Source organism: Alligator mississippiensis, chromosome 1 (genome assembly GCF_030867095.1).
Source record: "Alligator mississippiensis isolate rAllMis1 chromosome 1, rAllMis1, whole genome shotgun sequence".
NCBI lineage: Eukaryota > Metazoa > Chordata > Crocodylia > Alligatoridae > Alligator > Alligator mississippiensis.
In genome coordinates, this window is record NC_081824.1 from 367,400,729 (window position 1) to 367,642,534 (window position 241,806).

The following is a 241,806-nucleotide window of genomic DNA, read 5'->3' on the forward strand; positions in this document are numbered from 1 at the left end:
CCTTCCTTTTAAAGGTGCCTCGGTGACCCCGAGCTCCCCAGCATTGTCAGCAGCTTTCAACTTCGGGGGCTGGTAGAAACCTCCAAACATTACGACCTCGGGAAATCTCAGCTCCGGCCCCGCCCCCTCGGCCCTACAGCAGCAGCCACCTGGGACTCGCGGCTCCGGGGCCTAACCAGCACCCCCTGGCGGGGAGAAACTGTTAGGGCTGTTCGGGGCGGGGCGAACGTTCGTCGCCTAACGGTCCCCGCTTTTTGCCCAGCCCCGCCGCCATTCCTGCAGCGGCCGCCTCGGATTGGCTCGCTCCAGGGCCAGTAGCCGGCGGTGTTGCAGGGGCGGACCAATACGAGCAGCAGCCACTGGGCGTGGGGGCGGGGCTTTCCCCGCCAGGCTCCTGCGTGGCAAGCGCGGGAGTGGGCTGTCTCGGTGGCCCGTCCCGTAACAGCGCCTGCTTCCTTCTCTTGCTCCCGTTCCCCATGGCGGCCAGATCGGCGCTCCTCGTCCCGCTGCTGCTGCTGCTGCTCCTGCTCCCGCTCCCACCGTGGCCGGGTGGCGCCGCGGCCTCCCGCAAGGCCGTGACGGCCCGTCTGGCGGCCAAGTGGGCGGCCGCGCCGCTGCTGCTGGAGGCGAGGTGCGTGCCCCCCTCACCCAGCTGGGGAAGATGCCTCCGTCCCCGCCCCCACCCTGGGCCTCTGGTCCTTCCAGCTGCCGCGGGCTTCAGGCTGCGAACACACGGAATGTACTCCGGTTTAAAGGGGGAGGGGAGGAGAGGGGAGGTCATTCCACGGGGCCCACGCCTAAGCTGCCCAGACCTGGGCGCATGTACAGGGGCTTCAGCAGCCAAGTGTGGTGCTGACTGCGGAAGCCTGGCAGGAGTTGCTGAGTCTCTCCTGCTCTCCACAGGCCTCTGCCTGGATCGAGGGCCTGTTTTTTGGGGTGTCTGCTGCAGGTTTGGGGGCTCCTCTGCATAGGGGAATCCCAGCAATGAGCATCTCTAATAATAACAATAACAATAGTTGTTATCATCTTATTCAAGGCTATGTCATATTTCCAAATTCAGTTGGGCAAAGACCAGGAATCAGGTTCCAAAATTCAACTTGAGCTCAAGTCTGTGTGCCTCTTTTGCCAGACACGTATCCTCTGGGGCTTTGGATACTCCCCAAATCCAGGCAGGCATCCTACGTGTAGGCTCCAGGCCTGGAGGCCTTGGGGTTTGGATGCCCTCGCCTCACTTCATCTTCAGCAAAAGGCTGAGAAGCACTTTTTAAAAAAAAAAAGGCTTTTATCAGAAAGCTGAGATCCTGGTGCTCTGGGAGTTTGCCATGTTGAATCAGCTGTAGTCAAGTCAGTTGGGCCAAGTGCTCCTTTGAGAGGAAGAGAGCATGATGCTGAAGGCAGGTGGAGCTGCACCTTCTAGACAAACTCATTCAGAACTGCATAAGCTTTCGTGTGCAAGATTTTGCTGTGCTGGAAGCTACTGCAGTCAGGCCCTTGGATAAATGAAGTCACTGAGGGTGTTTATAGACATGCTTGGGGATGTGGGAGGTGGTGCTTTAATTAGTGAGTCATGCTAATTAAAAGTGCCCAAGCATCATGTGTATTGGTATCTCTGCAGTGAAAAAAATGGCGTGTGGGCAATTTGAATGAAAACTCGTTTGAGGAGCTTTAGTTCAAAGCGCCCTGCCATGATTTTTCAGCACAAAGATGCTGATACATGTGACAATGGAGGCTGCTGGAGCATGTTAATTTCTGTGCTCCAGAAGGCTTGATTAATTGAGTCTTCTCCAATACACTGGATTTACAGCACATTGGAGCAGTCTCCCTGCATGTGTGTAAGTACTCTGAATTTTTAAAAATTGTAGGAACCTCATGAAAAATAAGGGCACTCTGTTCAGGAAGGCAGCATCATATCAAGGTATTTTTACTCCAAGCAGGACATAAAGAACTTTGAATATTGTATACCACGATGCAGTCTTTGAATAAGGTTTTCTATTTTCCATGTGGTGAAAGTGCATAGGGGTAGGGTTCCTCTAGGGGACTGTGAAAGGATTTAGCAAGAATCCTTTCACAGTATTAAGGCCTTTCAGGAACCAGCAAAAAACTTGCTTTAGACCAGGGGTGGGCAAAATGCGGCTCTCAGGCTGGATACAGCACACCAAGCCATTCTGTCCAGCCCATGAGGCCTCTAAAGCATTTAGAAAATTAATATTTATCTGCCCCTGGATGCCTGTCATGCAGCCCTTGATGGCTTGCCAAAACTCTGCAAGTGGCCCTCCACCCGAAACAATTGCCCACCCCCGCTTTAGACTCCAGCCAGTTAGAGATACGTGGAGGGAGGAGTCGAGTGAGAACCAGGACACTGCATCCAACCCAAAAGTTTGTGTCCATGTCATAAGGCTGTGACCCTTAGGACTGCCAGTGCCCAGTGCCGTGTGGGTCTATCAAAGCGTCTCTAACCCTATCATAGTGTCTGACAAAGTGAGCTGTTGCTTATGCAAGTTTATGCATCTCTGAATGAGTTAAATTGCAACACTACCCTGGCTCTTGGCTTTAGAGGAGGGTACAGAAACCTCCCAGTAGACAGATGTGGAATAGCCCAACCTTAAAGTTGATCCTTTCCTGTCTGCAAATAATGAATGATCAGTTTGAGGCTTGAAAAGTTCAGTGAGGTCCTCTCTTTGCAGTGCGACTGCCATAATACTTCCACTGACATAACAGTTCATATGCCTTTGTCCCTTTTTATATGGTACTGTATCTTTATATATGGTATTTACCTTGGAATTGTCTAAATATTTTTCAATCTAGCAGTTGAAATATTTCATGTTTTCCCTGCTTAAATGCATTATAGCTTAAACCGAAGAGCAGTGACCAGCTGATTTACACTTTGCTACTTCAGTGGTCAATAACACATCCCCTCCTCCTCCCATCACCACCAGGGAAACTTGTGTCAAATGTAATAGTTGGTATGGGAGATAGATGTATAGTTATAATTGTAAAAACAAAATCACAAAAATAAACCCATCACAAACACACCTATAAACTTTGGATGAATCATGTTAATTTGAAATCCTCTCGTTTTACAATTTTCAAGGAAGTAAATAAAAGTAGGATTCAGCATTGCATATAGCTTTAGTCTCCCCGCCAAACTATGGTTTTGTGATCCCATTTTCAAACTTTTTACCTCTTCTGTCACTGTGAAATACTCATACAAATGGGAAAGTAATAGAAACCACTCGGACAAACAGCAGTAAATGTATGTGTGAACTTTGGATACCATAGAGTTGAAATTACCTACATTTTTAGTCTTTAAAAATAGAGGTCTTTTTAAAAATAGAAGTTTGGTTTAAAAGAATGTAAGCTAAGTGGAGAGACTGCATTTAAAGCAAAACCAAGCGGTTGCCTTTAACTGTTTTTAACTATTAGAAACAAATGACCTGTCTTAAAAGCTCAGATGTCAGAGTCTGCATTAGATTTCCAGCTAGGTCATTGTCATGGATGTGTATTTTGTGACTAATAGAAAATTCTCAACTTATGAAATTTGTATTTTCATGTATGAATTGTAGTTACTAGGCAAATAAAATTGTATGTGTATTTAATTACATATGCATATTTTGTATGTTGCTATACATGTGGAAAAAATAAAGCAGACTATCACTTGTATCTATTTTTGTACGAGGTAGTAATTTGTTCATCCCTTGGTGAATATATCTGACTGCTGAGTTTCTATCAGATTGATAGCATTTTGGTTTTATCTTTTCATTAACTGGGAGAAACAATTAAGTCCACATTCCTCATTTTATAATAGAAGGGTACTGGACTGTTACTTGCCACTTTTTAAATAGCCATAGTGTTTTTAAATCTGTGCTATTAAACAGATTCAACATATGGACAAATTCATTTCATTTATTTTTAAACAGTGAATTTATTGCAGAAGAAAGTAATGAGAAGTTTTGGCAATTTTTGGAAACTGTACGAGAATTAACAATTTATAAGCAAGGAGGTAAGTAAATGAAAAAGCATGCTAGCTCTAATATACAAAACATACTAAATATAATTATCATCTAATTATTAATATTGTAGTTCCCATGAAATAAAGACTGACAGTTCATTATTTTGTAGAAGTTCCCCTGTTACAAAGGCAATACCTTATTTGAGTACATGCTTTCCCTTTATCTGACTATTTACAGCTACTCTTAGCCTAAAATGTGGCTGTCCAGCTAACATCCTGCAGGCTTCAGGCAGCCTATGAGTGATCCGCTTGCTGCCTGCAGGAGCCACTGCATTGGCACAGCTCTGGAACCCAAATGATGAGTGCTGCCACTGCTCACCCTGCTGCTGATTTTGGTGTCTTTGAGTGTGGTTGACAACTAAATCAACTGGGGAAAGAAAGGGATGTGAGCGGTGGCAGTTTTGTCCTCTGGCTCTCTAGCCATGCCAGTGCAGTAACTCTAGCAGCCACGTTGATGAACTTGTTCCCTGCAGTCTGGATCCAACCCACAGGGCCAAATTAATTGGACGTTCCTTCCTTAACGTAGAGCTGTCTAAACCTACAACACTATAATAGATAATGCTTAGCCTGATGGACCAATACAGGGGTTGTCAACCTGAAGATGACCTTGAAGTTGCCCTGTCCTTAAACAGGCTTGCATCATTACATAAAGCAGTATAATTATGATTTATGTAAATATAGTAATGTTAGCTATGATTGGAAAAAATAAAGAGAAAATGGTTAAAAGTACAGGAAAAAAGATTGATCTACAACTCTAAGATGTTTAAGTTAAATCCATTTAAAAGACAACAGAATTCATACCTTGTGAAACACAAAAAGGGCTGCATAGTCCCAGGAGCGAGGCAAGGACCAGGTTGTGATTCAAAGTCCACCTTGCCTCAATTTACTAGTGAATACGTTCTGACATTTTGCTAGCTTCAGTTTCTGCTGATGCATGGGGGAACAGTAGAGCCTTGGTCCTACCCTCTACATTGGGAAGTACAGAGCCGCTTTATTAGTAGTTTCTTTATGGAGAATGGAAAAGGTCCTATGTATACCCTTTTACTCTCTTGTGCAGTTGTGCAGCAAGATCCTTGATGGAATCCTTATGTCTCAATAGTGGTCTTGCTGTAGAGCTCCTTGTATGAACATCAAAGTGTGTTTTATTAAATATAAATGAAAGAAAAACTGAAAAGCACTGTTTTTCCAGCTAAATTATTTTTCTTTAATTAAAATAAAACTATATTTTATCTTAACTTAGACCTGGTAGAATGATTCGTATCACACAAACAACTGTATTTTTAAATGGTGTAATAGAGTTGGAAAGTAAAAAAAAATATATAAGCCAGTAAGTATATACATAATAGTACAGTACAGTTGAATTAGTGTTATTGAAGGAACCAACACTTTTAAGAGAAAATGAGATCTCGTGTGAGGGGAGAACACGTTCTGGAGGAAAAAGTTGATCTGTTATTTCATTATGAGCAGAGATCCTGGTTTTCTCTGATAAAAAAAAAAAAATCCCCAATTTTTAGATTTAAAAAAAGTAATCCAAAATCCACATTTTTCCATGATTAAAATGAAATACCAGTTGTGTATATCTATATATTAGTGGTGTTTCATTTTAATCACAGAAAAATGTGGATATTGGGTTACTTTTTTAAATCTGAAAATTGGAGAGTCTTTTTATCAGAGAAAACCAGGATCTTTGGTTATAAAGAAAATCAAATCAACAACGCTTGTAATATGTATGAGATCTTTAACTCAATGTGTTGAAAGGGAAGCATTGTGGGTAATTAACTAGTAAAGAAGTTAAAGAACTAATTTAAGTATGATGTGAATTATTATGTAAAGTATAATATAAAGAAGTTAATAATATAAGATGACTTCATATAAAAACAGGTAAGGAAGTGATAGGTAGGAAAGTTTAAAAAAAAAAAAAAATAGCCCTGCCTGTTTACACTGCATGGCTGGTAGAGTTTCATTTTGACCCATTGGCAGTTGTGTGTGAAGATTTGTGGAGAATTAGGGGTGGTGGCAAAAGAATGGAAAAATAAATCCTGGAGGTTCTTGCATTTAACATGAAAAGACTTTCCAATAGTCATCTAAGTTTTACTTTAAAACCAGGTAAGAGGATGGAACAATTATTCAGAGAATAATTAAAAAGCAATATACACTACTATCAATGACTAAGATGGGTAAACATTAAAATTATGCCTGATCAATTTGATATTTTTAGTGTGATGAAATTACAAAATTAGAGGATTAAGGGTAATTTAGTAAGTACAATATTTGTTGGATTTTGTGAAGTATTGATTGATAAATTGTCACACAGTCTTATTCAGTAAGTATTCAAATTAGCATGGTAGAAGAAGTAGAGCTGAAAGCCATCTAGTCCAACCCCTTGTTTAAGGCAGAATCACCCCTACCTAATCATTCTGTGCAGGTGTTTGTCTAACCTCCCCTTAAAAATTTCCAAGGATGGAGATTTGATAACCTCCCTAGATAGTCTGTTCCAGTGCTTAACCACTCATGGATAGAGAAAATTTCCTCCCTACATTTCTCTTACTGCCATTTAAGGCTGTTCCTCTTTGTCTTTCCCCCTGTTCCAGCAGAGAATAGCATGTTACTGTCTTCTTTATAGTAGGGTATAAATTGACCAATAAGGTCTTTAGATTTTGTTGTCATAGCAACAGTGAAGGGAGGGGGTGTTACCGGTGGCTGTGTGCAGCCGCAACTGCCACCATGGTCATGGGCCCTGGCCCTGGCCCCAGCCTGAAGCGGCAGGGGGGAGGTGGGGAGTGGCCCCAGCCCAAAACGGTGGGGGGAAAGCGGGGAGCGGCTCTGGCCTCAGCCTGAAGCAGCAGGGGGGAGGCGTGGAGTGGTCCTGGCCCAAGGTTAGGGGGGCAGACGTAGGCCTCTGTCCCTGCCTGCCCCCTCTCCCCCTGTCATTTTTGATGGGCAGTTTGCTAGTGCTACCATAACAAGTGTTGAATTCAGCAACTGCCCTATGTTGAACAAATGCCTCATTTATTTGAGCAAATCCAGCAGGTGAACGTTGGATAATCGCTGACTGTGAACCTGTTTCGAGACATATGATGCATCTTGTAGATTCTGAGTTGTACCTCCTGCACTTCACTGGACTTAGTGATCCTATCAGCTTCATTGTAACATTTGCTTAAGGGCAATAAGGGCGAGTCTCTTGTTGATGATCATCAGAGGTTTTCATGTTGAGGGAATCTGAAACAGAACAGAGTTGATGTAGCAATTTTGCAAACCTTTTGGATATCTAATAATGACTAAAACTGTAAATGCATGTCAGCCATCTTGGAATCCAAGTAGGTTACCACGAAGTAATGTTACAATTGATCGCAGTTCATACAGTGTTGGATTTGTCATTGAAATTAATTTTCTAACTCTACTCAGGGCTGAAATATTGACCAAAATGTGAATTCGTGGCAGCCATCTTGGATCCCAGTATGGTGGCTACATGCCCTACTTGCCAGATTAGCAACATGGCTTTCTGACACAGGTAGACCACCTTTGCCTGAAAAACACTATTGCTGCTTCTGGCAATGAGTTGTCTACAGGGTGACACCTTTACCCTTCTTTTTTACTCTACTGTTACAACCACCCTTCACATATTTGATGATGGTTATCAGAGCTCTCTGTCTTCTCTTCTGCAGACTAAATAATCCCTGTTTTTTTAATCTTTTCTTGTAAATCAGATTTCCTAGATCTCTATAACACTTTTGCTGATCTTTGCTAGGCTCTTTCTAATTTGTCAGTGTCTTTCTTGAATGCTGAATAGAGCAGAAGAATCACTTTGACTTGCAAGCAATGCTGCTTTAAATACAACCCAGAAAAAAGTTTGCTTTTTTGTTGTTGTTGCAATGAGCGCTGTTGGCTCATATTCACATTGCAGTGTTCGGCAACCCCCAGATCCTTTTCTGTAGTATTTCAGCCCACCCAGTAATGCCCCAATTCATATTTGTGCTTGCAATTGTTTGGTTCCAAGTGCAATACTTTGCTTTTGTCCTTATTGAATTTCAATTGATTAATTTCAGGTTTTTTTGGTTTATTGAGCATGGTTTGCACATGAACAGAAAACTGTTTAAAGGTCAACATACAGTGACAAAATGTACTATGTTTTATTCACATACCCTATATCCTCCAGTAAGGCATGCACCTTGTTTTGGGAAGGCAGAATGAAGAAGGAAAAAAAAAGATTCTTCCAGAGTCCTGACTGAAAGCTGAGCCCATAGAGCAGCTTACTTGCCTTCAGCCAGCTCACTGGTTGCTTCAGGCAAAAGCTCAGGCTTTAACTCAAATCACAGCCACTGTTGAATTCAGCAGTTGCTGTTAGCAGTGGCTATGGGAGGGTTAAATTTAGACATACAGCCCTTTTCCCACTATCATAATTAGTGATTCTTTTTCCAAAAAATGATTTGGTTAATCCACTCAGTCTCAAAAAACGATATATAGCAATGTAACAACTAAAGAGTTCTGTTTTTTCTGCAAAACATATTTGTGTCATAATAGGTCAGCCTATGAATAACACTGACCAAAATTATTTAGTGCAGAATTATGGGATTAAAATATGATTGAAATTGAATATGTACTTATGTGCTTTACTGGGTTGCAGTCCTATTCACTTTTAAGCAATATATTTATGTCAAACTTCAATCTTCATTACAAAATATTCTATACTTTATTTCTCTACAAGCAACATGCAGAGAAAAAAATCAAGCATTCTAATTATATTTTATTCCTATGCAATTTTTAGTCTGTTAGAAAATCATACATTATAAAAGTCATACAAATATTGTAAAATGTATTGATTTGTGCGACTGTTCCTTTTAAGGCATACACTTTGAATTTATGGATGTAACTATCACTATAATTCAGTTAAGGAGGCAAGTTAAGGATAAGTAGACAGTAGAAGACTGTTAGTGATAGTGAAAGTTCATTTATTATGCAACAGTGAGAACTGTTCTGCAGTTTTTAAGGACATTTTAGATTTTCTAGTGTTCAAAGATTTTTATAAATGTGTTATAGGTATTTTAAACATATCTTGTATGGATTATCTGTAGTAAGCTTTAATATACGTATTTGTATCCACAACCTGTGTATTTGGAAAAAAACCCTATTCATGTAATGCTTTCTTAAATTGTTCAGGTGAATGTTATCCTGGAATAGTAGTAATATGTGAACTTCCACAGAAATTTACTGCCATATTTACTCAAATATAAGATGAACTCCCCTCATTCAAAAAAGTATGGTATTTTTGTAGGCGCTAAGTTGGATGTTGAAAATCATAGTAGCATCAAAGGTAATCAGAAACTAAGTTTTAGCCTTACAGAAATACTTGCATTTCCCCCATATTATCTTTGACGATTGCTTCTTGGTACTACTGACATCAGATCTAGGTTATCTGAGTGCTGCTAGTGCTTTGCTGGTATGTGCTATACAAAACATAAAGACAGGCAACAGGGAACATAATTAAACAATACAGTTCAAATACATTCTATATCAGGGGTGGCCAAAATGTGGCCCACGGGCCGGATGTGGCCTGCCAGGCCATTCTATCTGGCCTGTGGGACCCCTAAAAAATGTAGAAAATTATTATCTGCCCCGGCTGCCTGTCATGCGGCCCTCGATGGCTTGCCAAAACTCGGTAAGCAGCCCTCCACCTGAAATAATTGTCCGCCCCTGTTCCATGTGGGATAACTAAGAGGGCAGTTTCCTGGCAAAGGAGATTGTGATTGGACTTGGTGGCCTGGCAGGTCCCTTCTATTCTTGTGTTTTTATGGTACTGGGAGGGTTTATTTGGATTTGTCTCCCATTTTTTGACAAGGACCACACAAACTCTTTTATTTGACCAACTATATTGTTAAAAGATGTCCAGCAAGGTTTCAGAAACAAAATTATCTTCATCAAGTCTGGGAAAGAAGCAGATGACCCCTTACTAATATACACAACTTTAAATATGCTACACTACTATGCAGGAGAATGTCAGAAAAACAGAAGCCACCTCCTTCACCTAACCCACTCCAATTATTATCAAACAAATCTTTCTTCTTGTAAATTCCCTGAGCTATCACAGCTATTGTGATCCTATAACTTACCAAAAATGTAGTATTGTAAATTAGAACAAATAGCCTTTGCAGAGATTTCATTTTATGGAATGTTTTGTGGCACAAAATAGAGGCATAGTAAATAAGATTTGAACAAGAGATGAGAGATTGTGAACATGAAAGTAAGAAGAAAGCAAACAAATGCTAAATGAGTTTAGTTATGTGGGAAGAGGATAGGCAATAAGAGGGCAAGCAGAAAATTAAAAAAACCCTTCAATATAACAAGCAATCTGCCTACACAAGTTTCAGAAAGTGTCAGTATATATTCAAAAGAAGTCAGAGAAAAGAAACCTTAAAGAGCTGAAGGCATTGATTTGAAGAAAGATTTAAAAAGCACATCTTGGGGAAATAAGTAGGGAAAGAAGTATAATTTCGTAGATGAGCAAGATATCAAATAATGTTCTACCAGAATCTGGGTTTTGTACAATGTGGGAGAGGAAATGTTTAACAAAATTCATGAGATATAAATAAAAGTAACAGGATTAAATTCAGGGTGAATATCCCAAACACTAAGAATAAGAGTCTTTAAAGGCTGTTTTTCCTTTAGCTCTAGACTCATTAAAACCTATGCAATGCTGTCAAGAAGAAACCTGGATTTCCAATAGATAACAGAAGGGAGGGAGTTTTATGAGGAGTAGCCCAGTACTTATTTTTCACTTGACTGACTCGAGATTTATTAACCAGGGAATCCTGCAAACCTTTCTCTACTCTTTTTCCTGAGGACATTTGGATAGACGTGTACTGGTGAATGAGGGTTGAAGATTGTTCAAACCGTTGAAACCGGAGACAAAGAAATCAGCATTCAGAGTTTTTTCCCAGTTAATTTTCTTGCCTAAGTCATGTTGGTTGTCTCAGTTGTTTGGGGGAAGATCATTCATCATCTTGTTGCTTCTTACATAACTTTTTCTCCAAGGTTAGAAAGCTAAATAATTGGTATCACCTCTAGGCTATGTCACTGTAGGAAGCTTTTGCAGCTAAATCTTGTAGCTCTGAATCTCCGCTCCAACTCCAGGATGGTGGGAACCTCATCAAAGTCTATAACTGGAAACGTACACAAATTGGCATTCAGGATGAATGCAGTAGATTAGATCTGATTAAGCATAAATGTGGTGGGGGGGTTTGCTGAAGGAGATGGTTTTCACATGAGTCAAGTTTCTGTTCTCCGGACGTGTCTACATGAGACACTAATGTCGTAGTACGTTAATTCTATTGTGCATTAGTGCGTTAGCATGGTTTTTGCCAGCCTTGCTAATGCGCAGTAGAATAAATCTACTGTGCATTAGCATCACATAAAAACTGTTTATTTGTGCTAATGAGCAGTAGTAGCAATTATGGTGCATACTGGTAACAAAAGTAGTAATTACAGGTACTAACCTTAATGTGCTGTAATTACGGTGCTTTAATGAACATGTAGATGTATCCCCTATCAGTCCTAGCTTGTTTCCAATACAGCCTTTGCTCAACCACCTAATTGGCTTAATTCCTTATATAAGGGACTGCCTTCATACATGACCTTTGCTACACAAAGTATTGACCTTCCGTTCTGTAAGCATCGCTGGGTCTGTTCACATATCCTTGTCTTGCCGTTTACTCCCTGTCCTAAATCCTTTGTCACTGATACTTGGTGCTTTTCTCATGACCTTGGCTTGTTTACCAGCTTTCTGACTTAATGTGGACTACCTCTGGCAAGACCAGATGGCAATTATATTAAACTTCCTTTTGATAACCTTAAAAGAAATCACTCAGTGTTTTATATTCTTAGCTCATATTTTAGGCTAAGATTTCAATCTCTGGACTGGCATGTTCAAAGAAAACAGGTACGTTTTACCAGATGCATCATGTAAGACATCTTGTCCTTTCACTTCTAAATTTACTGATAGGGATAGCCTTTGCTCAAGTGTTAAAGAAGGTGATGTGCATTCTAACCCTTTGGATAGAAAAAGGTAAGAAGCCTACCTACTACTTACCACCTACTGTTTAGGTAGAAAGAAGTTCACTATCTTAAAGTAATTAACTCTCAATACTATCCAAACTAGCCATAGGTGATATTGTGCTGATTGGCTAATTTGTGCTACGATGGTGGCTGATCCAAGCCCTGAATGCTGCTGAAGTTCCATTCATTGCTAAGCATTCCCTGAGAGCAGCCTTTGATGCTTTTGAGGTGCTGTTTAAACTCATAGCATTTGGTATTACTTTGAGGCTCTATTCCAGATTCTGTTTATCTGGACTTCGATTGGTAACAAAAGTAGCCATCAGATTGTGAATGGCTGTTTAACTGCAAGGTCTCTTGGGCTCCTCAGGAAAATGATACCAACCTGCAGGGTAATAAATCCAACCTGTTGGATACCAACCAATTTATTTTTCCTGGAATAATTGGTGCAGGATACCAACCTGTCAGAAACAAGTGTACTTGGCCTCTGAAACAGACATGTTTTGAAAATTTCAATAATTCCGTTTAAGGAATGGAACCAATGCCGACAATAGTCTCATGATCATCATTAGAAATCTTACAATACATGACTTGAAGAGGGATTTCCTGTATCATTTTCCTCTGCAACAAAAACTTAGTGTCAGATTTGATAGAGGGCACGTGAACCCAGACAATATATTTGCCTCTCCTTTATAGACTCTAAGTTCTTATTTTCTGATATAACCTGCTGCGAATGCAAGCCACAGACTTCTCCCAAACACTAAATTAAAGCGTATCTAACTTAATCATAATCACTTAGATGATTAGTGAGCCTACCTCATCTCCTCATAAACTATTCAGGTGTTTAATTGCCCTACAGGCTAGGAAATTGCCTTTTATGGAATGTGGAGTTTGTCTATTTTCAAATTCCAGACACTCAGCCCTGTTATGTCTTTGTCCATGAAATTGTAAAGCTAGCCATAGCAGTTAGCCTTTTATATATAAGTACTTACAGACAGTTATCTCTTAGCATACTCTTTGACACATTGAATAGGTCAGGGGCTGGCAATGTTTTTGGGCCAAGTGCCAAAAAACCCTGCAACCTGGAAGATGTTGGCATGCTGGGGTGGATGGCAGGGAAGGTGCTAGGAGCCCAATCCTTATTGTGGCAGCGCAGTCTTGGGCCCTTCCCTGCTGTGCTACCTGAGGTTCACGTGCAGCTACTGCCAGCAATGAACTGGGCTGGGGCTCTGGACCTCGGTGCTGCTGCTTGCAGCCTCATGGTTGCTTGCTACAAGCAGCCCTATGGAAGCAGAGAGAAAGATGCTGGCTCCCTGCCATGCTTGTGATTTAGAAGGGGCAGGAGGGGATTTGCAGTGCCTATGGTGGCACCTCAGAACATCATGGGCAGCTAGAGGTACCTTCTCAGGGTTCCCAGGTCAGTGGGGCGATGTCATTGTGGTGGTGGTGCCTCCCTCAGTGCCCACTCATGGGGTGCAGGGACCCCCCTGGGTGCCCACTGCTTCCAGAGCTTCCGGAGGCAGCACTCCAAGGTAAGGGGGCCAGCCCCTGCCTGGCACCCATGATGGACCGGGTGGTGGCAGGTGGATGCTGCATGCCTCCCTCCCCCTGGCCACATCCCACTTTCTGGGCAGCTTCGCAGGAGTGAGGGAGAGGGGACAACTATTTACTAGCATGGTGGGGGAGCCAGACTGGGGCTTCAGTGCAGCTGTTTGCAGCATGCCCACCATCTGCGCTGCCCCAGGCCCCTCCCCTGATGGCTGCCTGGGGTCATACATGCAGCTGCCATTGCCCTGGAGCCTAGCTGGAGCTGTGGAGCCCCGTGCAGCTTTTGCAGCCTCCCAGCTGCCTGCTACAGCTGGCATGGGCTCTAGGCAGCTGCTGCTTGCCATAGAGCCTGGGCTGCTTGCAGGAGGGCTTGCAGCCTCCTGGTAGCCTGCTGCAAGCAGCTTGAGCTCTGTGGCCAGTGTCAGCTGCCCAGAGCCCGGACCAGCTGTGGCATGCTGAGGAAAATGCTCTGGCACACATGCTGAGGGTTGCTGACCCTTGGAATAGATGGAATTCCTTAAGCCTCACATTTGTAAATCTTATTTTACAGTCCTGGGATCATTTTTGTGCCCTACCTTTGAACTCTTCAAAAGACTATTTCCCAGTGTCTGCTTGATATTCTCCCATTTTATAAGGATCATATAAGCCCTTTTAAGCATGGTTTTGTACTGAAAGCTTTTGTTGAAGTAGTTATCTTTGCTACAACAATCCCCAGTTCATTTTCTGAGTCATTGCTTTATAAGACACAAAGATACACTAGACTCTTGCCACTAGGCACATGTCAATGCCCTGGAAATATGTTGTTGTAAGGCAGAAGCTGGCAACATTTTACAAAGGGCAGGTCAAAGGAATGTGTCTCAGCCCTAAGGCAGGCCACTTGTGACACAACCATTTCCCTTGCTGTTTCCCTGCTTCTACGTGATACTAAATGTTGCCCTGGACCACTGTTTTATAAACCTAGTGGGAACTCTTTCACCCCCCTACTTCAGCCACTGCTGCTATTCACCCATGTTGGTGCACTCTGGTAAAAATGCAGCAGCTGAAGTAGAGCACAGAAATCTCCATACGGAGGCCTCCATTCTGGCACCTTTTTCTCCATATGCCACTGATTTCCTGCTGCTGCAGAACACCACTGCAGTGCTGCTAACTCCTCCTTTCTTCCTTCCTTCCACCTCCACCAATTATCTTTGCAGGTTGGATCACATCTCTTTACAAGCTGAATCTGGCCTGGAGTCCATAGATTGCCTTCTCGGGCTGTGTGAAGCTTCAGTAGCTGATTCAATTTGGAAGAGATTCGGCCCAATTTGGAGACCAAATCCCTGAATCCGAATTGAATTTGGAGACCAAGTAAAGCTCTGAATTGATTCAAAGCATCCAATTGATTCAGAAAAGCTTTGGAAAAAGATTGGGCTGATTTGGAGATTTGGCCATAGACTAAATAGGCAGCTGACAGCTGCTTCCAGCTGGTAAGTCTGTTGGGGTTGGGGGAGGGAGGGATTGGGGCTGGGACAAGCTGCCCAGTCGGGCTGGGGGAGCACGTTACTTGGGGAGGGGGGACATGGGATGTAAACACGACAGTGTGCGGAGCAGGGGCTCTGCCCTGCTGCTGCTTGCCCAGCCAGGGTGGGATGTGGGCATGGCTTGCTCCAAGAGGAGGGGGGCAAGTGGCAGTAGGGCAGAGCCCCCATTCCCAGTGCTGCCTCATCCCCACATCCCGTGCTCCTAACACCAGTTGGCAAGCAGCAGCAGGTCAGAGCCCCCACTCCCAGCACTGATGCAGGCACAGCAGTCCTGGGAACGGGGGCTATGCTCTGCTGCCATCTGGAGTGAGCTACACCTGCATTGCATTCCCCACCCCCCACACCGTCTGGGCAAGTGGCAGCAGGGCAGAGCCCCCACAGCTCCCCCCACCAGGGCAGAGGCAAGGCATAGCTGGAGGAGCCATGGAAGAAGCCCCCATGGCTGCCCTGCCCGGCCCCATCCTCCGTTTGGCCCAATGTCCCGGCACTTTAAAAATAAAAAAAGCCCAACACTCACCAGCTGCAGCAGCAGTGATTAGGGTCTATAGGTGCTCGTGGCAGAGCCCCTCCACACAGTGGGGGGCAGTGGGGATTGCCCCCCCCAGCCTGGTACCCACACAGCAGTTGCCCCATGGCATGGGTGCAGTGCAGCTTGGCAGGGCACTGCATGCTGGTTGGGAGCTGGGTTGGCTCCACGTGTCAGCTGGAGCTCCCAGTTTGATTCCCCGGCTCTCTGATTGTTCCCCCAGCTCTCTGCACGGGGCTTCAGCAGGATGCTGTTGCTGGCTAGGGAAATAGCCCAGAGCCGCCACCATCCTCAGCTGGCAGTGGCAGCCTGCTGTCATCTCGTGTCATTCGGGGGCCTGCGCCTCCGGGAAGAACTGGGGGAAGCTATCAGAGAGCTAGGGGAAAGATCAGGGAGCTGGGGAATCAAACTGGGAATTAGGGAACATTCAGGGACCTTAACATTTCCCCAGCCCCCGGTTCGATTCCCCACCTCCTGGTTCGATTCGCCTGGAAACTGGGATGACTTCATGTGTCAGCTGGAGCCTGACAGCGCTCAACCTTAGTGGCCCCAGCTCCCAGACAGTGCACAGCGCCTTGCCGAGCCATGCTGCACCCATGCCACAGGGCAGCTGCTGTGTGGGTGTCAGGTGCGGGGGGGTGATCTCTGCTGCCCCCCACTGCCCTGTGCTGCACAGGTGGGCTCTACCACAAGCACGCAGAGGCCCTAATCTCCACTGCTGCAGCTGGTGAACGGGGGGCTTTTTTTTTTTTTTAAGTGCCGGGGCTGGGCGGGGGATGGGGCCGGGCAGGGCAGCCATGGGGGCTTCTCCCGTGGCTCTTCCCGGCCTATCCGAATCACCAAATCTCCGAATCAGTGCCAAATCTTTCAAAACTGATTCGGCTGAATCGATTCAGGACTGTGATCCCAATCTCTAAATTGAATTACTGTCCTCCAACTCGGCTGAATCCAAATCCGAATCAAATACTTCCGTATTCAAACAGTCCTATTCCTACCCACATTCTAGGGGAAGTTTGCTATTGTAGGAAGTGTCATCTGAATACATGGTATTGAGAATGTTTCAAGAGAAAATGTTGCCAGTGGGAGGTACTTGATTTTATCAGGTGGTGCTGCAAAGCACTTTCAGCTATATAACCTGTGCCCTTTGTTCCTAGATGTGTTACCTTGCATTTAGCTATACAATGTATTAAAACACATTAGATTTTGATCTTTCAAGAATTACATGTGCTTCACATGATTTACTATGCTACCAATCTTTGTATCATCTGCATGACAATATATAAATCTCGGCTCATGGTACAGGTGATATCTTTTTTTAGACAAACAAGATTTTTGCAAAAAAAAATTCTTTAAGTGCAAGCTTTTGGACATAAACACCCTTCATTGGGCATTGGAGAAAAAATTGTAAAAGTTCTCCTGGATAGAAATGAAAGTTCATATTTCACAGGATTTCATAGAGGAGTCAATAGATGGAAAATTCCTCTGGGCAGGCAGGTTTTAGCTGTTAAAGAGTCTCTCACCTCTCTTGTGAGGTTCTGTGATGATCAACCTCAATACCTGATAATAAAGAAAGATTTTATAACATTATCCGGCTTGTTAGTAAAAATATCAAGTAGCATTTGGACCAAAACCCAGTGTCTTTGGGTCCTTGAACAGTAAAGGCTTTACTCTTTGTTGTTTCACCATTAAAAGCTACACTGTGAGATCTGTCATTGAGCCAGCTTTTATTCCATCTAAAATTTGTTCTTTTAATTTTATACAATACAAGGTTTTTAATTAAAATGTCACGTTCTACCATCAAACACTTTCAAGAAATCTAAGTGTACTTTATCAAAGCCCTTGTCATTATCAACCAAGCTTTGACCAAAAAAAAAGAGTGGGGAGGTTGTTTGTCAAGAGCTATTTTCTGTTAAATCATTTTTACTGGTATTAATTATATTTTTAGCTTCTCATACTTTTTTGAGAGATTCCTGAATTAACAACTTCGTTACTTTGGTATCATTTATTGGTCAGTAGTTGCTAGAGTCATCTTTTACACATTTTAAAATCAGGGCTGTCCAACTTCCTAGCAGCTGGGGCCACACACTGTATTGGCCTTGCACTTCAGGGATGGTTACATGTTCCCCAGGCTGAAAGAACAAAATTTAAGGAACAATTCGTCATGTTTCATTTGTAACCATTTTTGCTGCTGCTTAGATTCCCACAATACCATCTTTGTAGACTATCCAGCAGGGTTACTTTATTCAATACATCACTGTGCCTCTCCATCTGTTTTCAGTGATCCTGCTCATGAGAAATTGCAAAAATCTGAAGCTCATTTAGTCGGTTGATTTAGCAGAAGAAAGATGGAGGTCTAGACCTTCAGAAGCTCTAGTCTTTCATTAGAAAGGTCAGATTCTATGGGTGTGTCCAGATGAGCATGCACATGCATTTCCCTGGGGTCAAATAGCAGCATATAGTTGTGCCGCTGCTACTTGTCCCCAGGGAATGCCCCCGCATGTGTGCTATGGGGGGTAGCAAATTGCCCTGGGTGGGGTAGGGGAGGCCAGGGCCAGCACCTGGATTGGCCTCAGCAGCCTTTCCTGGTGGCCTCCCGGGGCTACAGCAGTGGCAATCTGAGCATGTAGAACCTGGCCAGCACCCAGGGAGTGGCTGTGCCCGTCTAGGCTCTGGTTTCGGGCAGTGTGCGCTGCAGCCACCTACACCACCCTGCTTTTTTAGGCCCCATTTTTTTTTGATACCGGGAGTTCCTGGTATCTAAATTTGCCTCCACACTGCAAATATGCAGCATGGAGAACCTATTCATGTGCACCACATGAGTTTTGTAGTGCCTGAAAAGCCTTTGAGGCGCTGCAAAGTGCACACGCGCACTCATCTGGATGCACCCTATGAGCATGTCTAGAGGAGCCTGCACATGCCTCTTGCAACATCTCAAACTTCTTTGAGATGCTGCAAGAGGCATGTTCAGGAATGAGAAAATGTTCCCTGCACTGCAAATTTGCAGCGTGGGGACAAAATTAGACCCCTGGATAGCCAGGGGTCAAAAAAACCCACAGTGAAAAAAAGCAGGGCAGGGCACAGTTCAGGATTGTGCCGTGAGGCAACCAGAGGCTGGGTCCTCCACAGAGACACTCTGGTAGCAGCCAGAGTGTCTCCTTGGTTGGCTCTTGCCCTGGTGCTGAAGCATGCTGCCTCCCCATGCAGGACAGGCAGTGTGCCAGCTGCAGGGAGCTGGACCCAGGCTTTATTGCAGGTAAGTAAGGGGTGGGGGGGACTGGAAGGGGGGGGGACCATGGGGAGGACCCCCGCCTGCTCCCCCTGCCCCGCCTGGTCCGGCCCCATCCCCTGCCTGCCCCCTGATCCCTCCCCATCCCTGCCCCACCTGGCCCCATCCCCCCCAAGTCCCCTGAGCCTCTCCGATCCCTGCCCTGCCTGGCCCCATCCCCTGCCTGCCCCCCAAACCTCCCCATCCCTGCCCTGCCCTGGCTCAAATTTGCACTGCTCCTATGCAAGCACATGCACTTGCAACAGCTCAAATAGAAGTGGTGCAAATTTGAGCCAGGGCTTTTTGCCTCAGCGCATGTGCCCGGACATGCACTTTGGTGTGGGTCAAATTGTGCCACCTGGGGCAAAATAACCCTGCCTAGCTCCTCCCAGATCTGCAGCCAGCCTGGGTTTATCTTCTGAATGTTTGCACACCTACCAGTGCTAATATTGTGTGTACCCTGCATCACCTGTGAAAGGAACTCAAGGCACCCTAGTGTGCTATGGCACCCTGATTGAAAATCACTGTTCTACAGCATTGTGTAAGAAGGAATTATGTTCCAGATAGGGACAGTATGAAATGTATTCAGTTATGTGACTGGCTTAACTTTACATTGTCCTGAAAGGAGTTGCTGTCACTGTCTTAGTTCCATTGGCCACAGTCACCTCCAGTGGGGTGACTGAGACTGTGCCTGTGGGCTGCAGAGTTCTATGCAAGAATTCACACAGATTTGGGGAGAAAAACCTGTATATTAAAACTCAGGAACTGGGCTCTTGGGTAATTTCTTCCTTAAACACATGGAAGAGTGGCTCAAGTAGTTACTGACAACATATATGAATAAGTGGAAGGAATCACATTACTGCCAGCTGTACAAAGAGGCTGTGGCTCATTGGTAGTGGTGCAGAGTACTCCAAATTTATACAATAATTCTCCACCTTGCATAAAAGGACAATATACTGGCAAATTAGTTGATCAGAGATTTAAACGTTCACCACAATGGGCCCTTTGACAATTGAGTAAAGAACAATATCTCCCTGGGGAGATAACCTAAAGAGTTCTATTTATATTTAAAAACAATTTAAAAAGGCAAGGCTGGATAGTATGCAAGAATTCAGCCTTTTGAATTCCTGAAGAGAGGAGGACAAGAGTCAGGATAATTTTCCAATTAGCAATGATACTAAAAGATTGCCCCATGCAAACTACGTTGGTACATCCCAAAGGTTAATGTGCAGTGGTTATCCCTAAGAACTCTGGTTACTGGTAAGTAGCCATCATTTGCATAAAAAGGTGTAGGATAGATGCAGGATGAATTGACCTAAATTAATAAATTGTACTCCATACTTCAGTTATGGCCACCTAGGAAAACATTATTTTCTCTTCTTTCCTGACAAATTTTCAATCCTTGAAAATATTAATCCATTGATTTTATTTTTGACATTTATGTCCCCTTGATGTTGACCTCTTAGATTTGCTGAATATAGGAAGCCACTAGTAGAGAATATTCTAATTATTTTTGTTGTTCAGTTGACTATCACTATAGACATAATACTTGCATATTGCTTAATGCCAGAAGAGGTGCCATGAAACTTGTGACCAGATGCTAAAATCTCACTTTTTTTTGTAACAGACTCAGACCATTCTTATTACAACTTAATCTTGAAGAAAGCAGGACAATTTTTATCAAACTTGCAGATCAATCTATTGAAGTTTGCCCTTTCTATAAGGGCATACTCTCCAACTGTTCATATGTTTCAACAGGTTTGTAAAATTATCTGATATATTTGACGTGTTTGTGAAATCTGTTCTACAGTGTAAATCATGTTAATTATTATTTTTTTCCATACATAACAGAGATACTGCTTAGAATCAAATATGAGGCATGTTATGATCAGGGATCCTGGTTTTCTCTGATTTAAAAAAATCCACGATTTTTGGTTAAAAAAGTAACCCCAAATTCACATTTTTCCATGATTTAAAATGAAACACCACTAATGTATAGACATATATATAGCAGTGTTTCATTTTAATCACAGAAAAATGTGGATTTGGGCTCACTTTTTTTAACCAAAAAATGTTTTTAAATCAGAGAAAATCAGAATCCCTGATTATGAAATATATAACATGGTATCTTATAGAAGAGTCGTATTAATCCTGAGGAACAAATAGTCATGTTTAATGGGATATTTAGCTTTATTCTTAAGAAAAAAATTATTGCAACTGCAGTTACATAAGAGCTCAGTCTTATTTTCTGTGCTGCTGGGAATTGCATATCTTACTACCCTCCCCCCCACCCCCCCTCATAATTTGAGCATTTCTTAATTAGGGAATTCTTTCCCTACAGTTGACTTGCTGGACTCATTACTGTAGTGGATCTCTTGTCACTTACACTGCTCAATATTACTCTCTGCTTCCTTCCACTGCTGAAAGGAGAAAGATATAAATTACCGTAATGTATATGTGATTTTCTACCTAGACTGAAACAGTACTTCTTCCTGTTGTCCCATAGCAATGCAACCTTAAGGGGAAGGAAAATAGTTCAGATTCCTGTGTTCGTCAGTCATAATTCAGTTTAGCTGGAAGCAAACTCATTCTGTGCTGGGGAGAGTCAGTTCAGGAATCAGTCTTTTCACGTATATCTTTGAATAGAGAGAGGCAGTTAGCCATGTCAGTCTGAAACAGAAGATAGGGCAGGGTGGCACCTTAGAGACTTATTGGTTCAGAAAAGCATAAGCTTTCATGTATGACAGTCCTGCAGGTATCAGTGGCCTACTTTGTCAACTATGAATGGACATAACTTTCTGAAACAGTTAGTTTCTGAGGTGCCATCCTACCCTGCCCTCTGACTATCTTGCACCTCTTTGTGAAAGCAAAGTAACTGATTTATAGGAGAGAATGAGAGACATGACACAGAAGGTAGTTTTAAAAATGCATCCTGGGATTTGGAGAACAAAGCTCCAAAAAACTTCCAGTATGGGGGAAGAGAAAGAGAGAAAAATGAAAAATATATGGGAAATGCTTTATTTTCTGGGGGTTATTGTATTTATTGTTTTGCATTTTTTGGCTTCCTGTCTTACTATTCCTACTCATAATATAGTAGACAACACTGACTCAAAGATAAATCCCCTATTCAAAATATACTCCATGATTTCAAATCATGTGCAGGAGATCTGCCAGCCAGTGTTTTCAAAAATATTAAAAAAACTAAATTAAGTATGTATGTTCTCAGGATATAACTAAATACAATGGACTATGGAGACAATATAATGCACTTATATCATTTTAAACTTTTTCATTACTTTCTTCACATGTCCCCAATTTTGAATGTGCTTAATTAGAAACACAACTTAGTAGTAGTTGATGAGATATTTTAATCAAAAGGATGTGTTTAATTTTAAGTTGAAGTGCAATTAACACAGCCTGGTTGAATGTAATTGTTGAAATATTAGATTGCAGTTGATGAACCTCCACCAGAAGGTTGCAGTGCATTTGTGGTTATCCATGAGAAGCACACCTGTAAGACTAATGAAATTAAAAAACTTCTGAAGAAAGCTACTAAGAGGTAAATGTAATGAACCATCTTAAAAAAGAGGTTATTAAAGAGCAAAATGTAATATTGTAGTATAAATACTTCAAGTATTTTTCAAGTGCACATTTACCTGATAGTTCTTACAAGTATGTAATTTTTTCTATCATATTGAAGACATTATATGTTGAACATTTCATTATGCTGTTTTGAAAAGTGCATTATTTCTTGTTTTGAATGCTGTAAATGATTAAGTTTATGAGAATTCACTAGCTAGGAATGAAAATTACCATCTTAAAATAAAATCATAGAGCTTGTATCATCTAACCAGGTGCAAAAAGGAATAGTTTGCATTTCCCTGAGTTTCTGAGGGTATATAAACAGATATTCTTTTGAAGTGCTTCAAATCCCTCTGCAAATATGAATCACTTCAAATTTGGAGTGCTTCAGCATTGCGTAGACATTCAGGCCTGTCCCATCTGAAGTGCTTTAAAATAGCCCTGGGTTCATACTGTTGTGGACCTCTGCAACTAAAGGGCTGGGGGGCAGAGACCCTAGCATGCATTTCAGATCCAAGTCTCTAGGGGCTCTCAAAAACTGCTGAGTGCAGAGTCCATTGGATATCTGCGCCCTCCTCAGCTTGTGCTGGTTGCTTACCAGAGTTCTTAATTCTAGTTTTCCTTAGTTAAAGAGATACAAAAAAATCATAACATCACTAGTCTGATTTAGCTAAAGTAAACATACCACTTTTGATAAGTGGTTATAATAAGGGCACAAAATAAATGGTTGAAATAAGGGCACTGCAGGCCAAATTGCTTTCATTTTGGAAGGGTTTGTCATTTACAGGAGTGTTTTACTTTGGGATGTTGGGAATTGATGTCTGCTATTGCCCTGCCCTGTGTCCCCCGGCCATGCAGTGCCAGAAGATGTTTCCTCTTTGTTCTGCTTAGGGCAAGGAGTCAGGGACTAGCTGGACACATTTTGTGTCCTCTTCTGTCATTTTTGTTAGCTGGCATTCAACAACATGGCAGCTCAAGGTACCATGACTGAGGTCCTGGAAAGCACCTCCTTGAAATATGTTACAGCCTCTTTACCACCAACACTAACATGCCTGAGGATGACACTATGTAGGACACCATTCAGATCAGCCTTCTCTGGGACCACCTGGAAACTGTGACCCAGCACTACTGGACAAGGGATATGACAGTGACTGATCAGACCGCATAGTTCAGGGACACTGGGTGACAAGCAGTGGAGGCGGAAATTTAAAATGACCTGTGCTCTGTTCATGGAGATCCATATTGAGCCTGACCCCATTGTTTGAACAGCAAGCCACCAGCAGGAGGGTGCTTCTCACTGTGGAAAAGTGCATGGCCATTGCCATCAAAGTTGGCAGCCCCTGACATTCTCCAGTCTGTGGCCAGCCACTTCAACAGAGTGTGCTGCACCATTCAGAGAGTTCACCATGATTCCTCCAACCAACATAAGGTTGTTGCCAGATTTGAAGTCTAGCCTTTTGACTGTGGGTTCCCTGGGGAATACTGCTAATAATCCTATCCTGAAGTGGAGGGGGTTGGGGTTGATGGAAGCTGCTGCTAATAAAACTGGTCTGGAGACTGTGCCACCAAGAGACAGAGTGGATAACTTTCCCCAAAGTATAACATGGAGTAGGGCTGGGCAGGATAAGCCTGACACTGCTGAGGCCCTGTTGCAGGCTGAGGCTTACCCCCAGCCATGGTGTCTGTTAGACCCCGACTCCATGCGGCGCCCAACAACTAGGGAGACAACAGCCAAATTGCTCATGGATCCTGGTACTTATTAGCCAGAGCAAGCAGAGAGCATACACCAGCACACAATGCTTGCAACAGCTTTATTCAGAATGGAGACAGCTTCAAAAGTCCCTCACAGACACACAGTCCATGAACCAGGGGACCTGCACTGAACAATAGTTCTTTTCACATTTTATACACCTTGATTCATACATATTAACATTCTCCTGCCTTCATCCCTCCTTCTGTTCCACCTATTTCTCCTCCCATCACAAGCTCCACCTCAGTTTATGGTTTACTTCATTAGCATAGACTTGCTTATGTATTTCCTGCAGTTACATGTCTCTCTGCTAAGAGCGCATGCGTAAGGCCATGAATCCGGGTACTCTTGGTCAATCACTGATTCGTTCTGGTTCTTTGCTGACTTCAGCACCATCTCCAAGGCTTTGCTTCTGCTTTATCTCCTGACGATAGTTGGTGGGCTGCATCTTGTTCTTCTTACACAAGGAATCATATATCCTACACACTATTCCATTGTTAAAGAAACTACTTGCCTAAGCATTTGCAAGGTTATTTTAATACATCATTTTGCTTTGTGGTCAGCAGCTTTTTGCTGAGACACGAGTTAAAGTCTGGCAATACACCACAATACCCGTCATCCCTCACAATAGGGAATACCAGGAGATAGTAGCTGGCATTTAGGACTTGAGCCTGGGGTTTCATCCAGTATAGGGATGCCACCGCAGGCATTTGGAGCACGTCAGAATATTTGAGTCTGTCCATACCCCGTCAATAGAGGGCAGGTTTAATTGACTATACTTTCTGTAGGAGCTCATTAACCAATACACTTGAGACAGTATTTGGCCTGTTTGTACCTTGTTCCAGTTTGATCTGCTAAACCCCTATAACCCTACAAAAGTGTGGGAGTTGCAGCTGCTTTCCACTGCCACAACCGCACCCCCCCTCCCACCCTCCAACTGTGCTTACTATCCTGTTTTTATTTCTGCAGTGGTTAATATCGTCTTAACTTCATGAAGCAAATGTAGATACCCTTAACTTTTTTGGAAAGGTAAATGGAGCTTAAAGATTCTCTTTTAAATACATATACCCTGCATTTTTTAGGTACAGGATACAAACCAGAAGAAATCAATAGTTCCTCTTTACATTTGCCTTTTTTGATTCTTTTGTCTACAAAAACTGGCTCCGTTTTGTTCACAAAGTTATTGATACTGCTATAATCTCTTGTTAGAATGATAACCCAGTAAATATTTCAGGATTTGTTTTGTTTGTTTGGTATCCATTCTTTCCCTCAAATTTTTCACACTGGAGGCCATATCTAGCATTTTGATACTTACCGTGTATTTTCTGCCTAGAAAACTTCCTTTTAATTTTTCTTCTATTAAAAGTTTGTGTCAGAATATTGAAGTAATAGTAGCACACGGTAAAAAACAAGATTGATGTAATTTAAGGTAATCAGGGAACTTGTCCTGATGGGGAATCTTTACTTGGTGCTGACAAATTTAATTAAAGCTTCTTGTGAGTCTTTGGTAGAGTGCTTTTTTTACTGTCTTTCACTAAAATCAGCAATTTAATCACAATTTCACATACAGAGAGAGCTGAATGAGTTTTGGCTTTAGCAATGGATCCTTTTTTCACTAGATTATGGAAGGAAAAGTTATTTTGTGCCCTTATTTCAACCATTTACCAAAAGTGGTATGTTTGTTTTAGCTAAATCAGACTAGTAATGTTACAATTTTTTTTGTATCTCCTTAACTAAGTAAAACTAGAATTAAGAACTTGGGTGTAAAAGGAGATTTAAGTCAGTATTTGCCTAGGAGAAAGTTATTTCTAGGAAGTTGTTTCATGTTTTGTGACTTTTGGGTATTTGAGTAAAGGGACTGCCTATTTTCATGTATCATTCTAACAGATTATGTGAGATACTTTGTTTTATGTGTATTGATGAAGATGACAATGCCAGGCCCCTAAGTAATGTCATAGTGAAGACATCTCTGACGTTCATATAGAAATCTGTTTGGATTTCTTCATCTCCCCTGACCAGCATTTAGCTATGTTGTATGATTTGGATGAAGTTACTGCTTCTTGTTAGACACTCTCAAGAGAGAACATGCTAAAGTCCACTTTAAAGAAGAAATTACTCATTAATAACCAGGGATCCTGGTTTTCTCTGATTTAAAAAAAAAACAACCCAATTTTCAGATTAAAAAAAGTAACCCCAAATCCACATTTTTCAGTGATTAAAACAAAATATCACGTATATATATAAGTGGTGTTTCATTTTATGGAAAAATGTGGATTGGGGTTAATCTTTTAAACTGAAAATGTTTTGTAAATTAGAGAAAACCAGGATCCCTGTTAATAATTAGCATTTTGAGAGTGTTGCCTATGCCCACTGTACCGGCGCATCTTTCTCAGAGTTTTTTTTTCATCAGATGTTGACTTTTATCTACAAGAACTGAGGCAGAGTGGTAATGCATATCTTTTGATGGTGTTGGCTCCAAGTGTAAGATGATGCATGTGCAATAGAAGCAGGGTTGCGTTAATATATATAAAGCCCTGTGCTATTATAGAGACATAACCCCCCAAACCATGAATATATACAGGTAACCCTTTCAGGCTTCAGTTACTAGAGGGTAACCCTTCCATTTATCTGTTGTTCAGTGATTAGTACATGTTCTGTCCAGTGGCTGTAAGGCTCATTATTGAATGAAAAGCCTGCTTCTTGCACACTAATTAAACAAATGAAATTTCAGACCTTTTTAAGCTTTAGTTTAGCTGCCACTTGATAAAGTGTTATAAAATCATCCCCTAATTGATGCTGATTTTCATCATTATTAAGCTTTCATTTGAAAACTGGTTTTGAATCCTTCTTTATGTAGTCATATTTTTTTTTATGTTTCTAACATAGCTTGTATATTTTACATCTAATTTTATAAAGGTTTGATAAACAGAAAGTAAACAAAACTCTTTGTTTTTATTTATGTATTCTGTATAATTTGAACTATGGATATATACTTAAGAAATACTTGATTTTAATCATAGACCAAGGCCATATCTGTTTAAAGGAGATCATAAATTCCCTACACTCAAGGAGAATGTTCCTGTGGTTATTCTTTATGCTGAAATGGGTACAGAAGATTTTGTTAAATTTCACAAGGTTTTGTCTGAAAAGGCCCAGAAGGAGGAAATTATTTATGTTCTCCGACATTATGTTCAGGTACGCAACTCAGCTTGCCACCAATTCAGTATATAGTTTCCATGTTACATTTATTTTGTCCTCCTTATTTCTAGTGTATCTTTTCTCCTTTAAGTTTTCAGTGTGCTTAAATCATATACGTCATATGCTAATTGTGAAACTTTATATTAGTTACCTAACATAGACTTTGAAACTGAAAAAGAGATAGTAAGTAACACTCTAGATACTGACCTCATCACTGTCCTTTCTAATTTTCTGCTCCTGCAATCTACTCTTCCCCTTTTGCTCCTGCACAACCCCCATTGTTCCCCCCTCTTTGCTTTCCAGCATGATTCTTCCTTTTCTTTTAAGAGCTCCTACAATCTACAGTGTGCCGGACAAATTTTGCTAACTGTTGCCAGGTGAACCTTCAGCCTTAAAAATGTTACTAGACAATGTACCAAGTATTTCACATGGTAAACTGATACAGGTTCCTTAATATAAATATGTTTGCCATTTTGTCAAACTTGTGTTGCTTAGGAACCTCTAAAAGTTGCTGGATCTAGTGACAAAATTGCAAAGTTGCCAACACTGCTTCTCCTCCTCTTCCTTGCTTTCTGAGTGCTAGTAGGAGGAATATTGATGAAAAACAGTTTCCATTATCTCATCCTGTGTGCCTGACACTGCAATCATCTCTGGCTGCCAGGAGCAACAATTACAGAAAAAAACAGGTTCATCTCCTGCATCTGTGGACTGGACCATGCTCAGTGCAGACAGGAAATTCTTTGGAAAATGTAGCTGTTAAACTCTAGTAAGTCTCTAACATGTTAAAGCTGAGCCCTTTCTGGAGTCTCATAACTTGGTCAAATTTGAGCATAATTTCACAGATATTTAAAAACACATACACTTGACACCAAATTACAAGTTCTTGCTCCAAAACATGAAGACACCAGAACTTCTAAGCAGAACACTTGCAGCATTGGCATGGAGAAACACAATTATCAGATGAAAACAAAGTTTGCCATAGGAAGTGTTGGGGCAGCTTTAACCTTATGTAGCTGTATTAACTATGCCAGTGATGAGGTCTCTTGATATATTTAGTGCAGAGTCTATAAGCTTTGTCCAACCTATATGAGAGCAGCAGGAAAAAGGGGAGACTATTTTCCTCAATCCAGTGGAAGGAACAACCATAATTTTGCCAAAATGTTTTGCCTGAATCTATGCTCTCATTTTTTATTCTTTTTTATTTAAAAATAAACTATATTGTGAGTATTGAAAATACAAACTTCAAATTAAGTATTTTGTTAAATGTTAAAATGTTTCATAACATTTAACCTGATTGATTAGATAATGTAATCTTCTTAAAGCATGCTGTTTTAAAGGTGTATCTTTTCACTTGTCAAAATAATATCTTCAAGCAGAAATCAGGCTCCAGGAAAACATATTTGTCTGGATATGGTGTGGAACTTGCAATAAAGAGTACAGAATACAAAGCAGTGGATGACACTCAGGTTAAAGGTATATGTATATAAAATTATATATATATTATTTTTATGGTTTGTTACTTGTTAACCATTAATACAAAATATTTAGCATCTTCAATTCTGAGGGCTGTAATGTTTTCAATGGTATATTTAATTGATTTTTACAGGATATGTTAAAAGTAGCTCAGATACAGGCCTAATCTTTTGTACATATGGAAGTCATTTCACCTTCTGTCTTAGAAAAGAATTACTGAAGAACAGAAAAAGGGTACCTACATTAATTTTCTGAGATTGAAGTGTGACACAATACCAAAATTAGTAGCACTTGCTCTCTTGAGGAAATTTCCCTTAAGTGCTGCACATAAGCCCAGATCCATGAGTGGGAATTTATGATGTCTGTCTTTAGAAAACAACAATTACAGGTAAGTTATTTGAAGAGAGATCACTACAGCCAAATACCATTCTGTCACCATTGTTTCTCTACAGAGGCTTTGAAATTTTTAGTATTAATATTAGGATTATTTTCTGTTCAAGGTTGCAGTAAATTTTTCCTAGTAAATTAGTATTGCAGCAAATTCTCCCTTGTTTGGCTCTTTTTAATGACAGCTAAGTAGAATGCATCAAATTGGTTGTGAAAAGGGATTCATAGAATCATAGTGTCCCAGCCGCCTGCATAGGGTTCGGGATTGAGAGTATGGTTGAGAGTAGAAAGGTAAGAAAGGTATATTAACTTAACAAAAACACGACTACACGTAGTATACTAAGATAGATAATGACAGACAATAATAATTCGCGTGGACAACTTATCGGCAGTCCCCTCTGATGCCTGATGTATGACACGTTTCTCTTCTGCAAAGCTCAGCGAAGTCAGGTGTCCCTGATCAGCGCTGCCCGAGAGGTACCGGGAAGCACCCTGGTGTTCAGTCCTTGGGCTCCTTGAGATCCACGGGCCCACTAATTCAGGTCAACAGCTAATTAGTCCCTTTCACAGAGCTGAATCTTCCTTCTGAATGATTTCCGGATGTGCCAGCAAATTTAGAACTTCTGAACAGTGCTGATAACTTACAGCCATTCAGATTTTTTTTTATTTCAACTGTCCTTAGACTGACCAATAGCAGTACAAGCCTTGCATTCTTTTGATAAGGTTAATTTTAACTATGCCATAGGGCCTTACTACTTCAAGGCTCTGCCAAATTTACTAGGTCTTACTTTATACAAGGCCTTACTACATCTTAAATTTTAATTAAGCTCTTAGCAACAACATATAGCTTAATATCTAAACAAATGACAGAAAAACACTTGGTCTAATCTTCACAGAGCCTTCAGCAAGCACCTTTATCACACAGACATAATTTTCAGCTGTCACACATAGAAGAAGGACCAGAAGGGACCTGTAAGATCATCAAGTCCAGTCCCTTGCCATGGGCAGGAGGTAATGGGCTCAAACGAGCTCAACAAAGTGCTTGTCCAGCCTCCTCTTGAGCACCACCAGGGATGACGACTGCACCACCTCTGCTGAAAGTGTGTTCCAGATTTTGGTTACTTGTACGGAAAATAAATTTTTCTGTTGTCTCGCCTAAACTTTTCCCTGGCTAGGTTTTGCCCATTGGTCTTTGACCTCCCAGGCGATGATTTTCTGAAAAGTTGCTCTCCCAGACCCTGGTGTTCTCCCTTGATATATTTCTAGGCAGCTATCAAGTTACCCCTCAGCCTTCTTTTACTCATACTAAACAAACCCAGGTCTTGAAGTCGCTCTTCATAAGGCCTATCCCCCAGGTCCTTGATCATTTAGGTTCATACAGAATACATTAAACCTATACTTGCTGGCCACTGATCACTTGTTTGTGGGGAAAGTTGAAGGTGTGTTTATCTTGATCCCTAAACTGTTTGGATTTTGACTGTTGGAGAGATTTGCTTTTTATCAGAACATTTAAGATTATTTGAAGTACTCAGACTGTCAGAACCCTTCCATTTGTAAACAGCAGAGGTGATAGAGTTCATTCCTGCTACAAGGAGCCATTGTTGCTGAATTCTCTTCCTTTCTTTGTTTGTCAGAGCCCAAATTTGATGACATTTAGGACATACTGAAAAAGACCTTTATTTAGTCTTTTCTAGAGGAAGAGGTGCTTGCCCCAGGATTGGTATTGAGATCTTATTCTTTAGAGTAGCAAAATTTAAGAAAGACCCTTCTAAAATGTTTGCTTGGCTTGCTTGTGGGTAGGTGTTTTGCAATGTTATTGAGGAAAAGATTAAATGAAAATAAACTTTCTTTTAGGGCTGAGAAAACGTGACATGGGTAATTAACCCTTTGTTGACTATTGACAATGCTGGGTTATTAGCAGTCCTGAATTGGATGCATTTTGTCAATTTGCAAACTGCTTTGAGAGAGAAGGTGCTCTTGGTATGAATGTAATGAGCCTTAATGAGGTGCAAACAGCAGAGCAAAGGCTGAGAGCATGCTCATAATAATGTAATGTGCCTTAATGAAATGCAAAAAACTGAAATTAGGTTGTTCCTGCTTAAATTAGTTGGCATGCTTAAATTGACTTAAATAGGCTTTAATATTAATATCGGTGAGGTCTGGCAAATGACTTCAGTACATTCTTGCTTACAAAACCTTTATTATCTAAATGGCAACTTTGTTTTACTAGTAACTGTTGGTAAAGTATAATACACTGTTCTCCTTTTAAGCTTTATTTAATACAGTTCTGAAATTGATAACCTGTTCTCAACTTTTATTTTTAATATATACACTATTAAGCATTGGTATGATTTTACATTATATATTATGTTATCATATATGATTCTTAAGAAGAAGCTGTGGCTTTACTTATCCAAGCAATTTCAATGAGAATGAAATGCAAGAGGCAAGGATTTTTGTGGGTTATGTCTTCTAATAGACCAACTGTATAGTTAAGAGGGACACAGACAAGTTTTTAGGTAACACTGTACCTGAGGAGTCCTGAGGAAGGGTAGAGTGATACCTGAAAATTTGTTTATGTCCCTCACAACTATACAGTTGGTCCAACAAAAGACATTGCCATCAAAAGTCCTTGCTTCTTGAATTGTCCCTGGACCCTCATGGTTACAAAATAACTCCAGGGCTACCAGTTTTTTTAATGTATTTTTTGCAGGTGCTAATGAAGTTAGGACAGTGGTTCTCAACCTTTTCAGACTCATAGCACCCCTTGTTAGACTCAAGCCCCCTCCCCCTCCCCATTAAGATCATGGTTTAATGAAATGCCTTGGAAAAGGCTAGCTTTTAGTTTTAACTCATTTACTGACTACAGAAAATAATAGAGCAATTTTGTTGCAGAAAATTCAGAAAAACCACAACAAGTCAGAATTATTTTGACACTATGGATTCCTATTTGAAATCTCTGGGTTTATCTTGTGAATCATGTGTAAGTGTTTATACACCTAACAGTGCTATTGTTGCCCAGGCACCCAACGCTACTCTTAAAAAGATGTTTCGTGGCACCCCAGGTTGCCATGACATCCTGGTTCAGGATCTCTGGTTTTGGATAATCAAGGAGTTACTGCATTGCTAATTCTGTTTAAATGACTGATTGCCTTACCCACAGGTGTGTTTAGTGTCTGTAGCAGGGGTGGACAAAATATGGCCTGTGGGCTAGATCTGATTCACCAACAGATTTGATTTGGCCTGCAGGTAGACGACTGCCCACTTATTGGATCTGGCTAACGGGCAGCTGGTGGCTGCAGCCACTGTGTGGTGCCAGGCAGGCGGGACTGCTTCCACCCAACAGCATCAAGCATCAACTGTGGACCCAGGCGTGGCTTCCTCCCTAGCAGGTGGGCAGCAGCATCAGCTGTGGATGCTTTGGGCAGCTTCAGGAGCCTTGAGGCAGAACTTACTAGTGGCATCCACAGCTGACTCGCTACCCTGCTGCTGTGGTGGAATATCCCATCCGGAGCCCCAACCCAGAACCTGCTAGCAGTATTAGCCATGGACCCAGGCATGAGCTTCTGCCACACCGGGCAGGCGGTGGTGTCTCTGTCTCTGTCTCCCCACCCTTCCAGACCCTGGCGAGAGCTGTAGTTCTCTAAGAGCTCTGATGCTCAGCTGTTGACCCAGGCAGGAGCTTCTGTCGCGCTGGGCATTAGCTATGACACTGCCAGCAGGTTCTGACACTGCCTCCCACCCGGTGCAGCAGAAGCTCCTGCCTGGGTCCACAGCTGAGCTTTGAGGCTCCTGGCAAACTACAGCTTCAGCCAGGTTCTGGATGGAATGAGAGGGAGAGAAAGAGGGGGAGAGAGACACTGAAAAGAGAGAAAGGAGAGAGGGAGAGAAAGAAGAACAGAAAAGAGAAAAGAGAAGACAGAAAAGGGAGTGAGCAGAGAAGAGAAAAGAGAAGTGAGACCGAGAAGGAAAAGAGTAAAGAGAGAGAGAAGAGAAGAGTGAAAAGAAGAGAGAGACAGATAGAGAAGAGAAAACAGAGAAGATAGAGACAGAAAGAGAAAAAAGAGGAGAGAGAAACAGAGGAGAGAAGAAAGAGAGAGAAGTATGTGGGCCTCGACAGGTCCCCAAAACTTATTAAATGGCCCTCCAGCCAAGACAATTGCCTCGTTAGCTTGTTAGAGGTAATGGCTGAGAATCCTAGAATCGTAAAAGCTCTTACATAGACTTCTGCTAGAAGTATGACTATAAGAGGCCTAGAAAAATTATTACTCATTATTTGCAGTGACTGCATTCAACACATTTACTTATACAGATTCAACTGAAACTATATAAAGGGAACGACCCATATACAATAGTATTGTTAAAATTGAGGCTTTTAATTAGAGTTTTCTGAAAGAGTGCTGAATATTGTTTTATCATGATTTAACTCTTGCTATTCAGCTGTGTATAGCTGAATCTATTGCTGATATGCTGTCAAGACTGGAAAGTTTATAGTGTGGAGCAGGCCTAAGAATAATGGAGATAGCATTATCAATTCTTTGGAAGTAATAAAGTAAATTAGGAGAAATTTAAGATAGGAAGGAGAAGTCACATATTTTTAAAGCATAGAACCCAACAACTCAAACTAATGAAAACCCATTTTGTGAAGTGAGGCTATAAATTATATTATTTTTAACTTTTATTTTTTTAAACATTGAAAATGTAAGTACTTTAAAATTACATTTTTTAAAAATTAAGAGTGAAACTGAAAGCTCACAAAGTTTTGTAAAGGAAGCCATTTTGCTACCAAAACGAGAAACAACAGAAATGAATTTAACAGGAATCACATTAGGAATGTTTACACTTTGCTTTCGATGCCAGGATTTTATTTAATAGTTTTTTTAGTTATTTATTTTACTTTGTGTTGTATGTGTGCACTTTGTGTTCAGCAACAAATGACACAACAGGAGAGGAAGGTGATGAGGAAAATGAAGTACAAGGATTTATCTTTGGTAAGCTAAGGTGAGTTGACCTAAGTTTTAATTGATTTCTGCAGTTGTTTTGAATAGAAGTTTAAAAGACATCTGATCTAAAAATCTGTTTTAGCAATTAGGTAGCCTAAAATTGGTTAAAATTCTAATTTAAGTCTTGTATGTGCGTTTTACTCTAACTTTAAAAAGTGCCAAGATCAATTATTTCCTCTGGTGGTAACATTCCCGTACTCTTGGCTTATGTAGAAGAAAAAATAAAAATGCAGTTGGATCAACTTGTGGTGCTCTGATGTGGTGCCAGAGGACTGGAAAAGGGCCAATGTGATTCCCATTTTCAAAAAAGGGAAGAAGGAGGACCCAGAGAACTATAGGCCAGTTAGTCTTACCTCAATCCTGGGTAAGCTTTTTGAGAGAATTATCCTGGCGCATGTCCATGAGGGGCCAGCAGGGAAGATTATGCTTAGAGGCAATCAACATGGGTTCATTAGAGGCAGGTCCTGTCAGACCAACCTGGTGGCTTTCTATGACCAGGTTACAAAATCCTTGAACGCAGGGGTAGCAGTGGATGTAGTCTTTCTGGACTTTAAGAAGGCCTTTGACACTGTCTCTCACCCCATTCTCATTAAAAAACTAGGGGACTGTGGTGTCAACACCTACACAGTCAAATGGGTCACTAACTGGCTGGAGGGCCACACCCAGAGAGTGGTGGTGGACGGGTCATTTTCAACCTGGAGGGATGTGGGCAGTTGAGTTCCGCAGGGCTCAGTCCTTGGGCCTGCACTGTTCAACATCTTCATCAGTGACTTGGATGAGGGGGTAAAAAGCACCCTGTTCAAATTTGCAGACACTAAGTTGTGGGGGGAAGTGGGCACGTTAGAAAGGAGGAATAGGCTGCAGTCAGACCTAGACAGGTTACAGGGGTGGGCGGATGAGAACAGGATGGGTTTCAGCACTGACAAGTGCAAGGTACTGCACCTGGGGGGGAAGAACCAGCAGCATACCTACAGGCTGGGGAACTCCCTTCTTGTCAGTGCAGAGGCAGAAAAGGATCTTGGAGTCATTATTGATGCCAAAATGAACATGGGCTGACACTGTGGGGACGCGGTCAGGAAGGCCAACCATACCTTGTCATGCATCCAGAGATGCATCTCAAGCAGATCCAAGGAGGTGATCCTCCCCCTCTATGCGACACTGGTCAGGCCATAGTTGGAGTACTGCGTCCAGTTCTGGGTGCTGCACTTCAGGAATGATGTGGACAACATGGAGAGGCTCCAGAGGAGGGTCCACTCGCATGATCAGAGGTCAGCCGGGCAGGCCTACAAGGAGAGGCTAAGGGACCTGAACCTGTTCAGCCTCCACAAGAGGAGGCTGAGGGGGGATCTAGTGGCCATTTACAAACTAGTCAGAGGGGACCAGCAGGCATTGGGGGAGTCCCTGTTCCCCCAAGCACTACCAGGAGTGACAAAATAATGGTCACAAGGTGGCAGAGGGTAGATTCAGACTAGACATCAGGAGGTACTACTTCACAGTCAGGGCGGCTAGGATCTGAAACCAACTTCTAAGAGAAGTGGTGCTGGCTCCTACCCTGGGGGTCTTTAAGAGGAGGCTAGATGAACACCTTGCTGGGGTTGTTTGACCCCAGTACTCTTTCCTACCATGGCAGGGGGTCGGACTTGATGATCTGCTCAGGTCCCTTCCGGCCCTACTTACTATGAAACTATGAAACTTTCACAAGAAATACTCTTGGAATTATGATCAAATCTTATTCCTGAAGTTGGGCAAAAATTAGAGTAGCAAATAGAACTAAAAAATATACAGTTGTTACTGTAATAAAACATTAGGGATACTGGTCTTTCATTTTCAATTTATTCGCATCAAAATGAGAACTTTCAAAATACAAGTAGTTGAACCCATATCTCAAATTACAAATTGTCGATCCCTGAAGTGATTAACAGACTTATGGAGCCATGCAGAGGAACATGGGCTGCACCCAGCTCTTTTTTGATCAGCTCATTTGCTATCTGCAGCTGGTAGAGATGCTACTGTGGGATAAATCAATAGTGCTTCCAGTTATGTGAGATGAATCACCAATTTTGGCCTCGTCTTCTGCTCATCATGTGACTTATTTTGTTCCTCTGGTGGCGCATTTATTTTTCGGAAAGTGTGAACTTGTTTATAGTAATTCTTGTTGAGATGTCAGTTACAATACAACTTAAAGCTGCTAATATCATCTGTACCTTTGGAATTCTGAGCCTCCATCTTTTACTGTCTTGCCTAATGTAATCAAATTTTCACAGCAGTGCCCAGGGATCTTTAGTTCTGTTTATATTGGTTTTCAAGAAGTTACTGTGGCCCTATATGTGGTGGCGCTCCAGTGTGGGTCTGCCTTGTCAAGGATCTGCCCTTCTACATAGCATTGCTTAACTTCTCATTTGGTCCAGAGATGTCATCTTTACTCAGTTTTGTCTGTACCCATCATCCTGCAGAGGTTTTATGCTTACTTGTGTAGTCACAGGGTCAGAGATCAAGAGGCCTCTAGCTGTAGGGTCTTGCCAGAGAATCTTAAGGGGCTGGAATGGAGGGATGAATCCTGCATTTGAATCCTGGTCTTGTGATCTTAGAAGAAGATGACTACAATCTGCAAGGAGGAGCTATTTTCTTCTGTCCGCAGCAAAAATAGCGCAAACGTCTTCTAATACATGGAAGCATTTCTGCATTGCAAGTCATTATGACAAAAAGACCTGTTTTTTATAATCACTACCAAATGAAATATGAATTTTCACAGGTGGCCAGGATGACTAAAATCAGGGTATATTTGCACCTTACAGACTAACAAAATCAGAGGTGCATAGTATGAACTTTCATACTTCAGGCTTACTTCATGCTGCTTATGAAAGCTTCTGTTATGAATATCTGATTTAGTTAGTCCATAACAGGGGTTTTTAACCTTTTTTAAGGTGTGTACCCCTTCTGGGTACACTTCTGGCAGAATGGGGGGGGGGTGGTGGCAGCTGGATGTGGAGTGGGGAGGAGGGAGAGCTTGCATATGGTGGTGGTGTGGGGTAGTGGATGGTGGCAGTGGCCACCGTGTGTGACCTGCCCACCTAGTATCCAGCCAGCCAGGCAGCACCTGTCTGGCCCACAGGGGAAGGCTGCTTCTTTTGCCCCCCCCCCCCCCGCTCTGCTCCTGGGAGGCAGTGGTGTGAGATGGTGGGTGGTGGCACTTCATCCCCACCCACCTACGTGTACCCCCTAGTCTCTTTCCAAGTACCCCTGGTGGTATGCGAACCCCCAGTTTACATCCCCTGGTCTATAAGGTTCAAATCTACCCTGCCTTCTGCATGATTTCTGACTAACATGGCTTACTACCTCTCTCTGCTTAGGATGCCCAAGACATCCTTGCATGTATGAAATGTCCTGCAGACTCTAGACAATCCTCCATGATTCAAATGGAAGTTAAAAATATATATGAGTAGATGCGACTGACAATGGTTGCATTTGCACGTTGATCCAAATCCCTTCTGCTTCTGTGACATCACCATCTGGAACTTGAACACTGAAATTCAGCTCATCAGTCACAAGGGAAAAACAGGAACCTCAACCAAAAATATTGAAAAGACTGTCAACAGTGACTTTGCTTTGATACCATTGGAGTCTTTGATTCACAGTTCAGGATGGTGAACGATCTGAATTATTTTGCCTTTTGTGCCCTCAGTGAGTGAAAGTGCAGTGGGCTCCAGGGCTCCTCAATGCGTAGTGCTAATTGAAAGATTGCAGTCCCTTATGCATAGACTGAGTACATATGGTTCTGTAATTGGAATAATGAAAAGCATACGTCCTAGTACACCACTCTTAAAGGTTATGGGGTTGGTTCTTAAGGGTGTCACACAAAGTCATCTACTCCTCCACACCACAGTGGACCACATGACCCTATGTAGCACCCTTAGTGGCCAGCCATCTGCTGTGCCATGGTGATAACAAGCTGGCAGGTTCAGCTTGTGCTGGGTGACCTAGATTGCTCTCACTGCATTTTTTGAGAATCTTCCCTTGAATGTTTCACGGGGGTGTAAGGAAGATAATTAATCTTCCCTCAAGAAAGGTAGGAGAGGTGAATCTGGGTGGCAGGTTACCACTGGTGCCACAGAGCCAGGAAACAGCCCATAAATTGAGCTGTTAAGAAACCACAGTTGGAGATGCAGCAGAATGTGGATTTTCTTTTTCTTTTTTTTTTTATAATCTGTTTTTTTTTTAACAGTGGACTCTTCATTTGCTATTTCAAAAGCCTAGCAGTTCTGAACATTTCTAGTACTAAACTAAAAATGTCTGAGGTTAAATTTAAAGTATTTAAAAGGCGTCATGTTTCTTCCAGAACGTAAATTAGCTGAGTATAGTCTGCTCACGCTTCTAGAAGAAATCAAATTTGAGTTAACACCTGCCTATAATAATTGTGAAAATCTAACCACTCACTTTCTTGTTCCCTGCATCTTTTAAAAAAATTAAGAACGTTTGATGTTTAGCTACCTAAACCAGGATTATCCAGATTTTAGCTCTACATGTCATGAATTTAGAATTCCAGACTGTAATTCAGATCTAGCCCTTTAAATACTGGCTTGTCTTTGTTTAATCCTGTTGGCAGTTTCCACTTAACTAAAAATATCTGTTTAACATGCATTGACATAGATGTTTAGATTGAAGACAATGTTATAAGTCCTGGACAAAATGTTCTCTGATGGAAAGGATATTTTAGTGCATTTAATCCTTTGGATCCTTTCCTGGAATTTATTAGGGGCACCCTATATCTTCTGTTGACCAGCGCATACCTTCCTCAAGACTGATTCCAATCCTATATGGATCTAAATTTCAGATCAAAGATAGTACAATTATCAGTAAAACCATCAGAATTTGCCCATACCTCATAGGATCCAGGAGGATCCAGGATTTTGTAAAGAGGAGTGAGGGAGCAGTGACTTGATGCTGCAGGGGTGGCTGCATCCTGCCTCCCAGTTTCTCCTGGTTCCAGTGGGATGGGCACACCACATGGTGGGAACAGCAGTTGGAGACTTTTTTTAAATCCCCAAATCAGGTAAAAATGCCTCACTCTTGGTACCCCCTCCTTTTCCCTCAGTGCTCATTGGTACGTCCCACTCCCCTTCTGTCCCCACTCCCCCACATACTGTTCTGTCCCGGGGCAGGGAAGGGGAAGCTCCAGAGCTGTTCCTGCCCTACTCCAGCTGCGGCTATGGGGAGTGGCTGCACAGGGAGTTGGGCTCAACCTGGGACAGCAGCAGGCAGGTTCACCAAAACATTTTCCTGCTTATCTTTGTTTTGCAAAACATTCACACTGCTCATATGGGTTTTACAGACCTTATAAAAGCAACTGCCATTTCATGCAAGCATAAAGTAAAGCCACTTTTCTTGCTGTAGACACCCAATAATTAGGGAAGCCTCTAGCCTAAAACACCTTTAAGAGTTTATGCATAACTAATGAACAAACAATTATTTTAGAACGTGTTTTAGTTTACATGAACCTTCACAGCTTGTTATCCAATGAAGAAGAAGCACAGCTTTAACAGCTGCAACAGCACAAATGCCTCCAGTCTACCTCAACTAACTTTTTTCCACAAAAAGGGACAGTTAATACCATCTTTGATATCTATGTGATTGTAAGATGTAAGGGGAGTTGGGCATAGAGACTTTTTACTCAAAAGGAAAAGGAATGGGGGGGGGGGTTACTGGTAAAATGAAATCCTTCATAAATTACATTTCAAATGCTTTAGCTGTGGGGGGGGGGGGGGGTTTCTGGAAGGACCATGGCAAGAGCTGAGGTCTTTGTACATGGCATTTTCAACCTTATTTAACTATTTACTGTTTTGATGCCAAACTCATGAGAGCTGTTTGTAGTAATTTATTCCATCAACATTAATAATAAACCTGATCCAAATACTTGCTAAGCAACTGTAGACTTCCTTGAAATTGTCAATATAAGTTGCTTATATTTACTAATTATCAGAGTGGAGCTTTTAAATTGCCATGCACACATCCTAATCTCTTTTAGAGAACTGGATTAAAACTCTTACATTCTTGTTTGGTACCTTGTTTGTTGCATAGAAACATAATTTATCTGTACATGGTTTTGTAAGTGATTAATTTGTTTTCTTTGATATTTTGGTCCAGACAGATGTATCCTAATCTTAAGGATAATTTGAAGGAGTTCAGAAAGCACCTGATTGAAAGTACTAATAACATGGAACTTCTGAAAGTCTGGGAACTACAAGGTATATATTTGATGCATTTTTCCTTTGTTGTTGAATTAACACAAGTATTAGTTTATTTTTTGCCATATTGGTATATAATTATAGTAACAAAACTACTTTTTAAATCAGCTTTCAGAGAATGATTAGTACTTTTTCAAATAGCAAAATGCTTGTATATTATTCTGATATGGCTTGTAATTAGTAAGCTAAAAGTAGATTGCAATCATTTTTATGTCAGAAAACTATAGCCAGCTTTATTGTTTTTAAGTAATAGAAGAAATTGACCAGTCTTTTCTGCTCCACAATTTTATCTCAGGTGTTAAATTTGGGTTTTGAGGTTTGTTTGTTTTTAAATATGAGGTCAGGGAGAAGATCATATCTTATCCTATCCTTTGGTTCAAGACAAAATATATGGTAAAGCCTCTTGCTTTCCTTTACTTCCTTATAAATTCTGATTTTCTTTAGGCTATTGCAAGTCTCACTGATGCATTTGAATAGACCATCAAATGAAAGGTGAAGCTATTAAAAACTTTTTCATAGAAGAGAATAGGGGAACAGATGTATAGATGTTGATTTCCATGCAGCAGCTGTACTGATGACCTGTTACTGCTGGTTGAAATGAAGTTTGAATTGGATTATGAATCATTATAAGAATTGTGATTTTCTGTTTACTTTTTCTAATAATGCAGCACAAGAATAGATCACAAGACAGTGTCCTTTTCATTACTTTTATTACACCTATCAAGAATGATAGTAGTTGACTCTAAAACTTAGAAGATAGAATTTTTCTACCAGATAGTAAAATGTATACAATAACAATGCATAGCTTTCTTTTTGTCAACATTACTAGTGTGGTTAGCAAGTTTTATGTAATAGCTGATTCAAGATCTTTTAACTTATGGATGCAAGAATTTTTTCTGAATATGCCATAACTTAAAGCAAAGCAAAGACACTTTCTTAAATTGTAATCTTCCTATATTTATGAGTGAAATTTGTGAAGAAGGAAGGTTTGGGAGAAAATTATGACTAGGTGAAAGGAGTAGTTTAGAGTAGGAAAGGAGTTCCCCTTCTAAAGTTCAGTATTTACTGCCATCAGTGCTAGAATGAGACAGCTGTATTGAAAATTATAGTTGCTTGATAAAGCTGGAGTATGGTACATATGAACAGAGACATAACAGGTGTGGTGGGGGGGGCAGGGAGCGCTGCTGAGTGGTGGAGGGGAAAGGGTTCTGAGAACGAGGTGGCAGGAGTCTTACCCAGAAACTGTCTCCAGCTGTTGCAGCTGCAACCACAGCATGGTCTGCCCACTCTGACTGTTGCTTCCACAGCATCAATGCAGTGTCTGTGCAACAACAAGGCTGTGGGGCTGCTCCTGCTTCCAAGGTGCAGACTCGCCTAGGGTGGAAGCCCCATTCTGGTTGGTTCCTCACTCACCCACCCCAAGTTATATGACCACATATGAGGCACACTGTTTTGGCAAGTTACAATCCAGGTTGTTTGAAAGACTCTAAAAATGGTGAGAAACAGAGCTTTTGTTGATGGTGGTTGTGGGGTAAGAGCTACTTTCCATATTAAAACTTCACGACATTGTGACTGTAAGTTTTGTTAGCACGGCCACCCTTTTCCAGGACTGAAGGCTTTTTTTTCTCTCCCCATCAGTGTATCAACAAACTTAAAGCCTGCCAACAAGCTGGCAGCTCATAGCAGTCTTGGTGGGATGATTGTTTCATTTTTTACTGAAGTGAGGGGCAAGGAAACAGTATTTTGTATATCAGTTGTGTTTTTCCTGGTCTGTGTGTGAAAAACATGGCTCATCAAAAGCTCATCAGAAGTAAAACTCCTGATAAAAAACTGCTCCAAAAAGTAAAAGAGAAAAAATATTCTCCTTCTTTCTAGTAAGAATTGTTCATCCAAGCAAATAGCTGTCCATCTGTTGCTCATACAGAAAGAACACATAAAAACATATCAGAGTTTGCCTTTTCAGCCCTGCATAAATGACTTCATTCAGCAGCAGCCTCAGTTTCAGCTATTATTAGTGTACATCTGCCATTGTTATCTCCACAATTAGTTTATACAGTACATAAGTATTAAGTGCATTCGGTGCTGATATGTTCAGCGTTGGGGCAGTTGGTGTTGACACATTCAGTTACACATTCATCCCTCAGCATCTAAGTTACTGGTACTGGGATGAAGTTAATTCTGGCACCAGTATCTTATCTGTTGCATTTGGTTTTCATTGCTTCTATGCTCTCAATCCTGACGTAGATTGACTTGGGTTATCATTTGCTCCTCTTGTTGCCAAGTTATATGGTACCACATGAATTTAAATGTCACCAAAATGACTGGCTAAGCAGCAGCTGTGCAGACAAGGACCTAAGGATTATAGTGGACAAGAAGCTGAATAAGAGCCATCATAGATTCATAAGGTTCATAGATTCATAGATTTTATAAATTCATTGATTCTAGGAATTCATAGATTCTAGGAATTCATAGATTCATAGATTTTATAATTCATAGATTTTCTATCTATGAATCTAATTCATAGATTTCATAAATTCATAGATTTAATAAATTCATAGATTCATAGGGTTGGAAGGGACCTTGTAGATCATCAGGTCCGACCCCCTGCCCTAGGCAGGAGAGAAAACTGGGCTCAAATGACCCCACCCAGGTAGACGTCAAGCCTCCTCTTAAAGATCCAAGATAGAAACCATCACCACTTCCCTTGAAAGTTGGTTCCAGATCCTAGCCGCCCTGACTGTGAAGTAGTGCCTTCAGATGTCTAGTCTAAACCCACTCTCTAACAACTTTTGGCCGTTATTCCTTGTTACCCCGGGGGGCACTAGGGGGAACAAGGTCTATCCCAAACCCTGCTGGTCCCCCCTAGTGAGTTTATAGACGGCCACCAGGTCCCCCTCAGCCTTCTATTGTGAAGGCTGAACAGGTTCAGGTCCCATAGCCTCTCATTGTAGGGTCTGCCCTGCTGTCCCTGGATCATGAGGGTGGCCCTCCTCTGGACCCTCTCAATGCCGTCCACATCCCTCCTGAAGTGTAGTGCCCAGAACTAAACACAGTACTCCAGCTGTGGTCTGACCAGTGTCGTGTAGAGAGGGAGGATCACCTCCTTGGCCCTGCTTGAGATGCATCTGTGGATGCACAACAAGGTACGGTTAGCTCTACTGACAGTGACCTCGCATTGTCAGCCCATGTTCATCTTGGAGTGAATAATGACTCCAAGATCTGTTTCTGCCACCGTGCTCTCAAGAAGGGAGTTTCCCAGCTTATAAGTGTGCTGCTGGTTCCTGCTGCCCAAGTGCAGCACCCTGCACTTGTCAGTATTGAAAACCATCCTATTTTCGTTAGCCCACCCCTGTAACCTGTCCAGGTCCTGCTGTAATCTGTCCTTCCCTACCAGTGTGCCCACCTCACCCCAAATCTTGGTATCATCAGCAAATTTAAACAGGCTGCTTTTCACCCCGTTGTCCAAGTCACTAATAAAGAAATTGAACAGTGTGGGCCCAAGGACCGAGCCCTGGGAGACTCCACTGCCCACTTCCCTGCAGGTTGAAAAAGACCCGTCCACCACTACCCTCTGAGTATGACCCTTCAGCCAATTTGCAATCCACCTGACTGTGTCATCCATCAATGTGCCCTTGTTGTGAAGAAGGTTAATGACATACTGGATCAGTAGAAGTGTTGCCACAAGATTGAGGGAAGTGATTCTTCCCTTCTATTCAGCACTGGTGAGACCACATCTGGAGTACTGTGTCCGGTTTTGCTCCCCCACTACAGAAAGGATGTGGACAAATTAGAGGGAGTCCAGTGGAGAGCAACGAAAATGATTTGGGGGCTGGTTCTGAGGAGAGGCTGAGGTAACTAGGCCTATTTAGTCTGCAAAAGAGAAGACTGAGTGGGGATTTAATAGCAGCCTTCAGCTATCTTGAAGGGTGGTTCCAAAGAGGATGGAGTTGGACTGTTCTCAGTGGTGGGACATAACAGGACAAGGAGCAATGGTCTCAAGTTGCAGCAAGGGAAGTTGAAGTTGGATATTAAGAAGAACTTTCTCTTTAGCAGGATAGTAAAGAACTGGAACAGGCTACCCAGAATGGTTGTGGAATCTCCATCCTTAGAGACTTGGGTAGACAAAGTCTTGGCTAGAATGATTTAGTTGTGGATAGTCCTGCTTTTGTATGATTCTATTATTGTTTTATATGATTTGGGTGACCAGGTTCCCTTTGTTATAATTAAAACTCCTTCAGCTAGTGAGCAAGCCCAGTTTCATGGATGACACTCAAACAGAAACACCAGTTCAGCAGGATATGTTCCAGTTAGAAGTGATGGCAGGCTGCACATCAACTTTATCATCACCATCATTGTCAGATAAAAGTGTGGCATCTCCAGCATCTCTGTAAGTCATTCCAAGAATTTTACAGGGAATATTGGACTGGAGATTCAAATTTAAATAATTCAAGATAATAGTCATAAGCTTTTGTCTTACCATATTACCACATGTACTTCAATTTAGCTGACCCTAAGTTTAAGACACCCCCTCCCACCCAATAATTTGATTCTATATATGGAAAATTAGTTTATAATTGTTATCATTTTCCATATATAGAATGTAATTATTGGAGGGTCATCTTTAATTCACACTCCCCCACCACTGTAGGACAGGCAGTGGGAGGGCAGGTTGATGTGGCGGGTATTTTATATATGTTTCTGCATGAAAACAGGGATCATGGTTTTCTCTGATTTAAAAAAAATCCCCAATTTTCAGTTAAAAAAGCAACCCCAAATCCACATTGTTCCATGATTAAAATGAAACACCACTAATATATATTTATATATATATTTATATATTAGTGGTGTTTCATTGCAATAAACTTGCTGTGTCCATAAATTTAAGCATGTTAGAACTTGTATTATTATAGCAGATTCCAGGTTCCTTGCTACTGACAACTAAGAAGGTCAAAGGAAAGTATTGAGTCCTCTAGTAAGATTTCAGTATTTTTATTGCAGTCCTGCTGTGGGTTTAATAGTTATTATGACAGCCTAGGAAAAGATTAACCAGCAGTCTTTTAGACACACCTAAAGAGAAGGCATTGAAGAGGTTGGAAAAGTAATTATCCCCATGCTAGTTTACAGTTTTGCATAACCAGGTATCAAGCTTTTCTTTCAAGTAATCTCATCTTAATTGGACTAAAGATGTTGTTTTTTTGTATAGGATCTTTACTTGCCACAAGATGCCTTTAACTTGGTTATTGCAGAGGGCATCGCAGGATTCTGTAGATATAGCAAATAAGGCATCTGAGTCTGGGGACAATAGTCCTCATGCTAGAGGACCTTCTTTTTGAAGGGAACAGTATTTTTAGTTCAAAGACAAAGAAGGTCTTGCTAGGTGCCTATACATGAGCGCAGAGGCTGCTCCAATGCACTAATTACAGATTAATCGAGACTGCCGTAGTGTAGTAATTACTGAGCTCCAGCTAGCCTATGTGTCTTGTGTATCAGCATTCCCGCGCTTGAAAATGGTGGCAGGAGCGCTTTACTAAAGCTTGTCGAATGAGCTTCAGATAAAGCACCCTCACCGCGATTTTGAAGCTTGAGGATGCTGATACACAACACACTGTGGGCGCTTTAATTAGAGTGGCTTTCAGAGCTTCTCTAAAGCGCTTCCCCCACCCCAGCCCTTGAGCACGTGTATAGATGCCCACTGACATTAAGATTCAGATACTACCTAACATTTGCTGTGTACTTACTTAAAGGGTAGAAGAAGCAACCTGAGCCATAACAGCCCTATTCTGTGGCATCTAGCAAGTGGGTTGAGACCAGTTTAAGCAGAAATAGAAGTATCGTAGACCTTTTATTCTGACATCTTCTAATCAGCCATTATCTTGATGTCTTTTTGATGTTTCCCTCAGAGGCTGACAACCAATCTCAAAAGATCTTTGCTCTTTTGTTCTTCCTCTTAGAAACCATTTTCAGTGTTTCCAGTAAGCTTGAATCGGTATTCCTACTGGCAGATGGATAGAGGAAATACTGTTTTTACTCAATTCTAAGATGAGGATTTTTCCTCATTTAACATGGGCGGGATGCCCCTCTTCTTAGAATTGAGTACAAGGGCAATGGGGAGGCAAGCATCTGCTCCAGCCCCTGCCCAGGGTTGGGGCTGTAGCTATGGCTGGTTCCTAGCATCAGCCTTTTCACCCCGCCATGTCCCCTAAACCTTCTTCCCCCCCAACTCCTCCCCATGCATACTCTGCTACCCCTCCTCCCCTTCCCCTTCTCCTTGCTCTGCACCAGCAGGCTCTGTCCATGCTGCAGCCTGAGGCACTGATCGCAGCCCCAGCCAAGCACTGTAGCAGTGCTTGCTATGGGGGCTGGGCTGGGGTTGTGCTCTGTGCCTCAGGCTAGTTGGAGATGGAGCCTGCTGACATGGAGCCAAGGGCTAGGGAAAGGGGAAAGGAGAGAGGGAAGTGAAGAGGCTGGGGGGAGGGGGGAGCAAAGGTTGGGGGAGGGGCAGAAGTAGAGGCTGAGGAGGAAGGGGGGCAGGCAGGGGCAGAGGTGGCAGGGAGGTAGGCACAAGCAGCGGGAAAACTACTTGGCCTTCTGACATGATGTGCCCTCCCACTGCCTGCCCCACTGCAGCAGTGGTGGTGATGAATTAAAGACAACTCTCCAATAATAAATCTATAGATAGATTCTATACATAGAAAATGATAACAAATATTGATAAATAATTTTCCATGTATAGAATCTAATTATGGGGGGCAGTCATCATAGATTCATAGATGTTTGGGTTGGAAGGGACCTCAGCAGATCATTGAGTCCAACCCCCTACCCTGGGCAGGAAGGAGTGCTGCAGTCAGATGACCCCAGCCAGGTGCATGTCTAGCCTCCTCTTAAAGACCCCCAAGGTAGGGGAGAGCACTACCTCTCTTGGAAGCCCATTCCAGATTCTAGTAAACCTTACTGTAAAGAAGTTTTTCCTGATGTCCAACCTAAATCTCTTCTCTGTCAGTTTGTGGCCATTGTTCCTAGTTACTCCAAGGGGTGCCAGTGTAAACAGAGCATCTCCTATTCCTTGCTGCCCACCCTCTTCCTGATGAATCTGTGGGTAGCCACAAGATCACCTCTCAGCCTTCTCTTGCAGAGGCTGAAGAGATCCAGGTCCTAAATCTCTCCTCGTAGGTCTTTGCCTGCAGGCCCCTAACCATACAAGTGGCCTCCTCTCAACCCCCTTGAGGTTGTCCACATCCCTCTTCAAGTGTGGCACCCAGAACTGGACACAGTACTCCAACTGTGGCCAGACCAAGGATGCACAGAGGGGAAGTATCACCTCCCTGGACCTGTTCATCATGTACCTGCTAAAGCATAATGAAGTGCAGTTAGCTTTGCTGATCTCTTCATCACATTGATGATTTATGCTCAATTTGGTGTCACCAATGACTCTGAGATCCCTTTCTGCTGCTGTGCTGCTGAGAAGGTCCTCCCCCAGCCTGTAAGTGTGCTGGTGATTCCTTCTTCCTAGGTGCAGCACTTTGCACTTATCTTTGTTGAACTGCATCCTATTCTGTTCTGCCCACTTTTCCAACCTGTTCAGATCCTCCTGGATTCATTCCCTGCCCTCTACTGTGTTAACTTTACCCCATAATTTGGTATCATCTGTGAATTTGGACAGAGTGCTCTCCACACACTCATTCAAGTCACTGATGAAGACATTGAACAGCACAGATCCAAGGACCGAGTCTAGTGGAACTCCACTGCCCACATCTTTCCAGGTCGATACCGACCAATCCACCACCACTCTCTGGGTACGACCCATAAGCGAATTTGCCACCCAGTTGACCATGTAAACATCTATGTCACAGCCACTCAGTTTATTTATGAGACTAGGATGAGGTATCATATGGAAGGCCTTTTTAAAATTGAAGTAGATGACATCTACCTCAATTAAATCTTTAATTCAGAGTCATCTGAATTCAAACAAATACAGCAATACAAAAGGTTACTGTATTTAGTTTCAAAATATTCGCCAACCTCTTTCCACCTCTGAATATTTATTTCAAGTAATTTGAAATAGTTGAAATAGCTCAGTTGGGAGAGCGTTAGACTGAAGATCTAAAGGTACCTGGTTTGATCCCGGGTTTCGGCAGAATCTTTTGACCGGGTTAGAGTGCTTCTGGAGGGGCTGGACATGTTCAAATCAGCAGGTCCAGATCCTCTGCGCCCCAGAGTGTTGAGGGAGCTAGCAGGGGTTATTGCAGGGCCCTTGGCATGGCTTTATGAGCGCTCGTGTTGCTCGGGCCAGGTGCCAGATGATTGGAAGATAGCCAATGTTGTCCCCATCTTTAAGAAAGGGAGGAGGGAGGACCCAGGCAACTATAGGCCTGTCAGTCTTACCTCAACCGTGGGGAAACTCTTTGAGAAGATCATCAAGGAGCACATCTGTGATGGGCCGGCATTGGGGATGATGCTCGAGGGCAACCAGCACGGTTTCATTAGGGGCAGGTCATGTCAGACCAACCTGGTTGCCTTTTACAATCAGGTTACAAAAGCATTGGATGTAGGTGTTGCTGTGGATGTAGTCTTTCTGGACTTCAGCAAGGCCTTTGACACTCTCTCCCACCCCATCCTCATTAAAAAACTAGGTGACTGGCATCGATGCCTACACAGTCAGATGGATTGCAAATTGGGTGAAGGGTCATACTCAGAGGGTGGTGGTGGACGGGTCATATTCGACCTGGGGAGAAGTGGGCAGCAGAGTCCCCCAGGGCTCGGTCCTTGGGCCCGTGCTGTTCAATTTCTTTATCAACGATTTGGACGATGGGGTGAAAAGCAACCTGTTCAAATTTGCTGATGATACCAAAATTTGGGGTGAGGTGGGCACATTAGCAGGAAGGGAAAGACTGCAGAAAGACCTGGATAGGTTGCAGGGGTGGGCTAACAAAAACAGGATGCGTTTCAATACTGACAAGTGCAGGGTGCTGCACTTGGGCAGTAGTAACCAGCAGCACACTTATAAGATGGGAAACTCCCTTCTTGAGAGCATGGAGGCAGAAACGGATCTTGGAATCATCACTGACTCCAAGATGAACATGGACCGACAATGCGAGGTCACAGTTGGCAGGGCTAACCGTACCTTATTGTGCATCCAGAGATGCATCTCAAGTAGGTCCAAGGAGGTGATCCTCCCCCTCTACATGACACTGGTCAGGCCACAGCTAGAGTACTGTGTCCAGTTCTGGCCACCCCACTTCAAGAGGAATGTGGACAACATTGAGAGGGTCCAGAGGAGGGCCACCCGCATGATCTGGGGACAGCAGGGCAGACCCTACAATGATAGGCTACGGGACCTGAACCTGTTCAGCCGTCACAATAGAAGGCTGAGGGGGGACCTGGTGACTGTCTATAAACTCACTAGGGGGGACCAGAAGGGTTTGGGGGAGACTTTGTTTCCCCTAGAGCCCCCCAGGATAACAAGGAATAACGGCCACAAGTTGTTGGAGAGTAGGTTTAGATTAGACATCCGTAAGAACTACTTCACAGTTAGGGTGGCTAGGATCTGTAACCAACTTCCAAGGGAAGTGATGTTGGCTCCTACCCTGGAGGTCTTTAAGAAGCGGCTTGATGCCTACCTGACTGGGGTCATTTGAGCCCAGTTTTCTTCCTGCCCAGGCAGGGGGTTGGACTTGAAGATCTACAAAGTCCCTTCTGACCCTACTTCTATGATTCTTTGATTCTATTATCTCTTCTAGGTTTTTGAGTAATAAAAGAAGTTCACTGTTTTGGAGAAAGAGGAGTTTCTGTTACTTTTTAGTTTAAAAAAATCAGGAGTTGGCTATCTTTCTAGTGTCAGGGACATGCCTTTTACTGTCCTTATGAAAAAATCAAGAAAGCTTTGAACATCACAGTTCTCACATGATCAGCAGGAACTAAGATTTTAGCAGATAGCTTCTCTGAAGCCTCTGTCTGGAATGGGAATTATGTTACGTGGTCTAAGCAGGACTTCCTGTTCAGTTGTAGTTCTGGGCTCTGCTGTAAGCTGGGTCCCTGGCTGAGACCTAGTATGAAGGAGGAAGATGCCTGATTCAAAAGCAATGGGAGTAAGGACCAGACTAGTATGGGGAGTAAACTGGGAGAAGGAGCATGAGGATGACACAAAGACTAAAAAGGTATGGTGGATAGCTAGGGTTGGGATGAGTGCAGAAATTGGGACCAGCTGAGCAATGTGATGGAACTGGTTGGAAAAGGACACTTGGTTGGGAGCCAGGGGTAGATGAGACAGATAGGTGTGGCAGGAAAAGAGTTTATGGAATGGGAGAATTGGAGAAAAACACATGGTAGGGGCCCATTTAGATCAGAGGATGACTGGGAAAAGACAAAGAGACAGAGAGCATGACAACATGTGGGCATTTAATGCATATTAGCCCTATTTAAGGCACTTTAAGGGTGCGTGTCTACATGTGCATGCCCTTAATGCACCTTAAAAATGGCAATTTTAGCCTAATCACAACTAAATTTCATACCTACATAAAGCAAGTACCAAATTTAGGCACGATTCGTTAAAGTGCATTAGCACGTGTAGATGCAATAATACTCATTAACTCAGGGACTTTAGTGCTGGGTCTGCCCAGCCACTGGAGAGGTAGGCCAGAGCCTAGTCCCAGGGCTCCTAGCTGGCCATCTCTCCTCCTCTAGGGCTGGGCTTCTCTCTGACAGCCCCTAGCTGCAGACTATAAAAGCCTCTAGCCATTTTGTGCCTTGGGACACACATACCAGGTGCCTGGACAAGCCAACACCTGCTCCCTGCTCCTGTTCAACCCCAGCTCTGTCTGTTTGTAGACACTGTGGTGAAACACCTCTGCCTGGCAGCTCCTTGTCCCTGCCCATGCCCCTTCCTGGTGCTGCTGGCAGTCCTCTGGGGCTGGCATCACAGGGACAGCTGTGTAGGGACCCAGAGAGCTGGTCTGGGGAGCGTGTCCGGCACATCATCCCCATCGAGTCCTAGCCCCGCTCATGTGCCCCTACCGATCCTGAGTGCCTGGAACCCCAACTGGACCTGGGAGGAGGTGCATGACCTTGTGGCACTCTGGAGTTAGGCTGACATCCAGAGACAGTTTGTGTGGGGCAGGCGCTTGAATGCCCACATTTATCAGGCCATTTCAGTCAGTATGTATGCACAAGACCACTCCTGAACAGTACAAAGGGTCCTTCTGAAGGCCAAGGTCTTGTGGGCACAGGGGGTGACTGATTGACTTCAGTCATTAGTCCAGTCTTGACCAGAAGATCATGCCCTTCATGAGGGAGCTGACCCACATTTTGGCACCCCAGGAGGCAGGCTGCACTCCTGCGAGTGCTACTAGCAGGGGTGGCCTGCCCTCATATGCACTATGCTTTGGTGCCTTCGGTGGCACTTCATCAGAGGAGGGGACCTCGGGCCTTCAGCACCCTGCCCCACCCTTGTCCCTGGTTGCTTCATCCATTGGCAGCTTGGGGAGCCATGCCCAGCAGCTGTCTCACCCTCAGCCCAGCCCCACACCCCACCACAAGGAGTGGCTGGCCGTGGCACTGCTGGCCGCTAGCAATGCCAGCTCCTCCCTGGGCGTGCCCCCGGCCAGGCACTGCAGGCCATGGACAAAGGTGCAGCCTGATGCTGTCGCTGATGGGGAGCCCTGTGCTAAGTGGTCAGCCTTGCCAGCCGGTCATGTGGTAAGTCCTGCTCTGGGGTAGGGCCCTTCCAGTCCCCAGCCCTACCCCTGCTCCTGCTCCCTGCCTGGCCTGCCTGCACTTCTCTGGCCCCAGGCTCCCTCCCCTACAACACGCAGAGAAGTGGGACAGAGTTCAAAACTTTACTGAGCAGACTGTGTGCCTGCAGCTGGGTGAGCACAGGCCGCTCCCATGCCAAGGAAGGTGTCAATGCCAGTGACGATATCCTCCTTGGCGGTGGGGGCAGGGACATATAGTGCTGAGACAGGTAGCCCTCCAGGTGGTAGTGGAGGTTGCAGGACAGCCCAGGCTTGCTTCCCACACCAACATAGCTCAGGGTCCCAAACCAGGAGGGCAGGTGTACCCGGAGTACCAGCAGGATCAGCTGCACCAGGGCACAGTGGCTTGGGCAGCCTTCCAACTGCACAAACAGATCATTGCATACTATCTGGGGCACATGCAGCAGGAGCATGCTCGTGGTGCACCACGGGGAGGTGAAGGAAGCCCCATGACACTTCCCTGGAGAAGCTTCCTGCAGAGAGAGCAGGGGTGTGACCAGCCCCTCACCCCAGTTGTCCGGGAGCCCCGCGGCACCCCAAGCCTGGGCACCGTGAGCTGTGCAGCAGCACAGCAGAGCGGTTGGTCTGCAGGGTGGGTGGGTCTGGAGCTGTGGCAGCAGGTGCAGTTAGCAGCCTGGCCTGGCCTGCTCTTGGAAGGGGAGGCAGGCTGCCTTCAGCCTGCACATACCAGGCTGCCAGTCCCAGGGGAGCAAGTGGGGCTGGGGGGCTCAGCCAGCAGCCACCTGAACCCAGCCTTGCCCGGACAGTTTTCAATGGACTCTGAGCACCTGCACATGGCCAACCTTTGATCTGAGGCTGGGCAACACAGGCCCTTTGGTGCACAGCATCTTATCTCTGTAATGTTGCAAACTGGCACAAAAAGCTTCTTTCTCTTGCCTCTTCAGGGCCAACAGCTGGACACGGGGGAGAGGCTGTAGCGCCCTGCAGTAGTGCCATAGCAGGGTCACTGCCACCTGCCACACCAGATGCGCTGATTGGCCAATGGCGCACCAGGGACTGGATGCTCCTGCTCCAGTGGCTGGTGCCATCAGTTGAAAACTGGGCAGCATGGGAGCAGGCACAGCAGGAGATGCAGGAAGTGCAGGACCTGGCCTTGTGGGACGAAGACATCACCTAGTAGACTGCCTGACAGGAGGCACAGGATCGGGTGCAACAGGTGCATTAGGCCTGGCTGGAGGCCCTGGAGCAGCACCACATGGAACTGCTTGAGCAACAACTGGCCAGCCAGAGTCCCTGGGCCCTGCCCACTGCCCTGCAGCAAACCCCCACAGAGGGGGCTCTCTTGGTTGAGAGGGGAGCTTGGGCAGGTGGGGGTGGGGCTTGTGAGGGGAATGAAGGTTTTCATTACAAATGTGTGCATCCTGAAGTGGTGCTGGGTGGGGGTAGTATGTGTGTGGGCAGTGAGAAAGGCAGGTGTCAGCAGGGATGACCCGGCACTTCTCTGTGTTCTGGTGCTTCAGGTGGGCTAAAGCTGGCACAGCAGGCCTTCAGAGGTGGCCCAGGTCATCCAGAATATGTCAATCCACTGGTTATTCCATTCCTGCATCACAACACGCTTGCACCAGTGCTGGCTGGTGCAGCAGGCTCAGACGCAGCAGGGCTGGTGGAACAGGAGGGTGACGGTGGTCCCAGTGGTGGCGTCCTGGAGCCTGTGGTTGATAGGGCTGGATGGAGCAGCTGCGTGGTGGTGAGGGCTCTGGAAGGCCATGTACCAGTTGTCCAGCAGGCGGCTGGAGTAGGTGGGTGAGTTGGGCAATGCTAGGTGCCCAAGCAACAGGTGCATGGAACGGTGGGTGAGCAAGACATCTGCAGCAGCTGTGAGGAGCAGGGCACCCTTTCCCTGGGTGTCAGGGCCAGCAGTTGGGTGTAACAGGTACCTGCTCTGGGCCAACCTAAACGTGGCCCGCACACCTGTTCCTGGGGCAACCGCCCACCTACTCTCCTGCCATGCCTTGTTGTTAATTGTTTAATTGGTGTTAATTAGCAGGAGGCTGCCCTTGTACTGCCCCACTGCCAAGGGGCGCTATATGCGGCTCCGTTTCCTCCCCTACACCGCAGTCCACACCTCACTGATGGACTAAATGTTATGTCTCATTCTAATTACAATCTGGCCCCTTTTTTGTCCTCTCTGGGCCTCCTCAGACATGCCGCCCCCTCTCTGGGGCTCCCCAATAATGCCCCCTCTTCTGGGGCTCCTCAGCAACTGCCCCCTTTCTGGGGCTCCACACTGGGGCTTCTCAGTAACTGCTCCCTTCTCTGGGGTTTTCGCCCCTTCTCAGGGTGCTCCTCAATACTGCTGCCCTCTCTCGGGGCCTCCTCTGTCCAGCCGCCCTCTCTCAGGGTCTTCTCTGTCTAGCCGCCCTCTCTCAGGGTCTTCTCTGTCAAGCCGCCCTCTCTCAGGGTCACCATACTCACACTGGGCTTTTCAATAGGGCTGTCCCCTCTCTGGGGTTCACCGTGCCCACACTGGGGCTTCTCAGTAATGCCTCCTCTCTGGGGATTCTCAACTGCCCTTCTCTAGGGCTAGGGTCTACGCACCCCGAACGCTGCGCCCTCAGTGGCACTGGGGTCCTCCCACTCCTCTGTGAGTCCCCAATGAGGCGTCCTCCAACCCCTAATAGCCTCACCCAAACCACCAGTTACAAACAACAACACAACACAAGCCTCCTGGCTATAACATAAAGATAAGCCGCCCGGCTATAACAACGTTCACTCCTACCGGAGACCCTTTATCTCTCAGCAAAGTTAGATACCGCTCCTGTTTCAGGCTTCTCCTCCCTCCCATGGCAGAGAGCTCCTTCCTCTTTGGCAGCTGGCAGGGGACTGCCTCTGGCCCCAGCCCCTAGGATTTATATGGGAGCCAGGCCCTGCCCCTTCTGGTCAGCTGACCTTCTCTGGTTGCCCTGGCAACCCACAGCTGGGCTCCCTATTCCCTGCTAGGGCTTCCTCCCTAGCAGTTTCCCCTCTTTGGGAGCAGGGCACCTCAGTGCTCTGTGACACTGGGGCAGCCAGGGCTGGGAGATGCAGCTGCAGCAGGAGCAGAGCAGGCATTTGTCTCTATCTCCTGCCTTTGTCTCTGCCATGCTGATGCTCTGGCACAGGAAGCATCAGCCCAGAGGTCAGAGTGTGGAGGGTGTGATTTTACAATGGCAGCCAAGTGCTGGCAGCCATGTGCCCTGAGGCTGGAGCTCCTCTCAGTGCCCACAGGGGCACTTGGCAGGGCTGAACTGACCTGGGACTAAAGTTAGTCACAAGTCCCACCACATCTAGACACCTGCCAAAAACATTTAATATGCATTAGCTTAATGTGCATTAAATTTAAGCCCACTTAAATTTACATGTAGAAACTTCCAGAGAGGAGAGTGGGGAAGGAGGTGAGTGGAAAGAAACTGAGGTTAAATACAGAGGAGTTTCTGAGGACATCAACAGATGTGCAGCTCCCAGCTGTAACTCAGGAAGTGCCATGATTGACAGTGAGCGCCCCCACCCCAACAAACTTTCGCTGTTGGGTCCAGGGAGGGGGGTAGAGAATTGAATTCCCCTAGCCGTGTCCCTCCTCCCAGCCGCGGTGCTGTTTTCAGAATGGGAATGAGGGGAGGAGGCTCGGTTTGAGGTTTGCCCAGCCCATGCTGGGGGGAGATGGGGGTGGATTGGAGCGTCTCTGCACTGGGAGCAGGGCTGGGCTGCATGAGCCCAGGCCTGCTCCTAGGCAGGCTCTGACAGAAGTTAATGAAGATACTCCACTTCGTTGCGCCTTCATCTGAACCCTTATGTAATGAGGGTTCATTTGTTACGTGATTAGGCACTTATTAAGCATTCTGCAGCTGTGCTCTTCTGTCAGGGCACAGCTGTAGAACATTTTCAAGGGGCTGATCATGTGACAAAATATCACTTCTGTCAACACCCTTAGGGAACAAGAAGAACTGGCTGGGCAAGGAGATAAAGATAAGGATTAGGATCTTGAGGAATAGAGACTGGGGCTGACAACAGGGAGAGAGTAAGCATGGGACAAGGACCCAGGTGTGGAGAAAGATGCACTATGTTACAGCATGACAAAAGATGTTGGGTTTGTGAGAAATAGGTAACTGGGTCTGTGACTGCTAGAGTACGTTCTCCCTCCAGAGCTTGAACTAGCGTACAGGAATCTTGATTCTCACCTTTTGGGGGACCAAAAACAGATACCTGTGAGCTCCACTAGTAAAATGTATGTTCTCTTCTATTCTAGTGTTGGTTGGCATAGAAAAAAAATATAGTGCTATTGCTGTAAATTACTCCCTTAGTTTAACTGGCAGAGTTTTTTGTTGTTTCTAAGGCCCAATTCTACTGATATCACTGTAGTAATTGGTCTGATGCTACATGATGCAATTTTTTTTGCTGTAAACTTAGAAAATTATACACACAAGGCATGCCATGGTAAATTTGTACAGGAAACTTAAATTAGCATTTCCTAACATCTGTATATTCACCTTCCAATGTTAATGATTTAAGATTTTTGGATTGATGTTATGCAAGTGAACTATGAAGAGTTTTGACCATTTGTATGTGTTTGTGTTTTATAAAATGGAGGCTGTGTTGATTTATAGTGTGTTTTCCACATATTTGTTTTTTTACAGATCTCAGTTTTCAAGCAGCTTCTCAAATTAAATCGACCCCTGTTTATGATGCCTTAAAGGTAATGAAAGACATTGCACAGAACTTCCCTGTAAAGGCCAGGTATGATAACATTACTTTTTATGGTGATATTAATTATCATTTGATGTTTGTGTTTGAATTTAATGAACATTGTAGAAATGTATATCCAAATCATGCAAGGAAATAATGGTGCTTATATAGTTTCTTTTGCATAGATTTCAGATTAATTCAGTGAGAGAATTGTCAGAAAGGCTAATCTTGTAAAGGTTGTGTAAACAGTCTTTTGTCTGGATACATGAGATACCATGCTTTCAATTTAAAGGCCTATTCACACTTCCTGGTGTGAATTTTTTTTCTTACATGACTAGTCCTGGTGACTTCAGTGGGGGTCTATCTACTCATGGAAGAAATAGTATACAAATAATGTTAACAGACTTGTATTCTGAGTGTTGTACATTATTATGTTGCTCATTAGCAAAAGAATCTCCCCAATACTTTTTCAACATTTCAAGAAAACAGAAAGAATATAATATTATTTTCATTACAGAAAATAATGTTCTTTGTCATACTGCTGTAGCAGTGCCAGTATAAAAGGTTACTGCTCCTGTGTTCTGACCATGCCTTGCAACTTTGAGGAATTCTTTACCTATGACAGGTACTGTGTATGACAGCTTGTCCTACAATTATTTTTGTCAACTACTGAGTTATATAGGAAGCAAAATAGGTTTACCCTCTAGGCTAGGGACAGACATTACACATAAACTGGTTTAAGTGATCAGAAACTGGTTTAAACCTGTAACAGAACAGACATTCAATGCACATAAACCAGTTTGAAAATGGCTGAAACTGGGTTGAGATAAACCTGGTTGAATGTAGTATCAGACTTAACTGATTTGGCTCAAACTGGTTTATGGAATGTCTGTCCCAGACCCCTTCCTGGTTTAACTAAAACTAGAGTCCTGCATTATCCCAGATGCTTTTTAGTCCTGGGTGGGTCTCTCTGCTATAGAGCAGGGCTGACCCTGTCCCTCTGCTCCCTGGCTGGAGCTCTGGCAGAGACTGCAGGTACAGCAGGGTCTGCCTAGCTTCCACTTGCCCACCACCCCTCACCATTCCCTGTTCAAGCAGAGATTCCCCAACTTCCCTCCCCTCCCCGACAGTACGGACAGTAGCCAGCATGTGGTATGCTAGCTAATGCTGAGAGTTGTCTGTGTAATGCAGAAAAGACAAAGGCAGACAGGACAGTGTCCCTTAGGGCTTTTTGGAGCTTATCAACAGATCAGCGGGTAATGTCCCTCTGTTCCTTCCTTGGAAAAGCTGTTTAAGAAGAGCTTGAACTAATGAGAGAGGCTTTTGTTTTCTCGATGGGGTGCTAAATGCTGCTAAATGCAGGGAGTTACTTAAATGCAGGGAGTTGTGTAACTTTCTTTATTGTCTTCACTGATTTTCTGTAAAAGAAAGGAATACTGCAGTGTAACATTAATGGTCCTTTGCTTTCATTTAATTGTACAGGAGAGTAAATAAGTTTTAAAGTTCTGTTTTTTTAAAGGCAGACTTTCAACTTAAAATAAACAAGTAAAATAACAAAAAAATACAGATAAAAGTATTACAGGTATTACAGCAGTCCAGACACTTACAGCTGTTTCTGGCTTGATAACCATGTTTAGCTATTTTTTAAAAGTATTTGTCTCCCTTTTTGCTGTGTGAAAAACCCATACAAATCATAAAGTAGACAGTTTTTGTGAAAATAATTATAAACAAAACAAATTTATATAAATATTAATTACTAGTAATCTCAGACATTACTGTAAGTCACAAATAACTCCATTTAACCAGTAAAACTGGAGTAAATAAATGAGTGCTGATTCAGGCTCATATTCTATAAAACAAAACATATTGCCTTTCTTAATTTACCTTACTAATAACCCTTTATGTAGCTATTTTGAAAGCATTGTAATAATACAATTAATTTTAATTCCTTTTTTTCATTTTAGTCAGTTTGAACAATGATAGTAGACCAGTCATTTTTCAGCTGTCAGGTATCAGCAGATTTCTGCAGGTTGCGAATAGGAAGTAGTGTATACTAGTAATTCTCAACCAAGGTGCTGTGGCCATGTACAGTGCCACACAGTATTACCATTTTTGGGTGTGCAAAAACCTACATGATTCACAAGATAAACCCAGAGATTTCAAGTTGAAATTCATAGTGTCAAAAAACATCCTGACCTGTTGTGGACTTGACTACTTTGCAACAGTTGACTTGGTCCATTCTTTTTCTATAGTCAAAAACCAAATGAAAATTAAAAGCTGAGATTTTCTGAGGGGCACCTTCAGCATAAAAAGGTTGAGAGTCAGTGGCATAGACAAATTTTAACTTCAAAACAAAAATTGTAATTACTGAAATTGAAATTAAAAAGTTGTATTTGTACTCAGAAATGGTCTTTAGACTGTTTCTAAATATGCAGCTGCTTTGAAAGTTCCCTTTTCTTAGCCTTTCCAGTGAGGAGCCTTGTTTTCATGCCTCACTCCGTTTCCCAGCAGTATGGTTACCCTGAGATAGTGTTTTACAAATGTAATTTCTGTACATTTAACAATTATGCAGATGATGTGACAAGAGAGCTATTTCTAATATGTTTTATGAAAATTAATTTTATAGGCTTTTTCTTGTTTGAAACACCATGTACTAGTTTATAACAATCTTGCTGTTGTATACAATATAATAATGCACAGCACTAGTAATAATATGGGTTTCCTGACATCCATCCTAATGGCTCGACATATAGCAGTTAATGATTCATTAATATGTCTTTTTTACTTACTTTATTACAAAAAAGCCTCAAAGCATTGAAGCTTCCACTTTACTAATATATGTAACTTTTATGTTCCTTTTAATGTCACATCAGCTTTATCTTTTCCTTTCCCCTTTCACTTTTTTTACACCCACTTTCTCTTTAGAGTTTAAGCTCTTTGGGCAGGGTTTATGTTGTATTTTATATGTGCCAAGAACAATGAGAGACTAATCCTGATTGTGGTTTATAGGGCTTTTTTAATACAAAAAATAATAAGCTACAAATGATGCTGAATATGATGATATACAAATGAGACAAGCATTTTCTTTTTAAACAATGACTAATTACACAAAAATTATTTGAAACTAATGCTATAAAGCTAGAATGGTAGTTACTAGGTTGGTATTGCTACACAATTTACTTTTTTGGTTTTCAACCTCTTAATGTGCCCTACTTATTTAATGTCTGAGTTATTCTTTTGGATAAATTAACTCTCAGTAATAATTCCCATCAATTACAGAAATACTTTATGATAGGGAAAATGTTATATAAGCTCTGTGGTGTTTATAATGCTGCTTATTGCTGGTAGCAGGCTCCCTTAAAGCAGTGTCCTGCAGAGCAAACTGTTTCCAGGCTTCTAGATTAATGGTGTTATGTCCTTAACTTTGTCCTCCATTTTTCAACTGGGTGTTTAGCTGGCATTTCTAATTTAGATTCAAGTTTTCCTGTCAGTCTTTGGTGTTATATTTTCTTCTCTTTTAACCTTTTATATGAATCAGAATTTAGGTTTTTTGAAAAAAAAAGTATAGATTTTCATTCTTGCCCCTCTGCCCTACCATTTATGCTGTTTATTAAAATAGTTCACACAGGTTGGTAGCAGGATATTTATTAAGATTGTTTATGTGCATGGAAATATGTGGTGGTATGGTTATAAAGCCTTTGTCAGGGTGATTTGGGGATGGCAGAGAAGTGAAGGCATGAGTTGAGGTATGTTTGTCATCCTCAAACATGTACCAGTTATCTTTATACAGCACCATTCTGTATTTTTATGCTGTTGTTTTTGATGTTGCAGAATTTGAATTCCTCCTCACTGCTTATGACAGGCAGAACGATGACTAATGACCATCTAGGAATATTTTGTCCTTTCCAGCTCTCACTTCTATTTTTACAATTTGATTTCTGCTTCATTCATAAAATGATTTTCCTTTGTTGTTTGGCCACCATTTTCTTTCATTAGTGAAAGTATGGAATAAGATAAAGCTATATAAAATAATAATAATAACAATAACAACAATAATAATACTATCAGCTATTTTTGCAACTATTTGGCTTTAAGTTTTATTTGCTTTTTACTGTGAGAAGAGTTTCCTGCCAAGGTAGATCAAAGCAGTAACAGAATCAGTTTTTAGGGAGGAGATAGAAAAATCTAGACTTCTCAGCTTGCCCAAATTGAAGCAAACCTCATTTGTGGGAGCAAAGATCTTCCTCATCAGGCAACAAAGGGAAATTGTTTACTGTGACTCCTACTAGGTTAGGTATTTCAATAAGGCTGCTGATCGATATTCAGTTAAAGGTGTGATGGGATTGAGCCACAGTCCCAACAATTGCACCTGCTGCCATGCCACACATTCATGACAAGAGCCGTGATTGTGGTTTGGGGATCAGATCCCAATTGTGCCCCATTGCCAGTTCAGGAGGAGCCCAGGACCATGATACTAGGCTTCCCCTGAACTGGCAGGTAATTACCTATGCTTCATGAATTTTATTATAACTTCACTGGGTGGCCAGTGCACTCATGTTTCAGAGCACCAGTCAGATGATTGGGAGCAATGCAAGTGTAAATGTCTGCAGCTTTACCCAGCTTGTCATCTGAAGATTTGCTAACTCCACTCAATCCCATCATCCGAATCAGTAATGTATGAGGTTACCTCTAGGAGGATTCATGTCAGAGCTGAACCAAGTTACTACTTTGTTTTTCTGTGCCATTGTGCTAGGATAATATTTCTTGATACCTAAAATAAAAATGGCTTCGTAGGGTCCTTAGTTTGCTTATTTATTTTTGGATTTTGATTCTCCACATTTTCTTAAAAGCCCAAATCCACAGATAATGTTGCTGAAATAACTGCAGTTATGTGTTAAAGCATAAGATTTAATCATGTAAAAGATAAAATGAAGTAAAAACCTACAATATTTCTTTTCTAACTGTGATATCTAACCATCAGTGATAACTGGCATTGTCAGAAAAAAGTATGCAACCAAATTTTGGTGAAATTAAATTGCCTGCTTGGGTCTTATATTTACAAATGAAACCCATTCATCATAACAGCATGAAAGATAAAGTTAAAAGAGCTTTCTTAAACATTAAAGGAGACAAGCCATGTTTACTCTGAATACAGGATAAAAGCCATTAATAACTAAGGAAACCTATGATTAATAATTTATGTTTGCTATTGTGTCACTTTCAGTGCTGTTGTAGAGTATTACAAACACTTATGGCACCTTGCTTTATGACGATAAGATACGTTATTTTTTCTTTTTATTGTTACAACAATTTTTCAGATTAGTAAACTGAGGCACTGAAGTTAAGTAATTAACCCAGGACTGCAAATTGAATGGCTGAGTTGGGAACAGAATCCAGAAATCTCAATCCCAAACCCCTTCTATAATCAGCAGGGATCCTGGTTTTCTCTGATAAAAAAAATCCCCAATTGTAGTAAATTGTAAAAAGTAAATTGTAAAAAGTAACCTCAAATCCACATTTTTCCTTGATTAAAATGAAACAACACTAATCTATTTTTGTAAGTGCTCATTCTTCACATTTTTCATTTTCAGTAGGACAGAATTTTAAAATGGGGATTCCCCAAGCCACTTTTATTTTGGTACCTAAATATAGAGTTTGATGCCTATCTCAAAACATCCAAGTTTCAAATTTTGGACTTGATAATAGTTTGGATAGTGAAATAATATCACTGGTTCTGATATGTTAGATAGTCTATAAAGCAGGGACATCAAACTTGTTTGACCCGTCAGAGCTTCCTATGGTCTGGATCCAGATTGCAGGGTTTCCCATGGCCTGGATGTCCTGTGAGCAGCAGCATTAATTCCCATGCCTGCCAGAACCACTGTTTCAGTGCAGAAGCCAGAGAGTTAATGTTGCTTCTGTTTGCCTTCTTTTCTCCCTGCCTTCAATCTTAGTCAGCAGGGAAGACTCAAAACTGCATTTTTAGTGGTGGGTGTAGTAGTGTGGAGAGGGCAAGTGGTTTTAACTCCTTTGGTTCCAGAATCACGCAGAAGCAGCCGCTCTGGCAGCTGCAAGGATAAACATCAGCCCCACAGGGGCTCTGGCATCCATGGCAACAAGCACTATGGCCTCAATCCAGCCCTCAGAGCTGAGCATCCCTACCCATGAAAACACCTGCAGGCCAAATGACTGAACTCCATGGGCCAGATTCAGCCTGTGGGCCACATGTTTAACACTTCTGCTTTAAAATAATTACAGATAATGTTGAGTAATGTTGGAGCTACCTTATGCTTAAGTCAACAGCTGGGAAATTGTTCAGGTTGATTTTAAGCCCTTAAAACACCATATATATGATAAAGAAGAATACTTGTTTAAATACAAAATAGTTGAGTGATATCAGTATTTTATTCTTGCAGATCTTTGACCAGAGTTCCTGTAAACCAACAAATGAAAAATGAAATAGAGGAAAATCAGAAGGTTTGCCAGTTTTTTAAATTATGCATGAAGTGACTATCGATTTAATAAGATTTCCTTATTAGCAAAGCATATTACAACTTATTTCTAATGATGAAGAATAAATTACCATATTTTATCACATACACATGTCCTGGAATATAATATGCACCTTGTTTTTGAAAAGCAGAATATTTTTTCCCAGTGTTATAGCTGCATAGAGCAGAGACAGAGCCCAATTTTCATATGACTCATCCTCCCTTTCCTACTTAACTAAAGCTTAAATAGGTGCTAGTGGATAGCAGAATTGCCTTAAGAAAGGTTGGCTTGATTAATGGAACATTAAGACCATTAAAACAAGAGATGATCATTAACATCTCTGCAGTAAAGAATGATGAACCATTAAGTCAATTGACTCCCTTTGCTGCCTGAATAATAATGCCACAGCTGCTGCACTGTGGAGCAGGAATCAAAGCAGGGTATTTTTTTCCAATTAGAAAATCAGCTTTTCTGCTTAATACATGCATTCCAATTTTGGGGAAAAGGTGCGTGTGTATGCGAAAGAATACGGTATTTTCTTTTTAATCTTTTTGTAAATTTCAGTATGGTAATAGATTTCAAACCTCACTTTTTCTTTACTTCTTTGGTGTTTAATTCCCTAACTCTTCTATGTCCTCAACTAATGAAAGGATGTATAGCATTGTTTCTAGAGTTTAGTGAACAACTGTAGGCATATTGAGATAAAAGGGAGCTCTCAGGGCTCATCATGTTGAGAAATCAGGCCATTAATGTTTAAATAATAGAAACGTAGGGCTGGAATGAACCTCTTGGGACAGTCCCTTGCTGCTTTTCATAAATTGAAGTTATATATATAAAATATCTTATAGGGATGGGTTTTAATTTTAAATAAGCCATTCTAAGTCAAACATAAATCAGTAGATTATGCAAGTACATATATTACATACGTATAGAAAATGTTTTTCTATAAAAAATGATATCTAGATTATGAAGCATATACTGTATGAATTCTCATATATAGTGTGCTCTACAAGTGAATTATTCTTTTTTGTCTATGCTGCCTGAGTATGACCACATAAGAGCTCCTTTAACACTTTGGTTGCTGTCATATGTAACTCATTAGTTTGACCTCAGTTATTCCATGCCTGCATTTATTGAGAAATTCTCATGTCTGTGACGTTATTTATTCCTACTTCAGAGTCAGTTTGGGAGGTTTTTATACCTTTTCAAGTTTCCAAATCAGTTTCTGACTGTCTTTTATGAGTTTCCTTATTTAGCTTAAAAATTGTTCTCAATCAAGATATTGACATATTTGCCAACTATGATTCTGTTGATTTGCTATTACCACCTAAGTGAGGACTGATTGCACAAATGGAGCATTATATCTGTCTGTGTATTAGGGATGTAAATATCATTTTAAAATACTACCCATTTAGCCTCCTCCAATTATATCAGTTAAATGGTGCAATGGTCCTGTAGCAAAGGGGTAGGGTGGCCTGGGGATCCAGGGCTGAGGGTGATATGTGGGAGTGGGTCAAGTTCCACCACCAGCCGGGACTGAAGCCCTTGGCCACAGCAGGCTCCTCATGGTGAGTGTGTGGGAGTGAGCAGGCAGCAGTGCCAACGGCAACAGCATGAGGCAGTAGGTTTTGGCAGGGTCCCTGGCTCAGTGCTGCCTACTAAGGGAGAAGCTCTGGCAGGGGCTGCTCAGAAAGTGATGTGGATCCAGACTGCAGCATCCCGTGGCTGTTGCGGCAGGGAAGTAATTAACGGTTACCTGGGGGAGTAGAGCCAGGCAAAGTTGTGTAACAGAGCTGGCAGGGCTTAAATAGGAGTGAGCATAGTGGCAGAGTTGCCATCAGGTAGTGGCAGAACTGCCATCAGGGAGGGGCTGCATAGAACCAGTACCTCCCCTCTCCCCATAGCACTGACAGGGGGTCTTACCTGCCAGGATAGCCACACTGTACCCAGGCAGTGCCTGTAGCCTGCAGGCTCCTGGAACCCCCAGTAGCACCTCCCTCCTGCCAGCCCCTCGACAAGAACCTGCGGCAGCTTGTTCAGCCCAGGGGCTTGTGGCAGATGGCTGTGGCATGTAGGATCACACCAGTGCATTCATCTGTGGGCTGAGCACCCTCTGCTAGGAGCCATGGCACTGGGTCAGGCCCTCTGAAAGCTAAGTCAGCATTTTCCAAAAGGTGCCTTGAGTCTAAAATGGTTGAGAACCAGTGGTCCACGAGCACATTTCTAGCTTCTTCCTTAAAGCAGAGCCTAAGGTTTATGTTCTGTGCTGAATGTTACAACCCCTTTTCAGCTACTGCCTACTTTTAGTACAGGCCTAGTTTAAAGCTCAAGACCAATATTCCTATGTGTATAAAGATTCTTACAAGGGCTGACTGTATCTGTGTCATTAGGTCAGAATTCTGACTGTTAAATAGGACCTCATCACTTCCGGTTTCTGAGCTCAGTCTGTGCTAAAGGGAACAGTTGTCAGCAGATTCCCAGCTGACCTTGCTTTTGGCATGATAACCATCTCTCCATGTAGTGTCTCTGTGTTACTTTGTTCTAATAGGCTACAGCAAGAAATAACTGTGTACTTTAATGACTTCAATCAAGCAGTCACTGCAACAATCTTAAACCTTAATCTTGATATTGGGTGAGTTGGAATTCACAGCACTCTGGGATTTCTTGTGGCATCTGCAGTGAAATTTAACTTAATATTATATATAAGAATTCATGCTGCCTATGCTTCATGAATTTTATTATAACTTCACATACACAGTGTAATTTCACTCACCTTCCAATGAAGCTTCCTATAGGAAGCTGAAGTAGCACAATGTTTGTTCCACTTGCACTGGATTGTCTAATGTTCCCTTGAATAGGGAGAACAAGGAAGAAATTACTGAACATACCAACAAAGAGGAATTCTGCCTAAATATTGAGATGATTTAATAACTAATATATTTTCAAAGTGTGTTAATGGATTACAGTTAACAACCCAACACAATATTATTGCACTTGCAAAGAGTCTTCCCATTGAAAACACAAACCTTGCTATGACTGGACATTAATAGTTAAAGACTGAGCCTGTTTCCCATTAAACATACTTCACTGCTACACACTTACTTTACATGATTTAAACTGCCATTCAAATTTAATTTGGTGCACTGAAATTTGCAAAAAATACATGTAAAGGTCAAAGCAGCTAAGTACCGATTCACAGAAGTTTAGGGCTAGAAGGGACCTCATGAGCTCTTTGGGTCTAGTCCCCCTGGTCTAGGCAGGAAAAACCTCAGCAAGGTGTGCATTGAGTCTCCTTTTGAAGATCTCCAGGGTAGGTGAAGCACTGAAATCAGCTATGATGATCAGGTGATCAAGTTATGCATTCTTAAACAAATTTTAAAGAGTTTCCATGATATGCATGCAACAGTTTTGCAGTTTGCAGTCCTTCAGCTGCTTCTTGCTTTTTGGTTGTGACATAGCTGAACTTTTTTTTTTTTTACTTTTGGGCCTCAACATTCCACAAACTTTTTTAATAGCCCCCTTTTAATCAGCTCCTAATTACAGTAATACTTTGTTTGATATACATGGTTAGCCACAATTTCATTATGTTGTTGTAGTTGTTGTTTGTAACTTCCATATCACTTCACTTTTCTTCCCTAAAAATAGGAAGGAATGACTTCTTAGGAAAGATGAACAATTATAAAAAATGGAGTTTCTTCCAAGCCATTTTGAACATGACCCTTGCAAAACTTTTTGGTACATTTCAATAGTAAACTGCAGGTGGTGTTCCAGATCATAGCTTTAAAACTTCTCTTCTGATTTCATCTTGGCCACATTTGTTACCAGATGTCCCAGAGAGAGTGATACGTTATGAACTTGCAGTCAAATATGTTCCTTTTTTCAATCTTTGGATAAGGGGACAATATATTAATAAGCGTGTGGACAGAGATAGCATTTCAAACATGTATAAGTGCAGTGGACTTTAAAATGTTTCAAAAGCATAGCAGCATAGCACTTCAGCTACCGGAAACACATACGTCCCCTGTTGTGCCCTGTGGTTGGAGTCAAAATCTTTGCAGCTGCATGCTTTCCTGCTGCGGTCTCTAGTTATCTGGATTGTCCCCCTCCCTGCCAGAACCAGGAGACCAGAAGCAGAAAGGTGTGGGGTACTGGACACTGAAGAGCTGGGTTCCAAGCTCCAAGGGCGGGGTTGGGAGGGCAGGATCTCCAGGCTGCAGCAGGTTGTGGGTGTATCTGGTCTCCCAGTGAGGGCACAAGGGTCCCACAACTACGGTGAGGATCTCCAGTCTCCTGGCAGCAGGGATGAGGAGGTCTCTAGTCTTGGGCAGTGTGGGCAATCTGGGAGAGCCAAGGTGGAGCTGTGGGACAGTGTCTTCTAAACATCCTGTCCTATTCTTCGTCCTACTCCTGCTGTTGCTTTTGGGGAGAAAGGAACACTGTAGAATTGCTGAAGGGCCCAGGCTTCCCTGTCACAATCCACACAACATACATGTAAGAAGAAGCAAACTGCTGATAAGTAGTGCCTGATTCCAACAGGTAATATTTTGGAACATTTCTTCCATTTTTGGAACCCTTCAAAGGGCACATACATCTTCATGGCTTGTACTTCAAAGTACTTCAAAGGCGTCTTGAAATGCTTCAGATGTGACATCTGTTTGCACTTCAAGACATATAATAGGAAGCTAGCATCAAACTCAAACACAGAATGATTATCCTGTCTCATACAATCTACCCAGAAGACAATTGTTTATGTAAATTGTAGAGGTGCGCCGATACATTGGTCCCATATCATAACAGCACTGGTAAAAGGAAAATTGACATTATTGGGAATTGGCTTTTTTTACCTGATGTGGCTTATAATGTTGCTGATAAATGTTGCATGCATGTATGGAGCTGCAGTGCAGTATGCAGGTGGCTGGGAATGCAGCCCGGCAGTGTAGAGAGCAGCGTCTGGCTGGTAAGTCAGTTGTTGGGGAAGGGGCATGGGGGAAGGAAGGGGCATTGGGGGGGGGCAGACCAAGGCCCCTGCAGTGAGGTAGTGGGGCTAGTGCTGGGGCAGGGGCACGCACTGGGCTCTTCCCGGTGTGGGGGAGCCGGGCTGTGCTGTGCTCTGGGCAGGCAGTAGCAGCGCTGTTAGACAGGTTACGGAAGGGGCTACAGCCATCCCAAAATTTGCCATAGCCCCTCTCCCAGTGCCGCTGCCACTCGCCTTGAGTGCAGCCTAGCCCAGTCCCCCTGCCAGGAAGAACCCAGCACTACCCCCAACCCCAGCCTGCAGCAGCAGCCTGCCCTCACCCTGTGTAAAGATCTGGGGGGAGGGGGACATATGCCACCTATGCCTTCTCATGGTGCATACAGCAGTGGGAGCCGCTTGACCCCCAGGTCCCCTGGATGAGCTGTACCTCTATCCTGCACCCCACCCCATCCCAACTGGGAAGCATCTGCCCCAGGGCCACTCCCTTCCTCACCTTGGGGGCCTCGATCTGCTCCCCTATGCCCCTTCCCTCCCCACTTATCCCTTCCTTCACAACAGACTTACCAGCCAGACACTGCTCTCCATGCTGCCGGGCCACATATTGGCAATCAGATTGGTATTGGCCAATATGGCTTAAAAATTGGTGATCGATGTTGGCCTAAAAAATCTCTATCGGTGCACCTCTAGTAAACTGTCTTGTATCTAGATCAGATTGCCCCTGTGTTTCATATGGTGGTAGGCAGCAAAGTCCCTCTTGTTCCTTTTATGTGAGACAAGGTTTTCCAGCTCTTTATATAGTTTTAGTTATGGAAAAACAGAAAATAAAAACAGGTCCTCTAGTAACACAATTATATCTGGAATAAAAAGGAACAATAAATTTGTTATCATTATTAAAATCGTTATTAAAAATCCAAACTTTTCTGTGTGAATAAAAGTTGGGCCACTTCTCTAAACTTCGCTGTTACAGCATTATAAATTGCCATGCGAGTTCTTGAGCTACAATACATCCATCTAGCAGCAGGAAAGATATGATCTCATGCTGTGCATAACTGAATGATTTCCTTCTAAGATAATGGAAGTTGAAAATGTAATGGAAGGAAATGACTAAAAAGTATTAAAGGTTGAAAGGCATATGATGATTAGATGTAGTCAAAATTACATTCAGCAGTAAAAAGAGTCTAGTAAGGATTGCTGTAGGTGAATAAGACAAAAAAAGTTAAACACAGCTCATGACTCTCAGTGCAATAATTTGCTAACTGTTTAAGTAGCAATGCCTACATTATTGTCAGTATCAACCTCAGTTTTGGATGTTGAAAGAATGTGCAACAGAGTAGGAATGCTTTGGAAAGTAGTGAATATTGGGGCCAAATTAATACCCCCTTGCAGAACTACGTATGTATTGTGAAAATTATATAATGAACATCACCTCCTGTCCCATCCAGTTCTTTCTTCCACAACATCTGAGGATTTGGAAACCTTTGAGACACAGTTTCCTTACCTAGGGGCTGTTATCTGTATCTTTGTTTTTGTGTTTATTGTATTATTTAAGGCCTCGTGGCATGGTCATTTTCGGCAGCTCCTGGAGCTCTTAACCCCTGGATTGTCCACATGTTAACACCTTCAAGTGGTTTTAAACACCTATTATGTGCCTCAAAGTTACACCACTCCAGAGCAGGATTATCTCTGATCCGCACTGCCCAGATCCTGTTAAATTACGGTGTGGCCACTCCCCAGGATGTGCTGCCTGAGTTGAAGTCCTCCAGTATCTCAGAATCTCTCATGCCCCTTGCCCATAGAGCAGGGATAGAAACCTGTTCTGGCATACCTGCCACCTAGACCAGGTACACACATTACACTTTTTCTGGTATAAGTGATCGAAACCCAGTCTATACGCATAACAGAACAGAATTTCAGCACACACAAACTGGTTTAAAAATGGTGGAACCTGGTTTAAGATTTGCATCCCCTTGCCTCTGCCACCAAAGATGAACATGTGTTCTGTTCATTATTGATCTAAATTAAGCTGCTTACAGAAAACCATATGTCTTAGATTTATTCTGACTCAGACTTCTTGGATGTCTGTACCTAGCCATAGTAGCAACTCACAGCTACAGCTCCTATTCATGCCACTGCTCACCAGGCCTCGGTTGGAAAGTCACAGCGGTGATGGTGGGGGACAGTCAGAGAAGGTTTCTAAACTACTCCAGAGTCCAAGCTACCATGAACACCAATCAACATTTGCGTGGCTCACAGCCTCGGATGTAATAAGGCCCTTAGTGTTAAACTCTGCATACTTTGGATCAGCCAGTTGCAGTCTCTTCCTTCACAGTTAGCAATATTAGTACAATTAGCACCTAATTGTGTCCCCAAGCCTGTAGGATTCAGAACTATGCTTTCAATAACCATAAGGAATCCACTATTGACAAGAATATCAGCAACATTCAGTACCACAGTCCTGCTCCATTTGCTTGGTTTTCTCTTGAAGAGCTCTGTGATAATTGTGCAGGCTGCTGCCCAACTTTACTGATACACGAATATGTATACTCTTACCAATTGTTGCCAGCTCATTAGAGTCCTTCAATTCCAGTAATATCAGAGATTGCACAGTGGCCACAGGCATGGTGCAAATATGGAATTCTCTGTGCTTGAGGGCTACAACAAGTCCTGTGTCAGGTCTTTTATCTAGTATTGTGTGGACTTAGATTTGGTTACCATTTAAGATTTATTTGCTGCTTCTCTATTGCTAATTAAGCCCTGTCAGCTAAAACTTTGGTTTCATCAGTACGCAGTACTTCATTAGAGACATCCATTCAGAGTTAAGTGCCTGAGAAATTTGTTTGGTTGTCACTGGTTATAGACTCTGAGTCTTTTCTTTGCACCCCTTTAGTTTGAGAGGCACTGTTAGCATGTGGCTCTTCATTCTTTTGTCCTGTGGAATGGTCCCTATCCCTCATTTCTGCATTTTTGTGCAACACAAGATTTTGCAGTTTTGGCCTCTAACTTCCAGAACGTGGGAATCAGTCTTCTGAGGAAAAAAGTATTTCTGGAGAGGTAGAGATCTTCTTCCCTCTCTTGCTGAAAGGACAATTTGTTTGTTAACGTGATCAAAGCAAATTCTTGTCCACCTCTCCATTCTTATATAGATGTCCTGGCTGATAACTCCTGAGAATAGAAAATGAAGGTTCTTTCTGTGCAAATGAAGGTTCTTTCTGTACAAAGAGGTTCAGGAAAATTTGAGTACTATCTATCTTCCTCTAATTTTTTTACTGGAGGTTGTTTCACCTTTCCACTTACAGCAATACTTACGATTTTCACACATGAATGAACTTAAGTTCTTGTAGTTGAAAAAATTAGTCACTTTCTACCTGGCATTTGGAATAAGGTTAAAATAGGAAGGTGCATGCTTATTCCATTCAACTAGGAGTGCTGCTGTGGTTTTGTAGTGCTTTAAAATAATTCATAGATGTTAGGGTTGGAAGGGACCTCAGTAGGTCATTGAGTCCGACCCCCTGCCCTGAGCAGGAAACAGCGGTGGGGTCAGACGACCCCAGCTTGGTGCTTGTCCAGTCTCCTCTTGAAGACCCCAAAGGTAGGGGAGAGCACCACCTCCCTTGGAAGCCCATTCCAGATTCTGGCAACCCTTAATGTGAAGAAGTTCTTTCTAATGTCCAACCTAAATCTGCTCTCCATCATTTTGTGGCCATTGTTCCTAGTTACTCCAGGGAGTGCCGTAGTAAATAGAGCATCTCCTATTCCCTGCTGCCCTCGCCTGCTGAATTTATAGGCAGTCACAAGATCATTTCTCGGCCTTCTCTTGTGAAGGCTGAAGAGGTCTAGGTCCCACAGTATCTCCTTGTGGGGCCTTGCCTGCAGGCTTCTGACCATACAAGTGGCCCTCCTCTGAACCCTCTCAGGATGCTCCGCATCCCTCTTGAAGTGCGGTGCCCAAAACTGGACGCAGTACTCCAACTGCGGCCTGACCAGTGCCACATAGAGGGGAAGCATCACCCCCCCTGGACCTGTTCATCATGCATCTGCTAATGCATGATAAAGTATGGTTAGCCTTGTCACATTGACAACTCATGTTCATCTTGGAGTCAACTATGACTCCAAGATCCCTTTCCGCTGCTGTGTTGCTGAGAAGATCATCCCCAGCCTATAAGTGTGCTGGTGGTTCTTTTTGCTCAGGTGAGGCACTTTGCAATTGTCTTTGTTGAACTGCATCCTATTTCATTCTGCCCATTTTTCTAACCTGTCCAGATTCTCCTGGATCCGTTCCCTACCCTCTGCTGTGCTAACTTTGCCCCATAATTTGGTATCATCTGCGAACTTGGACAGGGTGCTCTCTACGCCCTTGTCCAAATCACTGACGAAGACATTGAATAGCACTGGTCCAAGAACCAAGCTTTGCGGGACTCCACAGCCCACATCTTTCCAGGTTGGTATCGACCCATCCACCACCACTCTCTGGGTGTGAATCCCTAAGCCAATTTGCCACCCACTTGACCATGTAATCATCTACATCACAGCCTGTCAGTTTATTTACAAGAACAGAATGAGATACTGTATCAAAGGCATTCTTAAAGTCTAGGTAGATGACATCTACCTTGGCTCCTGCATCTAAGCATTTTGTGACCTGGTCATAAAAAGAAACAAGGTTAGTCAGGCAGGATCGACCTGCAATGAATCCATGCTGATTTCCTTTCAGCATTGTTTCCCCTGCTGGGCTCCCACAAATGTGATACTTAATGATTTTTTCCAGAGTTTTCCCAAGGATAGAGGTGAGACTAACTGGCCTATAGTTTCCTGGTTCCTCCCTCCTCCCCTTCTTGAAAACAGGGACTACACTGGCCCTTTTCCAGTCCTCTGGGACCTCACAAGAGCACTACGAGTGCTCGAACAGCTGTGCCAGCGACTCTGTTATGACATTGGCCAGTTTGTTCAGCACCCTTGGATGAAGTTCATCCATGCCCGCTAATTTGAACACATCCAGCCTCTCCAAGTGCCCCTTCACTAATTATGCGCTAACAGTTGGTGGGCTGGTGTCCCTCTGGTGTCTCTCTATGATCCAATTGGGAGATTTGTCTTGGTCTGTATCTAGGAATACAGATGCAAAGAATTCATTGAAGAGCTCTGCTTTGTCCCCCCTCTCTGTCACCAATTGCCCTAGTTTGTCCTGTAGGGGTCCTATGCTACCCTGCACCTTCCTTTTGCTCCCTATATACCTGAAGAAGGACGTTTTGTTGTCCGTAATTTTTGTTGCCAGCCTAAGTTCTAATCCTGCTTTGGCCTTCCTAACTGACTTCCTGCAAGTGTGAGCCAGGGAGGTATACTCCTCCTTGGTAGCTACCCCCTGTTTCCACAGCCTTTCTTTGCCCTTAGGCTTTCCTGGATTTCCCTGTTCAGCCAAAAGGGCTCTTTGCCCTATTTTATGCGCAATGGGATTGTCTCCTTCTGCACCCGTAGGATCACTTCCTTGAGGAATGACCCCCATTACCTGGACCCCCATTTCACCAAAGCTCTTGAGCTTAAATGCCTCACTAACTAATCTCCTGAGCACACTGAAGTTAGCCTTTCTGAAGTCTAGCACTTCAGCCCCGCTGGTTAGTTTACCCACTCTTCGCTGGATTGTGAATTCAATCAACGATGGTTACTATCCCCTAGGTTACCTTGTACCTGCAGATTCCCCACCAGGTCATCCCCTGTAGCTAACACCAAGTCCAGCAAGGTGTTTCCCCTAGTGAGATAAGATAAATGGGAAAACTAATTGAATGCCTATTTTGAGAACATTCAGAAGATATCTTTTAGCAGTGTATAATGAAGTTTTAACCTCTTTGATATTGTTGCATATTCTTATTTCTTAGATGTGTAGGCCTCAAAGGTTTATGTTGCAGGTGGCTACTAGAAAAATTTCCATGAAGGAAGTGGTAGCTAGTTACATCACTGAAAAAAAGTGTAGCCTTACAAATAAACAAATAAACAAGATTTTGCTAAAATCTTTTTGGTCTAATAAAAGATATCGTCTCTACTACGAGTCCTGAATATCTTACAAATAAGGCTATCCTATTTCTTCATCTAAGCAAAGGGATAAATGTGTGGGCACATAAAAATCCCTCTTCTTTGGAGGTCCTTGGTGATTTTTGCAACAAGCAGCAATACAGTAGTCAAAAACAGAATTGAACTTCCTCCAGTCAGGTAGCTCAAGGAAGTGTAAACATCAGAACAGTTAAATGGTAACATTAATGTTGCTGTTGATAACTAAAATCAGCAGCAAGGTAAAAGGTGAATGGCAGTTGTGTTAACACCCTGTTAACATTCCAGAGCCTTGCCCATACAAAGGCTCTGGCAGCCCCAGGGCTTAATGATGTTGTTATTGCTTGTTGTCTGATTCTAGCCCACAGGAAGCCCTGGAGTTCAGATTTGGCCTGTTAAAAGCCCCATAATCAAGATGTAGCTTGTTGGGGACAAATGAGTTTGACATTCCTGATCTAGGACATAATACTGCATCCTACATCCCTCATGCAGGATCTAGTTCTGGCATTTCTTAGGTGTAGATTGTGAACTGAGAGAGAGAATCCTGTTATATTTCCCATCAATGCAAGGTTTCCAACAACTGTAAGGAGACTAAGGAATAAGACGTAGTCCCCTTAGCTTTTTCTACTGCTTCAGTGGTCTGGCAGAATGGTTTTTAGGGTATACCTTTTCTTATTTCTCATTCTTCTGGTATCTGTCTGCTTTTTTCTACTCTAATTGTCTCACTCAGTTGCTGTTATGCCTTCTAGTTGATCTCTGGTTCCTCTCCCCTCAAAGTAGACTGTGGGATATGATTCTTCTTTCTGACCAAGCTTCTTCCAGCATCATATAGAAAGCCTTGTAGGTGAGTTGTATGCCTCCAGTGATAGGAAGAAATCTCTTCTAAGTTCTGTGTAGAGGTCTGAAAGTGATAGGTAGGGTTCTCCTTGCTGCCCTTTCACACAATCAATACTGCCTTATCCCATGCATTGATTTGGAGGTTAACTATCTTGTAGCTCTTCTGCATACCTGTCTCTGTTCACTGCTGAAAAATAAATCCACACCAGTGCAAATTCAGAGAAGCTCTTGAATAATTTACAGGAGAGTATACATACGTGCGTCCTCCAAATAATACAATTGCATAGTCATCTATGGTTTGTGAAACAGGAAGTACCATAGGCCATCAGCAGAAGACAGTTTAGTAGGTGCTATTAAATGCTCAAAGGAAACACATGGAAAATATACAGGAAAAATATTTTTCATTTAACTTTCTTACAATTTTGACAGTTTCATTTGTTATCTACAGTATAATATTTAAAGGAAATATCTTTATACAGAAGTAGAATTTTATATTTAACAATGTCTCTTAGATGTTGCATTTAATGAAATAATGACAGTTGTCTTAGGAATATGTCTTCAGTATTTATACTTTTTTCTTTGCTAGCAATTCATTAGTATATAGCACAATATAGAATTTTTTTGGTGTAGCTATTGTTGGATGAAACTTGCATGGATGGATAGTTTTTTCAACGTCTGAGTGGTACTTTTCTGCATTTGCTGAGTATTATGAATTTTCTACTGGCAAATATTAAGAATATGTCTTTGTCTTGAATTTGCCTGATTTCTATAGCTTTTAGTTTATATTAGGCATTACTAATATATTAAATCCTGATTATAAAAGAACATTGCCTGTAATTTTCCTGCCAGATTTTTCAGAAAGAAAAAAGTAATATGGGTCAACAGGTTAGATTGCTATGTGTTCCACAATATTTGCAGTTGTTACGGTAGGATTTATTTCAAGTTCTAAATATGTGATTGATTGTTTACTGTTGACTAGGGTGGCCATCATAGAGGACAGTCTGGTAGTCGTCTGCCCTCTATTGATATGAAACCGGTGACATAAAGGCATCAGATTTCATATCAATAAAGGACAGAGGAGCAGAAAACCGGAATGTCCTCTATGATGGTCACACTGCTGTTGACTTGTACCTAAGTAAACTAGCAGTTTTTCCCTTTGTGTTTCAAGCATTTCTATGAAACACTTGGTATTCAGCCTGGAGAAGCATGTTTACTTCTAAACGGTCTTCATATTGACCTGGATTTTCATGATCCATTTAGGTAAGAACTTAATTACTGAATTTATTCTTTAGTTTCCAGATTTTTGCATAATGAGTTAACTTTTGCTCACAGTGGAACACAAATTTAAATGATAAGTCCAGTAAAGATTTAAAATGCTGGTGTACTTTTGGTTTGCCTTTGTTATGCAAATATTCTCTGATTATATATAATATCATTTTCCTTTGGAAAATGTTTTTTATAATAAGGACAACTTACCATGTGAAATGAAATTATAGAGTGTAAGAAATATTGTATGCATATGGAAAAGAGGTGGCAAAAATGTTGTTTTCTGAAAAATGAAATTACTGTATGTACCTGCATACCATTCACACCCTTTTCCCAAAAATTAGGCATTCCACACTGGGGGCTGATTTTTAACTGAGGATGATTTTAACTGACTTCTGCGCTGGCATGAAGGTATAGAAATGCTGTAATGGATGCCAGAGTTGGTGGTGTGCTGGGCTTCAGCTGCATGCAGGATGGTGGAATCTGTTGTCACTCACTCTCTCCTTGAAAGCTCTGTAGCTTAAGCTTTAACCTTGTCACAACTGCTGCTGAATTAGTCACAGCTTTTGTCTGGGCATCAGAAGGATGCTGCTGCCAATTCACTACTAGAGGCTTTGACAGTTAGTTTGAGCTATAGAGCTTGCAAGGAGAGAATGAGTGATGAAAAGTAGACTTTGTCCCTGCTTGTGTGGTCTGAATTCAGCCATGACTGGCAAAATCTTGTTTTCTTCATTCTGCCTTCCCAAAACAACTTGTGTGTGTTATTTGTGGGGAGCAGTTGTAAGGTATGTGAGAAAACATGTACATGCTTGGTAATTTTTTTAATTAGTGCATGTGAAAATCAAGGCAGTCTGCTAAGAATTACAGTTTGAATCACATTAGTTTTCAATAATATTTAAAAGCACGAATAATGAATTCTATATTGTCTTAGTACTGTATTTTCTCTCATACCACATGCACCAAATAGTACACACATTAGTTTTGGGAAAACAGAATGAAGGAAAAAAACATTTTTCCAGAGTTGTGGCTGCATAGAGCAGGAACAGAGCCTGATCTTCAACTTACTCACCCTTCCTTTCCTGCTCAGATAAAACCTACAGTTTTAACCAAGATTCCCTCTAAGGTGTGCGCGTGTGTGGCCACGCACAACTAAAAGTGTGGCTGCGCACAGCCTTTTCAAGGCTGTGCACCAGGAGAGGCTGGGGCGGGAGCCTGATGCGGGCTCCACCGCCTCTGGGGAAGTGCTCCACTCCCCCGCATCAGGGCCAGGGAGTGGAGCACTTCCCAAAGCCGGCGGAGCCCGCGCCAGCCCCCTGCCCCAGCCCTCATCTCTGCCTTGCCTCACCTCAGGGAGGGAGGAGCCACTGCCTGCCCCGAGTGAGGCTCCGCCGGCTCCAGGACTCTGCGGGACAAGCTCCCCTCCCCCCCCGCCCCCCCCCCCCAGGCCCCAGCTTAGTTAGTGGAACATAAAGACCATTAAAAAAAAGACCTGTTGAATGGCTTGAGTTATTAAGTCAATTGTTTTCTTCAGCTGTGCCTAAATAGTGCCACAGCTGCTGCTAGACGGTTGTTTTTAAACTTCGAAGCAGGGATCAAAGTTGGATGTGACTGTACTACTGCACCTCCTGGATCTGACCTGCTGGACTCTGCCCTTCCCTCCATATGGAGGGAAGAGAAAGAAAAGAAAGAACAGCTACCTTACAGCATCTCCATACTTCTGTTCTTGGCAGAAAATCAGCTTCCCAACTTAAGACACCTCAGTTTTCGAAAGCTAATTTTTGGGGGGAAAGATACATATGGTAGGCAAATAAATATGGTAACTAATAAGCTTTTTTCATCATAAGATTCTTTCAAATCATCTTCATATTGTTAGACATACTGTTGTTAAGGCTGGTTGTTTGTTAAGCTGCCCTAGTTCATCACAGAATTCTAAAGAAATTTGGGATTTTTTAAGTGATTATTCACTCATCCTCTATGGAGTTGCTTCTGCTTTGTTACTGAAAATGAAATTTCCAGTCTTCATGGTTGCAAAAATGATTTTCTAAATGTTTCTAAATGTAACCAATCATCCTGTCATCCAATGGTGTCATTTTAAATCTCACAGACTGCTTCTACAGAATATTTCTTTTTTGTTTATATAAAGATGTACTTAGAAATAACACAAGATCTTGAAAATCCTATGAATTAGTATATAATCTATTTTTTTCAAAGCAGCCGTTGTATTATTTATTTTTAATTATCACTATTTAATGTGATTTATGGATTTTTCTACATGAATGAATTTAATATGTATTTATAGCTTTTCTAAAGTAAAAAATATTTACAGTAACTGGAAAAAAAATATATGTTGCACTCCATTTTAAAATTAAAATTGTGATGTTTGCATGTTTTTCCATAATAAAGCTATGATTTTTCCATATATTTTCTTGAACAGACAACTAGACTTATTCCTGTTCTCTAAAAGAATGTGGAAATGTAGTTAAAGTTATATCCTTAATGCTATTTGGAAAGGTGTTTAAAAAGGATAAAAGGATGAAACTACATTAAAAATAAATTAGTTCATTGCAGGGGAAAGAATGTCTTTTGCAATATTTTTATCATTGAAAATATCCTTTGCTACTTCAGATTTTTTATTTTCCTTTATGTCATCATAAATGCTTATGTGCAAACCTGTGCATTCTGTTTTAATAATAAGTATTTTAGAAACTCTTAAAATGGAGGGAAAAGTTATGCATGGTCTTCATGAACTTGGAATCAAAGAGGAGGCTCTTAGCAAACTTAGGAATTTAGATATCCATCCTGCAAATGACAGTTATGCATTAGATATTCGTCATTCTTCAATAACAGTGAGTAAACAATTAATGGCTTAGTATTAAAAAATATATATTTGATGATGTGATAGAGTTTGCCAGTCTATATTTTGGTGATACATGTGTCTTTTACATACTTCCTGTTTTGTCAGTTTTTGAGTTTAAAGACTAGTAAAAACATTAAATGTCAATAAGAAATGTAAAATACTCCTCAGGGGTAGCTATATACCTATCACAATATTGATATTTTATAAATAATATCCTTTACCCTATGCCTCATTAAAAGCTTTGACTTCAAAAGATGTTTAAAAGAAAACAGGACTTGTTAAATATCCACTTTGATATTTGTTGATGATGACATTTACATTTAACCAGTGTTTTATTTAAGAAACTGAGCCTTAAACCAAATAGTAATTTAGCCATACAGTACATTTAGGAAGTAGCTGAGGTTGAATTAGGAATGTAAATATCCATTGATTTCCCATTGATTTTGATGGGAGGTTAGTTTAAAATATTATGCCTAAATAACTTTTTGCTCCTAGTCTCTAACATTTCACTCACTGATGGGAAACTGAGGCATGGAAAAAAGTATTTTGCCCATAGGTCCCCAATAATTCAGTGACAGAGACCCATCTTAAGTTTCCAGTCCTCTTTTTTTAACCACTAACCATATTCCTTCATTTTTAAAATTCTATCATAGTACTAGATACAATTTTTCATATAGCTTGTATACAACTAGAAAATATTAATATTTTCATCTGAAGGCACCATATTTCATTCCTTTATTAATTATGCACAGACATCTATGGAAAACAATTAAATAACAATCTATTATAACAAATGATATATGTCCTTTTAATTGAAGAAAAGATTGAAAAATAAAAACCTCATCGGATGCCAAATTGCCTCCTTATTGAAAAGTATATAAAAACTGATGACCAAAATGTAATTACCCGTATATTGTGATATATATTATATGCTCCCATGGGTGAGAGAGTATTTGTTTTATTTGCTTTATGTGGCCTTTGTGCTGTGAGAGGAATTTCTACACTTTGAAACTGATTTTAGTCATATTGCAACACAGAATTATAACTGTTTCTTCTAATGGTAGTGTACCTCTATTTTTGTAAAAATAGTCTTAACTAAGAGTCCATTTTCATGTTCATATTAACTTCAATTTAGACCTCACAAACCTGCAATGGTGGTTACCCATGTATCTTTCATTTTTATAAAAAATGTTCTTTCTACCAAACCATTCTTAGCATCTGATGAAGTAGATTGCTACCCATGAAAGATATTACCTCTCTGAACTAGTTAGTCTGTGAGGTGCCACCCTGCTGTACCTTCTGCCTCAAAACCTCTAAGGATTTTATTTATTTAAAGAAAAATAAATTAACATTGTTTTCAGAAATGTAGGTAAATATGACACACCACTGTTTTAAAATATGTAATAATTATGCACTATCATATTTTATTTTGGGTAGTAACAATCTATAACTTTTTAAAAGTGTCAGTATTTCTGTGGTGTGCTCATCATTGCCTTTATTGAGAAAAACAGAAAAGCATGAATACAGGTCAGTCGCATCATACGTGCAGTTAACTTGCGCGAATTCAGCGCGGGGTGGGGGGGCAGGGCTTGAGTTTGCACACGGCGCTGCCGCTTACCTGGAGGCCCATTATGGCGGTTATGGCCACTGCCTCCAAAACCTCCCGCAGTCGCCATGGAGCCATGCCCGGAGCTGTGTGGACAGCCGCCGGGTGGCAGTGCCAGCGGCAGCATGGTGGTGGCCGGACAGCACAGGGCTATCCCCACCACCACTCCACGCTGCGCCGCTGCCGCCAGCCGCACAGCTCTAAGCACAGCGCTGCGTGCAAACTCAAGCCCCGCCCCCCCACCCCGCATATAGTCACCGATTTTCGCCCTACACGATTTTCGCCTTACGCGCTGACAACAGCACCTAACCCTCGTGTAAGATGCAACTGACCTGTAATTAGTTAGTTGAAGTCAGTGACTTGTTTAAAATTGGACCTAGTTGACAATAAAGAAAAAACTTTGTACTTTGGGAACAACTTCTCTTTGGGCATTTTTACACATGCAAGTGCCGTAGCACCAGAAAGCACCCAGTGCTGTAACGCTTGCAATTGTATAAGCGGTGAAATGCACATCAGCATGCAGAAAATGGTGTTGGTCCTCTTTTGAACCAGAACACATAGAAGATGTTTTAGTTCAAAAGCACACTGCTGCCATTTTCTCCATGCTGATGCACATTTTGCTTATACAACTGCAAGTGATTCAGCACCATGTGTGTCAGCTCACGTGTGGAGCAGACTCGATTAATCATTGCCTGTTCCGATTAATCGAGTCTGCTCCTACATGCCAGATCTCTGGTGTGTCCAGGCACAAAAATTTTTGTGTATAAGTGCTCTTTATTTTTAGATGAGATGTCTAGAAATGTTTGCTGATTTAATACTCTCAGTTAGGTGTATCATTTTTGTGATATTTGCATACCAGACAAAGTCCTGGTCTGGATGCTATTACAACAGCATAAAAACGCTTTAGCCAGCGTAAGTTATTGTTGAACTAGTAGGAACACTTTTCTGCCAGGAGAAACATTTATGCTACCAAAGATTTTCTGGCAAAACTTAAGTGTAGATTGGGCCTTACAGTTGTTCTTCTTAAAATCGTTTGATACAACAACAAATTGTCATTGCAGACAATATATAGTTTTATATTTTGGAGTTCATTTTCTATACTCTTTTACTTAGAAAGATGCTGGTTTCCCCTGTTCCTTTCCTCCTTATTGCATTTTGTGGGAAAATGTGTGATTGACAGTAGTTTGGGGTATACATGTTTGATGTAGTTATACATTTGTGGCCTTTATAAATCGCTGACCTCGGTTTTTTATTTGTTTTTTTAAGTGGGTCAATAACATAGAAAAAGATCATATCTACAGCACATGGCCCACAAGTTTCCAGGAACTGCTTAAACCAACATTTCCAGAAGTTATAAAGCAGATTAGGCGGAATTTGTATAATTTGGTAAGTTTTTAGATACTTATTTTATTAGGTGTTTGTATTACTGGCTAGGAAAGACGTACACAATTTATACTAGTTTGTTGATTTGTTGGTTAAAACCGTATAGATTATAAATATGGTACATCCTTAGTTAGCCAAACCCCTTTGAAAAGTACTCATTGAACAGCTGTTCAGATAGGTGAATTTGATAAGTGATACCAAAGCATCTGGTAAGGAATTATACATGCTAAGTAGGGGTGTGCAAAGCAGGCCTTACTTGATTCCGATTTGGCTGAATCAAATCAGGGGCATTGATCTGAATCAATTAATCGAAGCTGCCTGGCCTCAGCACAGCTCCCCAGTGGAGCTGTTACTGTAAAGTGTATTTTCTCTGTAACTGGTAGTCTTACTGTTTTGTGTTTGTGACATAAAGGGCACATCTACATGTACATTAAGGCACTTTTCCTAATGTGTATTAAATGTAGTACTGCTGATGTGAGGTACAGTACTAAACAAATGCATGTTAGGCTGCCTTAATGCACAGTACCAAATGCTCATAGTTTTTAAGTGACAGTTAATGCACAGTAGCCTATTTTACCGCAGTTTAGCATAATTGCACAGTTTTTTTATGTGACGCTTTAATGCACAGTAAAATAGGCATTAAAGCACACGTGTAGGTGCACCCAAGTAGTAGGAGAAAAGAGCCACAGCTGAGGGGAGGGGAAAGAAGTGACAGGGATGCAAACTTGGTTTGCAAAGACCTGTCCCAGAACAGCTCCCTATACATTGGAAGCTGCACCTACTTTGCAGCCTGGAAGAGGAGGGGCTGGCAGAAGAGGCAGCAGTGCAAGCACAACTCCCAGGTCCCAGCAGGGGTACAGACAAAGCCTCCCACCACTGACATGCTGCTGAAACCGCCCATTCTGTATTAAACTGGAGCTGTGAGGATGTGAAGAAATGGCAGCGGCGTGGGTGCAGGCAGAAACTGCCTAGCCCCAGCATAGCTCCTCACTGCCTCACCCTGGTGCAGACACAGGCAAAGGCAGCCTGCAGGCTGTATCTCACTAATCCCTGGCCTAAACCATAAAAATGTTCGTTTTTTTCCTGCACCCCCTGCATCAGTCACCACACACCTTTCATCTTTGGCAAAAAGTCCCAGAGGCAGGCTCCCACATACAATAGTTTCCTTTACTACACATCCCTAACTCATTCCCAGAATGTAGTAAATGAGGCCAGAAGCCTGTGGAAAAAATACTATTTGAGCACATGTTAGGGACCGTGATATTACATATGCACCAAAAGAAGGGATGGGCCTATTACAATTGGCAGCATCAGTGTAACATTTCTTAGGTTTTGAGTATTTGCAACTTGAGCATTCTGAGCAGAAAGAGGACACAAGAGGGAGCATGCGTTGGCAACGTAGTGGTTACAGCACTCCTTTGGGATGCGTAAGACCTAGTTTCTGTTCTGTTCTCCCAGGACTCTATATTGATTTTAAAGCCACTTATTAAAAAATCTGAAATACCCCCAGCAGCAGGAACCAAAATTTAGGACTCCTCCTCGCCACAGTAGTACCTAACAATGTTGAAAAGTCAGGCTCCATTTTCTTTGTTATCTTCTGATTCCATGAATCTTGCACTCTTGGGGTGCTAGTGGCTCAGCTGCAGGATAGCTAAAGGATGCCCCTAACCAGCCTGTTTTGTAGCTGGGTGCTTGGGAAAGTGGGAGATGTGCATTTGTATGCTTTCAGACTGCAGGGTGAGTGTTTTAACCATTAGGGTATTGGCACTGGGACTACCACCACCACTACATTAGATGCTGGTCCTCAGAATCAGGAGATCCCTGTGTGGCTTTGCTGTTCCCTGCCATGCCAGGTTGCATATGCTGGGCTGCAGAGGCCCCAGGAGAGGGCAACAGGGCAGGAGCCCAAGCCCGCAGCAGGTAGCCTGCCCCCATGCCCGCCCTGCACACAGATTTGGGGGGCATGAGTCCCCCCTCCCCCCTCAGAGTGTGCATAGTAGTGGGGAGCCGCTGCCCCTCCCCCCCCGCCTGAGCCCGCAGCAGGCAGCAAGGGTGGGGAGAGCCGGGCTCCATGCTCTGTTCCTCTGCAGCAGCCATGGCCTCCTGCCAGGGGCAGGAGGCTGTGAACCCGGGTCCCTGGCCCTGTAGCCCTGGCAGCTGGGGGCCCCTTCCAGCAGGACCGGAGGAGACAAGGACTGTGGGTGGGGAGCAAGGGGCACCAGCAGGGCCAGAAGGCTGTGGGGAGGAGTGAGGGGCACCTGCAGGGCTGTGGGGGGCCTTTTATTTTAATCATGAATTGTGGGGGGGGTTTCAGAGAATTTTCAATTTTTTATCAGGGAAAACAAGGATCCTTGCTGATAATCGAGGATCGTGGTTTTCTCTGATAAAAAAAAAATCTCCAATTTTCAGCTTAAAAATTAACCCCAAGTCCACATTTTTCCATGATCAAAATGAAACACCACTATATATCTATCTATTGGTAGTGTTTCATTTTAATCACGGAAAAATGTGTATTTGGGGTTACTTCTTTAAATATGAAAATTGTTTGTTTGGTTTTTTTATCAGAGAAAACCAGGATCCCTGCTGATAATGTAATATTTGCTTGGTAATTATCCCTGTTTTTCTGTTTTTAGTAATATTACATAAACTCTGAAATTGTTTCAGTGCATATTGTTAATGAATTTCCAGACAACAACAGAGAACTGTGTACTGTATATTGTATGTAGTATTGCACAGTTCCTACTAAAACAGGGGTGAGCAATTATTTCGGCTGGTGGACCTCTTAATGAGTTTTGATGAGCTGTCGAGGGCTGCAAAAATCTTTCAGCTGATATCATTTTAACAAATTATAGATAAAAAATCATATAATAAAAATCAAACAACTACAATAACATCTACAATATTTTAAATGTATTTTAAAAAATAATTTTTATCCTGGTTTGTGTGTTTTTGAGAAGTATATATAGTGGCAATTGCCTAATAGCTCAAAATAAAGTCTTACTCTTGTATATTGTGTGTCTGTGGGAGGGGGATGTGCGTGTGTATGTGGGGGTATTGCTTGTGCACTAGATCCTGGAAACCAGCTGTGGGTGGCTGTTCAGTGTGCCAGGCAGATGGATTGGGTGGAAGGTGGCTGGGAGCTGGACTTGGAGCCCCACCTGGCTAACATGTGGTGCCCAGCACAGATGCCATCACTTCCCCATGCTACCTGCTTCCTGGAGCCGTGCAGCAGGAGCAGGAGGAGCCACTAGAGGCAGGGGGAGGCAAATAGTACCCAGGTAGCTGCAGCCACACTGGGAACAGCTCTGCCGGGAAGCTGTGGGTGTTGGCCAGAGCTGGGGCTATCGGTGGGAACCTGCCCTGGGTGGGTGTGGCTTGGGCTGCCCCCAGAGGGAGTGGACAGGCACCTGGACACCGCAGGGACAGCCACAGGTTGGATGTGATCCGTTGGTGGTTGCCCATTCATGGGGTGGATCCAATCAGTTGGCAGGCCAAATTCATCCCATGGTTCCGTATTTTGCCCATCCCTGTTTTAAAATCTTTATATTGCCTCTGATTCTAAGTCAGAAAAGGGCCAAAGGTATTTATCAAGAATAAATAGTGGATATATACTGTCTTTTCTCCTATTAGGTACTGTTTATTGATCCTGTCCAGGAAAATGCAGCTGATTTTATGAAACTGGCAGAATTAACCTATCATCATAACATGCCACTTAGGTAATGTAACATTTTAATGTTATCTAAAGGTCACTGCTTTTTGTAAATATTTATTTTTCTCTTCATCACCAAAACTGCAAATGAAAAATATAGAATTAAAAGCAATTGATTGATGCAGCAATACAGTATGTTATCACTAAGCTTACTGGATGATCAATATATATTAAGCATATTGCGGATATTCTCAAGAATACTGAATGCTAAAGTCCAGAAAGTTGCAATTGGATATACTTGTGTATTACCCAGTAAGTGGAGAATGTGCTGACAATATTTCTCTAGGAATTATCTTTGGAGATAATCTCACTAGATGTCCATGATAGCTTTAATTGAAAGCAAAGTATATTAAAAAGCATAGAGTTAATAACAAATGAGTTAGAGCTGGTAGTAATTTCAGTTATTTAGATAGCTTTTTCCTTTTCAGAATATTACTGGTTCCCTACAAATAACTAGAGAGAGGCTAATGTTTAAAAGAGATTTTCAGTCAACCACCATGGGCACAATTGTTTCTTAGGACAGTGTTGAAAAAAATTTATGTTAAATTTAGTTTTAAGATTTTTTTTATAATTATAAAATGTAAATAAGTATTTCAGTGCATAATACACTGACCCACATGTATACATTTTTAGAAAAAAGATTAAATATATTCTCCAGTTTCTTTAGTTTTCCTTTTTTATTGAATGCTACTTATACAGTATTTAGGCAGAAACTTGTCTCTGTTGGTTTAGTCAGGGATGACCCTGCCTTGAGCAGGAGGCTGGATTAGGTAACCTCATGGGGTCCCTTTCAGCCCTGGTTTCCTATGATCATATGAATTACTCCAAGAGATACTGAGCTCAAGACATCACTTGACATCAAGTAGATGGATATAATCATTGCTTGTTTTTCCTATTTGGGGCAATGAATGTGGCATATTCTCCAGAATGTTGGCTCAATTCACTAGGGTCAAATGATACAATGTATGATATAATTTATTTCTGTTTGTACACCAATCTAAAGACTCTGACACACATATTTGCCATGCTTATCTTCTGCTTTAGTGGGACCAAAATCCTGCAGTCACGTATTCAGGCTTCTTGTCCTGCTTTAAAAAAAAAAAGAAGAAGAAACTGATATGGCCCTCAAAATGTCAGGTCTGCAGCTGAAGGCTTGCTGTTTGATACAGCAACTTTTTTGTTGCAGAAAGGTTTTCCACAATAAATTTAACATAGGGACAGTTATCCCTTTCTGGTAGTCCATAGTGCGCTGTGCTTTCAGCAGGGGAGTGGGGATGGGTGGGTGTTTACACTAAGGTGTAGCCTAGAGTGGCTGCACCTTAATGTAACACAAGCTGAATAGCACAGATCATAGATAATCCTGCCCTGGACTGGCATACCATTGAGCAGCATAATGAGTGCTGAAAACCAGTTTCAGATGTTAATGTGTAGACAATCCAGACATTAAGGGTGCAAACAGATCTGACAATTTTTTCCCTATCTGGCCACAGAAAGCAGTTTATAGCTGTGACCAAACACAATTGCATGGGTGCAGACAGCTTCAAAAATGGGTCATTGGGTGAAAATTGCATGAGGTAAAGACTTTTCATAATATAGCTTCTTTTGTAACTTGTGTCTCCTGAGCTCCCAGCCTGTCACTGTTTTCAGAAAGGTAGGGGGGAAAGGGAGTGGAGGGAGTTCAATCTGAAGGTTTTTTAGCGCCCCCCCCAAGGTTGGGCAGATATATTGGAGCCCCCCTGAGGTGGGGGGCTCCAATTCACCCACCCCATCCTTCACCATCAGGTGGGGAGCCCCAAGAATGAGCTCCCTCTGCTGCCTTTCCCCACCTCCCCTTCTGAAAACAGTGAGCACTGGCAGAGAGCCCTGGCCCCTGCTAATGGAATCTGGCTGCAGGCTTCCAGCCTGCAGCTAGATTCCCCTCCCCCCTGGAACCAACAGTGAACGTCTGTTTGGTCTAAAGTAATGTAACTCAGAATGCTTTGCAAAGATCGTTCTGAGTTACAACTGGTAGCTGCACTTCTGTCTACACCCTAAGAGCTCCAGGAGTCACCCAAAATTACTACGTAACAAGGCCCTTCATAGCATTCCAAAAATAACGTGTGTCAGTAGCCAAAATAATTCTTGTTTTTGGAGCTGACAGTTAAACAACACTCTAGAAGTAGCTTCCTGCAATAGAAGCTGTCCAGGTGCATCTTCTAGGTGGCAGAAGAGCCAGTTTGCATTATGCAAATGACAAACTTGAAATGAAATTGACTATAGCTGTGGATACATGAGCCATGCACTGGTTTAATTTACAGGCTAGGGACAGAGATTACACATAAACTGGTTTAAATGATCAGGAACTGGTTTAAACCTGTAACAGAACAGATGTTCAGTGCACATAAGCCAGTTTGAAACTGGCTGAAATTGGTTTCAGATAAACCTGGTTGAATGTAGTATCAGGCTTAACTGATTTGGGTCAAATTGGTTTATGTAATGTCTGTCCCAGATCCTTTGCTCTTTAAGATAAACCAGGCATCATCATCCTAGCATGCTTTCTGGGCTGGGCTGGGCTCTCTGCTCCACAGCAGGGCTGGCCCCTTCCCTCTGCTTCCTGGCTGCAGCTCCGGCAAAGACTGCAGGCTGCTCTCCACCACCTGCTCACCACTCCCAGCTAAGCAGGAATTCCTCCCTCCCCTCTGCCTTGTGGAGAGATGTCTGTGTCTTAGCTAGCAGACCACATGCTGACTACAGTCCATACTGAATCAACAGGTAGAATCACCAGGCAGAATCAGCAGGTAGCTGGTAATATTTCTCTGTTGTTTTCTTAATGGGCTGATAAACACTGAGTTCGTGGGTGATAACACTGTTATCAATTCCCTGCTGGCCTAATCAGAGCATCCTGCCAGGGCCTGGCCATGTGCTCCCCCCCCCCCCAACCACCGCTCAGTGCTGCGGAAGGGACAGAAGGGCTGCTCTAGTGCCCCCAGCTTCTAGCCTGAGCCACTGCAGTCATGTGTCTGCATGTCGGGGATGTGTATACAGTTACAAACTGATTTAGCCGAGCCAGGTTAGACTAACCTGCAAAGATTGAATCAATTCAGGCTCAGCCTTTTTGAGTGTCTGTCCCTAGCCACAGTGTATGTAGTTAGTCCTTACTTTCTTCAGCTGTGAGTGGGATGTCAAGTGTTCAGCTTTATGCTGCATCAGCTACACATCTATGTCAGTATAAAGGTAGATTACAGGTACTCCTCACTTAACGTCATCCCGGTTAACATTGTTTCATTATTATGTCACTGATCTATTAGGGGACATACTCATTTAAAGTTGCGCAATGTCCCGTTATAACATTGTTTGGCCACTGCCTGCTAGTGAGACAGGTGGTGAGACGGGGCACCACGTGCATGTATTTATATGCATGTGGCCCCAGGCAGCCTCCAGAACAGTTCAAGCAGGTAAGTGGAGGGGGAGGGGAGCGGGGGAGTGAGATCCCTGTAGGGAGGGAGCTGGGTAGTGCTTGGTGCTTGGGGCCCGGGGCTACAATGCATGGCTGCAGGGCCCCAGCAGGGAGCAGGACGGGGTTGGGAGTAGCTCATCCAGGGGAAGGGGAGGGCTGGCTCCCTGCTGCTGCGCGCACTGCTGGAGGGCAGGGGAGATGTGCACCCCCCAGATCTGTACCCAGGGCAAGCACAGGCTGCGGGCTTAGACTCCCACCCTGCTTCACTCCCACAGGGACTCTGTAGCCCTGCACACATGACTCGATGTAGCTGGGGACAGCGGGGCTGTGTGAGGATCTCCTCACTGCTGCTCCCCTCCCTCGCCGCCTTGGTGACATGCTTCCTGTGCCTGCTACAGCTTTGAGGGGTGCAGCCCCACGCACAGGAGGTGCGTTGCAGGGCACCACAGGGCAAGCAGCAGCAAGGAGATCCCTGGGTGGCTTTGCTGTTTCCTGCCATGCTGGGTCGTGCCCACCAGGCTGTGGAGGCTGCGGGGCAGTGAAGCAGGATGGAGCTGGCAGTAGCTAGCAGCTTCTTAGCATGAGCTGCTCCCTGCTGCCCTGCTTCCCTCCCCTGCGGCTTCCGCAGCCCGGTGGGCATGACCTGGTGCAGCAGGCAGTAGCAGAGCTGTGTGGGGACCTCCTCATCACTGCTCGCTTCATGCTGCCCTGGTGATGCGCCTCCTGCACGTGGGGCTGTGGCAGCGGCATAAGCAGGGGGCGAATCGCCTGGGCAGAGGGAGGGGGAGCAGCAGCAAGGAGATCCACATGCAGCCCCACTGTACCTGGCTACACTGGGTCATGCCCACAGGGCTGCAGAGACCCCAGGGGAGTGAAGCAGGGTGGGAGCCCATAGCCTGCGCCTGCCCCAGGTACAAATCTGGGGGACGTGGGTTTCCCCTACCCCCTGAGAGTGCACACAGCAGTGGGGAGCCAGTCTTCCTCCTCCCCTGGATAAGCCACCTATAGCCCCATCCTGCTTCCCACTGGGACACTGCAGCCACACATCGTGGCCCTGGGCCCCAAGCACCAAGCACTGCCCAGCTGGGCAGCAGCCCCCCAGCCCTTCCCAGCTCCCTCCCTACAGGGGCCTCAATCCCCATCTCCCCTCTGCCCCCACTTAACTAGCCACTGCCAGATCCACCCTGCTTCCCTCCCCCATGGCCTCCACACCCCAGTGGGCATGACCCGGCATGGCAGGCAGTAGCAGAGCCATGCGGGGATCTCCTTGCCATTGCTTGCCCTCCGCTGCCCTGGTGACATGCCTCCTACATGCAGAGCTGCAGTGAGGGCAGTGGCATGGGGCTGCACCCCTCAAAGCAGCAGCAGATGCAGGGGGTGCATTGCCAGGGCAGTGGGGAGGCAGTAGTGGCGAGTAGTTCCTCACATGGCCCCGCTGTCTCTAGCTGTGCCAGGTCGTGCCCACTGGGTTGCAGCGGCCCCAGGGGGCGAAGCAGGGCTGGAGCTCAAGCCCACAGCCTGCATCTGTCCCACACACAAATCTGGGGGTCGCAGGTTCCCCTTACACCTTGGAAGTGCACGCGCTAGTGGGAAGCCAGCCCTCCCCTGCTCGAGCCCGCAGGTAGCTGGGGGCCCCCTCAGGCAGGGCTTGGGGAACAGGGGAAGGGGCAGCAGCAGGGCTGTAGTGGGGTGGGAGTGAGAGGCACAAGCTGGGCTGGGGTGGGCTGTGGCGGGCCTTTAATTTTAATAATGGATTTGGGGTTTTTATCAGAGAATTTGTGATTTTTTGGCAGATAATTTCCAATTTTTTATTAGGGAAATCCAGGATCCCTGATCATGAGTCAAAAACACCCAGCAAGTGATAGTAAAGTGCCTAGTAGTGGCAGTAGCATTAAGAAAAACAGGAAAACCATTAGTTTGAGTACTAAATTAGATGTTTTAAGGCGTTTTGATACAGATGAGCATGCAGTAGATATTGGCATTGCTTTAGGTCTTAGTCCGACCACTGTGAGAACAATTTGGTGTAATGCTGACAAGATCAGGGCTCATGCTCGGTGTGTAACACCACTTAGTGCTACTAAAATAAGCTGATCAAGAAGTAGTTTGATGGAAAACATGAAGTGTGTTCTCTCAGTGTGGGTAGAGAACCAAAATCAGTGGAACATACCTCTAAGTTTGCTAGTGATACAAGCTAAGGCAAAAAGTTTGTATGACAATTTGATGAGACCACGGTGAAGGATCACAGACGGAGACGTTTATGGCAAGTCGGGGATTTGATTGGTTCAAGAGGCGCTTCCACCTACATAACATCAAGATGTCCGGTGAGGCGGCTAGTGCCAATATTACAACAGCTAAAAAATTCCCCGACTATCTCAAGGAAATAATTGATGAAGGCAGCTATTCACATCTTCAGTGTCGATGAAACGGGCCTCTACTGGAAGAGGATGCCTGAATGGACTTACATTTCCCAAGAGGAGAAGACAGCGCTGAGCTTTAAAGCAGCAAGGTCAGGCGGTCTTTAGCTTCTAGGTGGTAATGGTGCCAGAGACATGAATATGAAACCACTGACAGTGTACCGCTCTGAAACACCATGAGCTCTCAAGAGATTTCCAAAGGAACACCTATAACTGGAGTTATTTTTTCAGAATGGCTGACTCTCTATGCCATCCCTGCATAGAAGAAATACTGTGCCACGGAAAATCTTGATTCAAGATTTTATTACTTATTGATAATGCACCGGCTCATCCAATCAACCTGGACAACCTGTGCAAAAACATCAAAGTTGTCTTTCTGTCACCTAACACCAAATCACTGATCTAACCCATGGACCAAGGAGCCCTCGCTGCATTTAAGGCATATTACTTAGGCCGTACTTTCAACCAGCTTATCAGAGGCACCGATGGGGAAGGCAAGCCTATGATTGGGCAATTTTGGCATGACTACAACATCCTCAAGTGCATCAATAACATCGGTTAGTCCTGGGCTGACGTTACTGAGTCATGCATGAATGGTGTGTGGGGGAATTTCTGGCCTGAATGTGTAAATGACTTAAAACGAATTAGAGATGTTGTCCCTGCTATGAAGAAAGATCCTCAGCTTGGCCAAGAAAGTGGGTTTTGATGAGGTGGAAGAAGGTGACATTACACAACTTCTGCAAACACACAGAGAAGAGCTAACCAATGAAGGTCTGATACAACTAGAGGTGATGAGAGGAATGGAAGAAGAGGGCCAAGAAGTAGAAGAAATAACCCATCAAATTTTGACTACAAAACATCTTTCTGAAGCTCTCCAAATGATTGAAGCTGGCTTGCAAATCCTTAGTGATGACAATCCTAACAAGGAATGCAGCTCCAAGGTGATTAGGGGAGTTCATGATGTAATGAATTGCTATCAAGAAATTTACCAAGAAAAAAAAAGGAAAAGAAAACAACAATCTCTAGATGTTTTTTTTTGAGTTGGGAAAGTTCAGCAAGAACAGCAAGAGGAGCAGCAGCAGTTTGTTTAAAAAAAAATAAGCAGCAGTTTGTTTAAAATTATTTAAAACTTATAGCTGTATTAAATTGTTTGTTTAAACATTTAAAACTTATACTGTATATGTTTATAATGTCTTCTGTCTGGCCAAAATTTTTTTCCCTAAAACTTAATCCCCCCTATTTACATTAATTCTTAAGGGGAAATTGGATTTGCTTAACATCATTTCACTTAAGGTCGCATTTTTCAAGAACATAACTACAATGTTAAGTGAGGAGTAGCTGTATACCTAATATAAATGTTTCATCAGTTTGTACCCACAGACCGTGTCCACACGAGCAGGGGCTTGTGTTTGCAGCAGCATAAATAGTAGTGGCACAGATTTGTGCTGCTACTTTGTGCTGCAGTGCATGCCCCTGGTCATGTAATTTGCAGTGGGACACATTGTCCCACTGCTCCATATGCTCTGGACGGAGGCTGCCTGGGTCACAGGGTGCCTCAGTGCAGGGCTAGCTGGCAGGCAGCCTCTACCCTGAGGCACCCTGTGCCCCAGCCAGCTGAGGAGGGCACATGGAGCACTCCCCTGTGCTGTGGAGCCCCCGTCTCAAGGCACCTTGCACTCCCAGCCACTCCCCAGCCAGCCACTCCCCAGCTGGCTGGGGTGCAGGGTGCCTCAGGATGGTGAACCAGGCAGCCCTGGGCTGCCTGATCCCCTGTTTCTGCATACCTCAGTCTGCCTGTCTCAAGGCATGCTGTGCCTCAGCCAGCTGCTGGCAGGGGCACAGCATGCCTTGAGCAGGGCCTCCACATACCTCAGCATGGGGCTCCACAGTGGAGCCCCCACACTGAGGCACACGGCCCTGGGCTGCGAGGGAGTGGCTGGCTGGGGCACAGGGTACCTTGAGATGGGGGCTCCACAGTGCAGAGAGATGGGGGAACGGGCAATTTAGGGCTGTCTGCTCCCCTGTCTCTGCTTTTGTTCTACCACGTGGCACTTCGGCATGCTTTGCGCCGTCTTTTTTTCTGGCTTTTGTTTTTGTTTGTTTTTTGGCTACCTGGAAATCCTGGTAGCAAATTTTGCCCCCGCATTGCAAATTAGCAGCACAGGACACAGTTTAACTTCAAGTGTGTGGTTTGTGGTCCCCCAAAGAGGTTTATGGTGTTACAAACCACATGTGCCTGCATATCTGGATCTGGCCATAGAGTTTAATTTGCCTTTCTTGTTGTATGTTTGACTGTCAGATAAATAGATCTCAGTTCTCATGTTCACTGTAGGTTGAAGACTGGCAGAACAATTTGTTTTACCTTGTCTGTTTCATTAACACCTTTCACAAGTTTGCACATCTCAAACTATGTACAAAAGCCCTCAGTATCCATGTCCTGTTGTCCTTTATGGTTCTTGATTTTCCTAACAAGGTCAAATAAAAAAAAAATTTTATAGTCAAATTTAAAACTTTATAGCAGCATTCCCTAAATGTTTTTGCAAAAACAAGTTCTAAAAAATACAAAAAGCCCAAAAATACAAGCCTGAATTGTTAAGGTTATAGCTCTCTCAGAAATATGAGGTGATATCTATCATGGTGATATATAACTGTAAAAATACAAGCACATAAACCACCTCCCCTTCCCAGAAAAATGTCCTTAATTTTTCTGTTCTAATCAAAGACTTAGTATCAGGAAGCCTTAGGAGTAAGATGGTTTTCTTCTTTCATACAGTAGTTTTCTTTATAAATTGGCCTTGTTGTATAATCCCAGAGGCTATATAATATAGTTTTAGTCTAATATCCTGTATAGGTCATAGAACCTTAATTATAGAGAAGCTCCTCAGCTGTGCAATTCTTGATTCCTATGGGAGTATAAAACACCTAAGCAAGGTTTGTCTAAAACCTAGTTAACCCAGCATTCATAGATTTCATAGACATTCGGGCTGGAAGGGACCTTGGAGGATCATCAAGTCACGCCCCCTGCCCCAGGGGCAGGAAGTCAGCAGGGTTTGTAAGATCCCAGCAAGATAAGCATCCAAATGTGTCTTGATGGCGTTTAAAGTGGGTGCTTGAATCACGTCTGGTGGCAGTCTATTCCAAACCTTGGGGGCTCGGACAGTAAAGAAGTTCTTCCTTATGTCCAGCCTGAATTGGTCGCGGCGGAGATTGTTACCGTTCAATCTTGTCATCCCTCGGGGAGCTCTGGTGAACAGACATTCCCCCAGATCCTGATGAGCACCCCTGATAAACTTATAGGTGGCCACCAGATCGCCCCTGAGCCTGCGTTTTTCCAGGCTGAAGCATCCCATGGCTCTCAACCTCTCTTTGTAGGGTCTGTTTTCCTGACCTCTGATCATATGCGTGGCTCTCCTTCGCACTCTCTCAAGCTTCTCCACATCCTTTTGAATTGTGGAGCCCAAAGCTGGATGCAGTACTCCAGCTGCAGCCTCACCAAGACCGAGTACAATGGGAGAATGACATCCCAGGATTTGCTTGAGAAGCATCTATGGATGCAAGCCAGCGTTTTACTTACTTTACTAGCCGCAGCATCACATTGAAGGCTCATGTTCATCTTGTGGTCAATCATGACCTCCAAGTCCCTTTCATTTGTAGTGCTAACCAGCGTAGCACTGCCAAGCCTATAAGGATGCTGCCGGTTTTTCCTCCCAAGGTGGAGAACCTTACATTTTTCAGTGTTAAACACCATCAGATTCTCATCCGCCCACTTCATGAGCCTGTCAAGATCTGCCTGGATCACTCTCCTGTCCTCAGGTGTGGATGCTTTACCCCAGCGTTTGGTGTCATCAGCGAACTTGGAGAGCCCACTTCTGACACCATGGTCTACATCATTGATGAAGATGTTAAAAAGTATGGGCCCTAGGACAGAACCTTGAGGGACCCCACTGGTCACAGGACACCACGACAACTGACTTCCATCAACCACCAGTCTCTGGGTCCAACCACATAGCCAATTCCCCAGCCAGTGGATCATGGTGGACCTGAGGCTGCAGTTGGCCAGTTTTGCCAAGAGGTGATCATGGGATACCAGATCGAAGGCTTTTTTAAAGTCAAGATATATGACATTAAACTCTTCTCCCTTGTCCAGGTGATAAGTCACCTGGTTGTAAAAGGAAATGAGATTGGTCAAGCAAGACCTACCTACAACAAACCCATGCTGGGTATCCCTCAGGATATTGCCATCAGCTAGTCTGTTAAGGATGGCCTCTTTGATAATCTTTTCGAAGACCTTCCCCAGGATAGAGGTCAGGCTGATGGGCCTGTAGTTTGCTGGATCTACTTTCCTCCCTTTCTTGAAGATTCATAGACGCTAGGGTCGGAAGGGACCTCAATAGATCATCGAGTCCGACCCCCTTCATAGGCAGGAAACAGTGCTGGGTTTAGATGACCCCAGCTAGATGCCTATCTAACCTCCTCTTGAAGACCCCCAGGATAGGGGAGAGCACCACCTCCCTTGGGAGCCCGTTCCAGACCTTGGCCACTCGAACTGTGAAGAAGTTCTTCCTAATGTCTAGTCTAAATCTGCTCTCTGCTAGCTTGTGGCCATTATTTCTTGTAACCCCCGGGGGCGCCTTGGTGAATAAAACCTCACCAATTCCCTTCTGTGCCCCCGTGATGAACTTATAGGCAGCCACAAGGTCACCTCTCAATCTTCTCTTGCGGAGGCTGAAGAGGTCCAGGTGCTCTAGTCTCTCCTCATAGAGCTTGGCCTGCAAGCCCTTAAGCATACGAGTGGCCCTTCTCTAGACCCTCTCCAGGTTATCCACATCCCTCTTGAAGTGCAGTGCCCAAAACTGCACGCAGTATTCCAACTGCGGTCTGACCAGCACCCGATAGAGGGGAAGTATCACCTCTTTGGATCTGTTCGTCATGCATCTGCTGATGCACGATAAAGTGCCATTAGCTTTTCTGATGACTTCGTCACACTGACGACTCATGTTCATCTTGGAGTCCATTAGGACTCTAAGATCCCTTTCCGCTTCCGTGCCACCAAGCAGGTCATTTCCTAGGCAGTAGGTATGCTGGATATTTTTCCTCCCTAGATGCAGCACTTTGCATTTCTCCTTGTTGAATTGCATTCTGTTGTTTTCTGCCCACATGTCCAACCTGTCCAGGTCTGCTTGTAGTTGTTCCCTGCCCTCCGGCATGTCCACTTCTCCCCACAGTTTTGTGTCATCTGCAAACTTGGACAGAGTACACTTCACTCCCTCGTCCAAGTCGCTGATGAAGACATTGAAGAGTATCGGTCCTAGGACCGAGCCCTGCGGGACCCCACTGCCCACACCCTTCCAGGTCGATACTGACCCATCCACTACGACTCTCTGGGTATGACCCTCTAGCCAATTCGCCACCCACTGGACTGTGTATTCATCCAAGTCACAGCCTCTTAACTTGTTCACCAGTATGGTGTGGGATACCATATCGAAGGCCTTCCTGAAGTCTAAGTATTCGACATCAACCCCTACTCCTGCGTCCAGGCGTTTTGTAACCTGGTCATAAAAAGAGACTAGATTAGTCAGGCATGATCTACCTGCTATGAACCCATGCTGGTTTCCCCTCAGCATAATTTTTCCTGCCAGCCTCTCGCAAATGTGAACCTTGATAATTTTTTCAAAGACTTTGCCAAGGATGGAGGTGAGACTGACTGGCCTGTAGTTGCCCGGGTCCTCCTTCCTCCTCTTCTTGTAAATGGGGACCACATTGGCCCTTTTCCAGTCATCCGGGACCTGGCCCGTACGCCACGAGTGTTCAAATATTCCAGCCAGTGGCTGTGCAAGATAGGCACCACATTGGCCTATCCTGCCAGATAGGCACCACATTGGCCTTCTTCCAATCTTTGGGCACTTCAGCAGAGCACCAGGAGTTCTCAGAGATCTGTGCCAGGGGCTGAGCTATGATGCTGGCCAGCTCCTTGAGTACCCTTGGGTGTAAAGTGTCAGGGCCAGCTGACTTGAAGGTATCCAGGCTGTCAAGGTATTCCTTCACGATGTCAGCTTTGATGGAGGGTAAGGAATCTCCCTCACCTGGGCCTCCCTGACCCACAGTGGGCAGGGGCGTCCCATGGGAGTGGTGAAAAACTGACGCAAAGTACCCATTTAGCAAGTTTGCTTTTTCATGGGCATCGGTTGTCAGTTGTCCCATCTGGTTTAGCAGGGGTCCAATGTTGGCCTTGCTTTTCCTCTGGCTCCCCATATATCTAAAAAAGGACTTTTTATTGTTCTTGACATTTGTAGCTAGCTGGAGTTCCATCACAGCCTTGGCTTTCCTGGTTTGCTCTCTGCAGGTCTAGACCAGTGCAGAGTATTCCTCCTTGGTGATGGAGGAATTACATTCTCTTTTGTGATTTTAAAAAAAAATTATTTCCACTATAAACACTTTATTTCTGATGGTCTCATCATCTCAGCACTGTAAAAAATGCAATCATTAAAGCAGAAAGTTCTGTATTGTTCTCTTCAAACTCTACCATTGTCATTCCCAAGCCCAGATGGGAAGAGGAACTTGAGCCAACCTCCCACTCTCAAAGCAAAGTGGTAACAGAAACCCAAGGAAGATCTCATTCCTAAGATAGGTCAGAAGTTATAGGTGGGGGGAGTTAATTTGAAGTGGGTTACTGAATTAAGGATAAGCCGCTCCACCAATTGCTGTAGCTTTTATTTCAAAAAGGTACCAGCTGGAGCTTATCATCAGCAGTCACGTGCAACCAATCAGAGAAATGGTGCCTTTGAAGTAAAAGCCACAGTAGAAAGCTGGAATTCTTTAATGGTGCCATGCAGCTGTTTTTATTCCCAGCTAATTCATAAGCCAGTTCTTTGCAGTGGATAAGGAACCTAATCCAGTGAAGAATCTGTGTTCTGTCAGTAGGTTGATGCTATGAATTCCTCTGACAAAAGCTTCAGGGAAACAAAGACAGAATAATATTACCATGGCCAAAATGGAAGAATTTAATTGGAGCATGAAATGTATGAACAACACATGAAACTGGAAAAATGGCATGTCATCAAAGCAATGAGCTATTACTAACATGAAATTTTGGAGTCAGTGAAGTTCGACGGGAAGACTCAGGTAAAATTGTATCCAGAAGTGGAGAAACAATACTTTACTCCTGCAAAACCATCAACAGGGAGTACAGTTATACTGAACAAAGGCACAGAAAAGACATTACTAGATTGGAAGCCTGCAAAGGAAAGAATAACAACTGTGCAACTCTATTCATCATGCAGAAATCTAACAGTGATATAATGGTATTCACTCACAAATTATTCAAAAGAAAACAAACCAAAAATATTTCTATAACATGATAGAATGTGCCACAGCAGAAATGTTACCACATGGCATGCTAATAGTAATGGGCAGTTGAAATATAGATAGCTGGGGTTGTGAGTGAAATATGAGAAAGAGTGGAATTGGAACCAGGAAAAGTGGTAAAAAAAAAAAAACAACCTAATTTCTACAAGGCTGATAATCTGTGCCTAGAAAAACAGTATTTTTGCACCGATATACATGACCGTCACCAGATTGATTGATTTTAGAAAAACAGATTGGCCGTATTCCGTTAAGCAGGAAATAGATGTCAGAACTAAAAAAGGAACAGATGATAATAGTGATTATCCCTTCAAACAGCACAAATTAGGCTCAAACTAAAGAAAGTACTACCAACTCCTCTTCACTGCCAGGACACACAGGGTGCCTATGTGCTCAGGAGTGGGGGACATTTTAAACAGAGCAGTTCTCAGAGAGGCTCTCTAATTAAAATGCCACAGTGTCATGTGTATTAAGTCCCCATGTGTTTAAAATTGCCATAGAACATTTTAACTAAAGCTCATTCAACAAGCTTTAGTTAAAGTGCCACAGTGGACATTTTTAAACTGGCGGGGGCTTATACCCATGATGCTGCAGCAATGCCGGAGCATTCTAATTAGAACGTGGAGAAAACGCAATTAATTAAGTCTGCTTCTGAATGCATCGGCACACCTGTATAGGCACCCCTAGGTTGTAATTCAAAAATAGTGTGGCCCTAGGTAATAAAACTTAAGTAGGCATTTCAAACAGTTGTAGCAGGCTTACCTTTCAGAGCTTGGGTTGAGTCCCAGGCTTGAGATTCTGCTATTTTGATTGGTGGAGCCCATCCACCAATCAGGAGGCAGCAAGAGAAATAAAGTCATGCCTCTTTCCTGTGGGGAGGGGGAGAAGAGTTCCCGCAGGCCTGGTTGACGACTGTAACATTGTCAGGTCTGGAAGACTTCAGGCGGAGCCCTGGAGAGTATAAGAGGAGCTACATGCCCAGCATGAGGGAGATGCATTGGGGATGGAGCAGAGAGAAGAGTAGGGCTTAGAAAAACTGAGGAGAGCTGCTCAGCAGGGTGAAGCAGTAGCCTGGAAGAGCCCTTGAAGACTTCTATCTTCAGGGAGCTGCAGATGGCTCCAGCGGTTAGGCTCTTGGTGCATAGCACAGCACACGGCGTCCAGACCCTGGGAACTGCGTGAGGTGGCTCGGGTCTGCAAACTTTGGCGTGTGGCCAGAGACATGGTGCACAGGCCGGTGCGTGGAGCAAGATCTTTGGAACTGCTTGGGTGGCTCAGGTCACCAACCTTCGCACAAGGCCAGGGGCTCAGTGCAGGAGGTGCTGCACAGAGGGTGAGAGACCCTGGGAGCTGCTTGAGATGGCTCGGGTCTATAGCTGCTGGCATTGGGCAGCAGCTCATTGCAGACGATGCTGGACAGAGCGTCCCGTAGCAGACCAAGCCCTGGTGCTGCACAAGGCTTCCTGGGCCTCCAGCCCCTAGCACAAGGCAAAGTGCCCACTACACACAGCGGTGCATGTGGCCCTAAGCTAGGCCAATGGCAGTGGAGTTGGGTGGCAGGAAAGCCTGGCAGGGAACAGAGCTCAACCTGGAGAATGGAAGGCAACCCTCTGGGACAGTGGAGTAGTAAATAAACCTGGAGAGAGGGTTCTCACAGGGGAGGGACCCCCAGGGTTGTGAAGAGGTACTACATGGGCCGCTCCTGGCTGATATCAGAGGGCTTAGGAGTCTTTGGGGTCTCCCTCTCCTTTTCTTTCCCTCCACCTCCTTTCTTGTAGTGATACCTTGGGAGTGGGGCCCTCGCCCTGGAGGGCACCCAGGTAGTCTAAGGATTGCTTGTTATATTTGTAGACTGTGACTTATAGTTTATGTGAATAAATCAAAGTAATAGTTTGTATATTAATAGAGTTATACGGTTGCCTGATCAATATCCTTTGTTCTGGGTTCTATTCGTTTGTATTTTTTAATAATAAGTGTGTGTGTATATAATCTGTGTCCTTACCCTTTAATGGTTTTGTTGTAATAGTAAATTTGTATATAGTTAAGTAATTGATTGACTAAGCCTGACTGTATAGGGGACAAAGGCTGCTTCTGGGTTGTTGTGTCCCTCCACAGGACACTGCCCTGCCAATAATTCCCTCAACTGGAGAGGGGAGTACAAACCCATATACACCCGGACAACACAGTGAAATCTACATTAACAGAAACTTCTAACTTGGATCCGTATGGAATTGCCTAATTACTGTTTGTGTCCATAAGACACAAGAATGTGTGTTGTAGTAGGCAGATTTTGAAGAAGCAAAATAAAACCCAAAGAGATTTGAAAGGAGACAGCAAAGAGAGAGATGAAGAATTTGAGAATCTGGTAAGTGTCAGAAAGAGCAGCTGAAAAAGAAGTGGAGAAGCTTCCTTCTAGGATCTGTACGCCACATGGCACTGAGCAAGTACTATTCTCTTGGAGCCAAAATTGGATAATCTCCCTCCAATTTTCCTAGTGGAAGTTGCCTATGATAAAGATTACATGTTTATGCAGTTAGTCTGGATGAATGATCAAATTTCTGTTCTATGACAATCCAACCTTTTGTAGTAATTATCGTTGTTTTCCAGAACGTGAACCTGCCCAACTCTGGTTTGGGTTATCACAGCTTCAATCCATAAGGCTTAATGGAAAATGTGGTAAATGGAAAATGGGTAAATCAGTTCATTGTAGTACAAGGCACTCCCTTGTATATTAAATATTTGTTGTCACATCTTGGAAACTGATTAAATATTTTCCATGCATTCCCCTATTGAAGCAAAGGCGCTTGTACACATGACGAAAATTGGCTGTTTTTGTAGTTTAATTGCCTCACGCTGTACATGCGCAGGGTTTTTTTATGATTTAAATGAGTTTGCTACGTTGCAAACTAAACCACATCCGCAAGTAGTTAAGTTTGCAACGTAGCTATTTGTAATGTTGGAGGCTTTGACAGCTCACCTCCTACTGTGGGAGAGGTGAGCTGAAGGCAGAAGCGGTGAGGGGCTGAATCCTTTTTTTTGTTTGTGGATCTTGCCTGCATCTCCCATGCCTGGGGGGCGAGCTGCCAGCGGGCCAAGTGGCCCCTGAGCTGTGGAGGGCCCCGGTCTTTCCTTTCACGGTGGTGGTGCCCTCTGGGGCCCCCCAGGCGAGCTGCTAGCGGACAGATGCTGCCCCAGCTCAGACTCAGGGAACAGTTGGATCAGGCTGGGTGCTGCCTGCGAGCTGGGACAGCAGCTGCTCACTAGCTGCTTCCCCTGGTGGCCTCTTGGGGGCACTGCTGCCATGATGGGAAGGTCTGGGAGGAGGAGAGGTGGGCAGGCTCTGCAGGGAAAAAAAAAAGTTTCAGGCCCCCCCTTGTCACTATTTTTATTTCTCAGTCAAGCCTGCCTGCATGAGCTGGTGCCGGGCTGTGCAGCCCCTGAGCTGCATGGGGGCCTGGTCTTTCCCTCTGTGGTGGTGGCACCTCCCCACCCCCCGCCGGGGGCCACCCAAGTGTGGTTCTAGCTGCATGGGTGCAACCCCAGTTCATAGGCAGCTCCTACTGAATCCAACTTTTCCCCGAGCCTGTGCGCTGAAAACCCACCAGGTTCTTTTCCTTGCGCAGACTCAGGGAAGACTTGGATCTAGCAGGCACTGCCTGTAAGCTAAGGCAGCACCCATGCAGCTAGCACCCCACCCGGGGGGTGCCACCACCACGGAGGGAAGGACTGGGCCACCCTGCAGCTCAGGGGCCGTACGGCTTGGCAACAGCTTGCGTGGGCAGGCTCCACTGAGGGGAGGGGGGGGGGAAAGTAACGAGGGGCCTGATCCTTTTTTTTTTCCTGTGGAGCCTGCCTCTCACGTGGCTGGGGGGCAAGCTGCCAACAGGCCCTGAGGTGCAGGGGTCCCGGACCTTCCCTCCATGGTGGTGATGCCCCGCAGGCAGCACCTGCCTACTAGCAGCCAACCCAGGTGGCCCCGAGGGGGGTGCCACAATTACAGAGGAAAGGACCAGGGCTCCTGCAACTCAGGGGCTGCTCGGCCCACTGGCAACTCGCCCCCGTGGCTATGGGCAGGCTCTGCAAAAAAAAAAAAAAAAAAAAGGATCAGGCCCCACACTGCTTTATTTTTTTCCTCAGTGGAGGCTGCCTGTGCGAGCTTCCATATCAGTGAGTGAAGCCCCTCAATTGAAACGGTATGTTCTTAATCGTCACAATTAAATACTCACCATTTTAATTTAGGGGGCTAAACCCCTACATGTAAAAGTGGCACAAGATAACAGCTTCATAATAACTGGCATGCAGTAGCTGTTTCCTAGCACGGCTGGCTTTTCCTTCAATACAGGTCCTTCAGTCTGCATATGAACATTTCTTTGAAGTATGAACTTAGTATTGTGAGCTGGTATTCCATAGATTTAAAGGACCTACTGCCACGTCCTGTGCATTTTGGCTAGGGACAGAAATTACACATAAACTGATACAAGTGATTAAAAACTGGTTTAAACCTGTAATAGAACAGAAGTTCGGTGCACATAGACTGAATGGTCAAAGCTGGTTTAAGATAGACCTGGATGGATGTAGTATCAGATTGAATCACTTTAGGTTAAAATGGTCTACAGAAACTCTCCCCCAAATACCCTCTCAACTCGAGTTACCTCTCAGATCCCAGCGTCCCAAGATGATTTGTGCCCCTCCCAACCCTTATTTGCAGGACAGGTAGGCTAGCCTTGGCTGTGCTGTCTGCTCAAGCCAAGCCAGGCTGGCCTCACTTCCAGGCTGTCACAGATCTGAGGCAGCAAAGACTCTGCTCCTTAGCTTGAGTTGTGCCTGCACCTGTCAGCCCAGCATGGCAGTGGGGTGGGGAAGGGGAACAGAGCCCCCTGGCCCCAGCCCTGCCCCAAAGCCCTAGTCTGCCCAGCTGCATGGAGGGTGATTCCCCTCCCTCCCCTGCACAGTGGGGCCAATGCTTACCCTGCCCCTGCAGGGGGGGAGGAGGGAAGCAGTCCCCTGCGCTGGTGCCAGGACCAGCAGCCCAAGGTCTGCCCATTCAGGAGAGCCCCATGCCTCACAGAGTTTCCCTGAACCAGCCCAGGATCCCAAGACCCTGATCTGCCCAGATGCTGGGGGGGCAAGTGTGATTTCCACCCCCACAACCATGCAGCCAGGCTGGTGTGAGTCATTGACGTGTAGAGGGGAGGGGGAGGAAGCAGCATCCTAGGCCAGGCTGGCCCCAAGTAGGTATTTGCCCACATATGGGGAGTCCCAGTCCTCTAGGGGGTTTTCTCTGGCTGTCCCAGAGTCCCCCAGAGCCCTGTTCCTCCCTACCACAGGAGCCAGCGAGATTTCCCTTCCCCTGCCCTGCATAGTAGAGCTGATGCTCAGTCTGCTGTACAGGGAGAAGGAGGGAAGCAGCCTCCCAGATCGGTGCAGGCCTCAGCAGCTGGAGGGCTGCCCATGCAGAGGGAGTTCCATGCCTTCGGAGGTTCCCCCCAGCTCAGGTTCCCCTACAGGACCCTGGTGGATTCCCTCCCCCACATAGATTCATAGATGTTAGGGTCGGAAGGGACCTCAACAGATCATCGAGTCCGACCCCCTGCATAGGCAGGAAAGAGTGCTGGGTTTAGATGACCCCAGCTAGATGCATATCCAACCTCCTCTTGAAGACCCCCAGGGCAGGGGAGAGCACCACCTCCCTTGGGAGCCCATTCCAGACCTTGGCCACTCTGTGAAGAAGCTCTTCCTAATGTCTAGTTTAAATCTGCTGTCTGCTAGCTTGTGGCCATTATTTCTTGTAACCCACGGGGGTGCCTTGGTGAATAAAACCTCACCAATTCCCTTCTGTGCCCCTGTGATGAACGTATAGGCAGCCACAAGGTCACCTCTCAACCTCCTCTTGCGGAGGCTGAAGAGGTCCAGGTTCTCTAGTCTCTCCTCATAGGGCTTGGTCTGCAAGCCCTTAACCATATCCTCCCCTTCATGGTCAGGTGGATGCTCGTCCCAACCCCACAGATGGGAGGGGAGAAGCAGTCCCCTGGGCTGGTTCTGACCCCAATATTTATGGGGTTGCCCATGTGGGGGAAGCCTCATGTCTCAGGGAGTTTCCTCACCCCACCCTGGAGGAATACTTCCCCCCTCTCATCTGCAGGGGCAGGGAAAACATTGGCTCCACCACTAAAAGGAATGGGTGGAGGGGGGAATCTCCCAGGCTCCCGCAGCAGGAGAGGCTGCAGCTTGGGGGACCCCAGGCCAGCTGGGGGTGAAGCCCCCCAGATGATTGGGGCTCCCCCCCATGTGGGCAAACACCTTCTCGGGCCCAGCCTAGCTGGGGGACTGGTTCCTTTTATGTCAGTGACTCGCACCAGCCTGGCCATGTTGGGGGGAATCACCCTTGTGTGTTCCCCACCCCCCCCAGCTTGGTAGAACAGCAGTTCATTATCTGGGGCTCCTCAGCTTTATGACTCTATGGCCAGGGACAGACATTCAAAAAGCCTGAGCCTGAAATTGATTCAGTTTTTGCAGGCTAGTCTAACCTGGCTAGGCTGAACCGGTTTGTGACCACACAGACATCCCCTAATGACTGAAGAGCCACTGCAGTGGCTAAGGCTAAAAGCCAGGGGGTGGGATGCTAAAGCATCCCTCCCTTCCTTTTTACAGTGCTGAGCGGGGTGGGGGGGGGGCATGGCCATGGCTTGGCAGGACCTTCTGATTAGGGAGGACCCCCCCCCCCCTTTGCTGCTCTTGACCATCGAGGGAGCCAACACGGTGTTACACAGTATTTACTTAAACAGCAGGGAAGAGCGTTTATCAGCCCATCAAGAATACAAAAGCTCTTCTTAAACAACTTTTTCCAAGGAAGGAACAGATGGACATTACCAGTTACCTGTTGATTTGCTGCAAAAAGCCCTAAGCAGACAATATCCTGTTTGCTTTACACAGACACCTCTCAGCATTAGCAAGCATACCACATGCTGGATACAGTCCATGCTGTAGGAAGGGGGGGAGAATCCCTGCTTGATCTGGGAGTGGTGGGGTTGGGAGTTGGGGGGCCACAGGGGGAGGCCAGGCAAACGCTGCTGTGCCTGTCATCTCTGCCAGAGCAGAAGGGAGGGGCCAACCCAGCTCTTTGGAGCAGAGAGCCCCACCCAGCACTGCAAAGTATCTGGTATGCTGGGGGACTCTGGTTTAAGTTAAACCAGGAAGGGTTCTGGAAGGCTAGGGATAGACATTCAAAAAGCCTGAGTCTGAATTGATTCACTCTTTGCAGGTTAGTCTAAGCTGCGCAGCTCAAACTGATTAATAACAGGACAGACATTTTCTGTTAAATCAGGGAATGCAAGCATGTACCTGCAGTGGCTCAAGCCAGAAGCAAGTGGATGCTAGAGCATGACTGCCAGCCACTGGCAAAGGGGAGAGAAGAGAGACACCCTCTAAGACTCTCATCTCTCCCTGCTGAAGCAGGGGGGGGGCATGGCCAGACACCAGCTGGGGCTTGCATGACCCACAGGATGCCAGCCACCAGCCTGGGGGTGGAGGAGGGATTGGGGGAAGAGCTGCTGCCAGACTGAGGAGTGGGGATGGGGAAATAAGTTATTTTTCTGAAGCAAGCATGTATTGAACACAGCAATTTGCAAAGCATACAACAGAAAACAACCAAAAATCTTCACCTAAGCTAAGTTACAGCCCAGTAAAACACACTATATGCAACTTAGTCTAACTTAAAATGTAAAGCAGGAAGACAAGAGAAAGCCTTGCATAAGTCTTACTAATCCTGAGGGCAGAGTGTCTCCTTACAGCCAGGCATTCAGAAAGGCTTTGTTTAGGTTTTACAGGTTCTGCTTTATAATGTAAATTTAGCTTTCTGCATTCTTTGGTCTGAAACTTACAGCCAGAAGCTGTCTGCAACTTCCCACCACTCAGTCTGGTCCTACAGGTCTTAGCTCTGGGCTCACGGTGTAGGTCTTGGATCAACACACAGGGGACTAGCTTGCCTCCCCCTCCCACTCCAGGACCACTGTGGAATTAATCCCCTGCCTGGCTACAGGCAAGCTGGACAGAGGGAGGAATTAGCTCAGTCTCTGCCTGGCTGCAGGAAAGCTGTGGACCGGCCAGGGCTGGCAAACCCCAGCTGTGGTTCACAGAGTTTGCCAGCAAGGGGGAGAGAGGACAGAGGGAGGAATTTGCCTCAGGGGCTATGGCAGGTCAGCGTCTGGCCACTCCTCACTCCTATTCAGGCTAGAGCAGAGGGGAGGGGCCAGCCCAGCTCTCTGGAACAGAGCCCAGCCCAGAGAACATGCCAGGATGCTGGGGGTCTCTGATTTAAATTAAACCAGCAAGGAGTCTGGGACAGACGTTGCATAAACCGGTTTAAGTCAATCAGTTAAGTCTGATGCTACATTCAACCAGGTTAATCTCGAACTGGTTTCAGCTATTTTCAAACAGGTTTATGTGCACTGAATGTCTGTTCTGTTACAGGTTTCAACCAATTTCTGATCACTTAAACTGGTTTATGTATAATGTCTGTCCCTAGCTTATTTGCTTAGCCCTATTCTCAGTAATAAAACTTGGCCTCTTTTACAGTGTTAAAGAACTGATTTATTTTCTTACTTGATTGAAACACTCCATGAACCTTTAATAAAATTACAGAATACTTGGTTTTCACTATATAAGGTGGGTTGTTTTTTTTAAATCTGGGGTGCAGTTGTCATGTGAACACATAGTGCTTCTATACACAATCACAGAGGCTACTCAAAAGCGCTGGAATTCCAGTGTGTCGGAGCACACTTGATTAATTGAGCCTACTGGAGCATGGCAATTACTGCACTCCAGCAGCCTCCTGCGTATTGTGTATAAGCATCCCTGCACTTAAAAATGGTGGAGGGGGCTCTTGAACTAAAGTTCATCAAACAAGCTTTAGTTCAAGCACCCCTACTGCCATTTTTAAGTGTGGGGAAGCTGATGCACAAGACACAGTGATGCTTTAATTAGAGTGGCTCCTAGAGCCACTCTAATTAAAGCACTGCCCCCTCCCCCTGCCACCCCAGAGCACATGTAAAAAATGGAAGGGCAGCTGACAAGGAAACTGACTGCTCTGGTGCTGCAGTTTTGAGCCTCTGGTCAGTGGATGGTGACTCATTTAAAGACACAACAGAAGTAACTAGGAAAAAATGGGAGAGCTTACATAGTTATCAGACCAGCCAGCCTGTTAGGGAAAAGGACTTTTCACCTAGATTTCAAATTAAGTTTTAAGGAAGTTCTTCTCTTAGTTCATATAATCTTAAGAGCCTACTATAGTCTTAAAGCCTGTAAATTTAAAGTCTACTATAGTCTACCCGCTATTATGTTTTGTATTCAGTTGAACTGTGGCCATAATTAATCTACTATGTAGTGATCTTTTATACCTTGCTAGTGGTACATAAATCGCATGCATACATCATATGGAGAGCAAAACATAAAACACAAAGTAATAATTTGGTGCAGCAAAGCATGTCATATCAATCCACTCTGTTTAAAATATTGGAGTAAAAACAGTATAGGCATCAGTGCACTTTTCAGCTACCTCTTAAATTTTGAGAATTGCAGTTATTAATTTTTAGTATGTTGTTAGAAAATTACCATTGTTTGTACATGAATGATTTTGTGAAATTTGTAATATTTTTATTACAATTGACCTAAGGTTTATAAAGTCAGATGAAGATTATTTACAGATTTTTTTTTTTTAATAGAGTTGGAGTTGTTTTCATCTTAAATACTAATGAAGAAATTGATGGGAATGAAGATGCTGGAGTAGCTCTTTGGAGAGCTTTTAACTATATTGCAGAAGAATCTGACATCTCTCAAGCTTTTATCTCCATAATCAATGTTAGTTCCTTAAACAGATAAAAATAATATATAATACTTTTTTGATTTCTTGATTTCCCATACATTTAGGGTTTCTCCATTTTGGGATTGTATAATACAGCTTCTTACACTTAAAACAAGATTGTTCAACTTGCATATACTGAATGATTTACTGAACCATTTTCCTGCTCCCCACACAAATGCATTTGAGTTGTATTGACTAACACTTATTCTTTAGATATTAATATTTTCATGTGGAATCTATTCTGGATTTTTCTATATGGCCTTTTTTGCCTTTGTTTCTGTACAAATTGGAATAACAATATCTTAAATTGTGTATTTATTTCTGCTTTGAACAACTTCTGTAGCCATCCAGTGCAGTAGAGAATGGGGGAGACTAGCTAAGACAGTTTCATTACCTGCATTTTTGTCTAGCATGCTTCACCCTATTCATGGCTCTGGAGAACTTAGGAAGTCTTTCAGGCTTACATGTTAGGGAATAAGTTAAATTTCTTATGTTAAAGAAGTGAACTTCAGCAGAGAGCTGTAGAGACTAGAAAGGGTAAATGGATAAACTGAAGTGAAAGATCTCTGATGATTCTGTAAAATAAGTAATTTTAAAATAGATCCAAAGAACAGGGCGCAAATAGATACAATCATTCTGTAACAATGTTTAATATTATATGTTTTTTCTTACTTTCACTTGCACTATTTCATTTTAGAGCCTAGAAACTTAAAGTAATATAATACCTGAGAGAGAAAAAAGGACAGAAACGATAAACTGTAAGACTGCTTTAAGACAAAAATAGAAGTCCAGAGAGCTTAAGGAATGTAAGGAGATATACAGTGCAGTTATTAGCAGGGACCCTTGTTTTCTCTGATTTAAAAAAATTCCCACTTTTCAGATGAAAAAGGTAACCCAAAATTCACATTTTTCCATGTTCAGAATGAAACACTACTATAGATATATATCTGTATATTAGTTGTGTTTCATTTTGAACATGGAAAAATGTGGATTTTGGGTTACTTTTTTAAATCTGCAAATTGGGGATTATTTTTAGTTAGAGAAAACCAGGATCCCTGGTTATTAGGAAGTTTTGTTATCTATGGCATGATCACAAAATCTTCAGAATTTATGAAGATAATAGTAAAAACGGGTATATTTTTCCATATTATGAAAAGAAGAGAACACTAAATATAACTAAGACACACGTTTTTGCATCATCATAAGCCTGAGAAAGTTATGGCCACAGGCAGGGCTGGATCCAGAAGGGTACATGGTCATACTCCACCTTTTGGCTCTACACCACATGCACAGTAAGCTTTCTGAACTCAATGGCATCCCAGCAGAGCTTCTGCTAGAGCTCTGCATGTGTTGTAAAATATGAGCTCACCATTTGGTTGGTGCAAGGTCTGGCCAGAACTGCTTTCATGCAGCTCTGGAGCCCAGTGTGTGAGTGCTGGAGTGATTCATCTTTTCCCCTTCCTCGCATTGAATTCAGCAGCAGGGAAGAGAGGCGCATTAGCACTCCCCCTGCATTCTGCTGCTGTGGTGAAGCCCCCAGCTGACCCAGCCTCCACCCCCAAGCTCTCACAGAGCTGAGTCAGCACAGTGGCAGAAGATGATGCAGCAGCAAGGGAAGGCATTCGCAGCCACCCCCTGCAACTTAGTCATGCTCCCTGAGGCTGTCCCTGTTCACAGGGGAATGGGGATCCCTGGGTGGTGTGCAGGAGCCCACCCAGGGACTCCCATGCCTCAACCCCAGGGAGCACAATTGGGCTGCAGGGGATACGCAAGCATGGTTGCCTCAGTTGCCTGTCTGCAGCTGACCGATATCTGTGGCTGACATTAATAGGGGCTGAGGGCAATGCTTGCCTATGCCTGGCAGCCAATCAGTGATGTCCCACCTGATCAGCTGTGCTCGGCAGTCTCCTGCAGCCTGGGGAGCCTCCTGGAAGGCATGTAGAAGCACCCACAACTTGCTGGCCTTGGCCAGTGCAGGGAGCCTGAGTGCCTTCCTCACCAAAGGGTAAACATGTTCTGTTCACTCCCGAACTAACCTGCCTGCGCTGCTTACAGAAGCCTGTGTAATTTTGATCAATTCCACCTCAAATTTTTGAATGTCTGTACTTAGTGTATTTCATCTGCAATGTCAGACAGTGATCCCTGACCAAACAGGGTTATTACTTAGACAAGTGTTAAACATTACTTAAACAAGTGTTCTGATGGGAAATCCTGTGTATAATCTGTTTGTAAGCAACATACATAATAACAATAAATGATTAAGACAGCATTTTTTGTGTAGCTAAAATAGCTTTGTCTTGTACCTGTTTTAACATTTTTGTAGATGTTTCATGAAGTGAAAGAGGGAGATTTTCTCACTGTGAATCATGTGAAAAACATTCTTAGAAGTGAATTTCCTCGTGCTAATGTTCCAAGTATACTGGGTATTCATTCTGAATATGATGAGGAAAGGAAGGTATGTTTGCAGAGTGGTAAGACTTTGTTTTTCAGGTAAGATGAGAAATGTTTCTAAAAGTTAAATCAGTTGAGTGCAATATTTGCTGAGTCAGATTTTTCAGATGTTGCAATATTGGAAATGTCTTTTTTGATCATTGCCCTCGTTAGTATTGACTACTAGTAAGTGTACAGCTATGACTATGGTAGATATCCATTGACAAGTTCATTTGTTAAGCATCACTTGTATTAGATGCTAGTTTACTCAAGCACTCTCAATAAGGAACAAATCCTGACTTCTAGGTGAATCATATTTTCTTGAATGAAAACATAACTGGTGGGTACAAACATTCTAATCCAGAATTGCAATTCTTCATGTCAGAAAGTAGAGAAGGCAGAAACGTACAGATATTATCTTGTGTCTGAGTGGAATGTAGACACACTGGGAAGATTATCAAGGAATTTTTTAAACCCTCTTGTAATGAGATGAAATATATATCTCATGACAGATAAATTTGAGAGGCCAACCTGAGAGTAAAAGAAAGGCACAGTAGATGTTCCTGTTTGTGATTAGGACAGTTAAAGGAAAGGAAAAAAAAAGAATACTGAATTTTAACAAAAGTAATGGAAAGGGCTATTTTCTTCTACTATAATGATGTAGATTTTTCTTCAGAAATCCACAGGAGCATTATTTTCATCCATGTATTTTCAACCATATTTAATCTGTAATATATGCATTATTTGCTTATTCATTATGTGCCTAATATTCTTCAAATAATGCAAGGTAAATAATAGCTCTTAGCAAGAATGCTATAACATGGTATATAATCAAAGATTTAAAAATAATCTTTATATGGATTTACAGAAGTTTTTGTTCTTTTTGATAAAGTATGCTTCACATGCTGTTTAATTGTTTTGTTTTCCAAGCTACTTTCTGAGACATTCTAATAGAATTGCAATTTCAGTTTGCTCACTACTACTCACAAAAATGGACTCGAGCATACAGTACTTAGACATTAGCGTTTTTTGTCTCTTGATATTAGTTTTATTTCTTACTACAGTCAGCCACATTCTGTTTAACTCCATGATATTCCTGATATAAATAGGCAGGAGCAACCTTTTATAAGAAGATTGGCCTGGGTCCATTGCCTCAAGCTCTGTTTAATGGTGTGCCCTTTAACAGTGAAGAGATGAATGCTGCAAAGTTAGAGACAATTATTCTCCAGAAGATCATTGATGCCACTGGGTTCTTCCAGAGGGCAGTTTTCATGGTATGCTTAGCATTTCTAAAAAAGTGTAAGGTGAAATACTTGGCAGTAGGTTGTTTTAGTCATACTTACACTCTGTATTTTTTATAATGTTGTGGCTTGAAATTAAAGTTATGAAAGTTGAAATAACATCCTTGCCTTAATTTGAATTATGTATTTGAAACTTAGTATATTTTGATTATGCAGACATTAAAGTTTGACCAAGCAGATGATCTTTGGAATATTTTCAGGCAAAAAGTACACATGTAAGAAAATTTGGACCCGATATATTAAGATTCCTGTTATATAGTATTTATATATTTCTTTCAGTTTGACCATTCCTAAACTTAATATATACATTTTTAAAATTAAATTGAAACACATGAATTTAACTACTTTGGGTATGCTTATCTTAATTTTTTTAATAAATGGGGATTATAGAGAGTTGATTTTTTTTTTTTTTTTTTTTTTTACTTTGCTACAGGGTTTGTTAAATGATCAAATGGACACAGTGGATTTCCTCATGGAACAACATAATGCAATTTCCCGTATAAACCCCACCATTTTTAGTACTGAAAGAAGATACATAAATTTCATTTCCACTTCAGGTAAGCATTTTACTTGCTTGCTGTTGTCATGTTTTTTTCAGTTCTTATTTGTAATAAATTGTATTTTAAATTTTGCAGTTCCTGTTGACACAGAAGATTTTTCAACTTTCTCCTTTTTGGACTCACAAGATAAGAGTGCTGTAATTTCTGAGAACATGAAGTATTTAACAAGGAAGGGTAATCTTTTTTGTTCAGTCTTTTAATCATGTAATAGTTTGCCTTCAGTGACACCAAGAAAAATATTTGTACAAGTTAGCATTTTTCTGGAAACTTGAGATAAAAAGGAAACGTTAGCATTGGTCAAAGTGAATATATATAAGAAGATTGGCCTAAAACAAGGTGTCAAACTCACTCCATCCCACAGGTCAGAACTAGCCTGTGGGGCTTTCATGGGCCAGATTGGATCCAGCAGCAGCAGGGTGATTGGCAGTGTAGCAAGCAGCACTGTGTTGACACAGCTCACACGACCTTGCCCCCTTGCTACCAAAGGCTATTCCCATTAGGTCCCCATTGCCCTGAATTCTCTGGCAGGCCCTGTTTCACCCCTGAATTCCTGGGGCAACTGGGAGCCCTGCAGGACAGAGGAATTGGTTCAGTATTTAGCCTAGGGGCTGTATGTTTGACCCCCTGGCCTAATATAAATCTGTGTGTGTGATCCCTGATACCCTTTTTTTTTTTTTTTGGTTTACTACAACAACCAAAGGCTTTTGGGATTGTGAGTCTGCCTGAATAACTCTGATGTTGCTAAAACTTAGAATCAAAATTGTTAGAATAATGAACTGGAGTAAAAGATTATTTTATAATACAGTCACAAGTCATCATGAGCAGTAAAACTGATTGATTCAGCACCCCAAAGTAAAAAGTTTCTTTGTTACTTCATTCTACAGTTCTGTTATTTACATCTTAAGCTTAGATAATGAGGTTGTCCAGTTCAGCCACAATAAATTTAAACCTGGGGGTCATTTCAAAGCTAACTGGTAGTAAAGCAGTGTGAATAGATAATATCCTCCTACAGTTATGCCAATACATTCAAACATTATTCACCAGTTAGGAAATACACTTCCTCTTAGACAGGGTGGCTCAGGGAGTGTGGTGTGCAGTTACACTCCCTTTCGATTTTTGGCTCCTGTCACGGGCGGGGTCCTACAGGAGGGCCGTGATCTCCTTAAGGCCCCCTTCCTCTGTGCCAAGTCGGCCCAAGGGCACCCTCCGATTCTCACCCGCCACGTCTTTGCTGTTTAGATAAGTTTGGGAGGCTGCCTTATGTCTTCTTGGACACAGTTCGTTGTGACTTCTGTCCCCGTGGACTCCCGGGCCCCTTGTGGGTCTTGTCCTGCAAATGGGTGCTTTGCAGCACCCTAGCCTTATGGGCTATGCGTGGCTCCAACCACCCCTTATACCACACCCCAAGCCTCGCAGTTGGAATAGACGTTGGTCTGTCAAATATACACTCGCCCTCTCTGGGGTCTTCTCCGTAGCGCTGCCCTCTCTCAGGGATCCGCTGCAGCGCCGCCCTCTCTCTGAGGCCTTTGCAATAATGCCACCCTTCTCTCCAGGGCCTTCTCCACAATGCTGCCCCTTTTGATAATACTGCCCCCTTCTTTGGGGCTCCTCAGTACTGCTGCCCTCTCCTCGGGCCTTCTTAAGTGCTGCCCCCTTCTCTGGGGCCTTCTCAGGAATGCTGCCCCTCTCCTGGGGCTCTCCGTGCCCACACTGGGCCTTCTCGGTAAAGCCCCCCCATCTCTCGGGGCCACCACACTGCTACCCCCTTTCTCCAGGGCTCACCGCACCGCTACGCCCTTCCTCAGGGGCTCACCATGCCCGCATTGGGGCTTCTCAATAGCACCCCCTCTCTGGGGCTTGCCACGCCCACACTGGGGCTTCTCAGTAGTGCCCCCTCCTGGGGCTGGGGTCTATGCACCCCGTACGCCACACCCTCACTGGCACTAGGGTCCCCACGCTGCTGTGGGTTCCCTATGAGGCCTCCTCCATCCCCTGATAGCCTCACCCAAACCACCGGTGTAACAACAACAAAGCAAAACACAAGCCCCTAAGCTGTAACATAACTTAAAGCTGCCTGGCTAAAACCATGTTGCTCAGACATCTTAGAGCTGCCATCCTTTACTCAGCTTAAACTGTACCTGCGGTCAGGCTTCTTCTTGCATCCTGGCTTAGGAGCTCCTGCCTCTTTGGCTACTGGCCAGGCACCACGCTGGCCTCAGCTCCTGGGCTTTATAAGAGCCAGGCCCTGCCCCTTACAGCCAGCTGACCGCTGGCAGGTGTGGGTCGTTTGCTGACTCCAGTTGCCCTGGCAACCAACAGCTGGGCTCCTTATTCACTGCTAGGGCTTTTTCTCTAGCAGTTTCTCCTCTTTAGGAGCAGGGCACCTTAGTGCTCTGCGACAGCTCCATTCAGAGTTTAAAACAAACTGCCCGGCACAGACACCCACATTTCCATTCAGAAGGAGCCGAGGGAATTAATTGACTGCATGGTTCACTATTATTTATTGGCTCCTGATAATCTCTTTACTCTATAGGTGTTAATGACACTGATCTTCCACTAATCAAGTTCTTCTTTTCTCTACCATTTATTTGTCTATTATCTACAGTGTGTCCAGTAAAGCTACTTAGGAACCTATATGGGGTGGCTTTGTTCCTAAGGGACTAAACCCACACAAATCAAAGACAGGGAGGGGAGTGGTAGCATTGAAGGCAAGTGGCCTTCAATCAGAGGCAGGAGGGAGTTGCAAAAGTGAGGTAAATAAGCAAGCTACTGTAGTGACCTTTTCCTGGATTATTCAGCAGTCAATGGAAGTGGTGGGTGGTTGAACCAGTAGGACAAGGGTTGCATAAAGCTAGGCATGGGTAGATCCAGAAGGGTTGTCTCTCTGGGTAGGGGCACTACAGGTAGCTGAAGGGAGTCCTCCCCAACTGTTTGTTTTTGTATGTTAAGGAGGGAGGCCAACTATGGACATGCTGTGGAGAGGCAGGGCAGCAGAGAGAGAAGGGGCAGTAATAGCCCCAAGTAGGTCTTTTGTGGGGTGATGGGAACTGTTTGGGAGGGATTCTGAAGGGAAGGGGCTCTCAGGAGGCCATGAGGATCAAGGGCCTTTTGGCAGGTAGGGAGCCTATGGGGTAGAGCAGCATGGGCTGAGGAGGGGCTGGGGCATTTTTTGGAGTGGGAGGGTGAGGGCTAGATGGGGTTTGGGCCTTAAGGCGGTGTGGTGGAGGGTTGGGGTTAGGGAGCAATAGAGATTGGGGGGACTCAGAGTGTGAGACACTGTAGTGAGGTTAGAGTGCTCAGAGGGGCAGGGTAGGGCTCATTGGGGTGTGAAGGTGGATGGTGAAGGATCAGACGGTCTGAAGTATGATAGGGATGAGTTCTGTGTGGGGTGTAATGGGTTCATGGGAGCAGTGAGGTGGCTGGACAGGACTCAGTGGGGTGTGAAGGAGATGGTGGGGTCTTTGGGGGCTTAGGGCACAATGGAGTAGGGCTGAGCACAGGGGATATGTGGGCTAACAGGGAATAGTGTGGAGTCAGGGAGCATTTTAGGTGGCAAAGGCACTGGGAGGTACTCGGGAGCCATGGTAGAATACGTGGGGGGACCCACATGTTGAGGGTCAGGGACCAGTTCTGTCTGTAGCCAGGCTAGGAAGTAACAGCTGTACGCCCCTGGCACTAGGTGCCTACCCCACTCCGGAGCTGTCAGCCAGACCCCTCCAAACTCAGTTATATTTGTTTTTCCTTGGATCTTAAACCGAATAATATAGCTTTAGGCTCCTAGCACATTGCAGAGCTTTTAGCTGATTTTTAAATTGGTGAAAAATATGTGTTGTGTTATGTGATGATGATGTACTACATGACTTTCATGCCCATTTTCAAAACCCTATATCTGCCTATGCTTTCAGGCAAGCAGCTGGCTGCATATCATTCCAGTTTTTCCACAGGTTGATGCAGAAGTGCTAGATTGCTTTTGCAACTTTGTAAACAGCCTCAATTGTTATGCTGGGCTGGCTATTCTTAAAGATTTTAGAGACGGTACAAAATTCAGTTTTAAACCAAATATTAGCTGCAACATAACATATTTAAAATTTATCATCATCCCAGTATCTGTGGGTCTTGAAAATGTTTCAGTTTAGTATTAATACATTTATACTTTTAATATTGTATTTATAATTAATTTATTGTGATCATTTATAATTTATACATATAATTCAGAAGAGTATTGACTTTATATCCTCTTCTTTTTGTCTATCTTTAGTATAATCCTTTTTAACATTTTTCCTGTCTAGCCATGTTAGTTTCCACATTTGGAGATCACATGTCTTTGGAGAGAGAAAATCATTTGACATTTTCTAAAGATACACGTTATGGATTAACACTCACCTGCACACTTCATCCCTGAGTAAAGGGTTATGCAGCTTTTTGTCAGTACTTTTTAAATATTTTTAACATAAGGGAGACTTTTGTTACATGTAGGAGCATTTTCATGTTCCATTTGAAAAGAATTGATCAAGGTGACGATATATCAGTTAGAATTTTGAGCAAGTTTGCAGCAGAAACCATCAGCAATGCAGTTCCATGGCAGCAGTAATGTGTACCACTATGTCATCAGACATTTATTTAATACATTAATTTTATTTAAAAAAAAATGATGTTTCCAATATTTTTTGTTTTATTGATGATACATTGATGATGACTAGGTCGAACAGTCATAAACTACTACAAGACCGTTTCAGGCTGGACATAAGGAAGAATTTCTTTACTGTCCGAGCCCCCAAGGTCTGGAACAGCCTGCCACCGGAGGTGGTTCAAGCACCTACATTGAACACCTTCAAGAGCAAACTGGATGCTTATCTTGCTGGGATCCTATGACCCCAGCTGACTTCCTGCCCTTTGGGCAGGGGGCTGGACTCGATGATCTTCTGAGGTCCCTTCCAGCCCTAATGTCTATGAAATCTATGAAATCTATTTCCTTTATTCCACTATCTGGAAACAAATGTCATCATCAACACTAATCTCTTTTAGAATAACCTTCTTTAACTGGGGCTGATGAAAAACAACCCTTCTTGAGTACTCCCAGGTTCGTTAAGTCTCTGGAACCTGGTCAGCATTCATACACTATTTTTAAATGGGAACTAACTTCTTGTCTAGGGCAGGGGTGTCAAAGATATGGCCCACAGGTCAGGTCTGGCCCACAGAGCTCTGTCATCCAGTTCACGGTGCTGCCCATGGGTCTCAGATTGGACCCACATGCCACATGCAGTGTGATCCAGACTAGCCCACATGAAACATGCATAAGCCCCATGCCTCAGCCCCATGCACTACAGACGGCTCACAGGCCTAGTTTACAGCATGTGCTGCCCACATGGACCAGCTATGCATGCTGGATTGAGCACATGGGGCCAGTCTGTGTGGCCAGTCCAGCCTGTGAACTGGCCCCTCACCACTCATCCAGCCTGCCAGTTTGATATTAGGGGTATGCAAAATGGGCCATATTTGATTCACTGATTCGGGGAACAGTGATTTGATTCACTGATTCGGATCACTGTCCCAACTTGATTAGGCCGAATCCAAATCTGAAGATTCAGTTCTGATTCAGAGAATCAGCGGTTTGGCCATAGCCACACACATTCCCGTGGGACACTCCATCTGCCCCACCATCTCAGCATTCACAAACTGCCCGGTACCTTGAGGTATGCAGAAAAAACATATAAAGCTGTGTCTATATCCAAATCGTTGAGTCTCTCCAAATTGTATTGGTGGCTTCTGATTTGATTCAGAGAGATTAATGGGTCTCTTGATTTGATTCTGAACAGAGCTTCGGCCACCGAATCAAGTCAAATCTCCTCTGAATCGAATCAGTGCTTGAAGTTTCGCACAGCCCTATTTGATATCCCATGTCTAAGGCAATTCCATATCAGTGGTACAGCACTTAAGTTAACTATCCTGTATTTCTAGTCTGTGTTAGCATCTCTTAGGAATTTTAGGGCTTGGAGAGAGAGTCAGTTTCTCCAGGGGGAGTCCCTGCAGCATTTGGATTCTGGGAAGCATTCTCCATGCCCAGCAACAGCTGGGCTGGAACACAGCATGGGGAGGGGAGGGCTGGAGGACTCTGTGCATGGGACAGGCACAGATCCCTGCCCCCCCCACCTTCCCTGACCCTGCCAATCCCTGTACCTATTCACTGACCCTCCCACCCTCTACCCTGGGCTATACTAGCATGCTCTAGGACTCCCTGTCTTCCCAGTGTCCTCACTGCAGTCTCTTTGCGTCTCTGCTTGAACTTCTGTATAGGTCATTCTGTGCAAGCCTTTTCTCTTAGGAAAACAAGCCTGGGAGACTTGTTCTGGATGATCTGAGTGTACATATGCAGTCTTAGTCAAAGATGGAAGGTAAAAGATACTGGAAAGGCAAAGCCCAATCTTAAAATCAAAATGGAATTTGCATAAATCATACCTGCATTAATTTAATAAATTGCATTAATCATAAACTACATAGAAAGATTAGCAAGTTGTCACTATTGGCCATTTCTTTTTCAGATGAAGATGTAATATATGCAGTTACTATTTGGATTATTGCTGATTTTGACAAGCCAGCTGGGAGACGACTGCTTTCAAATGCTTTGAAACACCTGGTGAGTTTCTAGTCATTCCTACTGGAAAAGAATCTAGTGTGTGCTCTGATAGCTAATGCAGATATTATATACAGCAATGGTTCTCCATTTCCTTAGACTCAAAGCACCCCTCAGAAAATGCCAGCTCTTAGCTGTTGCTCATTTTTGACTGTGAAAATATAATAGAGTAATTATTCTATTGCAAAGAACTCAGAAAGACCACAACAGGTCAGAATGAATTCCTACGTGAAATCTCTGGGTTTACTGTGTGAATCACACATAGGTATTTGAGCCCCTTTACTAATATTGTGTAACTCCTTCAAAGGATCTCATTGACCCTGGTTGAGAATCACTGGTATAGAGTCAGTGGAGTACATTAGATCAGATATGAAAGTAGGAGCATATCAAGAGTTTTCTGCATTTATATTCAGTTCTTCAGAATTTTAAAGATCACAAGTAAATGCCATATGACATTAAAGGCAAATGTGATTGACAGAGTATGGAAGAAAATATTGACGGAGCCATCTTCCTTTCAAGCTTCTGAAATGGTGTGTTCTTCCAGTACTTCAAAACTTTCTTGATTATTTAAGAAAGGAGAACAAATTATTTCACTTACACAAAATTAGGTAGTTTATCTTTGAAACGCACCTCACGTAATTGTCAGTGGAAAAAATGTAACTTATATTTTCAGAGTTAAAAATACTGCTACTGCTTCTAATTTTTACAATCCTTAGTCCAAAAGCTAACCAGAGAATTAGCCAGATGGATTGAGGGACTGAAATAAAGAACATTTTATGTCTCTCTAGATAGATTGATAGATTCACATATGGTCAACATTTATACTAACAAAGACAATCAGCGAATGTGTTGTTAGCTAGTTTATGGACTGCAACAGAAAAAATAACATTTATCCCTGTTACCTTTATTCGCAATCACAGCAAAAGAAACCGCAAGAGGGCTAATGAAGGAAAGTAAATGACAGATGAAGTTGAGAAAATATATATGTATTTGTATATACCTGGGAGAGTGATGGAAACCTCAAAAATGTCAGTCAGTTCCTTGGGACTAGAAAACTTACAGAAGCAGAAATATGAAGAGATGTGAAAAAAAGAGCAACAGAAAATTGTGTGGTATTTTGTTCTAGACAGCTAATATCCCAAAACTCAAGCACATGGAATATTATTTTAAAAACAAGTAAGAAAGCAACCACATACAAAATACTATGCATGGCAGAAGTTTGAGTTCAAGTTAGCTAATTTGAGAACCAGGTAACTACAGGCTAACATCTAAAAAGGGGAACTTTCTAGATTTACTAATCAGTGATGAAGCAGGAGATGTTCTTGCCATTGGTCCCATTTCTATATTTAGGAAGCCAAGTGTCATAAGTCCAAGAGCTGGTTGGTATAGAGAAGTCTCTTTCCTCTCAGTATTTCAAAGAATACTAAACAGATCTTCTAAAAACTTTATTTCCTTGAGGCTGAAGATGCAAAGTAATATTCAAGTCCTTGAGAATTGCTCAATATGTGGGTGACTGCTAGATTTTTGAATAGGCCTAGGAGACCTTTTCCTTCTGTGGCTTATTTCTTTATTCTGAAAAGGTATGAAATATTACATAAGCCTAGGATATGACCCCTGTTGAGATCCACCTTAATGCATCAATAATGTCTTAAGACCCCAACCCCTGGCAGGTCAAATCTGGCCCACAAAGCTGTGTCATCTGGTCTGCAGGGCTTCTTAGGGGTCTAGAAATTTGGCAGCCAGGCAGCAGTGGCAATGTTAATTGCCACTTCCCTGCTGCCATATTTCTGGACCCATAGGGAGGCACATGGGCTGGATAATGTCCTTTTGCGACAGCACACAGCTGCATCCAGCTGCACAGGGTTTGTCCAACCTACAGCCAGATCTGGGTGCGCAGGGTCAGTCCAGTGTGTAGCTGGATGCAGTTGCATGGGATCAATCTGATGTGTGGCCAGACCTGGGCATGCTGGATGACACCAATGGACTGACCCCATGTGCCAACCCCTTGTGGGTTGTGGAGCATCTCTCTGCCACTAATCTGACCCACAGTGCTGGAAGGTTGGGCCCAAATCAGTTAATTCATTTAGACTACATTAATCAGAGAGTGTGCTGGATCACCTAATCAAATGAAATTTTCATTGGTTGGCGTCTCCTGCCTGATGGAATTTTACTTTTTAATTCTGTGATATCCCACTTTTGCAGAATGAAGACAGCATATTTCCAAATGTCAGAGTATGATTATCAGTTATTTGGGACAGATTCACTGCCTTGTTCCAATCCCTTTGTTTTATTAAGGTGGCACTAAGTGGTATCTTCAGTGGTTATAAAGGTAGCTTAGCTCCTATATATTATTCCCCACAGCTTCTGGCACAAGGGGACATCAGGAGAGGACTGGATGAAGTTTTCTCCAATCCAGTATTGGGGAATATGGTAATATGGTAATGTGGGCACTTTCTTTTGGAAATCACAGGGTGAACTTTGCAAGGAACACATTTTCAGTTTATAATCGCATAAAAAATTATTTTTAACAAAGCCTCACTCAAAGGCTACCATTTATCTTCAAGATAAATCTGAACATCATTGATTTCTTCCCTTGGCTTTGTAGCCTTTATGGTAACAAATTTCATGTACTTTTCTTTGATTTTAAGAGACAAGAAAATCAACCTATACTTGTTTGTCCCAGTCTAAGGAATAATATTTTTTTCAGTCTTTTTCTTTATATTCTTGTGTATCATCAATTCCTTTAGAATACATTCAGAATTCAGATATTTCTGATGCTAAGCAATAAAAGGATAATTAAATAGAATTTCTCATGTTTATTTTGTGCTCAAATTGATTTTTTAAGCCAATTTTCAGTTATGTGAGTGAAGTAAGGGACGTGTCTTTTACTCACTATTGAGTTATCAAAGTATCCAATAGTGTAGTCATAGTCCAAAAAAATGTTTAGTTAAAGTATTTGTTATAGAGTAAACATTGGTATGTTAGCAGATTGTTGTACCTTTTAAATTTAAATATACATGCATGACTGCATTTAGTTTAAATAATATATTTTTCACAAAAGTATAACAATCTAAAGATACTTTAGTGCATAGAGGTCTAAAAAAACAAATATGTATACTTAAGGTATAAATAGATGGAATTGTAAAATAGTAATTATGTATTTTCTTTCTAGAAAACAAGCAGCCATACAAGACTTGGGCTTGTGAACAACCCTGGGTCAAAAATAACTGAAGATAACACAGCTATTGCCAGGGGAATTTTGACAGCTTTTCTAACACAGAAAAACAGCAGTTTAAGAAGTTTTTTAAGCAAGTTAGTTAAGGAGGAGACAGCAGAAGCCCTTGCTATAGGAACGAAAATTAAGGAATTCTTTGTTCTGGTGAGTAAATAATATTTTATTAAATAAGTAATCATTTGATGGTGATAGTATGAGCTACTTGCCATTTCTTTTTCTTCTTTTGAGAAATGGTTTATTTAATGAGAGGTTGTTGAGAAAAATATATTTTCACCCAGTGTCAAAATAAGTGATTTTAACCACAAAATAATTGCTATATGTACAATTGCTGAACTAGCTTTTAGTACTTTGAAAAAACTGCTATTAAAAACAGGAATATTTATTATTTGTGTTTCTGCACGCTCTAAACAACAATTGTAATAATAGCAATTTGCTTGCCACTGTAGGTGTTAAGTCACTGAGAAACAGATTGCTTTACTTACTGTTGATTATTTTGTAAAACCATTTCTTAATTTGAACTTCTTTGAATGCTGGATTTATAACTAACAACTGGTGAGATTAGCAGTTTAGTCTAAAAGTTACTAAGCTTCAGCTTTTAATGTGATGTTTTAAGTGTATTGAATAGAATCATAGAAAATTAGAGTTGGAAGGGACCTCAGGAGGTCATCTAGTCCAACCACCTGCTCAAAGTGGGACCATCCTCAAGTAGATCCTCCCAACCAAGGCTTTCTCTACTCGGGACTTAAAAACCTCAAAGGATGGAGATTCCACAACATTTCTGGGAAGCCTGTTCCAGTACTTTATCCTCCTCTTTGTGAGAATTTTTTTCCCCTAATATCTAGCCGAAATGTCCTTTACTGCAACTTGAGACCATTGTTCCTTGTTCTATCATCTGCCACCACTGAGCATCCCTTTTGTAAACACTCCTATGTTAGTTAAAGGCTGTTATTAAATCCCCCCTCAGTCTTCTCTTCTTCAGACTAAATAAGCCCAATTCCCTCAGCTTCTCCACATAAGTAATTTGCTTCAGCCCTGTAGCCACTTTTTTTTTCTATCTGGTGAACTCTTTCCAATTTGTCCACATCCTTTCTGTAGTGGGGGACCCAAAACTGGACACAGAACTCCAGGTGTGGCCTCACCAGTGCCAAATAGAGGGGAATAATCACTTCCCTTGATCTGCTGGCAACAGTCCTAGTAATGGAGTCCGGGATGCTGTTGGTCTTCTTTGCAACATGCTTATACTTTTGGTTCATATTCAGCTTCTCAAACATTGCATCTCCCAGGTCCTTTTCTGCAAAGCTGCTGCTTAGCCAGTCAGACCCCTGCCTGTACCAGTGCATGGGATTGTTTTGTCTTCAGTGCAGGACTTTGCACTTGTCCTTACTGAAGCTCGAGTGATTTCTTTTAGCCCAATACTCCAATATTTTGAGGTATCTCTGAATCCTAGTCCCACCCTACAGTGTATCTACTACTCTCTGAGGTTGGCATCATTTGCAAACTTGCTGAGGGTCCACTTCATCCCATCTTCCAGATCATTGATGAAGATACTCAACAGAACTAACCATTAGGACACTCCACTTGATACTGACTGCCAACTAGACATCAAGGTATTGATTTACTACCCTTTGAACCCAATGATCCAGCCAGTTTTCTGTCTACCTTACAGTCCATTAATTCAACCCATACTTCTTTAGTTTGCGTGTAAGAATGTCTTGGGAGACTGTATCAAAAACCTTGCTAAAGTCAAGGTATACCACATCCACTGCTTTCCCCACATCCACAGAGCCAGCCATCTTGTCCTAGAAGGGAATCAGGTTGGTCAGGCATGACTTGTCCTTGGTGAATCCATGCTGATTCTTCCTAATCACATTCTTCTCCTCCAAGTGCTTAGAAATGAATACCCTGAGGACCAGCTCCATGATTTTCCTAGGGACTGAAGTGAGGCTGACCAGTCTGTAGCTCCTCAGATTTTCCTCTTTCCCTTTCTTAGAGATGGGCATTATATTTGTCTTTTCCAATTGTGTGGGCCCTCTCCCAATCACCATGAGTTTTCAAAGATAGTAGGCAGCAGCTCTGCAGTCACATTGGCCAACTCCCTCAACACTCTCAGGTGCATCTTGTCACCCCCAGAAACTTGTTGTACATGTCCATTTACTTGTTGTAAATAGTCCCTAACCTGCTCTTTCACCACAGTTGGCTGCTCATCTCCTCCCCAAGCTGTGCTGCCAAGTGCAGTAGTCTGGGAGCTGACCTTGCCTGTGAGGTAAAAAAGTCATTGAGTGCTTCAGCCTTTTCCACATCATCTCTCACTAAGTTGCCTCCCCATTCACTAGGGACTCACTAGAGACCCCACTTTTACTGATCTTCCTGTTGTTGCTGACATATGTGTAGAAACCCTTCTTGTTACTCTTCATGTCCCTTGCTAGCTGATAATCCAGTTGCACTGTAGCCTTTCTAATTTCATCCCTGCATGCTTGAGCAGTACTCTTATACTCCTCGTAGTCGTTTGTCCAAGTTTCCTCTTCTAGTAAGCTTCCTTTTTGTGATTTAGATTACTGAAGAGTTCCCTGCTAAGCCAAGCTGGTCTTCTGCCATACTTGCTAGTCTTCCTGTGCATTGGGAAGGTTTGTTCCTTAGCTCTCAGTAAGGTTTCTTTAAAATAAAAGGAGTCTCTCCTGGACTCCCCCACTATCAGTGCTAATCTTAAAGAAGAGAAACAACTAAAATTAATAAGAGCTTCAGGTAGTTAGTTTCTAGCTACCATTTTAAATTGTCTGTTTCTGTGGAAACAGACCTAACTCAGGGAAAATAAGTATATATGAATATGCTGTTGATTTGAAATATAGTCATCAGTTTAGAATGAAAACTCATTTGTATGGCTGATCTAAATTACTGAGTAACAATTGGAAACTATAGGACAATTTCAGGCAAAGAGATGTTGATTGTTATTTTAAATACCAATAAGAAAATTATTTGGGACAGTACAGAGATGTTTCATTAATGAGCAGTGTTATTTTTCACCTTCATAATCCATTTTCCCAATTAAGAACATAAGGTAGACTTTATGAGCTGGCAGTAGAAAAATGTAGTTGGCAGGTGTTGTCCTATAAAGTATTTAGGAGGGTTTGGCAGCTGTAGATGTGAAGATTTGGGTTGATATGTATGTCTTGTTGACGGAGCTTGGAAGGGTATGCTAGCAAAGTGATATGAAGATGGATTGAAGATATGTCACTTTCTTATTTAGGAATTCAGTATATATTGGAGTAGAGAAGATTCTTGGAGGTGTGCCAACTGGAGGAGATATTGCCATGGGAGGTTATGGCAGTTTTAATTTTAAGGAAGACAACAAAACAAATTTTAATATAAAATTTTCCTTAGCAAACAAACAGGAACTTTGGAATGAAAAATATGGACTTCTTTTTACCTATAGATACCAATATATTTAATACAGTATAGTGACATACAATAATCTGATCTAAGTAGTTTTTTAAAAATGTCAAACATTCATGGGAATACATATATTCTAGAGTTTACATACTTTTAATAAAATTGTATCTCTAAGGAATATAAAAATAAATTAGTCTAGTTATTTTTATAATTAATGTTATCAAGCTAGTTTAATTTTATTTGGTCTAAAACCCCTGCTTAATCTGTATATTTCTAATTAATTTTTTTCAGTAGAGTTCTACTCACCAAATTAATTATGTCTAGTAGGAAATACTATTATTGTAAACTCAGCAGAATCAGAGTTTAAACTTTGAATTACCACATGCTGTTTACCCAAATCCACATTTGAGTCAAGGTCTTTTGAGCGAACATTTTAAGAATTACTAGTTTTTAATGTGACTTAATATGTTTTTCCCCTAAAGAGTGGAGAAGAGTGCAAGTATTTTAACAGAACAGTAGACTTCCTTAGAATAAGATAGTATAATTCCTTATGTGAGAATGTGCTGAGCCATAGAAAACAAGTGTCTATCTCAGGCTCAGTATTTCTCACCTTTTGCATTGGTATTCAAGGGGAGAAAACTACAGATTAGGTGCATGGGTGACTGTGGCTCAAGACAAGTGGTCATATGGTTGGGTTGAAGTTTGACGCTATTATTTTATTTTGATAAACACACTTTGAAAAAAAATCTCTGCTGCCTATAATTGTATTTCATTTTTGTTGCATCAGGCTATCTTAAATTTTACTTCTGCTTTAGGGAATAGATGACAATATTTTTGAGAAAAAATACAACACTTTAGGAGTGAATGTAATTAAAACCCACCAGATGTTCTGTCAAGAGGTTCTTAAACTGCTTCCTGGACAAATGGCTGTTGTAAGCAATGGGAGAGTAAGTAAAGAAATACTTCATTTTCTCTATGTATGACTCTTCTCTTTTGAATTTCTATTAAAAGTGTAATGCAGTCTCACTCTCTTCAATTTATCTAGTATGGAGAAAATGTATGCTTTTCCTTATGATTATCGGTAGTGGTAAGATTAATTTTAGTTACAGCCATAATATACTTAAGGACATGCAATTTCCAGAAAGAAACTCTTTGAGAAAAGAAACAAAATAGTCAAGGCATCATCTTAGCCAGTGGGATTTTAACTACCTGTACTACAAAGTCCTTTGCTTTCTGTCTGGGTTTCTGCCACCAGACACAATATAAAGATACCCTGTCCTTGTTGGTTCAGAAGAGATACCAATTTCAGCATTAGCAATCCCAGCAAACAAGCAAGAGGCAGCCGCATTATTAAATAAGACAGAGATCTTCCTAAAATCAGTTCCAACTTTCAGCCTTCTGTCCTTAATTTTGAAATGTACACAAGATCCCGTTCTTCTAACTGGGAATGTTCTCTGGAGTATGTCCATTCTATGTATGTACCCCATTTTATATCCCCCTGAAGACATAAAAGTCAAAGTGGGCCCACGTGTCTCTCATTTTCTTGTTATCAGCAGCGTCTGCTGGAAAAAAGGAAGGGTCTACTTCTTTCATTCGCCGTGTCACTTGAATCATTTTTGTATACCCCTCACATAGACAGACAGACAAACAAGTAGATGTGTATAATGGCGCTGATCAGGGGCGGGCGGTTATTTCCACCAGAGGGCCACTTAGGGAGTTTTGGTGAGTTGCCATGAACTGCCATACTGGGTCAGCATGCCCCCGCAACAGCTACCAAAATTCTCTGAATAGCTCTGTCGAGCTTGGCAGAGCAGATAGGATAGGGATGCTGGCCGGCAGGAAGCAGCATCTGGGAGCGGGATGGGCAGGGCCAAGGCTGGGGCTGGGATTGGGATCATGGGGTGATGGCAACATGGGGCTGGGGACTGGAACAAAGCCACGATCCACTCCTTGGATGCCCCTACAATGGGCGCTGGTTCCATGGGCAGGGGCATGCAGGGAGCAGGTCACAGCTTGGCCCTGGGCCTGAGCTTCAGCCTCACACTGTCACCACCTGACAATCCCAGGGTCTCCATGAAGACCAGTAGGGACCTGTGTGGGTTTCACACTCAGACAGGCAGATGGGATGGGGCCACAGGTAGGCAGGGAGCAGCATCTGGAAGTGGGATGAATGGGCAGAGCCAGGGCCAAACTGGGATTGGGATTTTGGGATGGTAACAGCGCAGGGCTGGGGCCAGGGCCGGGGCTGGGGTCAGGGCTGAGGCCTGGGTCTGGGCAGAGCCATGATCCACTCCCCACATGTCACTGCCACAGAACCAGCGCCCATCACAGTGGTGTGTGGGAAGGAGATCATGGCTCTGCCTCAGGCCCTGGCTCAGTGCTGTCACTACCACAAAATCCCAGCCCTGCCCACTTTTCCTGCTGCCAGATTGCTACTCCCACCCATGAATGGTCCCATTCCACCCACCTGGCTGTGCATCCTGCCCATGTGGGTCCTGGGTTGGTCGCCATGGAGACCTCACCCACCCATTCCATCTGCTGCCCTCAGTGGTGGGTTTGGAGCAGAGGGACTGGGGTGCTCAGACAGTGACAGTCATGGAGATTGGCAGCAGTGGGTCCAGCAGTGGCAACAAAGACAGGCAGCAGCAGCAAGAAGAAGCTCCTGCAACAGAGGCTTGCCAAAAAGCGAGTCTGGTCACTGTACCACCCCAGCGCCACTGTGTGCCCAGGGGCAGCCGGACCAGCCACACACACCTGGACTTGCAAGGCTGAGGGACTTGCTATGAGCCAGACAAAATCTCTTGGCAGGCGAGCTTCAGCCCATGGGCCATATTTTGCCCACCCGTAGTGTAGATAGTGTTAAGTATTGTAGTTTTTCTGATTGTTTTAGTGCCTTCTGACTACTTAAAATAAACAATAAGTTTGTTGGTGTTTAGGACTTCCTAGTACTAATAGTCCCTAGGATTCAAAATTTGTTCCTGTTATGGTGCAGCTTAATGATGATCATTCAAGATACCTATTTGTCTGGAAGAGGTACATATCCACAGAAAGGGTTCAGACTGTTGTATCTTTTCTAAAGAGATGCAGGTAGCCAGAGAGGTTCTCTTTAAAATATTTCTTCTAAAGTACACAGTGAGAACCACAAGAGCGCATGATTTACCAAAGTTTAGGTGGGCTTCATCTCTGAGTACTCCTTTAAGCTGCAGTTCAACGGTGAGCTCTTGGGCTCACTCGTTCAAAAGGAAAAAAAAAAGTGGCAGTGTCTTTTTCTGTCCATTCATCTGAAAGGGACGTGATGGAAAATTGGTCCAAGAACGAGTACATGCCTATGTCATCTTTCGTGGTGTCTCATAAAATGGGGCATAGATAGCTTTGTGCTACTCAGTCAGACAGTAACTTTCAATTGCATCCCTCTGATACGTTGGGAAAACTAAATCTCTGAGTAAAATAGTGCTTTGTACTTTGCTAGTGTTACCTCACAATACTAACATTCGTGTACCTGGTGCTGATGACCCTGACATCTACCATTATGGTACAGGTGCTCTCAGCCTTTACCTTTGCACATTGAACGTGGATTCCTTTCTGCAATGTGGGGCTGTGAAATAAATGTATACAGATTTCCAGCTTTGGGGGTTTACTCACATATCTTTTTTTCTCTATGTTTAGAAAATAATGAATGTATGTATGTATTTGATTTATTTGCCCCCTCCCAAGAGAGGGAGGAAAATGTATTAAACCAGTTAAATTATAAATACAAAATATTAACATGATATGTATTAGAACAAATTCCCCAGACAATGCCCCAAAACTTAACCCTCCCCGCTAAAGGCCAACTCAAATAAAAGGTTTTGGAATGCTTCTAGAAGATGTCCAGGGTCAGTCTGTCACAGACCACAAAGGAGAGGGAGTTAGAGAGGAGGAGTGACTATCGTGAACAACCCTCCATTTGTTTTCACCAAATGAACTTGGTGCACAGGTAATACTGGAAGGATGTTCTTGGCTGACTTGAGTGATCATGATGGAACATAAGGGAAAAAGTCTGTTAGTATATAGGGCTTAGACTGTTTAGGACTTTGGAGTTCAAAACCAGAACCTTGAATTGTGCCTAGAAAGCATATTTAAAGCCAACGCAGACTCTGGAGCAATGGAGCTAGTGACCCACTGAAGATGGTTTGCCATGTTCTGCACTGGTTCTAGACCATCCTCACTGGCAGCCCCACATAGAGTGCATCATATTAGTCTAGTGTCAAGATTATGAAAACATGGATGCTGATGGCCAGATCCATTGAAAGAAAGGATCATAGCCTTCTCACCAGATGGAGCGGGTGAAAGGTGCTCCAAGCCACTGCTACAACCTAAAATCTAGGTGCAGTGAAGGATCCAGAGATTAGCTCAAGTCTGTGAAAATGAGTGGCAAGGGGTGGCTGAATCTCATCAATAATAGGTGAATATTATTAATAACAAGATACCTGTTTCCATATTGCAAGCCATACAGCCCACAAGAAATACTTCAAGTTCCCAGGGGGAAAGTCTCATTACCAATATAGCATTCTCTCCCTTGGACTCTTCCCAGTGCCAGTCGCCAAACATCTGGAAATGAAACATCTTTCTTGTAAAGACAAGTTGACCTTTATCTGTCCATATCTTGAAAATAATTTAGGGCTTCCCATCAATCAGAGAATCTCCACCCTCCCAAAACATTATTATATTATCAGGATTGAATGGACTTCCCTTTGAACCCATCACAGCTTGTTCTTTAAACCATCTATTTATGATGACCACCTTTTTAGAAACTATAGCCTTTATATTAGAAAATAAGAGAACCACAGCCTTATGGTAGAACTATAAGTACTGTATAAGGGCAGGTGACATCAAGGCCTTACCTGAAATGCCTATCTAATTTTCATCTCAGCTAGATGATCTATGTATCAGTTTTCTTTTCCCAAACCTCACACTACTTAAAAGGAAGCTAAACATTTAAACTTGGGTGTATCAAACTATTTTATCATGCACAGGGAATAAGTCACAAAGTTATTCTACAAAAAGTAATAACTTTGTGGCTGGTTCCTATTACACCATTAATTGAATGTGTGGCCAGGTGCACCCCAGTGGCTGGGAGCCTCATCAGCTGATCTGGGTCTCCAGCCACAGGGGCACATCATGTGCTCCTGCAGCTAAGAGTTTCATTAACCTCAGAAGCTTTCTGCTTGCCAGTGCAGGGGGAGCCCAGGATTATGATCCTGGGCTCCCCCAGCACCAGCAGTAAGCCATGATGTGAAATGATGTGCAATCCCATAGTGACACCTCCTGCCAGGTACGTGTGGCATGACAGAAAGTGAAATTCTGTGGATCACGCATCAGATCCCATTTCATCTTTACCTGAACAACTAGAGGAGCCTGTACTCAACATGTACCGCACATCTTGATTTTAATACCAGATTTGCAAAGCAATTTTGCAGTTGTTATTAAACTGGGAAATCCTAAGCCCATCATCCCTCTGGGTTTTACACTTTACCCTTTTCTGTTGAATAGAGATCTTCAGAGAATCTTGAAGATGGAAAGAGAGATTATGAATTGGCTCCTTGAGGCATGCTTTTGCATAATCATGCTTTTTATTTGGTGCCTGGCCCTTTTCAACAGTTTGTCCTGGAACTGTGAGGTCCAGCAGAGGCTGTATATGGTCTTGGACCTTAAATGTTTAGAACCATAAAGGGGTCCTCATGTCAACCCCAATGGGAACAACTATCTAGAAAGTTCTAGTTCTAGTTCTTTATGGCACTTTGAGCAAGTGACTCTTCAGAACAATCTCTCAAATTATAGTTACTGGTAAGACGCATCTTTATGCTTGGTAAAAATAATGGGCTCCTATACACATGCAGGGAGACGGCTCCAATGTGCTGGAAATTCAGCGCATTGGAGTAGACTCAACTTTGTCTGCTGGAGCACAGAAATAGCAGAGCACTTTGAACTAAAGCTTGTTCGATGAACTTCAGTTCAAAGCGCCCTGCTGCCATTTTTCAGCATGGGGGATGCTGATACACATGATGCTCAGGCACTTTTAATTATAAGCACTCACTAATTAAAGTGCCCCTCCATGTCTCCCAGAGTACATGTCAAAATGCAAAGTATGTTTATGATCACTGTGTGTGTAGAGTAAGTGCTAAGTGCCTGTATTTTTAAATGGTGTTAAAGTGAAGTCAACTTTATTTTTTTTAAGTTTTGACTTTGAATATATGTATGTGTGTACTTATGTACTGGTTCGAAAAGCTTGATATTGACTGTATTTTTTTTCCTTCATGGCTGGAGAATGAGCAAAACATCTTAGTTCCAAAAATTGTGCTTGGAACAGAAAAGTAATTTCGAGTTCAGCTCAGTTCTGTGAACTATCAGCTAAGAATAGCATTCTTGAACATAAAAATCACAGCTACCTTAGGATCTGATTCCTAAGCATTCAATCCAAACATTATAGTTTAATGTTTGAAGCATAACTAATAATATTTTAGAATATATTTTCATCCTGAAATTGTCTGTATTTTTATACAATTAGTGTGATAAATTATAATGCATGTAACAAGAAAATCTTTTCTAAAAACCAATACATCGCATTCAAGCTTCTCTCTACTGTTTGAGAGAAATGCATATACCTACAAAAGTATTCCTTATTCATTATATTATCCTGAAAAAATGTTCATGTATTATAGAAAATGCTGCACTTTCTTTTTCAAAATTAAAGTATGTGGCATTACAGTTTAAAGTCAAGAATGGCTTTTGCTAAAGTGTGATTGTAGTCTGAAGTGCAGTTGTAAAAATGACTTTGTAGGTTTCTCTTGATTACATCCATCATCTGATGTTGTCAGTTTACAACTACAATTTATATCTCTCTCTACAAACCACATTTAAATTCCTAAACTCCAGCTGGGTACTTTTCTTCTCATGTACTTCCATCAGAAATATATCTTCTACATCTTGTGTTAGGTTCTCAACTGCACCTGTGTAATCCTACAATTAACTTATACTCTTAGCTATTTTTGTGCACTCTTTTATCTTCATCATGGTACAGGTCCAAATAAGTAAAAGCATAGTGATATAAGCAAAATGCTTTATAACTTAGCTTTCTTGTGCTAGTGGGAATAAATACCATATAATAATTCAAATTAGGTTTTTCTCATTTAAGTAAGCAGATATGATACTCAAACACATAAGGAGGTTTGAAATATTAAGTACAAAGATGTGATTTTAGTCATTTTTCAGGGAAGATCTGACTTTTAAACATGGTACAAGGCAAAGTTTACTTATTTTTCAAATTGCAATTTTACAGTAAAAATGGCACTGTGAAGTTTTATGTTAATCTCTCAGTTATTTTAATATCTCTTAAAATATTCATGGTTTTTAGATAAAAGGATTTTTTCCTAGTTGCTCACCCTATAAAAACCAAGAAACAGACAATAAATCTACAGTTTTCCCTGCATCTTATATCATAATTAGAACAAGTTGTGAGCCAAATTCAACCTTCAGCTCCATGCTTGAAAAGTTTGACTGTAAATTACAGAAGTCAAATTTTGTCTTCAGTTAAACAAAGACAGTATCCCTCAAGTTTGGTAAGAATATGTCAAATTTCTATGATACATCGAGAGATACATTTTACCAAGTCATTTTTCTGAGTGAAACTGCTCCTCAAAATTCATAAGTGAGGATTGTTTAAAATTAACCCAGTTGTTTTACACATTGCAATCCAATATTAACAAATTTTGAAATTGACTCTCAGTGGGTAATTACTGAAGGGTTTTGCTCAAAAGCCATATTTTTTCTGAAGAAATTTAAACCTTCAGGACAATACAATGCTTTAACGTTTTTTGCATCTCTAAGTATTTCCCAAAGCAGTAGGAAGAAACTTGTATTTAGTGCAAATGGTTTTCATTAGTGACTAAGAAGTTATTTAATATGTATATATTTAAACGTAATGGCACAACTTTTGTTAAAAAGAACAAAAATCTCTTGGGTCTTTAACAGATTTGTACAGGGAAGAATTCAGGCCTAGAATTGGAGTTAGCGCAGAAAATCTGCTGATGCATAGTCAAATGCCATGGCCAAGCATTCATTCTAGCTCTAAGAATTTAAGAGAAAAATAGCTTGGGAGCTGGAATTTCCATGAAATACAGACCCCTGGCCTAAACAGATGAGCTCTTCAGCCAAGGGACACTAGAGGACTACTTAGGGGAGCCCATTAATTGATAACCTGCCCTCTCCTTTGTCTGGGAAGTAGGGAAGCTGTCAAATGAAAGTTGGCAGCTGCTGAAAAACAGCAATTGCAAGAGATAGGCTCAGAGAGGGTTCTAGCCCCTTGACCATCCTGCCCATCAGCTAATTAGTGTGATAGGGGACCATTCTTCTGCGGTGGGAACCTTTGTGGTTTGTGCCTTAAGAGAATAACCCCTGTTTCTTGCACTCCAGTGGGCCAGCTTGGCAGCCAGCCTCCCCAGGCAGTGCTCTGAACTGACTGATTGGCAGTGCGTGGGACTGAATGACAGTACAGGGAGAAGCAGGAGCATGGTAGCAGGGCTCCCTGAGCTGTATCACTCTGGCACAACATGCTGCCTCCCCCACAGTACTTTGGGCTGACCTGGAGAAGTGAATCCACAGAGGGAGGTCAGGTGGGGGCCTTCTCCCACAGTGGGAACCTGTATCAAGAGGGTTTCTAGCCCAGAATATTTCCCTCACAACTGTCAGTCAGCTGGTTGCTGGGAAAAGGAAGGACATTTTTCATTACAGGGTCCTTACAGGCCTTCCTGCCAGCTCGCCCTCGAGCAGGGAACAAGTGCTCTCCTTTCCTCCCTCTCTGTTGAACCACTGTACACTCCCTTTTTGTGCTGGAAGAAAAGCTTTCCTCCTGGCACAAATGTAATACCTGCTCATGGCTAAAAGGGATATAGCCTAGTCGTTCATAACTGGCTCAGCTCTAAAGTGTCAGCAGGAATAAAAACCAACCAAAACTTTATTTAGTTACAAATATTAAAGGATTAGACATAGGACCTTTTTACACATTAATTTTAAGTGGCTTCTTGAGCTCTTAACCCTTTGATTTTCCACACATTAACACCTGAAACTAGTTTTAACCACACTTTAGGCAGCTTAAAGTTATGCCACCGCAATTATCTCTGATCCCAGTTTGTGTTTCATTAATATGTGGCCACTCCCCAGATGTGAGCCACCTAAGTTGCAGTCCTCCAGCATCCTAGGATGCAATATCCCCTCCCCCACCTTCCTGTTTTATGTGGACAAACTTTACACCCTCTGAACTCTCTGACACCAAGCCAACTACCCCTCCTGCTCCTGGGGTGGGAGGGCTGCAACCTCATTCAAACAGCCTGCAGAGCACATGCCAGCTAGCCAGGCTATAGGGCACAGACAGGTCCAGGAGTTGGATCTAAGCGTGGTGGGGAGCAAAGTAGGGGCCCGGATTGGGTCCTTATGAGCTGGGGCTTTCTTTCCAAGGCTGGGACAGTAGCTCCCCCAAAAAGTGCCTTCTCTGCCTGCTCCCACCTCCCAGCCTTCCTTTCACACCCAGCACCTTCCACACCCCTGTCCCAAATCCCAATTCATTAAAACATGAGACCTCCTTTAATTTACTTCTGTGACAAAGGTAGCTTCCAGGCCTGATGCTATTATGGCCCCACTCTTGCCTCTGGGCAACCTGCCTGCCTTGCTCGTCTACCACACCTTGTTGATAAATGATTATGAGTCAAATATGTGGAAGGCTGCCCTTTGTGCACCAAGATGACCATGGGAGATCAGTACACACTCCTACCATCCCTACACGTGTCCCATGCCTCACTGATGTCATGCTGTAAACATAAACAGCTCCAGCTTACAGCTGGGTCGAAGATAGCCCCTTGTAAGGCCACTCACATACCGCCGTACTTTGGCCTCTCTCTTACTGCCCCCCTCTCACAATGGCCTCTCACACAGTGCCTATCCAGACCACACTCCCACTACCCTACTCCAGAAAGATCCTCAAGCTTGTCCATTTATACTTTAGACAGCCCTGGCCCAGCCTTTTGGGCCTCTTCCATGATCCTCATCTGGGCAGTGACTGCCGATTCCTTTGCTTACTCTCTTCAGCCAGTGCTGGCCCAGCCTTTTGGGTTCGCTTTGACCCTCATCTGAGTGGTGACCGCTGAATCACCCCACTCCAGGCTCTCTCAGCCCTAGCCCCTCACCAGGCCATTCCTTACTCCCACTCCCTTGGGCAAACACACCGCCCCTCCTACTGGGGCCCAGGGTTGAACATCCTCTTGGGACTCAACTGCTCATCCCTAAGCTTAACTGGCCCCACTGCTCCACCCTGTCACTCTCAGGACCAGGGCTCTTGCACCCCTACAGGCTCAGGTGCTTCACAAAGCATGCTTCCCCCCCCCCCCCACTCTCCTAGTGACACACCCAAAAGCAGGGGCTGGGGTTGAGGTGCCCCGACCCCCCTTACCCTGGGGAGGTGATCAGTTCTGGTATTTAAGTGGGGCCGCCTTGCCACAGGCAGTCCCACCAGGCCTCCCTATCCCAGCAGGGTGCACTTTTAGGTCATGCCCAGGACCAATGAGGTCTCCTTCTTCCCCATAGCCTCACCCTTACCTCTGAGATATTCCTGGAGCAAGAGCTTCACTGGGTGATGTTACTCCCAGCTTGCTGATCTCAAAATGCTCTGCTCTTATAACAGAGCTCTCCCCAAAAGGCCGCTCTCTAAAACGGTCACTCTCATTAGCGACCTGGCAGCTCCCTACTCCAAACCTTGAAGTGACAGACACCCTAAAGGGTGTTCTGTCACAACTTCCCTCTTTTTTTTGTAACTTCTTTTTATTTTATCCTTTAGTGGCTGACTTCCTTCATTTCACCTCCCTTCCCCCAACCTTCTTTCGTGTCCACTTCCCATTTCATTACCCACCCCCATCCCATTAACTGTCCACCCTCCAGATTCCTGTTACCACTCTCCCCTCCACCACCCATCTCTCACACCCCCTGACCTAGAGCAGTGATAGAAGCCTGCCCTGGCTCACCAGCCCTCTAGTGGTAACTCACAGCTGTAGCTCCTTTTCAGGCCCCTTCTTAACAGCCCTCTAGAGACAAGTCACAGTTGTGTAGGTGGGGGGCAGTCCAAGCAGGTTTTTAGCCTTAAGGTGTAATTGCTCCAAACTTGAGCCCTAATACCAATAAGCATTTGAGAAGCTGAAAGTGCAGCCATGTAACAGGGCCCTTATTGGTCAGGTCATTTGGGTCATATTTCATTTTTCATAATTCTTTTTCTCTTCTTTAGTTATTTATTCTTGTTGATGTTTCATTTAAGAATAAAAATATTAAGACCCAAAATAATCTCATTGGAATTAATGGCAGAACTCCCATACATTTTGAAGAGACCTGACATTTATTTATTTGTTTATTTTTGTCTTGCATGCTTTTTTAGTATTTCTTTAAACATTGCTATAATGCATTCAAGTTTCAGACAAAGCTTATTGAGATAAATAAAGAAGTTCCCACTGACTTCAGTTGCTTTTGGTTGGGGCCCTCCACTGCTAACTAATCTTCTGAAAATATTCTTGTCCATTTACTTTGCCTACTGCTGTGATGAGATAACTGACATTTCATTATTTTCTTTGTATAATGTATTTATAATCATGATTTTATGTACATATATTGTGGAATTCATTGGTATATTTTTACATTATTTTTTCTGGCATATAAGTATTTGATCAACAGGTTTGCATTTAAATATGTTACAGTAGTTCACATGTAGGGTACAATGAACTTGCTGAAGTTGTTATATCTTTATGATATAGATATTACCAGAGACAGAATTTTGTATACCACAACTCAGTTTAATTTATAGAAATTTTTAGATACTGGAATTTTCAGAATATGGATACTCCATAAATGATAACATCCACAGATACATGGAATAGAGTTTTTCATAGCAGGCATTATTAAAATGATTGCATATTTTTGCTTAAAGAAAAAACATTTAGAAATTCAGAGCTGATAGTAATGTAGATTTTTTTTCTTTTAAGATCTTGGGCCCTTTAGATGAAAATGAATTCTATACAGAAGATTTCCAGTTGTTGGAAAAAATAACATTTAGTACCTCAGGAGAGAAGATTAAAGCCATTGTCAAGGAGATGAAGATCAGCAATAAGCGGTAAAGCAGTTGGGGCCTTTGGGTATTTACTGTCCACATGCACGAGACTGATTTGAGTTTATCATCTCTAATTTGTTATTTCACTTTCTGGTAGACTATATGAAGGTCTGTCTTCTTTGAGTACTTGTCTGCTCTTAGTAAATGTATTCTCCATGAACTTGCTTTGTATTCGTTTGGCTAGCAGTATATTTTGAGGCCACACCTAGGGCATGAATTCCTCTAGATTTCCACATAAAGGAACACAGGATAGAGTGACCTCAGTTGTCCCTTTGAGCTGGAAGTTAGGTCATGTCCAAACTTCTCCTTCAGTGTATGATCCTCTTTTCTTATATACATATTATTAGCTACATTAGTGCAAGTTTCAAATTGTTCTCATAGGCACCTCCAGTTAGACTTTGTAATCCCTTAAACATGGGTGTTTTGCCCTAGGAGCGTGATCCAGATGGACACAATCATGTAGAATCCCTGTACAGTGAACGGGAAGAACTGGTTGCCTCCAGCAGTTGATCAGCCAGGATGCCACAGAATTTTGGGGTGCCTTAAAATACTTTTAAGAGTGCCACAGGATGTTGTGCAATGTTGGCAACATGGGCTGCTTGCAGACGTTAAACCCCGCCCCCCCCACAAAATGACATTTTAAACTCCACATGCTCCTGCACCAAGCCCAGCACATGCCCAGAAGAGGCAGTGCATTAGTTGGATCCAGCTTGCCAAACATCTGCTTGGATGGGGTACTTTAGTGGGGATTTTTTGGTGCTTTTATCTAATAGCTGATTGAATCAGCTATTAGATAATAGCACTAAAAAGCCCTGCTGGAGCACCCAGTCTATACAGATGTTGTGGAGCCAGGTTGAAGTAATGTGCTGCTTCTTTCAGTAAAGCATATTTTTTTCTAACTTTTGCAAGCAGCCTTGATTCACAAGATAAACCCAGAGATTTCAAATAGGAATCCATAGTGTTAAAAACAATATGACCTGTTGTGATCTTTCTGAGTACTTTACAACAGAAAAATGTTTCTTATTATTTTTCTGTAGTCAAAACATGAATGACAACTAAAAGCTGACATTTTCCAAGGGGTACCTTGATCAAGGTTGATCTAGAGCCTAAGATACCAGGAAGTTAGCGGTAAGAAATAGCAGGCACAGGGTTATGTCTGAATTCCTGACCCTTTTCAGAAATCACTCCTGAACTTTGTTTTGACTCACTCCTAGACTTCAAGTACCTCAGTTGCCTCAAGATCCAGAGACATATGCAAAAGATGCGTCAAAGCTGAACTGACACCCTTGAGTTCAATGTCATAGCTGCTCTGAGTTGAATACAAAGCTTAGATTGTAGTAGAGGTTGTATATACCTTTTTGCACAACAGTGGCTTAGAGCACTTGATCAGGTTGTTGGAGATCTAGGCTATAGACACTCTTCAGCATGAGGAAACTGAAACCCCTATCTCCCTTTTCTGAAGAGAGTGCCCTAATAGCTATTTTATATAATAGACAAACTACGATTTTGTAGTCCAATCTAATGGTTATCTCTTCAGAGATTCGGGTCCCTGTTGTCAGCCAAGTTTAGTTTTGTTTTTTAAGTCATTATATGGCTACAAAGTTGTGCTCACTCTTGCTCCTTCTGGCACCAGGAATATTTTGCTGTTGGCTCCCTCCTGGCCCGGTTCAGTAGGACGAGTGAAGGATATTCCCAGCCAGGTTATTCTCTAAAATGGTTGGTTGAGCCTTTTGTTGACAAGTGGGAGCTGTTCATTTGGTCTTGCACAGAGCTCTCCCCATTCCTGAGTTTAGTGCTTCTAATCATTAAGTTATTTGGCAAAAGATGATTCCCACCATCCATGTTCTCAACTTAAAGTGTCCATGCAGGCTCTCTGGGTTTCATACATTAAGTGGATTTTAGGTTACTCCCAACCATAATCTGGATCACAACAGAATTTTGACAGAAATCAGGCAAGTAGGTACTCAAATGGGATTGCTTCTAAATGTTTAGAAGTTTAAGTGTAGGTGCTTAGGGAACTTTTCACATCAAAATGAAGGCTGATACTTATTCTAAGTACTTAAATGCTATGTGGCTACAGGAGCAGGATCGATCTAGATAGCTTTCTGTGACTTCAGCACTTTCATTCTGTGCAAGTCCCCTTCTGATGCCTAAGCTTATAATCTACTCCTGCACATAAATAAAGACACATGACAGACTTTAGCTTTGCATGCAAAAAGTCTGTATATGTGTCTATCAACATTTAGATGTGAGCATGCATATTCTAACAGGACGCTTGTCATCTATAGTTTTATAGACTGACTACAGGCAATCAAAAAGCCCAAGGCTGAATTGATTCAGTCTTTGTAAGTTAGGCTATTATGATGGAGAATATCACAATAATGTGTTATAATGAGGGATCCTGGTTTTGTCGGATTAAAAAAAAATCCCCAATTTTTAGATTTAAAAAAGTAACCAAAATCCTCATTTTTCCATGATTAAAATATCTATATCTAGAAATTTCTGTTCTCTTATCTTCTTTTCATTTCTTTTTGCATGGAGTGGCTCATGCATCTGTGAATGAGCCACTCCAAAATGATCAGACATGAAGTCTCAATCCCCCTAGCCAATCAATGGCAGTGAATGTTATTTACTACCCCTTGAGGGAAGCAAAATTGAAAAAAAAAGGGCTATCACCACAGGTGTGACTCTGATGATCACTAGCCAAATGGATTCTACTGTAAATGTGTGTGCTCTGTAGCCAAATGTTTTCTATCCTTTTCACATGAGCTAGATGGCCTAAGGGGACATGAAGTAGACAGAATATTCCGAAAAGCCAGCCAGTGTCAATCTGAATTTGGGACTGGAAGGCATCTTGTTACAATCTGCCTCTGTCAAAGCAGATTTATTTTAAAAATATGTAATCTGTATAAGTAGAAAATTCAGGAAGCATGCAAAGGAATAAAAATGTGTGTGAATGCTTGCTGGGAGGAGAGACAGAATTAAGTGATAGTGGAATAGGAAGAGAGAAGGCTTTCAGGTTGTGGCAGAGAGAAAAGAATTACAGGGAAGGAAATAAATAGAGGTAGATAATAGAGAATGGGCTGGGATTAGAAGTTGAAGACCCTGGGATGTGTAAACTGCAGGGTGAGTTGGGGAGGGGAAGGTTAGTGATACAAAGGTCACCCTCACATTCTGCTTCCTCTCTAGGGTTGTTTAAGATCCTACATGTGTACTGGAGTATTGGTATTAGTCATGATTGAAACCCTTTCCCCACCCGCTTTGTGTGAGCCTGGGTTTTCAGGGCTCATTCTGTGAGAATATTTCAGCCTTTTTTTCCTCAATAAATGTTTTAGGAGCTGTGAGGGGAGAATGGGGCTTGACCGTGGGAGTGTATTTGAGCCCTCTGTCTGCCCTTTATATTTGATCCAGAAAGTGGTTCCTACCAACCCTCTGGCTATCTTAGCCCTTCTCCATTCTCCTTTGTATGGAAACTGGGATCAAGGCTTAGGCCTTTCCACTCAGGGGGACTAACCGTATCATCTTGTCATTTATATGTGTGCATGGATCTGACAAAGCTTTTGTCCCTCTATTGGTGTCTGATCCCCTTCTCCCCTATATTTGTATGTCATAATTGAAGAAATACTGTCATTCTGAGGGGGGGTCAGAGCTTCTTTGGCCATTTCTGTGACCTGACAGCTGTGGAGGCTCTGGGTTGTTGAGGTTCTCTCATCCTCTCTCCTTGTCTCGTGTGAATCACCATTGGGAGAGTCCTTGCCACCCTGGAAGGGATGAATGCTGAGACACTTTATCTGCCCCCATATGAGCCAGCCCTACTTTGTGCAAAGATCTGAGAACAGACACAAGTACACAGTGCTAAGATTGGTTTGAGGAACTGTTTGATCCATAATACAGCCTTTCAGAAACACCAGGTAAACTAAAGAGGAGAGAGATGCAAAGTCCTTTGGAATTAATGGAGCAGTGTCCACTCCTTCACAGCTATTGCTTTGTCACTCTTCATTTTCATAGGTTGTCCTATTCAGCAGAGACCATGCTATTGAAATAAATGGGCCATTATAAAATACTCTGAGAACTCCTTTCTACTTAAAAGTAGACCCTTCTAAGCTCTCTAAAATCCACGTTCACCTCGGGCATGTGTATGTCAAGGCAGTGTACACAGTTAGTGCCTGGGGTAAAAAAAGAAGAAATTTAATTTTAAAAAACCCCATAATTAGTGCAGAGTTAATGCTGACCAGTAATAATTTGTGTCCTTGTAGAACAGAGTTCACTAAAACTCAAACATTTTAAAACTGGAAAATATAGTTAATGCTCAAATACATACAACTTTAACTACTTTATTTGAGTGAAGCGCTAATACTCTTTAACACACATATTGCCTTTGAACAGTACTGAACAAGAGCTAAGGTTACATTGGTGGGTACCTTTGCTCTTTACTCCTAATTTTACTCTTTTCGATTTACTCTTAATTTTCTAATTTTCAGAGGTTAGGTTTTTACTGAACTTAATGTCAGAGCAATCATAATGAAGATTTTTTTTTAATCAAATCAGGACAGAGATCATTTACTTTTCTTCAGAGATATACCAGATAGTATTTTTCTACTTGATTTTTCCAAAAGAAGTTCACTTACAATAGGTGCCAATGTAATATATTTTTCTACAAACTTTAAAAAATTCGTCCTCTAAGGGGCACAGTTAATGAGGGCATGTTTCTACAGAGTCTTTTCTTACTTACTTTAGACAATACATCTTACGCAATAAATGAAGTAAAGGCTCCAAATAAAATGATTAGAATAACGAGACAGTGAACTTTAAGTTTGAAAGCTCCGTTCATCCAGGGAATCTGGATGGTGAAATTTTGTTGGTAAACTAAAAGTCAGTGTGTTTAATGGGGCTGCTTCAGAACTGCCTTCTGGAAAGCCTTAAAAAAAAGAATCTATGTCACTGCTGATTATATTCAGCAAGCAGGTCAGAAGAAACCCAGATTGGTCTGAGGCATACTCACATGAATTGAGTCCATCTATCAAGGCCAAACAAACTGCAAAGTTAAATCACAAAAAGAATGCATGAGATGGAACATTGGAGGAACTGAAGAAAGTGAGGAGTGCTGTTCTACAAAGCTCAAGGCGCTGTGCCAGTGATTATTGGCTGCAACTGGGAGGAAATACAATCCACATTTGACACTGGAAGCATCAAAAACATGTAGGATGGAATCAAGAAGGCAGCAGGCCTAAATGCAAAGAAGTCAGTTCCATTAAAGAGCATCAGGAGGAGTCACAACAGATCGAAAGCAACAGATGGAAAGATAGAACATTATCTTTAACTCTATTAAAGAGAAAGTGACTTTACTGACAGCTCTTAATTTTATTGAGAGTCTGTCCTCGAAGAGCTTGATGATATTCCAACTGTTGAGAACCTAAGTAAAGCCATAGAAAATCTAGCGATTGATAAGGGAAAAGACGGTATTCCTGCATAAGTGATCAAGTATGGGAAACTTGTGCTTACTTTCTTACAGCTGGACAGTAGGGACAGTACCACAAGATATGCAAGATGCCAATATAGTTACTCTGTACAAGCATAAAAGCTACTGCAGTGATTGTAACAACTATCGTGGCATTTCACTACTAAACAATGCTGTAAAGATCCTTGTTTGGGTGCTGCTTAGAAGACTTCAGAACCTTGCTGACCATGTTTACCTGCACAATGCAGCTTCAGAGCTAGTAGATTCACCATAGATGTTATCTTATTCTGACAATTCTGAGAAAAATGTAGGGAACAAAGGGGAGACCCCTCTATATTGCTTTCATTGATCTGACTAAAGCCTTTGACCTTGTCCAAAGAAAAGACCTCTTCAAATTATTGGCAAAGGTTGGCCATTTACCAGAACTCCTCAGCATAATCTGCTCTTTCCATGATAGAAGGCAAGGAACAGTCACCTATGATGGATCAATGTCTGAGGCTTTTGAGATCTGAAGCAGGGTCAAGCAGGGTTGTGTCCTTTCTCTGACTGTTCAGGATTTTCTTTTCTCTCCCTTTAATGCATGCTTTGGGGACCTCCACTGAAAGAATTTATCTACATATACACTCAGATAGAAAATGATTTATCCTTGCACACCTTAAAGTGGAGACTAAAGTATAGATATTTTTAATTCATGAGCTGCTGTTTGCTAATAACACTACACTGTTATCACAGAGATCAATCTACAAAGTCACATCAGTTGCTTTGGTTGTGCCCATCAAGAGTTTGGTCTTACAATCAGAATCATGAAGACCAGTGTTATGGGCCAGAACACTGGTTTACCACCATCAATCACCGTAGCAGAAAGTATAATGGATATTGTAACTATTTTGGCTCCATTGCTACTAACAACCTGTCACTTGAGGCTGAATTGAGCACCTGTATTGGCAAAGCACCAGGTATCATGAGCAAACAAGTGTGGAACAATAGCAAACTGACTGTTAAGACCAAGGCTAAAGTATATTATGCTTGCATCATCAACACCCTTTTGTATGGCAATGATTCCTGAACCACTCAAAAAAGCACCTCAGTAGCTTTTACTTATATTGCCTTTGCCACAATCTAAGAATTTCCTGGCAAGACAAAGTTGCCTACACTGAGGTCTTGGAATGTGCCAGCATTCTGAGCATCCATGCTCTTCTTAGTCCATGTTGACTTCAATGGTTTGGTCACCTGCAGATAACGGATGATGGCTGTGTACCCAAGAATCTCTTGCATGGACAACATATGGGCTTTCTTTATTTCTGGTTCAAAGATGCTTGCATGATAAATTTGAAGGCAATGAACATCAAGCCAAATGACTGGGAGAAGATTGCTGTGAGGATCAAAGTGTTTGGAAGCAGTCTATTAAGTAAGTAATGAAGGCTTTTGTGGAAAGAAGAGCCTAACATGCAAAGGAAAGAAGCCTCAGAAAGAACCCTGCACCTGATCCACATTCAGGATTGTTTGGTACAAACTTCATAAGTGATAAATGCAGAAGGCACTGTCACTCAAGAATTGAGTTCTACAGGCACACCTGCAGATGTTTAGTGAGTTCATGCCTCATTTGGCATAATTCTGTTATTTGAGAGACAGACAGGTGCCTGCTAATGTCTTGAAGGACAGTGTTTACTCAAGACAGAACCAAAAAGTTGGGGCAGAAACCATTTGAATGGAAATGATGGTACTTGATATAAATATTATGGATCTATAAATTGATTTTATGTACTGATTTCTACTTATGTGCCTTGAGACTCACTCCTTTTCTGGTTCAGAAGAGCTTTTTGAGATAGACAGTCAGTTTAATATCCTCCTAATTTGCATGGATCCACTTTGAAGAGCTTCTGTTTATCTGGAGAAAAGAAGATGCCTAAGGATCTTAGGTGCTACTATTATTGCTGCTATTATTAATATTAATAATAATAGCAATAGTAATAACAACAACAACAATAATAATAAACCTAATGAAACATGTTATGCTTTAGAAATACAATAATAATTTGGTATGATGTCTGAACAAAACGAGAAAATGTCAGATCTACTATGCTAATGTAGCACAAAGTCCCTGGCATTTACAGGAAAGGAGTCTTCATTTCCACAGAGCGAGCTCCTAGTTAAGCCCGAATAGACTGCTGAAGACTATGCACTTTAGGTTTAACAGATGAAAATAAGTTCTCCATGTCTGACCAGCTTCTAATATAAATGTCCAGTCTATATAAATATGATACAGGAAAATTATATTTTTCTTACTACAATTTTGGGATGCTAGGAGTATTCCAGTTTTCTGTGTCCATGTACCACTGACATTGTTCATGAGGACTAAGAGTTATAAGGAGAACTACTGGAAAAGCAAAAGCAAGGAAAATACAAAAGAGGTCTGATTAGGCAAAGAAATTAATGTTGAGAAGCAGAAGGAACCTGATTAAGTATCAATTCAATCGCCTTAAATGTTCTCTTTATATTTTATAAATGACACCAGAGAATTAATGATACAGAAATAAAGGAATTAAAGAGTCTGAGGAACCTCAAGGAGTAAGGTAGATTAAGTGAAAAGACAGACTGTTCCTAACTGAGGCTATGGACATGTTACATTTGTGGTGCTATATAAGCTGCTACAGCTCTACAAAGAGTTAATGTGTATTTGTAGCTCTACAAAGATGGCAGATCTATCTGTTTCAGACAGGAACTTCTTTTCCAGTGCTATATGTTGTAGAACCTTATGTAACTAGTGGACAGTTGCATTGTAGCATTTAAGGGGATCTGTTGGTTGTCTAGCCTCCCATAGTGCTCTGTTCTTCTTCCCTCCTCCAAGGAGGGAAGGAGGGAGCAGTGGACCTCCTCTAAAACTAGCAGGGAGCAGAGCTGTAGCTCTGATCTCTGTGGTGGTTATCACAGAGCTGCTGCTGGCCCAAGGGACCAGCAGTTCTGTTGGGTGACTCTGCTGCTGCCACCACCTGAAACGTCTGAAGGCTGACCTTGCCACATAGTGGTGCCACTGGAATAACTGAGGGATGCCTCTGCACTGTGGGAGCAACAGCTGGTGACCCTTCTGGTTGGTGGCAGTGATGCAGTGCCAAGCACTGGTGTGCTAATGGTGGTGGTAGCATCAGCAGGAACAGTTTTTGCTTCAGGAGCAGTCATAGAGGACATTCTGGTTTTCTGCTACTCTGTCCTCTATTGATACAAAACCCGAAGCCTTTATGTCCTCTATTTTTCTCTTCCAGAGAAAATCAGGGGATTCCTCAAGAGAAAAATAGAGGACATAAAGGCATCGGATTTTGTATCGATAGAGGACAGAAAACAATTGGACTGTCCTTTATAATGGCTACCCTAAGTCTTGTACAGCCACTGCTCTGGGACCAGGACCAACCTGCCTTCTTCCCTGCCTGGAGCAACACACTCTTCTGCTGGGAACTGGTAAAGCCTGGCAAAGGCTATCAAACACAGCCCGCAACTGCCCATGGGGATAGTGAGGGCATGCAGAACAGTGCTTCTCACCCCTACCACCCCATGGGCAGTGGGCAGTGGTGGGGACGTTTGCTGTGATAGCCTCTGCTTCCCAGCTGCTGCTAGCTGATCACCAGGGATTTGGGTTTTCCATTTGCCGCAGAAATAAAATAAGGAATTTCTCCTTTAAAGGAGAAAAATGCAAGAAACCCTGGGTTTCCCCATGTAGACTGGCAGAGTTCTAAGCTGCAAGGGGCTGCTTGGGGCAGAGGGGAGTGGGAGAAGGACAGTCAGAGGCAGGGGTTGTCACATGCCAGGGCAGTGCACAGTGCTCAGGCAGAAAATGTGTGGCTGAGGGGCCTGGCTGGGGAGCGGGACATAGCCAAGTATGGGTCATTGTGGGGAGGAGGGGCAGGCTCCCTGCCACTGCACACTCTCCTAGGGAAGGGCTGAGCACCAGAAGCGATGCATTGGAAGGGTATGAGGGGCACATGTCCTCCCCTGATTTCTTGTCTCACAGTGGGACAAGAGGCTGCAGCTTGGCCTGACAGGCACTGGCCAGGAGCTGCCTCTGTACACCAGTGAGTGGGACCCAGCACAGAAAAGCAGAGCGGGGTGGCGAGAACTGTTTATGCTGCCACTGCAAGCCATGCACTAGCCATGCCATCCATGATGGCTGCCAAGATGGGGTATCCCCTGCCCACCGTTGCATTGGGGGGGACTTGTGCCCCCCCCCACTATAGCAGCGTGCAGGGGGCACCTCACTATGTTGGCGTGGGGCTCATGGTGGTGGTGGCAGAAACATGTCTTGCTGCCTCACTCCACCCTCCCGCACTGGGTCTCCCATGGAGGCAGCTCCTGCCTGGTGCTGGTCTGCAGCCCTGTGCCCTGTTGGGGGTGCAGAAATTTGGGGGGGGGGCACATGCCCCCCACATGCACCCAACGATTTTTCTTTGGCATTGCCTATGGTTGGGCACACCCCAACCTGCACCACACAGTTGCCATCGCCTGCCCCGCACGCATACTACCTGCTCTACACACTTGGGGGCAGGGGGGAGCATGTTGGGAGTGAGGGGTACCAGCGGGAATGGGTGGGCTGTGGCTTGGGAGTGAGGGGCACTGGAATATCAAGGCTGCTCAGTGCCACAAAGCAGCAGGGGGGACAGCTGCAGCTACACCTGTGTCTTGGTAAGGGAAGGGGGCAGGAGGAGCTCTGATTTTTCCATGATAAAAAAAACAGTATCAAATTACATAATATATAGGTACTTAGAATTTTTTTATTATAATGATTGAGGCACTGGTAGGCTTCCAAATTGCTTTAAAATTGTAAGTGTGTGCATGCGTGTGTGTGTGTGTGTGTGTGTACCTATGTGTGTATATATATGTGTGTGTGTATCTGTGTATATACATATATATGTGCATGTGTGTATATATATGTATGTGTATTTATATGTGTTTATATTCATTCACGTATGTATGTATGTGTGTATATCATGGGAAGACATGGATTTGGGGGGTTTTAATCAGAGATTTTTTTATTTTTATCACGGATTTTTTGGGGGGTTTTTTAACAGTGAAAACCTGGATCCCTGCTGATCACTGACAACTTGCTCCCTTTGCTGGCAGAGGAGAGGGCAGGCTGCTCACTGACAGGCTCCCTTGGGAACAGGTGGGGCAAAGGAGCAACCCCCTATTGCCTCCTGGCCCAAGAGTGAGCTTTTGAGGTAACTGTAGCTCTCTGGCCCCTACAGGATTTCATTTCTGTGGGTACTTTGTTACACTACAAATGAACATGTAGCCTGTGAGTTGTTCACTGGAGCTGTTGCAGTAAATCTCTTAACCATCAACAGCCAAAAGGAACTGAGGTTTTGAATATAAGTGTATTGTGCCACTCATCCATCTGAATTGAATCTTTTTACTTGCTAATATTAATTCATATAGCCCTTCAGAAGTCCTCCATGGCTTTAGTATTTCTTGTTTGGTCTCAAACTGGTTTGGAAATTCAAGACAATTTTGTAAAATTGTTTTATCATTAATACCTTTTTAGTATTTTATGTTATAGGAAGGTACATTAGAATCAATGTTTTATTCCCCTTTGCTACAGAAAAACTTATGTTGTTTGTTTTATTTTATTTAGTGCCAGTGATTTGATTATGAAAGTAGATGCCCTTCTCTCTTCATTGACAAAAAAGGAGATGAGACAGGCTGTTCAGTTTCTCAAAGAGCATCACAGGTAAGTTCTGTCTGGATGGAGCAGAACCATGGGACAGATCTGGCCCGTTGGACATAAGTTTGACACACCTGCCATACATGATTTATGAAAGCATACATTTACCAGGGGCCTACTATAATTCATTTTCATAGCTTCAGATGCCTCTAATCAAAAACTTAGTATCTCCTGTTGACCTGATTTTTCAAGCAATAATCCTTGTCTAGCAGGGGGAAAGTTTATCCACCCCATTAGGCTTAACATTACTCAGTTGATATTTTTACCACTGTAACAGGGAGCAGTTTGTGGTTTTTAAGGAGCCAGAGTGTGGCTTATAGGACTTCTATTATGTTATAGCCCAGGGGCTCATATTTATGTTATTGTTTGTCCGGTGGACTGGGCTGAAGCTATTTGGGGAGGAGGTGGCCTCAGTGGGGCACACTACTGTGCAAAGCTCCAGCACCGGGGGGGGGGGGGGGGCGCAGCAATGGGGTAATCGGGCCCCAGCACCAGGAGGGACGTAGCGACAGGGGGTGATCAGGCGCAGCGACAGGGGATGATTGGGCCCAGTGCTGGAGGGGGGCACAGCAACAGGGGGTGATCAGACCCCAGTGCCAGGAGGCGCAGCACCAGGTGGTGCAGAGACAGGGGGCAGACCCCAGTGGCAAGAGGCACAGCAATGGAGAGTGAGCTGACCCAATGCCCTAGGGCATAGGTCAACATTTATACCATCTGTGAGGCATGAACCACCATGTAGTGGAGGTTTGGAGTGGTGGATAGTGACCCCTAGTGTTAAATAGGCAGGCTCCTGCCTGAGTAACATCATAATTATTGTTCCATCAAGGCATGGCAGGTAGGTGGGCAGGTAGCCCAGAGACAGAGGGTCAGGCCTCTGTTAGACAGGCACGGGGATGGACCCCTGTCACAACCACTTAGAATTCTTTTAAGTCAAAGTTTTGTCACTGTTGACACTTGCAGCATATTATGGTTCCGGGTGGTACTAGAGGAAACAGAAGAAAAAGTAAGATCAAAAAGATTGTTTTGTTATCCTGCTTTTAGTTTACTTTGATTTTGCATGTCATTTGGTTCTAAGGTATTAAGGTGCATTGTTCTTTCATCTTCCATTTAGTACAGCATATATTTAATTGATAAATATTTATTGATAGACATAAGAACAATGCTAAATAGCAGGAGACAATAAATAATTAGACTGAGTCCCTGGGGAAAAAAACATTGTTCCCTCATCTCATGCACAAAATCAAGGTTCATTTATTGAATTTTTATTATGCCAATTTTAAATTTCAACCATTAGAATATTTTGTTTCTGGAGCTTTGAAATAAACGATGATATTTGTTTCATTGTTTATTTCTAAGCAACCTTAAAATTGTTTCATTGTTTAGCTTAGGACATAGCACAAAAGGTTTATTGTGAAAAAGGGGGGGAAAGATGGTAATGAATATTTAGAACAAGATTAAAGGTTATATTGAAGAATTCTCAAAAGGTGGTGTAGAGTCCTTAAAATATGATAAATTAAAGCCTATACTGTTTAGTTGTTATTTTTGCAAGTTTAATTTAGAATTTTTCACATCACTTATTAACATTTTTAACAGCATAGTAAAAATAGATCCTCAACAGAATGAACCATTCTATGATGTGGTTGCTATCCTTGATCCACTGACAAGAGAAGCACAGAAGATGGCACATTTATTGATTGTAAGATGATGTAGATTTCTTTATTTATATTTTAGTTGTATTTTAATTTATTTTCAATGTTTTTTTATTTCAATGTGAAACAGAATCTAGCATTATCTGAGACTGTTTTAATTTAAATTTTCAAACATGTTCAGCAATACAGAAAGTGACTGTCTAATGAAAAGATTTATTTATGACTTCATTTCAGCATTTGAACAGTTGTTCCTTAAGTGGGCAGTGCTGCCCAAGAATATCTAAGAAAAATCCTCTACTGTGTGTAGCTTGATAATTCGGGATCCTGGTTTTCTCTGATTTAAAAAAAATCCCCAATTTTCAGTTTAAAAAAAGTAACCCCAAATCCACATTTTTCCATGAATATATTAGTGGCATTTCATTTTAATAATGGAAAAAATGTGGATGTTGGGTTACTTTTTTAAAATGAAAATTGGGAATATTTTTAAATCAGAGAAAACCAGGATCCCTGTTGATAATCCAGGGATAGAATAGCGTAGATATACAGCTGCTGAATTTATCGTCCTCCTTCATTAGTCATAAAATGTCTATCCCTTTCTTCAGACCCTGTATTGGCTCCCATATCAAATCTGAACTTCTCTGTGTCTCCAGACTAGCTCCACTTGGGTTTTGATTCCTGCTGCATCCTGCTAGAAAAAAATTTGAAGCTGATTTCAAATTAAATTTGTCTAGCTGCAACATTCCAGCCGTGAGATCTTATTATAAATTTGTCAGCTATACTGAAGAACTCAAGATCAAAGTCTTTTTCCCTATCTAAATACTTACAGATTGTGATCAAGCCATCCATTAACACATTTTGAGACTTGTCAAAATGCCATGTTTAATCCATGTGTGTGCAAGTGTATGTGTCAATGTTGCATCTTATATGTTTTTAATCTAAATCTTGTGTGGCACCAAGTCAAATGCCTTATAGACTTCTAAGGGTGAAATCCTATTTCAACTTTAATACATATAAGTACTACTTACGGGAACTTTTACACGTGCTTTGAGGGTGAGGGGGGCAGCAGTTCAATTGCAGTGGCTCCGAGAGTCACTCTAATTAAAGTGCTGCAGTGTCTCATGTATCAGCGTCCTCACGCTTCAAAATGGTGGTGGTGGCGCTTGAACTAAAGCTCGTATGATGAGCTTTAGTTCAAACGCTCCCGCTGCCATTTTTAAGCGCAGGGATGCTGATACACAAGATGAGGGAGGCTGCTGGAGCGCAGTAATTACCATGCTCCAGCAGACTCAATTAATTGAGTCTGCTGTGATGCGCTGTAATTATAGCGCATTGAAGCAGCCTCTGCACTCGTGTACAGGCACCCTGTGTGTTCTCAGGTACTCAAGTAAATGCCTTTTTTAGCACTTATGCAGAGTTTAAATCCTATTTCCACCTGCTTCCATTTGCATCTACCCCACTGTTCTCTATCCATTTTGTCCAATGAATATTGAACATAAGGTGCAGAAAAGCCATTAGGGGCAAGAACCAGAACCCAGAGCATGACCCTTCTGAAGCAGAGTCCATCTCACTAAGCCACATTCCCTCCGGTTTCTTCATGTGCTGGCTATATATATCTTCCCCACTTGGCTTTCTGGTGGGGTTGAGCTTCAAGAGGAGGTTGTGGGGTATGCTGTGTAGTACTTAACTCATGGTATGGTAGCTGCACTAATTTCCTGGGAAGTGGGAGATGTAGGGTCTGTTCAAAACTTGTCTGAGTGATGGACTCTTATAATCTGGATCTTCCACTCCCTAGACAAGTGCCATCATCACTAAGATTTGGGACTAAATGGTTGGAGGACCCTCCTGTTCTTTCTCTGCTGAATTGTCACTAGTTGTGGTTTTTTGCCAATCACACGTTTGGTAACTGACAAATAGTTACATGATTACCCAGACAGTCCTATCTTCCACAGAACATATATGGCCATAGTGGAGCCTCTTCTTCATGCTCAGAAGGGCAAGCATAGCTGTAGATGTAATACCTTTCTGCTTATCAGGCCATGTTGTTAAGCCAAGCACTTGTTAAGATTCTTTTTGCTTCTAGCATAGTTAAAAACACACTGTCCTTAATTGTGCCCTCCATAGAGTTTTCCTCTGTCCTTTTGCTTTCCTTACAACTATTCTACTATCTAGCTTTTGAACTCTATTACTGTATTTACCCAAATCCAAGAGAACTTTGAATTTAAAATGATCACCAATAACTAGATTTTGTTCATGGCAAATTTATAAATGTGTTATAATCTTTCATGCATAGAATCTCATTATTAGAGGGTCATCTTAAAGCCATCCCCCTATTGCTGCAGTTGGGTAAGCTCTGACAGAGGAGTCAAGTGGCCAGATTCCTACCCTTTGTTCCCTGCCACCTGTCCTCCCTACCACTTGCCCCACTGCTGCCTGACTGCCAGTCCCCCTGGTGCCTTTGTGTTCTGGTGCCTACCCCCACACACCTATGATACTTGCCCCCACTGCCATTCTCCCCCCCCCTCCCCCCCCGGCACCAGCCCATGTTGTGCCAACATGTGTCACTGAGACTCAGTAACTCTTTTTGCCATGCATTATAGCTGAATGCTTAAGGGCCTGGCCATCCAGTCCTTTTAGTGTTATTCAGTGATGTATGTATGACAACAATTTGTATCCCACTTTGTGCTTATTTTTTAGAGAGTGGATCCATAAGCGCTCAAGATCCTTTTCTTTTAAGTTGTCAGTAACTTGAAAAAAGTTATTGATATGAAGTACCATTTCCCTTCCACTTTTGTCTATTCGATCTTTCTTACAGATGTTCTTAAAATGTAACATTCTAGTCGTGCAAACTGTCATACCAAGTTTCAGTAAAATCAGCTGGTCACATTGGTGCTTGTAAATGAACACTTTTGATTTCTCTTGTTTGTCACCCAGACTGGAATTTGTTTTCACCTTTGCTCTCACCATTTTTTCTTTAGTTTTGTTCTTGACATCATGGCTTTATGTTTTGAAGTCTGTGTGTGTGTGTGTGTGTGTGTGTGGCTTGAGAGAAACAAAGTGTGCATATTCACAATTTGTGGAACATTTTTGTAGCTGGTTTCTTGTTTTGTCACAACATTAATTCCCTGGCAGTATTACTATTTATGGCACAGATAACAGGTTAATCATGTCCTAAGTGTAACACCTGCCAGGGCCTGTGGAAATGAGTGAATTATAAATAGACAGTTAAGAAGAAATAGGAGGCTAGGCCAAAATTATTCAAATTTCTGTGGAATGAAGAGATTAACATAATCCATCCATCATTGACAGTAACAGCACAATTATTGGAATGTTTGCTAGATTACTATTGCAGAAATATTGATGAAAAGAGCTATGTAAGAACTAAATGATATTATTTCTTAATGTTTTATCATGGAGATGAACACAGCAATTATTTTAAACAATTTTTTTTTGACTCTTGAAAAATCACACTAAAGTATAGAATACTCAAGATACCCTGTGATAAAAGTTTTTGGGGCAGGTAAAATATTTTTACCTACATAAATTGAAAATTCACTTACTGCAGATAACCTTACATTTAAAAAAAAAATTCTTTGAACATTCTAATGAATTGCTACTGAAGCTTGAAGCACAGTGAAAACATTTGCCAAGGTGATTCCTCCTTATTTTCAAGGCCAAAGAAGCTTGATAGATAGCAAAGCTAATTTTCCTTAATATAGAAAAATGTTTTTTTTTCTCCTAGGTACTGAGAGACATTGTCAACATGAAACTGAAGCTTTTTATGAATTGTAGATCTAAACTGTCAGAAGTACCTTTGAAGAGGTGAGTAATATCCTATAGCTGTTTTTTGGATAAATTATGTAATATAACTTGTACGAGAAGAAACTGCAAATGATACAATCTCTTTAAAAGAAAATCAGTCAAAAACTTGTTTTTTTAATAGACCAGATTGCTGTTGCTGGACTAATTGTGGACCTGAGAGATGGGATTGTTAATTTAAATTGAATGCTACTGAAGCAGTCACTAACCAAAAAAGTTAAAGATTAACTAACCAAATTTGTTTAAGATTGTTACCACTAACAAAATCCCAAATTACAACAAATATATTTACATTTAAAAACTTTCATAGATTCATAGATGTTAGGGTCGGAAGGGACCTCAATAGATCATCGAGTCCAACCCCCTGCATAGACAGGAAAGAGTTCTGGGTTCAGATGACCCCAGCCAGATGCCTATCTAACCTCCTCTTGAAGACCCCCAGGGTAGGGGAGAGCACCACCTCCCTTGGGAGCCCATTCCAGACTTTGGCCACTCTAACCGTGAAGAAGTTCTTCCTAATGTGCAGTCTAAATCTGCTCTCTGCTAGCTTATGGCCATTATTTCTTGCGACCCCCAGAGGCTCCTTGGTGAGTAGAGCCTCACCAATTCCCTTCTGAACTTATAGGCAGCCACAAGGTCACCTCTCAACCTTCTCTTGTGGAGGCTGAAGAGGTCCAGGTGCCCTAGTCTGTCCTCGTAGGGCTTGGCCTGCAAGCCCTTAACCATACGAGTGGCCTTTCTCTGGACCTTCTCCAGGTTATCCACATCCCTCTTGAAGAGTGGCGCCCAAAACTGGACTCAGTATTCCAACTGTGGTCTGACCAGTGCCCAATAGAGGGGAAGACCTCCTTGGTTCTATTTGTCATGTATCTTCTGATTCATGATAAAGTGCAGTTAGCTTTGCTGATGACTTCATCACACTGACGACTCATGTTCATCTTGGATTCCACTAGGACTCCGAGATCCCTTTCCACTTCCGTGCTACTGAGCAGGTAATTTCCTAGGCAGTAGGTGTGCTGGACATTTTTCCTCCCTACGTGCAGCACTTTGCATTTCTCCTTGTTAAATTGCATTCTGTTGTTTTCCGCCCATTTGTCCAACCTGTCCAGGTTGGACTGTAGTTGTAGTTGTTCCCTGCCCTCTGGTGTATCCACTTCTCCCCACAGTTTTGTAGCATCTGCAGACTTGGACAGAGTACACTTCACTCCCTCATCCAAGTCACTGATGAAGACATTGAAGAGTATCGGTCCCAGGACCGAGCCCTGCGGGACCCCACTGCCCACGCCCTTCCAGGTTGATACCGACCCATCCACCACCACTCTCTGGGTACGACCCTCTAGACAATTTGCTGCCCACTGCACTGTGTAACCATCCAAGTCACAGCCTCTTAATTTGTTCACCAGTATGGGGTGGGATACCGTATCAAAGGCCTTCCTGAAGTCTAAGTAAACAATATCTACCCCTACTCCTGCATCCAGGTGTTTTGTAACTTTGATGAATTACAGTATTGTTCATGATTATTCTTTCAACAGCTAATGTCAAAACACCTTGAAAAGTTTAGGAAGCTGAATGTTAACATAGTACTGAGACGCATAAAATCATAGGTTGGATGGGACCTCCAAGGTCATCTGGTGCTCTTGAATGCAAGAATGTTGTTTCTAAATCGTCCCTGTTAAATGCTTATCCAGACACCTTGTAAAAACCCTCAATGAAGGTGATTTCATAACTTTCCTGGGCAGTGTATTCCACTACATTACTGTCTAATAATCAGTAAGATTTTCCTGAGATCTAACCTAATCTACTTTGCAGCAATTTAAAACCAGTTCTTCATGTCTTTCCCTCTGTGGCAAGGAAGAACAGTTGTTCTTCCCCTTTTTAATGGCAGCCTTTCTAAAATTTTAAACTACTATCATGTACCCCTGTTTAATCTCCTTTTCTCAAAGCTAAACATACCTAGCTTTCTCAGCCTTTCTTTATTTGACTTCCCTTCCAATCCCATTATCATTTTTGTTACTCATCTCTGGAGCCCCTGATATCTCCACATCCTTAAAACATGGAGCCTAGAACTGCACACAATATTCAAAACAAGACCTAACCAACCTACCTACTCTGAATAGAGTAGGACTGTCAACTTCTGTGTCTTATATCTAAGGCTCTTGTTGATGTAGCTCAAAATTACATGTGTTGGTTTTACAACTGCATCACATTGCTGACTCATGATTCTCTGGTTCACCAAAACTCCCAGATCTCTTTCAGCAGTGCTACGGCCCAACCATTTATTTCCTGTGTATTTGGCATTTTGTTATTTTTTTCCAAGGTGTAGCAGCTTACATTTATCTTCATGGAGTTTCATTCTGTTGCCTGCTGCCAAATTCTACGGTCTGTTAAGATCCTTTTGAATTCTGCTCCTTCCTCTAGTTGCCTATTCCCCACTCCTTTGTAAATATTATTGCCAGTGGCTCTGAGAATAGTTCTGCCAGTTTCTTCAGCACCTTGGGATGAATTTTGTGAGGACTTTAGATTCATTCAAATTACTCAAGAACTTTTTGATGCTTTCTCTAGTTATCATGACTCCTAGCCTTTCCCCTTCTTTGCCTATGTTATTTTTGTTAGCTGTCTGGTTACTGGTTATCTTTTTTTGTGAAGAGTGAAGCACAGTAGTTGCTGAGCAGGTCTGTCTTCTTTGCATCTTCCGTTAATAGCCCATTGTATTGTTTTTTGCTTTGACTTTATTCAGCAACAAAGAAACCAGATCACTGTAACAAAATAATTAAATCATTTGTTACAATATTTTGAATTCCCTGGAATTGGTTTGTGCATTATTTCAGGCATAAAATAGGTTCTGTGCAGGAAATTAATCATTATAGGGCTTCATACTTACTAGAATCATTTAAATTTGCTTACATATATAGAATGGTCTAACTTTTCTGCCTCCTGTCTACTTTTCTGCCTTGTTTTGGTTGTATTCTGAAGTTGATGGATGTGTAATATATTTAGTTTGTACTAACAGTTAAAAGCATATGTTTGGTAAAGGTTTAATTGTGGTGTCTGAAGTGCCTCCCTCACTTGAGTTTGAACTCATAAATACTTTCATACACTCTGCGTGACTGTGTGTGTGTGTGTGTATGTGTGTGTGTGTGAGAGAGAGAGAGAGAGAGAGAGATTAGGAATGTTAATTTTGTCTCTGTTTTTATTTAGAAACATCCAGTTTCTGAAAATATTATCAAACTGAATCCTCTCATGCATTAATATAATGAAAAATTACCGTTACTTTGTACTGTTAACTAGTTCAATGTCTGAGGACAAAGATAGATAAGTTGGAAGAATATTAATACTTTTATTTGACAGTGCTTTATTCTATACAAGTATTTGTGTGAAACATAGTTTCATCCATTGTGCGTTTGTAACTTTCATTACATCAGTTTGGAGAAAATACTGATATTAATATTGTTTGATCATGTTTCATGTTAATTTACATAATGGTAATTGCCATTCTCTTTGCTTCCAGATGATCAAAAACTGTATCAAGTTCAGCCACTAATATTTTTGTGTAAATATCAGCACTGATATTTATTTGCACGCTACATACCTCCTCATAAAGCAGAATAAAGAAAAAAAGCTTTTTTTCAGAGCCTTACCTGCCATGGCATTAGCTCACCTAGGACAGAATGTTCTGGCTGCATGGAGCAGGACGGAGTACTATTGTCAGCATCACATCTGGCTGCTTGTCTAACAGCTACTTCCAGTTCAGCAGTGTTAGTGTTAAAGTGTTAAATTTACACCTTTTACCCTTGCAGCAAGGCAGGGCAAGTGACACTGTCAGTGGAATCCTACCCCTGTTCCATGTGGCCAGAAGGTTTCAGGTGGCCTAGGGACTCAACTGCCTGTACACAAATGCCAGGAGCTTGGGTAACAAAAGCAAGAGGAGCTGGCCCTTCTCCTGACTGATATGATTATGATCTCGTAGGGATAATGGAGACCTGGTGGGACTCCTCCTACAACTGGTTGGTAGGTATAGAAGGTTCTTCCCTCACAGGAGAGATCGTGTTGGGAAGAGTGGTGGGGGTGTAGGTCTCTATGTCAAGGAGCAGTACAATTCGCTTCAAACTGAATTCATTAACCATGGAGGGTGCCTTGAGACCCTCTGGGTTAAAATACTGGGGGAACATGGGGAAGGGGATATACTCGTAGGATTCTATTACAGACCTCCTAACCAAGAAGAACTGGATCTCGAATTCAATAGGGAAGTGGCTGAGCCCACATGTTCTTAATGTATGATCATCATGGGAGACTTCAACCACCCTGACATCTTGTGGGGTAAGCACACGACCAGGTCTGACCAGTTGTGTAACTTCCTCTCCTGCATTCATGACCTGTACCTAATGCAAGAGGTCTACTGGTCAATTAGGGGAGAGGCACTGCTGGATCTGGTTCTGGCTAAAGGGGATGATCTGGTGAGTGATCTGGGGATCGAGGGCAAGCTTGGTGACAGTGACCATGATCTGATTACTTTCTCTGTCCAACACAGTGTGGGCAAATCCCTTAGTAAAACAGAAATCCTCAGCTTTGGGAAGGCTGACTTCCACAAACTCAGGAGACTGGTCAGTCAGGCACTAAGGGACCATGGCCCCCTAGGAAGAGGAGTCCCTGAGGAATGGTTGTTCCTAAAGAACTCAATCCTCAGTGTGCAAGGGAAGTCTATCCCATCCCTCAGGAAATGCAGTCAGAGGGCAGGGAAGCCCCCTTGGCTCAACAAGGAACTTCTGGGTCTCCTGAAACAAAGAAGAGAAGCCTACACCAGATGGAAAACTGGAATCATCACCATGGAGGACAACTCAGCACTAGCCCATACCTGTAGGGAGTGGTCCTGAAAAGCCAAGGCAGCAATTGAACTCAGGCTAGCAACCGGAATCAAGGATAACAAAAAGTAATTCTTCAGATTGGGGGGGGTGGGGGGGGCAAAAGCAACATTGGCCCCCTGCAAGATCAAATGGGGAAGCTGACGTCTGATGCCCAAGACAAGGCCAGTTTCCTAAACGATTACTTTGTGTCAGTTTTCCACCTGCCCAAGGGGGTCATGCGGTCAGACAGGATGCAAAGCAACCAAGGCTCAGGAGATGGGCCCACAGTTGACATAGATCAAGTGAGAGAACACCTGGAGAGGCTTGACGTCCATTAGTCCATGGGCCTGGACGGATTACACCCCAGAGTCTTAAAAGAGCTGGAAGACATCATAGCATGCCCTATGGCCAAGATATTTCAAAGCTCATGGTTCTTGGGTGATGTACCAGAAGACTGGAAGAGAGCCAACATGGTTCCAGTCTTCAAGAAAGGGAAGAAAGAAGATCCAGGGAATTACAGATCTATCAGTCTGACATCCATCCCTGGAAAGATCTTGGAGAAAATTATCAAAGGATCCATCTGCAACAGGCTAACACAAGGCAACCTACTGAATGCCAGCCAACATGGTTTTATTGCGGAAAGGTCATGCCTGACCAACCTCCGATGGCTGTGGAACTGGCTCCAGCTTCGGACCCAAAGGTTACTAGTTGATGGGAACAAATCAACGTGGCACAAGGTTACCAGTGGAGTCCCCCGGGGCTCAGTGCTCAGGCTGGTACCCTTCAATATCTTCATTAATAACCTGGATTTGGGCATCCAGTGCGGACTGGCAAAGTTCGCAGACGGCACTAAACTATGGGGGAAGACGGTCATGCTGGAGGACAGGCTGGAGATACAGGCAAACCTGGACACGCTTGCGAAGTAGGCAGACCAAAACCTGATGGCATTCAACGTAGAGAAATGCAGGGTACTCCACTTTGGGAGAAAAAAAACCAGCATCATACATATAGGCTCGGCAGTGCTATGCTCACTAGGGATTTGGGGGTCTTGATTGACCATAGGATGAACATGAGTACCCAATGCGATGCCATGGCCAAGCAAACTAAACTCTGGCATGCATCTACTGATGCATTTCGAGGAAAACCAGGGACGTCATCCTCCCACTTTACTTGGCATTAGTGAGGCCGCAGCTGGAGTACTGCGTCCAGTTTTGGGCCTCCCACTTCAGGAGGGATGTGGATAAGCTCAAGAGAATCCAGAGAGCCACCCATATGATCAAAGGCCAAGAGAGCAAACCTTATGAGGAGACTCGATATAAGGAGAAACTTCTTTACAGTCCGTGTCCAAGGGCTGGACCAGACTCTCCCAGAGGTGATGCAATCACCTGTGCTGGACTCATTCAGAAGGCATGTGGATGTTTATCTTGCTGGGATCATCTGACTGGCAGGGGGCTGGACTTGATGATCTCATGAGGTCCCTTCCAGCCCCTAATGTCTATGAAGGTTTCAGCCATGGGTGAACTGGTGCCAAGCTTCCTGTGTTGCTATCACAGCATGGAAATCAGTGTCCTCACTTAAGACATGCAAACCAAATTTTGTTGGATAATTTTCAGAGAAAGGTATATGTGTGTCTATTGCATTTAATTTGATGTTTCTTGATTGCTTTTATAAAAGAACATATTTTTATATTATTGATATAGCAGCACACACAACCTAATTTTTTTTATTTTCAGCTTGCTTTTACAAAGTCATTTCTGCACAAATTGCCAGTGTTAATTTTGATGAACTATTATGTTTTGCCCTGGGAAGAAATAAAACTTTGCAATGAAATCAGCTCTTTATTTCACAAGCCAGAATTGTCTAGTCAAGACTCCAAGTTCTTGACTAGTACCATTCTAATTCCCTGTCATGTTTCTTCAAAATTAACTTAGTACTGGCTAGCTAGTATTCCATGTCCTTGTCTCCCCAGACAGAATAAGTAAAAGAGAAGCATTTGTCAAATGTTTGTTAGCCCATGTGAGTAGGGATAATATTACACGAACGCGTTTCACAAGAACATGGAACTGCCGTGCCTACAAGCACTATTGATTTTGTAAATGGATTCCAGACACTCATTGTATTTTACTACATTTGTACAAGAACTTCATAATACTTAAAGCTTAGCTTACGTAGTGTATAATGTGTAATTTTTTAATATTATTATTTCCAACAGCTTTTATCGTTTTGTGTTGGAGCCAGAGCTGACTGCCGGGGCCAACAACCTCTTTCCTTCTGAGCCTGTGGCAAAATTCCTTGAAATGCCAGAATCACCTCTGTTGACTCTAAATATGATCACTCCTGAAAGCTGGTTGGTTGAAGCAGTAAACAGTTCCTATGATCTTGATAACATTCACTTAGAGGATGTAAGTAGTAATTTTTGAGCACCTGTAAAAATCATACTGGAACATATAAACAGAAATCTTCTCTAATGATTTTTTCATAAAATGCTTAATATTCAATCTAGCAAATTGTTTGGTTAACTTTTCCCCCATTTAAATTCTTATCTTCTTTCAAAAACCTTTCTTCAACTTTCCCTCCTTTAAAATGATTAATCAAAGCCTTAATAATTGAAGTAATGAGTTATAGAAGAAAACCGAAGAAAATTTATGCTTGAAGCGTGAAATATAATACAAGCAGTTAATTGGATGTCTTGGAGCACTAGCATATTTATGAAAGTGCACATTTTCTTGGAGTAACACTTAAACAATGAAGTAGGCATTCCATATGTTCTGGATGTTTCATCTCCTTTTTCCAATTATAGCTATGTCATCTGGCAGTAACTATCTTTCTCTCTGGCATCATTATTGTGTCGTATTGCAATTTGATCTTTAACAATTTAACTCAGGGGTTATAACATACTTTCAGAGTGTGGACCACATTAATTGAGAGCAAGAATATTATACACTCCCTCTCCTAACTGCTTCTAGTTATAGTTGTTTTGTGGATCATCATGTTAACAATCACTGAATTGAATCTGTATTATTTGTACAGTTTGTTAATGGACATGGATAATATTTAATTTGCTTTCTCATTTCCATTTAAATTTCCTTATGCTGGGGGGCTCTGAGCATGCACTTATAATATTTACTCAGAAGACTAGTTCAGTATCAGCTGGAGCAGTGATTCTCAACCAGGGTGCCATGGTACCCTGTTAACACTGTAAGGTATACATATACTTCCACAAAATAAATTCAGAGATTTGCAAAAGCATTACAAACATTCTTATCTGATGCAGTCTTTCTGTGTTCTTTGCCATGAAAGAATGGATCTATTATTTTTCTGTAGTCAAAAAACACAAGGAAAACTAAGAGCTGGTATTTTCCATGAGATGCCTTGAGTCTAAAATGGCTCAGAACTACTGAAGTAGAGCTTTATGTCCAGCAGTTTTTATCATGCATTTTTTTTTCAAAATAAGGTGTAAAATATGGAAATTATTATTTTTAAGCTATATTTTTAAGTTGCATGCTTTTGGGTTTTAATACAGTGAGATTATTTTATAAGTATTGCTTATAGCAACCCATTTGGAAACTTATGTTAGAATTACTACTACATTGATCATAAGACAGGTGAAAAGAATCAAACGTTTTATCCTACTTTGCCAGAGTTCCCTTTTTAATGGAAAGACCAATCAGCCTCAGTTATAATTAAATTAACATCTATGAAATTTTTAGACCATTTGCCACTGAGTGTAAATGATCTATGGCATGACAGCATCTAGATGCCTTACTGATTGGTATAAATGAGACAAATGCATTAGCACTTATGAGAAATATAGTAGGGAAAACAAAAGTAGCTGAATTTATTTCTTTCAAGTAAATTTTTTTTCAGTAGATAGAATTAATATTGAGGCACTTCAAAACTTTTTTTTTTTTAATTTCTTAGTACTAAATTAGAAATCCACATATGTACACAAGGGCATATTGGACTGGAAAAAAAGTTCCTAGTTAAGAATTAAGTTATTGTTCTTGTTTCAGTTTAATGAATTGCTTTTAATCCCAAATTTTAATATCTTATTTGTGTTTGAAAATGCTAAAAATGGAATACTACATGGTTCATGGAGTTTGGAACTGAAGTTATTTAGTATTCAAAGTTGCATCTATTCTGATGGCTTATATTAAATGATCTAATATTGTCAGCCTATTTTTAGCTGTCTTCATTTAAAAAAAAGCCACAAACATACATTTACAATTAGCACTCTTGCTGGCAATAGCGATAAAAGGACCAGAGATTCTGGTTCCTGGAAAACTAAATACTTTTTCATTCCTAGAAGTAGATAGTCTATAACAGTTTTTAATAGAAATGAGAAAGCTTGGATCACCAGCCGAATCATTCTGATTTTGCTTAGCACAGTAAATTGAATGTCCACCTAATTAGTAATGTTTTGTGTATTATTTATAGGTTATTATTATTCATTGGATGTTATTCTCTCTCTCTCACATATATATATATATAGATAGATAGATAGATAGATAGATAGATATACACACACACACACACACAGATAAATATATATAAAGAGAGAAAGAGAATATGCATTTAAATAATATGTGCTTTTATCTCCAGCAATTATTTTATTTTTGCCGTATCCATTATGTATACAACTATGGGACTTTATTCTACAAACTTATTGATCTGTCAATTTTAGTGAACAATAAATATACTCAAAATGGTAACAAGGAAAGATTTACATCTACCTAAGCTTTTCATACTGAAGGTATACTGTGAACAAGATGATGATGATGATTACTAGGGCTGTGCAAAGCTTCGGTAGCTGATTCAATTCAGAGGAGATTCGGCCCGATTCAGGGACCAAATCTGAATCAAATCGGGAGACCAATTAAAAGCTCTGAATCGATTCGAACCACCTAAATCAATTTGGAAAAAGATTCAGAAAAGATTTGGCAATTCGGCCTCCAGCTGGTAAGTATGTTGGGGTTAGAGGAGTGGGGAGGGAAGGGGCATCAGGGAGGGAGGGATTGGGGCTGGGACAAGCTGCCCAGCCAGGGCAGAGGGCACGGGACTCAGGGAGGGGGGCAGGGGGTGCAGGATGTGGGTGTGGCAGCACTCAGAGTGGGGGCTATGCCCTGCTGCCACTTGCCCAGCTGGGGCGGGGGGCCAGGATGCAGACACAGCTCGCTCTGGGCAGAAGGGGGCAAGTGGCAGCATGTCACAGCCCCTGCTCCCAGCGCTGCTGTACTCGCATCCCATGCCCTCCTGCACTGGCTGGCAAGTGACGGCAGTGCAGAATCCCTGCTCCTAGCACTGATGCGAGCACGACAGCATTGGGAGTGGCAGCTATGACCTGCTGCTGCCTGTCCAGCTGGCATGGGGGACGGTGCGATGCAGGCACAGCTCACTCTGGGCAGAAGGGGGCAAGTGGCAGCAGGGCATAGCCCCTGCTCCCAACGCTGCCACGTCTGCATCAGCACTGGGAGCAGGGACTCCGCTCTGCGGTCACTTGTCAGCTGGCAAAGAGGGGTGTAGTATGTGGGCACAGCAGCACTGGGAGTGGGGGCTATGCCCTGTTGCCACTTGCCCCCATCTGCCCAGAGCAAGCCACACCTGCATCCCATCCACCCCCACCCCACCCTGGCTGGACAAGCGGTAGCAAGGCAGAATCCTCACTTCAAGTGCTGCCGTGCCTGCATCCCACACCCCTGCATGCCCCTGCCTGAGTTGGGAAACTTGTCCCAGCCCCAATCCTTCCCTTCTCCTTATATATGCTCCTTCCCCTCCCCCAACCCCAACAGACTTAGCTGGAGGCAGCTGTGTCAGCTGCCTGTTTAGTCTATGGCTGAACCTCTGAAGTGGTACCAAATCTTTTGGATCTGATTCAGTTGAATCAAATTGGAACAGTAATTCAAATCTTTGAATTGAATCACTTTCCTTTGAATTGGCCGAATCTGAATCCGAAGCAAATACTTACCACTTTTCACAGGCCTAATGATTACTATTACATTATATTTGCTTCACTTTAAGAGATTCAAATGCCAGATATTGTAGTGATAAAATATTGATTTCCACAGATAGAAGGAATTGTTACAGCAGAATATGAACTGGAATATCTATTACTTGAAGGACATTGCTTTGATATAACTACGGGACAACCTCCTCAGGGCTTACAGTTCACACTAGGCATGAAGAATAATCCTGTTATGGTTGATACCATAGTGATGGCCAACTTGGTATGTATTACCTAAGAAAGAAATATTTGCCTTATCTGAAGTGTTCATTTTCCTGTTTCATGAAATTTCTTCATCAGATTCTTATTCTTTGTGCCTTTATTCTCCACTTCGTAAAACCAAGACTACTAAAAGTAGTTATTATACTTTAGTGTTTTATTCCTTGATATGTATACTGAATTTAGTTAATTTAGTGATCTCTGGTGTGAATGTATATGTAGACAATTTCTTAAAGGAGGAAAGGAAACTACTTATGAGTAACTAGAATTCTTTGAGATGTATTGTCCACATTCACATTTGCATCCTGTCGTCCTTGTCCTCTCCTCTGCACCTGAATGGAAACTGAAAAACAGAATGTGCAAACTTCCCTTTTAACTATAGAGTAGGAGGGAGAGAAGCGCAGGGATGGCTGTAGTGCAATCTTTAGAAACTACCAAGGCAAAAATTGTCCAATCAAAAATCAAGGCATGAGACTTGTCCACAGTGGACAATACATCTCAAGAAACCTAGCTGCTAATAAGTCATTTTATTTTTGGAACAAAATTATTAGAACCACCACAGTCACTTAGGAGACTGAGCCCACTTTTCAAAAGTGACTTAGGATAAACATGAATCTCATATGAATCATATAATCCCTGGATTCCTGGAGTTTAGGTCAATTTTGAAAATAGCTTCCTAAGAAATTTCTGAAACTGAAAATTTCACTCTTCATCCTTTTACAAGTTCATGGACAGGAACCTAGCCATTGAGATACATGGTAATATGAAGTTCTTTTGAGAATTATTCCAGAAGCACCTCACTTACCCAGTGATCTTTAAGAAATAGACCCAGATGAGAAATAGGTGTTTGCAGTACTTTATGTGCAGGTGATGATCTTTTGAAAAATGTAACTATATCAGTAGAGTACAGAAAGATAAACATACTTTCACTGCACTACATAATGTTAGGCCATGTACAGACATTCTGTTTCTCCTGGGAGAGTTACTGCTCTTCCTCAAGAAATCATGAATGTACAGATGTTCAGAATTTTTCTTCCAGGGTAAAAATGGCTGCTTCAGGAGAAAAATAACCTGGGAACAACCCCTCCCAGGAGAGTTCATCCTGGGAGAGCAAACATCTGTACACAGGCTGATTCTGAGCAGTCTGGGTCAGCCAGTGAGGGCTGCCCTGTGCACTGCTGCCATCTGTCTCCAGGCAGACTTGGTAGTCTGAAGAGCACACTGAAATGTGTGCACAAGCTGCCCTGCCTGCATAGACCATTACTACAAGCTCTGTACTCTTCAATGTCTGTTCAGGCATCTCTGGGTAAGAACTGTAACAGAATTAGAAATTGCTTTATATGTATGCCTTAACAGACTGTTGTATAGTATAGCAAAATTGAGTAAACTGAGAGGATTCTACACTGATAGCTTATACCTCTTTTTCATAGTATTTCATGACAGTGAGTCACAATGTCCTTCTGACATTGCTAATAATTTTTTAACCCATAAATCTTTTTTATATCATATAAAAAATAAAATAAATATAAATATAAAATCAAAATATAGACGTGTAGAATATGCCATATACCATGGTAAATAAGGATGAAAACAATAGGATATAATGTTTATTTTAAAACACAAACAAGAACATTTTCTTGCATAGGAAAGAATATAAAAAACAGAACAAACAAACAAACACCTGACGATGCTTTTTGGATTCTCAACATGTTTTTTTTTTTTCTCATTGGTTTCTTTTCAGTTTTACAGAACCTACATGTTCCTTAATGAATAAAGTTCATTTTGTACTGACCACAGCAGCAGTGCACAACAAGAATCTTCCTTTCTTGAAGAGAAATTACCATTTCTGCCATCCTTTGCTCATTCAACCAACATTAGCAAATGTAATATAGCACTTACACAGATTTTAACAGTATATTCAGTCCTCAGAGTTCAGTCATTTAGAGTCACATCTACCAATGCTCCTTTGCTTTCAGGGGCCTACCTCCTCTGGGTTTCAGAGTGTATTAGATATTCCCCATTATTCCATGTTAAGAGTTGAGCTAGATAGGAAATTTCTTTCTAACTGGAAATAATTTCTTCAAAGAATCTTCCAAACCTGGAAACTTACATATTTGTTACAGTATTCTGTTACAGTTGTTATAATTACACCATGCTGTTCCTATTTTCTTGAGAGTAGTCACTAATAACATATTCACTAGAGAGCATGAAAGGAGGCTGAGGGAGAAGAGGAGAAGTGAAGTGAAAATTATGTTCGGTAATTAGATTACTTACCTGCGATATCAGAGGAAATGGAAAGGAGCAACCTTTTAAATATTGGTTTTGAAAAATGTAACTCTGTATCAGTAGGGTACAAAAAGACCAACTTGCTTCTGCTATACTACATAATGTTAGGCCATGTTCTTATTAGAGGTTCTTCATATCCAGGTAAGTACAAGTGTCCTTATCACTAGGAAATATGTATCTGAATATACAGGGAGAAAGCACTTGATGGCTTTCAATTGTAATATTGGTTTCAGGACCAATATTCTAGGACCAATATCTAGGCAACAGATAGTAACCTTGATTACAAGGCTGATTGCTAGATGGTCTAGGTTTACATATGAAGGAGAACGCTTTTAAATTTTGGTAGAACCAGACTGCTAGAATTTTCTCTTGCATTACAGGGATATTTCCAGCTGAAAGCAAATCCAGGTGCCTGGACACTGAGATTACGCAAAGGAAGATCTGATGATGTCTACCACATACTTTAGTAAGGAACAACCTGTCTTTATTCAAACACAATTATAACTTATAATTATTATCTGTTTTTATAATACACTTAGTTAAGAAAAGCATGTGTTATAGTAAAACAAAAATGATATGTAGAATAAGAACAAGGACCTACTGATAATTAAGTTAATGGTAGATTTAAAGCTGAATAGTGAATGTAGTGAAAATGAAGTGTGAGCACGAGGAATTTAATAGAGCCTCTCAGTAAGTCTCCTATCTTGGAGGCTTTTTCCATATAATAGTGCAAAGAGTTTAAAGGTTCACAGGACAGAGGCAGAATGAGGCAATGTTTTGTAAAGATTTAAAATTTTCCATTAGACTGATCATGAATTATATTTGTAAATTGGAAACCAGTAGAGATTAAATAGGGACTGAGAATGATATAGCCAGGATACGTTGCTGTATTTGTTAGGGTTCTGCTAAGCTTCGGTCGCTGATTCGATTTGGCGACTGAATCCGCAAATCTGAATTGAATCAGGAAACCCTTTAATCTCTCCGAATCAAATCGGAACCCTCCAAATTAATTTGGAGAGATTTGACAATTCGGACATAAACACAGCTTTAAATGTTTTCTCTACATACCTCAAGGTACCAGGCGGCTTGTGAATGCTGAGATGGTGGGGCGGATGGAGCGTCCCACAGGAGCTCAAGGGGGTCCCCAGCACACTAGGTAGCAGACCTGGAAGTGGACCAGAAGCATTTCTAGTCCACTTCTGGGTCTGCTGCGGAGTGCACAGGGGACTCAGTGGCAGAACTGGAAGTGGACTGGAAGTACTTCTGATCCACTTCCGGGTCCACCACCGAGCATACGGGGGGGCCCTCCCACGCTCCTGTCTGATGCTCCATCCGCTCCACCGTCTCAGCATTCATGAGCTGTGCCTGGTACCTTAAGGTTGTAGAAAAAAACATTTAAAGCTGTGTCTATGGCCTAATAGCTGATTCTCTGAATCAGCATCGAATCTGCAGATTCAGCCAAATTGAATCAGGGACAGAGATCCAAATCAACAAATCAAATCACTGTCCCCCAAATCAGCCTGAATCTGAATGGAATACGGCCTGTTTTGCACACCCCTAGTATTTGTGATATTCTAGTATCATTAGACTCTATTTCTTTATTTATGTTAAGCTACTTGATGAGTATCTTTTGCATCAATGCTGCATCCTGATTTTTCTTTTCTGACCAGAATGACAGACTTATACTATTCATAGATTCATAGATGTTAGGGTCGGAAAGGACCTCAATAGATCATCAAGTCCGATGCCTTGCATAGGCAGGAAAGAGTGCTGGGTTCAGATGACCCCAGCTAGATGCTTATCTAACCTCCTCTTGAAGAACCCCAGGGTAGGAGAGAGCACTACCTCCCTTGGGAGCCCATTCTAGATTTTGGCCACTCTAACTGTGAAGAAGTTCCTCCTAATGTCCAATCTAAATCTGCTCTCTGCTAACTTATGACCATTATTTCTTGTGACCACCGGGGCGCCTTGGTGAGTAGAGCCTCACCAATTCCCTTCTGCGCCCCCATGATGAATTTATAGACAGTCACAAGGTCGCCTCTCAACCTTCTCTTGTGGAGGCTGAAGAGGTCCAGGTGCCCTAGTCTGTCCTCATAGGGCTTGGCCCGTAAGCCCTTAACCATACGAGTGGCCCTTCTCTGGACCCTCTCCAGGTTATCCACATCCCTCTTGAAGTGTGGCACCCAAAACTGCACACAGTATTCCAGCTGTGGTCTGACCAGTGCCCGATAGAGGGGAAGACCTCCTTGGTTCTGTTTGTCATGTATCTGCTGATGCATGATAAAGTGCAGTTAGCTTTGCTGATGACTTTGTCACACTGACAGCTCATGTTCATCTTGGAGTCCACTAGGACTCTGAGATCCCTTTCCACTTCCGTGCTACCAAGCAGGTAATTTCCTAGGCAGTAGGTGTGCTAGGCATTTTTCCTCCCTAGGTGCAACACTTTGCATTTCTCCTTGTTAAATTGCATTCTATTGTTTTCTGCCCATTTATCCAACCTGTCCAGGTCTGCTTGTAGTTGTTCTCTGCCCTCCGGTGTGTCCACTTCTCCCCGCAGTTTTGTAGTGTCCGCAAACTTGGACAGAGTACACTTCACTCCCTCATCCAAGTCACTGATGAAGACATTGAAGAGTATCGGTCCAAGGACTGAGCCCTGTGGGACCCCACTGCCCATGCCCTTCCAGGTTGATACCAACCTGTCCACTGCCACTTTCTGGGTATGACCCTGTCACGGTGGGGTCCTCGCGGAGGGCCGTGATCTCGTTGAGGTCCCTCGCTCCGTGTCAGGCCGGCCCAAGACACCCTCTAATTCTCTCCCGCCACGTCTTTGATGGTAAATATAATGTTGGGAGGCTGCCTTGTGTTTTCCCTGGGCACGGCTACTCGGGACCTCTGTCCCCGCGGTTCTTCCGGACCCCCTGGGGGTCTCCCGATATGGTGGGTGTTCCCCGGACACCCTAGCCTTGTGGGCTATGCGTGGCTCCTACCAACCCCTAATACCACGCCCCAAGCCTCGCAGATGTAATGGACATTGTCCGGTCTGTGTGCCCACTTCTCGGGCCTCCTCTTTACTGTGGCCCACTCTGGGCGCCCTCTCTCGTGCCCAGCCTCTTGCTGGAACTCTCGTCTTGCCCACTCTGGGCCTTCCCTGCCAGTATGGTTCCACTCAGGGACTCTCTAGCGGGCCTCCGGTCCTATGGGCCAACCGCACGGGCACCCTCTCTGACCCTGGCTCACCGTGCTGCTACTCCCTGTCTTCTCGGGGCAACCGCAGCGCCCTGCCTCAGTCTGAGGGGTGTTACCGCACTAGCCTGCGGCCGGGCTCGCTATGCCCGTCTCGGGCTTCTCAGTAATTGTCCCTCTCTCTAGGGCTCCTCAGTATGGCGCTCCCCCCTCTTTGGGGCTCGCCGTGCCCACACTGGGCTACTCAATAATACCGCCCCTTTCCTGGGGCCGGGGTCTATGTTCCCCCACACGCAATCCGGGGTCTAGGTCCCCATCCGCAACCTACGGGTTGCGCCCGCGACCCACTGGCCGCGCTCCTCGCCACCAGTTACTCACACACCGGCATGCGAGCCGCGCCTTCCCTGGCGCTATGAAAATAATGCGCTCTCTTGGCGCTAGGGCACCCCACACTCTCTGGGGTCCCTGTAACTGAGGCCTCCTCCAACCCCTACAGCCTCACCCAAGCCTCCGGGTGTAATATACAGAGCCAAACGTAAACTAGAGCCTCCTGGCTATAACACAAACATAAAGCCCCCTGGCTAACCATAGTGCCCTATCCTCTCAGGGCTATCATGAGCTGTACTTGCCCGTCGGGCTTCTCCCCATATCTTGGCTGAGGGAGCTCCTGCCTCTCTGGCTGCTGGCAGAGAACTCCCAGCCTGGCCTCAGCCCTGAGCTTTATAAGGGCCAGGCCCTGCCTCCTACAGGCAGCTGGTTCCCCTTGGTTGCTCCGGCAACCCGCAGCTGCACTCATTACCTGAGCAAGCCTCAGCTGGGCTCGTTATGTCAGGCCAGGGCGCGCTCACTCGCTCCCTGGCAGTTTCTCCTCTCTAGGAGCAGGGCACCGAGGTGCCCTGCGACAGACCCTCTAGCCAATTTGCCACCCACCAGACTGTGTAATCATCCAAGTCACAGCCTCTTAATTTGTTCACTAGTATGGGGTGGGATACCATATTGAAGGCCTTCCTGAAGTCTAAGTAAATGATGTCTACCCCTACTCCTGCATCCAGGTGTTTTGTAACCTGGTCATAAAAAGAGACTAGATTAGTCAGGCGTGATCTACCTGCTACAAACCCGTGCTGGTTTCCCCTCAGCATAATTTTTCCTGCTGGGCTCTCACATATATGAGTCTGTAGTAGGGCACTAAGGTGCCTGCTACTTGTAGAGCCAGAGTAACTATGCAGGGGCTGGTTGCTAGGGTAACCTGAGGGAGCCAGTGACTCACACCTTCCTGGTCAGCTGACCAGAAGGGCAGGGCCTGGCTCCTATATAAACCACAGGGCGGAGGCCAGGAGGAGTTCCCTGCTGGCAGCTAAGGGAGAAGGAGCTCTGCCAGAGAGAGTAAAGGGAAGAGGTCTGAATACATCAGCTTGAGACTGGTGAGAGATAGAGCACGCCTGGTGTGGCGGGAAGAACGTTGGAGACAGAGGGCTAAGATTTATGTTATAGCCTTGGGGCTTATGCTTTGTGTTTGCTATATGTAACCAGTGGTTTGGGTGAAGGTATTAGGGGAGGAGGAGGCCTCGCACAGGACCCCCAGCAGTGTGGGGACCCCAGTGCCAGTGAGGGCATAGCATTCGGGGTGCACCGAGCCCAGCCCGAGAGAGAGGGGCAGCATCAAGAAGCCCCAGAGAGGGCACAGTGCCAGACAGGGCTGCAGAAGGCCCGAGCGCCAGTGAAGGCACAGAGAGAGGCAGGGCCGAGGAGGGCCCAGTGAGGATGAAGGAGCCAAATTACAACAAGGCCCAGACAAACAACATCGGTACCATCGGTGAGGCATGGGCTGCAGTGTAGGGGAGGAAACGGAGCCGCAGATAGCACCTCCTGGTATTGGGGCAGTAAATGGGCAGCATCCCACTAATTAACATCAATTAACCAATTAACAAGGCATGGCAGACGAGAAGGCGGGCGGTTGGCCCAGGAACAGGTGTGCGGGCCATGCTTAGATCAGCCCAGAGCAGGCGCCTGTTACAGAGCCTTAATAATCTTTTCATAGACTTTGCCAAGAATGGAGATGAGACTGACTGGCCTATAGTTGCCTGGATCCTCTTTCCTCCCCTTCTTGAAAATAGAGACCACATTGGCCCTTTTCCAGTCCTCTGAGACCTGGCCCATGCACCACGAGTACTCAAATATTCTTGCCAGTGGCTGTGCAATGACATCAGCCAGTGCCTTCAGTACCCTCACATGGAACTCATCCGGGCCTGCCAACTTAAACGCATCCAGTCCTTCCAAGTGACTCTGCAACATCTCAGGGTCAGTGCTTGGTAGTCTGGAGCCCTGCTGTTGCCTCTCTACAATCCCATTGTGAGACTTGTTTTGCCCCTCGTTTAGGAACATTGAGGCAAAGAACTCATTGAGGAGTTCAGCCTTGTCCCCCCTGTCTGTCACCAATTGCTTTTGCCCATTCTGTAGCGGTCCTATACCACCCTGGGCCTTCCTTTTACTCCCTATAGATCTGAAAAACAATTTTTTGTTATCCTTAACTTGGGATGCCATCCTCAGCTCCATGGTAGTTTTGGCCTTTCTAACTGCCTCCCTACAACTGCGAGCTGAGGCGGTATACTCCTCTTTAGTAATTTCTCCCTGTTTCCACTGCTTATATGCCCCACTTTTTGCCCTTAGGGTCTCTGGATTTCTCTGGTCAGCCAAGGAAGCCTCTTGGCCCCTTCCCCCTTTTCCCCTGCATCAGGATTGTCTCCCTCTGTGCCCAGAGGATCACTTCCTTAAGGCACAGCCACCCTTCCTGGGCTCCCATCTCACCAAATCTCTTACTCTACAGTGCGTCATTGACTAAACACCTGAGCTCACCAAAGTCAGCCTTCCTAAAGTCTAGCACTTCCACCCTACTAGTTACCTTTCCCACTGCACCTTATGATGAATTCTATTATTTGGTGGTCACTGTCCCCCAGGTGACCACTGATCTGTAGGTCCCCTACCATGTCATCTCCCATTGCTAATACCAGTTCCAGTAAGGCATTCCCCCTAGTGGCACCATGTACCTCCTGCATCAGGTGGATGTCCTGTACACAGGATAGGAACCTGCGTGAATGGTGGGAATTTGCTGTCTGTGTCTCCCAGCGGATGTCAGGGTAGTTTAGGTCTCCCATGACTACTGCTTCCCTAGTCTTTATGGTCTCCAAGAGCTGCATCCGGAGCTCCAAATCTAGTTCTTCCCCTTGGTGTGGAGGTTTGTAGCAGACCCCTGCCACCAAATCCCTTTCCCCTTGACCTCCATGTATCCTAACCTACAATTCTTCTACTCTCTCCTCCTCTGATTCCATTTTGATAAGGGTCAATGTATAACACTCCTTGACATAGAGCGCAACCCCTTCCCCTCTCCTCCCCACTCCATCCTTTCTGTACAGCTTATAGCCCTCAATGTGTACTGCCCAGTCGTGGGCAGAGTCCCACCAGGTTTCTGTTAACCCCACTAAGTTGTAAGTGTTTTCTGCAAGCAGGAGTGCTAGTTCATCCTGCTTGTTCCCCATGCTCCTAGCATTGGTGTAGAGGCACTTCAGCCCTGTGACTGGTGCCTTTGTTGCCCACCGGCTCTGATGCCCAATGGGCCCCTTATTGCTTACCTGCGCTGTACAGCAGGACGTCCCATGGATTGCAGGTGCCTGATGTTCTCCTTCTTCTGCCTCCCTGTTGCAGGACCAGACAATAACTACTGAGGGATGAAAACTGAGTTTTTCCTTCCTTTCATATTGATTTGGTGTTTCATTCTACTTCACTTTTTTTCTGTATCATCTGCTCCAGTGCGTCTTTCAAAGCTGTTGCTGAGACTTACAGATTACCTTATAGATTTTTAGATTTCATAGACATTAGGGCTGGAAGGGACCTCGGAAGATCATCGAGTCCAGCCCCCCACCCAAAGGGCAGGACGTCAGCTGGGGTCATAGGATCCCAGCAAGATAAGCATCCAGTTTCATCTTGAAGGTGTTCAATGAAGGCGCTTGAACAACCTCCGGCGGCAGGCTGTTCCAGACCTTGGGGGCTCGGACAGTAAAGAAATTCTTCCTTATGTCCAGCCTGAAACGATCTTGTAGTAGTTTGTGACCATTCGTCCTCGTCATCCCTTGGGGCGCTCTGGTGAACAAACATTCCCCTAGATACTGGTGGTCACCCCTGATAAACTTGTAGGTGGCCATCAGATCACCCCTGAGCCTGAGCTTTTCCAGGCTAAAGAGCCCCAGGGCTCTCAGCCTGTCATCGTAGGGTCTGCTTCCCTGACCCCTGATCATGCGCGTGGCTCTTCTCTGGACTCTCTCAAGCTTCTCCACATCCTTTTTGAATTGTGGAGCCCAAAACTGGACGCAGTACTCCAGCTGCGGCCTCACTAAGGCCGAGTACAGGGGGAGAATGACGTCCCGGGATTTGCTTGAGAAGCATCTATGGATGCAAGCCAGCGTTTTGGTCGCTTTACTAGCCGCAGCATCGCATTGCAGGCTCATGTTCATCTTGTGGTCAATGATGACCCCCAAGTCTCTTTCTTCCATAGTGCTAACCAACATAGCACTGCCGAGCCTATAAGGATGCTGCGGGTTTTTTTTCCCAAGGTGGAGAACCTTGCATTTATCGGCGTTGAACACCATCAGATTCTCATCCGCCCACTTGCTGAGCCTGTCCAGGTCAGCCTGGATCATCCGCCTGTCTTCTGGTGTGGATGCTTTGCCCCAAAGTTTGGTGTCATCGGCGAACTTGGCCAGTCCGCTTCTGACTCCAGTGTCCACATCATTAATGAAGATGTTGAACAGTATGGGTCCAAGGACAGAGCCTTGGGGGACCCCACTGGTCACAGGACACCACGATGAGTGACTTCCATCAATTACTACCCTCTGGGTCCGACCCCGGAGCCAATTTTCCAGCCAGTGGATCGTGGGGGACCCAAGGCGACAATTGGCCAGTTTCTCCAAGAGACGATCATGGGACACCAGATCGAAGGCTTTTTTCAAGTCAAGATATATGACATCAATCTTTTCTCCCTTGTCCAGGTGATAGGTCACCTGGTCGTAGAAGGAAATGAGATTGGTCAAGCAAGACCTACCCGCAACAAACCCATGCTGGCTATCCCTTAAGATGTTGGCGTCAGCCAGTCCATTAAGGATGGCCTCCTTAATAAACTTTTCTAAGATCTTCCCCAGGATAGAAGTCAGGCTGATGGGCCTATAGTTAGCCGGATCCACTTTCCTCCCTTTCTTGAAGATAGGCACCACGTTGGCCTTCTTCCAGTCTTCGGGCACTACACCAGAGCGCCAAGAGTTTTCAAAGATCCGCGCTAGAGGCTGGGCTATGATGTTCGCCAGCTCCTTGAGTACCCTGGGGTGAAGATTGTCAGGGCCGGCTGACTTGAAGGTATCCAGCTTCTCAAGATGTTCCTTCATAAAGTCAGCATTAATGGAGGGCAGGGGATCACCCTCACCCGGACTTCCCGGCCCTGTAGCAGGCACGGGCATCCCATGGGGCTGATGAAAGACCGACGCAAAGTACCTATTTAATAGGTTGGCTTTTTCCTGGGCGTCAGTTGTCAGTTGCCCCATCTGGTTCAGCAGGGGTCCAACGTTGCCCCTGCTTTTCCTCCGGCTCCCCACATATCTGAAAAAGGACTTTTTATTGTCCTTGATGCTCAAAGCTAGCTGGAGTTCAGTTGCAGCCTTGGCTTTCCTGGTCTGCTCCCTACAGGACCGGACCAGTGCAAAATAATCCTCCTTGGAGGTGACTCCCATCCCCCATCCTTTGTAGGCCTTTCTTTTTAGCCTCAGGAGGTCTGCTAGGTCCCTGGAGAGCCAGGGGGCTTGCTGACTTTCCTCCGAGATGGAATAGACTTAGTTTGTGCATTGAGGATCGCTCCCTTGAGGAGCAACCACTCTTCTTGAACTCCCCTCTCCCTGTAGTCACAGTCCCTTAGGGTCTCACTGACAAGCCTCCTGAGCTTGTCAAAGTCGGCTTTCCTGAAGTCAAGGACTTGCGTGTTGCTGACTGACTTGCCAGCTTTTCGGCGGATGGTGAAGGTGATCAGCTCGTGGTCGCTGTCACCCAGCTTCCCATCGATCACTAGGTCGCCAACTAGGTCCTCCCCAGTAGCCAGCACCAGGTTGAGCAGCGCTTTGCCTCTCGTTGGCCCATAGACTTCTTGAGTCAGGTAGAGGTCATCCATGCACGAGAGGAAGCTCTGCGACCGCTCAGATTTTGCTGAGCGATCCTCCCACGAGATGTCTGGGTAATTGAAGTCACCCATGACATCCATGGTCCTGGAGCAAGCTGCCTCAGCCAGTTCCTGGGCAAACTCCTGGTCTAGCTCAGGACTTTGGGTGGGAGGTCTGTAATAGACTCCCACCATTGTGTCCCCTGTGCCGTGTTCCCCACGGATTTTAACCCAGAGGGTCTCCAGCCGTCCACCCTGGTCGCCAATATCGGCTTGCAGGGATGCGTAGCTTTCCTTAACATAGAGAGCTACACCCCCGCCCCTTTTCTCTACACGATCCCTCCTGTACAGGGTATAGCCATCTATCCCCGTGGTCCAGTCATGGGTGGAGTCCCACCAGGTCTCCGTGATCCCTATGACATCGTAATTGTTTGCACTGAGCAGGAGGATGAGCTCCTCCTGCTTATTCCCCAAGCTCCTGGCATTTGTGTACAGGCAGGCAAGTGCCCCCTGGGGGGCTCCTTCCCTGCCCACAGATTTTACCAGGCCTGGGGCTGGGGTGGGCTCCCTTGAGTGCCGTGATCCGCTGGCTTTGCAAGGATTGTTCAGTGGGCCAGCAGTGGCGGTAGTCCCCCCGTCCCCCAGCGGGCTTAGTTTAAAGCCCGGTGGAGCAGGTCAGCCAGTCTGGCTGAGAAGAGCCTCCTCCCTAGGGGAGAGAGGTGGAGACCATCTCTTCCCAGCAGCTCGCTGCCTCTCTCGCCAAAGAGCGGGCTGTGGTCATGAAAGCCAAAGCCTTCCTGACGACACCAGCGCCGCAGTCTTTGGTTGACCACATATATCCTCCTGTCCCTTCTCAGCCCATAGCCTGAGACTGGGAGGATCGACGAGAACACCACCTGTGCCCCCAGACCCTTAAGCCCCGCTCCCAAATCCCTGTAGCGCCTCATGACCTGGCTGGGAGTGCTCCGAGCCGTGTCATTGGTGCCCACATGAATAAGGAGCATGGGATAGTGGTCTGTGGGTTTGAGGAGCTTGGGGATCCTCTCTGCAATGTCCCGGGTGCGGGCCCCTGGGAAGCAGCAGACTTGCCGGGCTAAGGGGTCAGGGTGGCAGATTGGCCCCTCCGTCCCCCTCAGGAGGGAGTCTCCCACAACAAACACCTTACGTTTTGTCTTGGGGAGAGCAGGGGCGGGAGTTGCAGTTAGGCCCATGTTGCCTGTGGGGGCCGGCAACTCAGCAGGCTCTGCTGGGGCAGCAAGAGGTGCATACCTATTGCTCAGTTCTCGCGGGGGTGGGGCCTTGGTGCGGCGGGCCTTAGGGCCCTTGACCACCTTGGTCCATGCCCCTGGCTGGACACAGCAGAAGGTCCCAGAGTCCTCCTCTGGCCTGGAGGGAGACTGTTATCTACCCTCTGCCTCCCGGGGGAGAAGGGCCTGGCAGTAGGAGTCTATCTCCTGCTCGCAGTCCCTGATGGCACGCAGTCTGTGGACTGTGGCCTGGAGCTCCTCCAGCTGGCGCGCCAGAGACCCCAAAAGGGAGCAGACCCCGCAAGGGGAGGTCGCCATGCTCCCAGGCCCCAGAGCCTGAAAAAGGGACAGGCAGCCCCCGCAGCCGAGAGCCAGGGGCTCCGTCTGCGTGGAGCCCGGAACCAGGGGCTCCGTCTGGGTGGCCGTCTCTGAGGTGCCAGAGGGGGGGGCCGCGGAGCCCGAGGGGACCCTCGGGGTGCGGCGCGTGCCCATCCGTGTCATGCCTCTGGTAGGCTGGCTACGGCTGGGACTGTCTATCCTGGGGAGTGCGCAGGCAGGGTCTGGCGCCCTCCCGCACGAACTCTGCGCTAACTCACGCGCCGGCAGAGAAGCGCGCCTGTTTGTGCAGCCTGGTCGCACGGCTCCGGTCGCGTGGCTCCCTGGGGGGCTGGGCCAAGTAGGGGTCTGGGCGGGGCTTGACCCGGCCCAGCTCCACTCAGCTGCCGCCTCCCACACACACACTAAGGGGGTTAGCCCCTTCTCTCCACGGGCCCCGGTTACCCCGGCTGCGCTGGGGGTCAGCGGGGGGCTCCGCGGCTGCTGGAGGGTTTCTGGGGGGCTTCGGGGGAGCTGGGGCGCAGCGAGCTTTCACCCGCGCGTCTCTCGCCGCTCCCGCGTCTAACACTTGTCTGGAAAGTTCATGTTTCTACTAGCTGGTTTACTTGTTTGTCCTTCTGGTATCTTCAGAAAATGGAAGGGAGGTTGCAACTGCAGAGATCAAGGCCACAAATAGGTGGCGAGTGGAACAGCAAGGCAGAGCCCTTCACCCATTCCTCAGACTGGGCAGTCCCTGGTCTGATGAACCGTGGGAAACATTGTCTTGCTGTTTTCCTGGCCCCGACTTCTGTCCCCGTGGCATTTAAGGACCTGGGTGGAACATGTGGCATTTAAAGATTTTGGGTGCAGGAAAGCCTACCTAAACCCAGTTTCCAGCCCTGTTAGCTTTGAGATTGCTGCCCTTGTCACTCAGTACATGTGGCAAGGGTAAGCCAGTGGGGCTGGGGAAGAGGGTTTGGGAAGAATGTCCCTGGGCCTAGTACCTGGCCCCCACCATCACTACCTTAGTTCCTCTTGCAAAACGATGTTCCAGGTGCTGACCTGGAAGATCTTTCCCAGAGGGGACATATTTCCCCAGGAAAAATTGAATAAATGTTTGTATGCTTGTAGTTTCTACTGGGCAAATGGAAATTCTTCTGGTAGAACTGTAATACCTATACGTGGCCCAAGTGCAAGTGTGCTTAAATAAGTGTTGCTGCTTACTTAGGTATCTAGTCTACCTAGGTATGCTATGCTCTGATTCTAAGTGTCAAACTGATTTTTTCCCTAAAAAGAGTGCGTATGAAGCAAAAATATTTTGAAAATATTGTTTGGAAAAAGATGCTATTAAAGAAAAGGAGTTTATTCAGCCTTCAGTGACTCTTGTTTCCTGCTTGGCTGCATGTATCATGTGCATGAATATCACTGTTTTCCCCATAGCACAGGGAAGAGAAGAATTTGAGCCACTTCATAGATTTTAGCAGAATACAAAAAAACCAAAAAGATAAAAGCTCATCATTCTGGTCCTGCTAGAGTTGTGTGAAATTAGATGACGGATCTAGACTTGCATATTTTAGGGCTGAGGTGATCTCTCACCTAGCAATGTTAATTTTTAATAAAGATTGGAATTTGTAGGGAAATTTCAGACAACTGACTTAGTACTTAAATTCTGCTGATATTCACAAAGGCAAGCAGGATGACCCTACATACTTATAGATTGATTAATCTGTCATTGGTCTTAGGTAAAAAATAGAAAATATGGAATGGGATTTGACCGATAAAATCCCAAAGGATGGAAATATAATCAATTCCAATCCCATTATTATATTAAAAAACAGGCTTTGTTAAACAAACTTGATTTTATTTTTTGGTCTGGATAGTAAGTTTGCTGATAAAGTTAACTCTGGATCTGTTATATACTTAAACTGCTGTGAGGTGGTAAATTTAGTACTGCGCAGCATTTTGATTAAAATTAGCACTATACAGTACTAATAAAACAAAGATTATACTACTTAAGAACTAACTAACTGATAAATCTCAAAAAGTACTTGTCAGTGGAAAATCATTATTGACTGGGCTGCGTCTGAGGGTGGGAAGGGTACCAACATAATCAGGTCCAGGTATGTAGTATTTTTATTGAGATCTGGAAGCTAATATAAAACTGTTGCTCATAGAATTGTTAGAATAGTAAATAATGACTAAGACAGAGAGATCTAAATCACTTTGGTAAGCTGGGCCCATTCCAGAAACTATTTTAATACAGCCAAATGCCAAGTCATTAATTTGAGAACAAATAATATACAGGCTAGACCTATGGAATGGGAGCTGTATCTGGAAAGCAATGCAGATTTCTTCTTAAAGGGGGTATGCAATTACCCCCTTTAAGAAACTTTTAGGGGGTAATTGCATACAAACAGCTATATATAGGTTTCTAATGCAATGCTTCAACAAAAAGGAATTAACTTTGGGATGTACTGACAGAGGGGTAGAAAGTGATTGTACTTCTCTGTATGCCAGTAGTGATCAAGAATATGGCTTAGGAGCTGTGAAATTTGGCAGTATGGGGAGTATTAGCAGCATTAATTGCTGTGACTGCTTGCAGGACCAGAAATGTGGTGGTGACAGGAGGGGTGGCTAGGAACTGCCATAGTTAACATTGCTTCTTCCAAATTCCAGCTCTGTGGGCCAGATGACATGGCTCTATGATCCCGATCTAGCACTGCACTTCACATCTTGCCTGTGAACTGTCCCTGCATCACTCATGCAGCCAGTGAGTCTAGATAAGGTGGATACTGCTGTTCTTGCTCATTAAGGAGACTGGTATTGGAAGAGAGGCTACAGCTATGTATGTGCATTTAAAAAATGACATCTAAATCCACAAACAGAATTGTATGTGGAAACCTACAAATTTGTTCTTTTATCCCACTTGCAGAGCAGTTTACATGGCTCGATTGACTTTTTGGACATTTCTTCCATAAAACATCAACATTACATTTATTCTTTTTGTCCTGGGTAATAAATATTGTCTTTTTAGTATCTTGTCCATCCCTAGAGACACTGATAAAGATTGTAGTGTTTTTGAGGCCAGCTCTCTTGATCTTGTTGTTACCCTCTTCTAAGTATTCTCTCTGCCCCTGCAGGAGTAGTCAGTGGATAAGATATTGTAATATCCACCTTCCAGTAGTTCCTTAGTCAATTGGAAAAACCCTTCCTCTTAGGGTTTTTACTTTCTGCAATTTCAAATGCAAAATCTTAAATTCAATAAAATATTAAAGTTACTATGTTGGAATTATGGTGGGAAAAATGTAACATGTTTGAGTTTAACAACAAAAGATAAAAATGCTTTCTGGTTTGAATAAAAAAGAGCTTAAAGTACCTGTGGTTTATTGTCAATAATGAATTATCTAATTTAAAGAAAAGTAATTAAGGTTCATACCCTAAAAATGAATTGAGTTATATAAAATTAATGCTTCTTAAACTGGTTATGATTCCAACCCAGAACTTAATGAGTCTCACTTTTGTTTATAAACCAAACACTTATAATATGATTACAAAACATGGCTTTTCAGTCTCTCTTGTACAAATGATTGTTAGAATTCGGGCAGATATTTGATAAGATGAAATGAAGCCTTGATTAGAAATATTGCAGGACATAAACCTATTTCCTGGTTTTTAATATTTGTTAAATTATTGTTGAAGGCACATTCATGTACTGCATTATCAGAAGAGTTTTAGAAAAAAAATCTAGGAGACTGTACAGCATAAGTACCATTCCAGTAGTGTTAATTCCATTACACTAGTGTCTAATTTAGGGTAAAGATTTTTTTTTCTTGTGTGTAAATGAATGCTCTTTTTTTTTTTTTTTGGAATAAACATATTTTTAGACACTTTCTGACAAGGATTGTTATTTTCACCCAACTGCACCTGGAAATCAGACTTCCTTAGGATGCACTGGTATAAATAAGAGCAAAGTGATACACTTTGTGATAAGATTTCAGTCTGATTGCTGGTACTCATGTGATGTTTTTTCCTGCATTTGATTTCAATGGGACTACTTATGTTGGGTAAGCATTGTACGATCAAGACCCTAATCAGCAGCCGAATTGTTTAATGGAAAAGGATTTAGGGGAAAAAATATATTAATTATTTTATAAGAAAAAGGTAGATAACTGTGATTTATAGAGGTGCACCGATAGAGATTTTGGGGGCCGAGACCAATAGCCGATATTTAAGGAGGCATGTTGGCCGATACCAATCCGATATCTGATACAGCTGCCTCCAGTTTGGTAAGTCCAGTGTGGTGGAAAGGGAAGGCGGAGGGAAAGGGGCCAGTTCTACTCCCCCCATGGTGAGGGAGGGGACAGGGGCAGGCCATTATTCCCCATTCCAGTGGGGAATAGTGGGGGGCACAGGACTGCAGCTCGTGGCGTGGGGGTGGTGTGTGCCCCCTGGATCTGTGCAGCATGGCACATGCTGCAGCTGTGGGGTGGAGCCGGAGCTGACTGTATGGAGCTTTTCTTGCCGGGGGCTGGGGTTGGAGTGGGCTCTGTCGGTGCTGGGAGGAGGCTGTAGCTACCCCAAATTTTGCTGCAGCTCTGCTCCCAGCCCCATGCCACATCCTGTGTGGCCTTGGCTTTTCTCAGTGCTTGGGTGGAGGAGGGGCATTTAGCCAGGGCTGCACCGAGTGGTGGGCAGTGGTGTGAGCCTGGGAGCAGAGTTGCGGTGAAATTTGGGGTGTCTGCAGCCTCCTCCCAGAGCTGCCAGAGCCTGCTCCAAGCCCAGTCCCTGGCAAGAAAAGCCCCGTGCAGTGCCAGCTCCAACTCTACCCCACAGCTGCCGCCCACCCTGCACCATGCAGAACCAGGGAGCACACGCCTCTCCTGCCTCTGCCCTCCCAGGGTGCAAGCACCCCTCCCCGCCCCGGCTGGGTAGAGCCTGCCCCTGCCCCCTCCCTCACTGCGGGGATGTTGATCTGCCCACCACATGCTGCTTCCCTCTCCATTTCCTTTCTGACTTACCAGCTGGAGGGAGCTCTCCATGCTGCCAGCTCTGCTCCGTGCTGCACTGCAGCTGTGTACATCGTGGGCATTTATTGGCCAGATTATTGGCCCTATAGAATCGATATCCATTATAGACAATTTTCTTCATATTGATACCGATCAAATATTGAACTGATGTATCGGTGCACCTCTAGTGATTTATTATATTGTAAGGTTTTTTTTGCCAACATCAAAACTTAAAATTGTAGATTTTTATAGTTCAGGAAAATGATATTTTAGAATTCACAGTTTACTGAACTTAAGCATTTTATTTTTATTTATTTGCCATGTATAATGACAATCATAAATTCTACTTTATGTATATATCATAGAAAATTAGGGGTGGAAGGGACCTCAGGAGGTCATCTAATCTAACCCCCTGCTCAAAACAGGACCGTCCCCAACTATATCATCCCACCCAAGGCTAAGTCTAGCTGGATCTTAAAAACCTCCAAGGATGGAGATTCCACAACCTCTCTGGGTAACCTGTTCCAGTGCTTTACTACCCTCCTAGTGAGAGAGTTGTTTTCCTAATTTTTAATCTAAACTTCCATTGCTACAACTTGAGACCATTGCTCCTTGTTCTGTCAGCTGCCACCTCTGAGAACAGTAAAGCTCTGTCCTCTTTGGGACCACCTTTCAGGTAGTTGAAAGCTGCTATTAAATCCCACCTCGGTCTTCTCTTCTCCAGAATTAAGAAGCTGAGTTCCCTTAGCATCTCCTCATAAGTCATGTGCCCCAGCCCCCTAACCATTTTTGTTGCCCTCTGCTGAACTCTCTCCAATTTGTCCACATCCTTTCTATAGTGAGGCACCCAAAACTGGACAAGTACTCCAGGTGTGGCCTCACCAGTGCCAGATAGAGGGGAAGAATCACTTCCCTTGATCTGCTGGCAGCGCTCCTACTAATGCAACCCAGTATGCTGTTAGCCTTCTTTGAAACAAAGGTATATTGTTGGCTCATATTCAGCTGCTTTTCCACTGTAACCCCCAGTCCTTTTCTGCATAGCTGCTGCTTTGCCAGTCGGTCCCCCACCTGTAGCGGTGCATGGCATTGTTTCATCCGAAGTGCAGAATTTGCACTTGTCCTTATTGAATATTATGAGATTTCTTTTGGTCCAGTCCTCCAATATGTCAAGGTCTCTCTGAATCCTAGCCCTACTCTCCAGCATATCTACACCCTCCAGCATGATGTCATCTGCAAACTTGCTGAGGGTGCATTCCATCCCACCTTCCAGATCATTGAGGAAGATATGGAACACAATCGGCCCCAGGAACTTGTTACCGCCAACTAGACATCAAGCCACTGATTACTACCCTTTGAGCCCAATGATCCAGCTGGTTTTCTTTCCATCTTACAGTCTATTCATCCATCCTGTACTTCCTTAGCTTGCTTGGAGAATGTTGTAGACTACTGTATCAAAAGCTTTGCTCAAGTCAGGGTATATCACATCCACTGCTCTCCCTACATCCACAAAGCAACGCATCTCATCTTAGAAGGCAGTCAGTTTGGTCAGACAAGTTGAGTGTTCCTGGGTGACACCCCATGCTGCCTGTTCCTAATTACCTTCTTCTCCTCCTCCAAGTGCTTAGAAATGGATTCCTTGAGGACCTGCTCCATGATTTTTCCAGGGACCGAAGTGAGGCTGACCAGTTTGTAGTTCCCTGGATCCTCCTTCTCTTTCTTAAAAATGGGCATTATATTTGCCCTTTTCCATCCATCCAGGATGTCTGCCAGTCACCGCAAGTTTTCAAAAATAATGGCCAGTGGCTGTGCTATGACATCAGCTAACTCCCTCAGCATCCTCAGGTTTATCATGTCTGGCTCCAGGCACTTTTACACATCCAGCTTTTCTAAATAGTCCCTAACCAGTTCTTTCACAACTGTGGTTGCTCTTTCCTCCACAAACTGTGCTGCAAGGTGCAGTAGTTTGGGAGCTGACCTTATTTGCGAAGACTGGGGTAAAAAAAGCATTGAGTACTTTAGCCTTTTCTGCATTCTCTGTCATTAGGCTGCCTCCCCCATTCAGTAAGGGACCAACCCTTTCCCTGATCTTCCTTTTGTTGCTGACATACTAGTAGAAACCCTTCTTGTTACCCTTTGCGTTCCTTGCTAGCTGCAACTCCAGTTGCGCTGTGGCTTTCGTGATTTCATCCCTGCATGCCTGAGCAATACTCCTATACTCCTCCCAAGTTTCCATTTCTTGGAAGTTTCCTCTTTGTGTTTTAGCTCATTGAAGAGTTCCTTGCTACGCCAAGATGGTCTTCTCCCATACTTGCTAGTCTTCCTGTGTATCATTCCTGCACCCTCAGTCAGGCTTGTTTAGAATAAAACCAGCTCTCTTGGATTCCTTTCTCCCTCAGACTGGCCTCCCAGGGGATCCTGCCTATCAGTTCTCTGAGTAGGTCAAAGTCTATTTTTCTGAAGTCCAGGGTCCTTATGCTGCTGCTCTCCTTCCTTACTTATTTCGGGATCCTAAACTCCAATCATCACATGGTTCTTCTACCTCAGTTGCTATCCACTTCTACATTGCTGACCAATTTTTCCTTGTTTGTGAGCAGCAGGTCAAGAAGAGCATGGCCCCTAGTTGGCCTCTCAAACACTTGCACCAGGAAGTTGTACCCAACACTCTCCAAAAACTTCTTGTGCAATGCTATTTTGCCCTCCCAGTAGATGTCAGGATGACTGAAATTCCCTATGAGAACCAGGGCCTATGATTGGGAAACTTCCGCTAGCTGTTTGAAAAAACAGCTCATCCCCCTTATCCTCTTGGTCTGATGGTCTATAGCAGACACCTTCCACAACATCACACTTGTTGTTCTCCCCTCTGACTCTAACCCAGAGACTTTCAATAGGTCTATCTCCAGGTTCATACTGGAGCTCTGAACAATCATACAACTCTTTTACATAAAGCATAACTACTCTTCCTCTTCTCTCCTGCCTCTCCTTTCTGAACAGTTTATACTCATCTAATGACAGTACTCCAGTCACACAAGCTATCCCACCAAGTCTCTGTTATTCCAACCACATAATAGTTCTGGGGCTGTGCAAGGACTTCCAGTTCTTTCTGCTGGTTTCCTAGGCTCTGTACATTTGTGTACAGACACCTGAGGTAACTAGCTGATTGCTCTTCTTTCTTAGGAAGAATGAGAAGGCCTCCCTGTTGTCCTCTCATGTTTGTGCTTCCTGCAGGTCACCTGCTTTCCCACTTATCTCAGTGCTTTGTTCTCTAACCTAGCATACCTAGTTTAGAGCCCACCTCACTAGGTTAGTGAGCCGGTCTGAAAAGATACTTCTTCTTGAAACAACAACCCAGGGTTGGAGAAGCCAAAGCCTTGCTAGAGACACCATCTGTGCAACCAGGCATCAATCCGCAGGATGCATCTGCTCCTGCCCAGGCCCTTCCCCTTCACCAGTAGTATCGAGAACACCATTTGAGCCCCTGTCCCATTCACCCTTACACCCAGAGCCCTATAATCACTTTTGATCTGCAGTATCTGCATGATATATATTTATAATATATCTAAGATATTGATGATATACAACTATACACACAGTATGTCATATGTTGCTAGGCATTCAAAGTTGCCTTTTTGAAAAAAAAAATCCAACAATTGTAGTAAGGCAAAGTCTATTCATAAGGCTGTAATCATTGACAGAGGACAGGATAACCAGAAATTCCATTTTACTTTCCAGAGATGCATCAAATAGTGCTGAAAGCTAATTAGTGTATTTCAGTGATTCTTAACCAGGGAGCTGGGGCTGAAGAAAGTGAGGAGGTAAGGGAGGTATTCAGAGATAAGCAGATAAGGACAAGCTCAGGCTCTCCCTACCTAACTGCTTCCTTATCCCTATTGCCTGGCCCCTGCACATGGAAGTAAGCCCCATAATAAATTAGTGCTTGAAATGGGGTGCCACTCAATTCATAAAAGTTATGGAAGGTGCTTTGAGTCTGATGATGGGTGCCTTGAGTCTACAAAGATTGAGAAATACTGCTATAGTTTCATGCATACAATATGCACTTCTTTCCAAAAATCAGGTTCTAGAAACTGCAGTAAGCATCATGTAAGAGAAATAAAAGTAAAAGCAGTTTTTGTCACTTACCAGGTAGAAGTGAAAGTAAAATCTGTACACAGTTGTCAGGGAACAGAACAACGAGTGGGCTGTCTCCCTAGCTGCTGCAATTTAGTAACTTAATACAAGGAAAGAATTTTTTCTTCATTCTGCCTTTCAAAACAAGGTTATTTATTCTAGGGCATGTTTTATGTGAGGAAATATGGTATATGTTCCAGTCAGGCATCAGTTTCATTCAGAGTTCAATTTTGTCACCTTCTCTTTACCATGTGTATGCCAGTATTTGAGGAGTTTTTCAATTGGTGTGGAATATGGAGTCTACAGCAATGGTTCTAGCATTGGCACTATTGTGTAAAAATATTAGGGTCCTAGCTCCATGTTGTAACAACTAAGATCAGTTTGAACCAACTGAGTTTATGGGTCATGCATGTATACATCAGAAGAATGGTCTTAGGTTGTTCACAGCGAAGAATCATTAAACCATGGAATTCATTTTTCCTTTTCCTATGACACTTAGGCTAAGTACAGACAGTCAAAAAGCCTGAGGCTGAATTGATTCAGTCTTTGCAGGTTAGTCTAAATTGCAGAGATTAAATTGTAACAGAAGTGAACAAACATTTACCTTTGATTCAAGAAATGCAGCCATGTGCCTGCAGTGGCTCAGGCAGAAGCTGGGAGCAGTAGAGCCTAGCTCTCTAGCAGTGTGTTCACTTCCTCTTTCTACTGCCCCCAAAGTCTCTGGGATTTGCATTCTAGAATTATAGCAGCAAAACTCTGCAGGACTTCCTCTTTCTGCTTCCAGGTGCCTCTGGGATTTGTAGTCAACAGCCACAGCCAGCAGTAAGTTTGAGTGGGGGAAGGGGTGTTTAAACCCCTCCCTGGCCCCAGACCCCAGCTGGGGTTTGCCTGGAGGCACAGACCATTCCCCCCATAGACTGGACTGCACCCCCAGCTGGGTTTGTCCCTTCCCCCTCACCTTGTCAGCCAGCCCTCACTGCTCCACCTAGGGAGCAGAGGGGTGCGTTCAGCCCTCCTCTCTGGACCAGACAGCACAGCCCAGCTCAGGGCCACAAAGTATGCTGGGGGACTATGATTTAACTTGAACCAGGAAGGGTCTGGGACAGAAGTTTCATAAACCAGTTTAACCCAAATCAGTTAAGTCTGATACTATACTACATTCAACCAGGTTTATCTTAAACCAGTTTCAGCCATTTTGAAACTGGTTTATGTGTACTGAACTTCTGTTCTGTTACAGATTTAAATCAGTTTCTGATCACTTAAACTGTTTTTTGTGTAACTTCTGTCCCTAGCCTTAAAGTACCATGTAAAAGTCTATTTAATTGCTCAGCCATTTTCTAAATGGCCACAAGGAAGATTTTTTTTTTTATAATTCCATGGCATTGTTTACTTGTTAGAAAAATTAATTTGAAGAGATTTTGAATGTGCTCAGAGACATTAATGTGTATGCATCTTTTAGAAATTGCAAAATTATATATTGGGGACTATGATGAACTGTTTCATTCTCTAGCATTTGTTTTTTTCTCTAGATAAGAATTCTTTAAATAAGAAAAACAAAGAATATAACAGTGGATAGCTTCTGATGATAAGAAAAAAATTCAGAAGTTTCTAAATCAGAAAACTATTTTAGTACATGTAGTACACGGATGTTTTAAATTTCAGTAAATTTAGACCATTGTAAAACTTCATACTGTAATTAAAACTCATATCTCATATTTTAATGAGTTTATAAATTTAAGCATCTTTTATTTTTCTTATAGCCATGAAGGAACAGATTCCCCAGCTGGTCTGAAAGATGTTGTTGTTGTTCTAAATAACTTCAGGAGCAAAATCATCAAAATACAAGTATGTAACCAAATAATTCTGTGTGTGCATTCTTTCTCTAAGTATATTAAAAATCTTTGGTTATACATAGCAGCAACCTGAAAATCAAAATATAATACTTGTATTTTGTACTACTTGCTAAATGCCCACTGTGGATTCACATCATCAGGTAATTTGTTCATAAATTCTGTGGAGTTGCGTTGGGATAAATTATGTAATGTTATAGTACTCCCATGAAAGTTATCTTCAAAATAAAAGTACTTTATTTTTCATTTAAACTCTAAATCCCAAATTGTCCCTTACACATAAAAATCCTGTGTAGGATGCTGGAAAGATTTGAATGTTATACAAATTCTTCCATTACTGTGAGGGCAAAGTTTGTAGATGGATAAGAGAGCTTAAACCCAACAACCCTCACACCATTCAACATATCACTCTTTGATATCATGACTTCATTGCAGATGTACTAGCAGAGTATTTTTCCATCTGATACTAGCAGTTTTCAGTTTGCTGTGGATTTCCTATAAGCTTACTTTTGAACTGGTCCTTGTTTGAATGAATTTGTTTAGTTCCTGACTTACCTGCATTCCATGGAAATTGGGAGATCCTTTCCTTTTATTACCATACTAACACATTGCCCATCATGAATGAAGGAGGGGGAGACGACAGGTGGAGGAACGGAGCGCTGCCACCCAGCGCCCCATGGTGCTGCCACTCTGCCTTCAGCCCCAGGTGGCCCTCCTACCCACCGCATCTGGCCCTGAGGGACCCCTCATCCCCAGTGCAGCCTTGTGCACCCCCCACCCCTCACTGCTCCACCCCATGCTGCTGCCAGCTCCCAGGAGCAGGGGGGAGGGGAGTTTGCATGCAGCAGCTGCAGCCACCACCCAGCACCTCCACCAGTGCGCATCCAGCTGTGCGCAGCCCTCTACTCCCTGGCTCCCTGCCCTCCTAGCTGTTCTCAGGGCCTAGTGGCAGTGCACTGCCACTGTGCCCCCCCACTTCCTGCTTCACTCCCTCTCCTACTCCCTGCTGCCTCCCCTACTGCTGGCCTTTGTTGGGGCTTGGCAGCGGCGGGGGTGAAGAGCCCGGAGCAGGGAGCGAGGTCAGCACTGAACTTCCAGCACCTTGCACCTCCACTGCCTTCAAGGAGCAGGGCCGGGAGTGGGGGCAAGGCCAGCACCACTGGCCTCGCCCCCCCCGCTCTGTCCGCTGTCTGCTACATTGTTGCTGTCCACTGTGTTGCCACTGATTGGTTGTTTCAGACATTGCGAATAAAGCATAACGGACAGGCAGACAGACTAAGGCTTTTATACATTAGAATTTACCAGAATCCAAGAGGACTTTGAATTTAAGCTGACCCCCCTCCCAATAAGATCCTGTATATGGAAAAATTGTAGATTTGTTACAATTCTCTGTGATAGACTCTCATTATTGGAAGTTTGTCTTAAATTCCACCCCACCCCACCCCAACTACAACAATGGGAAAAGTAGTGGCAGGGGAGCATACAGTGAGAGGGGCAGGCAGCCCCCTTGTCCCCTGTCCCCCCCTACAGCCCCCTTGGTACCTACACCATTTGCTACCTCCCCCAGCTTCCTGCCCCACCATGCCTGCAACCCTGCCCCCACCAAAGTGCCTTTGCCCCTGTCCTCTACACTCCCTGCTGCCTTCTCCTCTCCTGCCCTCTGTGTACTCAGCCTCTGCCCCCCAGCCTTATCACTCCCACAGCCTCTGCCACCTCTGCAGCCTCTGTTCCCCCATAACCTCTGTCCTTTCCTGCAGCCTCTGCCCCTCTACTTGCCCCATAGAGCCTCTTCTCTCTCCCCCACACCACTTACCATCAGGCCTGACTCTGGCTCCATTCCTTCATGGGGCACGGTGCATATGGAAGCTCAGGCCTCTGCCCAGCCATGCAGCACCATCCCAGGGATGGAATTGCCACTGTTACATAGCTGGGCAGGGGCCAGAGATGCCATGTGCTCCATGCCTCGGGAGGGAATGGAGTCAGAGCCATGTCTGTCCATAAGCATCAGGGGGATGAAAGGGAAGAGGCTGTGGGGAACAGGCAGAGCAGGGGACAAGTGGCAGATATCTGCTCCAGGCCCACAGTCAGAGCTGCAGCAGCCACCAGTCACCATCTGTCCCTGTCTTGTATGTGAATTCAAGATAAGGGGCTTTTTCCCCCATATTGAATGGGGAAAAAAACCCGGTCTTGGATTTGACAAAATATGGTTTTAAAAATGACATTAGAAATAAAGAATGTTGACACTAAGGTTGTACTGTGAAGAATTTTTAAGATTGTTACGTGCTTTTCTTTCAGTCACACGGTGACTTTCTTTTAAAGTCACAGTGTTTCCCAATTTTGGACCTTAAGAGGTTGTGCCAAAGACGTACATTGGGTACAACAGAGAGGGGATAAGAATACCCATTCCTCTGAATCTCTTCCCTAATTGCATAGATGTAAGCTTTTAGGTGCTGGGGTGGGGGGGGGGGGGGAGTAGGGTTGGAGGCTGGAGGCAGCTGATTCTAGTTGTAATATACAGATAGAGGAATCATCAATATATTGATCCCTAGTGTGTGATTTAAGTCAGTATTAAATCATATTACAGGAAAACTAGTATTTTCCTGTAGTCCAGTAACTGGAATGAGTAGAGTTGTATCAGGTGTAGTGCTATTTGGTGCCTTATTTTAATTAGATTGCAATCTTGGGTATCATAAATCAATATCATATATCACTTTCAAGATCCAAATAGCTAGAACTCATTACAGGTAAATTGTAAAAAATATTTCATTGAATAGTATGAATTAGTGTTGTTTCAAGTGAATTTAATACAGTTAAAGAATTAGCTTGCTTTGGAAACTCCGGTTGTCTCACCTATGGGTCTATTTAATTAAATATTTCAGTTACTTGTATTTGCTAACTGACTTCCCAGATTATTTCAATTCAGTTTATTCTAATGACTAGGTGCAGAAAAAAGCTAATAAAATCAATGAAGATCTCCTTAATGATGGGGTTACAGAAGAAAAAGGAATTTGGGAATCAATTACAAGGTACCTGATTTGTTTACAATTTGATCCTTCTAAATAATTTATCATTGTATTATTTGTAGTTTGCTGTGTCCTCTGAAGTTATAAATATGGTGAAAGATACAGGGTTGTCTCTAAAGAGTTTGTATTCCAAAAGGCAAGAGTGTCAATAATGTCCTAGGTGATATGGGACAGATGTTAAAGGATAGACATATTTTCATATATTCCAATGTTTTTCCAGATGTCTCGGCCAGTATTTTCCACCAGTGTGCCTTTTGCATTCCCATGACATGGAATCAATCTCAGTCTAAGAATCTGTGCTGGGAGAAAAGAAAAACTCATCAAATAATACTTATGTATCAAATTGAGATTTTAAAACATACTATTATATTGCAATAATCATTTCTGTGTATTATCAGACAGTTTATGAAAGTTCAATTAGATATGTATTAAAATTTGAATTTAAATAAGTTGGATTTGTTTTAAAACTTCTATATCAACTTAAGTTGTGGTTAGACTAGTTGAGGTCTCAACAATAGGAAGCCCACCAAGGTTACATTCCGGGAAAAGGATTGTTACTTTAAATTGCCAATTGCTGAAATCAAAAGTGAGACCTTATAAAGGGGAATAAGGCAAAATGCCTCATTTATTGATTACATGAAGTAGATACATAAGCTTGGAGACACCAGTCATACAAACAGACATATACAAGAATAAATACAAGCAGACATAGACCGACATATACACAAAACCACTCCAGTAAGATGTTATAGTTACTAGCAGAAGTTACTCAGTGTCAGTACTGGATGGCCAGTCCAGGCTTATTGAGGGTGATATGAACGGAGACAGATGTGTCTGTGCTCCAGGAGGTTGCAAAGAGTGGATTCCCCATCTTGGCTTGTCTGCATCTCACTTTTATAGGGTTTCAAGTCTTTGCATTGGGGTTTTTCCATGCTCAGTTTTTAATTAGAGGCTGTTTCTTCTGGTTATCTCAACTTGAGGTCATTCCAGTAAAGTTGGTATCTCCGTTGATATCTCTGCCTTGAAGCATTGTGCCCTTGAAGTATTGTGTAGTCGGTATCTTTGCCTTGAAGCATTGTGGAGTTCAAATGGCAGGATAAGCAAAATTCCTTCTTCTTCTTACTATCGTCTTTGTACCTGATCACAAATGAGTTCTTCAGCCATCCGTTAATTAACTTAATTAGTTTACTGTGTGGTAACTTATACATTGGAGTCTTGTTGCTTACACAATCAGTTAAATCTTCTTATGTTTCATGCAAATAGTTACCATTCTTTCACCATTCACCCTCTCACACAAATACATACACAGGGCATATGAAGTTCATTTACTTATGTCAAGCAGGGAACAAGCACAAAATAGAGTTTTGTTCATAAAATGATAGAGGCTTATCAATTCAGTACTATTATCATTTAAGCATAATAATTAATGTGCAAAAATTGATACTACAGGATGTTATGATGGTGGACTTCTTGGTCATAAATAGTATTTCTCAAACAGTTTCCAGATGTGCATCTGAAACTACCAAGTGCTTATGGTTAAATATAATTTGCTGAATTGGGAACTGAGTGTGCAAATTCACTGAGGAAAAAATAGCTGGAGCACAGAGAATAATTTAAATTCCTTCACAAACTAACCATGATATCTTGCATATGGTGGTCTATGCTGAAGAACTCAGGTGCCACTTTGAGATCTAGGGCATAAACTTCCAGAGAACACAACACTTATCTTCAGACTCATCAGATGAGGGACAACCATTCTCATAGGCGACTGGTAGGGGGTGCACGTGCCCCCCCAGATGGCTGACACTGACACTGTCGGTAGGGCTGGTGTACCCCCTGACAGGGCCACTGCCGTCGGCGGTTTCTGCAGATGCCCCCCCTCCAGATACAGGAGGCACCAGTCACTCATGGCCATTCTCATACTGCTACAGGTAGCAAGACTGTCTGTGACAAAGTTTTCAAAGAAAAATAATTTTCAAAGGAAAACTGCTCCAACTTTAAACTGTGGAAGAAGCAGTATTAAAGTTGGGAGTCATTTTGATACATTTATATTATTCCACTCCTTTACACACAATTACAGTATAACAGTTGCTGCCCTTTTGAAACTTTCCTGTTTTAAAGGGCTTTAAATGTACATGTGTCCACATCCACAGGTTTTTGTGGGAAAGTCTAATTATCAATACTGTGTGGGTGCCTGTACATGAGCCCAGAGGCTGCTCTGATGTGCTGTAGTTACATTGCATTGGAGCAGACTCAATAAAGTCTGCTGGAGCATGGTGATTACCATACACCAGCCAACCTCCGTGTCTTATGTATCAGCATCCTTATGCTTCAACATGGTAGTGGGGCGCTTTATCTAGAGCTTGTTTGACAAGCATTAGCTAAAGCGCTTCCACCACCATGTTGAAGTGCGGGGATGCTGATACATGAGATGCTCCAGGCAGAACCACACTAAATTAAAGTCCCCCCCACCTTGTTGGCACTGGATTTAAGACCCAGATGCCTTTTTCCAGGTGGACCCAAACCCTCAGACTGACCACAACCTTTCCATTCAATAATGGGCAAATGTTATTGATACACAGTGCTAGCAGATGAGAATAATGCAAACAATTCTATACCTACTAGTCCTAGAGCTGTCATTAGAGGGAAAGGGTACATCTGGCCAGTATGTGAGCTTCACTCTGAGGTTCTCTCTTGAATATCATGTGCCAGCAGCCTGGAGGTCAGAGGCCGAACCCTCCCCTGCCCTCCTTTGGGGTGGGTGAGACAGGCTAGTGGGATGCCCTCTGTCCATAGTAGCCTTGGGTTCCCATGCTGCTCTGAAATCCTTCTTTTTGTATTCTTTTCTTCTTCTGATGACTCTTCATCTCAGGCATTGTTGATTGGTCTCTCTATGGCTGTCACACTGTCCACATTCTGTCCTGTCAGCATATTGCTTTGTTTCACAAACCCGTCACATGCACACATCCTAATTTGGTCTCTTCCCCAAAACCAGAAATTCCAAGGGCTCTGGAGCTGGGCACTGTGACCTGGTGCCACCTTATCTCAGGTTATGGAACAGTGTGGTACATGTCTAAATACCATTTTCTAGTCATCATACCACACTCCCGGAGCACATGTAAAAATGCCCTGTGTTTGTGTTTTATCTCTTCACCTTGCCACATATTTAAGAAAGCAAGGAATTCTATATATATAATCCCAACCATGACAACTGGCTAATTTGGAGTAAGTGGCCTGAATGGGTGAACAACTTGATACAAATAATTTTTGGAACTCCTTGGTGACTAGGGTTCATAGACAACAGAGCAAAATCCATTCTTGATCCTTTTCAAAACACAAAATTCATAGGGGCTATTCTAGACTTCACAGTGGTGAAATCTTAGTTGCTGCACAAGTTTCCTCACTAAGCCTTGTTTATCAGCTCCAGACATACCTAGAACCTTCTGTTAGGGCTTATGTCAAATTCATGGGACATATGAACACCTGGACCTGTGTACTGCAATTTGCTGGACTTGACCTATGCTCCATGCAAGGGTGGTTTAAATCAGTGTATTTGTCTGGCACATAAAACATAAATGTGGTGTGCATGCTTCCTCAGAAAGGACCATCAACACCTGTGCAGCAATGTGCCACTCTCTCCACTTCCCACAGGACACTGGTGACAGGTATATCTGTACTAGACTAGTGAGCACATCTTTAGACTCAGTGCTTCTGATCTCTCCAAGAAACCTGCCATAAGTAACTTGAAGATGAGTGCTGTTTGACTAGGTTGCACAGCTTTTCTGTCTGGTATTCTTGGGTGTTACAGTACAAGTAATATTAGACACTCCATTAGTGCATTATATCAACATTCAAGGAGGTAGATGTTCACAGACCTCTGCCAAGAGGCAGGCCACATTCGGTTCATCATGTATCACATCTCTTTTATGGTTTTATATCTCCCATCTCTTCAAAGCTTCTTAATGGATCATCTCAATTGGCAGTACTTGGACAGTTGTGAATGGTCACTTAAGGACCTTATCCTAGAAGATGTCTTACAAATGGAAACACCCAGTATTAGATCTGTTTGTATTCGAGAACAAGAAATGTCTCAAATTCTGTTGCAAAGGGAAAGCTAACACAAGATCCCTGTCAGATGAATTTATATTCTTGTTCTTAGTCTAGTCTGTAAGACTTGTGGGTATATATTACAATCTTCTTAATACTGAAAGTCTTCAAGAAGATAGGTAGGACTCATCCCTAACAATACAAATAGCAGGAGCATGGACCAGACAATGTTGGTACTGCACCTAATGAATCTGTAAGTACATCTGTAAATCATTGCTCTGACAAAAGTAGCTGTGAATTAGGCCTGTGCAAAGCAGCTAGTATTCACTTCTGATTTGGATTCGGCTGATTCAGGGGACAGTGATTTGATTTGGTGATTCAAATCGCTGTCCTGAATCAATTCAGCCAAATCTGATTCGGAGATTAGGCCACCACCAAATCAGCCAAATCTTCAAATCAAACAGGCCCCATCCCCCACCTGTTCTCCCAGCCCCATCAATGGCTGCCCCACCTGGCCCCAGCATCCCGGCTCTTTAAAAAAATAAATAAATAAATAAAAAAAGCCAGATGCTGCCAGGCAGGGAATGATTCCTGCTGCCCCCCACTGCCCTGTACTGCATGGGGGGCTCTGCCACAAGCCCCAAGAAGCCCCAATGGACGTTTCACCAGCCAGTGAGTGCGGGGCTTTTTTTGTTGTTGCTTAAAGAGCTGGGACCTGGGGCTGGGCAGGGCAGCCATTGACAGGCCTCAGAGAGCGAATGGGGTTTGAGGAGCACTCGGGGGACTGGGGCAGCAGACAGGGGATGGGGCCTGGTGGGGGTCCCCCCATAGTTCCCCCTCCCTCAGTGCCCCCATCCCCTACTTACTGGCACAGAGCCCGGATGCAGCTCCCTGTGGCAGTGAGTAGGAACTGCCTGAATCTCTGAAGCTCTCTGAATCGATTCAGAGAGCTTTGAATTGATTCAGACCATTTTATTGGTCTCCCAATTTGATTCACATTCGGAGGTTTGGCCACCGAATCAGGCCGAGTCTCCTCTGAATTGAATCAGCACCTGAAGCTTTGCACAGCCTTACTGTGAATCATACAAACCCACTCAAGTCCCCAAACTAGATTTAGCTTTCCTCTATCTTTTGCCCTGAATTCTGGATGACTAATAGCCACAGAAAGACCCTGTTCCTTAGTAGTTTGAAACATTCAAGTCTACAGTAGAAACAAGTTCTCTAGCTAAATTGAAGAGGTTTTCTATTTGGGTGATAGAAAATCACCTAACTCCTTTGAAAATGCTGCTAACTAGTATGTTGTATTACCTGATTTCCATGAAGTATTTGACTATTTCATCAGCTTTGTAAGAGGAGATCTGGTAGTTATGTTTTATCCCCCTCAGCCAAAGGCCACATTACCTTCCCTTATCCAACAGTCACTGTGCTTCTCAAAGAAGTCTTCAAATTTTCTCACTGGTTGGAGAAACTGCAATCCTGCAATATTTTAATAGGGTTCCTTTAAGCCTTTGAAAACCTGCTTTTTGTACCATTTGTCCAGGAACCCCATGCTGGACATGTATTTTTAAAGTGTTTCAAGAGACACTTAAACAGAAGAAAAATATTTTCCTTTATTTATGTTAACCAGAAGAGATGAATGACTACTTTATACCAGGGGTTGGTAAACTACAACCTGCAGGCTGGTTCTAGCTGGAGCTATTTGATCGGGATCACAAACATGGGACTTTAGTCACTTTCCTCTGCCACCATTTGAAGAAGTGTCACAGGTCCTCTCCCTGTACCACTATGGGGAAAAGCAGCTGGTTCCTACCTCTGACCCAAACTGGGTCAGTCTGGCCTGCAGCCTTACAAGGTTGCTGATCACTGCTTTACATAATTACCCAAAAAGACGAAGTAAGTTTAAGGCCTCTCCTAATGTTATGTCTAAAACGGTTTCTAACTTTCATCTCTAGTTAAGTGATCCACCTCTTTTCTTTCCTAAAGCTTGTTTTAGGGAAGCCAAACTTGACACTTAAATACTTAAATATTATTACGATTCTTTTTTATTATCTTAATTAAAGAAAACTTTCAGGGATTCTTCTAGATCATCTCTTGGTACTAATGTAGCTGGCAAAATAAAAAGTCAACAGATCTTAAGCCAAAAACTATATAAAATAGGTCTTGGACCTTTTCAGAATTATTCTGTAGCCTACTTGGACTAACCTGGGCAGTCTGCTGCTTCATTGTGATGTCTTAATCTCTTGCAGCCATTGTTTTAATAGACTCTGGGCATCTACCTTAAGGATATCTCACTGTTTGTGAATCACCAGTCACTCAAAAAAAGACTGGGTATTAATCATGCGTTGCCTGCATGTGTTTTAAAACTCTGTTTCCCTTATACTGTGGAGTTCTTGTCAGATCTGAATCCTGTTTTATTAAAGGAAGTGGAGAGTGGTTGCATCCATTACTCCCTTTTTATGTTTTCATTTACTGAGCTCTTTGAGGACATGAAGGGCCAGGTACAGGCCCAACAGAACCTGATATTAAAAAAAAAAGAACCTAGTACAGTGGTATCGAACTCATCCAGCCCAGCAGGCCAAATGAAGGACATGGGACTGTTCTGTGGGCTGGATTGAGCCTATAGACCAGCCCCTTGCACTGGAGCCAGCATACAGAGGTTGTCCAGCATAGGTACTTCATGCAGTATGTGCTCTGGACCAGCTCTATGTGTGTGTAGTATGGACTAGCCTCAGCCCAGGGCTCGTGCACAAAGCCAGCACAGGGCATGTGCTGTTATAAGATGCCCACGTTGGACCAACCCTGTACACTGGCTCCAGTGCATGGGACCAGTCTGTGGGCCCAATCCAGATTGGCCCCAGATCCAGTGTTAAGGACTGGCTTGATGTAGGCACCACATGTAGCATGTACCCCTGACTGGCCCTCTATGCCAGGTCCAGCCTTGTACATATCTGAGACTTCTGGGCTAGATATTAGGGCTTCATGGGTCAGATCCAGCCTACAGGCCATATCTTTGACAATCTTGATTTAGTGTAACATTATGGGGTTTATGGAAGTGCAAGTGGAATGTATCTTAAAGAACCACTGTTATGAAAATGCAAAAGGAAGTGACATTTTTCTTTGTATATAATCAAATTTCTTTTGATTCTTCTGTGTTATAACCTTGCTATTAACCTAGGTTTTATGTGGAATGTATTTTTGGTCCTTTTCCATAGTTACACAGGCTCTAATAGATTATTATTTTTAAAGTTTTTCAGGAGGAATTCAAACAGAAGAAAAAGAGAGGAAAAATTATTCTCTAAATATTTTTTCAGTTGCCTCAGGTCATTTATATGAACGCTTCTTAAGGTAATTAAAACAAAGTAAGAATTTAATATAAGCACTGTAAATGTTCATCGTAAGTTGTCAGGAAGCATAGCTTTTAAAAAAATAATAAACTAATGTATAGAAACTCTCATGCAGTAAGGTGTAATTATTGAGTTACCCAAGTTCTAATTAAGCTATTATATAGTATTGTTCAAAAACATTCTTCTTGTTTGTAAATATATATCTATCTTTTTTAATGCTTTTTATGAGAGCAAATGCTAAGCCTGAATATAAAAGATCACATTTACTCCTCATATAGGCATATAGAACTCCACTGGCTTAATTAACATTTGCTTATGGTGAAGTTTCACATTATGTGTAGACCATACTAAATCCATGAAATGTTAAGTGGTGTTAAAATTAGAACATGCTGTGAGCCATTGCATGTTAAGGATTAATACTGTTTCTTGCCTGCACAGCTCTGACTTTCTACTAGAGAGCTGGTGAGCAGGGATGTGGTTAGGAGCTCCAACATTATGGCTCTATCCCTGCTCAGAGGGGTAGGAAATACTGGTAGCAGTGCTTCTTGGGATGCTAGAGGACTACAAATTGATCTCCATGGAATGGAGTGCCCTTAGAATGGCCTAAGTGTAATGTGTAACTTCAACCTTACATTGCTGAGTTTGATCCACAGTGTATTGCCTATCCACCATGACACCGATGTATCATAGTATTTAGGTATTCGTGATTCATAGATTTAATATTTCCTCATTGCTCTGAAAGAAGAATTATAATGTGGTGTATCAAACTGCTTAATCTGATTTGTTCAAAACTTGAAATGTTTTGAGTGCCCTCATTTCACTTCGAAGCTGTTTTGAAGCCTTCTGTTTCATTTTGATTTCGCTGTTTTGAGCTCAAAACTCATCGAAACAGCTTCAAAACAAAACACCTGGCAAAATTTCACAAAGCCCTACTGTATATCCATTGTAGGGCTTGAAAATTGAACACTCAGTTGTGTATCCTTCTTGTGGTGTTACAAAAATAGCCAAAGTGCTACAAAAATGACAGAAGCACTACCAAAATATTCCTGAATGAAAAAGGAACTTCTCTGTAGCTCTGTGTTTTGTAGTGCCACATGTAATGTTTGAAGAGTGCACTTCAGTCTCTCAGTTGCCCCAGGATCCCAAATGGGGAGAGAGACAGTGGGCTGGACAGATAACGAGTGCAGCCTGGGCGCTGAACGGTTGCCAGGGTTGGGGATGCAGGGAATAGAGAAAGAAGCCCCTGCCCCTGACTGCAGGCTGTAGCAGGCTCAATAACAGCCTACCATTCCAGGAGCTCGTGATCAGTGAACATGGGACCCAGACCTAGTGGGCAAGGTTGGGGAAGGGAAATGGCCTGCCTTGTCCCCTGAAAGTTACTTACAGCCTATCCATTCCCCCTTCCCCATGGTAAGGAACTGTCAGGAACCAATGTTGCTGTTGATAAGCTTGCTTGGTCCCCCTTCCCTACTGGGAGAGAGGACAGACTGTCAGTGAACAGTTGGCAGAGCAATCAGAGCTGCAGGGCTGAGTAACCCCTTATTGACCCGTAGATGGAGAGTACACCTTTGCAGTGACTTTGTTACCCAGATCAGGAGCTCCAGCTGTGGGGCTCTGGACATCTGTACACCCCTCTTACCACTATATTTCTGTTACAGCGCTTCTGTTACAAAGACATCTAAACATGGCCCTGGAGCATCATTTCCTAGGTTTTTCTGTACAGACTGGGTCATGGGCTCCAGTACCCTCTACATATCAGTTATTCCTAACCACCAGATCTAACTGGAGTCCAGACACCTGCAGTTCTTTCCTTCAAAAGTCTTTGACCAGTGGTGTACAATAACCCAAGATAGCTTCCTTAAAGCTAAAGTTGTATTTATTTTGCATTTAGGAGAAAAAGAAATGTAAAATAATAGTCTGTAATGCATGCTATCTTCTAATGCTAAACTCAGTAGGCCTAACTTCTTTACATATCTCCTGGGGTGCTGGGTATCTTCATTCAGTGGTTCTCAGTCTTTTTTGTACCAGGACCCATTTGCAAAGATGGATGGCTTGTCCTGACCCACATCCCCCTGGCCCTGCTGGTGCCTGACCCACAATGCCCTACTCTCCTCTGCCCTGCTGCAGCCTTGGTACCTGGTCATCTTCCCAGAGTGCCAGCAGGCACCTGCCCTCCACACACACCCATCCCCTCTGTATGTGTGCACACACATGCACACACACACACACTGCCTCTACACCTCAACAGTCCCCAATCCCTGGCCCTCCAACCCCCACTCCCCATATACTTACCTTTATCCAGCTGCTGGAGCTGCTCCCACAACCCTGCCTGGCTGCATACTGGCCACATCCCAAGCAAGCCCTTGCAGCCTGGAACAGTGCCAGCCTGCAAGGGGAAACCCATGCTTTCACATGTGTTTCTGGTATTTGCTTGTGACCCTTTGAAATATTCTTGTGACCCACTTTTGGGTCATGATCTATGGTCTGAGAAATGCTGTCTTACTTTGCTTCCCCAGGTAATTGCTCTTGAAAAAGCATTCCTTTTAAATCGAGCATAATTCTTTTGATCCTCTACATTCATGAGTCATTTTCTGGCATGGTCTCTTAACAACCCTCAAGTGTTTGCAAAAGAATAGCATAACTTGTGAATCATCCTTTTTCTTTTATGCTTGTTTTTTCTTATAGCTTTCTATTAAACTAGATCAATATATTAATACAATAACCCATGCCAATAGGCATACAGTATTTGCAATGTATTATAGAGCATTTCTAGTTCTGCCATGCATTGGGAGAGTACCTGTTAGCAAAACATTTTTTAATATTGTTTAAACATTGTTTCTTTTAAACTGGTATAAAAATATGGTTTAGCTTGGGGTGGGTAATTATGTCAGGTGAAGGGCTACTTAGGGAGTTTTGGTGAGCTGTTGTAGGCCAAGGGGCAGGAGTACAGTTGAGCCTATGTGGCTCTGAACTCATCTGCCTCGCATCTACTACTAGGGCACAAGATGGAGTGTGTGGACGGGCAGGGTCTCCATGGAGACAGGCCCAGGACCTCTGTGGGCAGGGCATGCTCAGATGAGGTTTTGGGCAGGTGGGGAGCAGCATCCAGGAGCAGGATGGGCAGCTGGGGCTAGAGCCAGGGCCAGGATCTTGGAGTGGTGACAGCACAGGGCCAGGACAGAGCTGTGATCTGCTCCCCTCATGTCCTTGCAACATGTACCAGTTCCATGGAGAGTGGCCATGTCCAGCCCCTGCCCATGGAACTGGCACTCATTAGAGGGACAGTGGGATGTGGATTGCGAGACTGCCCCAGCCTCATGCCACCCTGTACTGTACCTGGTTCTCCTCTTGGCTGCATGCAGCCCAGCAGCACAGGGTAGTCCCAACAGGTTGTGATCGGCTTAACCCAAGAGTGGGGTGGAGCACACAAACATGCTCCAATTCCTGCTGTCCCTGTCCAGCACATGTGCACATGGGCAGCCCTAGTACAGCATAGCTGTGGAACAGCATTGCCTGGCAGGGCGGGGTAGCCTAATTCAGTCACTATCCATTGGGGTTGCCCCATGCTTCCAGGCCATGAGCAGCCATAGCACAAACCAGGTGCAGTGCAGAGCTGAGTTGCCTGGGCAGCAGGGCCAGGTCCCACAGTGGCAGCAGACACAATGATAGTGACAGCCAGGCAGAGTGAGCTGCCACTATGGGGGCTGTTGGGAAGTTCACTCTGACAGCTGTGCCACCCCTGTCCCACTGTGCACCCAGGGGCGGTGGGACCAGCCTCAAGCACCGTGGCCCAGGCTGCTCCCTGCACCTGAGCTGAGGGACCTGCCGTGAGGCAGATAATATCCCTTGACAGGCCGGAGAGATGTATTTTTGCCTGCTTCTGATTTAGCCACTGTAGAACTGTCTAGGACAGGGGTCAGCAACCTCACAGCAACAGTGAGCTGAACTAATATAACTTGGTCCTAAGGCAGGCTAGACTACAGCTCCCAGCATGTTGGGGTTCCAGTTCCCCTTCTAATAGGAAGTGAGGGGAGTGAGACTAAAAAATCTTAACCTCAGCCTCATGCATCTGGGAAGTGCCACAAGAGCTCTGCTGGGCCTAGAGGATCCAAGTGGTTCTGATCTGTCCAGCTTAGATCCATGAGGCACCCATGCCTCTGAGCCATGCTGAGTGGAGGGTGCACTTGATTGGCTGGGGGTCATAGACGGGGGAGCAAACTCTATATAGGAGGAAGCAGGAAGGTCTCCCCATAGCGTAGTAGGAGCAAAGAAACACCCAGGACCTGGATTTTTTGGCATGCTTAGGAGACTGGATAAGATCTCTTCACAGACCAAATCCTTCCCAAGTGCCACAGGTTAATGGTCTAGGAAAAACAGCCCTTAAATGCACTATATGATCGTGGAAGGAAAATCTTGCTTAAACTGTGCTATTAAAAAGCAATTACAAACCCTCTTGCTGCAAGATATAGCATATTAGCAGATCTTAATACTATAAAATAAAATCTAGTGATGTTTTGTTTGAAATGTGATTGCATGTATGCATGTATTTTGTTTATTATAGATATTTCTTTCCACAGAATTATGATGGTTTCTGTTCTGCGTCATACCAAGACACCAGTTAAGTTTTGGTTTCTGAAAAATTACCTCTCGCCAACATTTAAAGTAAGAGCGGCATTCCTCTTTGATTGTATTTCTGTGGTTAACAGCGCAATGTTAAAATTAATAATATCATTTTTATTTTAATATTTTATAATTAGGAAAAAACATTTAAAAACAATACCCAAATGAATTAAAATAGTATATTATGGAAACATTAATATCAGTGTTAAAAACTGCCATTATGGAAGATTATTTTTCTTGACAAACTATCTACAATAGTGCATTTTAATAGTTTCTTCTTATTTGTCAGCTTCTATCAACTTGAAACAGATTCCTTATAGACATTGCTTGAAATATCAGTAAGACTTTTTGAAAATGTCAAAGAAGCTGTATTTAAAATGCACCTGTTCTACTACATATTTTCCACAACACCAACAAGACCAAATTGTTGGGAAGCTGGGTGTATTCTAATAAAGCACAAACTAGAATGTTTGCAACTCATTAATTTCTCCCCCTCTAAGTGCTTGAGGCCATGTGTAGAAGTTCATTTTCTACTGGGAGAGTTGCTGCTCTCCCAAGAGAAATCATGAGTTTACAGATGTTAAGGATTTTTCTCCCAGATCAAAAATGACTGCTCCAGGGAAAAAATAATCTGGAGACAGACAGGGTTAAATCACTTCTGTGAGAGTTTCTCCTGTGAGACTGAATGTCTGTATGTGGTCTCTTCTCAGAGAAGCCACAGCACTTGTCCCCTGCCCCCCCCCCAGGGAGACAGTGGTTATTTGGGCTGGACTCTTCTGCTCCAGCAAAGCAGGGAGCAGCACACACCTGCTGCACATTCACCACATTATACAGACAGTCCTTGGACTTACAACACAATTGGTTCCTGAAACAACATTTCAACTTAAGATGCAATTAACTCCAAACCAATTTTCCCATAGGAAACATTATAAATGGGGGCTCCCGAACCAAGGCCCAACACCCTATTTTCACCAGAAATAACCCAGAATTTTATACTCTATCAATTATAGATGAGTAATATAGTTACATCAATGTATTTATATTGTAAATAGCAATCATATTGATTGAGAAGGACTTCTTTGAGGTGACTTTGCTGGACTTTTTGAAGGGCTCCTGGTTGGACTTTTTGAAGGGTTCTTGGCTAGAGTCTTCTCAGGAGTTTTGGCTGCAGGTTGTTCTGGAGTCTTCTCTGCTTTGCTAAAGGAAGTGTCCAAGGAAGTTTGGACAGATGTTCTCTTGTTTTGCGTGTCAATTTCTCTGTAGCAGCTGTACATGTTGGATATACCCCTATTCACTGATGCACTGCATTCAATGTCAGGGTCAAGTTCCTCAGATAGGGACATGACAGCTTTCAAATGTTGAAATGCCTCGGCCAACACTTTTGTTGCCAAGACTTTATGAGGAGGAGTCTCTACAACAGTGGGTGCATCTTCTTCCTCTGCTACTTTTTGCTGTTCATCATAAAGACTCCTAGCCTTTTCATGAATGATGCCTAAACTCACAGGAGCACAGGGTTTATCTTGATCCTCCAGCCAAATAATTAACAGCCCATAGCCCCCAGAGTGAAACCATGGCTAATCTGGCTGCTCCCCTGCGGCTCCCGCCATGGGGCGCCCAGCAGTGCCAGGCTGCACTCCGGGGGCTGTGGGCGACTACAGGAGAAGTCATGGCTCATCCAGCTGCTCCCCCCCACGGCAAGGTGGGCAGTGCTGGGCTACTCTCCAGCAGTGCTAAGAGCAGGGATATGAAAGGCCACAGCAGTGCCTCCACCCTGCACCCCCCCCCCCCAACTGGGCTGGGCAAGCAACGACAGGGCAGAGCCCCCAATCCCAGCACCTGGTGCTCAGCTCCAGCCCCGGCTGCCCCACGCAAATCCAAGGCATAGCCCCCCCCCCCGTGCCCTCCCGGACCTATGGTGCGAAGCGGCAGGAGCTGCCCCACCCCCTTCCTGCACCTCCCCACCCCCACCCTGGCTGGGCAGCACTTGCCTCAGCCCTAGCCGCAGCCCCTTCCTCACTGTGGGGGTGTTGATCTGTTTCCCCATGCCTCTTCCCCCCACCACAACAGACTTACCAGCTGGACACAGCCGTGTCGTAAAGGTAAAACCCACATTGGAACATTGAAACAGGGTGTCAATTTACAAAGGTCATAAACGCTGTTTGACATAACTCCATAAGTCGAGGACTGCCTGTACTGTGAAGCAGTCAAGGTCAGCCAGGCAGGGCTGCCCTGTGCATTGTTGCAATCTGTTGTGCAGAGCATGCTGAAATAAGCGCTCAAGTGTCCCCTGGCTTTGCAGCACTACAAGCTCTGTGCTCTTTAGGGGCTTAGCATGATTGTCTGTTCAGGTATCTCTAGGTAGGTTTTTCTATAAACTCAGGAGGATTCTTCCAGATGATTTGAACACGTGTACACAGCCTAAGTCTCAAATATTTACAGAGCTATTTACTTTTTGTATGTGTCCACTATTCATATGTCCGCATCACATCTTTAGTGCTCTTAGAGAGGGATTTGCTCAAGAATGCTATGCCCATTTGTTCCCCCTTGCACATTCCAAACCCAGAAATGCAACAGTGAATACACTGCAGGAGTACCCACTCAGCTGCTCTCAGGCACACTGGAGACAGAAATCTTGAGAGTAGTTATGGTGAGACACCCATGGCATGGCTTTGCCAATTCATTTCTGGGTTTGGTGCTTGGAAACAGGAATGGCCCAGGCATGCTTCAGTGCATATGTCTCCAATTCTCTGGGGACACGGTTTAGATATGGCTGATATGCCTTAGTCACCACTTACCCTGACATTTTTGGTACATATTTTTATAAGGAGAAAAGCAGTATTTCTTTAATTAAAAAAGTGTTATAAGTAATAGGAGAAAAGAAAACAAACAGCAATAACTTTGTATTCCTTTATAAAAGTGCTTTATTTGTAGAACTAGCTGCAGGACTAAATAAGCTAGATCATCTTGTCCTAGTTATGTTTTATATTATCCTCTATTAATAAAATATTTGCGTGCATAATTTAGCTGTTAATCAGTTTTTGGAGATCATAAAAGAAACAAGCACACTTGGAAGAAGGAGGAATGGAGTAACAGAAAGAAATCAATGTAGAAGATAAAGAGGGGAGGAATAATTATAATTAAGAGAGCATTAAATTAATTATGAGTAGCTACAGCACAGAACTAGAGCTAAGAGTTATGGTTTTGGTGCTAGCTCTGCTGTGTGACATTGAGCAAGACACCTAACGTCTGTGCACTGCCCTATACACCTCTGTGGGTTTTGTTCCATTTCTAGGAAGTTATTCCCTACCTGGCTAAAGAATATGGATTCCAATATGAATTGGTGCAATATAAGTGGCCCCGCTGGCTATATCAACAAACAGAAAAACAAAGAATAATTTGGGGTTACAAAATTCTTTTCCTGGATGTTCTTTTTCCGTTGGCTGTGGACAAAATAATATTTGTTGATGCTGATCTGGTAAGAAATCAATAATTTTATAAAAATAGCAAGTTATGTTACTTCCTGTCAGTCCTTCCATTGTTGCTACTGCTTTAGCTGAGTTTTTGCTTTCATCAGATGGCAATATTGGTTTGGAGATCACTAAGTAGAAAGTCCTGCATGTTAATGTGTTCAACATTTAGTGTGTATCCCTTCTAATCATTTATGAACTAGTACAACGTTATATACTTGAGGCCATTATACTTTCTTACAATCAAAATTTCAGCATTATATCCATATATGTGGTCATTTCCTGCCCAAGTGCAGGGGGGCTGCACCTGATGATCTGTAAGGTCCCTTCCAGCCTCTAACAGCCATAAAATGATTAAATATCTCAGGACATATTTTACAGGTTGTTAATGTTGGTCCCATTATTAAAATTAAATTTAAATAAGTACTTTTATCCTGAAATCTATCCTGAATTTTGCATGGGTTTATGTACTGTTCAGTAGCTAAAAAAGTTTGACCCCAGACTTGACTGTAGTTTGGGAACAGGGATGCAGGAAGAGGCATATTTTCAGCACCTTTTGTTAAGAGTACTTCTGTGAAGGATGAAAGATTTGGGTGCCATCATTTTTGGATGCCCAAACTTTCACACCAAACAGGACCTAATTTTCAGAAAGGAGACACTTAGTGCTTTTTGAAAACAGTCTTTCAAGTTTGTTTGGTTTGGCATCCAAAATTTTGGTCTGTAATTCCAAGCTAGCATTTTAGCTGTACTTCACTTATTCTTAATATAATTTGGACAGGTTGTACGTTATATTTATCCAATAAAAATATTTTTTCTTAGCAATAACTAGATAAAACATGTTCTAGCAAACTTCTTCAATTATGTTAATAGGCATTTCCAACAATTTTTTTCAAAAAGTAAACATGTGGAATACACCCCCCCCCCAAACCAAATTAAATATTTGAATATATATATTTAGAACATTCTCCTTTTCTCCCCATGCCCAACGGACTCATATTGGGCAAGAAACATTAAATTCTAAAAATAATTATTTATATATTTCTTTTATTTAGATTGTGAGAGATGACTTAAGAGAACTTAGAGATTTAGATCTAAATGGAGCTCCCTATGGATACACTCCTTTCTGTGACAGTCGCACAGAAATGGATGGGTACCGTTTCTGGAAATCAGGGTATTGGGCATCACATCTTGGGAAAAGGAAATACCACATAAGGTAAGAAAATTAGGGTACATTTTTGGACAGTTTGTAGAAAGTGTTTAGAATTTTGGTCTATTTATCAATAAGGCATTACATTATATTATATATAATATAAGGCATTACATTATATTATATATCAATAATCACATTATATTAGATCTAAGAAAGATGCAAATATAGCATAAAATCCAATTGTAGATTGATTAGCAAGTGTGGTGGGCTTCAGACAGTTACTCAAACATTGTGTCTATGTTATTTATGTCTTTGTACATTCTTAATATATGTGCAATATTTGCCTCTTAGTTTTGCTAGTCTTTTGATGTTACCAAAACTATATAAAAATATTGTTTTTATTTTGTAGCGCCTTGTATGTTGTAGATCTTAAGAAGTTCAGAAGGATTGCTGCAGGAGACAGGCTTCGGGGCCAGTACCAAGCTCTCAGTCAAGATCCAAACAGTCTTTCAAACTTAGATCAGGTATGTGGGTTTAATCAGCAACATTTAATCTTTTCTTTATAAAGTTCTTCCTAATTTTCTCAATCTCTGTGGTTTGCATATAGTCTTAATTACATTTGTCTATTATCTGAAGAGTTTCTGTAAAGGTTTTGCAAATGGGCTCTTATATTATTGTCAAAATGTTATACAACTTTAAGTATTCTTGCTAGGGAAGTATAGTTATGATTCTTAGAGTTAAGAATTTTATTACGTTTATTTTAAAATAAATTATACATTATTTTTCAGAAAAATAGAGTGTGAGGTAATGTGTCTTTTATTCTATGGTGTGTAAATACTGTTCCTTTCTTTCTGGAGTCTCTACAGTGGAGTTGAGGCAATGGCCATCAGCACAAACCAGCCAAATACAAAAAGGAATTCTACAACTTTTTTTACAGTTAACTTTCAAATGCAGTGGTTTTCAAACTGTGTTCTATCAAGAATGCAAGGCCCAGTGGGCTGCATGGCTAGGGCTAGGGGCCCAGTAAATAAGTAGAAGTGGTTGAAACCCAGAAAGAGCCGGGCAAGGGTCTGGGACCCATTGGACTGTGTGGGAAGAAGCAGAGCCAGGGCCAGGGGCCAATGAATGAGCCAGCAGACCCAGAGGCTAGAAGGGGAGGCCAGGAAGCTTGGAGTTGAGAGAAAGGATGAAAGCATAATGCCTTGCTCAGCCAGGGATTGGGACCAGAATATGGCTGCCCAGCCATGAGCAAGGCAAAGGAAAGCATCCAAGGCGTACTCTGGTTTCTGAGGGCAGCCTCCCATATTTCTTATCTAGACACCAAGGCATGGCAGGAAAAAACAGTGTAGTGTCCTGACAGACCAGTGGTGCAGGGCAGGATTTAGTGACCACTAGTGCCACAGCCATCCTCAGGAGGCATATCCGGTCACAGTGCCCCATCAAAGAGACTTGCAAGGAGTATTGCCCAGCTGTTCCTCCCCCGCCTCTAATCCTAGTCTCCAGAAGGGAGCTGTGGAAAAATGCTCCTTTACCTTGCCCAGATTGGAGTTCCCTTGAGTCGGTGGCAGGAACAGGGGAAGCTGCTGCTTGACTCCTCTTGATCACAGAGGAGTTGAGTATGCAGGTGGTCATTCTAGTGAGAGAAAATTTCCTGCAAGGGAAATCTTCCAGGTGTCAACCTGGAAGATATTTCTCCTGGATGGGGCATGTTGCCTCCAGCAGAAACTGAACTTGTACTCTAGTAATTTTTATCAGGAGACCAACAATTATCTAAGTACAAATGTAACTGTGACTTCCCAGGCTTCCGTCTGTACGTGTATAATATTGTTACTTGTCCTTGATACTGCCATGTTACTTAGATACAAACTATGTGAGATAAGGTATTCGCAAAATGGTATTGAAATATATCTAAATTATAACTTCTTGTGTATTCACTGCCATCATCCAAAGCCCTCAAACAGAAAAACACACACACATATATTGGATCTGAACTACAACTGAAAAAGAGTTATTTGGCAAATTTGGCTTAGAACTGGAACCAACCCAATAGAGAAACAGCTCACATCCAGGTTTTTATTCCTCCCAAAAACTTCTCCAAAATTCAGGGGCACTGTGATGTTGGATTTTGAGGATTGTCTTGCTTCTAAATATTGTTACTTTATTTAGTAGTAGCATTTATTACATCAGAGATATTCTTAAAATATGTAATTGTACATACCCTACATACAACATACACAGATATTTAATTTTTCATGTACTAAAAAGCAGAAGATTTTTTTCCTGGAAACAAAAACCAAAAGGATATAAGAGCTAAATTTATCTGAACGTAAAAAGTTACTGTGAATAAATTACAGTAGCCTAAAGGTTTTAAGTTTTGTCTCACTGAATTATTTAGTTTAAAATTTTAAGAAAAAAATCAAATGTTAGAATATAATAAGAAATTGAAACCATGGCTATTGATCCTAACGTAGGCCCACTAAGCGTAAATCTTAAGAAATGTTCTCCAAGTATTCATTAACAATAAATGTAAGCAATTAGCCATATTTGTGTTGACTATTATTGCCAGTTTAACATGCCTGACCATTTTTAGAACTCTGAGGAGGCGTACATCATTCTAAAAGCCCTTAAAATAACAGTAACAGCATCACCTACTGGCCTGTGGGATCGCTAAAAAAATAATAATAAATGTTGGATTTAGTTTTCCTTATACTGCACTTATAATGGACAATACAAAGTCAGCTGCATATCAAATACCAGAAGCTATCAAAACAGTATTTTAATTAGCATAAAGCAAATACCATATACCTAGATACAGATTTAGGCAAATAGTTAAAGAAGTCACCATTGACTCAGACTAACAAGTCTTGACTATGAATTGAAAACACCTAAAAGAGCTTACTCAAATATAAGGAAGATGCATAGGAAAAGAAAAGCTTAATTAACAGCACACTAAATGAACAGAAGGGACTTAAGGGAAGTGTTACCAGATTTGCCCATTACTTCGGGGTGCACTCATTTATTAGAGACATGTTTCTAGGGTCTTGGTAGTTCTATCAACGTGCTGCTTGTATTATTTGTGTTTCTATACGGAGCTGTATCTCTCCCTTCTGCTAGCCCTCACCCCCAATGGAGCTATCTTGCAGGACTCAGTTTCGATGGGGCTGGGTTCCTCCAGTCACCAAATCAGTCATACACACAAACACACACAGATTAACATGACACGCCTGACCTGGCCGGGTTGATCAGCATGGACAGGCTGACACCCTCATATGCCAAGAATCAGCTCATCAGAGCAACCATAAACTGCAGCCAGACACAAGCACACAGGTGAACAGAATACCTCTGAATCAGGCTCGGTGTCCAGCTGACACCTTCATGGGCCAACATTCAGTTCATAAGGGCACGTCTGAGTCAAACTGGGTCAATCGGCCTGTACAAGCTGATCCCTTTATGTGTTTCAAACTTAGCACGTCCCAATCTTTAGCCCCTTGATGAGCAGAACCCACAGTATTTTTAGGCTTCATAGGGATCTTTAGCTTAGGTAAAAGAAGCGTTGCTGTAGAGCAAGTGAGGAAGGAGAAGTAGAGAAGGAAAAATATACCCAGTTACTACCAGTTTGACTATAAAAGTTATTTACTGCTAAGTATATGGAATATATAATGGTACTAATAGTAATAGACATGCAAAGGAAAAACAAACACAAACAATTACAATACTACCCTGGTTTCCCTAAGTACTTGGCGAAACTTAACTCAAGCTTAACTAGTACAGTTCAGGTTCAGAAATTTATGCCTAGAGAGAAAAGAGAGAGAGCGCACTGGGATCTCACCAGTCCAAGGTACTTGGGTTGCAAAGCTGACAGGTAAAGTTTGTAGCACAATCCTTGAAGGGAGATGATATGTTCTTCCAGCGTCCCAAGAACAACAGCGGGTGGTGTCACTACACACACTGCTGCTTTTTACAGATTTTTATACTTTCAGTTCAGCTGCTTCTAAGCATTCTCAATAGTGTAAATCATTGTCTTTTCTATTTACAAGGGATTATCTGGTTTGGAACATCTCAAGAAACTGATTGATAATCAGGAAACGCATAAGGTTAGGGAGTACCCAGACACTTGGGAGCCAGCTTGAAATTCCTATGGATAGCAGATATACTGATGGGATATTTCATGGTTTCATCAGAAACAATAGATAGCTTGCAGCATCAGGGTTTTGGATTTATACTTGGTGTGAACAAGCCTCAGCTTAGCATGACTTTTCCAGATCTTACTATAGTGTTTTAACAGACTTAAGGCAATTATTGGAGTGTTTATAACCTTTGGGCAGGAGGACTTCCACCAGTCGTCCTGGGAAAAGTACGACAACACTTGTGGGCAAGGCTCCAATGGGCTGGACGCTGTAATGAACCCTTTACCGTTGTTCAAATGTTGCCCATGCCCCCTCTGACTCGGTTTCTTTGCCTCAGCATTCCCTAACCTGGCAACTGAGTTTTAGTCAATCAAGTTTAAATAGGCCTCCCATAGTGGGACCCGGGAATGTACGGCCCAAGATGCCTATTAAACTTTACTTCTGCTTAGAGGTGGGGGAAGTCTTTTGTAAATTCAGATTAGAACTGCTCTGGTAAATGCTGAGCTGGGTGTGTGTGAACATGGATTGATTAGCATTTGGAGCACAGATTCCCCATCATGCAGTGCTCCCCTGCTTCTCTGATCCCAGAATTCACTGCGGTCTCTGCTTCAGGCTTTCTGTTCTCCATCTCCCATGTAAATGAACTGTCCTCTGGTTCCATCTTGGATGCAAATGAGACCTAGGGCAGTTGTTTCACTCTTATCACCCTTATCTGGAGGGTTTTAGGTGCGTCTCCCATTGCATCTCAATCAGTTTTGTTTAGGTAGGGGGGGGAATTCTTTGCGAGTCAGACAGCCTGTGTCCTGTGCCACGGTTCCCCAGGAACACACAGCTGAGAGGTAACAGAAGTAAAACAGTAAGGACTGAATTGGCCAGTCTCATCACATAATAGCCACAACTAAAAATTTTGTGGCACCCCAGTGCTCCAGTGCTCTTCTTCCTGCCCTCTCAGGTCATCATTCTTCACAGATGACTTTCTAACATACATCAGAAAGATTTGACTTCTGATAGCCAAGATTAAGAACTATAATACAAGTGAACTGGCTACAGCACAAGGCATTCCAAAATCCCTGTTTACGGCTGTGGAAGAGACCAAAAGATGTTTTTTGTCTAGTAAGACAGCAATGGTTAGGTCATGCATCTAATGCAAACTTTCTGGATTAGTCAGCCTACTTAATCAGAGTTGTTGATATTCTACATCAACAAATAATGTGGTGTGAAATCTCTTCTCCCCTTTTCCTCACCTCTCATCCAAGGACACAAGTCAGGTGCTGGTGGTGGATGCCATAATCAGATACAGCTGTTGGCTGTGACTTCCCAGGCTTCAGATTACCCAAGCAGGTAGCCTCAGCAAATGCATCTCTCTGTCCTAACAGAAAAAAGTTCTTCACTGTTAGAAAAGTGAGGCAGCGGAGTAGATTGCTTACAGAATTTGTGGAATCTCCATCATTGGAGATATTCAAGAAGAGGTTCAACAAGAATTGGTCAGGGATAATCTAGGAGAGACTATGTCTATGTTCTCCTATGATGATTTCCTCTGCTTTTGGGCTTGCTTTGTTGCCATGTGGGGCCAGAAAGGATTTTTCCCCTTTTGCTACAACATGTGTTGGTTGGGGGGGAGGGGGGGAGCAGGAGGGTTTGCTTTTTTTAGCTTTGGGTGTTTGCTGGAGCCAAGGCTGGGGATGATTTTGACTACAGCATGCTAATGCTTCTGCTGGGACTTAAACCTGGAGGTTTCTGGCTAGAAGACCTTACCCCTCTGCTCAGGGTCAGAGAAATTGCCATATTTGATGTCAGGAAGGAATTTTATCCCATAGTCAGATTGGTATGGACTGCAGGGGGGTTTGCCTTCCTCTGTAGTGTGGGCCATAGTCTTCCCTGGATCTCTTGAGAGTATTTCAACAACTGTTGCAGAACAGGACATTGGCCTCTGTTGCCCATTGCTTTACCTGTGGCATGGTAGGGTGTTGTCTTGTTGCGTCAGGGTTGACTCTGGTTTTGCTAATAACCAAACATTGGATTTGTATAGGAAGGTTGAGAGAAGGATGATCCTACCTGAGTAGTGGGTTAGACTATAGGGTATCTGAAGATCCCTTCCAGTCCTACTTTTCTATGATTGTATGTCATTTTCTCAAATTGGGGTGATTCACAAATCAAGCTATTTGACATGGTAATCGGCAAAAATTGCCAAAACATTTGCTTCTGGGGAGGGCTTAGCCTGGGCTCACAGTCTGATGCCTTCCTTATCTCATGGTTACGGAAACAGACATGCTGTCCTCTCTGTACCTATAAATCCACAAGTGCTGCAAGTTGAAGCAGGGCTCTGCAAGTTGTACATCAGTGGTTGGGACTTTGATCACACTGATTTTTGAATCCCAGACCTTCTATACAACAAAGCTATTATTATTAGCTATATTTAAAAATCGCATTCTACATAATGTGTGTTTACATCCTGTTAGGTAAAGAAGATGAGAGCAAATGCAAGTAACCTAGTGAAGATGGATAAGAGAGACTTACTAGTTTTATCTTCTCAAAATAGCAGTCTAGAATCAATTTTTCTATGGCAAAGTAAAAATTAAAGGGGTTGCAGAATACAGCATTTGAACTATGCTCTGGAGATGAGCATGTTTAAGAAAATGCTTCCGTAAGTTTAGCAAATGGGAGTATGAATAAGTTTGCCTTTGCTAATTATATAATGCCTAATTTTGCTCAGCCTTTATATTGTGTATTACTTAATGGAAGAGATATAGTATTAGAATTAGATCCATAAATATTAAGTAGAAGAGATATCACTTGTAGCAAGGTAAGACATGACCCAATAGTAGGGCAGTACAAGAAAAACTGCTTGCTTCCTTAATAGGTGGAACCAGGTGCACACCTCGTTATTATTAGTTAAAAAAAATCTTGAAAAAGAACTAGATGGTAAGCTGTGGAGAAAGGAGCTTACAATGTAAACATATTTCAAACAATGATAATAAAAATAGATGCTCTGTGCACTTTTCTTCAAGTAGTGGTATTATAAATTACCTTTTGGTAATCAGTTTGGTAAGCATGCCAACCCTAATGTAAGATTTGTTACTTGATTTGCACAGGATCTTCCCAATAACATGATTCATCAAGTGGCCATTAAGTCTCTTCCTCAAGAATGGCTCTGGTGTGAAACCTGGTGTGATGATGAATCCAAGAAAAAGGCTAAAACAATTGACTTGGTGAGTTAATGAAAATAATATTTTACTTACAAGAATAATCATTTGGCTATTCTTGCTAAAGTTTTAATTTGCAGTTAATTATATAGCTTTCATAATGCTTTTGCTGTTATTTGCATAAGCCTTCTAAGGAGCCATTGTTGGCCCTACTACCTTCTCTAGGAAGGCAGCCTCAGACTGCTTTTAGCATGTACAGGTTTGCTTATAGAGCTGGTTGGGAAGTTTTGCTCAAAACTAATTTTAACAAAAATATCAGGGATGGAAGGGACGCTGTGAAAGTTGTTTCCATTAGCCACCGTATACTGTCAGACATACTATTTCAGAGAACAGAAATGTGAAGAAAAGGAGCAAATGTTTATTTTCACACTGAAAAAAATTAGGTGCTACAGTGTCCACTATTCAGTTCAGACTTTCCTAGACATGCGTGAATTAGGGTTTAAGCTGGACCTGGTTGGGTTTTATCTTTACTCAAAATTACTTAATTTATTTTAAGCTCCATGTTTATTTTGCTGATTCTTTCCATCATGTGAGAATCAATTCTGCATATCAGTTTGTTTTTCCCAATCAAAAGACTACACGCTGATCAGGAAATTTCTTTTTATCCAGCCCAAGGAGCTGTGTCATTGTGCTGGCTTATGGGGTTGGGCTGGATCTGGCACAGATGGGATGGACCAATGATCAAGGTCACACTCCAACCAGATTCAGCACACAGGAAAGTGTTGCCAATGCAAGACAGATTATTTTTTTTTACTGACAGTCTGCAAAGTTTTTAGTGACAACCAAACTTTTTTTACTGACATATGCTTCACACAATATAAATATAACCCTTCTGCCAGACCCTGGACATGGGCTAGGTTCAAACTAAAAAAGTTTTAAAATTATTGGTTTAAAAAAAACCCAGTTTTCTTCAGTTGGTAACCCTACTTGATGGTAGCAATAGTTTTTAACTGTGCTACTCCTCCCAGGGATTCCCTAGTTACCCCAATCCCCTAGTATCTCTGACTGCACCCCACAACATACTGCCCTCCAGAGGTCCCTGACTCTCACATGCACCCTGATATCTGTGATTGCACCCTGCACTGTTGGGATCCTTACGCCAGGGATCCCCTATTCATCTCTGTAACCTGGTACCCCCAACTGTACCCTGCACCATGCTATGCCCCCAGCCTTACCAGCATCAGCCCCACTCCCCCTATCCCACTATGGAACTCCACTGCCTATCTACCTGCCACCCTGCAGTGATATAGGCAGACAGAAGACAGCATGAGAACCACCAAGACCTGAGAAGAGCTGCTTTTGCATTGCTGTACTCCTGCTGAGACACCAGGTATTCTCTGCTAAGTAAAGCACCACCGTCTACATGTGCGATGGTATTAGGCTGCAGTAAATTAATTACTGTTTCCTCTGACAATACTATCTTATGCCAGGGTAATTTGCTGCTATTAAACGCACATGTATATGCAGACTATGGGTGTAAATTGCGCCCAGTCAACCCAGCCAGCTGGGGGCCAGACTCCTGCCTGTCCCATAACCCTGCACTTTCAGCACCCTCATGCCCCAGCCAGCTGTTCTGCTGCCCAACACTGCCACCCAGACCTCAGGGTTGATCCCTTGTGCCCCCTGCCAGCCTGGGTCTGCTCTGCCCCAGCTAAAATTGCTCTTCTCTCAAGTGCATGTTTTGATGCTGCTCCCAAGAGTAGTTTACTCTAGCTCAAACTGCTCCAGAGTTTATTGTTTTGCATTAATTGCATGTGTAGAAGCACCCATTGTGACATCCATTTCCCTTCACCTCCTAAATCATTTACTCAAAGTATGTGTTTCCCAGAATCCACTTAGAATAGGCAACTGGTAGGGGGTGCACATGGTCCCGCTGACGGCCAACACTGATGCTGTCAGCTGGGCTGGTACAGGGCTGCTGCTGTTGGCAACTTCTGTGGGTGCCCCCCCAATTCAGGAGGCACCAGTCACTCATGCCACTTAGAGAGCTTCATAAAGCTGGGTAGAGACAAACATCTAATACATAACTTGGGCATGCCAATGTACTTCTAATAGTTGAAAGCAGGACACCAAGCTTACATTGCCTCTGGGTTGTTGGCAAAAAGTTTGAAGAATTTTTTTTCACAGAAAACCCACGTAGAAGTGAAAATATTTCAGTTATAACAGATTATCATAGGCATTTTAGAAATGGTTAAATAACTTTACCAGATTTTGGTTTATAGACCACTTTGTACTGTTTTGTTGAAGATCTCAAGGTAGTTAACCAGATGCCTATTGCCCTTTAACTGACTTGTAATGCTAGCAAAATAGCTAATTAGGCATGAGGCAATTGGGAGAGATGAATGATTATGTAGGAAGCTGAAGACATTCCTGGGGGCTGGTGACAGATGGTCCTGTTAGTAAAATATAACAAATGTTAGCCAGATGTTTAGCCTGGCTAAAAGAGTAGTGACTGCAAAGTATGGTAAATTATAGTTCTTTTGTGTTCTAGTATGAGGCAAAATATTAACTACATTTATTGCCAAAATAATTCACATAATCATTTGCAGAATTTTTTTCTGAACCTATGGAATTTGTTTCAGTACATTTCTAGTCTCCCAGAGAATTAATGACCCACAATTTCAAAATGGGTGTATTGGCTAGAACAGGGGTTTGCAACCTTTCCAGACACAAGATACCCATTGTTAAATGCAAGGTACTCCTCAGAAAATGCCAGCTCTTAGCTTTCATAATAATAGAGCAACCCTTCTGTTGCAAAGAATTCAGAAAGACCACAACATGTTGGAATGCTTTCAACACTATGGATTGCTATTTGAAATCTTGTGGGTTTATCTTGTGAATCATGTGTAGGTAGTTGCACACTCAATAGTACTAATATTCCATGGCACCTTAAAAGAATCTCATGGCATCCCAGGCTGTGAATCGCTGGGCTACAATCTGAGTATTTCACAGTGCTTGAACATGTTGCTAGTTTTCAGTAGTGTTTCTTTTTCAGTGATGTAGTTTTTTCCATAACTGATGTTCCGAACACTCGTTATAGTATTGCTCATATATTGCTTTTTTTTTTTTTTTAACAAGCAAAATGTTTAAACTTTCAGTGCAATAACCCCCAAACCAAAGAACCTAAACTGAAGGCTGCTGTCAGGATAATTCCTGAATGGGTTGAGTATGACTCTGAAATACAAAAGCTTATAAAGCAAATTGAAAGAGAGAAGAAAAGCCTAACTCAATCCTTTCAAAAAAGTAAGAGAATAAACTTTTGCATGCATATTCATTTAATGTGACTATTTATTTGACTTTTTATTAGTTATGTCAATGAAGATTAGAATCAACATGCATAACTGACCCCAGGATGTTTGGGGAAGCTGTGGGGATATTTGTTTGTAATATTTTGTAATAGTATGTGATGCCATTCTGAATTCAAGCTATATTTAAAGAATAAAATCTTGACAGTATGGAAGCCAATGGCAAAATTCCTTTGAATAGGAGGTAAAATTTCAGCCAAATAATTAACTATGTGGTGTTTTCATTGTGATCTTTAAAATGAAAACTTATTCAGTTTTCCTCTTATATGGAAAATGGAAACAATGTGTTGTTCAGTAAGGTTAGTCCAACACAGATTCTCCCTCGGGTGAAATTTGTTTTCAGTACTCTGAAATGTCCTGCTTAAATCTCTAGAAAAAAATATTGATAATATCTTTGGAATTATTTTTTTATCGTCTCATAATACAAATAAAAGAATATAAACCAAGTCAATCATATAAATATAAAGTGTGAGTTTTTTGTGTATTTTTTTAGATCTGTGACAAAAGAACATCTTTAAAGTTATTTTTGAGTTAAGCATTCAGAAATTAGGAAATGCCAAATTTAAGGTTGTGTCTGCCAACTTAATTTGTTCCCTTTGCATGTTCATATTATTGTGATACAGTTAGATCCCTGCCTCATTCAGGGCATAGTATTGACCTTCTTTGGTACTGAATCAGGGTTGCCTGGGAAGAAATTGTCTGTAGAACTCTGCTTCATTTACTACAGAAGTAGAAAGGTGTATGCTAAATGAGGCAGGGAATTGCAGAAAGAGGAAGGAGAGTCTCATGGGGAAATGTATTCATAATTAGTTGTGAAGCTCTTAGGCACTGTGATGATGAGCACCATAGAAAAGCCCATGAGAAAATAAAAATTTCTCTTTAGAGCAGGATTTAAATAAATAAGGCATGAAGCTGCATTTTGAACAATGAAGATAAAATATTGAATAGCTGTTTGTTGAGTGAGCACCATCCATTCTATTTAATGAATGAGAAGTCCTGTGGAATAAAAAGTTTATGGTTATCTATTTAAAAACTGTATCATAATGCATACACACAAGGGGTAAAGAATTAAAATTGCACAGAAGTTCCTAACTTTCGAATGCTTGCCTCTGCACTGTTAGTAATATTCTTCTTGTACTGTAGTCTGGATGCATAATTTTGTAGGTTTTTAAAAACCAGATTGGAAAAAAAACAAGCAAATGTCATGGTGTGGCATCCTCTTGACAACCATATGGTTCATCTTTAGGGATGGAACCTTTAGATCCACCTGCTCAGACCTCTGTCTTGTGCACTAATAAAGTAACTGATAGCACTTTGCCATCTTCTACATAGACTAGCATGAGCAGATGAAGAGAAACATACTTTATCAGTCAGTTTCAGAGGGGGGGTTTTGGAAAAAAAGGAGTGGAAAGACCTATAAATATTAGGTTCTTTGCCAGGCTCTGGAGGAAACATGCTGTAATGGATTCAGATTGTTCTCCTCATTCCCCTCAAACTTTCACCCATTTTTCTCTCAGTTTTTCAATCGTACCCACATTCCCTGTTACCAGTGTTTATCAATCCTACTATTCTTCCCCAGGCTGCTAATCCAATCCTGTATTCCTCCTATGTGTTCCTGGACCCTTGTCCAGCTGTCCCCCATCCCTGGTCTCTTTTTCCAGTGTTTGTCTACACATGCACTTTAATGTGCTTTAGCCTATTTTAATGCACATTAAAGAGTCACAAAAAAAATTCACTCTCATTATGCACATGAAAATAGGCTAATGTGCCATTTTCTACTACCTCAGGGCATTTGTACACATGCTTGTGTTGCGTTGTATAAGTGGCAAAATGGGCGTCAGCACTGAGAAAATGGCGGCGGTGTGTTTTTGAACTAAAACAGAGAGGTATCTTAGTTCAAAAGCGCTTTGATGCCATTTTCTGCACTCTGCGTGCATTTAGCCACTTGTGCATTGTGCTGCGTCATGTGTAGTTGTATATCAGGTCACACACAGAGCAGACTTGATTAACTGAATCTGCTCTGACCCAACAGATCTCAGCGCATCGCTGGACAGAAAGGTATGTGTATAAATGCCCTCACAGTGGAAGTATTAAATTTAACATACATTAGCAAAAGTGCATTGATGAATGTATAGATATGCCCCCTGTGCCCACACCCCGACTCCTTATTAGCAGGGATCCTGGTTTTCTTTGATAAAAAAAATCCCCAATTTTCAGATTAAAAAATGGAACCCAAAATTCACATTTTTCCATGATTAAAATGAAACACCGCTGTATTTATACCTATATATTAATGGTGTTTTATTTTTATTATGGAAAAATGTGGATTTTGAGTTATTTTTTCATATCCAAAAACTGGGGCTTTTTTTAAATTAGAGAAAACTAGGATCCCTGCTTATCAGATCCATCTCCCTCACTTTATCCTTGCATCACTGGCTCCCAGTCCCAGTTTCTTGCCTGATCAGTTGCACTTCTTCATCTGGTTTTAATTCCCCTGTTTGTTTACTACCTTCTTGTCCCAGCTGCCTTTCTTACTGTTCTTGTTGAGCATGTCACAGGCTATATGCTGTTCCTGACTTTGAATTACTTTCTCCTTACCCAACTAGTTCCAGTATCTTTACACTCCAACCCAGTCTCCATTTCCTCTGACTTTTTGAAACCAATGATGGTGAATGCTAGGGAGGGTAACAAACAGGAGACAGATCACTCCAGATCAGGAGTGGTCAACCTCCAGTCTAGGGGCTGAGTCTAGCCTGCAGGGGCTGTGTTATTTGGCCTGTAGAACTCAACAGGTTGGAACTTTGATTGCTTGGGGAATGATGGCAGCATTAACTGCTGTGGCTTCCAAAGCTGTGGCAATTTACATTGCTACCACTTCCCTGCCACCAAATTCCCAGACCTATGGGAAGCCCGCACGAACTGGATGTCACAGTTCTGTACACTGGCTTGCACTAATGCAGTGTCAATCCACAGCTGGATCCAATACGCAGGGTCAGGCCAGCGTGCCAAATCACACTCACAGACTGACCCTGTGTGCCAACTCCATGCTGGATCCAGCCCATGGACCAGCCCCATGCCACTCATCTGGCCCACGAGGCCTGAAGGTTGGGTGCCACTGCTTTAAATATACCCACAGCTTTTCCTCTTAAAGCCTCCACTCTTGCTCGTGTTGAAGACGTAGTGGTAAGTTAGATGGACCATTGGTCTAACAGTACATCACTTCATATATTATTTTCCTTCCTCCCCACACATTAGCCCTCAGTCCAAGTTCCCCAAGGACCTGTGCCCCAACATGTTTCCTGCATACCCTCCCAAGTCCAGTTCTCATCCATTGTGCATTCTAACTGGGCAGTTTTCTCCCCTATGTGGCCTGCTGCCACCAGGGAGGAGCTCTGAGAATCCAGAGTGCAAATGGAGTCTTTGGGAAATTAGGCTTCAGCTAAACATTCATGTTTGAATTCTGATTTTAAAGCGTTATAATGTGGTCAACCTTTGGGCAGATTTTCACAAGGATAGCAAAAGGTATATCCTCTGTGATCCCTGCCTCATCTCCTGCTGTGCTTTCTGCTGCTGTGCTACCTGTCCTCTTCCTGATTTGCCACATGCCTCAGACAGAGACTGACATTTGCAGTACTTGTGCCACAGGTTGGCCATCCCTGATATATCTCATCAGGGTCATCTGGTGAGCCCACCAAGGTGGTCTTATACTCCTATTTCATAGCTTCTCTCTACTTGAGCCTGGGCAAGCTCAATTCTTAAATTTATGTAGAAGTTAATGTAAGTACAATGATTTTGTTTACTAGAAAAAATTTCATTTGCTGATTATTTTTTTTTAAAGTACGTTCCAGGTTCCACCCATTCCATTCTTACAAAGAAAAGTATCAGGCAACCTTTATAATAGGAGATGCTGCTCACCTGCCTTAAGTAACAATGAAATAAAATAAATAGGACTTTAGAGTACTAATAGATAACTTCGTAACTTTAAATTGGCAGAATCTCATTGTTGACATGTTTCATGATTATTGGAAATCTTAATATTTGGTGCCTTTTCTAAAAGCCTGGGGTAAAAACAAAGCTTCTGGAGTCATGCAGTTTTGTAAGAATATCAGCTTTTTTTAAAAAGAAAAATCTAGCTTTCATAGTCGCAGAAGAAAACAAGGAAGGGGTTCAAATATCTTAAATGGTAAACACAATGAGGTTTTGGGGAAATCCATTACAATCTGTATTGTTTGTGAATGCTTCTGGTCATTTAATATATAACTGAACCTTTGACAATAAGTAAAAAGCTACCTTTTGGGGGATCTTGGGGCTTTGTCATTTTTTTTTTTTTTTACAGAATGTTTAGCACCACTATGGATTAAGTATGAATAAATATGTTTGTTTTGTTGCAACAGTTTTCAAGCGTGATGAGCTCTAGCATGATTCAGTTGTGGTGACACAAAGCAATCTTCTACATGAGATGGAACGGAGGATGTGACTACTGCTGTGGCACTATTTTCAACATCTTATCAATGTGAACTCATTTTTTAATTTATATGGACTTTGTTTAAACCATTTAAATGGAATGAAAATATATTGTAAGATCAGTACATGGGAAATGTTTCAGTTTTCTTTTTGTTCTGAGCAAGGTAAGTGTGCTTTCATATTTTGTTGCCCTTTTCAAAGACAGATAACTTGTAGTTTATAAATAATACTGGATTGGACCATTTGAATTTATGTTGTATGGCATTTTTCTTGGATAGCTTGACTGTAGTTGGTCAACATTAGACAATCAGATATTTAAAGGGACTGCCCTGTGTATATGCATGTAGGCAAAGTTTTGCCAGCTCAAATTCCCTAGAATCTTATGTGTACATAAATTTGTTCATGTACTAGATGCCTGTGTGTACAAGAAAAAAATCACAGCAAAACAAGTATCATTGTAAAAAACAGCTTGTAACAAATAGTTTGCAACTGGAAAATAGAATTTATAACCAACCAAAAAAAATTTCAAAATCAATTTTGAAACATACTGCAGCAAGGAATGCCCTTCTAGTCGATTGTGCAAAACTAATGTTCTAGGAAGGTTATCAACGTTAAAGGAATCCATTTTGAATCCTAGGCACTTCATCTGGTTTTTGTGTTTCTAATTACTTCAGAAAGTCATATCTGTCAACAGTTTTCATTCCATTTTTTTTTAAATCTAAAATCATATTTTTCCTAGGTTTAAAAGAAGAAAATGTGTTTATAGTTGGCCAACTTGACCATTCCTTGGTGTCTACTATATGTTTATAAAAACAACATTCACAAAAATACAAATATCTGAAAGCAGGTGAAATGTAAATTCATTTTAATTAAAATCTAGTATCTTAAATAATATCTATGTTGCTTCTTGGCTTTCCTATTTTTTAAAAATAGACTAATTCTTAATACTGACTACCTTAACCCATAAAATTCTGGTAGATCTTAGTACAATACAATCCTTCCACCCAAACTGCTATAGTTACAGTGGAAACTTTCCAGTTGGTGCTGTGTCAGAGACTTTGCAGACTGATAAACAAACAAACAAACAAACAAACAAACAGAAAAAAGGAAAAAAAATAGTGCATTATAAAAATATGCTGTATTTTTTCTTTATTTCTTAATTGTAGCTCATTTAAAATAATTATCCTTTACTTCGTAGGATTCTAGTAAGTAATAAACAATAATGCAATATAATGAAGTCTGACTAAGATTTACTATCAATTATTATTACAGTCATTTTGTAAGACAACCAACATTGTGTTACCTGTATGCACTTTAACTGTCTATTAAGTTTTTGAGTAGTAGGTGGACTTTGTCAGCTTTAGTGAGTAGTGTATGGATTAATCACATTTTACTTGTTATCAGTGTCCGTTTACTTCTGTTGTTATTGTCCCTTTCAGCTAACTCTGTAGAAACAAAGTTTTTCTACACATGCTATAAATAGTAATCAGTTAATAATACCTGTTAATCTACAGTTCTCTCTTTTCTGGTTGTTTACATTTCATTATTTTTATATATTTAATAAACTAGAAAAATACTGTACCAAAGATTTTTACATTTTGGTTCTTTTATGTATATACCTGGCTTATTACATTTGAAATACAGTCCTGTATTTCTTTTTATAGTTACCCAGTCTTAAAGCAAGATCAAAGTATATCCAATAGAGAATAGAGTAGATTTCAGAGATTGGAACGATGCTTGAAAATTAGAATATATTAGCATTTTAACAATATCCTTTTGCCTGTATCTGCACTAATGTTTCACAATGATCACTGGCTTGAAATTTCATATTTACAATTTTTATTATATTTTTTTTAGCTCTAAGGATTTAATAGTCCTATTCTTTAAAACAACTAATCTCTTTTAGTAGTTGGGAGATTTCTCTTGCACAATATGAAAGATAAATAATTTGCCTATTGATTTCATGTTTAGTTGGTGTGAGAACATCTGCTCTGCCTCCCATTTTAATTTGTTTGTCAAAAATAATGTAATCATAGTTTTCTTCAAATTGTTTAAATCATTGCATATCTCTTATAAAATAATCTGGTAAAGATAGTCTAAAGATTCAGAGGGAGGTATGACTTAAATTTTGCACAGCTATATATGTTTATGGGAATGATGTTTTACAGTGTTTGCTATTTATTTAAGTTTATGCTCAAGAGAAGCCCTTTAATATGAAACCTCTTCCTTGAAATGGCATGTGTTTTGTAAAATAATGGCATGCAGAGAATACATTAACTATTTTTCAAAGTCTCCTGTAAAGAAGTGCTTGAATAGTCACAGAACAACATTTAATTTTTTTTAAACAATAAAAGAAATGGGCTGTATGTAGTACACAAAATATGAAAGGACTTGCCACTGAATGAGTCCTAATAAAACAGTCTGACTGTACAGTCACTTTAATCTGCCAGCATTTTCCTTTCCCCTATTTAGTGTTATATTAAATATTATATACTACTACACTTAAAAGGGAACAACAGCATAGATATTTCAGTTTCCTTTAGTCTGGAAACCATATTTTTTCTGTGAAGGACAACAGCATACATAGAATTATGGACACTTGCCAAGTTTTAATATGTGCACACGCTATATCATTGGAGAGAAAAATCAATGTGACATGGGTAATATAAAAGACTAATTCTAGAAAGTAGTGTTGCTATTGAAGGGCTCAAGTTTGTCTGCATAGTATTGCTTCAGGATTTTCTCTGGGTCTTTTATCATTTTAGGTTTAAGAAGTGTAATAATTTTAAAGCAAAGAAAAAAACACTGAGTAGCTCAGAGTATTATTGTTGAAATGTGTGGTTAATACTGAAAGCTATTTCTAATTTAAAACAATTATGATTCAAACTAAGCAATTTTCTTGGTGTTAAAGCAAGAAATTCTCTTCTGCTAGACCAGTGGTCCTCAAACTTTTTATGGTGAACATCACTTTTTGGAAGTAAAAGGCACCCCAAGATCTGTTGCGTCCCTGCCCCCTGCCCTTCCCCACCACCCCAGTCCACAAAGCATCCCAGACCTAGCCGGGCCAGGGCCCGATCCCACTTTTGAGCTGTACCCACCTGGTGGTCAGATGAACATGGTGTTGGGCCCTGGCCTGGCCAGGTCTGAAAGTCTCCATGGTGCATTTGAGGGGGGGGGGTCCCCACTACTGGGTGCAGCACAGCAGAGGCCTTGGGGGCCCTTACCCCCCCCCATACCTGTGCTTCAGAGGCCTGGGGGGGGCTGTGCCCCCCCCACACCTGTGCTCTGGGAGGAGGCTGCTGCTGCTGTGGGCTGCCCATTATGTCCGGAGGACGGGGGGGGGCATGCCCCCCCCAAGGCCTCTGCTGGGCTTCCCTCAGCAGTGGGAGCCCCCCCACATGCCCCTGGACCACGGAGATTTCCAGGCCAGGGCAGGACCCAATGTCTGGGCTGGGGGTCCATGTATGTCTGGCCACTAGGCAGGCACAGCTCAGTGCAGCCGCAGCACAGAAGTGGGATTGGGCACTGGCCCAGCCAGGTCTGGGACTCTCCGCAGTCCAGGGCTGCATGGGGTGGGGGCTTCCGCTGCTGGGCACAGCCTGGCATGGACCCTGGTGGTCCATTCTCCTCTCCCACTTGTACTCCTGGTGCAGTGGGTAACCCACAGCAGCAGCAGCTGCCTCATCCTGAGCACAGGTGGGGGGAGCACAGGGCCCTGAGGCCTCCACCTGGCTGCACCCAGCAGCAGGAGCTCCCACCATGCACCCCTGGACTGCCATGTGCGTCTGGCTGCTGGGTGGGCATGGCTCAGTGCAGTGGCAGCACAGAAGTTAGATTGGGCCCTGGCCCGGCTGTATCCAGGAAGATCTGGTCATCCAGGGGCACTTTGGAGGGGGAAGGGAGGCTTCTGCCACTAGGCGTAGCCCAGCAGAGACCCTGGGGGCCCAGGCCCCATCCTCCCCCACCTGTGCTCAGGACAAGGCAGCTGCTGCTGCACGTGCCCAGCTCTCCCTCAGCCCAGGATTGACCAAAAGAGGCTCTAGGATCAACCTGATCAGGATCAATGGGTTGGTGACCACTATGCTAGATCCTTATAAATACTAATATTTAATTCTCCTTTGAATGACTCTATATGCCCACCCTCACTGCGAGTGCCAAATACTATAGCTCAGAGACTTTTGCCTTAGCCACATCTGGAGGGTGCACCATAGCCCTTCCCCTGCTTGTGCTTCACATCAGAAGATTTAAGAGTGGTATGTGGCTCTTGCTCCCTAGTTCTCGACTACTGCAGCTGTTTCTGGCCTACTAACCGTTTTGAAGACATTGCTTCATGGGCCTTCTGCCTTTCTATTTAGGTTTCTATTTATGTTTTAAACAAATAAAAAAAGTTTTTCTTTCTTACTCCTGTAGTACTAGTTCAGCCTTGTGCCTTTTTCCCCCTTCCTCTCCCCACCTGGTTTTATTTATATCATGTAATGCTGCTTTTTTGCTAGTTCTCTCTCTTTCCTTAGCCATCATTTGATAAATCAGGTATTAGGGCTCCTAGTTCTTGGTTCATCTCGCTGTAGCTGTGCATCATGCATCCTCTAGTAGGGATTCACTGATGAAATAATCTCTCCCCATGGTTCTGGAGTAACCCCAAGACAGGCTTCTCAAGAAGGTCCCCATCTCAGGGTTGCCATTGCATTTTTCTCTACAAGTAGAGACTTTATACAGGAATACCAGTGAAGTTCCACTTCTCCATGAAAACAGTTTTCTTGGTGGAAATTACTTCAGCAAGAAGGTTAAGTAAAATCCAAGTAGTCATGGTGGATCTTTCCTATATTGTCTTGTCAAGGACACTGTCTTGATAACATACTCCAAACTTCTACTGAATTGAGTTTTATCTGAGTCAACAAAGCCAGCACCCGGCTGCTGACCACCTAAAGCCTCGTTTTTCCTCACTTCTTGTGGAGAGACTCCTGACTAATCATTTAGCCCCCATATTTTCCTCCATAGCCAAGAAATCCATGAGAACTGTTACATCAGCACAAAGGCTGGTGAGTTACATACCAGACCACTAGGTGGAATGATTGATTAGCTGTAGTCAGAACTCAATATGCTAGAGCCCAGGTAACCTCTATAGATCAACTGCATGTCTCCAAAAGAATCTGTAAGGGAGCCACTTGGTGCACTATACAGCTAGGAAATTATGTCAATCTCCCATGCAGACACTGTTTGATAAGGCTGTCCTTTAGTTCCTGATTGCCTGGGACTGCAGGACCCACCTTCAGGTATGTGAGCACTGGTTTGGAGTCACGCAGAGTGAGGACTGTGCACATAGGCAACTACTTGAAGGGAAACCGGAAGTTAGCAGTAACATGTTTCTCGTGATGCACTGTCCAAACGCCCCTCTGTATCCTGGCCTCCTTCAGATTAAATAGCGAAGAAGAAACTGAGGAGAAAGAAGCATGCATCTCCCTTTATCACTGCAAAGGAGCACAAGGAAAGGTGGTGCTGTGTTCCACCATACAGATACCACTAAAGCAAAGTGCCTGTAAACTTAGATGTCCATGCACTACAAGCACTTAAGTGTGCATAGAGAACAGACTTTGAAGAATCTAGTTGCTAGTAAGAAACTTTTTTTGTCTTTCATGGTTATGATTTCATCCTTGGATTTAGGGTCTGGATTTCAGAACACACAAGCCATTAGAGTTGAGGCACTGAACCAACTAGTACTGAGGGATTAACAAGCCGTATCCACTACATAAGGGAACTGTCAAATTGGACAAGACCCTTGCTTCATCCAGTCCAGTATCTACATAAATCTGGAAACTACATCATATACCCAAATCCCCAAACAAGAAGGTATGGAATAATATGAAAAGTTTATACGGATCCCTAAAGGTTACAGAAAGGCATGAGTTCTCAAACTTTTATTTTAATATTAACTTATAATGTTGGTTATTCTTGTTGTTCATAAAAATCAGGGGTGTCCCTAGGATGGGAGACATGTAGAAGAAACCAGGGGAAGAAGGAAGAGCCCAGAGACCCTGGCTGCTACTACAGCTGGAGAAATAAGGGCAGTGGCAGCCAGGTGGGAGCCCAGGGGCTACATGTTAACCCCTTGCAAGCTGCATCTGGTCTGCAGGCCACAAGTTGTAAAGTGCTGATATAAATGTTCAGTCCTGCTTTGAATCTTACTAAGTTCTTGGCCTCAGTCACTTCCTATGGTAGTCTAGACATTGTATAAAAGCATTTTTCTTTAATCTGACAACTCAAGTTTTATTAGCTATCCCCTTGTTCTTGTTTTACGACACAAGCCCTACCTTCTCTCACCCTTTTTTTAATACTCAGCAAGCATGAGGTAGATTGTCAGTTTTAGCCTTAGATCTATATGATAATAGATGTAAGGTACTTTGAAGATGCTAAGTTATTACAGAGATGAATCCCAACTCTCTGAAGAAAGCGTCCTGACACCATAGCTGAGTAATTCTGAAGGATCAAAATGCTTAAGTCGCTTCTTCCAAACACATTGTTTAGTATGAAAAATATAAAGCACTGGACCATGATGATTCCAAATGTCGGTATGTAGCATATTTAGTATGCAAAAATGTACATCCAGTAATCATTGGGTAAGACACAAAAACAGTTACAGCAAGGATTAGAACCCATGACTTCCAATATCCAGATGACTGCCTTAACGACTAGGCTACAAAGCTCAGCTGCCTCCTCAGCCCAATGAATTTAGAGTTCTCTTGGCCTGCTTACCCTTCTCTTTAATCACTTGCCTGAGACGAAATGGATCATGATATACTACTGCAGATATTTTTTTCAGGTAGTTTTGATAGATAAGGCAGATGCAACATGTTTGCTTTATTACAGGTCAGGAGCTTTTTATTACTGTGTGTTTCTGCTAGGAGGAAGCAACAAACCTTGTCTTTTAAACCATGTGGGTCACTGTTTTACAGTTTCAGGCTTAGCAATTTCTGAGTGTGCATGTTTCTGCTAATTGACGTGATTGATCTTTAAATCTTAAATGTAATTCAGATGGACATTTTCTTCCTTTTTTTCCCACACAAAGTGCAGCTAACCTTGACTATTTAAGTTTATCCCCAACTATAGATGGCCCAGAGGTGAAATCCAACACTAGGGAGAAATGGATTAATAAAATAGATGAACCAGGTATCACTTTAACATTGTGACTGCTTTTAGTTTTCTCACTGTGGTAAAACTGTACCCTGGTTCACCGAAATCTGGTATTATTCAGAGGACACTCCTACAGGTGTTTCAGGAGTCTTGGAAGCCATCTTATAATATTCACTAGGATCTGCAAAACAACACCTATATCCTTAAGTCATACTCCTTCCTCCAGCTTTTAAACTTAAATCATAAATCTTGGGAAGATCCATTGGTCAAGCACACGTTATACCAAGGAAGTGATCTTCAAAGAGACAGAGATCCTGCCTATTCCTATGTCATCTTCACCTGATGGAGCTATTACCTCTGCAGTCATAATTCATCTAATTGAATTATGACTGCAGAGGTAATCATCCAGTGAGATGGATGATTCCCTGATCTAGCAGGAGTTTCTCAAACAAACTGGTTAATTACTAGAATTTTTTTTAACTAAGTTTGCATAGAAATCACAGATTTACAGACCTGAGTCCCAGGAGAATAGCAGTGCCTAATGAAGAATTGTTGAAACCAGCTTGGGACTTATGCTTAGCCTTGGTAAAACTCAACATTTGTGGTACCCACCTCGAAGGTGGCAGCACTGCCACCTCCATTCTACAGGATGAGAATATTCTACCCCACATCTGGATCCCTGGTGACTGTAGCTGTCCATGATAACCAGGGATCTTGGTTTTCTCTGATAAAAACCCACAAATTCTCCAATAAACCCAAAATCCACAAATTAAAATGAAACACCACTACACACACACACACACACACACACACACACACACGTATATATACACATATCAATTATATCAACTGAACACAATGCTTTATTGAAATATTTACAATTTTAAAGCAATTTGGAAGCCTACCAGTGCCTCAATCACCATAATAAAATAAAATTCTAAATATCTATACATTTTGGTATTTGATTTTGGATTTTTATTCAGGGAAAATCAGAGCTCCCTCTACCCCCTTAGCTCACAGACCACAGGCCCAGGCCTCTCACTCCCAAGCCACAGCTGCCCAGTGCTGGTGCCCCTCACTCCCCTCCCCCCCCCCCCAACAGCCCCCTGGTCCTCCTGGTGTCCCTCACCTACAACTCCTTGCTCCCTGCCAGCGGCCCCCCCACAGCACTATGGGGCCAAGGACCCAGGCCCACAGCCCCCTGCAGCAGTACCCGAGCCCTGGCTGCTGCAGCATAGCAAAATGTGCAGCCTGGCTCCCTGCCCACCCCCCGCAAAAGGCATGACTGGATTGGAGCCCATGGTGGGGTGACAGGTACAGGCTTCCTGCTCAAGTTGGGGGGGGGGGGGGGGGAGAGAAGAATGCTGCTCTCCACTGCTGCATGCATTCCCAGGAGGGGAGGGAGACCCATGCCTCCCCAATCTGTGTGCAGGCAAGTGTGGGCTGCCTACTGCAGGCTTAGGCTTCCTGCCATGCTGCCCACCCCCAGGGCCTCCACAGCCCAGCAGGTGGGACCCAGCAAGGCAGAACAGGGCCAGGCAGGGAAGCTCCTTGCTGCGGCAAGCTCCATGCTGTCATGGTAGCCCACCCCACACCTGTGGGGTGGGCAGGGGGCACATTGCCAGGGCAGCGTGGAACTTGCAGCAGCAAGGAGCTGCCCTGCCCTGCTGTGCCAGGTCCTACATGCTGGGTTGTGGAGGCTCAGGGGGAAAGCAGCAAGGCAGAGAGCCAAGCGGGCAGCCCACCCCCACCACACACACAGATCTAGGGGGCACAGGCCCCCCCTGCCCACCCACCCCAGGAGTGCACACAGCAGCAGGAAGCTGGCCCCACCCTCAAGACAAGCCGCCCATGGCCCCATCTTGCTCCCCGCCAAAGCCCTGCAGCAGCACATTCTAGCCCCAAGCCCCACAAAGCCCAGCTGGGTAGCAACCCCAGCCCCAGCTCTGCCAAACCACCTCCCTATGGGGGCCTCAATCCTCTCTTCCTACCCACTGCCAGACTTACCTGCAGGAGCTGCTCTCCCAGCTACCTAGCAGCCATGTGAATATACATGTACATGGCGCCCCCTGCCTGACCGCCCTCCTCCCACTCCCCACAACCCCTTGCAGGCTGGAACTCTACCAGCCCGCAGGGAGCTCTTTCCTGAAGTGCAAAATCCAGGTTTCGCCATTAAATAAGAAACCTACATTTTTCTCTGTTTTCCCACAGGAAACAGAAAACCCAATCCCTGATTATAACTTACTTAGCAGGGACCAGACAATATAACACTATTGGACAAAGATTCAATAAGTTCAACGTCTTTGATCACAATCAGTTCTTCAAAATTAACTGTCACAGGAATAAACAGGAACTCAAGTTAATTTCTGCATCAAAAGTGGCAGACTCAACTTCCACACGGTATATTCCCCAAAGTTTGGAACCTTTGGAATCAGTCAGCTTTACCTGTGCCCAAAGTCTGTTTCAGATGTAGTTAACATTCACATAATATTTATGCCAGATTTCATCTGTTTCATCCAAGAGTTGAAGATCACCAAGTTATTCAACAGCAACCACATATAAATAGCATGGTCATGGTCTCAGTAGGTATTTTCTTATTAGACTGATGGAAGGCTTCTCTGTGTCTGCACAACAGAAATTCATCCTTATTACTTCTGCCATATCCCATATAACTGGTAGTAGGCACCTGTTCCCCTCTGATGGTCCCATCTTAATATATAAAACCACTTCCCTTGAGAAGCTACATCAATATCTACAAGATTATCTTGGAGTTAAGGGCTCATGGCTACCAATAGCATTCCTTCTTGTGTGTCCAGGATCCTTAGTGAAACAGATAAACACTAGAATTGTAGTATATTCTGAAGCAGTGAGACACTGTCATCCCTATTCTGCCAAGAAGCAATCTCTCTTTGAGCTGGTACATTGAATATTGCATTGCATCAGTGGCTCTGCATCTATGCATACAAAACACCTTAGTGACTCAGCTAAACAGACAATATCCAGCCAATTATACGTGACCTTTCAAGGGTTTTGCTCCAAAAGGGTACATGCAAGAATAGATCTACTTCCCATGGGCTGGAGCAAATGGTGCCAGAAAGAATCAAGGCCAGGTCTGTCAGACCTCTCATTTTCTGGGTGTCAGGACTCACCTATACATGCTTTCCTGTATATTCATGATCTTATATAATCTCCAAGTGCCCCTAAAGGTCAGAGTATGCCTTAGACTTATGGTGCACATACACACATGTAATACCAAGGGTCCTAAGGAAATTCAGGTAGGATGGAGCCTTAATGGGACCGACAGACCAAGCATAGTTTGCAGTTCTGTAAAAAAGCCTCTGATGCTCCAAAGCAACCGTGTAGCAGAGGCCAGATCCTGCATCCAGACCTGGTACGGCTGCAACTTACGGCTGTCATGGCTAGAACCTGTTCTTCAGAATTCCCAAAACATTTTAGTTTGTAGCAGAAAGACTCCAGTTAAGACTTACTTATACTCTATACAGTGGAAGATGCTCTGTGAACAAACACCCCCATTGAGAACATCAATAGCAGCTATTCTAGATTACATAGGAACCTAGCAGAGTGATGAAATCCTTGAGAGCTATTTCTGATCATTTCTACACTGTTCAGTCTTCTCAGTTGCCAGGTTTCTCAAAGGGTGCATTCATGTCTTTCCTGTAGTCAAAGAGGCTTCAATGTTCATGGGACCTCAGGAACACGGTCCACTGTCTCAGCCGTCAGTTTTTTTATAGCATTAGCCATTTTAGCAGCTGTCACCTCAGCCTGAAGAACAACAGACATTCCCAGCTCTCATTGCAGTAGGGCCCTATACTATATTATCAACCTTCTTCTTGAGAAATAAGACTTCACTCATTTTTTGCTCAAAGTTGTCCAGCTGACACAAGATGAGTAACACATCTGCCAGTTTTCCTCATCACTAGCATGAGGTTCAGGAAGGAAACTAACTTCACAACTTAAATGCTAGTGGGGCCCTCTTCCCATCAAGTGGATAACAACATTCAAAAGTTCTAGATTATTTCTGGCTTTTACTGACAGAATGAAGTGCCGCTATTCACCCAAACATTATCTGAATGGGTTTATTACTACATTAGAACTTTCTTGGACCCACCTGTACAGATCAGAACTCACTCCACCAACATTTAGCCAGCCTCTGCACCTTCTCTAAAAGAACATTTCAGCAGGAGAGTTATACAGCATCTATCTGGAGCTAAGTTCATACCTTTGTCTGGTATTAAAACAGCTCCAGATCTAGTGTCCACTTTGTCAGAGCTGTCCTTAGAACAGCTGATTCAGAAGACACTTTTGATAATTTGCAAGCAATGATCTCATATCCAAAATAAAACATTTGTGGACAATAAAAGAACAGCTCATTGCTTAATTCATAACTGTGGTTCTTAGACATAGCTATATGTGTAGACATGTCCTCCTTCCCTACTACTATGGAATCCTTTACTTAAACTGAATCCAGGTAATAACAAAAACAGAGGATGGTAGAGGCTATTGTTCTGTCCTTTAGCTAGACAAAACTGGCATCCAGGGTACTGGTCTGGTCTTAATAGCTATTCAGAAGCTTTTGACTATGTACATGGGATGCATGTGCATCAGAAGTATAATGCATGTGGATAACATATCTTGAACAACTGTAGCTACTATAAAGCAATTGCCTTGTCCCTTTAGAGAGATACCTTTTCTTCCTCCAGGAGAACATATCCATAAAATATGTATCATGTCAATGCCTGGATTCTGTATAATGTTCTTATACTTTCAGAATTAGCAGCAGATTAGTACCTCTTCTCTATACAGAAGCCTGCTCTCCTTTTGCAGCTGAAAGGTTAGGACAGGTATGTTTTTATATAAAGAAAAGTTAATATTTGCCACAAGGGGGGGGGGGGGGATGAAACAAGTGTGTCCAAATCTAAAGGAGAGTAAAATGCTACTTTATGCTATAAAAAACAGTCTTATAGCTGTGGATACTAGGACAGTCTAGAATTTTAGATGTTGAATAAGCTAAATAGAACTTGAAAGTTTTCTTACTCTTGTAGAATAACATTATTAATTCATAAATTCATAGATGCTAGGGTCGGAAGGGACCTCAATAGATCGAGTCCGACCCCCTGCATAGGCAGGAAAGAGTGCTGTGTTTAGATGACCCCAGTTAGATGCCTATCTAACCTCCTCTTGAAGACCCCCAGGGTAGGAGAGAGCACCACCTCCCTTGGGAGCCCGTTCCAGACCTTGGCCACTCGAACTGTGAAGAAGTTCTTCCTAACGTCTAGTCTAAATCTGCTCTCTGCTAGCTTGTGGCCATTATTTCTTGTAACCCCCGGGGGCGCCTTGGTGAATAAATACTCACAAATTCCCTTCTGTGCCCCCGTGATGAACTTATAGGCAGCCCCAAGGTCGCCTCTCAACCTTCTCTTACGGAGGTTGAAGAGGTCCAAGTGCCCTAGTCTCTCCTCATAGGGCTTGGCCTGCAAGCCCTTAACCATACGAGTGGCCCTGCTCTGGACCCTCTCCAGGTTTATCCACATCCCTCTTGAAGTGTGGCGCCCAAAACTGCACGCAGTATTCCAACTGCGGTCTGACCAGCGCCTGATAGAGGGGGAGTATCACCTCCTTGGATCTGTTCGTCATGCATCTGCTGATGCACGATAAAGTGCCATTAGCTTTTCTGATGGCTTCGTCACACTGCTGACTCATGTTCATCTTGGAGTCCACTAGGACTCCAAGATCCCTTTCCGTTTCCGTGCCACCAAGCAGGTAATTTCCTAGGCAGTAGGTATGCTGGACATTTTTCTTCCCTAGGTGCAGCACTTTGCACTTCTCCTTGTTAAATTGCATTCTGTTGTTTTCTACCCATATGTCCAACCTGTCCAGGTCTGCTTGTAGTTTTTCCCTGCCCTCCAGCGTGTCCACTTTTCCCCACAGTTTTGTGTCATCTGCAAACTTGGACATAGTACACTTCACTCCCTTGTCCAAGTCACTGATGAAGATATTGAATAGTATCAGTCCAAGGACCGAGCCCTGCGGGACCCCACTGCCCACACCCTTCCAGGTCGAGACCGACCCATCCACTACGACTCTCTGGGTGTGACCCTCTAGCCAATTCACCACCCACGAGACTGTGTAGTCATCCAAGTCACAGCCTCTTGTTTACCAGTATGGTGCGGGATACTGTATCGAAGGCCTTCCTGAAGTCTAAGTATACGACATCCACCCCTACTCCTGCGTCCAGGCGTTTTGTAACCTGGTCATAAAAAGAGACTAGGTTAGTCAGGCATGATCTACCTGCTACAAACCTGTGCTGTTTTCCCCTCAACATAATTTGTCCTGCCGGGCTCTCGCAAATGTGAGCCTTGATAATTTTTTCAAAGGCTTTGCCTAGGATGGAGGTGAGACTGACTGGCCTATAGTTGCCCGGGTCCTCCTTCCTCCCCTTCTTGAAAATGGGGACCACATTGGCCCTTTTCCAGTCCTCCGGGACCTGGCCCGTGTGCCACGACTGATCAAATATTATCACCAGTGGCTCTGCAATGATGTCAGCCAGTGCCTTCAGTACCCTCAGACGGAGCTCATCCAGGCCTGCCAACTTAAAGGCATCCAGTTCCTCCAAGTGACTCTGCACCATCTCAGGGTCTACGCTTGGTAGTCTGGCATCCTGCTGCTGCCTCTCTACAATCCCAGTGAGATCCTTGTCTTGCCCCTCACTTAGGAACACAGGCAAATATTTCGTTGAGGAGTTCAGCCTTGTCCCCCCTGTCCATCACCAATTGCTTCTGCCCATTTAGTAGGGGTCCTATTCCACCCTGGGCCTTCCTTTTGCTCCCTATATATCTAAAAAACAATTTTTTGTTATCCTTAACTTGAGATGCCATCCTCAGCTCCATGGTAGCTTTGGCCCATCTAACTGCCTCCCTACACATGCAAGCAGAGAAGGTATACTCCTTCTCCCCCCCCCCCCAAAAAAAAAAAGGTCTGCTTCAATCTTGGCAAAACTAACCCATTTCCTGTTCTCTCATATCATTATGGATATATAAATATAGTCAACTGACAGTTAGCACAATGTTCAGGAGTCTGTAGTAACTAACCAGCTTAAAAATCAGTGCTGAAAAGATTCACTGAAGAGGCTGATGTGCCATTTAAACCACCAAGGGTAGTTAACAGACGTATTAACAGTACATTTACACTGTTCATATGTCTTTACAGATGTAAAAAATTAAATGCATTTCAATAAAAACATTACTTTTCAAAAACCCTTTTAGATAACATGTGTTTTGCAAACTGAACAAACTTATCACATTAAGTTGATTTTATATATGACCAAAATGCTGTGCTAAAACTGGCTAATTGCCAGTGAAGCGTCCTAAATAGAATAAATAAATAAATAAATAAAAGATTAATAATCTTTTTATCTTCAAACAAATTTTTAAAAAATGGATCAATAACTAATGTATCTCCATTCTAAATAAAACTGGCATACTTGGAAATAACTTAATTACAACTGGTATTTTCCTGCTTTTGAAAAATGTGACAGGGAATTTTAAGCTCTATCAAAAGTTTACAAGTTAATTTCATAATGTCATAAGTCAGTTCTGAACATTTTAGTATTAACCATAAAATAGTAGTTTTATCAAGTCTTCATTTGTAAATTGGTTGATAACATTTTTAAATAGAATTTAGAATAAAACTGAGGTACCATGAGCAGGCACTTTAGGTTAATGATATTTTATGCTTATTTTAGGATTTTAAATGATCAAAAGTACTGCTTGCTGAAAAACTACTGAAAGCCATTGTGCTGTAAACACCCGTTATATTAAGTAGAGGTTATTCCGTTCATGTGTAGTTTGTACTACCTGACTTCCACTTAGGCCACAAGTAGACCGAACATCTTAGAGCATGGTAATTGCCATGCTCCACCAGATTATTAAATTGCGTCTGTTCTGACATGCTGCAATTATAGCGCATCGGAGCTACCTCCCATGCTCGTGTACAAGTGCCCATGGTTTCTAGTGATGCTTTAAGATGCATTAAAATAGGGTAATGCATATTAAAGTGCACGTACAGACCTATACTTCCTCTCACTGGCTATACTCTAGGCTTGTTCTTCATGACCAAATGGAAATCATGGACAATTTCCTATTCTCTTCTCCCTTGCTTCTCCCTCAAAATTGTGCATAATCTGCTACCCACAGTTTACAAAGCATAAAACTCAAAGCCTCAAACAGCACGACAAAATGTACATGTGTCTAAATAGGATGCTACTTAATAAACAAACAGCTAGGAAGAAACACATTTACACATAGTCCGAGAACAGCATTAACGATCCTTTAACTGGATTAGCTTTTGTGAGAGGCAGAAATCCAACAGAGTCAAGTAGCAGGTTAGAATCAGACAAAGAAGTGAAAACTCTAGAAGGAAAAAAAAAAAGATACGTTTTGTTCAGATAACTGACATCTTGTTAGTGGTTTTCCTCCCACTAACTTAAGATTGCAAGTATGAGAAGTGACAAGTTAAAGCCAAATGTAGATGGCAAGGATCACTTTGATTCTAGTTTAATAGTAAAAATAAAGATGAAGACAGCATCCATTACCTTTTGTATCTATCAAAGTGCATTTTTGTGTCCTATATGACCCTATAATTATGTCCCAGAATATGTGGGTTGATGTTATAAATAAGGGAAGAGCATGAGTTGTGCTTGCAACTGCATCTGTACTGATAATGTTCCTCTTACCAATACAGGGCTTAATTCTCCAGAGTTATGTGAGCTTTATTAGCAGAGCGAAAGTACTGTGAGGAACTGAAGTGCATCATGAGATAGACTGGGAGAATATTCTTATTTAATTAGGTTGCTTTTCAGTTGAAATATAATTTACTGTTTCTGTAGTGGCCTTTCTGACCTATGCATAGGTTCTACATGGGTGCCTATACATAGGGCATCATTGCCACTATTAATACAGTTCAGTAGCTGGGCAAATTACTAGTATATTTTAAGAATGCTGAGAGATGCTGAATCATTCCACTGACTCTGGCAACTCTTTTTTTCCTCATTTGTGAATCTACATGTAATTACCAATCTTTTCT

The 241,806-nt window shown here is 43.1% G+C and overlaps 1 protein-coding gene across 5 annotated transcripts; it reads left to right on the top strand.

Moving 5' to 3' along the window:
* The first annotated feature begins 387 nt into the window (after positions 1–387).
* UGGT2 (UDP-glucose glycoprotein glucosyltransferase 2) lies at positions 388–226,468 on the top strand. Of its 5 annotated transcripts, XR_002090063.2 has the most exons (40): positions 390–631; positions 3,918–4,000; positions 20,542–20,672; positions 22,361–22,473; positions 27,267–27,441; positions 28,818–28,917; positions 34,233–34,305; positions 40,449–40,549; positions 56,931–57,030; positions 63,396–63,456; positions 76,485–76,576; positions 79,278–79,428; positions 82,312–82,431; positions 86,059–86,144; positions 109,069–109,204; positions 111,532–111,663; positions 112,748–112,912; positions 113,373–113,496; positions 113,575–113,673; positions 120,039–120,133; positions 123,303–123,509; positions 127,568–127,699; positions 138,806–138,933; positions 150,009–150,104; positions 151,692–151,794; positions 155,487–155,566; positions 162,617–162,806; positions 166,470–166,628; positions 169,291–169,376; positions 190,737–190,821; positions 193,767–193,852; positions 201,143–201,241; positions 205,818–205,902; positions 209,153–209,335; positions 210,380–210,540; positions 210,887–211,001; positions 217,697–217,813; positions 220,906–221,050; positions 225,507–225,740; positions 226,316–226,468. XR_002090063.2 is itself a non-coding variant. In XM_019486945.2 (39 exons), exons 1-39 carry the CDS (start codon positions 477–479, stop codon positions 225,527–225,529), a joined length of 4,572 nt encoding a protein of 1,523 aa, XP_019342490.1. In that variant the 5' UTR covers positions 390–476; the 3' UTR covers positions 225,530–225,824. The 5 variants fall into 5 exon arrangements, 4 of the variants coding, with proteins under 4 accessions (XP_019342491.1, XP_019342490.1, XP_014452480.1 ...); XM_019486945.2 differs by lacking the exon at positions 226,316–226,468 and having other exon boundaries at positions 225,507–225,824; XM_014596994.3 differs by lacking the exon at positions 226,316–226,468 and having other exon boundaries at positions 28,821–28,917; positions 225,507–225,824.
* Positions 226,469–241,806: the final 15,338 nt, after the last annotated feature.

What these genes read in the sequence shown, in the direction of transcription:
- UGGT2 (XM_019486945.2), top strand. Translation starts at nt 477, where the DNA reads ATGGCGGCCAGATCGGCGCTCCTCGTCCCGCTGCTGCTGCTGCTGCTC. An exon ending in TTAAGGAATTCTTTGTTCTG is followed by an intron (nt 123,510 to 127,567) that starts GTGAGTAAATAA and finishes CTTCTGCTTTAG; the next exon opens with GGAATAGATGACAATATTTT. An exon ending in TATTTGTTGATGCTGATCTG is followed by an intron (nt 209,336 to 210,379) that starts GTAAGAAATCAA and finishes TCTTTTATTTAG; the next exon opens with ATTGTGAGAGATGACTTAAG.